At 57.1% G+C, this 279,645-nt stretch overlaps 8 protein-coding genes and 1 long non-coding RNA gene across 18 annotated transcripts; 3 read left to right on the top strand and 6 right to left on the bottom strand.

Annotated features, from left to right (window-relative positions):
- Nucleotides 1-25,127: 25,127 nt before the first annotated feature.
- On the bottom strand, nt 25,128-34,182 carry ASMT (acetylserotonin O-methyltransferase). Its single transcript, XM_058714277.1, has 9 exons — nt 34,045-34,182; nt 33,390-33,539; nt 30,761-31,157; nt 29,971-30,100; nt 28,363-28,431; nt 27,368-27,486; nt 26,618-26,758; nt 26,062-26,184; nt 25,128-25,628 (listed from the first exon to the last, which is right to left on the bottom strand). The coding sequence occupies exons 1-9, from the start codon at nt 34,180-34,182 to the stop codon at nt 25,396-25,398; spliced, it is 1,500 nt and encodes a 499-aa protein (XP_058570260.1). The 3' UTR covers nt 25,128-25,395.
- Nucleotides 34,183-67,064: 32,882 nt separating this feature from the next.
- AKAP17A (A-kinase anchoring protein 17A) lies at nt 67,065-80,774 on the bottom strand. The gene is made up of 5 exons (XM_058712785.1): nt 80,601-80,774; nt 73,895-74,672; nt 73,003-73,151; nt 69,779-70,019; nt 67,065-68,036 (listed from the first exon to the last, which is right to left on the bottom strand). The coding sequence occupies exons 2-5, from the start codon at nt 74,654-74,656 to the stop codon at nt 67,071-67,073; spliced, it is 2,118 nt and encodes a 705-aa protein (XP_058568768.1). The 5' UTR covers nt 74,657-74,672; nt 80,601-80,774; the 3' UTR covers nt 67,065-67,070.
- A 20,427-nt stretch (nt 80,775-101,201) lies between these two features.
- On the bottom strand, nt 101,202-104,984 carry LOC131502583 (uncharacterized). The gene is made up of 2 exons (XR_009257084.1): nt 104,280-104,984; nt 101,202-101,576 (listed from the first exon to the last, which is right to left on the bottom strand). It is a non-coding gene; the product is annotated as an uncharacterized LOC131502583 (long non-coding RNA).
- P2RY8 (P2Y receptor family member 8) lies at nt 103,720-140,617 on the top strand. 5 transcript variants are annotated; one of them, XM_058713411.1, is made up of 2 exons: nt 103,720-103,864; nt 138,715-140,617. In XM_058713411.1, exon 2 carries the CDS (start codon nt 138,735-138,737, stop codon nt 139,806-139,808), a length of 1,074 nt encoding a protein of 357 aa, XP_058569394.1. In that variant the 5' UTR covers nt 103,720-103,864; nt 138,715-138,734; the 3' UTR covers nt 139,809-140,617. The 5 variants fall into 5 exon arrangements, with proteins under 5 accessions (XP_058569394.1, XP_058569396.1, XP_058569395.1 ...); XM_058713413.1 differs by lacking the exon at nt 103,720-103,864 and adding an exon at nt 121,921-123,028; XM_058713412.1 differs by lacking the exon at nt 103,720-103,864 and adding an exon at nt 134,635-134,926.
- ASMTL (acetylserotonin O-methyltransferase like) lies at nt 103,767-172,891 on the top strand. 3 transcript variants are annotated; one of them, XM_058713402.1, is made up of 13 exons: nt 103,767-103,864; nt 151,623-151,754; nt 153,165-153,212; nt 153,353-153,417; nt 154,141-154,202; nt 154,991-155,099; nt 155,862-156,237; nt 158,483-158,645; nt 162,700-162,875; nt 165,161-165,278; nt 166,089-166,232; nt 167,942-168,064; nt 172,615-172,891. In XM_058713402.1, exons 2-13 carry the CDS (start codon nt 151,746-151,748, stop codon nt 172,836-172,838), a joined length of 1,617 nt encoding a protein of 538 aa, XP_058569385.1. In that variant the 5' UTR covers nt 103,767-103,864; nt 151,623-151,745; the 3' UTR covers nt 172,839-172,891. The 3 variants fall into 3 exon arrangements, with proteins under 3 accessions (XP_058569385.1, XP_058569384.1, XP_058569383.1); XM_058713401.1 differs by lacking the exons at nt 103,767-103,864; nt 172,615-172,891 and adding exons at nt 149,887-150,084; nt 169,056-169,264; XM_058713400.1 differs by lacking the exon at nt 103,767-103,864 and adding an exon at nt 149,888-150,084.
- Nucleotides 172,892-178,735: 5,844 nt separating this feature from the next.
- Nucleotides 178,736-182,427, top strand: SLC25A6 (solute carrier family 25 member 6). Its single transcript, XM_058713416.1, has 4 exons — nt 178,736-178,962; nt 179,453-179,939; nt 181,210-181,350; nt 181,853-182,427. Exons 1-4 carry the CDS (start codon nt 178,852-178,854, stop codon nt 182,008-182,010), a joined length of 897 nt encoding a protein of 298 aa, XP_058569399.1. The 5' UTR covers nt 178,736-178,851; the 3' UTR covers nt 182,011-182,427.
- A 1,196-nt stretch (nt 182,428-183,623) lies between these two features.
- On the bottom strand, nt 183,624-203,505 carry IL3RA (interleukin 3 receptor subunit alpha). Of its 2 annotated transcripts, XM_058713407.1 has the most exons (13): nt 203,363-203,505; nt 200,400-200,496; nt 197,630-197,748; nt 197,149-197,266; nt 195,108-195,240; nt 194,748-194,923; nt 191,145-191,260; nt 189,171-189,197; nt 188,386-188,497; nt 186,046-186,105; nt 185,367-185,472; nt 184,005-184,086; nt 183,624-183,749 (listed from the first exon to the last, which is right to left on the bottom strand). In XM_058713407.1, exons 2-13 carry the CDS (start codon nt 200,461-200,463, stop codon nt 183,675-183,677), a joined length of 1,188 nt encoding a protein of 395 aa, XP_058569390.1. In that variant the 5' UTR covers nt 200,464-200,496; nt 203,363-203,505; the 3' UTR covers nt 183,624-183,674. The 2 variants fall into 2 exon arrangements, with proteins under 2 accessions (XP_058569390.1, XP_058569391.1); XM_058713408.1 differs by lacking the exon at nt 186,046-186,105.
- Nucleotides 203,506-214,704: 11,199 nt separating this feature from the next.
- Nucleotides 214,705-241,677, bottom strand: LOC131502576 (granulocyte-macrophage colony-stimulating factor receptor subunit alpha-like). 3 transcript variants are annotated; one of them, XM_058713405.1, is made up of 13 exons: nt 240,351-241,677; nt 238,443-238,585; nt 230,012-230,105; nt 228,398-228,540; nt 223,167-223,293; nt 222,956-223,085; nt 222,274-222,458; nt 221,575-221,708; nt 220,113-220,136; nt 217,849-217,984; nt 217,250-217,343; nt 216,280-216,391; nt 214,705-214,965 (listed from the first exon to the last, which is right to left on the bottom strand). In XM_058713405.1, the coding sequence occupies exons 3-13, from the start codon at nt 230,082-230,084 to the stop codon at nt 214,888-214,890; spliced, it is 1,236 nt and encodes a 411-aa protein (XP_058569388.1). In that variant the 5' UTR covers nt 230,085-230,105; nt 238,443-238,585; nt 240,351-241,677; the 3' UTR covers nt 214,705-214,887. The 3 variants fall into 3 exon arrangements, with proteins under 3 accessions (XP_058569388.1, XP_058569387.1, XP_058569389.1); XM_058713404.1 differs by lacking the exon at nt 238,443-238,585 and having other exon boundaries at nt 240,351-241,676; XM_058713406.1 differs by lacking the exon at nt 238,443-238,585 and having other exon boundaries at nt 214,707-214,965; nt 216,310-216,391; nt 240,351-241,674.
- Nucleotides 241,678-246,088: 4,411 nt separating this feature from the next.
- On the bottom strand, nt 246,089-263,361 carry CSF2RA (colony stimulating factor 2 receptor subunit alpha). The gene is given in 13 exon segments (XM_058713403.1): nt 246,089-246,306; nt 246,593-246,674; nt 248,579-248,675; nt 249,829-249,964; nt 250,381-250,410; nt 251,562-251,695; nt 253,158-253,330; nt 253,425-253,554; nt 255,918-256,041; nt 257,049-257,191; nt 258,055-258,156; nt 262,266-262,308; nt 262,310-263,361. Coding segments are annotated over 13 exon segments (1,377 nt in total). The 5' UTR covers nt 262,397-263,361; the 3' UTR covers nt 246,089-246,210.
- Between the last annotated feature and the right edge of the window lie 16,284 nt (nt 263,362-279,645).

Below are 279,645 nucleotides of genomic sequence, written 5' to 3'. Positions count from 1 at the left end.
AGAGCAGCTCTGAAGGTCTGCGCTGCCTGCCCTGGAGCTGGTGGCTCAGGGCTCCCTCCCACACAACGTATTGCAAGGGCTGCAGAGACACAGCTAAGACGCTGAACCTTTAATGGGTGTTAAAGCCTTGGCCACACGCTGCCTTCATTGCCCCTGAAGACACCGGATCCAGATTCCCATGAAGCCCGGTTTAGGCTCTTCCTGCGGTCCCCGGGACGGCCCTGTGTTTCCTCTGGACGGACAGAGCCCCAGGTGGTGACAGCTCTCAGCCAGACAGACCAAAGGCAATTTGCAGCTGCGTTGTTAACTTCTTCAGGGGCGCACGGCGAGCGACGAGGCTCTCCAGGCCTGTTTGCGAGCTTGCGACTTTGGATCATAACGGCGTTACCGTTATGGGGAGGCTGTAAAATTAAACGAGGCGGTGCACCTAAATTAGACACTCGGAATGGCCCCTTGGGCACTGCAAGCGCTCGGTAAATGGCAACCACCGGGGTTACTGTTTTAGTTATTTATGAGGACCGGTGCTGCCTCCGGGTCCCCCTGCATCTGAGCTGAGCTCACCAGAAAGGCAATTGGCCCCTGACACTGATGCTTCACAGAACCGTGGGGGTGGACACCATCTGGGACTGTCCTTGCCTCACCCTGGTCTGTATGCCATGGCCTCCCTTTCCTCTGGTTCTAAAAACGTCAGTCCCTACCACCAGACCGGTCGCCATGGCGCCCGCCGACGTCTGCCCCCTGGTGGCCGTCGCTGGGAACTTCTCCCATTTGAGCATCCTATCCACTCAGCCTTGCGTCAGAAAGTCTCCCCTACAGGGGCACCTGGGTGGCTCAGTCGGTTACACCTCTGACTTGGGTTCAGCTCATGATCTCGTGGTCTGTGAGTTCGAGCCCTGTGTTGGACTCTTTGGTGAAGCTTGGAGCCTGGAGCCTGCTTTGGATTCTGTTTCCCTCTCTCTCTGCCCCTCCCCTGCTTGCTCTCTCTCTCTCTCAAATATAAATAAACATTAAAAATTTAAGAAACAGAAAGTCTTGCCTACAAACAGGAGGCACAGAAGCATCTTAGAACGAACTGCTTAATCCACTCCCTCTAGAGGAGATGCATTCCACTCCCTCCAGAGGAGATGCATTTTAGCTCGTGGGGCAGGACCCTGGCTCCCTTTATGGCATGTTTTCAAGCTGGAATCGCTTGGTGGGGGGGATCCTCAAGTCCTGGCGGTTTTTGGCTCTGGTTTCCCTCCCTCTTTGCTAGACTTAAATGCGGTCACCTCCCTGCCTCACACCCAGGAAACACATCTTTGAGAACCGTCTCACTGGGACGTGGGCTTCGTTGCGTCCTTTCTGCTTGTAGACGCCCTGAGCAGAATGCTTGAGAAGCAGAGGGATGGGGAACTGTTGCATCGTTTGGTGAATTCCTCGCACGAATACCCTTGAGGCAAAGCAGCAAATGACTCAGCAAATGGAAGCATCCAAGGACCAACTGTACAAAGAACAATGAACCCTAAGGGTCCATCTCCTGGGCTAGCATTTCTGCCCAAAGGGGACGTTTCCATCCTGTAAAGAGACCGCTCAGCAAGGCGTCACGGGGCAGTGGGAAAGTGCAACCTTCCCCCGTCAGGACAGAAATACTTGTAAACGATTAAAGAAGGAAAAAGCCAAAAAAGGGGAGGGATCCTTTTTGGCTACCCGCTGAATCCTGCCAGCAGAAATAAAAGGGGGGGGGGGTTCCTGGGGAGAATCCGGTAATACAAGAAAAATGCCACCCGAAAATAATGGGCTTTTGATCCACAACTTTCAAGGGCAGCTCTGCACCAGGGGAGGACTATGAAAATTCAATCTCTAGCTTTTATGGGGTTTGGGGGAATAAAAACATTCCAGTCTCCATATGACACAAAATCATAGTCCCGTGGTAAAAACAACAACAAAAACCCCAGTAAAAGCTGAACTGAACAGATGTCAACAGTATAACGAAACACCCTTCCTCAAAATGCCAGGCCATTAAAAATTTTAATGCCCCACATGCTCTGTCTCTCTCTGTCCCAAAAATAAATAAAAAACGTTGAAAAAAAATTTTTAAAAAAAATTTTAATGCCCCATATTTTATTGTTCTTATACCAAAAATGTCAAGGGGATGTGAATTTTTAATTACAGCAGCCTCATAAAAATGCCCAGCACTTTATATATATATATATATATATATATATATATCCCCAGTGGTGAAACGGATCCCAGAGCAGACACGTGCGGAAGAATGATGGCATTCGTTTAAAGGACAGCAGGTTCCCTGCAAATTAGCACAGCCCTTGTCTTCCTTGAAATAGAAATAGATAAGATTTGGGGTCCTGATTTCCACCTGCACCCCCAAAATCTCCAACTGAGAAGGAGCACAGGGCTGTCAAAAGCTGTATTACTTCAACACATTGGCCATAATAAGGCACCACAGATGGGGCGGTGTAAGCAGACGTTTATTCCCTGCTGACCCTGGAGGAAGGAAGTCTGAGATCCAGGCAGGGCTGAGGCCAGGAGGTTGAGATCCAGGCAGGGCTGAGGATGGGGGTCTGAGATCCAGAAGGGGCTGAGGCTGGGGGGTCTGAGATCCAGGCAGGGCCGAGGCTGGGAGTCTGAGATCCAGGCAGGTCTGAGCCTGGGGGTCTGAGATGCAGGCAGGGCCGAGGGTGGGAGTCTGAGATCCAGGCAGGGCTGAGGTTGGGGGTCTGAGATCCAAGAGGGGCTGAGGCTGGGGGGTCTGAGATCCAGGCAGGGTGAGGCTGGGGGTCTGAGATCCAAGAGGGGCTGAGGCTGGGGGGTCTGAGATCCAGGCAGGGCCGAGGCTGGGAGTCTGAGATTCAGGCAGGGCCGAGGCTGGGAGTCTGAGATCCACGCAGGGCTGAGGCTGAGAGTTGATATCCAGGCAAGGCAGAGGCTGGGACTCTGAGGTCCAGGCAAGGCCGAGTCTGGGAGGCTGAGGTCCAGGCAGGGCGGAGGCTGGGAGTCTGAGGTACAGGAGGGGCTGCAGCTGGGGGTCTGAGATCCAGGTAGGACTCTGGTTGCGAGTCTGAGGTCCAGGAAGAACCAAGGCTGGGAGTCTGAGATCCAGACAAGGCTGGAGGCTAAGAGTCTGAGATCCAGGCAGGGCCAAGGCTGGGGGTCTGAGGTCTAGGCAGGGCCGAGGCTGGGACTCTGAGATCCAGGCAGGGCAGGGACTGGGGTCTGAGATCCAGGGAGGGCTGAGGCTGGGGGTCTGAGATCCAGGCAGGGCTAAGGCTGGGGGTCTGAGGTCCAGGCAGGCCCGAGGTGGGGGTCTGAGGTCCAGGCAGGCCTGAGGCTGGGGGTCTGAGGTCCAGGCAGGCCCGAAGTTGGGGTCTGAGATCCAGACAGGGCCAAGGCCTGGAGGCTGGGATCCAGGCAGGGCTGAGGCTGGAGGTCTGAGATCCTGGAGGGGACAAGGCTGGGAATCTCTGATCCGGAGGTTTGAGATCCATGCAAGGCGGGAGCTGGGACTCTGAGATCCACGCAGGGATACGACTGGGGGTCTGAGGTCCAGGAGGGGCCCAAGGATGGGAGTCTGCAATCCTCGCAGGGCTGAGACTAGGAGGCTGAGGTCCAGGCAGGGCCGAGGCTGGGAGTATGAGATCCAGGCAGGGCTGGACACTGTGAGGCTCAGGTCCAGGCAGGGAGGATACTAGGGGTCTGAGATCCTGGAGGGGCCAAGGCTGGTAGTCTCAGATCCAGGCAGGGCCGAGGCTGGGAGTCTGAGATCCAGGCAGGGCTAAGATTGGGAGTCTGATATCCAGGCAGGGGTGAGGCAGGAGTCTGAGGTCCAGACAGGGCTGAGGCTGGGGGTCTGAGATCCAGGCAGGGCCTAGGCGGGGAGGCTGAGACTGAGGCAGGGCTGAGGCTGGAGGTCTGAGATCCAGGCGGGGCCAAGGCTGGGGGTCTGAGATCCAGGCAGGGCTGAGGCTGGGGATCTGAGTTCTAGGCAGGGCTGAGGCTGAGAGGCTGAGATCCAGGCAGGGCTGAGGCTTGGAGGCTGAGGTCTAGGCAGGGCCGAGGCTGAGAGGCTGAGATTCAGGCAGGGCTGAGGATGGGGGTCTGAGGTCCAGGCAGGGCTGAGGCTGGGAGTCTGAGATCCAGGAGGGGTGGAGGCTGGGGGTTTGAGAATCAGGCAGGGCTGAGGCTGGGGGTCTGAGATCCAGGCAGGGCTGAGGCTTGGAGGCTGAGGTCTAGGCAGGGCCGAGGCTGAGAGGCAGAGATTCAGGCAGGGCTGAGGCTGGGGGTCTGAAGTCCAGCTAGGCCTGAGGCTGGGGGTCTGAGGTCCAGCTAGGCCTGAGGCTGGGGGTTTGAGTTCCAGGCAGGGCTGAGGTTGAGCGGCTGAGATCCAGGCAGGGCTGAGGTTTGGTGGCTGAGGTCTAGGCAGGGCCAAGGCTGGGGGTCTGAGATCCAGGCAGGGCCGAGGCTGGGGATCTGAGATCCAGGCAGGGCTGAAGCTGAAGACTGAGATCCAGGTAGGGCTGGAAGCTGGAAGTTGAGATCCAGGCAGGGCCGAGGCTGGGGGTCTGAGATCCTGGAAGGCCCAAGGCTGGGAGTCTCAGATCGAGGCAGGTCTGAGGCTGGGGGTCTGAGACCCAGGCAAGGCCGAGGCTTGGAGGCTGACAATCAGCCAGGGCCAAGGCCAAGAGTCTGAGATCCATGCAGGGCTGAGGCTGGGGTTCTGAGATCCAGGCAGGGCCGAGGCTGGGGTTCTGAGATCCACGCAGGGCTGAGGCTGAGAGTTGATATCCAGGCAAGGCAGAGGCTGGGACTCTGAGGTCCAGGCAAGGCCGAGTCTGGGAGGCTGAGGTCCAGGCAGGGCGGAGGCTGGGAGTCTGAGGTACAGGAGGGGCTGCAGCTGGGGGTCTGAGATCCAGGTAAGACTCTGGTTGCGAGTCTGAGGTCCAGGAAGAACCAAGGCTGGGAGTCTGAGATCCAGACAGGGCCAAGCCTGGGGGTCTGAGGTCCAGGCAGGTCCGAGGCTGGGAGTCTGAGGTCCAGACAGGGCTGAGGCTGGGAGGCTGAGTTCCAGGCAGGGCCGTGTCTGGAGGTCTGAAGTCCAGGCAGGGCTGAGGCTGGGGGTCTGAGGTTCAGACAGGGCTGAGGCTGGGGGTCTGAGATCCAGAGAGGGCTGAGGCTGGGGTCTGAGGTCCATGCAGGGCCGAGGCTGGGTTCAGGTCCATGCAGGACTAAGGCTGGGGGTCTGAGGTCCAGGCAGGCCTGAGGTGGCGGTCTGAGGTCCAGGCAGTCCTGAAGTTGGGGTCTGAGATCCAGTCAGGGCCAAGGCCGGGAGGCTGGGATCCATACAGGGCTGAGGCTAGGGCTCTGAGATCCTGGAAGGGATAAGGCGGGGAGTCTCAGATCCAGGCAAGGCTGAGGCTGGGGGTTTGAGATCCATGCAGGGATACGACTGGGGGTGTGAGGTCCAGGAGGGGTCCAAGGATGGGAGTCTGCGATCCTCGCAGGGGTGAGACTAGGAGGCTGAGGTCCAGGCAGGGCTGAGTCTGGGGGTCTGAGATCTAGGCAGGGCCAAGGCTGGGAATCTGAGATCCAGGCAGGGTGTAGGCCAGGAGGCTGGGATCTAGGCACGGTGGAGGCTGTGTGTCTGAAGTCCAGGCAAGGCTGAGGCTGGGGGTCTGAGATTCAGGCAGGGCTGAAGTTGGGAGTCTGATATCCAGGAGGGGCTGAGGCTGGGGTTCTGAGATCCAGGCAGGGCCGAGGCTGGGAGTCTGAGATCCAGGCAGGGGTGAGGCTAGGAGTCTGAGGTCCAGACAGGGCCGAGGCTGAGAGGCTGAGATCCAGGAGGGGCTGAGGCTGGGGGTCTGAAATCCAGGAGGGGCTGAGGCTGGTAATCTGAGATCCAGGCAGGGCCGAGGCTGGGAGGCTGAGGTCCAGGCAGGGCATAGGCTGGGGGTCTGAATTCTAAGCAGGGCTGGGGCACGGAGTCTGAGGTCCAGGCAGGCCTGAGGCTCGGGGTCTGAGATCCAGGTGGGGCTGAAGCAGGGACTCTGAGACCCAGGCAGGTGTGAGGCTGGGGGTCTGAGGTCCAGGTGGGTCTGAGTCTGGGGGTCTGAGGCCAGGCAGACCTGAGGCTGGGAGTCAGATCCAGGCAGGGCCGAGGCTGGGAGGCTGAGATCCAGGAAGTGCTGAAGCTGGGAGTCTGAGATCCAGGCAGGGCTGAGGCTGGGGGTCTGAGATCCAGGCAAGGCTGAGGCTGAGAGGCTGAGATCCAGGCAGGACCGAGGCTGGGAGGCTGAGGTCCAGGCAGGGCTGAGGCCATGAGGCTTAGATATCACCCTGTGTGACTGTGTTATGTCTGTTCCTCGCGCGTTTCCAGCTCCGGCTGGCGGTGGTCAGTGCCCGTCCCCAGCCCGAGGCATTTGGAGAGGTCCCGGGGTCCCACTTCCGGCCGCCTCGCCCTGCCAGGTGACCTGTAGTTAAATAGGTTGCTGACATTCACAGGTGCCTTGCGTCTGATGCACAGACTCAGACCGTGGTTCTGGGAAACTGTCCCCATTCCCGAGGGGTAGAGTCACTTCGGAGGACAGGGCAGGGAGGTCAGCCGCCACGGGTGACCCCTGGGCTTCAGACGCCTTGATTCCTCCCGGTCCCCAGATCTCCAGATCCCGCAGCTGGGGCCCCTGTGCTGCCGCTCCCCTCTTTTCCAACCCCATCTTCACTTTATGCACCTCCTTGGTCTGAAATAGGCGTCCAAATCCCAAACCCCATGCGAGGCACTCGGCCTCCCTTCACGTTGGGTCATTTACCCAAATGGGCCCCCACACGTCTTAGGAAAGTCTGCCAGACCCCTGAGGCCTTTGGGGGGGGGGGGTTCGGGATCTCCTAAGAAGCAAAACAAACAGAAGGTTTGCAGGGAAAGAGAGGCATTGTGAGGAATCATCCCATGTGATTATGCAGACTGGAAAGCCCAATATTTGCAGGACAGGCTGGTGGAGGCCCGCGGAAAAGCACATGCTGCCATCTGAGTCTGGACCTTCTGCTGCCAGAATTCCCTCTTCATCCGGTGAGACCAGCCTTTTTCCCGTCTACGACCTTCAACTGATTGGGTGAGGCCCACCCCCATCGATACCTCCTGCATATGCAATACATTGTATATATATATTATTTACACATACATACACATATGTATTATATACACATATATGTGTATATATACTATGTATAATAATGCATAATGATATATAGTATATATAATATATAATATACATATAACTATCTATAATATATGTAAATATATACAATGTATACATACAATCACATACTGTATATATATAGTATGTATATTGTACATATATATATAACACATAATGATATATATATTGTGTGTATATATAATAATAGATAATGATATATAGTATATATAATATATACAAATATATACAGTATATATACAATTATTGTGTATATACTACATATATAGTATATATAATAACATATATATATTGTGTATATATATAATAATACATAATGATATATAGTATATATAATATATACTATATACTAAATATATATAGTATATATACTATATATAATAACACATAATGATATATATTGTGTATATATATATGATAGTAGATAGTGGTACATATAATATATAATATATATACAACTGCATACTGTATATATATGTATATATAATATATGTAATAACAATGATATATATTGTGTGTATATGTATAATACATAATGATATATAGTATATATAATAGATAAATATATACAATGTATATACAATTACACAGTGTATATATGTATGTATACTATATATAATATAATAACATAATGATATATATTGTGTGTGTATATAATACGTGATGATATATAGTATATATAATAGATAAATATATACAATATATACATAATATATATACAATAACAGTGTGTACATATATATTTATATTGCATATATACCGTATATAATAACACATCATGGTATATGTCGTGTGTATATATAATATGTGTATAACTATATCTTCACTGAACTCAGGGGGGCGACACAGTTCCCATACTGTGACGTAAAGATCCTTCCTTCACTGAGCTGGTTCTGAAACAGCCAGCTTTTAGCTGCCGGTTGACCTTGACAACCGTTAATTAGTGGTAACCTTCATCTACGCACAGCAAACCAAATACTGTGGCAGAAAATACTGTCCCAATGAGTCATTATCTCGAACAATAAAACTCCCGCCGCGTAAGCCGTGCCTGCAAAGAAACCGTCCATCACAGGGATGAAGGGACAGAACCTTCCATGCCCAGCACTTAGGATTCTAGAAACTGTATAGAGACCTGTTTGAAGGTGTTGTTTCTACACATGGTAAAGCATTCAGATTTGCTCTCTGTCGTGTCTCAGCCGCCTTGGGGACGTGTGTTGTCCTGCTCTGTGAAATGTGAGGGCCCCGAACAGTGGAAAACGGAGATGGCAGACCTGGGTTCGAGGCGCATCTGTCCCTCAATCAACCTTTATCACACAGACCACCCTGGTCACAGGGGGACGGCCCCTGTGGGCAGCACGGGTGCGTGGGGTGCGGACGAAATGACCTGTGAGGTCACCAGGTCATGCACGGACACACGCAGGCTTCCAGACATATAAATGCCCACGGATATGCCTGCACCTGCTGGGCCACAGAGATACACACAGACTCCCAGAAATATAAACACACGCAGAAGCATGGCACGCACACACACACACACACACACACAAAGATATAAACACATACGGCTCTGTCACAGGAACCCGTCTGTCTTGTTTCCTCGAACCCAGCACGCCGTTGAAGTCCTACCCTTGTACCTGTAAAATGGGCCTTATTTGGAAATAGGGTCTTTTTAGGATGTTGTTAAACCTAAGATGAGCCCATCCAGGAAAGACAGTTAGCTAACAGACATGTGACTCACTTACCAGCCCTACAAAGTAATTGCAGGGGAAAAACAAAAACAAAAACAAAAACATTTCTTCTACCCTCTTATGTTCTTCACCCGAGGTATGTGAATTAAAGTGAGAAAAAGATTACCCACAGAAAAGTTTCATTTCGAATGCATATGTGGCTTTACAGAAGAGAAGTGAAAGAGTCGAGGAAGGAGTTAAGCCCAGGCGCTCATATATCAGTTAATCAAGTGGTGATACATTCGTGGAGGAGCGATGAGACAAAGGAGAAGGGGTTTAGGGGCTTCTAGGAGCATTCAATTATGGAAAGATACGTATTTCACAGAGCAGGACAACACACGTCCACACGTATATATTACATGATACTATATATTGTATGCTATCTGTTATATATCAAATTGTATCATAATTATATTATATATGTGGTACAAAATATACCATATTATATATCATATTATGTTGTACAACACAGCGTATAATACAGCAATACTAGAATAGGATATAATGTGTATTTTGTATCTTTACTTTTATATAAATTACATGCACGTTATATATGATGCTATGCGTTTTATGTATTATGCACCTTATAATTAGCATATCACAAGCCATACAAAGCCAGGAGGGAAACCATAATATTATTTGAGGCCTCTGATGCATATTTTAACCACTCTTACGGAGTTTCAGCAAGCCGTGTGACAGGACCCAAAACCCGGGGGCGAGGGAACAGCTGCCAGGTCCCTACAGAGCTTTCTGGTGCCGTGTGTGACGCCTACAGGAAGACAGCCGTGTGTCTGAAGATTCCTGGGCGGGTCCAGGACAGCGGACGCCGGGTGTAACAGTCCAGGTGGCTGGATTCCGGGATCCGCGAGCAGACCCTGCAGGTTGGCGTTGGAAGCCGCACTCGCTTCTTCCTGTGCAGGGATCTGCTCCGGGACCCTCCCTTCCCCCTCCTCCTCCGTCCTGCCCAGGCCCTGACCGTGCCCTCCTTCCTTCCTCCTACCGAGCCCACACCCCCCAGGCCCGAGTTTCCCTTGTCTTCTCATCCAGGAACCAGCTCCACCGAGGACACTGAGGCTGATGCCCAGCCCTCCACACACACCCCTCTGTGTCCATCCCCCAGCCGTATTCTCCAGGTGTATCAGTAGGATTCCCAGAGAAACAGAACCAGTGGGATACGTGGATGGATAGAAGACAGATAGATAGATGACAAATGATAGACAGACACATAGAGACATAGATAGAGACATAGATACATAGATATGATAAATAGATGATGTATAGATACATAGATAGATGATAGATATGATAGATAGATAGATAGATAGATAGATATAGATAGATAGATTATGGACAATAGATATATAGATAGATGATAGATATTTAGATAGATAGATATGATGGATAGATAGACAGACATGATGGATGGATGGGTAGAAGGATGGATGAAGGGATAGATAGATAGATAGATAGATAATAGGTATATAGATGCACAGATATGATGGATGAATGATAGATAAATCGGTAGATAGATACAGGGATGGATAGATAGACATAGGTATATAGATACAGATCATATAGATACAGATATGTTCTCCATTCCTCCCCGGTTTTGTTCTATACAGATCTTCAACTGATTAGACAAGACCCACCCACATTGGCAAAGGCCATCTGCTTTACTCAGTGCACTGATTCAAATGCCGGCCTCATCCTACAAAACCCCCCCAAACACACCCAGAAACCGTACTCAACCAGGATATCCAGGCACCACCCCACCCCCACATACATAAAATTAAGTTTCCATGGAAAATTAACCATCGCAAGGAGTGAGCGACAGGAACAGCTACATGGCCGGGGAAGCACCGAGTGGACACTCCCGTTGTCTCCCCAGGTGCAGCCCCACAGGACAGCTTGTGGCCCTGGTGCCTTGGAGGTTGTCCCCCAGGAAGCACCCGCGTCCATGGAGATGTCCACACGTGCCCGCACGCTCCTGTCTCCGTGGGATGCTGTCTGAAAACAGCCGACGCAGATACGCCACCATGGGAGCCCGGACCCACAGACGTCGCTGCCCTCCCTGTCCCGGCCACCTGTTCCCAATCCTCGTGTGGAAGAAATCGGAAGGACGGACGCCATCGCCTCTGAGCCCCTTGGAGAAGACTGGACACGTCCATGTGCAAAATTCAAAAGGAAACATTCTCGTCTCAATTCCGGACACACAGCCTGTGAAAACCAACACCCGTGCGGTCAAACCTGTGACTTACCCGCTGCACAAAAATCCTGCGAAATCGCTATAAGGCAGCCACGCAGGGTCTCCTTTGGCGGGTGAGTTAGGAATATGTTGTTTTTTAACATTTATTTATTTTTGAGAGACAGAGAGAGAGAGAGAGCAAGGGAGGGACAGAGAGAGAGGGAGACACAGAGTCCAAAGCAGGCTCCAGGCTCCAAGCTGTGAGCGCAGAGCCTGATGCAGGGTGTAAGTCATGAACCGTGAGATCATGTCCTGAGCCAAAGTCGGACGCTTAACCAACTGAGCCCCTCAGGCGCCCCCACAGGTGTTTCTAACCTGCATCAAAGACTCAGGGACATCGTATCTCAGGTTTCCCGTCCTACGACCAAGAGACGTGTCTCCTGTTCTGTCTCTTACGAGGACCCCTGTCATTGGATTCAGGGCCACCCCGATCCAGGATGAGCTCACCCTAAGATCCTTCACTTACATCTGCAAAGACCTTTTTTCCAAATTAAGTCCTGTTCCAAGATTCTGCGGGTTAGGATGTGAACACGTCTTTTTTTGGTGGGGGGCCAGGGGGTGTGGGTGGGAGACACCCTTGTACCAAATAAACCCGTGCGTATGGCCATGTTTTAACCACAGAAGCAGCCGGTGAATCACAGGGTCCTCACACTGTGTGCACATGAGACGGGAACAGTTTCCCCCCGATGAGTCAGAACACAGACGGATCCCGGCGATGCAAACGCGTGGAAATATTCCTGGAATTCACACGCTCACGATTTCACCGCACCTGGGTCTGTGCGCATTTCGGAAACCACCACAGGTGCAGGAAGAGGCAGTGACCACAAAATTAGAAGCCGGGGACCCCCTCCTGCACCCCTCAGAGCCTCCCTGACCTGGGGCCCGTCGTTCCGACTATCTGTGGTCCCCACGCCCCCCTCTACGCAAAGTGGGAATCGGGTGGGGGGCTTGGATCCCGCATCCCGAGTCCCCAAACCACCCCCAAGTGTGAAATGCATGTTCCCACACGCCAGCCTTGGGCCAACCTGATCTCACTGTTCCCAAGTTCGAGCCCCACGCGGAGCTCCCTCTCTCTCTGCCCCTCCCCCACTCGTCCTCTGTTTCTCTCTCTGTCTTTCTCTGAGCTTTCTCTGTCTGTGCATTGGACGATTCATCGTTCGAAACTCTGCCAACCGGTTTCCTTTTTTAAAAACACCTTTTTTTAAGTTTATTTATTTATTTTGAGAGAGACCACGACCTGAGCCGAAGGCAGACGCCCAACCCACTGAGCCACCCAGGCGCCCCCCGCCAACCTGTTTTCTGAAACCGCTTACGTTAACTCTGTCCTGCATGTGTCTGGTCTTTGTGAGCATGAATTCTCCACCCCCACCCGTCCGCACGTTGATTTTCAGGCACAGAAGCAGGGCTCGGAGGCAAGACGGTGTCTGTGGGTTAAACACCTCCCTCCCTGAGGGGGCGGGCACTCATTCTGCCTCCTTCTGTTTGGGAATTCACAGGAAACTGCTTGCAAAATGACTGCAGGCAGCCGGCCCTTGTGCTGCGTCCCCTGGGAAGCCAGTGGCCACATCCAGGACTACACTAATTTCCTGGGTCTCCCATGACAAATGCATGGCACGGGGTGCCTTGGGCAACAGACATTCCTTCTCTTTGTCTTGGAGGCCGTGAGTCTGAGGTCCAGGCAGGGTGGAGGCTGGGGGTCTGAGAGGGGTGAGGCTGGGAGGCTGAGATCCAGGCAGGGCTGAGGCTGGGAGTCTGAGATCCAGGCATGGCCAAGGCTGGGGGTCTGAGGTCCAGGAGGGGTGAGGCTGGGGGTCTGAGGTCCAGGCAGGGTCGAGGCTGGGGTCTGAGGTCCAGGCAGGGCTGAGGCGGGGAGGCTGAAGAGGGAGCCTGAGATCCAGGCAGGGCTGAGGCTGGGGGTCTGAGGTCCAGGCAGGGTGGAGGCTGGGGGTGTGAGTTCCAGGCAAGGCTGAGGCTGAGAGGCTGAGAGGCTGAGATCCAGGCAAGGCTGAGGCTGGGGGTCTGAGGTCCAGGCAGGGTCGAGGCTGGGGGTGTGAGGTCCAGGCAGGGCTGAGGCGGGGAGGCTGAAGAGGGAGCCTGAGATCCAGGCAGGGCTGAGCCTGGGGGTCTGAGGTCCAAGGCAGGGTGGAGGCTGGGGGTGTGAGTTCCAGGCAGGGCTGAGGCTGAGAGGCTGAGAGGCTGAGATCCAGGCAGGGCTGAGGCTGGGGGTCTGAGGTCCAGGCAGGGTGGAGGCTGCGGGTGTGAGTTCCAGGCAGGGCTGAGGCTGAGAGGCTGAGAGGCTGAGATCCAGGCAGGGCTGAGGCTGGGGGTCTGAGGTCCAGGCAGGGTCGAGGCTGGGGGTCTGAGGTCCAGGCAGGGCTGAGGCAAGGAGGCTGAGGAGGGAGCCTGAGATCCAGGCAGGGCTGAGGCTGGGGGTCTGAGGTCCAGGCAGGGTGGAGGCTGGGGGTGTGAGTTCCAGGCAGGGCTGAGGCTGAGAGGCTGAGATCCAGGCAGGGCTGAGGCTGGGGGTCTGAGGTCCAGGCAGGGTAGAGGCTAGGGGTGTGAGTTCCAGGCAGGGCTGAGGCTGAGAGGCTGGGAGGCTGAGATCCAGGCAGGGTGGAGGCTAGGGTCTGAGGTCCAGGCAGGGTCGAGGCTGGGGGTCTGAGGTCCAGACAGGGCTGAGGCTGAGAGGCTGGGGGTCTGAGGTCCAGGCAGGGTGGAGGCTGGGGTCTGAGGTCCAGGCAGGGCTGAGGCGGGGAGGCTGAGGAGGGAGCCTGAGATCCAGGCAGGGCTGAGGCTGGGGGTCTGAGGTCCAGGCAGGGTCGAGGCTGGGGGTCTGAGGTCCAGGCAGGGCTGAGGCATGGAGGCTGAGGAGGGAGCCTGAGGTCCAGGCAGGGCTGAGGCTGAGAGGCTGAGAGGCTGAGATCCAGGCAGGGCTGAGGCTGGGGGTCTGAGGTCCAGGCAGGGTGGAGGCTGGGGTCTGAGGTCCAGGCAGGGCTGAGGCGGGGAGGCTGAGGAGGGAGCCTGAGATCCAGGCAGGGCTGAGGCTGGGGGTCTGAGGTCCAGGCAGGGTGGAAGCTGGGGGTGTGAGTTCCAGGCAGGGCTGAGGCTGAGAGGCTGGGAGGCTGAGATCCAGGCAGGGTGGAGGCTGGGGTCTGAGGTCCAGGCAGGGCTGAGGCGGGGAGACTGAGGAGGGAGCCTGAGATCCAAGCAGGGCCGAGGCTGGGGGTCTGAGGTCCAGGCGGGCTGAGGCAGGGAGGCTGAGGAGGGAGCCTGAGATCCAAGCAGGGCCGAGGCTGGGGGTCTGAGGTCCAGGCGGGCTGAGGCAGGGAGGCTGAGGAGGGAGCCTGAGATCCAAGCAGGGCCGAGGCTGGGGGTCTGAGGTCCAGGCAGGGCTGAGGCAGGGAGGCTGAGGAGGGAGCCTGAGGTCCAGGCAGGGCTGAGGCTGGGGGTCTGAGGTCCAGGCAGGGTGGAAGCTGGGGGTGTGAGTTCCAGGCAGGGCTGAGGCTGAGAGGCTGAGAGGCTGAGATCCAGGCAGGGCTGAGGCTGGGGGTCTGAGGTCCAGGCAGGGTGGAGGCTGGGGTCTGAGGTCCAGGCAGGGCTGAGGCGGGGAGGCTGAGGAGGGAGCCTGAGATCCAGGCAGGGCTGAGGCTGGGGGTCTGAGGTCCAGGCAGGGTGGAAGCTGGGGGTGTGAGTTCCAGGCAGGGCTGAGGCTGAGAGGCTGGGAGGCTGAGATCCAGGCAGGGTGGAGGCTGGGGTCTGAGGTCCAGGCAGGGCTGAGGCGGGGAGACTGAGGAGGGAGCCTGAGATCCAAGCAGGGCCGAGGCTGGGGGTCTGAGGTCCAGGCGGGCTGAGGCAGGGAGGCTGAGGAGGGAGCCTGAGATCCAAGCAGGGCCGAGGCTGGGGGTCTGAGGTCCAGGCAGGGCTGAGGCAGGGAGGCTGAGGAGGGAGCCTGAGGTCCAGGCAGGGCTGAGGCTGGGGGTCTGAGGTCCAGGCAGGGTGGAAGCTGGGGGTGTGAGTTCCAGGCAGGGCTGAGGCTGAGAGGCTGAGAGGCTGAGATCCAGGCAGGGCTGAGGCTGGGGGTCTGAGGTCCAGGCAGGGTGGAGGCTGGGGTCTGAGGTCCAGGCAGGGCTGAGGCGGGGAGGCTGAGGAGGGAGCCTGAGATCCAGGCAGGGCTGAGGCTGGGGGTCTGAGGTCCAGGCAGGGTGGAAGCTGGGGGTGTGAGTTCCAGGCAGGGCTGAGGCTGAGAGGCTGGGAGGCTGAGATCCAGGCAGGGTGGAGGCTGGGGTCTGAGGTCCAGGCAGGGCTGAGGCAGGGAGACTGAGGAGGGAGCCTGAGATCCAAGCAGGGCCGAGGCTGGGGGTCTGAGGTCCAGGCGGGCTGAGGCAGGGAGGCTGAGGAGGGAGCCTGAGATCCAAGCAGGGCCGAGGCTGGGGGTCTGAGGTCCAGGCGGGCTGAGGCTGGTTCCTCCTAAGGCGTCTCTTTGGGTGTAGACACCGTCTTCTCAGTTTGTCCTCACCTGGTAGTCCCTCTGTGTCTGTGTCCTGACCTCATCTTCTTATCGGGACCCCAGTCCCATGGGATCAGGGCCACCCTCGTGACCTCACGTTACCTTAAAAGACCCCTGCTCCAAATATCGCCCCGCGGTGACGTCATTTTCTTAGGACGTGTGCATATGATCTTTGGTGGGGACACATCTCAGCCCACGATCTAGTCCCCAACGTCCACAGCCCAGATTCCCGTCAAGGTTCCCGTCTCAGACCTTCCCAGTGCTGGGTCTTGGCCGGCCCAGCGACCACGCTCATGCCCCCGGGGGGCTGCCCGTGCACTGTCAGGAAGACCTTGCAAGGGACACGTGTGCACAGGTGGGGACGTGAGGCGGTGAGAGCCTGGGGACCTGACGGGAGCCAAGATGTGGAAGAACCGAGTGTCCACAGATGGATGGAAGGAGGAGCAGACTGGTCCATGCACACAGTGGACTATTAGGCAGCCTTGAAAATTAATAGATCAACATTAAAAAAAAAAAAGAAAAGACAACTCTGCTTCCGGTCAGAGTGTTGGGCAAGACGTCTCCAAAGCCCTCGACCTCGCACCGTGGGCCGCAAACGTTCAGAGCCAACAGCGGGCAGATGCACAGCTTGGAAGACGGCGTGGCCCAGGGACAGAGCCAGGACACGCGTGAGGCCCCCATGAAGCAAGCGCGTGTTCCCTGCAGGGTCTCTAACGCACGCGTCCCAGAGCCCGGAGCCAGCCGGGCACGGAGGAGCCCGGGTGTCCCCCAGATTGTTCCGTAGCTCCCGCCTTCCCGCCCTGGGGATGTTACCCCTGCAAACCCTTCCGGCCACCCAGCCGCTGTATCAGCCCAGTCAGCCCGATCCTGCGTCCCAACATCAGGCCCGAGGGCTCCGGGCACGTCTGTCCTGGGCTCAGATAGAGCGTAAAGGGAAGCATTTCCCAGCCGAGGACAGACGGGAAATTATTGGTTGTTTTTTTTCTTTTATAAAAAGAAATAAACACAGCGTGGAAGCATAAAATAGTGATTTAAATACATCAAACGGGCAAATCCAGAGGGGGCACCGCCCCCCGCCATCAATTGCACACCTCACCCCGGCACACTGAGGGCTGAAAAAAAGAAAGAAAGAACGCACCAAAACTTACGTTTCTGATTCAATTCAGGGAACGGCGTTCTCAACCCAAGCGCGAAGGCAGAAAATAAAAGTGTGATGTCGCGTTTGCTCTGCAGGGAGAAGGGGGCCAGTTGCAAAGCAGATCACGTGCTGTGCCCACCTCGGAACCGGGTTTCCCCGGGTCAAACACAGCCTCCCAGACCATAGAGCAAACGTGCAGAATGGCTGATGGTTTTTCTTATTCTTTACTCGTCTCCATCGATGCGGACGCTGTCCACTGGGAAGGCCGCTGGCTTCTTCCTTGCGGACCCACCTGTGTTGTGTGACCTCCAGAGTTCTTTGCTTTTTTTATTTTTTTAAGTGTATTTATCTATTTGAGACAGACGGAGACACAGCATGAGCAGGGGAGGGGCAGAGAGAGAAGGACACACAGAATCGGAAGCGGGCTCCAGGTTCCGAGCTGTCAGCACGAGCCCCACGCGGGGCTGGAACTCACGGACCTCGACATCGTGACCTGAGCCGAAGTCGGACGCTCAGCCGACTGAGCCACCCAGGCACCCCAAAACCTACATTGCTCTGATCCGCCTCGGCCCAGATTCTGTTCAGAATTCCTTACCACTGACGGCTCCTAAAACCCGTTTGTTTTTTGTCCTGTCCGTTCTCCACAAACATATTGTCTCTCTTTCTCCAAGATGTATAAAAATGTATGAAAATTGCCTCCGTCGATCATGTCTTTGGGTCTCAATTTCATTATTGGGCTTCTGTGCACACGTAATAAAACTTTGCTTTTTCGGTTGTGTTCATCTCACTCGTATTAATTCCTAAACCAGCCTGGAGATCCCACCGGGGAAGGGGCAGGGCAGGGCATGGGGGAAGAAAATGTCTCTCTCTCCCCCCAACAACGGTCCCCGTGGGAGGGGCCACGGAAAGCCCCAACCCAGATGTGGACATGAGCAAGTCACACACGGGTCACAGAAGAGTCGCAGGAACCAGGCGCGTAAACGCGTGAGAGGTGAGCGACCGTGCAAATTCTATTATCTGCAACAACACTTTCCAGTCTCCCAAATATATTCGAATGAAGACTTGCCGTCCCTTGTGGACAGAAAAGTGACGTCGGCTTTTCTTTCCAAAAGCATAAACCAACGTCGAGCAACAAAAGCCACAAGGCGTCGAACGCTGGGGGCCACGTGGGTCATTCGATGACACAGATTCACCGTGGGAAGCCAGAGCCAAGAGCGTGAGCTGGAGGGGCGCAGGTGGACATCAGCGGGTCGTTTACATCAGCAAAGCGTCAGAAACCAGGCGAAGCCCCTACAAACGCAGAAACGACATATCTCTCCGCAGACACGAAACGTCACACACGTAGGGCAATATTCACACAGCGACGACAGCCTCATGGGAAACAGCAGGTCAAGCAGGGGGGCACGGGCGAGCCCGTCTGCACCCGGAATCCCTGGAGAAGCCAGCGTGTCCCCAGGTCCTTCCACGACCGTCTTTGTCCCATGACCGTGACAAGCTGACATTTTATTGCACCTGCTGGGGTGCTGGGGACACCCAGGTGATGAATGTCCCTCCTCACGGCTGTAGGTCGAGGATTGCGGTTCCGTCCTGAGTATGGGTTGCTCTGTGGCCCAAACGGCCCTGTCCCCACACCAGCTCTGCCAGCGGGGTCCTGGGTTTCGTGAAGCCCCACCTGCACAGTGAGTCCCGCCTGGCGGTCACCCAGGCCTGGCCTCCTGCCCTGCATGCCTCCATCCAGTGGCATCATCTCTCAGACACCATGATGCTCTGAGGCGCCCCCTCATCGTCACTGCGGGAGCTGCTCGGATGTCCCCCCCCTCTGGGCCACCTCCTCCGTATGACAGTGATGTCTCCACCTCGAAGCCCCCGCCAGCACGTTGTGAACTCACCCCGTGTCCCCTGGTCACCCTGTGCCGACGGCCTGCACCTCACCCATCAACAGGCAATGTCGCCTTCTCAGGACCCCACGGGACATTGGGACCTAGACCTCCGGCAAACTCCCTAAAGTGAGCCAAGGACTCCCATTCCCGTCCTCCATGGGACCTCCCGTGTGGCGGCTCCGTGGGCCACGACTCCACTCTGCCGCACGGATTTCTCTGGAAACCGTCAGGCTTGGAAATGCAGCACAAAAAGGAAGGTCTGTGATAAGGAGACAAAAGGCAGGGAGAGAAATACAGGTGTCTTCTGGGCTAATTGGGGCTGTGAATTCTTAGCACAGACACCTTACAGGGCGGGGAGGGAGGGGGGGAGGCCGCCACGGAGACAGGTCTCATTAAAGCAACATCTGTTTACAGACAGATAATGTACCATTGACTCCCCGGGATGAATGTCTACAGAGCCATCTGGTTGACCACCAGATGGAAAACCAATGAGGCGAGGGCGCCCCCTGCTGTGCACGGTGACACCTGGTCTTTCGCACCTGGTCCCCTGCCATGGACTTGACTTCCTGGAAATGTCCCCCAGCCCCGCCATCCCGCCTGCTGGGGTCTGAGGGGGGTTGGGGACCGGGTATCTGGCAAACGACTTTACTATAAATGACACATTTTTAAAAAGCAATTGGAGGGACGCCTGGGTGGCTCAGTCGGTTAAGTATCCAACCTGATCTCGGCTCAGGTCATCATCTCACAGTTCGCGGGTTCGAGTCCTGTGCTGGGCTCTGTGCTGACAGCCTGGATCCCAGTTGGGATCCTCTCTCTCTCTGCCCCTCCCCTGCTTGCTCTCTCTCACTCTCTCAAAATAAAATTAAAATCAACTTAAAAAAAATAATAAAAAGCAATTCAAGTTTCTACTTTTCCAAACCTGGCTATTTTTGTAGGCATTTCAACCTAGTAACATCTCTTGTTACTAAAAAAACAAAACGAAACAAACACACAAAAAACGAAAAACCTACCGTATGACTTCACGTTTGTTAAGCAATCACACCAGGAAATAAAAAAGAAACCATTTGGGGCTGGCTCCGTCTGTGGAGTGTGCCTCTCTTGATCTCTGGGTTGTGAGTTTGAGTGCCACGGTGGGTGTACGGACTGCTTAAAACCTCTAAAATTACATTACATTACATTACACTAAATTAAGTTAAAAATAAAATAAAAACACATGACATTAAATTAAACGAAATTAAATTGAATTAAAAATAAAATAAAAACACATGGCATTAAATTAAACTAAATTAAATTTAATTAAAAATAAAAATAAAATGTCTAAAATAAAATGTCTAAAAATTAAAAAAAAAAAAAAAAAAAGAAGGAAAAGAAAAAGAAACTGCCAAGCTACGGTCCCGCTGCTGAAGCCAAGTTGTGCTAAGGAGAAAGTAATACCCGTTTGCACAGCTTTGCACTCAGACACCTATGGGATTCTGTTCCGCGTGGGTCAATGTCTCAGAAATCTCAGATGGGACAGTCCAGCAAGGTGGGTTCTGTGAAAGGGGATCCCCGAGGGAGGGTGATGCACCCTGAGGCCTCAAGCAGCAAAGGAGGGAGCAGGTCTAAGAGCGTCCCGTCGGGGACAAGAACCCAGACACCTGCGAATCCTGACGAGCCAGTAGCAGGGAGCGGACGAGGAAGAAATGCTCCGGCTCCTCTCTCTGGTCCCGCCCCCTTTCCTCCTGCCGCTGCCTCCCATTGGCTGAGTCCACCGGGAAGTCATTGTGATGCCGGCTGTCAATCATCCAGGGCACAGAGCCGTGCAGCGATGGCTCAGGCAGAATCTGGAAGAAACCTAAGGCATCTCCGCACACGCGCGACCAGTATGTGCGTGAGATCCAGCGCGGGAAGGCTCTGCAAACACAGCAGTGTGGCTGGCGCCCTCTACCGCTGCTTCCTTCAATAATGTACTTGTTTCTTCGTGGTGTTTCGTGCAGATTGACGGTTTTCCAGGAGGGGGGAGAGAAAAACAAGAAATGCAATTCATAGCAGAAATGAGCGTCAAGACACCATCAGTGTCCTGATGGGAGCTGGGGGCTGCACGCAACTGTCCCCTGCACGCGAAAGGGTTCTACTGTGTGTGGCACAGGGCCCCAAGGAGAGGCTCTCCAAGGAACGTAAACACTTCCTCTGGAAAGTGTTCAGTTCAGCTGACCTTGTCCCAGTGTGGGAGCTTCTACTGTCCCAGAATCACAGGGCACGGGGTTCCCGTTTTCTGGGGCAACCTTTTGAAACTCAGTGTTTTTCTTTTAACCCCAAAGCGGCCATGCCCGGCTGTGTTTTTGTGTGACCTTTCTTCTGAACAAGTCTGCTCCAAACAGTACAATCGATCCTTAAGAAATCTATCCTCCGTGAAGTAGCCTAAGGACTACAACCCATCGGGCATTTTTAACAATGTTTTAATCTTTTTTCTTTTAATGTTTTTTCAGGGGCACCTGCGTGGCTCAGTCGGTTGAGCGTCTGACTTTGGCTCAGGTCATGATCTCACAGTTTGTGGGTTCGAACCCCAGGTCGGACTCTGCTGACGGCTTGGAGCCTGGAGCCTGCTTCGGATTCTGTGTCTCCCTCTCTCTCTGCCCCTCCCCTGCTCTACTCTGTCTCTCTCTCTCTCAATTTCAAAAATAAATAACGAAAAAATTTTTTAATTAAAAAAATGTTTTTTCAGGTATTTGGCATTACTATCTTTATATATTTTATTTCCGTCATCCTCTCGTCTTAGGTTGGGTTTAAGACGTATGGCTTCCGTGGCTAGAATTTCTTTTTTTAAGTTTATTTATTTACTTTGTGTGAGAGAGAGAGAGGATCCCAAGCAGGCTCCAAGCTGTCAGCACAGAGCCTGACACGGGGCTCGAACCCACAAACCGGGAGATCGTGACCTCTGCCGAAATCAAGAGGCAGACACTTAACCAACTGAGCCACCGGGGAGCTCCCTTCTCTGACTAGAATGTAAATAAAAATGTGGAAGGAGGGAAAAAAACGACATGGCTTCGCTAAAATCATGATTTCCGGAAACTCCTGGTAAAACCCAAATTGCTTTGAAGCGAATCTGGCTCGCGTTAAACCTGGCGTCCATGCGAACGAAAAGCAAACGACCTCTCGCAACGTGAGGTCATGTTTGGAAGGAACGAAGAAGGGAAGGAAGGAAGGAAGGAAGGAAGGAAGGAAGGAAGGAAGGAAGGGTAAGACCTGGAAGAAATGATGGAAATGGGTTTATTATTCTTGTAGTTAAAGAAACTGACAAATTTTTTTTAATTTTTTTCACATGTATTTATTATTTCTGAGAGACAGAGCGTGAGCAGGGGAGGGGCAGAGAGAGAGGGAGACACAGAATCCGAAGCAGGCTCCAGGCTCCCAGCTGTCAGCGCAGAGCCTGACGCGGGGCTCAAACCCACAAACCGTGAAATCATGACCTGAGCCGAAGTCGGACGCTCAACCGACTGAGCCCCCCAGGTGCCCTGCATCATTTTTTATTTCCTTATGAAGTGTCTCCAAGCGTCCAATTGTCTTGCACAAACCGGGGCAGCTCTCAGTTTGCAAGCACAGCATGAAGGGGTTCTGTGTGGCTGACCAGCTCCCCCTGCCACCCGATGTCACGTTGGCTGTGCCTTGTTCTGTGTCTCCAGCTCCCACATCCCAGCATCAGGGACGCTGCTCGGGAACACGTATGTGCAAAAAGAAACATAGTGAGGGGCGCCCGGGTGGCTCAGTCGGTTGAGCGTCCGACTTTGGCTCAGGTCAGGATCTCACAGTCCGTGAGTTCAACCCCTGCATCAGGCTCTGTGCTGATGGCTCGGAGCCTGGAGCCTGCTTGGATTCTGTGTCTCCCTCTCTCTCTGCCCCTCCCCTGCTCACGCTCTGTCTCTTTATGGGTCAAAAATAAATAAACACTTAAAAACATTAAAAAAAAATAAAATAAAAGAAACACAGTGAGAAAGTCTCGTTCTGCCGTCCTTGCCCCGGTGGCTCTTTGAAACCCAGATGGGGTCCGAGGGGCGCATCCCAGCCTCTGGTCAAGTGTGCTGGGCATGAGGCAGGGAAGCTGGGCTCAGACACAGCACGCACAGGACGCAGAAAAGGAGATGCGACCCCTGAGCTGCGCGCGTCCCCGCGGGGACTGAGCCGGTCGGCAGCCTCTGGGGCTCAGGTCCCCTGACGAGGACCTGGGAGAAAAGTGTAAGGGAGTAAAGGGGTCACCGCCGCCTCATTTGGGACCTTTGCAGGATGCGCGAACCGGGCCCATCAGCTGCCCCGCAGCGCCACCTGCTGCCGGACGGGCAGGTGGGTCCCGAGAGGTCCGCGCGTCGCCGTGGCAACAGGAGAATGTCCCCCACACGCGCCCCCTCCCTCCCGCGCAGGCTGTCCTGACATGAAACAGGAAAAAGCCAGGGCAAGTGCTTCCTGGCGCCCTGGAGGGTCCCTCCGGCCAAGCCCACCCCCAACCTCCTGCTGGGAGGTCTGCCTGACCCTAAAAGCCAACCTTGTCGCCGTAGCCACGAGCACCGATGAAGCTCCCATGCGCCCTGTTAACGGAGCATCTCGCGGCCTCAGGGCTGTGGACGTGTGGGGCTGGGGCCCCGTGTGCTGGGGTGTCCCGGGCACGGAGCCGTGTCTGTGGTCTCCACCCACCGTCGACCCCGTCCTCACAGTGACAGCCCAAGATGCCATTGCCTTGTGTCCCCCCGGGAGGACACAATCACCCCCGTTGAGAACCACCGCTTTGGGAGGTGTAAGATACTCCGGGCATCACGGGTTGTGCAGTCTCTGTCTTCGGTGTGCAGGCTGGGGTCCATCAAGGCAGCTGTCCTGCCCGAGTGCTGAGTGGCCGCGGATGCTGGGATCGGGGGCCCCAGCGCCAGGCTGTCCCCCCACAGCTCACGTCCCCAGGTATGGCCTCCCCCAGGAACAATGTTGGCTTCAACCAGACCGGCTGGACCACCCCACCCCCCAGCATGGTGCACTTTAATGGGCCACCTTGAAGTCACGGGTCCCCAGGCTTAGTTCCCTAAGTCCCAGAGCACTTGCCAGTTTGTGGGCTGGGAATTACTTTGTCTGGGCCACTCAATGCGTAGATTCAGGGCAGAAAACCCTGCACCTGGTCCTGAAGAGGTTACGATTTTGGGGAAACACACACAGAGATACATGCCCATTATTAAAGTGGTGCAGTTTAATCTAGATCAGACAACTTCATAGATACAGAACGTAAGGTGGGGGGTGGGGGCTGGAGGGACCAGGGACTGGGGACGTGGACGGAGAGTTGGTGTTTCACGGCGACAGAGCTTCAACCTGATGATGAGAAAGTTCTGGACACAAACAGTGGGTCTGCCTGCACGACCAGGCGAATGTCCTCAATGCCAGCTCGCCGTGCACCACAGGAGGCTTAAAACGGCGAATTTCATGCTCTAGCTTGCCACACCGAGAGAAAAGTTAACATAAATTGCCATGAGGACGTTGAGGGAAGTAAGTCCGACAGAGGAAGGCAAACACCATATGGCCTCACTTGTCGGTGGAATCCAAAAGAAAACACAGCAACGACCAAGATCATGGATGCAGAGTACAGAGCTGTGGTGTGCAGGCGTGGGGGTGTGTGTGGGGGGGTGAAATGGTGGTCAACGGGCCACAAACTTCCAGGCGTGAGTGGACTGAGTCCTGGGGCTTCGTGTTCAGCGTGGCGATTATGGCGAACTGCACTGTGTCGTATAGTTGAAAGTGGCTAAGACATCAGATCTGAAATGTTCCCAACGACACCAACAAAAAGTAATCGGGGCGAGGCCGGGGTGTGTGTGTGTGTGTGTGTGTGTGTGTGAATTAGCTCAGTTCGGTTGTCACTGCACAATGTGTGTGTACATCAAATTAGCACGTTGTACAGCTTAAACGTGTATAATTTTGTCAATTATAGTGTCAGAAAGCTGGAAATGAAATAGAATAGAATAGAATAGAATAGAGTAGAATAGAATAGAAGAATAGAATTGGATATAACAGAAGACAGAATAAAATTGAATAGAATAGAGAACACAATAGAATGAGGTATAACAGAATAGAGAATAGAACAGAACAGAATAGAACAGAATACAGGATATGATAGGATCGAATAGAAAGAAGAGAAGAGAAGAGAAGAGAAGAGAAGAGAAGAGAAGAGAAGAGAATATAATTGTATATAACAGAATAGAGACTAGAATAGAACAGAACAGAACAGAATACAGGATAGGATAGGATAGGATAGGATAAAACAGAATAGAATCAGATATAACAGAATAGAGAATAAAACAGAATAGAACAGAATATAATAGAACAGAATATCGAATAGGATAGGATAGAAGAGAAGAGAATAGAATTGTATATAACAGAATAGAGACTAGAATAGAACAGAATAGAATAGAATAGAACAGAACAGAATACAGGATAGGATAGGATAGGATAAAACAGAATAGAATTGTATATAACAGAATAGAGACTAGACTAGACTAGACTAGAATAAAACAGAATCGAACAGAACACAGGATAGGATAGGACAGAATAGAACAAAACACAACAAAGGCAAAATCCACAGAGCGATGCACATCCCACAACCGTGAGCAGAGACCCCCAGTCCCTTGTCAAGCCCCCCAAACGAGGAAGCCCACGGAGGTCGCCCTTTTCGGGGGTGCTCGGGTCAGGCTGCTAGCTGCAGCCGGCAGAGAGCCCCGTCCTGCCTAGAATAGCATCGTACAGGCCCCCGGTCCTCCTGTACTGCACGTCCCGGAAGCCGGCAGGGCCCAGGAGCGCGAGGTACTGGGCAGGGGTCCTCTCCCGGCCCTCCGTCTGCACGAGCATGTTCAGCGAGTACAGCTGTGTGGTCAGAGGGCCCCGGCCGTCCGCGTCCAGGAGGCTTTCAATCACCAGGACAGCGCCCCCTGTCACGGGGACAGGCGGCCGTGAGCAAGGGACAGGGACGGGCCGGCCTGAGGACCGCCCCCCTCCTCCCCGGCTCCTGTCCAAGCCCCCAGCCCTTCTGAGTCCCCTGCCGCCCTGGGTGCCTTATGTCCTCATCGGGGCCCGCACCCGATGCCCCCCGACCGACCCCCCCGGGCACCAGCCAGGTCTCCACCAGGCAAGAGAAGAGCGTGTGCACAAAGTGACCCCCGCCCGGCCACACGGGGGTCCAACCAGGAGAGAGCTGTGCACCACGAGAGCCTTCGACTTCCCGCGGGTTGAGGTGCGATGCGTTACAGGACGGGTATGCACGCCGCGGGGGTTCAATGAGTGGCCTGACCCAAATGAGACCGCGGCAACACGGCCCCTGAACGGGGTCCCCACTCTGTGCGGACACGTGGCCCCACGAGCTACCTGGTTTGCAGGCCCGACGGATCCTCGCCAGCAAACGGGCACATCGCCCGTCGCTCCAGTCGTGCAGGACCCTCGCCAGGATGTAGAGCTCTGCCTCCGGAAGGGGGTCTTCGAAGAAATCTCCTGCGGCACGGGCAGGTGGCCTGGGGTCAGCGCACGACAGCCCCGCCGGACGAAAACAGCACCCAGCATGGCAAGGTCACCTGGGCCGTGGCACACGGTCCCCAGGGGTTCCCAGCTGCGACCCCAAAACCCAGCCCTGGTGCAGAAAAGTCGGCACGTATTTGGGGCCCCTCTCTGTCCCTCCGTCCTTCGGACGCGGGACACGGTTTTCATTTCCATCTTCTTTGCGAAGGTCACCAGCACACAGGTCCCTAAGCACGGATTTCAGGACGCCCCAGCCAACCGGTCGGAGACTCCCATCGCGGATGCCCTGGGCCGTAGAGGGTCGACCACACGGCGGGATCGCGTCCCAAGCCTAAGATTCACAGGTCCCGGGCGGCCTGGGGGCGCGTCTCCGGGTCCCCGTGCACACGCACAGCACAGGCGAACCCACCTTCCCAGAAGCGGATGCGGTCGTCCTCCAGGAATGGGAAGTGCTCCTTGGCCGCGCGCACGACATCGGGGGTGTCGAAGACGGTGACCCGACACCCAGGGTACAGGGCCGTGCACTCCTTGGCCAGAGCCCCGGAGCAGCCTGCAGGTGACCGGGGACAGACGACGGGCCCCTCGATGCATCCGGGACCACACCCCAGGCAGCTCGGCCCAAACCGGCGAGCCTCCAACCTGCCCCCAGAACCTGCGTCTCCCAGGGAGCTGGTGCGCAGTGACGCGGGCTCGGACGCGAACGCAGCGCGCCGCGGAGAGGGCAAGAGCGTTTGCTCAAAAGGCACAGAGGGTCGGCAGACCCTCGCTGCTAACGCCTGGACCTCACCTGAGCCCCACGTCCGCACCCTGTGTGGACAGGACAGCCCCCCGGCCAGGCCCCGGACCGTGTTCCGCGTGCACCTGCAGGCACCTCGGAAGCTCGCCCCCTCCACTTTCCGGCCCCGCTGAGCCAGGCAGCGTCTGCACCTGCATGGCCCGTGCACGCGCGGGATCGGCGTCCCTGGGAGCACAGATTGTGGGTCCCGCCCGCAGGCCCCGGGTCACAGCCACAGAGGGCAGGTTGTGCTCGGGGAGGAGCTGACGTCCCCACAGGTGCACGTGAACGGGACGCTTCCGCGCCGACCCTCAGTGGGACTCCCCACCGTATTGCCTCGCGGGCTCGCAGGGCCCCAGGCCCGCGCGTGGCGCCCCCGCTCACCGCCGACGTCGCAGATGAGCCGGAATGGAGACAGGTCGAAGGCCTCCAGCACCGCTCTCCCGCTGACGCTCCAGACGTCCTGCAGACCGCGCATGAACTGCACACGCTCGCCCTCCGACCTGCACGCAAAACCGGCTCGTCAAGGCCACGCCACAGCCCGTGCGCCCATCGCGGACAAGGCAGGGCTCCGAGCAACCAGCCGTGTGCCACAGGCGGGTCGGGAAGGCGCGCGTGCGGGCATCGACGTGTGCGCGTCCCGGACAGCGCGTGCTGTCGGGAGCCTCTGCTCGGCCGCCCAGCAAACCCACCTGAGGTCACCTGCTGTGGGGCTGAATGTCATGGTCCTTGGTCTCTGGAAGGCACTATGGGGACCCATTGCCACCAGAATCGGGGTTCTGCTGGTTTGAATTCAGGGAGCTCAGGAAGGTGTCCCACACCCCATGTGACAAGTCATTGGGTCCACGCACCCTCGGGCAGTGGCCCCAAACAGCGGGAGCCGGGGGACATGGGGACAAGGGTGGCCAAAGAAGCAGGAGTCTTGGAAGGACAGGAGGGGAGCGGAGGCACAGCCCAGAGGACTTCCCAGCCCCTGCCTGTCCTTCTTTCCCGGCCGTTAGCCCCCTGGGAACCCTGGAAACAGCCACTGGGGCATCAGCAGCTCAGAACTTCAACACCAGACCCCACGTCCACACCACACCCGTGTCCAGACTGGAGCGAACCCACTACCTGCGTAAGTCTGCCCCAAGTAAAAAGTGTGCCTCAGTTTTGCACATCACTGATGCTGGGCATCGAAGGGACGGACAGATTCCCACCTGCTCAGGAAAGTCACCAGCACAGACATCACAGCAGCAAAGTCGGCTGCTTTTTTTTTTGCTTTGTTTTGTTTTGTTTTAAGTATGAACTTGCTTCCATTTTGCTCTGTTGGAAGATGGATTCAGCCCCGTGAGGATGTGTGACGTAAACGTCATCCTGTAAGTGGCCACGTGGGGCATTACCTGTAGATGGCCGTGAAGAGTTCATTGGAGGGAACCCCAAACGCCTCCTGGTACCGGTTCTTGCCGTCCCTGCAAACAGGCAGGACGCGGTCACCCAGGGCCTGACACAGTCGGGGAAACCAGCAGGCACACACAAGGGGTCGAACTTCCCACCTCCCGTCACAGACAGAACACACAGGGGACAGAACTCAGTGACCAAACGTGGGCACGGACCCCCTTCTGGTGCGGAACACACGCATGTCCAGGGCCACAGGCCACACGTGTAGCCTGGCTTTGCCGTGTGAGCGAGGAAGGACAGAATCTAACGACCGCGTAAAGGGAGCAGGAAGTGATGTGCAATTGGGCGATGCTGAGGCCAGAGGACTTGTCGGCCGCCATCTGGGGACAGAAGGGCCCATGCTATGCTATTACCAATGCCTATCGGTATCTGTCACATACCTATACCTATTCATCAATATCTGTCTATTAATATCTATCAACATCTATCTATTATTGATCTATCTTCCTATCCATGCATTCATCCATCACATGTATGTATGTATGTATGTATGTATGTATGATCTATCCATCCATCCATCCACCCATACATCATATCTATCTATCTATCTATCTATCTATCTATCTATCCATCCATCCATCTACCCATCCATCGATCACATCTGTCTGTCTATCTATCTATCTACCCATCTATCCATCATGTCTGTCTATCTATCTATCTATCTATCTATCTATCTATCTATCCATCTATCCATCCATCTATCCATCCATCCATCCATCCATCTTTCCATCCATCCATCCATCCATCCATCCACCCACCCATACATCATATCTGTCCTATCTATCTATCTATCTATCTATCCATCCTTCTACCCATCCATCCATCATGTCTGTCTGTCTATCTATCTGTCTATCTATCTATCTATCTATCTATCTATCTATCATCTATCTATCCATCCATCCATCCATCCACCCATACATCATATCTATCTATCTATCTATCTATCTATCTATCCATCCCTATATCTATCCATGATCCATCATATCAATGTATCTAGCTATCCATCCATCCATGTATCTATTATCTACCCACCTACCCACCCATCTGTCTATGTCAGCAGTTTCCACTTGCAGGTGATTCTGTCCCCAAGAGGCACTTGAAATGTTGGGACATTTTTTTTATTATCATAATTGGAATGATTGTACCAACACATGGTGGGAGAAGACCAGGGACGCTGCTCAACTCCCTGCACAGCCCAGGACGCCCCACCTCAGACTCTGGTGCAGCCACAGACGCCCCCAGTGCCAACCCCAAGAATAGTTGTGGGAGCAGTATGTTATTGTACACCCCCTTCCCCACTTTGCTTCCTCAGCCCAAGGCCCTTTCCCTGGGCACCACTGAAGGTCAAGGACTTGTCATCAGGACAGATTAGCACTACATGAATTACGTCGGTTAGGACCAGGGGGTTTCTCACACCTGCTCTGGACCCCAGACCCAGCAGGGTTGCATTTGATTCTAAGGGAAACCTGGCAGTTCAACCTCACAGATGCCCTGAAACCAGCCTGCAGGGAACCCTGGGGCCCCGTCCACACCGCCAACCCCTCACCCACCTCACGGCCTGGGCCAGGTGGCCCCAGCACAGGTACGTTGTCCTGGCCAGGTACAGAAGCATGTTGCCCTGGTACTTGGGACTGGCCCTGACCAGGTAGGTGCTGGAGAGCTCTGTGTTTTGATATAAAGCTGCAGAGAAACACAAAGAATAGGTTGTATTCTAAGTCAGAGGCCACCGTGCAGCTTTGAGACAAGTCTCGGCTGCGAGCTACCCCCTCCCTGCTCGTCTGTAAAGTGCCAATCCCTGAGCGTGCGTCCTTGTCTCTAGTTCACGAATCTAGTATCCTAAAAATGGACAGAACGAGCAACATACAGCTAAAATCTTGAATTTTGCCAAGTAAGGACATTAAAAGCAAAACAGAACCCACCATCACCACATTTCATAAGAGAAAAGCCATCTCAACACCAAAATAAGGATATAATGTCGTATCGAATGGCAACTCTTTAACGGGATAGATATAGTTCGATTGAGAATAACTCCCTTGTGGGCGCTTTCCCCCCATTTTTCGCTTGCTCACTGGATAACTCGTGAGGGTAGCAATGCATGCACCAGCCCTTGGAGACCCCTAGAATGCGGTCAGCAAAGTACAGCCTGGGCAGTAAATGTGGCCCACTGCTTGTGTGTGTAAATAAAGTTTTATTGAAATCCAGACACGCCCGCTCATTTACATAAAGCCTCCTTGAGCCCAAAGCTGCTTAAACATGTCCTACACGGCTGGAAATACTTATTCTCTGGTTCCTCACGGGAAAACTGTGCCGCCTACGTATTGAAATGCCAAGCTGGCTTACCTTTTCCTCTGCTCGTCTCCACCTGAAGCAGCTTCAGGGACACACAGGTGTCCAGCAGGAGCTGTGTCCCATGGGAGCTGGTGCCCAGACGCACAGCCACTGCCGCTGAGCCCAGGGGCTCCGGGGCCTCGGAGAGGAGGTCAAACACACCCAGCTCACAGGCAGCAAACAGAACCTCGGAAACAAGGGGCCAGCGGTGAGCGAGCGTCCTGGGGACCACACTCACAGAAGCGCCGGGAGGCAGGGATGTGATTTCAGAGGACACAGTGCTGCCATGGAGAACGCTATGGCTGTTCCTTAAAAACTCAGACACAATGGTTGTGGAAACCAGGAGTTCTGCTTCTGCGTGTGGACTCCAAGGAATTCTAAGTGGACCTTGGAAAAGACACTTGTGGATCTGTGCTCACCGGAGCGTTATCCACGGGAGCCAAGATGTGGAAGAACCAAGTGTCCACGGATGGATGGAAGGATGAGCAGACTGTGGTCCATGCACACAGTGGACTGTTATGCAGGCTTGAAAAGGAAGGACGTTCTGCACCTGCTACAATGTGGGTGGACTTTGGGGACGTGAGGCTCAGTGACACAAGCCAGACACAGAAGGACAGGTCCTGTGTGATCCCACGTATATGGCGTCTCTAAACAAGACACATCCGCAGAGACAGAGAGTACATGGTGGAGACAGGGGCTGGGACGGGGACGGGGAGTCAGTGGTTCATGGGGACACAGCTTCAGTTTGGGAAGATGGAAAGTTCTGGAGATGATGGTGATGATAAGTGCAAAACAGTGAATGGGCTCAGAGCCACTGATCTGTGCATGCAAAACAATTAAAACAGTGAACTTTGTGGTATTTCTATTTTAAAACAATAACATTTTCAAAAAAATTAAAAATTAAAAAAAATTTTTAAATAAAAACAATAACATTGTCAAATTAAATTTTAAATCGAAACCTCCAGTTAATTTTTTAAATTGAAAACAAAAAAGTGTTTAAACAGAACTTAAACAAATGTTTGAATATGTTAAATTAATATTTTAAATACTAAGGTATTTAAATATTTGAGTAGAGTACATAAAACAAATAAAATAAATAAAATTTGAATAAATAAGTATTTTAAACAGAACAGAATCTAGTACGTGAAACAAATAAATAAAATAAAAAATTACACTCAGGCTTTGTCTCCCTCTGTCTCAAAAATAAATAAACATTAAAAATTTTTTTAGGGGCCCCTGGGTGGCTCGGTCGGTTAAGCGTCCGACTTCGGCTCAGGTCATGATCTCGCGGTCCGTGAGTTTGAGCCCCGCGTCGGGCTCTGTGCTGACAGCTCAGAGCCTGGAGCCTGTTTCAGATTCTGTGTCTCCCTCTATCTCTGACCCTCCCCCGTTCATGCTCTGTCTCTCTCTGTCTCAAAAATAAATAAACGTTAAAAAAAAATTTTTTTTTAATTTTTTTAATTAAAAAAAAGGGGCGCCCGGGTGGTTCAGTCGGTTAAGCGTCCAACTTTGGCTCAGGTCACGATCTCGCGGTTCGTGAGTTCAAGCCCCGCGTCGGGCTCTGTGCTGACAGCTCAGAGCTTGGAACCTGCTTCAGATTCTGCGTCTCCCTGTCTCTCTGCCCCTCCCTGACTCGGACTCTGTCTCAAAAATAAATAAACATTAAAAAAAATTAAAAATAAATAAATAAAACTCATTAAAATATAAAATAAAGTAAGATGAAATAAGGAAAAGAAAAAATTAAGTTAAATTTAAATACAAAATAAGGAACAGGAAAAATAAATTAGAATAAAATAAAATAAATAAATATAATAAAATAAAATAAAATAAAATGAACTAAAGTGTAATAAAATAAAATAAATAAAATAAAACATAAGAAAACAAAATAAAATAAAATGGAACGAAATAAAACAAAACAAAATAAAATAAAGTAAAATAGAATAGAATAAAATGAAGTAAAATAAAATGAAATGTAATGAAATAAAATAAAACAAAGCAAAACAAAACAAAATAAAATATAATGAAAGGAAATATAATAAAATAAATAAAATAAAATAAAACATAACAAAACAAAACAAAATAACATAAAATATAATGAAATGAAATATAATAAAATAATATAAATGAAATAAAATAAAACAAAACAAAATACAATGAAATGAAATAAAGTAAAAAGAAATGAAATGAAATGAACAAAACAAAATGAAACAAAATAACATAAACTAAAATGTAATGAAATGAAATAAAATAAAATAAAATAAATAAAACAAAATAAAACATAGCAAAACGAAACAAAATAAAATAAAACAAAATAAAATAAAACAAAACAAAATAAAATAAAACAAAAAATAAAATAAAACAAAAGAAAATAAAACAAAAAATAAAAGAAAAGAAAATAAAACAAAAAATAAAACAAAAGAAAATAAAACAAAACAAAAGGAAATAAAACAAAAAAATATAAAACAAAAGGAAATAAAACAATATAAAACTAAAGATAAAATAAAACAAAAAAATAAAATAAAATAAAATAAAATAAAATAAAATAAAATAAAAGTAAAATAAAATAGAATAAAACAAGATAAAACAAAAAACGAAACCAAACCAAATACGAATACGCTTCCACTGTGCACTCGGGGAGCACCTGTTCGTGCCGCTGGGGGGCGCTGTGGGGTCGACCAGCTGTCCAGGGTGTCGCCATCCAGCGGACAGGCTGGTCCTCAGGGCGGGTGAGGGCCAGGGCTGGGGGGAGGGCGGCCCGGAGCAAGCAGGGCGCGACGAGCCCCTCCAGCGGCTGGGCAGCCCGCAAGGGGGCGCCCGAGCGGCTCTGGGGTACCGCCTCCCGCCGTCCCCCCACCCCCACCCCACCCCGTCTGGCTCCACAAGATGCTCAATAAACCGCCCCCCGCCTGCCCCGCCGTCGGGCCCGGAACAGCATCGCCCCGCAAAGAAACAGCCTGGGACCCGTCCTGGCAAAGACACAGCGTCAGAAGGAAGCTTCACCCTTTGCGTCCCGACTCTCAGCAGCGACCTTCCCTGCAAGGGGGCCTCAGGGCCGCGACGCCTGTCGCTTGTGTTGTGCCCACGGCTCCGTCTGGGGACCTTCACAGCTCGTGCCTGCAAGTGATGCGCAAAGTCTTCCAGGCACCGGCAAATCATCACCGCGTTGTGCTTTCCCTCTTGCACAGTGTTTCGCATGGGTGCAGGGCCGGGGCGACCTCGCTGACAGTGGCCACTCACGTCCCACGTGGGCAGATGGCCCTTGGAGACAGGCGCGACCCACAGCATGGTCACCGCACACGGATGACGAGCGCCGCCTCCACACGTGCCAGGACGTGAATAGCGGTAGCGTCGAGGCTACAGTTTCCTCCCGCACTGAGCTCACTGCACAGCCCCAAAGAGGCCCGCGGCCGAGGGGACTGGGGGCCTGTCGTCATGCTGTGTTACCTCGTACCCTGTGATGAGGGTCCTACCAACTGTCGTGCGTGAAGCCAGGGCTTCCGGACCTCAGCACGGTGGACATCGGGGGCCGAAGACCCTCTGGGACCGGGCGTGCTGTGCACCGTAGGGCGATGAGCAACGTCTCTGGTCTCCACCTGCCACAGGCCAGGGGTGCCCCCATCCCGGCTGTGACAATCAAAAACGTGCCCAGACACTGCCAAGAGGCTCCTGAGGGTAAAGTTCTATCCATTTATCGACAAGCTCTATCTATAAAATCCCGTTAAAATCATACTAAATCCGCGCGAGTTTGTACGGTTAGTGCTCTGTTATAGTCACACCGCCTCTTATTTGACTAAGATTGTATCACCTGTTGTCACCCTTTCATTACTTGGTATTCTACTAAGGTTGTGTTAACTAGTCCTGTACGAAGGTTGTCTTAACTCCCCCTGTACTAAGGTTGTTGTGGTAACTCTCCCTGTAGGAAGGTTGTGCTAACACTCCATGTACTAAAGTTGTGTTAATTCTCCCTGTACTAAAATTGTGTACTAAAATTGTACAAAGGTTGTGGTAACTCTCCCTGTACAAAGGTTGTTGTATTAACTCTCCCCGTACTAAGGTTGTGTGAACTCTCTGTACTAAGTTTGTGTGAACTCTCTGTACTAAGGTTGTGTGAACTCTCCCTATACTAAGGTTATCTTAACTCTCCTTGTACTAAAATTGTGTTAACTCTCCCTATACTAAGGTTATGTTAACTCTCCTTGTACTAAGGTTGTTGTGTTAACTCTCCCTGTACGAAGGTTGTGTTAACACTCCATGTACTAAGGTTGTGTTAATTCTCCCTGTACTAAAATTGTGTACTAAAATTGTACAAAGGTTGTGGTAACTCTCCCTGTACAAAGGTTGTTGTGTTAACTCTCTGTACTAAGGTTGTGTTAACTCTCCCCCTACAAAGATTGTGTTAACTCTCCCTGCACTAACATTGTGTTAACTCTCCCTGTACTAAGATTATGTTAACTCTCCCTGTACGAAGGATGTATTAACACTCCCTGTACTAAAATTGTGTTAACTCTCCCTATACTAAGGTTATGTTAACTCTCCTTCTACTAAGGTTGTTGTGTTAACTCTCCCTGTATGAACCTTACTGTCTTAACTCTCCCTGTACGAAGGCTGTGTTAGCTCTTGCTGTACTAAGGTTGTTGTGTTAGCTCTCCATGTACAAAGGTTGTGTTGAATCACCCTGTATGAAGCTTGTTGTCTTACCTCTCCCTGTACGAAGGTTGTGTTAACTCTCCCTGTACGAAGGTTGCCGTGTTAAGTCTCCACATACAAAGCTTGTCTTAACTCTCTCTGAGCTAAGGTTGTGTTAATTCTCTTTGTGCTAAGGTTGTGTTAACTCTCCCTGAACTAATGTTGTCGTGTTAACTCTCCCTGTACTAAAGTGATGTTAACTCTTCCTGTTTGAAGGTTGTTGTGTTAAGTCTCCCTCTACGAAGGTTGCTGTGTTAACTCTCCCTGTAAAATGGTTGTGTTAACTCTCCCTGTAAAAAGGTTGTTGTGTTAACTCTCCCTGTACTAGATTGTGTTAACTATCCCTGTACAAATGTTGTGTTAACTCTCCCTGGAATAAGGTTTTTGTGTTAACTCTCCCTGTACTAAGGTTGTTGTGTTAACTCTCCCTGTAAGAAGGTTGTTGTGTCAACTCTCCCTGTACTAAGATTGTGTTAACTATCCCTGTACAAATGTTGTGTTAACTCTCCCTGGAATAAGGTTTTTGTGTTAACTCTCCCTGTACTAAGGTTGTTGTGTTAACTCTCCCTGTAAGAAGGTTGTTGTGTTAACTCTCCCTGTACTAAGATTGTGTTAACTCTCCTTGTATGAAGCTTGATGTCTTAACTCTCCCTGTACGAAGGTTGTTGTGTAAAGTATCCCTGCACAAAGGTTGTGTTAACTCTCCCTGTATTAGGTTGTGTTAACTATCCCTGTACTAAGGTTGTTGTGTTAAGTCTCCCTGTACTAACCATGTGTTAACTGTCCCTGTATTAAGGTTGTGTTAACTCTCCCAGTACTCAGGTTGTGTTAACTCTCCCTTTACTAAGGTTGTTGGGTTAGGTCTTTCTGTATGAAGGTTGTGTTAAGTCTCCCTGTACTAAGGTTGTGTTGAATCTCCCTGTATGAAGGTTGTTGTGTTAGGTCTCCTTGCACAAATGTTGTGCTAACTCTCTCTCTGCTAAGGTTGTGTTAACTCTCTGGTAACTTTGTGTTAACTCTCCCTGTGCTAAGGTTGTGTTAACTCTCCCTGTACTCAGGTTGTGTTAACTACCCCTATATTAAGGTTGTTGTGTTAACTCTCCAAGTACTAAGGTTGTATTAACTCTCCCTGTACTAAGGTTGTTGTGTTAACTCTCCCTGTGCTAAGGTTGTGATAACTCTGCCTGTACTAAGGTTGTGTTAAATCTCCGTGTATGAAGTTTGTTGTCTTATCTCTCCATGTACGAAGGTTTTGTTAACTCTCCCTGTACAAAGGTTGTTGTCTTAAGTCTCCCTATACCAAGGTTGTGTTAACCTCTCCCAGTAATAAGGTTGTGTTATCTCTCCCTGTACCAAGGTTCTGTAAACTCTCCCTGTACTAAGGTCGTGTTAACTCTCTCTGTATGAAGCTTATTGTCTTAATGCTCCCTGTACAAATGTTTTGTTAACTCTCCCTGTACGAAGGTTGTTGTGTTAAGCTTCCCTGTAAAAACTGTGTGCTAACTCTCTCATTGCTTACGTTGTGTTAACTCTCTCTGTGCTAAATTTGTGTTAACTCTCCCTGTGCTAAGGCTGTTTAAACTCTCCTTGTACTAAGGTTGTTATGTTAACTCTCCCTGTGCTAAGGTTATTGTGTTAACTCTCCCTGTGCTAAGGTTGTTGTGTTAACTCCCCCTGTACTAAGATTGTGTTAACCATCTCTTTACTAAGTTTGTGTTAACGCTCCCTGTCCTAAGGTGGTTGTGTTAACTCTCCCTGTACTAAGGTTGTGTTAACTCATTCCTGTATGAAGCTTGTTGTCTTAACTCTCCCTGTACGAAAGTTATGTTGCCTCTCCCTATGCAAAGCATGTTGTGTTAGATCTCCATGTACAAATGTTGTCTTCACTCCCTCATTGTTTAGTTTTGTTAACTCCCTCTGTGCTAAGTTTCTGTTAACTCTCCTTGTAACTCCCTCTGTGCTAAGTTTCTGTTAACTCTCCTTGTGCTAAGGTGTTTTAACTCTCCATGTACTAAGGTTGTTGTGTTAACTCTCCCTGGACTGAGGTTGTTGTCTTAACTCTTCCTGTACTAAGGTTGTGTTAATTCTCCCTGTACTAAGGTTGTGTTAACTCTCCCTGGACTGAGGTTGTTGTGTTAACTCTCCCTGTACTAAAGTTGTGTTAACTCACCCTGTATTTAGGTTGTTGTGTTAACTCCCTGTACTAAGGTTGTGTTGACTCTCCTTGAACTAAGATTCTGTTAACTCTCTGTCTGAAGTTGTTGCGTTAACTCTCCCTGTACGAAGGTTGTTGTGTTAAGTCTTCTTGCACAAATGTTGTGCTAACTCTCTTTGCTAACGTTGTGTTAAGTCTCTTTGTGCTAACTTTGTGTTAACCCTCACTGCGAAGGATGTGTTAACTCTCCCTGTGCTAGGTTGTTGTGTTAACTCTCCCTGTACTAAGGTTCTGTTAACTCTCCCTGTACCCAGGTTGTGTTAACTACCCCTGTACTAGGTTGTTGTGTTAACTCTCCCTGTACTAAGTTTGTATTAACTCTCCCTATACTAAGGTGGTGTTAACTCTTCCTGTACTAAGGTTATTGTGTCAACTCTCCCTGTGCTCAGACTGTGATAAATCTCCCTGTATTAATATTGTGTTAACTCTCCCTGTACTAATGTTGTGTTAACTCTTCCTGTACGAAGGTTGTGTTAACTCCCTCTGTGCTAAGGGTGTGTTAACTCTCCCTGTACTAAGGTTGTTGTGTTTACTTTCCTTGTACTAAGATAGTTCTGTTTGCTCCCCCTGTACTAAGGTTGTGTTAACTCTCCCTGTACTAAGTTTGTGTTACCCCTGCCTGTACTAAGACTGTGTTAAATCTCCCTGTACTAATGTTGTGTTAACTCTCCCTGTATGAAGGTTTTTGTGTTAACTCTCCCTGTACAAAGGTTGTTGTGTTAACTCTCTCTGTACGAAGGTTGTTGTGTTAACTCTCCCTGGACAAACGTTGTGTTAACTCTCTCTGCGCGAAGGTTGTGTTAACTCTCCCTGTTCTAAGGTTTGTTAACTCTCCTGTACTAAGGTTGTTGTGTTAAGTCTACTTGTACAAAGGTTGTGCTAACTCTCCCTGTACTAAAGTTGTGTTAACTCTCCCCGTACTAAGGTTGTGTTAACTCTCCTTGTACTAAGGTTGTGTTTACTCTCGCTTTACTAAGATTGTTGTGTTAGCTATCCCTGTACTAATGTTTTTGTGTTAAGTCTCCCTGTACATAGGTTGTGTTACATCTCTGTATACTAGGTTGTTGTGTTACTCTCCCTGTATGAACATTGTTGCATTAAGTCTCCTTGCACAAATTTTGTGCTAACTCTCTCTTTGCTAAGGTTGTGTTAACTCTCTGTGTGCTAACCCTGTGTTAACCGTCACTGGGCTAAGGATGTGTTAACTATCCCTGTCCTAAGATATTATGTTAACACGCCCTGTATTAAGGTTGTGTTAACTCTCCCTGTACTCAGGTTGTGTTAACTACCCCTGTATTAAGGTTGTTGTTTTAACTCTCCCAGTACTAAGGTTGTTGTGTTCACTCTGCATGTATTATAGTTGTGTTAACTCTCCCTGTACTAAGGTTGTTGTGTTAACTCTCCCTGTACTAAGACTGTATTAAATCTCGTGTACTGATATTGTGTTAACTCTCCCTGTACCAAGATGGTGTTAACTCTCCCTGTACTAAGGTGGTGTTAACTCTCCCAGTGCAAAAGGTGTGTTAACTCTCCTTGTACTAAGGTTGTTGTGCTAACTCTCCCTGTACTAAGGTTGTGTTAACTCTCCCCGTACTACGGTTGTTGTGTTAACTCTACCTATACGACAGATGTGTTAACTCTCCCTGTACTATGGCTGTGGTAATTCTCTCTCTACTATGACTGTGTTAAATCTCCCTGTACTAATGTTGTATTAACTCTCCCTGTGCTGAGGTAGGGTTAACTCTCCCTGTACTAAGGTTGTTGTGTTAGCTCTCCCTGTACTAAGGTTGTGTTAACTCTCTCTATATGAAGTTTTTTGTCTTAATGCTCCCTGTATGAATGTTGTGTTAACTCTCCCTGTACGAAGGTCGCTGTGTTCAGCTCACTGTAAAAATGCTGTGTTAACACTCATTGCTTAGGTGGTGTTAACTCTTTCTGTGTTAAATTTGTGTTAACTCTCCCTGTGTTAAGGTTATTTAACTCTCCCTGTACTAAAATTGTGTTAACTCTCCCTGTACTAAGGTTTTGTTAACTCTCCCTGTTGTAACGTTATTGTGTTAACTCTTCCTGTTGTAAGGTTGTGTTCACTCTCCCTGCATGAAGGTTGTTGTGTTAACTCTCCCTGTACTAAGGTTGTGTTTACTCACCCCATACTACAGTTGTTGTATGAACTCTCTCTATACTAAGGTTATGTTAACTCTCCCTGTACTAAGTTTGTGTTAACTCTACCTGTACTAAGACTGTGTTAAATCTCCCTGTACTAATGTTGTGTTAACTCTCCCAGTACTAAGGTTGTGTTACCTCTCTCTGTGCTAAGGTTGTGTTAACTCTCCTGGTACTAACATTGTGCTTACTCTCCCTGTAATAGGTTATGTTAACTATCCCTGTACTAAGGTGGTTGTGTTAAGTCTCCCTGTACTAAGAATGTGTTAACTCTCCCTGTATGAAGGTTGTATTAACTCTCCCAGTACTCAGGTTGTGTTAACTCTCCCTTTACTACAATAGTTGTGGTAGCTCTCCCTGCACTAAAGTTTTTGTATTAACTGTCCCTGTCCTAAAGTTGTGTTAACTCTCCCTGTACTAAGGTTGTGTTAACTCTCTCTGTATGAAGCTTTTTGTCTTAATGCTCCCTGTAGAAATGTGTTAACTCTCCCTGTACAAAGGTTGTTGTGTTAAACCTCCCTGTAAAAATGATGTGCTAACTCTCTCATTGCTTAGGTTGTGTTAACTCTCTGTGCTAAATTTGTGTTAACTCTCCCTGTGCTAAGACTGTTTAAATTCTCCTTGTACTAAGGTTGTTATATTAACTCTCCCTGTGCTAAGGTTGTTGTGTTAACTCTCCCTGTACTAATATTGTGTTAACTCTCCCTGTGCTAATGTTGTGTTAACACTCCCTGTACTAAGGTTGTGGTAACTCTCCCAGTACTCAGGTAGTGTTAACTCTCCCTTTACTAAAGTTGTTGTGTTAGCTATCCCTGTACTAAGGTTTTTGTGTTAAGTCTCCCTGTATGAAGGTTGTGGTGTTAAGTCTCCCTCTACATAGTTTGTGGTACGTCTCCCTGTACTAAGGTTGTTGTATTAACTCTCCCTGTACTAAGGTTGTCTTACCTCTCCCTGTACGAAGGTTGTGTTAAGTCTCCTTGCACAAATTTTGTGCTAACTCTCTCTTTGCTAACGTTGGGTTAACTCTCTGTGTGCTAACTTTGTGTTAAACCTCACTGTGCTAAGGATGTATTAAATCTCCCTGTACTAAGACTTTGTTAAATCTCCCTTTACTAATTATGTGTTAACTCTCCCTGTACTAAGGTTGTTGTGTTAACTCTCCATGTACTAAGGTTGTGTTAACTCTCCCTGTACTAAGTCTTTGTTAAATCTCCCTTTACTAATTATGTGTTAACTCTCACTGTACTAAGGTTGTTGTGTTAACTCTCCATGTACTAAGGTTGTGTTAACTCTCCCCATACAAATGTTGTTGTGTTAACTCTCTCTGTATTACGGTTGTGTTAACTCTTCCTGTACTAAATATGTGTTAACTCTACCTGTACTAAGAATGTGTTAAATCTCCCTGTACTAATGTTGTGTTATTGTCCCTATACTAAGGTTGTACTAACTCTCCCTGTAGAAAGGTTGTGTTAACTCTCCCTGTATGAAGGTTGTTGTGTTAAGTCTCCCTGTACAAAGGTTGTTGTGTTATGTCTCACTGTTCAAAGGTTGTGTTAAGCCTCCCTGTACTAAGGTTGTGTTACCTCTCCCTGTGGTAACGTTGTGTTAACTCTCCGTGTACTAAGGTTGTTGTGTTAACTCTCCCTGTAGTAAGGTTGTGTATACTCTCCCTGTACTAAGGTTGTGTTAACTCTCCCTGTATGAAGCTTTTTGTCTTAATGCTCCTTGTACAAAGGTTGCTGTGTTAAGTCTCCCTGTAAAAATGTTGTGTTAACTCTCTCATTGCTTAGGCTGTGTTAACTCTCTCTGTTCTAAATTTGTGTTAACTCTTCATGTGCTAAGGTTATTATTACTCTCTCTGTACTAAGGTGGTTGTGTTAACTCTCCCTGTACAAAGGTTGTGTTAACTCTCCCAGTACTAACGTTGTTGTGTTAAGTCTCCCTGTACTAAGGTTGTGTTAACCCTCCCTGTACTAAGAGTGTTGTGTTAACTCTCCTGGTACTAAGGTTGTCTTAACTCTCCTTGTACTAACATTGTTGTGTTAACTGTCCCCATACTAAGGTTGTGTTAACATTGTTGTGTTAACTGTCCCCGTACGAAGGTTGTGTTAACTCTCTCTTCGTTAAGGTTATATTAACTCTCCCTGTACTAAGGTTGTGTTTACTCTCCCTGTACTACAGATGTGTTAACTCTCTTTGCTAAGGTTGTCTTAACTCTCCCTGTAGTAAGAATGTTAACTCCCCCTGTTAAGGTTGTGTTAACTGTCCCGGTACTAAGGTTGTTTTACCTCTCCCTATACTAAGATTGTGTTAAGTCTCCCTGTACTAAGGTTGTGTTAACCCTCCCTGTACTAAGAGTGTTGTGTTAACTGTCCCTGTGCTAAGGTTGTGTTAACTCTCTCTTTGCTAAGGTTGTCTTAACTCTCCCTGTAGTAAGATTGTGTTAACTTTCCCTGTACTAAGGTTGTGTTAACTCTCCGTGTGTTACAGTTGTTTTACCTCTCCCTATACTAAGATTGTGTTAAGTATCCCTGTACTCGGGTTGTGTTAACTCTCCCTTTACGAAAGTTGTCTGCTAATTCTCCCTGTACTAAGGTTGTGTTATCTCTCCCTGTAATAAGGTTGTTTTGGTAACTCTCCCTGTACTAAGTTTGTGTTAACTCACCCTGTACTAAGGTTGTGTTAACTCTCCCTGTATGAAGGTTGTGTTAAATCTCCCTGTAGTAAGGTTGTGTTAACTCTTCCTATACTAAGGTTGTTGTGCTAAGTCTCCCTGTACTAAGGTTGTGCTAACTCTCCCTGTAGAAAGGTTGTGTTAACTCTCCCTGTATGAACGTTGTTGTGTTAACTCTCCCTGTACTAATGTTGTGTTGCTCTCCCTGTACTAAGGTTGTGTTAACTCTCCCTGTGCTAAGGTTGTTTTAATTTTCCTTGTACGAAGGTTGTTGTTTTAACTCTCCCTGTACCAAGACTGTGTTAACTCTCCCTGTACTGAGGTTGTGTTACGCCTCCCTGTTCCAAGATTGTGTTAAGTCTCCCTGTACTAATGTTGTGTTAACTCTCTCTGTACAAAGGTTGTTGTGTTAAGTCTCCTGGGACAAATGTTGTGTTAACTCTCTCTGTATATAGGTTGTGTTAACTCTCTCTTTGTACTAGGGTTGTGTTAACTCTCCCTGTACTATGGTTGTGTTAACTCTCCCTGTACTAAAGTTGTTGTATTAAGTCTCCCTGTACTAAGGTTGTTGTGTTAGCTCTCTCTGTACTAAGGTTGTGTTAACTTTCCCTGTACTAAGGTTTTGTTAACTCTCCATGTACTAAGTTTGTGTTAACTCTCACTATACTCAGGTTGTGTTAGCTCTGTCTTTACTAACATTGTTGTGTTGTTGTGTCAATTCTCCCTGTATGAAGATTGTTGTGTTATGTCTCCCTGTACAAATGTTGTGTTAGGTCTCCCTGTACTAAGGTGTGTTTACTTTCCCTCTACTAAGGTTGTATTCATTCTCCATGTACTACGATTGTGTTAAGTCTCCCTGTACTAAGGTTGTTGTGTTAACTCTCCCTGTGCTAAGCTTGTGTTAACCCTCTCTTTGCTAAAGCTGTGTTAACTCTCCCTGTAACAAGGTTGTGTTAACTCTCCTTGTACTAAGGTTGTGTTAACTCTCTTTGTACTAAGGTTGTGTTAACTCTCCCTGTACTAACGTTGTTGTGTTAACTGTCCCTGTGCTAAGGTTGTGTTAACTCTCTCTCTGCTAAGGTTGTGTTAACTCTCCCTGTACTAAGGTTGTGTTGACTCTCCCTGTGCTAAGGTTGTCTTAACTCTCCCTGTAGTAAGATTGTGTTAACTCTCCCTGCACTAAGGTTGTCTTACCTCTCCCTATACCAAGATTGTGTTAAGTCATCCTGTACTAAGTTCTGTTAACTCTCCGTGTGCTAAGGTTGTGTTAACCTTCCCTCTACTAAGGGTGTTATGTTAAGTCTCCCTGTACTAAGGTTGTGTTAACCCTCCCTGTACTAAGGGTGTTGTGTTAAGTCTCCCTGTACTAAGGTTGTGTTAACTCTCCCTGTACTAACATTGCTGTGTTAACTGTCCCTGTGCTAAGGTTGTGTTAACTCTCTCTTTGCTAAGGTTATGTTAACTCTCCCTGTACTGAGGTTGTGTTAACTCTCTCTTTGCTAAGGTTGTCTTAACTCTCCCTGTAGTAAGATTGTGTTAACTCTCCCTGTACTAAGGTTGTCTTAACTCTCTCTGTACTAATATTGTGTTAACCGTCCCTGTGCTAAGGTTGTGTTAAGTCTCCCTGTACGAAGGGTCTTGTGTTAACTCTACATGTACTATGGTTGTGTTAACTCTCTCTGTACTAAGGTTGTTGTGCTAACTCTTCCTGTACAAAGCCTGTGTTAACTCTCCCTGTACGAACATTGTTAAGTCTACCTGTGCTAACGTTGTGTTAACTCTCTCTTTGGTAAGGTTGTGTTGCTCTCCCTGTACTAAGGTTGTGTTAACTCTCCCTGTGTTGAGGTTGTGTTAACTCTCCTTGTACTAAGTGGTTGTGTTAACTGTCCCTGTACTAAGGTTGTGTAAACTCTCCCTGTACTAAGGTTGTTGTGTTAACTCTCTCTGTGCTAAATTTGTGTTAACTCTCCCTGTGCTAAGGTCTCCCTGTGTTTAAATTCTCCTTGTTCTGGGGCGCCTGGGTGGCTCAGTAGGTTAAGTGTCCAACTTCGGCTCAGGTCACGATCTCGCGGTCCGTGAGTTCGAGCCCCGCGTCAGGCTCTGGGCTGATGGCTCAGAGCCTGGAGCCTGTTTCAGATTCTGTGTCTCCTTCTCTCTCTGACCCTCCCCCATTCATGCTCTGTCTCTCTCTGTCTCAAAAATAAATAAATGTTAAAAAAAAATTAAAAATAAATTTAAAAAAAATAAAGTCTCCTTGTTCTAAAGTTGTTAACTCTCCATGTATGAAGGTTGTTGTTTTATCTCTCCTTGGACTAAGGTTGTGTTAACTCCTCTTGTATTAAGGTTGTGTTAAGTCTCCCTGTACTAAAGTTGTGTTAACTTGTGTGTACTAAGGTTGTGTTAACCCTCCCTGTACTAAGGGTGTTATGTTAACTCTCCCTGTACTAAGGTTGTCTTAACTCTCCCTGTACTCATATTGTATTAACTGTCCCTGTGCTAACGTTGTGTTAACTCTGTCTTTCCTAAGGTTGTGTTAATGTCCCTGTACTAAGGTTGTGTTAACTGTCCCTGTACTAAGGTTGTGTTAACCCTCCCTGTACTAAGGGTGTTGTGTTAACTCTCCCTGCACTAAGGTTGTTGTGTTTACTCTCCCTGTACTAAGGTTGTCTTAACTTTCCCTGTACTAATATTGTGTTAACTGTCCCTGTGCTAAGGTTGTGTTAACTCTCTCTTTGGTGAGGTTGTGTTAACTCTCCCTGTACTAAGGTTGTGTTATCTCTCCCTGTAATAAGGTTGTTTTGGTACCTCTCCCTGTACTAAGGTTGTGTTAACTCACCCTGTACTAAGGTTGTGGTAAGTCTCCCTGTACTACGGTTGCGGTAAGTCTCCCTATACTAAGGTTGTTGTGTTAACTCCCCCCGTACTAAGGTTGTGGTAACTCTCTGTGTACTAAGGTTGTTGTGTTAACTCTCCGTGTACTAAGGTTGTCCTAACTCTCCCCGTACAAATGTTGTTGTGTTAACTCTCTCTGTATTACGGTTGTGTTAACTCTTCCTGTACTAAATTTGTGTTAACTCTACCTGTACCCAGAATTTGTTAAATATCTCTGTACTAATGTTGTGTTAACTCTCCCTACACTAAGGTTGTGCTAACTCTCCCTGTAGAAAGGTTGTGTTAACTCTCCCTGTATGAAGGTTTGTTGTGTTAAGTCTCCCTGTACGAAGGTTGTTGTGCTATGTCTCACTGTTCAAAGGTTGCGTTAAGCCTCCCTGTACTAAGGTTGTGTTACCTCTCTCTGTGGTAACATTGTGTTAACTCTCCATGTACTAAGGTTGTTGTGTTAACTCTCCTGTAGTAAGGTTGTGTATACTCTCCCTGTACTAAGGTTGTGTTAACTGTCCCTGTACTAAGGTTGTGTTAACCCTCCCTGTACTAAGGGTGTTGTGTTAACTCTCCCTGCACTAAGGTTGTTGTGTTTACTCTCCCTGTACTAAGGTTGTCTTAACTTTCCCTGTACTAATATTGTGTTAACTGTCCCTGTGCTAAGGTTGTGTTAACTCTCTCTTTGGTGAGGTTGTGTTAACTCTCCCTGTACTAAGGTTGTGTTATCTCTCCCTGTAATAAGGTTGTTTTGGTACCTCTCCCTGTACTAAGGTTGTGTTAACTCACCCTGTACTAAGGTTGTGGTAAGTCTCCCTGTACTACGGTTGCGGTAAGTCTCCCTATACTAAGGTTGTTGTGTTAACTCCCCCCGTACTAAGGTTGTGGTAACTCTCTGTGTACTAAGGTTGTTGTGTTAACTCTCCGTGTACTAAGGTTGTCCTAACTCTCCCCGTACAAATGTTGTTGTGTTAACTCTCTCTGTATTACGGTTGTGTTAACTCTTCCTGTACTAAATTTGTGTTAACTCTACCTGTACCCAGAATTTGTTAAATATCTCTGTACTAATGTTGTGTTAACTCTCCCTACACTAAGGTTGTGCTAACTCTCCCTGTAGAAAGGTTGTGTTAACTCTCCCTGTATGAAGGTTTGTTGTGTTAAGTCTCCCTGTACGAAGGTTGTTGTGCTATGTCTCACTGTTCAAAGGTTGCGTTAAGCCTCCCTGTACTAAGGTTGTGTTACCTCTCTCTGTGGTAACATTGTGTTAACTCTCCATGTACTAAGGTTGTTGTGTTAACTCTCCTGTAGTAAGGTTGTGTATACTCTCCCTGTACTAAGGTTGTGTTAACTCTCCCTGTATGAAGCTCTTTGCCTTAACGCTCCCTGTACGAAGGTTGTTGTGTTAAGTATCCCTGTAAAAATGTTGTGTTAACTCTCTCATTGCTTAGGCTGTGTTAACTCTCTCTGTGCTAAATTTGTGTTAACTCTTCATGTGCTAAGGTTATTATCCCTCTCTCTGTACTATGGTTGTTGTGTTAACTCTCCCTGTACAAAGGTTGTGTTAACTCTCCTGGTACTAACGTTGTTGTGTTACCTCTCCCTGTACTAAGGTTGTGTTAACTCTCCCTGTACTAAGGGTGGTGTGTTATCTGTCCCTGTGGTAAGGTTATGTTAAGTTTCTCTGTACTAAGGTTGTGTTTACACTCCCTGTACTAAGGTTGTGTTAACTCTCTCTTTGCTAAGGTTGTCTTAACTCTCCCTGTAGTAAGATTGTCTTAACTCTCCCTGTACTAATATTGTGTTAACTCTCCCTGTACTAAGGTTGTCTTAACTCACCCTGTACTAAGCTTGTCTTAACTCTCCCTGTACTAATATTGTGTTAACTCTCCCTGTACTAAGGTTGTGTTAACTCTCCCTGTACTAATATTGTGTTAACTCTCCCTATACTAAGGTTATGTTAACTCTCCTTGTATGAAGCTTGTTGTCTTACCTCTCCCTGTACGAAGGTTGTGTTAACTCTCCCTGTACGAAGGTTGCCGTGTTAAGTCTCCACATACAAAGCTTGTCTTAACTCTCTCTGAGCTAAGGTTGTGTTAATTCTCTTTGTGCTAAGGTTGTGTTAACTCTCCCTGAACTAATGTTGTCGTGTTAACTCTCCCTGTACTAAAGTGATGTTAACTCTTCCTGTTTGAACGTTTTTTTTGTTTTTTTGTGTTTTTTTTTTGGGACAGAGAGAGACAGAGCACGAACGGGGGAGGGGCAGAGAGAGAGGGAGACACAGAATCGGAAACAGGCTCCAGGCTCCAAGCCATCAGCCCAGAGCCTGACGCGGGGCTCGAACTCACAGACCGCGAGATCGTGACCTGGCTGAAGTCGGACGCTTAACCGACTGCGCCACCCAGGCGCCCCTAACTCTTCCTGTTTGAAGGTTGTTGTGTTAAGTCTCCCTCTACGAAGGTTGCTGTGTTAACTCTCCCTGTAAAATGGTTGTGTTAACTCTCCCTGTAAAATGGTTGTGTTAACTCTCCCTGTAAAAAGGTTGTTGTATTAACTCTCCCTGTACTAGATTGTGTTAACTATCCCTGTACAAATGTTGTGTTAACTCTCCCTGGAATAAGGTTTTTGTGTTAACTCTCCCTGTACTAAGGTTGTTGTGTTAACTCTCCCTGTAAGAAGGTTGTTGTGTTAACTCTCCCTGTACTAAGATTGTGTTAACTCTCCCTGTATGAAGGTTGTTGTGTAAAGTATCCCTGCACAAAGGTTGTGTTAACTCTCCCTGTATTAGGTTGTGTTAACTATCCCTGTACTAAGGTTGTTGTGTTAAGTCTCCCTGTACTAACCATGTGTTAACTGTCCCTGTATTAAGGTTGTGTTAACTCTCCCAGTACTCAGGTTGTGTTAACTCTCCCTTTACTAAGGTCTTTCTGTATGAAGGTTGTGTTAAGTCTCCCTGTACTAAGGTTGTGTTGAATCTCCCTGTATGAAGGTTGTTGTGTTAGGTCTCCTTGCACAAATGTTGTGCTAACTCTCTCTCTGCTAAGGTTGTGTTAACTCTCTGGTAACTTTGTGTTAACTCTCCCTGTGCTAAGGTTGTGTTAACTCTCCCTGTACTCAGGTTGTGTTAACTACCCCTATATTAAGGTTGTTGTGTTAACTCTCCAAGTACTAAGGTTGTATTAACTCTCCCTGTACTAAGGTTGTTGTGTTAACTCTCCCTGTGCTAAGGTTGTGATAACTCTGCCTGTACTAAGGTTGTGTTAAATCTCCGTGTATGAAGTTTGTTGTCTTATCTCTCCATGTACGAAGGTTTTGTTAACTCTCCCTGTACAAAGGTTGTTGTCTTAAGTCTCCCTATACCAAGGTTGTGTTAACTCTCCCAGTAATAAGATTGTGTTATCTCTCCTTGTACTTAGGTTCTGTAAACTCTCCCTGTACTAAGGTCGTGTTAACTCTCTCTGTATGAAGCTTATTGTCTTAATGCTCCCTGTACAAATGTTGTGTTAACTCTCCCTGTACGAAGGTTGTTGTGTTAAGCCTCCCTGTAAAAACTGTGTGCTAACTCTCTCATTGCTTACGTTGTGTTAACTCTCTCTGTGCTAAATTTGTGTTAACTCTCCCTGTGCTAAGGCTGTTTAAACTCTCCTTGTACTAAGGTTGTTATGTTAACTCTCCCTGTGCTAAGGTTATTGTGTTAACTCTCCCTGTGCTAAGGTTGTTGTGTTAACTCCCCCTGTACTAAGATTGTGTTAACCATCTCTTTACTAAGTTTGTGTTAACGCTCCCTGTCCTAAGGTGGTTGTGTTAACTCTCCCTGTACTAAGGTTGTGTTAACTCATTCCTGTATGAAGCTTGTTGTCTTAACTCTCCCTGTACGAAAGTTATGTTGCCTCTCCCTATGCAAAGCATGTTGTGTTAGATCTCCATGTACAAATGTTGTCTTCACTCCCTCATTGTTTAGTTTTGTTAACTCCCTCTGTGCTAAGTTTCTATTAACTCTCCTTGTGCTAAGGTGTTTTAACTCTCCATGTACTAAGGTTGTTGTGTTAACTCTCCCTGTACTAAGGTTGTGTTAACTCTCCCTGGACTGAGGTTGTTGTGTTAATTCTCCCTGTACTAAGGTTGTGTTAACTCTCCCTGGACTGAGGTTGTTGTGTTAATTCTCCCTGTACTAAGGTTGTGTTAACTCTCCCTGGACTAAGGTTGTTGTCTTAACTCTCCCTGTACTAAAGTTGTGTTAACTCACCCTGTATTTAGGTTGTTGTGTTAACTCCCTGTACTAAGGTTGTGTTGACTCTCCTTGAACTAAGATTCTGTTAACTCTCCGTCTGAAGTTGTTGCGTTAACTCTCCCTGTACGAAGGTTGTTGTGTTAAGTCTTCTTGCACAAATGTTGTGCTAACTCTCTTTGCTAACGTTGTGTTAAGTCTCTTTGTGCTAACTTTGTGTTAACCCTCACTGCGAAGGATGTGTTAACTCTCCCTGTGCTAGGTTGTTGTGTTAACTCTCCCTGTACTAAGGTTCTGTTAACTCTCCCTGTACCCAGGTTGTGTTAACTACCCCTGTACTAGGTTGTTGTGTTAACTCTCCCTGTACTAAGTTTGTATTAACTCTCCCTATACTAAGGTGGTGTTAACTCTTCCTGTACTAAGGTTATTGTGTCAACTCTCCCTGTGATAAATCTCCCTGTATTAATATTGTGTTAACTCTCCCTGTACTAATGTTGTGTTAACTCTTCCTGTACGAAGGTTGTGTTAACTCCCTCTGTGCTAAGGGTGTGTTAACTCTCCCTGTACTAAGGTTGTTGTGTTTACTTTCCTTGTACTAAGATAGTTCTGTTTGCTCCCCCTGTACTAAGGTTGTGTTAACTCTCCCTGTACTAAGTTTGTGTTACCCCTGCCTGTACTAAGACTGTGTTAAATCTCCCTGTACTAATGTTGTGTTAACTCTCCCTGTATAAAGGTTTTTGTGTTAACTCTCCCTGGACAAACGTTGTGTTAACTCTCTCTGCAGGAAGGTTGTGTTAACTCTCCCTGTTCTAAGGTTTGTTAACTCTCCTGTAATAAGGTTGTTGTGTTAACTGTCCCTGTACTAAGATTGTGTTAACTCTCCTGTACTAAGGCTGTTGTGATACCTCTTCCTATACTCAGTTTGTGTTAACTCTCCCTGTACTAAGGTTGTTGACTTAGCTATCCCTGTACTAAGGTTGTGTTTACTCTCTCTGTATGAAGCTTGTTGTCTTAACTCTCCCTATACGAATGATCTGTTAACTCTCCTGTACGAAGGTTGTTAAGTCTACTTGTACAAAGGTTGTGCTAACTCTCTCTGTGCTAAAGTTGTGTTAACTCTCTCTGTGCTAAGGTTGTGTTAACTCTCCCTGTACTAAAGTTGTGTTAACTCTCCCCGTACTAAGGTTGTATTAACTCTCCTTGTACTAAGGTTGTGTTTACTTTCCCTTTACTAAGATTGTTGTATTAGCTATCCCTGTACTAATGTTTTTGTGTTAAGTCTCCCTGCACATAGGTTGTGTTACATCTCTGTATGAACGTTGTTGCGTTAAGTCTCCTTGCACAAATTTTGTGCTGACTCTCTCTTTGCTAAGGTTGTGTTAACTCTCTGTGTGCTAACCTTGTGTTAACCGTCACTGGGCTAAGGATGTGTTAACTATCCCTGTCCTAAGATGTTATGTTAACACGCCCTGTATTAAGGTTGTGTTAACTCTCCCTGTACTCAGGTTGTGTTAACTACCCCTGTATTAAGGTTGTTGTTTTAACTCTCCCAGTACTAAGGTTGTGTTAACTCTCCCAGTACTAAGGTTGTTGTGTTCACTCTGCATGTATTATAGTTGTGTTAACTCTCCCTGTGCTATGGTTGTGTTAACTCTCCCTGTACTAAGGTTGTTGTGTTAACTCTCCCTGTACTAAGACTGTGTTAAATCCCCGTGTACTGATATTGTGTTAACTCTCCCTGTACCAAGGTGGTGTTAGCTCTCCCTGTACTAAGGTGGTGTTAACTCTCCCAGTGCAAAAGGTGTGTTAACTCTCCTTGTACTAAGGTTGTTGTGCTAACTCTCCCTGTACTAAGGTTGTGTTAACTCTCCCCGTACTGTGGTTGTTGTGTTAACTCTACCTATACGACAGATGTGTTAACTCTCCCTGTACTATGGCTGTGGTAATTCTCTCTCTACTACGACTGTGTTAAATCTCCCTGTACTAATGTTGTATTAACTCTCCCTGTGCTGAGGTAGGGTTAACTCTCCCTGTACTAAGGTTGTTGTGTTAGCTCTCCCTGTACTAAGGTGGTGTTAACTCTCTCTATATGAAGCTTTTTGTCTTAATGCTCCCTGTACTAAACTTGTTGTGTTAACTCTCCCTGTACTAAGGTTTTGTTAACTCTCCCTGTTGTAACGTTGTTGTGTTAACTCTTCCTGTTGTAAGGTTGTGTTCACTCTCCCTGTTGTAAGGTTGTGTTCACTCTCCCTGTTGTAAAGTTGTGTTCACTCTCCCTGTTGTAAACTTGTGTTCACTCTCCCTGAACGAAGGTTGTTGTGTTAACTCTTCCTGTTGTAAGGTTGTGTTCACTCTCCCTGTATGAAGGTGTTGTGTTAACTCTCCCTGTACTAAGGTTGTGTTTACTCACCCCATACTACAGTTGTTGTATGAACTCTCCCTATACTAAGGTTGTGTTAACTCTACCTGTACTAAGACTGTGTTAAATCTCCCTGTACTAATGTTGTGTTAAGTCTCCCAGTACTAAGGTTGTGTTACCTCTCCTTGTGCTAAGGTTGTGTTAACTCTCCTTGTACTAACATTGTGCTTACTCTCCCTGTAATAGGTTATGTTAACTATCCCTGTACTAAGATGGTTGTGTTAAGTCTCCGTGTACTAAGAATGTGTTAACTCTCCCTGTATTAAGGTTGTGTTTACTCTCCCAGTACTCAGGTTGTGTTAACTCTCCCTTTACTACAGTAGTTGTGGTAGCTCTCCCTGCACTAAAGTTTTTGTATTAACTGTCCCTGTCCTAAGGTTGTGTTAACTCTCCCTGTACTAAGGTTGTGTTAACTCTCTCTGTATGAAGCTTTTTGTCTTAATGCTCCCTGTAGAAATGTTGTGTTAACTCTCCCTGTACAAAGGTTGTTGTGTTAAACCTCCCTGTAAAAATGATGTGCTAACTCTCTCATTGCTTAGGTTGTGTTAACTCTCTGTGCTAAATTTGTGTTAACTCTCCCTGTGCTAAGACTGTTTAAATTCTCCTTGTACTAAGGTTGTTATATTAACTCTCCCTGTGCTAAGGTTGTTGTGTTAACTCTCCCTGTACTAATATTGTGTTAACTCTCCCTGTGCTAATGTTGTGTTAACTCTCCCTGTACGCAGGTTGTGTTAACTCTCCCTGTACTAAGGTTGTGTTATATCTCCCTGTACTAAGGTTGTGTTAAGTCACCACGTACTAAGGTTGTGTTAACTCTCCCTGTACTAAGGTTGTGGTAACTCTCCCAGTACTCAGGTAGTGTTAACTTTCTTTACTAAAGTTGTTGTGTTAGCTATCCCTGTACTAAGGTTGTTGTGTTAACTCTCCCTGTACGAAGGTTGTGTTAAGTCTCCTTGCACAAATTTTGTGCTAACTCTGTCTTTGCTAGCATTGGGTTAACTCTCTGTGTGCTAACTTTGTGTTAAACCTCACTGTGCTAAGGATGTATTAACTCTCCCTGTCCTAAGGGTGTTGTGTTACCACTCCCTGTACTAAGGTTGTTGTGTTAACTCTCCACGTACTAAGGTTGTGTTAACTCTCCCTGTACTAAGACTTTGTTAAATCTCCCTTTACTAATTATGTGTTAACTCTCCCTGTACTAAGGTTGTTGTGTTAACTCTCCACGTACTAGGGTTGTGTTAACTCTCCCTGTACTAAGTCTTTGTTAAATCTCCCTTTACTAATTATGTGTTAACTCTCCCTGTACTAAGACTTTGTTAAATCTCCCTTTACTAATTATGTGTTAACTCTCCCTGTACTAAGGTTGTTGGGTTAACTCTCCATGTACTAAGGTTGTGTTAACTCTCCCCGTACAAATGTTGGTGTGTTAACTCTATCTGTATTACAGTTGTATTAACTCTTCCTGTACTAAATTTGTGTTAACTCTACCTGTACTAAGAATGTGTTAAATCTCCCTGTACTAATGTTGTGTTACTGTCCCTATACTAAGGTTGTGCTAACTCTCCCTGTAGAAAGGTTGTGTTAACTCTCCCTGTATGAAGGTTGTTGTGTTAAGTCTCCCTGTACGAAGGTTGTTGTGTTATGTCTCACTGTTCAATGGTTGCGTTAAGCCTCCCTGTACTAAGGTTGTGTTACCTCTCCCTGTGGTAACGTTGTGTTAACTCTCCATGTACTAAGGTTGTTGTGTTAACTCTCCCTATAATAAGGTTGTGTATATTCTCCCTGTACTAAGGTTGTGTTAACTCTCCCTGTATGAAGCTTTTTGTCTTAATGCTCCCTGTACAAAGGTTGCTGTGTTAAGTCTGCCTGTAAAAATGTTGTGTTAACTCTCTCATTGCTTAGGCTGTGTTAACTCTCTCTGTTCTAAATTTGTGTTAACTCTTCATGTGCTAAGGTTATTATTACTCTCTCTGTACTAAGGTGGTTGTGTTAACTCTCCCTGTACTAAGGTTGTGTTAACCCTCCCTGTACTAAGAGTGTTGTGTTAACTCTCCTGGTACTAAGGTTGTCTTAACTCTCCTTGTACTAACATTGTTGTGTTAACTGTCCCCATACTAAGGTTGTGTTAACTCTCTTTGCTAAGGTTATATTAACTCTCCCTGTACTAAGGTTGTGTTTACTCTCCCTGTACTACGGATGTGTTAACTCTCTTTGCTAAGGTTGTCTTAACTCTCCCTGTAGTAAGAATGTTAACTCCCCCTGTACTAAGGTTGTGTTAACTGTCCCGGTACTAAGGTTGTTTTACCTCTCCCTATACTAAGGTTGTGTTAACTCTCCCTGTACTAAGGTTGTGTTAACTCTCCCTGTACTAATATTGTGTTAACTCTCCCTATACTAAGGTTGTGTTAACTCTCTGTGTCCTAAGGTTGTCTTAACTCTCCCTGTACTAATATTGTGTTAACTCTCCCTATACTAAGGTTGTCTTAACTCTCCCTGTACTAAGGTTGTCTTAACTCTCCCTGTACTAATATTGTGTTAACTGTCCCTGTACTAAGGTTGTCTTAACTCTCCCTGTACTCATATTGTATTAACTGTCCCTGTGCTAACGTTGTGTTAACTCTCCCTGTGCTAAGGTGTTTGTGTTAAGTCTCCCTGTATGAAGTTTGTGGGAACTCATCCTATGTGGCTTGGATTAGTTCTTCTTCCATTAACCTTCCCTGTGGCTGCGTCCAGCTTTACTCCATCCACACGGTATTAGCTCCTCTTTGGTGAAAGGTGTATTGACCGGTATTCTGATCATGTGGCACTAACTCCTATTAGGACTCTGTTAGATCGTGTACTGAGCCTGTGTGACCTAGCCTATTTAGGTTTTACTAAGTCATTTGGTCGAGGTCGCGGTGAGTGCTAGTCTTTCAGGGTCATGGGAAGCATCGCTCCATCACGGTCTTTGGAGGTCGTGTTACGTATGATCGCATCACGGCCGCCTTCAGGGTCCGTCCACCGGGTCGTGTGGGGAACAGACGTCGGTCCCCAGACTTGGGACACGCCCGCCACCCCTGGGACCACGAGTCACACGTTCAAGCCCCAGGAAACCAGCCCCTCGTTGCGGCTGTTTTCCGGCAAGATGCGCCTTCTCACTACCCGCGAGGCTCTCCCCGAGGCGTCCTTAACCCTTGGGGGCCGAAGACCGACTCCGGGGGGCCCTCGAGCCCACTCGGGGTGCAGGGGACGGCGTTCCGCTTCAACTCGCGGTGCCCAGCAGGCGCGTCAGGCATCCAGCACGTGGAACGACGACCGCGTTACGATCCCCGCGAGTCTGTGACCCGGGAGGGCCACGAACACATCCCCGTGTCTCAGGGACCCCCCCCCCCCGCAAGGCCCTCCAAGTCACGCACAAGGTACCCCTGGCTTGGACCCCACTGGGTGCACACACACCTGCCCAGTCGTGCTCCCCCGACCCTGCATCCCTGGCCATCTGTCCGCAAAAGCCCTGGGACAAGCGCATCGTCTCCGGAGACGCGCCCACATGGGGGGAGGGCATTCCTACCTTCTGCACCCACACCCCCCGCCCCTGCACGCGCACGTGCTCAGCGCCCGGACCCCAAGAGGCTTCCAGCAAAGCCTGTGGGCGTCCTGCCAGAGACCCCTCCCCTCGGCCAAGGTCCTCCTCCGGGCACAGGCTTGAGACCGCTGGGGCTTGGAAATACAGCACCGAGGGGGCCCCTGGGGCGCTCAGTCGGTTGAGCGTCGGACTTGGGCTCAGCTCATGATCTCACGATTCGCGGGTTCGAACCTCGCGACCGGCTCTGTGCTGAGAGCTCGGAGCCTGGAGCTGCTTGGGATTCTGTGTCTCCCTCTCTCTCTGTCTCTATCTCTCTCTCAAGAATAAACATTAAAATAAATAAGTAAATAAATAAATAAATAAATAAAACACAAAAAAATAAACCAGGAAAACACAAAACCCGAGTGTAACCGGCCTCTACTCTCCTACGGAAGGAAAATGCACGCAGCACAAGGCTCAGGCCTCACCGTCTTAAATGAAACGACTCAGGGGCGACCGGTACGTTCGCGGTGCTGTCCCATCCCACGCCACCCACCTCTGTCCGGGTCCAGAACATTCTGCCCCACCCCAGGGAAGGACAGCCCGTCCCCCTGAGCGGTCGCTGCCCAGCCCCCGCCCCAGGGCCTGGCAAAGCGCAGCCTGCCTCCCGTTTCTACGCATGTGCTCCTTCTGGATGTTTCGCAGAAATGCCACCATTTCTGCGAAGGGGGGGGGGGGGGGTCTGTGTCTCCTGATCTCCCACGGGATCGTCCGAGCTCAGCCCCCAGCAGGGACGAGAGTGACGCGCGCTGCGCTGTGCACGGACCCCCGGACTCGCGTGTTCCAGCCGCGTCCCCCGCGTCCCGAGCGTGTTAACGGGGAGCCCTCTATGACCCCAATCACAGCCTGTCTCAACTATTTCCATCACCGCCCTTCAGGGAAGGCTCCCAGGCGCCCCGCCGGCCTCGCCTGTGTCCAGACACCCGCCGGTACCTCCGCGACCTCCCCGCCTCCCCCAGGAAGTCCTCCTTCCCAACCCATCAAGCTCTCAGTCCCCGCTGCCCACACGCAGCTCCCGCCCCCGGGAGGCCGAGCAGGCGAGCTGGAATGTTCTCCGCACCCCATTCCTACCTGGGACAGCATGAAACCATTCGTGTACTCGGTCAGGAGCCGGAAGCCCTGTTCCTGCGGGGAGCTCATTTTGGGCCTCCGTCCAAACCCGGGCCCCCGGCCGTCCCAGCTGTGCGGAGTGTGGGTCTGTCAGCACGCTGGGGGCGGCCAACGGCTCACTGCCGCTCCCAGGAGCTCCTTGCGGGAGGCCCCGGGTGAGCCCAGGCGGATCACCGCACAAAATCCCATTAGCCTTATTAAGGGGACGACCAGGCTTCAGGGTACTCGCGGCACTCGTGCTCAGTCCTTCTGTCCCTGCTGTGCACACAGCCCTAAGCAGCCTGCCCCTCTCACCTCCCTCCCCCACACCACCGGCTGTGGAAGTGACCCAAAACCAGTATGCTGCATAATCAGTAGCCTTGATGACGCATGTTACGCATTGACGAGGCTCCACTGTCCTTCACACGGGGAGGCAAGGTTTCTACTCAACCTTCTACGGCCGCCTGAACAAATGACCCCAAGCTCATCAGCCTAAAAGCAAAGAAGCTGTCCTTCCCCAGCTCTGCACACAAGAAGTCAGATCCAGGCAGGGCAGAACCGCTGAGATCCAGATGGGGCAGCACCCCTGGGATCCAGGAGGGGCACAACCCCTGAGATCCAGGCAGGGCAGGGCCACTGAGATCCAGGAGGGGCACGACCCCTGAGATCCAGGCAGGACAGGACCCCTGAGATCTAGGCAGGGCTGCTGAGATCCAGGAGGGGCAGGACCACTGAGATCCAGGCAGGGCAGGGCCACTGAGATCCAGGCAGGGCAGGGCACTGAGACCCAGGCAGGGCAGGGCCGCTGAGATCCAGGAGGGGCAGGACCACTGAGATCCAGGCAGGGCAGGACCCCTGAGATCCAGGATGGGCAGGACCCCTGAGATCCAGGCAAGACAGGACCCCTGAGATCCAGGCAGGGCAGGGCCACTGAGATCCAGGAGGGGCAGGACCACTGAGATCCAGGCAGGGCAGGGCCACTAAGATCCAGGAGGGGCAGGACCACTGAGATCCAGGAGGGGCAGGACCCCTGAGATCCAGGAGGGGCAGGACCCCTGAGATCCAGGCAGGGCAGGCCCCCTGAGATCCAGGCAGGGCAGGGCCACTGAGATCCAGGCAGGGAAGGGCCACTGAGATCCAGGAGGGGCAGGGCCCCTGAGATCCAGGCAGGGAAGGGCCGCTGAGATCCAGGCAGGGCAGGGCCACTGAGATCCAGGCAGGGCCGGGCCTCTGAGATCCAGATGGGACAGAGCTGTGCTCCCTCCCGAGGCTCCAGAGGAGGGTCCTTCCGCCGTCTTCCAGCTTCTGGGGCTCCAGGCGCCCCTGGGCTCGTGGCCGCGTCCCTCCCGTCTCTGCCTCGGCGTCACGGGGCTTCTCCTCTGCGTGTGTGTCCCTCTTCTGTCTCTTACAAGGACACCTGCCGTTTGATTCAGGGCCCCCCTCATCCAGGATGAGCCCACCTCAGATCCTTCACCTGGTCACATCTGCAAACACCCTGTTTCCAAACGAGCCCCCATCCTGCGATTCCAGGTGTTAGGGCATATCTTCTGGGGGGGGGGGGGGTGGGCACCATGTAATGCACCGAGGACAGGGGCTGGGCTCAGTTCCTTTAAGACAGGTGACACGGGGAGGGTGCTTCCAAGGCGGGGGGGGGGGGGGGGGCGCACGCTGGGGCCTGGCTGTGGGGATCCCTCTCGCTCTCTCCCCCTCCCCCCGCCCTTGGGAGCTGGGTCCTCCTGGGACAAGTTAACGCCGGGGCAGGACGGGCCCCGGTGCCCAGCACTGCGGTCGTCAGCACCTACCTGGCCGGCGGGCGGCAGGCGGGGTCCAGGCTGCGCGCAAGACGGTCGTGCGCAAAGTTCACGTGAGCAAGGACGGGGGCAGGGAATGTGCACTGGGCTGAGGGCCGAGGAACACAGAGGGCGCAGACACACAGCAGCCAGACCACACCGTGGTAGTGCTAGTTTGTTTTAATTATTGTATTTCATTTTATTTTGTTTTATTTTATTTTATTTTATTTTATTTTATTTTATTTTATTTTGCTTTATTTTATTTTATTTTGTCTTATTTTATTTTATTTTATTTTGCTTTATTTGATTTGATTTGATTTGATTTTGCTTTATTTTATTTTGTTTTGTTTTATTTTATTTTATTTTGCTTTATTTTATTTTATTTTATGTCTTATTTTATTTCATTTTATTTTATTTTATTTTATTTTGCTTTATTTTATTTTATTTTATGTCTTATTTTATTTTATTTTGCTTTATTTTATTTTATTTTATGTCTTATTTTATTTTATTTTGCTTTATTTTATTTTATTTTATTTTGCTTTATTTTATTTTATTTTGTTTTGTTTGTATCTTCCTTGACGTCCTCGCAGCGTATTTTATTCTGTTGCTTTCACTGAACGCAATCTCCGCGGGACGCGATGCCAGTGTTCCCAGCATCTGGACGCCGCCCCCCGTCCCCCGTGTGACCTGAGTGTCCACCGTGTGTCCCCACTTCCCCCGGGGGCCGAATTGCATCCGTGCGCTGGCGCCCGGCAGGTGCAGGGGCCCGTGAACATCATCCTGTCTCCTGCGTCCACACCGCATCCTGGGAGATGACGTGGTGTCGTCTCTACTGCTCTGCGCACAGCCGCCCTGCTGCGCCCCCGTCCGGTGGGGTCCCCGCTGCTGGGCTTCTCCTCCTCGCAGGCTGTGAGTCAGGCCTTCAAGGTCTCCGAAGAAACGCCCCGCTTTTCCGATGCAGACGACCCGGAGCAGACCGACCTGCCATCACACGTTCTGATTCATGGGTCGCTTCAGTGTCCGACTTGGGCTCAGGTCATGATCTCACGGTTTGTGGGTTCGAGCCCCGCGTCGGGCTCTGTGCTGACGGCTCAGAGCCTGGAGCCTGCTTGGGATTCTTTGTGTCTGTCTCTCTCTCTGCCCCTCCCCTGCTCATGCTCTGTCTCTCTCGGTCTCAAAAATAAACAAACGTTAAAAAAAATTAACATAAAAAAAGATCACATATCTAGGGGCGCCTGGGGGGCTCAGTCGCTTAAGCCTCAACTTCAGCTCAGGTCATGATCTCATGGTTCGTGAGTTCAAGCCCCGCATTGAGCTCTGTGCTGATGGCTCAGACTGTGGAGCCTGCTTCGGATTCTGTGTCTCCCCCTTTCTCTGCCCCTCCCCCGCCCTCGCTCTGTCTCTCTCTCTCTCAAAAACGAATACACATTAAAAAGAGAAGTTAAGGGGCGCCTGGGTGGCGCAGTCGGTTAAGCGTCCGACTTCAGCCAGGTCACGATCTCGCGGTCCGTGAGTTCGAGCCCCGCGTCGGGCTCTGGGCTGATGGCTCGGAGCCTGGAGCCTGTTTCCGATTCTGTGTCTCCCTCTCTCTGACCCTCCCCCGTTCGTGCTCTGTCTCTCTCTGTCCCAAAAATAAATAAAAAAAAAAAAAAAAGAGAAGTTAAAAAAGATCACGTATGTACATTCATTCTCATGAACTCATTTTTAGCTTGTGTCTGTCCCGCCTCTTTGTGCACAGAACCAGCAGGTGCGACAGTGAAGGGCCCTCTGCAGGGTGGGGGCCACTCAGGACGGACACAAGGAGCAGCCACGGCTCACATTTGCTTGATCGAAGTGCAGGCTCAGCCCCTCGGAGGGGACGCCCCATCCCCAGCAGGTACAATCCCCCCGGATCTCCCGTTAAGACGATTACTTTACTAATGAGATTGAGGGCTGAGAAGGCACCGGATCCTAAGGAGAAAAGCTCAAGGTCGGTGCTCAAAGTCGGCCCCTTCGGAAGCAGAGTCTCGGACACGACTAAGCAAAGGACTCGAACCACAGAGCTGCTGGAAACGCCGTTCGCACGTGGCCGGTCATCGGGACACGCCATACGGACGAGAGAATTCCCACCGCGCAAGCTGGACACAGAACGGCATGTGCGTGGACAGGAGTCCTTTAAAAACGGACCGAGGTTCGAGCCCCGCGTCGGGCTCTGTGCTGACGGCTCAGAACCTGGAGCCTGTTTCGGATTCTGTGTCTCCCCCTCTCTCTGACCCTCCCCTATTCGCGCTCTGTCTCTCTCTCAAAAATAAATGAACGGGGGCGCCTGGGTGGCGCAGTCGGTTAAGCGTCCGACTTCAGCCAGGTCACGATCTCGCGGTCCGTGAGTTCGAGCCCCGCGTCGGGCTCTGGGCTGATGGCTCGGAGCCTGGAGCCTGTTTCCGATTCTGTGTCTCCCTCTCTCTCTGCCCCTCCCCCGTTCATGCTCTGTCTCTCTCTGTCCCAAAAATAAATAAAAAAAAAAAAAAAACGTTGAAAAAAAAAAAAAGAAAAAATAAATAAATGAACGTTTTAAAAAAAAAAAAAACAGACCCAGGTAATGGGTTTCTTTTGGGGGAGGGACAAAAATGTTCTCAAGTTCACTGGGGGTGACACTCACACGCGACTATACCCCAAGATGCTGGATTGTACAATTCAAAGAAGCAGGTACGGGTGCCAAGGCCCTGGGGCAGAGCATGTGTGACCTGTTCAGAGAAGAGCTAAAGAACAGAGGTAGTTGCAAAGGCCCTGGGGTCGCAGCGTGTGTGACCTGTTCAGAGAAGAAGAACGGAGACAGGTACAAAGGTCCTGGGGCAGTGCATGTGTGACCTGTTCAGAGAAGAGCTAAACAACAGAGGTAGGTGCAAAGGTCCTGGGACAAGAACATGTGCAACTTGGTCAGAGAACAGCAAAGAGTCAGGGGCAGGTGCTAAGGCCCCGGAGCAGCAGCATGTGTGAGCTGTTCAGAGAAAAGCAAAAGAACAGAGGCAGTTGCAAAGCCACTGGGGGCAGCCGTATGTGTGACCTGTTCAGAGAGAGCAAAGAACACAGACAGGTGCAAAGGTCCTGGGGGCAGTGCATGTGTGACCGAGCCATTCAGAGAAGAGCCAAGGGACAGGGGCAGGTGCAAAGGCCCTGGGACAGAAGCATGTGTGACATGCTCAGAGAACAACAAAGGAGCATGAGCAGGTGCAAAGGCCCTGGGGCAGTGCCGTGTGTGACGTCCTCAGAGAAGAGCAAAAGAACATGGGTAGGTGCAAAGGCCCTGGGGCCGCAGCGAGTGTGTGAGCTGTTCGGGCAAGACCAAAACAGCGTGGACAGGCGCCAAAGCCCTGTGGCAGCAGCGTGTGTGGTCTGTTGAGAGCAGGGCAAAGAACCAGCAGGAGTGCAGGGGGGAGTGAGCAGAGTAGGGAGAGGGGGTGGCGGGTGGAGAGGCCCCAGGCCTGCGGGGCTGAGACGCCAGGTGTACTGTTGCCAGCGGAGACCTCCTTGCCACGCCCCCTCCCGGGATGGTGCTCTCGGCCCCCTCCTCACCCGCCGCGCCACCCCCCCTGCCCCCCGACGGGATGCGACCGCACAGGTGCTGAGCAGGTGCCAGCCGGCGTGGACCACGTGTGGAGCGCCGCGCGCGCACGTTCGCGCGCACACCCGGGTCCGGAAGGGTCCGCGTCCTCAAGGGTCCGCGTGGCGCACACGGAGCCTGGCTGCGGGCGTCACGGGCGGGGCTCCTGCGGGGAAAGACGGCGCCCGCGGCCCTGCCGTGTGCGGAGCGAGGGGCCGAGCGTGGGCCAAGGGGCGAGGCCAGGCGCGCGGGGCGCGGGGAGGTCACCCCAGGCGTGCGCCCGCCTCAACAACTCGGCGTCAGCCCGTGTCTCGGCTGCGGCGGCGGGAGGAGTAATGGCACAGGCGAGGCTGGGCGCTTGCGAACGACGGATGCGTGCTTGTCGTGGTCCTGGGGCCTGCGCGTCCCACATCCAGAGGCGCGCGGACCCCGGGGTCTGGTGAGGACCTGCTTCCTGATTCGCGAATGACCGCCCAACCCGCTCCCTGGCGCCGTGGAGGGGCCAGGGGGCTGTCTGGGGTCTCCCAGGGACGCCAATCCTGTTCATGGGGGCTGCGCCCTCGTGCGCTAACCCCCTACCCAAGGCCCCACCTCCTAACACCACCAGCTTCAGGGTCAGGATCCACATACGAATCTCGGGGGCGAGATAGACACACAGCCGGGCACCGGCGCCCTGGTGGGGGGAGCGGAGGGGTGATGCGAGCCTGGGGGGCCGTGCCAGCCCGTGCTGCAGGGAGGGGGTGTGCGCAGGAGCGAAGATGCTCCAGCTGGACAGGGAGGGGGCTGCGGGGAGGCGTCTACACTGCGCAGGATGCGGGTGGCCGCCTGTTTGCACCGCAAGCCGCAGGAAGGGGCTGCTGGCACGGGTCCTGGAGCAGGAAGTGTACGCATGCGCAGTGGGGGAGGGGGGGGCACCCTGGCATCCACCGTACTTCCCCAGCCCCGTGGGGAGCAAGGAGAGGTGAGCGAGGAGGCGGAGGGGTGGAGGGGCGGGCGGTGAAGCCGCACACCTGGGGCGGGAACACGGTGCACCCTGGGGCGCCGGCATCCGGGCCTCCAGGGACCCTCCTGACGTAGGGCCTCTCTGCGCCCCCAGACCCGCCGGCGGGAGCCGGCCCCGTGACCTCACCCCCACGCTGTCCCCGTGCACCTGCAGGGCTGAAACCAGGCCCCCGTCCTGGACACCGTTACACACGTTCCCCCACCGAAGTTCATTTATTTTGAGAGTGTGAGCAGGGGAGGAGGAGAAAGAGAACCCCAAGCAGGCCTCCGTGCGGTCAGCGCACGGCCTGACGTGGGTCTGGATTCTGGAGAGATCATGACCTGAGCCGACAGCAAGAGTCTGACGCCCAAGCCACTGAGACACGCAGGCGCCCCCACCTTCCCACACTTGTGTTCTCTAACGTGTTCCCCAAATTGCAGACGGTGCGTTTCTGGGCAGACCCTGGACATTTCTAGCAAACTTTGCCTGCGGTGTTCAGGATGGGCCCCAGACGCCCCTGTGACCCAGTGCCCTTGGGTCTAGAGAACATGCCTGCTCTGTTCCTCCATCAGGGTGCAGCCAAGGAGAAACAGGGCCCCCAACAGTCGCCTCAGAGTATAAATCGGGGGGGGGGGGGGTGGCGGGGGGGGGTAGAGTTGTTCCAACGGCTTTAGATCGGGTGACACAGGGCACGTGAGGTACAGGGGACTTTCTCGGCAAAAGGGTGGACACATGCCGAGGTCCCAATTGCAGACGTGGGGACATTGGCGGCCCAGTGCTCAGGGAGAACCTCAGCGTCAGAAACCTGGACGAACTAGTATCTCCCTTTGTCGCCCCCACCCCCCCCGGGTGGAGAGTCGGCCAATTCACTTGTGTCAAAGTTCAGCCAGGTAGAACCACAACAGATCAGGGGGCGGTTTTGAGTTCCCCACAATGAGATCATGATGCCGCTCACCTAGAAAAAGGCTTGGGGCAAAATGCTATAAAGGACAGACAGACACAGAGACAGAGGGACAAGCGGAGCCCCAACCTCGCCTCCCAAGTGTGTGGGAAAATGCTTGCGGGGTTGAAATATCCCGGTGATTCAGGACACATTGTCTATTCACAGCCCCCACTGTCTGCAAAACAGTCGCCTCGGCACGAAGGGAGAAACCCAGGTTCCGGCGCAAGGATAAAACCTCATCAGTGACAAGCATGTTTCAACCGATCTGCACTCCCGCGGATGACCCCTTGTCGGCTGCTAAAATACCCGCAGGAAACAGTTCTTATTATGTAACTGCAGTACGTGAGAAAATCCCACCCTCACTCCTGAAGAGAACACGAGCGCCAAGTCCAAAGTGAACCCAGACGGTGTCCTTCACATCATCCCCACTTATCACTGGCCACCCCACTCTCCCCGTGGAATACACGTTAGGGAAAGCGGTTCAAAGCCAGGCACTCTGGTTCCGGATCCACATTCATCATCGTGTTGCTCTGGGGTCTCCAGAAGAATCTGCTGCATGACAACAAAACTCCCCTGGCCTTCATCCCTGTCAAGTGCACAACGTGACCGAAAGGACGCACTCGTGTGTCGAGCCACAACCCTTTTCTAACACCCTTTGATATTGTGTGTGTGTGTGTGTGTGTGTGTGTGTGGCTAAGACCCCATCGTAAACCATAATGGACACCTCTTCCTGACAGATTTGTTTCTTCCCCGTTTCGCAGCAGATACTTCTGAACAAGAAAAATTACCAGAAGACTAAAGAAGGGTATTATGCCCCATGACCGAGAAGTCAGTCCTCCCCAGAAAGGCCCATCCTTAACTCATACGCAACCAATAACACAGAGTCAAAACACAAAAGGCAAAAACTAACAGGACACCAAGGAGAAACCGCTGCATATACTATTATGGCTGGAGATGTCAACACTGTCGCTTTCAGGAACAGATGGATCCAGCAGGCACAGGAACATTGAAGCTGGCCTGGACCGCACTGTGAGCGCTCCACCTTCCTCGTAGCTCGGGATAGCATCGGCGGGTGGGGTATTCAAAACTCAGATTCCTTAGTGGCTTCCCCAGCGATACGCCCTTTGCTGTAGGTCTGGTGCTGGCATTCTCCAGCTTCCTAGGGCCCTCCCCGGACCCCATCCACATGCATAGCCCACGCTCTGTGATGGCCACACACACCCGTTGCACCTATCCTGGCCTCTCCCCTGAACCCCTTGCCCACACGACGTTGACACCAGTTGCCACAAGTCCCCTCCTCACCCCTGCTCTCTGCACCACTGTGTCACCGTGCCCCCAAATTAAAGCCCGCCTCCCTCTCCTTTCCTGCCTCCATTTCCCGTTGCTGAACACACCGCCTCTGTTCCCATCACACAGACCTCTGCCCGGAGCACATCACTCAGGGAGACCCACCTCAGTGACCTCACGCAGAGACCTCCCCACACCCGGCCCCAGGACATTGCCAAGAGCACAGACCGGACACACGCTCGGTGCTGGGCTACAGGGACTCCGACAGGACTCTTGAGGGGCATTTCCAATCACGGGGCATCTGGGCACATCTCGCACCCCTCGCCCCAGCAGGTGAGGGACGAAAGGCCCTGCAGACGAGGAGATGTGCGGGTCGACTGTGTCCATCGGGGTCAGGGAGGGTGCAGCCAGCTGGGGCAGAAGAGGAACGCCCCCCGCCACACACGTGCGGACAAGCGCTGCCTGTGAATTAAAGAGGGACGGATGGACGGAGAAACGGGTGGAGGGCCTTTTGGGGTCTGGAGTCCCAGCAGGGCCACGGACCCCTTCCCACCTGTTACAACTGGAGATAAGAACCACCTTTACTTTGCGTCATTTGTAAAACGGGCTGGTAGCTGTGACCCGAGTGCTTGAGCGGATTTGCTAAGCTTGTACCCCGTGAAAAGATGGAATGCTGCCTAGGACTCCGGATTCTCCGTCCACACGGTTAGTTTACGAGAACAGCCGCCCGGCGAGATGCGTCGTTGACCTCGGCCAGAGTGATTTGTATCCTTTACGAATCTGCTCCACTGGGCTCCCCGTTCGTACCGCATACCGAAATTGGGCTCAAACGGAACAAAACAAGGATGCAAAATACGAGTTCATTGGAAAAAAATTTTATTTCACAAAAAATGCAAACTGGAATAAACACCATCTTCCCTCACGCAAACATTACAGCTGCTTTTAAGTATCTCTCGCGCTTCACCTGGGGAAGCAAATGATTATAAAATTTAACAAGTGTGTAGCCTTAAATCTGTTCGAAACGTTCCAAGTAAAAATAATTTAGCAAAACAGCTTCTTAAAAAAACCACACACGCTAATTCTTGAGGAGGAACCAAAGCTTTTGACCCATCTTCTTTTTTTTCCTTCCGGCTTCGTCAGCAGTTTGCGACGCGAAAGTGTGTGAGGCGAGGAAGAGCGCGGGACGGCACGTGGCGACTTGCCCGCCTTCAGGACCCGCCCGCCTGCACGCGGCCGCCAGGCACCGGCCGGACCCCTGGGTTCTGCCGGCGCACCCCCCAAGCGCGCCTCCCGAGCAGCTGAAGTTGCGAAGGAAAACCCGCGAAACCAGCACCGGGGCAAGGCGCTCTCAAGTTCTCGGGGCCCGGGGTGGGGGGGCCCGGCCGTGTATCCTCCGCAGTTTGTCCCCAGCGACGGGCCACGGGCCTCGCGTGCAGTCGCTGCCCGCGCGGGAGTCACCGAGCGGGACAGAAACGGCGCGGCGGCTGCGCACTGGTGGCCGCCGCCGGCCGGCGCGCTCTCCCTGATTGCGAGGGACGTGGTGAAGTTAAAGCTATCAGATGAACAGTTTCCGGGGAAAACTAACGCTGGCGAGCGAGGCCCAGGCCGCCGCCGCCGCCGCCACCGCCGCCGCCGCCGCCCACGGGACACCGGAAGCACGGGGTCCAGCCGCCCGGGAGGCCCCGGGGCCGTGCGCTCCGCGGCGGCTCCCCGGTCCCGGTCTTCGCGGGATGGGGGTGGGGTGGGGTGGGAGTGGGGCGAGGAGGGGGGGGGGCGGGACGGCCTGCATTACCTGTTCCAGGTGCTGCGGTGCCGGCCGGGCGACCCTGAGCGCGAGCGGTCGCGGTCCCCGCGGCGGTGGCGGCTGCGCTTGCGCCCCGAGCCGCCCCTGCGGTCCCGGCTGCGCTCCCGGCGGCTGGAGCGCTCTCTGCTGTGGGACCGGCGCGCGCGCGCGCGCTCGGGGCTGGCGCTGCGCCGCGGGGGACTGTCGTCCGGGCGCGCGTGCTTGCGGTGGCGCCGCCGCTCCTTCCGGGGGGTCCGCGCGTCGTCGCGGCTGCCCGCCCGCCGCGGCCGGCTGCGCTCCCGCTGGTGCCTGTCGTCGTCCCCGCGGCCCCCGCTGGCCCGGCCGCGGCCGCCGCTCGGCTCGCGGTTGCACTTGTCTTGCTCGGAGCGCGCGTCCTTCCTGGGCGCGCTCTGCTCACAGGCGGCGGCGGCGGCGGCGGGCACGGCCTTGGGCTGCTGGTTGTTGTCGGGGATGCAGGCGAGGACGCCGGGGCAGCGCTTGTCCGGGGAGCCGTCGTCCGCCGCGCCGCGCCGCGCGCCCAGGCCTTCGCGGCAGGGCGCGCCCTCGGCCAGGCTGCCGTTGACGCCGCGGGGCGCGCCGTCGGCGTCCGGGCGCGGCGGCGTCTGCTTCGGGGCGCCGGCGGCCGGCGGGGCCCCCAGGGGGTGCAGAGCGGCGGCGGCGGCGCCCGCGCAGCCGGCCGACACCGTGTGCAGGATGTCCAGCACGGGCTGCAGCAGGTCCGCGTGCGCCACGCCCAGCTCGTCGCGCGCCGGCGGCTCGTCGGGCTTCCTGCTCAGCAGGATGGTGAGCAGCCGCTCGCGCAGCTCCCTCTCCCGGCGCTGCAGCCCCAGCGCGCGCTCCTTCTCCTCCTCCACGCGCCGCAGCTCGGCCTCCTGCAGCCGCCGCCGCTCCTCCAGCCGCTGCAGCCGCAGCGCCTCCTCGCGGTGCTCCTGCTCCTGTAGCTTCACGGCCTGCGGCACAAAGGGGAAGGCGCGCGTGGGGGCTCCGCACCCGCCTGCTGGCGCCGAGGCCCGGGGTGGGGGAGGGGGGGGAGGGGTACCGGGCGCGCGGTCCGGCCGCGGTGCACCCCCCGCCCCCCACCCCGGGCGACAAGCACGCGGCCCGGGGCGGGGCGGGGCTGGCGGGCGGGGCGTGGCCCCGGCCCGCCGGGAGGTCGCCCGCGGCCACCCGCGACGGGGAGCGGAGATGACGGGGCGCACATCCGCCGCCGCGGCCGCTTGGGCGAGCGTCTTCAATATTCACCATGAACCGAGAGCGGAGCTGGCCCGTCTCAGCGCGCCCGCCAGGCTCCTTCCCGGGGACTTATCCCAACTGTAATTAGACAACAGGTTACGGGGTCGCCCCGCGCCCGACTCCGCGGGGACACGCAGCCTGGCCGAGCACCAGGAGGGCCCGGCGAGGTCCGCACGTGTCCCCCGCCCCCGCCTCTCGCGGGGGCTTCTGGCCCGGCCTCTGGGAGGAGCGGGAGGAACGAGGCGGCGCGAAGGCGCTCCTCTTGTGCTGCACTGGCTGTCAGATCCGCGGCTGCGAGGAGGGACGCGGCCCCGCCCGGCTCTGCGGTCCGCCCTGAGCTCCCCGGGGACGCCATGGCGCTGCTCTCCATCGCCAAGATCAGCCCGCACCGCCCCGTCCTGTCGCCCTGCCCACTGGCCTTTGGGGTCACAGCAGAGCGCCTCCTGTCCCAAGGGCCCTGGCCGCTGGCCCGTGGGGTCAAGGCAAGGCCCCTTGTCCCATCGCCCTGGCCGCTGGCCCGTGGGGTCACAGCAGAGCGCCCCCTGTCCGGTCTCCGTCACCACTGCCTGTGGGGTCACAGCAAGGCCCCTTGTCCCGGCGCCCTGGTCGCTGGCCTGTGGGGTCACAGCAAGGCCCCTTGTCCCGTCACCCTGGCCATTGCCTATGGGGTCACAGCAAGGCCCCTTGTCCCCCCGCCCCGGCCGCTGGCCTGTGGGTATCACAGCAGACCTCATCCTGTCACCCTGGCCACTGGCCTGTGGGGTCACAGCAGAGCCCCCTGTCCCGTCACCCTGGCCGCTGGCCTGTGGGGTCACAGCAGAGCCCCCTGTCCCCAAGGTCCCGGCTGCTGGCCCGTGGGGTCACAGCAGAGCCGCCTGTCCCATCGACCTGGCCGCTGGCCCGTGGGGTCACAGCAAGGACCCTTGACCCGTCGCCCCAGCTGCTGGCCCATGGGGTCACAGCAGAGCCGGCTGTTCCGTCGCCCGGGACGTTGCCTGTGGGGTCACAGCAGAGCCCCCTGTCCCGAGGGGCCCCGGGGAAGACTGCGTGCAGCAGGAGGGGAGCCCCGGGGGCTGGGAGACCCTCCTCGAGCTCGGTCGCGCCCTCCCTCTGGGGGACCCGGCGAGCCTGCGCCCCAGCGCCCGGGCGGTGTGCCCGCGGTTGCGCCCAAAGTGCTCCGCGCCCCGTGAGCCTGGGGCGCGCGTTCTGGCGCCCGCGACGAGGCCGGGAGGCCGGCAAGTAGCAGCCGGCGGCGCGGCCGGCGTATTGAGACGCGCGCGGTGGCGCGGGGCGGCGAGCAGCCGCGGGGAGGCGCCCTGGCGCGGGCCCCGCCCCCCCGCCGGCCCCGCCCCGCCCCCCGCCGGCCCCGCCCCCCGCCGCGCCCCCCCCCCCCCCACCGGGCTGCAGGACCAGGACGCGCGCGCGCCCGCCCCCGCGCGCCCCCGCGCGCCCCGCCTACCTTGGCCCTGCTCAGCAGCTCAGCCACCAGGCGGATGGACTGCAGGTTCCGCTGCGCCAGCAGCAGCTTCCGCTCCTCCAGCCGGATCTTCTCGTGCAGCTTCCGCTGCTCCTCCGCCTGCTGCTTCTCCAGCTTCTTCTGCTGGCGGCGCAGCTCGCGGTCCCGCTGCTTCTGCTCCCGGCGCCGCACCTTCTCCTCCCGCTTCCGCTCCCGCTCCAGCTCCTCCAGCTCCTTCTGCTTCCTGCACGACAAGCGCGCGGCACCGCTCAGCACGACGGACCTCAGCACGGCGGGGGCGCCGGCGGGGGGCGGGGGGCGGGGGGCGGGCGCGACACCCGCTGTTCCAACGCGCGTCCGCACGCGGGCCGCGGCGGGACCCGAGGATCCGCGCAGGAGGCCCCCGGAGCCTCCGGAGGGCAGGTCTCGCTGGGGAACCGGACGCCGTGAAGGACGCGACCGATGGGCGGGCCTCGCGACACGGAACCTGCTTCTCAACGACACACAGCATTTGGGGGAGAGGCCGGCGCGCCGAGGACCCCCCCCCCCCCCCCCGCCGCAGCGGCAGGCAGGGCCACCCCCGGGACCCCTGGCACGCGGCAGTGCTCCCACACAGAAACGGGCACGTACCGCAGGGAGAACGGCCACCCACGCCACGGACGAACAGAGGCCAGACGGGAGCCTCGTGTGCGCCCGCGTGCTGCCCGGAGGGCCCGCCGCGCGCGCACCCCCGTGCTGGTGAGTGGGACCCGCCGCGCGCGACACCCGCGACCTGGCCCAGAGGACACCGCGGCGCACAGACAACATGCTCGCTCACTGCACACAGCCTTCCACGCAGAAACAACTGCTCAGCGCACGACTGATACTCCGAGGTGCTGGCAGGGTGCACAAAGCCCCATCACTGGGGCTCCAGAGAGGCTGTGGGAGTCCCTACACTGAACGGAGGACCCGTGAGCAAAGGCACGCAGAAGGTTCTGGAAGCACCAAGCTACGGGAAAGACCACACACAACAGACGATGCACCTACGAACCCCTTTGCTCCAGAGTCTGGAAAAGGCAAAGTCACTATGACAAAAAACCCAGCACGGGGAATACCAGGCTGTGACCCCCAGGATCAGGGGGTCCCTGAGGGAGCGGACCTGCTGACGGAGTTTAAGGAACTCCTGTGACGTCACCAGAGAAAAAGCACCTGGAGACGACTGCTTCCCTTTCCACCAAGCCCACGGGCCGCCCAGCAGCCTAGGTCGTCTGTGCTCGGCCAGAGGCAGGGGGTCCGCACCAAGAGACCCCTAACGTAAGCAGGAGACCCAGGGCCAGGTCGGAAAGAGCCCCGGGTGAACCACCCTCATGTGCACCTTGATGGCAGCGTGAGTCCAACCCCAAGGAACACGGTAGGAAAAGTCCCAGCTGCCCTGGGCAGGACGAGACGCAGAGCGCGAGACCACCAGGAGCCCAGGTGGGACACGTCCAGGCCGCGGAAGGGCAAGGCCAGTCCTGGGCACTGCAGACATGCAGACGTGCAACACAGCGAACAGGGCCCGGGGATCAGGACGCACGTAGGTCCCCAACCCCCTCACGACCCACAAGGAAGCTGGGGCCTCACACTGGGAGGTGGGAACAGACCCAGGGCCACACCTCCCACAGAGGGAGGTGTACCAGGGCTCCCTAGCACCCGTGTCCAGGCCCCACAGGTCGGGGCCCAGCTCAGCATCCGTCCAGGCCCCACAGGTCAGAACCCACCACACCGCCTGTCTTAGCCCCCCCCCCCCCCCAAAGAGTGAACCAAACCACGTGTCTGGGCCCCACGAGGTCCGAGGCCCCGTGCTCCCCACCTCCCAAGACAGGACGCAGCATCCAAGCTCCAGTCCTGCGTGGAAGCCAACCAGCCACGTGCACGCGCACCCGGGACCGAGAACAGCGGCCGGGCTCCCCAGGGGGCAGCCTGCACACGCAGGCCGGGGAAGCACCCTCTGTGGGAAAGGCGCGGCCCCCTCCCCAGCTAGCACCTCGCGTCCAAGCGTCAGCGGCCACAGAGGAGGCACCGCCCACTGTCCGGGATCCCTCGGTCCTCCCCGTGTCTCTGGCCCAGCACACGGGGCAGCTCGTGCTGAGGGCCACGTGCCCACTTCCTCCCACGGACATGGTCCAAGACCCGGCCTCTTGAAACTTCCCAGTATTTCGTGGGACGCGACAGGCGTGCGTGTGCAAGGGCAGGTGTGCAAAGGAGGCACGCTGGCCAGGGTAGGCGTGTGTGCGAGGAGAGGCACAAGAGGGCAGGTGACGGCAGCGCGTGTGCGACAAGTGTGTACGTGAGGGCAGGCGGGGGCGCGAGGGGAGGCACACGAGGGGGCAGGTGAGGGCACGCTGGAGGGGACGCGTGGGCACAAAGGCAGGCGCGTGCGAGTGACGGCCCGGGGGCTCGGGGAGCGAGCGGTCGCAGGCTCGCGCGTACTGACGGGGCCCCAGCGGCCCCGCTGCTCCGCACGCCGCGGAGCGCCTCACGAAGCCTCCCGCCTCTGCCGACCCAGAGCCGCTGCCTGGGGAGCCTGTTTCTCTGGGAGCCCCCCCCCCCCCCCCGCCCGCATCCCGCAGGTGGGGCCCTGCAGCACCGCGAGGCGGCCGGCACGCACCCCACCACCCCCCCTCGGCCGCCCCAGACCCCAGCCCCGCCCGCCGCGTCTCCCGGTGCCCGTCAGGCCATCCCCGGGCCAGCAGGCCGACTGTCCTCGGGGCGGGCGCAGAGCTGGGCCAGGGCTCTTGCGGCCGGTCGGGGCTTGAGTCCGCTGCCGAAAGGAGGTCCGGACACGCCTTCCTCCGCGTCAGGAGGAAGGTCAGAACACAGCCCGCACGCGGCCGCAGGGGAGACGCCGAGCGCTCGCGACGCAGAGACGATCTCCGCTGGTAACGGGCGAACCCAGCAGGCCCGACACATCTAAGCTGCACACTCGCCGAAGGCGGAAAACGCGCCTGCGAAACCCACGAAGCTGGGGAGACAGGCCAAAGACCGGACTTGGCCAGCATCTCGCGCACAGGACAGCGAGCACAGCGGCCGTGTGTGGAGGACGTGTGCACACGTGCACGCACACACTTGCACACAGACTCCCGCACACGTGCACACACGCGGCCACACGCGCGTGAACGGCCAGGCACGCGCGCGCTCGAGCCCGCGCCCGGAAGCGCGGTGCCCGGGCGCGCGCGAGCAGGCAGGCCCCGCGGGCGCGCACGTACCTTTCTTCCGCCCTCTGCCTCTCCTCGGCCTCCTTCTCTCTGCGCTTCTGCTCCTCCCTCTGCTGCTCCAGCTCCTGCAGCTTTTGCCTCTCGAGCTGCCGTTTCTTAATGGAGGCGTCGCTCAGGTGCTTGGTGGAGTCGAAGGAAACCTGCGGGCGGAGGGCGGCACGGAGCAGGGTTCGCCACGAGCGGGAGCGGGCCTCACCCGACGGCGGCCGGCTGGGCCGCGCCGCACGCAGCGCGCTCGCTCCGCGGAGCCCTGCCGGGGAGCGAGCGCGGGTCTCGGCCGCCGCGTGGGGCCGGGCGCCCGCGGACGCCCCCGACGGCACACGCTCCCTTCGTGGCCGGGGACTGAGCTTCCCGGCGAAGCCGCAACGTGACCCGGCCTCAGCGATTACGTGAAAACACAAAGCCCCCCTGTGACGACGGGCGGTCTCGCAGCGTGCCGGCGGGATCCCACCGCGCGCTCTGGCCGAGGCCGCCACGGCGCGTCTGCCTCCGCCAACGAGGACGGCCAGCGCTCACAGGGGCACGCGGCCCCCCGGGTCGTCCAGGAGGCCGGCGAGGCCGACCCCAGTGCGAGGTGGTGGCGGTACAGGGGACCCTCGGCCCCGGGTGACGGGGACGCTGGGGAGGCCCGCGGCCCGGCTGGGGCACGGTTTCGGGGTGCTTCGGCGGCGAGGGTCTCCGCCTGTCTCCCCGTCCCCCACACGGAAATGCTCTCACATCGGCGTCCGGATGCGGCTGTGTCCAAGGCCGAGTGCGTGTGGCCGCTGGTTTCACCTGCACCTGCGCTGGCCGGGCCTGCGGCCGCCTTGCCGGAGAGCCACCTGCGTGCGTGCGTGCGTGCGCGCGGCCGCGAGACAGGCCCGGGGGGGGGGCGGGCGCTCACCTTGATGTTGCAGGCCACGGCCTTGCCGTCCTCGCCCTTGTACATGAGCTTCATGCCGCGCAGGGCGCTCATGGCCTGGATGAAGCCCACGTACTCGCGGTACTGCACGTACGCCTCGAAGTTGAGGTGGCCCCCGAAACTGAAGGTGTGGAAGTTGCGGCCGGTCATCTCCTCGCGGTAGGGGTCCAGCATGGGGATGTCCACGTTGCGGATCGCCCCGAACTTCTCGAACACCTTGACCAGCACCTCCTCGCTGGGCTTCTCGGAGCCCGAGTCCTTGAGCGCGAACCACTTGCAGGGCAGGCCCTCCAGGTGGATGGTGTCGGGCCGCTCGCCCGGCAGCGTCTCGTTCATGTCCTTGGCGTCGCGGAAGAACGAGTCCCAGTCGTGGCGCGTGGGGAAGTCGATCCTGAACTCGGCCGCGCGCACCTTGAGGATGTCGGAGAAGCCGCTGAGCTTGATGGTCTTGCCGTCCAGGCAGGCCAGGAAGGCCTTGACCAGGCTGCGGTTCTCCACCTCGCCCTCGAAGCGGATGAAGTCCATGGTGCTCTTGGAGATGCGCAGCGTGGAGAACTGGTGGTGCTGCACCATGGCCTTCAGCCTCTCCATCACCTCCCAGTTGGAGATGGACTTGCCCGGCTGCTTCAGCTGCGGCAGCGCCACGCTGATGGTCATCTTGGTGATGGGCTTCAGGTACAGGCCGTACGGGGGGCACAGCTCCACCGCCTCAGACGTGTCGTGCACTATGGTGGCCGCGGCCATAGCCGGGTGCTGGGGCCTGAAACACACACACACACACACACACACACACACGGCGGCGGTCAGGGCCGGGGCGAGGGTCCGCGCTGTCCGCGGGCCGCCAGGGGACACACGAGTCTGCGTTTGTCTCATCAAAAGCCGCGGCCGCCTGAGACGAGGTTCTGTCTCCTTGAACCGAAGGGAACAGAAAACGGGGGTGAGACACCATCGGAAGAGCCTAGCGGCCAAGCGGCGGTGGGCGCCCAGCCGCAGGCAGCCTGCAGGAGCGGGTCTCCCAGGGCCGCAGGGCGTCGAGTGGGCGGGGACAGCTGTCACCCCCACCGCCGCAGCGGGCACACGCACGCACGCACGCACGGCCCCGGAACCGTCCCGCGCGCGCCCCTGCGGCTGCAGGCAGGACGGGAGAGCGCGGGGCAGGGCGGGGCAGGGCTCCCGGCTCCCTCCCGCAGCGTGGATGGAGGATGGGGCCCCACAGGAACAGGAAGGAAGTTTCTGGCCGAGACAAGATCGGAAGCGTCAGCTTCAGTGACTCTGGCACTGGCGCTGTGTCCTGCTTGCCCGAGGCCGAGCGACAAGCGCAGGGCCCCTCCCGAGCCAGCAGCTCCCAGGGCGCACCTGTCCTCCCCCGCCTTCTCCGGGCAACACTTCCCCACTGGGCTGACCGGGGTTGGGGGGCGGGGGGGGGGGGGAGGGGTCTTCCCCCACCGGAAAGCCAGGCTCCGCCACAGGAACCCAAACAATACAGGTGCCTGCTCCCGCCCCCACCCACGCCCCCACCCACGGGCGGCGCCCTCCCAGGCTTGTGGCGAGGCCCTGAGGCACGGCCCCCGGGGAGCGGCCCCCACACGGCCGGGTGCTGGGACAAGGCACAGTCCGGGGCACGGGCGACAGGCTCTGGCCTTGGCTGCGACCCAACACCTGCCCCAGGACACCAAGGGCCACACAGCGCAGCACCCCCACCCCGGTCGCCTGCTACCCACCTCCCCTGGGGCCCGCGTCACCCCTCCACAACCCCACCCCCTGTGACGCCACTCCCCCACCCCCAGCTGCCCGACCCCAAGCTCTGGCGTCCACGGAACATTACCCTGGGGACCCCAGCCCCGCAACGCCCCAGGACAAGCCCATCCCCCCACCCCTGGGCCATGGCCTCCAGGCCACACCGGCTGCCCCAGGACGCTTGGCCTCTCCACCGCCCTCAGTCTCTCCAGCACCGCCCAGTCCTTCGCCTTCACAGGCCCCTGCCCCCAGTGCCCGCCTCATATCCCTGCTGCCCCCAGCCCTGCCCCCAGCCCCCACAGCCCTGAGACCCCCACCCACTGGAGCTCCCAGCCCCCATCCCTGGCACACTCTGCCCCCCTCCCCTGCCACCGGCCCCAGAGACCCGCGCACCAGGACCACGGCTGCCCCGGGCCTGCAGACCTGGGTCCCCAGCAGACCCCGGCTCCAGGAGCCCCTGAGACCCGGAGAACCCAGCTCCACAGACGCCAGCATCACCTCCCCCCTCCAGCCCCTTCCCCGAGACCCAGGGCTTCCCAGGCTTCAGCCCCCACCCCACCCGCGGCCTCTAGCCCCAGGGCATCCCTCGCCCTCTCTCAAACCCTGGACTCCACGGCCTTCATCCCCTTCCCCAGTGCCCGAGGACCCCCGCAGACCCCGAACCACCGGCCCTCGCAGACCTCAAACCACCCAGAGGCAGCGACCCTCAGAGACCCCGAACCCCTACAGTTCCAGAGCCCCTAAAGCCCCCAGTCCTCACAGACCCGGACCCCCAAAGACCCCATGACGCTGGCTCTCGCAGACCCCGGAGGCCCTGTCCCCCCAGAGCCCACGTCCCCTCAGAGCCCCCATCCCTCACAGACCCCTTCCCCCCGGGCCCCCGACCCTCGCAGACCCCGGACCCCAGAGCACCCGTCCCCCAGCCCTCGCAGACCCAGTCTCCCCGACCCTCGTGAACCCCGGACCCCAAAGACCCCGTGACCCTGGCCCTCGCAGACCCCGGAGCCCCCGTCCCCCCAGAGCCCACGTCCCCTCAGAGCCCCCATCCCTCACAGACCCCTTCCCCCCGGGCCCCGACCCTCGCAGACCCCGGACCCCAGAGCACCCGTCCCCCAGCCCTCGCAGACCCAGTCTCCCCGACCCTCGTGAACCCCGGACCCCAAAGACCCCGTGACCCTGGCCCTCGCAGACCCCGGAGCCCCCGTCCCCCCAGAGCCCACGTCCCCTCAGAGCCCCCATCCCTCACAGACCCCTTCCCCCCGGGCCCCCGACCCTCGCAGACCCCGGACCCCAGAGACCACGTCCCCCCAGAGCCCCTGGCCCTGGCAGACCCCAGAGCACCCGTCCCCCAGCCCTCGCAGACCCAGTCTCCCCGACCCTCGTGAACCCCAGACCCCAAAGACCCCGTGACCCTGGCCCTCGCAGACCCCGGAGCCCCCGTCCCCCCAGAGCCCACGTCCCCTCAGAGCCCCCATCCCTCACAGACCCCTTCCCCCCGGGCCCCGACCCTCGCAGACCCCGGACCCCAGAGCACCCGTCCCCCAGCCCTCGCAGACCCAGTCTCCCCGACCCTCGTGAACCCCGGACCCCAAAGACCCCGTGACCCTGGCCCTCGCAGACCCCGGAGCCCCCGTCCCCCCAGAGCCCACGTCCCCTCAGAGCCCCCATCCCTCACAGACCCCTTCCCCCCGGGCCCCCGACCCTCGCAGACCCCGGACCCCAGAGACCACGTCCCCCCAGAGCCCCTGGCCCTGGCAGACCCCAGAGCACCCGTCCCCCCAGCCCTCGCAGACCCGGTCCCCCCGACCCTCGTGAACCCTGGACCCCAAAGACCCCGTGACCCTGGCCCTCGAAGACCCCGGAGCCGCCGTCCCCCTAGAGCCCCCAGCCCTCACAGACCCTGGACCCCCAAAGCCCACGTCCCCCAAAGCACCCGGCCCTCACAGACCTCAATCCACCCAGAGGCTGAGACCCTCAGAGATCCCAGACCCCCAGAGTCCCCAAGCCCCTAAAGTCCCCAGCCCTCACAGACCAGGACCCCCAAAGACCCCGTCCCCCCAGAGCCCCTACCCTCGCAGACCCCAGAGACCTCTACCCTCGCAGACCCCAGACGCCCCATCCCCCCAGAGCCCCCAGCCCTCACAGACCCCGTCCCCCGGGGCCCCCGGCCCTCGCAGACCCCGGACCCCCAAGCCCCCATCCCACCAAAGCACCCGGCCCTCAAGACCCCGGAACCCTGGAGTCCCCGTGCCCCAGAGCCCCTACCCTCACAGACCCCAGAGACCTCGACCCTCACAGACCCAGACCCCCCATCCCCCCAGAGCCCCTGGCCCTCGCAAACCCTGGACCCCTGTCTCCCCAAAGCACCCGGCCCTCACAGACCTCAATCCACCCAGAGGCTGAGACCCTCAGAGATCCCAGACCCCCAGAGTCCCCGAGCCCCGAAAGTCCCCAGCCCTCACAGACCAGGACCCCCAAAGACCCTGTCCCCCCAAAGCACCCGGCCCTCACAGACCTCAATCCACTAAGAGGCTGAGAGCCCAGAGTCCCCGAGCCCCTAAAGTCCCCAGCCCTCACAGACCCGGACCCCCAAAGACCCCATCCCCCCAGAGCCACCAGCCCTCACAGACCCCGTCCACCGGGGCCCCGGCCCTTGCAGACCCTGGACCCCCCCAAGCCCCCGTCCCCCCAGAGCCCCCAGCCCTCACAGACCTCAATCCACCCAGAGGCTGAGACCCTCAGAGATCCCAGACCCCCAGAGTCCCCAAGCCCCTAAAGTCCCCAGCCCTCACAGACCAGGACCCCCAAAGACCCTGTCCCCCCAAAGCACCCGGCCCTCACAGACCTCAATCCACTAAGAGGCTGAGAGCCCAGAGTCCCCGAGCCCCTAAAGTCCCCAGCCCTCACAGACCCGGACCCCCAAAGACCCCATCCCCCCAGAGCCACCAGCCCTCACAGACCCCGTCCACCGGGGCCCCGGCCCTTGCAGACCCTGGACCCCCCCAAGCCCCCGTCCCCCCAGAGCCCCCAGCCCTCACAGACCTCAATCCACCCAGAGGCTGAGACCCTCAGAGATCCCAGACCCCCAGAGTCCCCAAGCCCCTAAAGTCCCCAGCCCTCACAGACCAGGACCCCCAAAGACCCCGTCCCCCCAGAGCCCCTACCCTCGCAGACCCCAGAGACCTCGACCCTTGCAGACCCCAGACGCCCCATCCCCCCAAAGCACCCGGCCCTCACAGACCTCAATCCACTAAGAGGCTGAGAGCCCAGAGTCCCCGAGCCCCTAAAGTCCCCAGCCCTCACAGACCCGGACACCCAAAGACCCTGTCCCCCCAAAGCACCCGGCCCTCACAGACCTCAATCCACTAAGAGGCTGAGAGCCCAGAGTCCCCGAGCCCCTAAAGTCCCCAGCCCTCACAGACCCGGACCCCCAAAGACCCTGTCCCCCCAAAGCACCCGGCCCTCACAGACCTCAATCCACTAAGAGGCTGAGAGCCCAGAGTCCCCGAGCCCCTAAAGTCCCCAGCCCTCACAGACCCGGACCCCCAAAGACCCCATCCCCCCAGAGCCACCAGCCCTCACAGACCCCGTCCACCGGGGCCCCGGCCCTTGCAGACCCTGGACCCCCCCAAGCCCCCGTCCCCCCAGAGCCCCCAGCCCTCACAGACCTCAATCCACCCAGAGGCTGAGACCCTCAGAGATCCCAGACCCCCAGAGTCCCCAAGCCCCTAAAGTCCCCAGCCCTCACAGACCAGGACCCCCAAAGACCCCGTCCCCCCAGAGCCCCTACCCTCGCAGACCTCAGACCCCCCATCCCCCCAGAGCCCCTGGCCCTCTCAGATCCTGGACCCCCCGTCACCCAAAGCACCCGGCCCTCACAGACCCCGGACCCCCAGAACCCCCAACCCTCACAGACCCCGTCCCCCCGGAGCCCCCGGCTCTCGCAAACCCTGGACCCCAGAAGCCCCCAGCCCTCACAGACCCCAGCCCTCCGGAGCCCCCGACCCTCGCAGACCCCGGAGCCCCGGAGCCCCCGTCCCCCCAAAGCACCCGGCCCTCAAGACCCCGGACCCCCGGAGTCCCCGTCCCCTCAGAGCCCCCGAACTTCTCAGACCCCAGACCCCCTAATCCCCCAACCCTCGCAGACCCCGGACCCCCTGTCCCCCAAAGCACCCGGCCCTCAAAGACCTCAATCCACTAAGAGGCAGAGACCCAGACCCCCAGAGTCCCCGAGCCCCTAAAGTCCCCAGACCTCACAGACCCGGACACCCAAAGACCCCGTCTCCCCAGAGCCCCTGGCCCTCGCAGACCCCAGAAACCTCGACCCTCGCAGACCCCAGACGCCCCATCCCTCCAGAGCCCCTGGCCCTCGCAGACCCGGACCCCCCGTCCCCCCAAAGCACCCGGCTCTCGCAGACCCTGGACCCCCGAAGCCCCCAGCCCTCCGGAGCCCCTGACCCTCGCAGACCCCGGAGCCCCGGAGCCCCCGTCCCCCCAAAGCACCCGGCCCTCAAGACCCCGGACCCCCGGAGTCCCCGTCCCCTCAGAGCCCCCGAACTTCTCAGACCCCAGACCCCCCAATCCCCCAACCCTCGCAGACCCCGTCGCCCCAGAGCCCCCGACCCTCACAGACCCCGGCCCTCCGGAGCCCCCGGCCCTCACAGACCCCGTCTCCCCAGAGCCCCCGGCCCTCGCAGACCCCGTCCCCCCGGAACCCCCGGCCCTCGCAGACCCCGTCCCCCCGGAGCCCCCGGCCCTCGCAGACCCCGTCTCCCCAGAGCCCCCGGCCCTCGCAGACCCCGTCCCCCCGGAGCCCCCGGCCCTCGCAGACCCCGTCCCCCCGGAGCCCCCGGCCCTCGCAGACCCCGGACCCCCGGACCCCGAAGACCACGGCCCGCCGGACCCCCCCGGCCCGGTTCGCGGAAGAGGGTGGTCGCAGGTCGTCGCTTACCGGCGCGGGGCTCCGCTTGCGCCCCCGGCCGCCGCCGCCCAGGCCCGAGCTCACCGCCGTCCCCCGACGACCCCGGCAGCCGCGGCCTCTCTGCCCGGCGCCGCCACCGTCCGCCGGAGGCGCCCCAGACGCCACCCGCCGTCGCCGCCGCCCGCCCGCCCCTGTGACGCATTTCCGCTTCCGGCGCTCGTGCCCGCGGAAGCGGCCGCGCGGCAGCTCCCCGTTATGCCGGCCGGCCCTGGCCCCGCCCCTTGGGGCGGGACTTCCGGGAGGCCCCGGGTGAGGGCGGGCCGGCCCTGGCTTGGCACTGCGCGTGCGCGGCTGAGCCAGTACGCTCCGCGGCCCCCCCTCCCCCCCCCAGCCGCCACCTGTCCCCGCGTCCAGCCGGAGGCCTCACCTGGGGCGGCGCAGCTCCGTCCTCTGCCTGGAGCCGAGCAGGGGACGGGCCCGTGCTTCTGTCTGAATTTCCAGTATAATCGTCCATCGTACGGAACACAGCAGTAAGATCGGCCTCTAAGTCTCCTATTTACTCTTTAGTTACTTTTACTCACCGTCTATGTCCCTCCTGAAATATAAGTAGACTATAGTATACAATTACATAGGAATATGTAACAAGTGCATAATATTTCCATACTTGAGCAATTTCATGTTTCTTACTTTGGTATAACTGGTTTTCAAATACATAAGATTTAAATACCAACATATGATGCCTTTTACACGTGATATATATATGTTTTTTAAACAATAATATGCCAACGTATAATGGCATAACATAATTATAAGCTAACAAATTAGAATTCAGTAAGCTCCCACATTATGCCAGGTGCTGCCGGAGGCACGTCCTTCTCATGCCTCAAATACAGTATCTCAAGACGCAATGCATTTCACATGTAATATACGGTTTTTCAATAACAATATACCTATGTGTAATGACGTAATGTCATTACAGATTAAAAGTTACAATCCATTAAACTCCCCCGCTGATGCTTCCACCATGTCACAAGTCTGCATAGTGAAAATCCAGGGTGGACACCAAGTACACAGACCCTCCATTGTTCAACACGGAGCGCCAACACTGAAGCATTTGCTTCCGAGGGGGAAGGGAGAGGGGTGAGGGGACCCTGAGGTCAAGTGGGCTCCTGGATGGGTGTGGGGGTGCTCTGTGTGAGTCATGTTGTCCTGCTAATGAGCTGACCATGCAAACTGATATGATCACGAGGTCCTCCTCATGAGGAGGAAACAGATGGTCTGGGGTCCCTCAGAAATGGGAACACTGTTTGAACCCAGGCAAGCTTCTCAGTGGGGCTGTGCCTCTGTCTTTGGTTTCTCCTTCCTCTTGGGAATAGAGAGATGTTTGGGGTTCTCGTTAAAACCTTCTCCCCGAGGCTGCCCACAACTCAACGATGGCGTGTTTCCCTCGGGAACTGTTAAATTTGGAAACTGATTTTCTCCTCTGCTCTCTGAAGCATTTGCAAAGCAAATTAAGAAATGAGATACTCCTTCTGAACGTGCACACTGAAGAAACGGTTATACTAATTTCAAAAACGTTCAAGGAAAATCCTTTTACATTTTGGGGCAAGACTTCCCTCCTATGGATGCACCTCACAAATGGAAAAACAAGGCCCCTAATATCTGTGGCCGTAATCTTGTGTCCTGTTATGGTGTGTGTATAGTGATATACGTCACTCTTACCAAGTGCGAATGGGGGTTGGGAACATGATGGGATTTGCTCCCAAGACTCTATGGCAAAGGTGGAGGAATTTTGCAGCTGTAATTAAAGTCCACAATCAGTTCATTCAAGCACATCGAAAGAAAAATTCCTGGGGGTGGGCCTGGCTTAATCAGGTGTAGAAGTTAGAATTAAGAAGGGCTCGAGATTTGAAGCAGCGAGACACAGCCTCATTACCTTGAAAAAGAAGCCATCTGCCTTATGGAGAAGAGCATTTGGCAGGATTTGGTGGCTGGCCTCTAGGGGATGAAGGCGTTAATGCTCCAACCACAAAGAACTGAATTCTTCTAACCACCAGTGAGCTTGTAACACAGCCCCGAGTCTCAAATGAGAACCCCACATCCTAGCTGACACCTTGATTACAGCTTTTTGAGTCCCTAAGCGGATATCCAGTCAGCTTGTGCCTGGACTACTGAGCTACAGAAACTGAGATGTTTTATAATGTGTCTATCCCAGGGCACTTGGGTGGCTCAGTCGGTTAAGCATCTGACTCTTGGTTTCGGCTCAGGTCATGATCTCACGGTTCGTGGGTTTGATCCCTGCATCAGGCTCTGCACTGACAGCACAGAACCTGCTTGGGATTCTCTCTCTCCCTCTCTCTGACCTTCCCCTGTTCGTGCTCACTCTTGCTCTCTCTCTCTCCCTAAAAAAAGAAAAGTTTACAAGTATGAATAAATAAATAAAATGTGTCTATCACACACTTATCACATGTGGGCGGGGGAGACTTGAACCCCAGAAGTGTATCCTCTCTAGTTCTCAAGAGCAGAATCTGAAATCACGATGGCAGGACTGTTCCTGCCATCGGAAGCTCTAAGGACAAGGCTGTTCCAAGCCTCTCTCCCGGCTCCTGGAGGTTGTCCACAATTCCTTGCTTGTGGCCCCATCCGTCACCACATGAACATCTTCCCTCTGTGTGTGTCTGTCTCTATGCCTCCTCTTGTCATGAGGACAGCAGGCACGTTGGGTCAGAGCTCACCGATCTCCACCGGGACCTCATTATCTAACTGACTAGGGCTGGCACAGAGGGACCCAGGTCCCTGCTAGATGTAGGCATTCAATGAGACCAGCAAACTGGACGCTTGGTTCTAAATGCAGAACCCACCCAATTCTGGCTGCCCTCTAGATTAGACACTTCCCTCCAGGTTAGACCCCTCCTCCACTCTGGATTGATATCTTTCACTTTGACCCAGATTCAGAGATGCCATTAATGTACCTCTACAAGAAAAATGCCTGACGATGTAAGTGTGTAGATGTCTGTAAGTGTAACCATACGTGAATACCTATGCATCTATCTATCCGTTATCTATCCATCCATCCAACCATCTATGCCTCCATCCATTTTTCCACCTGTTCATCCTCTGACCCACCCATCCGTCCATCTGTATGTGCATTCATGTCCTCCCTACCCACCCAATGCCTCCATGCACCCTCCACCTGCCCACCATCCACCAGTCAACCCATCTCTCCATCCATCTACCCATCTATCCACTCATCCACCATCCATCCACTCAGCCATCGAACATCCCGCCATCGAACGGACTCTACATCCAAGCCATCTCTGTCTCCATCCATCCACCTCATACATTCATGCCTCTGAAACCTTTATTCAAAGCAACTCCTTTCCACCGGGTGGCGCACCACGACCCGAATGAACACTAGATAGAGTAACACTAGAGTTCACTAGAATGATCCTCCGGTCTGGTCTGAAGCCAAAGGTCTCGAGGGTCACGTCGTTAATCCCTCATCCGTCCTCAGCAAAGACGTGCTGCGTGGTTTCCCATGAACGTTACCCTATTTACGAAATCCACCCTGTGCAACTCATTCTCTTATTAGAAAGTTTATTTATCCCAGAAATTTTAACTCAGCCGCTGCCTTCTAAGCAGCAAGATAAAAAGGGTATTCTGTTATGTTTAGAATAGCCACACTGTGAGTTAGAGACGGGGCGGGAACTTCACTCCTCTGCTGGCTTTGGGTGTGTTGATTAGGCTGACTTTTGAAACGCAATTCAACAAGGTCTATTAATTACCATTTCTCATGTGCCCACCTTCTCATCAATTCACCGATTCTCGTCCTGGAAGCTCACCCTATGGAATTATTCCCCACAGCCGGGGCGCCTGGGTCATTCGGTCGGTTAAACGTCCGACTTTGGCTCAGGTCGTGATCTCACAGTTCCTCAGTTTGAACCCATCGGGCTCCGTGCTGACAGCTCAGATTCTGTGTCTCCCTCTCTCTCTGCCCCTCCCCCTGCCCCGCTCACGCTTTCTCTCTCCCTGTCTCAAAAACATTTTTTTTTAATTTTAAATAATAAAACGTATGAAAAACAAATTATTCCCCACAGATACACAAAGGCGTATTTACAAGTTATATTGCATACAAGTATGCACACACATGTATGTGTATGTATGTGTGTGAAGCTCACACACATTTTACATGTATATACTACACACATATATTCCCTGCATGTATATAAGTTACATGTGCAATGAATGCTTCTGGCAGCATTAATTATGAGAATTGGAAGCAGCCCAGTGCACGTATTTAAGGTGCTGTGTAAGACAGATAGTACACCCCCTACGCTGAGTCAGGGGAGGTACTCACTCGACATGATGAAACATTACATGAGCACAGCATGCTGCACACAGGCTCCATGCTCTCACTGATGTGATGGCATGGCATTCAAATTTTATTAATGTTTATTTATTTTTTGAGAGAGAGACACACACACACAGTCTGAGCTGTCAGCACAGAGCCGGATGTGGGGCTTGAACTCGCAGACTGCGAGATCCTGACCTGAGCTGAAGTTGGATGCCTCACCGACTGAGCCGCCCAGGTGCACCCATGGCATGGTATTCAATGCTGGCTTCAGAGTGTGGGAGCAGCACTTGGGGGATGGGGAGTGGGAGGTGAGGCACTGGAAGAAATGGAGAAAGCGGGATGAGGAGGGACAAAGGACTTCTAACTAAATCAAGGGTGTCTGCCTGATTGCAGAGGCAGGGGATAACGGAGATAAGAGTGACCCTGAGGAGCCAGGCTCTGCCCACCGGGTGAGGTCCATGATACAAAATGCATGGGGAAAACCGACTAAGAGAGGCTCAGTTTGGGGCAGGAAGAAGGCAGGTGGGTCCAGTTGGGTTGACGCTGGTTTGGACAAGGCTGCAGCCTTCATGTGAGGTGTCCAGTAAGATCAGGGGCTCTGAACGAGTCCAAGAGCAGGAAAAACCATGACACGGGAGCTATAGCCCTGGGATGGAAGGAAAAGAAACTGAATAATACATCAATCCATGCATCCTTCCACCAACTCATCTATCCTTCCATCCGTCCATTCATCTATCCATCCATACATTCATCCATCTCTCCTTCCTTCCTTCCATCCGTCCACTTATCCTTCCATCCATCCATCCATTCATCTATCCATCCATACATTCATCCATCTCTCCTTCCTTCCTTCCATCCGTCCACTTATCCTTCCATCCATCCATCCATGCATCCATCCATCCCTCTGCCCATCCATCCGTCCCTCCACCCATCCATCCATCCCTCTGCCCATCCACCCACCCACCCATCCACCCATCCATCCACCCATCCACCCATCCACCCATCCACCCACCCATCCATCCATCCCTCCACCCATCCACCCACCCACCCATCCACCCATCCATCCATCCATTCAGCCATCCTTCTGCCCATCCACCCACCCACCCATCCACCCATCCATCCATCCATTCAGCCATCCGTCAGCCCATCCACCCATCCACCCATCCATCCATCCATTCAGCCATCCATTCAGCCTTCCTTCCACCCACCCACCCCTCCACCCACCCACTCACCCATCCACCCATCCATCCATCCATTCAGCCTTCCTTCCACCCATCCACCCATCCACCCATCCATTCAGCCATCCCTCCACCCATCCACCCATCCACCCACCCACCCACCCATCCATCCATCCATCCACCCATCCATCCACCCATCCACCCACCCATCCATCCATTCAGCCATCCTTCTGCCCATCCACCTACCCACCCACCCATCCACCCATCCACCCATCCATCCATCCATCCATTCAGCCATCCCTCCACCCATCCACCCATCCACCCACCCACCCATCCCTCCACCCATCCACCCATCCATCCATCCCTCCACCTATCCACCCACCCATCCACCCACCCATCCCTCCATGCCCGCATCACTGTGCAACAATATGCATGGAATATTGCCAACCAAGGAGGCTCACTGGAGCCTTGGCATGCAGTTGCTATTGGCCCTTGGTGACACACTCTCCTTGTGGCTAACCTTTAGTCTCCAGCTCCTTCTGGAGGCTCATGATAATATCTTTAGCCTTCACCCCAGCTTGGAGGTTGGAACTAATCAGGCATGTCCCAAAGCCCCTGTCATAAACCACATCACTAAGTGGTCAAATGACCAAAGCCCCCAGGCAAACAAAGACAGGACAGGACATGGTATGGCCTGAAAGTTACCTCCCAGGAGCCAGGAGCAAAGACCAGACCTCTTTTAAAAATCAGGTTAAGTGTTCACCACACAAAAACAAAGTGAAAAGGTGATACACTTTATGGGAAGTGGCTTGGAAGGAGATGTGAATGGGTCATAAAAACACAGCCAGGACAAGGACAGGGTTCTCTCGGGAGATCACCTTAGTAGCCCTAAGAGCTATGCCCAGGGCTGTTTGAAGGAAATTGAGGGGATACTGGCCTCTGGGTGCAGAGCGGTCTCCCCCACATCCCGCCACATTGTGGGGGTGGCGAGTGGTCAAATGTGGTTATAGGACTTTCCTTGGGAGAGATCACATGAAGCTCCTGTGGGGTCCCAAACAGAACGGAACTCTCGTGGGTCTAGGGGCAAAGCTGAGCCCCACACCCAGCTCTCGGCATCCAGCAGGAGGCCGTCCTTGCATCTCACTCCGTCGAGATCAGTTTAATCTCCTGCGTCCCCTCACCTGAGTGTCCTGTCTGGAATGTATGAAGAAAACACGGTGTTTCCTGGAGCTGGATGTTTTTTCACAGTGTCCCCCTGCATGGCTTGTCCCGCTTGGGAGACATTGCAGAAGTGTCTTCCGGCCTTGGTGACTTCTCTTTGCTTTCTCAACAAGAAGAGTAAGAAATCAGATGTTGTAGAGATCAGATCAAAGGGTGGCTTGAGAACCGGAAACAAAGATCCAGAAGCGAGATACAGAAGTGTCCCTCCCTTTGAAAGAAATTACGTCCCTGTACTTCTCACCAATGTGCCGGGCTTTCCGTTTCTCTTTAGGGTAGTTGTGGTGTCGTTCAGAACAGAGGGTAAGGTACCAGGCTACAAGGAGCTAAACCAGGAGGGAGCATGGCCTGCAGAGCAAACTGTGCAGGGATAGGCCATCTGGAAAGTTCCAGTGGCAAGAGACAGTTGGGGGAGGCTCAGGGTGCTGGCCTCATCATGAGGTCTCCAACAAGTAAGGCCTGGCAGAGAGACCCACAGGCAGGGCCCAGTCCTGAGACACCAGTGGGAATGCGAGTGACCAGTCACCTCAACCAGGATGCAGTGTCAGAGCACTGCCACTCCTTGTCCTCTCCATCCACCCATCCATCGTTCATTCCTTCCTCCCTCCCTTCCTCTCTTCCTTACTTCCTTTCTTCTTTCCATCTACCTATCAATCCTTCCATCCACCCTCTACCCATCCATCCATCCATCCATCTGTCCATGCATACATACATACATCCTACCATGTATCCTTCCTTCCATCCATCCATCCATCCATCCATCCATCCATCCATCCATCCCTCCATGTATCCTTCCTTCCTTCCTCCCTTCCTTCCATCATATCCTTCTATCTATCCTTCCTTCCTTCCTTGCTCCCTTCCTTCCATCCATCCACACATCCCTCCATGCATACATACATACATACATCCTACCATGTACCATTCCTTCCTTCCATCCATCCATCCATCCATCCCTCCATGTGCCCTTCCTTCCTTCCCTTCCTTCCATGCATCCAACCATCTATCCATCCATCCATCTATCCATCCCTCCATGCATCCATCTATCCTTCCTTCCTTCCTTCCTTCCTTCCTTCCTTCCTTCCTTCCTTCCTTCCTTCCATCAATCCATCCATCTATCCATCCCTCCATGCATCCATCCATCTATCCTTCCTTCCTTCCTTCCTTCCATGCATCCAACCATCTATCCATCCATCCATCCCTCCCTCCCTCCATGTATCCTTCCTTCCTTCCTTCCTTCCTTCCTTCCTTCCTTCCTTCCTTCCTTCCATCAATCCATCCATCCATCCCTCCCTCCCTCCCTCCCTCCATGTATCCTTCCTTCCTTCCTTCCTTCCTTCCTTCCTTCCTTCCATAAACCCATCCATCTATCCATCCCTCCATGCATCCATCCATCTATCCTTCCTTCCTTCCTTCCTTCCTTCCTTCCTTCCTTCCTTCCTTCCTTCCTTCCTTCCTTCCTTCCATCATATCCTTCTATCTATCCTTCCTTCCTTCCTTCCATCCATCCATGCATGCATGCATACATACACCCTTGCATGTACCCTTCCTTCCTTGCTTGCTTCCTTCCTTCCATCCATCCGTCTGTCTTTCCAGCCACTTACCTATTGTTTTTATGTTTGTACCCTCCCGACTTTAATAGAAGCATACTCATCACCAATATTCTCAAACATTTTTCTTCACTCATCTCGCATTTCGACCGACAGAATTGCCATGTCGGACAACTTCTCTTGACCGGATGACCATCACCCTCTCGTAAAGGTTAATTAACGTCACCTCGGTGGTCCCATCCCTATGGCACACAGCAGTGTTTTGTCCATCATGGGTGTTTTCATCCATGTTTATTGTTTTACAATATCGCGTGGCAGGATCCACATTCGATTGGTCACTGCGCGTGGGGCACGTTTGTATCGCCTCCCCCCGGAGAGGCAGTCAGGACACATTAGGGAACGTCTGCGGTGTTTGTCTGGCACAGCAGCTCCGTTGCCATCACACGTCAGTGACCCAGCCTTGTGGGACTCGAGACGCCCCACATTCAGGTGGGGCTTCCGCAGGGCGTGTGGCTCTCCAGCGTGGGGAGGGAAGGTGGGGGTGGTTCACTTCCTGCTTTTCTCCGGCTGCATATCAGCGTATCACTCAGGAGGCACAGCGTGGCCTCCGTGACAACACTAACTTGCAGGATTCCAGGGCCGGAAGGGGTGTTGGCCACCCTGTCCCCCTTCCCTCCTTCCACCCAGAGGGGCTCAGCAGCCGCTGCGGCCAGGACTCTATGCCCAGGTCTCTCCATGAACAGGCCAGTCTCAGAAGTCACTGCACGACCCTGCCGTCCTGGGCAAGGCGCTCGTGCCCCAAGGGACAAGGGCAGTAGGTGTGCTGGTGAGCGAAGGCACCCAGGAGCACCATCGTCTCCCTGGAACTCTTGTGCACGGCAGTGTGGGACCCTCCTCAAGCTGAAAAGGTCTACGTTTACCGGGGAAATGTGTCTGCACCCACAGCACTGTGCACAGTTCACCAGCCAAACAACAGCCTGCCTGCAGGATGGATCTTTCCCGTCTGACCCGACGTGGACCCCGCCCTGCTTCGTCCCCCAAGCCCACGGCTGGGTCCAGGAACAGACCCCCATGGGCGAACGCGGGCGAGACTCCAAGCCATAAACGCTGAGTACCTGCCCGCAGATGGCCAGCCAAATGACTGTCATCTCGGGGACTGTGTTCAGAGGGCGTCACTGAAATAGTACAACGAAAGTCATAGACAGTGACTCAGTGCACGAAACTCCACAGAAACTGTTCATGTGATGCATCGGGGTTTCGTAAATGTTCTCAGGCTGCATGGCTGTGGGATGGTCACTGATGCATTGGCCATTTTGGGGAACCCTTGACGTCCAAGATATATTAACAGTGCAAACAGGAGACCGCCTCACCTGACCCTGGTTCCCCCCCGAAAAAAGTCAGCTCGCTTATGTAAAAATGGGTATTTCGGGGGGCGCCTGAGTGGCTCAGTTGGTTAAGCCTCCGACTTCGGCTCAGGTCACGATCTCAAAGTTCGAGCCCCTCATCGGGCGCTGTGCTGACAGCTCAGAACCTGAATCCTGCTTTGAATTCTGTGTGTGTCTCTCTCTCTGCCCCACCCCCACTTAAGGTCAGTCTCCCTCTCTCTCTGTCTCTCAAAAATAAATAAACATTAAAAAAAAATTTAAATGGGTGTTTTTCTTCACTGAGGTGAAATCCACATAAAATTCACCACTTTAAACTGCACAATTCAATGGCATTTAGCACATGCACATTTATTTTTGATTTTTTTTGATGTTTTTATTTATTTTTGAGAGACAGACGCAGAGCACAAGTGGGGGAGGGACAGAGACAGAGGGAGACACAGAATCCGAAGCAGGCTCCAGGCTCAGAGCCGTGAGCACAGAGCCCAATGCGGGGGTCAAACCCATGAACCGTGAGATCATGACCTGAGCCAAAGTCGGACGCTCAACTGACTGAGCCCCCCAGGTGCCCAGCACGTGCACATTTGGACCACCACCTCTGTTCAGTTCCAGAACATTCTCAACTCCCCGAAGGAGACCCCATCCCCATTAGCAATGCCTCTGCACTCCCCGTCCCCAGCGCCTGACAGTCACTGACTCAATTTTATTCCATGCACTTGCCCTTGAGCAGGCAAGTGATACAAATGAAGTCACACCCTCCACAGCCCTGGGGGTCTGCCTCCTCCCTGAGCGTCGTGTTTTCAAGGTCCACCCACCTGTTAGCGGGTGTCTGACCGCAACTCCTTTTTCACAGCTGTGTCGTATTCCCCCGTCAGCTGCCCCAAGGAAAGATGACGGGCTATTTTCACTTAGCAAGAGAGCAAGGGGGCTTTCTCCTGATTTGTGAACTGGGTTTCTTTCCCGAAAACGTACTGGGAGCAGGTGTGAATGGACAGCTTCCCCCTGCGTACGTCTAACCAGCACGTGTCCGAGTGCCGGGGGGACAGAAGGCCCCATCTCTCAAGATGTAGAAACCTGTAGGACCCAGCTTGGGCTATGGTACCATCATCAGGATTCAGGGATGATTCACTGCGTGTAAGAAAGGAAACACTGCCACCTTAGCCATGGGCAGTGGAAGGTTTGCAGGGGTGGGGGTGGGGATCCACGTAGCGTATGTTCTTTCCCTCGGGTCCTGTTGTGGTCTGTTCCCTGCAGACAGACTTTCTCTGCTCTCCGTGAATCATACGAGCAAAGACGTGAGCCCTCGACCTGTCAGCTCATGAGGCCATCCGTCTGTGATGGTTAACTGTGTGTGTCCAGTTGGCCGCGGCCATGGTGCCCAGGTATGTGGCCAAATACCATTCTGGATGTTTCTGTGAAAGTATTTTGTGAGTGACATACACAGTACAATCAGTGGGTTTTGGAGTAGAGGATATTGTGAGGCTTAATGTTGGTGGGCCCCCTCCAATCAGGTGACGGACTTAAGAGAACAGAACTTGAACTCTCCCTCCCCACCCCCCACCCCCGAGCAAAAGGTCTTTCAGCCTGTGGAACAGGCTTAAGGCTCATCATATCCATCCATCCATCCATCCATCGTCCATCGATCCATTCATCATATCCATCCATCTATCCATCCATCATATCTTTTTATCTATCTATCTATCTATCTATCATCTATCCATCCACCCATCCATCATATATATTATTTATCTGTCTGTGTATGTGCCTACCTATCCATCATCTATCCACCCACCTATCCATCCATCCATCCATCCATCCATCCATCATCTATCCATCCATTCATCATATCCATCCATCCATCCATCCATCCATCCATCCATCCATCATCTATCCATCCATTCATCATATCCATCCATCCATCCATCCATCCATCATATCTTTTTATCTATCTATCTATCATCCATCCATCCATCCATCCATCCATCCATGCATCTGTGCATCCTTCCATCCACTTACCAATCTATCTATGCCAGTAGTTCACAACCAAGAACAGTTCTGCCCCCAGGGGACATCTTTCATTGTCTCCTGGGAGACATTTCTGGTGGTCACACTGAGGAGGAGATCCTACTAGCATCTGGTGGGTGGAGACTAGAGACGCTGCCCCACACCCTATATTGCAGAGGACGCCCCACATTAGAGAATGACCCACCCACATGTCACTAGGGCCGAGGCTGAGAAACTCTGCCCTAAAAGAAGGCGTCTGTCCACAATGTCCCTCCTGATTCCATCTCTGGCTGACCCACTCGACCGCACTCTTTGGGGGATGTTATGTGGTCCTCATGCATGTTGATGATAACATATGTGTGCATTGTATATTCACCGGACATTTCTACATTATCGTTTCTCTCTTTATCCCCTCTCTTTACCCCTATATGCCTCCAGACTCTGCCTTTCCCTGGTGGATTTAGTATTGGATGACATCTCATTTTTTCCTTACCACCTTCAGCATTGCTCAGGAAGGCAGTCGGAGGAACACAAATACCATGCTATTTCGCTTTTAATTTGTTTGTTTTTAAAGAATGCTTTGTGCCGTCCTTCCGACTCCTGATTTTTCCCTGATGACTTTTCTCTAAGAACCACCCCAAATGGGAGTCTGATCTCTGCCAGACCTGCTGATGGCATCAGGGCACATACTGTCTTCAGACATATGACTCAAGCTGTGCCAATGAGATGCAAGTCCAGAATCTGAGCCTGAAGTCTGAGCCTGAAGCTCAGGATGGATGGATGATGGATGGATGATGGATGGATGGATGGATGGATGTTTAATGGATGGATGGATGGATGGATGGATGGATGGATATGGTGAATGGATCCATGGATGATGGATGGATGGATGGATGGATGGATGGATGGATGGATACGGTGAATGGATAGATGGGTGATGGATGGATACATGGATGGATGTATGGATGGATGGATATGGTGAATGGATCCATGGATGAGGATGGATAGATGGATAGATGGATGGATGGATGGATGGATGGATAGATGGATGGATGGATATGGTGAATGGATCCATGGATGATGGATGGATGGATGGATGGATGGATGGATGGATACGTGGGTGGATAGATGGTGGATAGGTAGGTAGATACACAGACAGATAAATAAAAATATATGATGGATGATGGATGCGTGCATGCATGGATGGATGGATAGATGATGGATGGATGGATAGATAGATAGATAAAAAGATATGATGGATGGATGGATGGATGGATGGATGGATGGACGGTCAGATGGATGGAAGGACGGACAGATAGTGGATGGGTGGATGGATAGATGGATGGATAGATGGATGAATGGATGGACGGATATGGTGAATGGATAGATGGATGATGGATGATGGATGGATGGATGGACAGATGGATGGATGATGGATGGATCGATGGATGGATGGGCGGATGGATACGTGGGTGGATAGATGGTGGATAGGTAGGTAGATACACAGACAGATAAATAAAAATATATGATGGATAATGGATGCATGCATGCATGGATGGATGGATGCATGAATGGATGGATAGATGATGGATGGATGGATGGATGGATGGATGGATGGATGTTTAATGGATGGATGGATGGATGGATGGATGGATATGGTGAATGGATCCATGGATGATGGATGGATGGATGGATGGATACATGGATGGATAGATGGTGGATAGGTAGGTAGATACACAGACAGATAAATAAAAATATATGATGGATAATGGATGCGTGCATGCATGGATGGATGGATGCATGGATGGATGGATAGATGATGGATGGATGGATAGATAGATAGATAAAAAGATATGATGGATGGATGGATGGATGGATGGATGGATGGATGGATAGATGGACGGTCAGATGGATGGAAGGACGGACAGATAGATGGATGGGTGGATGGATAGATGGATGGATAGATGGATGAATGGATGGATGGATATGGTGAATGGATAGATGGATGATGGATGATGGATGGATGGATGGACAGATGGATGATAGGTGCACAGACAGATGAATAGACTGATTGCTACACACACAGATACATAAATAGATGATGAATACATAGATGACATTCATATAGAAAGAAAGAAAAAAGAAAGAAAGAAAAGAAAAGATGGACAAGTAGATGATTAATAGATAGACATAATGTGCTCACACACAAACATAGACAGGTGAGGCTCTGCGCAGTTTCCAAGCTCTGGAAAATAGGGGAGCATGAGAAGCAGGGTAGAAGGGCCCCTCACCCTGAGTAGGTCTGTCTTTACTGTGACAACAGGACATCAGACAAGGGGCGGCCTCACACCGACCCCAGAGGAAAACCCCAAACCACATGGGCGTTGTTTCTTTCTGTGGGTGGACCCACAACCGTCAGCTACCTCAGGATCAACCTGTTCACCACTGCAAAAGCTAGCAGAGATCGGGGCAGGGGGGAGGACTCTGGGGAGGCCCCACGGCCCCCTCCCCTGCAGGTGAGCCCCACTTTGGGAGCTGAGAGCTTCTGGAAGTCACAGGGAAGGAGCGGGGCGGGGGGACAGGCGTCCCCATCCCCAGTACCACAAACATGTTAGTGCTTCTGTGCATCGGGACGTTTTCTCAGACCCAGCTTGTTTCTGGTGACTTTTAGGCAGTTGTGAGGCGTGTTGGTCAGGGAGCTTGTGGGACGTGACTGGGTTCACAGTTTGTGCTAATCTCTAATCGCCAATCTCATGATTAGAGAGGAGTTGTGGGTTTGGGGGAGAAAGAGCACAGATGTGACAGTTTAGTCATGTCACATCCAGGGTGCCTGCGCTCAGCCTGACTCACCCCTGTGCACGCCGACCTTGGCCACCTGCCCTGTAAAGTTATAACAGCCCCCCCTTTGGATTCTCTGCTCTTGGAAGCAGCCCAGACTCGGGGAGGGGGGGCAGTTAGGTGAGCAGAAACGTTTATCTTAATATATCATCACCCCACCCAGGCCCACTGCACCCCAGTTCTGTCTGTATTGTGCCGTCCATCTGGCCCGCCAAGAAAGGCCTTTGCTTATCGGCTATAGCAATAGTTCAAGCATAAGGGCTGGGTCGGGACAGGTGTGGTGGGAGGGGAGAGCCCTCCATGCCCAGCTGTGTCCTCCTATGTCCCATATTGCCTGGAATTTCACATTAGAGATTCATTCCTTTGGCGTTGATGAGGCACTTCCTAAAGCCTTAATTAACGACCATATTAACAAGAGGTAATCTTATGAACACTATGTCCATCCAAGGTAAGAATAGACCCAAGATGAAAAGTCAAGGATTGACCCGACTACTTGGGTCATCCCCTCACTTCTTGGTGGGTTCACCAAGCTGATGATGCATCCAGGCATTTCTGGCCCAGCATGCCCTACCTGGTCTTGTCCCTCTTGCAGTCTTGGGGTGACTCTGGCCCTCCCCAGGCCCCTCTGTCTATCCTCCCGTCCAGAACGTGTGCATTCCCCACACCAGGTGGGTCCGCAGGAAAGGCGATGGGGCGGACCCTCGAGGCGTCCCGTCTGTGAAGCATGTTACACATGTTGACGTCTTCCCCCCAGCAATCTCGGCGAGGCTCCCTTCTGCCTTTCTCCCCACTGCTTTGTCTTTTACAGCACGACCAGGTCCCCGGCCTCCCTCTTTTGGACGGCCACCACTGTAGGACACGTGCGTCTGCTTGTCTCCAGCTCTGGGGAGCGAGCCAGGTCTGGGGAGCGAGCCAGGCGCGCCCGGAGCGGGTCACGACGGCCAGCCACCCAGCAGGTTATCATCGACTCGCACCTCCGAGCCCTGGTGTTTGCCTGGCGTATGTGTGCACGTTGTGTACCTGTGCACCTATGGGTGTGACCGTCTCGTGTTTGCCTTGGGGAACAGAGGCCCGTTTTGAGTTTGATATCCCGACAGGACAGCACAAATATATAAATAAAATGTCATGGCACAAGTCTCCTAGCAAATTAATATTCCTATCTCTATATGTAGTTAAAATATCAGATATACAACCTTATATGATGCACAGCATATGTATACATATGTAAGTGTTGTATATAGGTTGTATATCATCTAATGTCGTATACAACAATATATCGCATACATCACATATACTTATGTATATATTTATGTGTACAATATAAAATGTATAAGTAAATATATAATAGTTATATAATATGATTGTATCATAAACATTATATATTATATATAATTATATATAACATTGCAATGTAATGTAATATAATGTAAGGTAATAACGTAATTATTACATATAATAATTATATGTAATACAATATACAATATACGATAGGTATACAAGAGGTTATATACAATATAACGTTATATGTAATAATATTACAGATTATATATAATTTTATATAATTTTACACATCATAATTATATATAACATATGATTATATGATGATGTCATATAATAATTATACATAATGTTGGATATTATTATATTATTATATGCAACATCGTACATTGTGTAATGTTGTATATCTTCTGCTTTTAAATATATAAACAATTATAATTAATTTAATATATTATATATTATTTTGTATGTTTTAATATGTTATTTATACAAAAATCATATCATTTTTTTCTGTATTTAAAAAATGATTTTGGGGGTGCCTGGGTGGCTCAGTCAGTTGGGCGGCCGACTTCGGCTCAGGTCATGATCTCGCGGTCCGTGAGTTCGAGCCCCGAGTCGGGCTCTGTGCTGACCGCTCAGAGCCTGGAGCCTGTTTCGGATTCTGTGTCTCCCTCTCTCTCTGACCTTCCCCCGTTCATGCTCTGTCTCTCTCTGTATCTAAAATGAATAAACGTTAAAAAAATTTTTAAAAAATGATCTTGTCTATTTGTATTATCTGTACACATAATGGACCATCGCTCAGCCTGGAAGACCAGGGCCATCCCGCCGTGTGCAGGAACACAGCTGGACCTCGAGGGGGTGATGCCCTGTGCAACACGTCACATGGAGGAAGTCACGTTCTGCACACTCACACGTGGACGTGGATCTCAAGTGCTCAGATCATAGAAGCAGAGGGCAGGCGCGGCTTCCAGGGGCTGGAGGTCGGGAGACGCAGAGACGTTGGTCCAGGGGCACGAGTTTTCTGCTCTACGACGAGTCGGTTCTGGGGTGTCTTGTAGATCGGTGATGGCACCTGACAATATTGTGGTGATTTGTGACCACCACACGGCAACAGTCACACACCCAGGGATTTACAGTGGGGGAGCTTGGGGGGCTCCTGGGTGTGTCTGACTCTTGATCTCCGCTCAGACGTTGATCTCGCGGTTCGTGGGTTCGAGCCCCACGTCGGGCTCTGTGCCGACCGCTGGGAGCCTGGATCCTCCTTCGGTTTCTGTGTCTGCCTCTCTCTCTGCCCCTCCCCCACTCACACTCTATCTCTTTCTGTCTCTCAAAACTAAATAAATATTAAAATAAAAAAGAAATGCCTTTCCAGTGGGGGCGCCTCGGTAGCTCAGTCACTTAAGCATCCAACTTCAGTTCAGGTCATGAACTCACCACCGTGGGTTCCCCGGGCTCTGAGGTGACTCCCTCCCATCTTCCACGTGCTCCCTCTGCTCTCATCCCACGCTCCAGGGGAGAGACCTTCTGGAGACCAGACTCTCAGATCCGGGCAGGGCAGGGCCACTGATCCAGGAGGGGCAGGGCTGCTGAGATCCAGGAGGGGCAGGACCACTGAGATCCAGGCAGGGCAGGGCCACTGAGATCCAGGCAGGGCTGCTGAGATCCAGGAGGGGCAGGACCACTGAGATCCGGGGGGGACAAGACAGCTGAGATCCAGGAGGGGCAGGGCTTCTGAGACCCAGGAGGGGCAGGGCTGCTGAGATCCAGGAGGGGCAGGAGCACTGAGATCCAGGCAGGGCAGGGCCACTGAGATCCAGGCAGGGCTGCTGAGATCCAGGAGGGGCAGGAGCACTGAGATCCAGGAGGAGCAGGACCACTGAGATCCAGGCAGGGCTGCTGAGATCCAGGAGGGGCAGGACCACTGAGATCCGGCGGGGCAGGGCAGGGCCGCTGAGATCCAGGCAGGGCAGGGCCAGTGAGATCCAGGCAGGGCTGCTGAGATCCAGGAGGGGCAGGACCACTGAGATCCGGGGGGGACAAGACAGCTGAGATCCAGGAGGGGCAGGGCTTCTGAGACCCAGGAGGGGCAGGGCTGCTGAGATCCAGGAGGGGCAGGAGCACTGAGATCCAGGAGGAGCAGGACCACTGAGATCCAGGCAGGGCTGCTGAGATCCAGGAGGGGCAGGACCACTGAGATCCGGCGGGGCAGGGCAGGGCCGCTGAGATCCAGGCAGGGCAGGGCCAGTGAGATCCAGGCAGGGCTGCTGAGATCCAGGAGGGGCAGGACCACTGAGATCCGGGGGGGACAAGACAGCTGAGATCCAGGAGGGGCAGGGCTTCTGAGACCCAGGAGGGGCAGGGCTGCTGAGATCCAGGAGGGGCAGGAGCACTGAGATCCAGGAGGAGCAGGACCACTGAGATCCAGGCAGGGCTGCTGAGATCCAGGAGGGGCAGGACCACTGAGATCCGGCGGGGCAGGGCAGGGCCGCTGAGATCCAGGCAGGGCAGGGCCAGTGAGATCCAGGCAGGGCTGCTGAGATCCAGGAGGGGCAGGACCACTGAGATCCGGGGGGGACAAGACAGCTGAGATCCAGGAGGGGCAGGGCTTCTGAGACCCAGGAGGGGCAGGGCTGCTGAGATCCAGGAGGGGCAGGAGCACTGAGATCCAGGCAGGGCAGGGCCACTGAGATCCAGGCAGGGAAGGGCTTCTGAGATCCAGTTGGGTCGGGACCACTGAGATCCAGTTGGGTCAGGACCACTGAGATCTAGGGCGTGGGGGGGGGGGCGCGGACAGAGCCACTGAAATACAGGGCAAGATCGCTGACACCAGGAGGGGCTGGACCACTGAGACCCAAGAGGGGCAGGACCCCTCAGATCCAGGGCGGGTAGGGCCCCTTAAATCCAGGCAGGGTTGTGCCCCCTCCTGAGGCTCTAAGGGAGGCTCCTTCCTGCCTCTCCCAGCTTCTGGGGCTCCAGGCGCCCCTGGGCTTGTGGCCACATCCCTCCCGTCTCTGCCTCCCTGTTCACGTGGCTTCTCCTCTGTGTCTGTGTCTCCTGTCCTGTCTCTTCCAATGACACCTGCCATTGGATTCAGGGCCACCGTGATCCAGAGGGACCTCACCTCAGATACTTCAGTTTGTCACTTCTGCAAAGACCCTGGTTCCTAAACACAGGCTCCTGAGTTTAGGACTGGGACGTATCTTCCAGCGGCCCCCACTGAGACCTGCAGACCTGCCTTTGACAAATGACCTTCCCACCGATTAACCACAGATGACGATGTGTTGAGCAAGTGCCCAGAGAGCTGTGAGCACGGCAATCGCTGTTATTATGGAGATCGTTCCCCCTCCTCTTGCCCCGACACACCCCACCCTGAGGCTGCCTCTCAAGGTGACCCCGGGGGGAAAACAGCCTCATTGATTCATGTGCCTCCCGGTGAATCAAATGCACATACGAAGCCAAAGCATTCCGGAAGGCACACAATTCTAACGGGACACACAGCAATTCTGCCTAGTGTTTGTCCCCAGCACACCCTCTGGGTCCCCTTGTGTCCCAGCCTCAGCCCCTGTGTTGTGACAGAAGCCAGGTCTGACCTCAGCTGCCTGCACCCAGCCCCACTGTCCCGCCGTGGTCTGCCATCCATGGCCACTGGAGGTTGCCACAAAAGCCTGGACACAGACCTGATGCCTGGTGTGGTGGCAGCCACCTTGCACCATGAGGCAACAGAGGCGAGAATGCCGATTTACTAAGAGAGGTGCTGGGAAACCATTAAAAACCCAGGTGCCCTTGCTGACATCATGAAGCTGAAGCTGTCAACCCCGCCCTGGAGGGCTTGTCTCTCGATTTCTTCCTAAGTAAAGAAAAAAATAACCATAATAATCCCTGGATTTAGGCCATTCTTTTTCATGACTTGCTGTTAGAAGCCTTCGTCACGAGTCAGTTATGTGAAGAGACAGGCACGCTTCTCCAGCCTCTCACTGAGTCCTCCCTCTGGATGCAAAGACCCCCTCTCAATGGCCCAGGAGGTGGGGTCCCTCACCTCCAGTTAGCATCTGAGACACATTACGCATCTGGGACAATCTCGCCTTTCAGAAAGCACTTCGGGGTGTCTGCTTGTCCTGGAGACGCATCAGGACAACGCGTTCCTGCCTTTTTTTTTTCTGGGGTGCCACTGATCGAGCCACATGACCAACACGATCACCCCCTTAGGAGGTCCAAGTGCCCTGCTGGGGCTCGCGGTGCCCCCACAAGAAGGGAACGCCGCTGGGGTCCCTCAGGTGTCACCCTGGCCTCTCCGTCCTTCTCTGGGGGTCTTGGGAGCGTGGCCGTCCACATGCCAGGAAGCTGATGTCCATGCCAGCCCTTAAAGGGTGCAGGAGAAAGCACAGCCCAGTTTCCCAGGGCCAGAGTGGTTATTTCCAGCCTGTTCTCCCTGCGGGACCTCTAGATTCCTCCTCACTCACTCAGGATCGGCCCCCAGCTCCCCAAGGGCACAGGGACATCCGGTCCCTCTGGCCTCCTCACAGCCAGCCCCGAACAACCTAGTCGCAGGGACCCAGTTGGCCTGTGCCCAGCTTCTCCTCCCTGTTTGATGTTTCTGGGGTCTAGGACCAATTCCGGACCCCAGGAGGGATATGAGTGCAACTTCTCTGCAAGGTGCACACACACAGCATGGCCCCGGGAACGCGCAGCTCACGGCCAGCCCCAGCATATCCACCTGGGGGTGCAGCCCGTGGGCAGGGACCTCACTGTTCCACCCCGAAGTCCACCACATGCACAGGGACCACAGAGCAGGGGACAAAAACTCAGCCTTCAGGCCTGATCCGGCCCCCAGCTTGCTTTTGTCAATAAAGTTTTATTGGCACACCGCTGTACCCACTTGGTCACACGTCGCCTCCGGCCGCGTTCATGACAACCGCAGAGTCGAGGGATCTCAACAGACGCCGCGTGGACCTCGGAGCTTAACTGTTTACCATCTTCTTCCGTTCAGCCGAGATGTTTCCACCCCGAGCTCAGAGATGAATATTCACAAAAAGGTGTCAAATGCACTCCATGGCCTTGGATGCATTCATCCAATGAAGGCTGATCTGGAAGAGAGGTATGCACCAGATCGTCTAAAAGCCTTGACTCTTGCCAGGGGGTTGCTTTATCCTTGGCGGCTGGAACCTGCCCACGGGACAGGACAGTGGGCACAGGTGAGTCCCTCTGGTCTGTTTAAAGGAAATGAAGGCACAGGGAGTCAGTATGCTTCCTGGAGATCCTATGCACCCGATGGATAGATACCTAGATAGATAGATAATACATAGATAGATAGATAGATAGATAATAGATGGATAGATAGATGATAGATAGATAGATAGATAGATAGACAATAGATGGATAGATAGATACATAGATACATAGATATGATGGATGGATGGATGGATGGATGGATGGATGGATAGATAGATGGATAGATGACAATACACAGATAGAAAGATAGATAGATAGATAGATAGATAGATAGATAGATAATGGATAGATGATAGATACATAGATGATAGATAGATAGATAGATAGATAGATAGATAGATAGATGATAGATAGATGATAGATAGATAGATACATAGATACATAGATAATAGATAGATAGATGATAGATACATAGACGATAGATACATAGATAGACAGATAGATAGATACATAGATACATAGATATGATGGATGGAGGGATAGATGGATAGATGGATAGATACATAGATACACAGATATGATGGATGGAGGGATAGATGGATCGATGGATGGATAGATAGATAGATAGATAGATAGATAATGGATAGATGATAGATACATAGATGATAGATACATAGATACATAGATATGATGGATGGAGGGATAGATGGATCGATGGATGGATAGATGGATAGATAGATAGATAGATAGATAGATAGATAGATAGATATAATGCGTGGATGGATGGATGCATGGATGGATGGATGAATGGATAGATACATAGATACATAGATATGATGGATAGATGGACAGATGGATAGATAGATAGATGATAGATAGATAGATAGATAGATAGATATAATGGATGGATGGATGCATGGATGGATGGATGAATGGACACATAGATACATAGATATGATGGATGGATGGATGGATGGATAGATGGATAGATAGATGATAGACAGATACATAGATACATAGATAAACAGACATGATGGATGGATGGATAGGTAGATAGATAGATATGATAGAGGGATAGATGAGAAATTATTGATAAGTAAATAACAAGTACATGGATAGTAGTTGGATAGATATGATTAGATACATAGGTATATATTAAAAGACAAATAAATAGCTACATATTAGTAGATATAAGCTATAGATATTGATAGGTATGGACACACAGATGATAGAATTCACATATAGATTAAGACTACAGGTAGAAATAAACAGATATCTGATCAATAGGTGGGTAATGGATAAACAGACGGGTAGGAATACGATGGATGATAAGTAGATGTAGACAAGCGATACATAGACAAACACACAGATCACACCCGTGCGTTTCCCCCTGCAGGAGTGAGTGGTTCGGTACCTGCGAGTTCAGCGCTCAGGGAGACCTTCCAGAGTATCATCCCTCAGTCCCAACGCCTGGGTCTCCCACGGGACACAGGTGCCTGAGCTCAGAACTCGGCCCCCGCCCTCGGGGGGTCGGTGGTCGTGCAGCCAGCGAGCCCCGACCCCCCCCCCCCCAACCCTCCCCCGAGGCCATCCCTGCGCCGCCGAGGCCTGGGCCTTCTGGCTGCTCGCCAAAAGATGTCGCAATGCACACAGCTTTCCAACGCGAACGGAAATATGTTCCGCCAACAATTTTGTAAAGTTCTTTATTAATTTAAAAACAGAAAGAAAGTACATAATTTCAGCGGAAAACAGGAGTTCGCCCCGTCTGGGGATGCGCCTTTCCTTACCCGCGTGCGGGGATGTTGCGGGGGGGTCCCTGCTGCGGGCCGGGGTTGCGCGCGATTGCTCCGTGCGCACGCCCCCTCCCCCGGCGGGCCCTGCGGGGTCTCCCTGAGGCCCTCCGCCAGCACCCCTGAGGTCACAGGCTGCAGAGGTCACCCCCTCCTTCCCCTCCGCGGGGCCGGGCTGCGCGCGCGCCTCCTAGGAGGCGGGGGCTCCCGACGGGCTTGGCCGTCCACACAGCGCTCAGGCGGTTAGTAACACAGGAAATTTCAAAACGGGTTTCCTCTCTACCCACCCTGCCTGCCTCCAGGGGCTGCGTGCCCGGAGGTGGACCCCGAGGCATTTGCATTTGGACAACGGCAGGCAGACCGCGTCATGCGCCCCGTGCGCCCTGCGGCAGCCACACACCGGCCACCCGGGCCGGCGGATCAGTCCCAGGCCCGTCACCCGTCACCCGGCGGGGCTGCAGCAGGAGGCTGGCCGGCTTCCTGACCCCAGACGCTGAGCCACAGCTGAGGGCGGCCCTCTGAGACCTCGTCCCCAGGTGAGCGCTGCGCCCGTTCCTGCGCCCCTGCACGGTCTGGAATGGGAGAGGTCGGGACCGGCGGGGTCTCACGGGTGCAAGGGGCAGGTGCACGCGGACGCAGAGAAACCCCCAGAGAGGGTGCGCACGCCTCCCGAGCATCGAACCCCCTACCCCCTGCACACCCTCCCTCGGCCACAGGCAGCGGTGCAGAGGTGAGCCCCACGGTGCCCCAGCGGATGTCCCCGCACCCATAAAGGGCCCCCGCGGGGACCCTGAGGCCACCCCCCTCCCCCCGACATGAGCTCGTTGGTGCGGGTCACTCACACACAAAAAAAACTGGGTCTCTGAGCGTGAGCACAGCCGCCCCTGCAGCGTCTGGGGAGAAGCGACCCGGTGGCGCGGGCTGGACCGCGGTTTGGACACAAACACCCACCTGCAGGGCTCGGTTCACACTCGCTGGGGAGGAGGCGGAACTCCGGAGCGCGCGGTTCGGTGCCCAAAGCAAACAAGGTTTCCTGGCGTCCTTGTCGTGTTGTACGTTCAGAAGCAGGGCCCCGCGCAAGGGCGCTGAGGAAGCCGCACCCCCGTCGGCCCCCCAGGCACGGTCCCACGCACGGCCCTGCCGGGAATGTGCGTCGGGCGCGAGGGGCCGGCCCTTCGCTGCTGGAACAGGGGCATGCCATGCCCGCATTGCCATTGGTGCAGGGAGACGGGGGGTGTGTCCCCCGCGGACGTCGGCCCCCAAATCCCGGAGACCCAGAGCTCTGGAGGAGTCAGGAGGTCGCGCGTCGGCCTCCAGCCGGTGCACACGTGGTTGTGTCTGCCTCCCGCAATGTCCCCGCTCAGCCGCGCTGACCGAGGGAGGCAGGACAGACAGCTGGACCCCGTGCGAGGCGCACCTGGGACCCCCTCCCCAACGGCGCCAGAGGCGCGCCCGGGACAAGGGGGCGGGGAAGAAGGTCCGGCTGGTGATGAGGAGGCGCCTGGGAAACCAACAGGCCGCCTGGAGATGCCGCTTGGCCGGGCCGGTGAGCCCTCCTATCGACCCCCACCCTGGGGGGCCGCTCTCCTTTTTCTCCGTGTGACCACCCGCCCAGCGGCACCGCGGTTGGGGGCCTCCCTTTCACATCCCTTTCGGTGTCCCTGGAGGCAGCCGGGAGGGCGGGCAGGATATGAGGAAGCGAACACACACCTGCTACCTCGCTCTGTGTCCCCCAGTGAGGACATTTGCCAGGCCCCCCCCCGCCCCCCCGGAGGTGACCCACGCCTGCCAACTGAGCCTCTGCACCCTTCCCCGGGACCAGCAACGCCGTGGGGAATCGTGACCCTGTGACCAAGTTCGGGCAGCAGCTGCGGGGACGTCCCTGGGGACCGCGCCGGGCATCCCCACCTGTGTGCGTCCGGAGCCTCGAAGAGATCTGCCAGCCGCGTGCGCTTCTGAGATGTGCTGGGGTCTCGGGGGTCGGGGGCTGCGCCAACATCATCCTTGTGCTTCGTGTGGGGAAACTGAGGCTGGAAGGGGCGCGGGAGGTGGCCCAAGCACACTGCACCAGGTTTCTGGCCTCCAAGGCCTTTCTGCTTGGCCAGGTGCCTGGCCGCGGAACACCTCGTCACGTGCTGGGCTCAGTGCTGAGCTTTTCTGGGGGGAGGAGGACTCAAAACATTGAGATGCAGACCTGGGCTTCAGGCTGCGAGGATGTGAGGTGGGAAGAAATCCAGAATGGCTTCCAGGAAGAGGTGGGACTGGTGGCCAGGTCAAGGTGGCACCAGGGATGTCCTGAGAAGGATCAGGGGCAGGGATGCGGTGTGTGTGTGTGTGTGTGTGTGTGTGTGTGTGTTCTGGGCGGGGCTGGGGACGACCCCAGCAGGAGGGTGACATTTTAGCACCAAGCCCACAAAAGCTGTGGAAGCTTACAACACTGTTGGCAATTTTGGAGCTGAGCTTTGGAAAGAGAGCAGGTTGGGGCCGTGGTCCGGGGTCGGGATGTGAGTGGGGTGAGCGGTGCCTGAGTGGGGAACACCACACAGGTGGAGTCCCTGGGTTGCCAGCAGATGACAGGGGCTGGAATAGAGGGGAGGGGTGCCCTGTGACTCCCGATGGCTGGGAGGCAGGGAGGCATGGACCAAGGCAGGACAGTGATGTCTGTTGAACGTGGTGCCCTTGTCCACCAGCTGGTGCCGGCTGGACCCCCAGAGAGGCTTACAAACAGGTGTGGGGCTCTTATTAGGGACCCCGGGTGACCTTGGTGTTGTTTACGGGGGACCCCAGACAGGGGGAGGGGCCAGGGGAAGCTAGTGGCAAAGGGGGGGGGGTTGAGGACAGAATCAAGTGTCAGATACGCAGGGCCAGGGCATGGTCTCTCTGGTGTGGCACTGCTCACATCCGGGCTGGGTTATTCTGTCATGTTCTATGGGGCATTGGGTGGTATCACTCGTCTACACCCATCAGATGCCAGTACATTTCCTCCCCCAAGTTGGGGCAACCAGAAATGTCCAAAGTCCCCTGGAAGAGGGGCAAATTCACTGCTGGTCATGAACTACTGTGATAGAGAGATGATATACAGATGATAGATAGATAGATAGATAGATAGATAGATAGATAGATAGATAGATATTGATGGACAGATGGATAGATGGTTGGATGGTGGATGGATGGGTGCATGGATGGATGGATGAATACATAGATGGATGAATGGGTGGGTGGATGGATGGATGGATGGATGGAAGAAAGAATGTGTTGATGGCTGAATGGGTGGATAGATGGAAGGAAGGAAGGAAAGGAGGGTGAGTGGATGGATGCATGGATGGAGCAATAGTTGGATGGAATGATGTGTGCATGGGTGAATGGACAGTTAGATAGATACATGGATGGATGGAAAGATGGATGGATAGATGGGTAGATGGATGGGTGAATGGGTGCATGGATGGACAGATGGGTGGATGGGCAGATGGGCTGATGGATGGGTGAACAAATGGATGGATGGGCGGATGGAAGGATGGATGGATGGATGGATGGATGGATGGATGGATGGACGGACAGATGGATGGGTGGATGGACAGACAGATGGATGTGTGGATGGGTGGATGGACGGACAGATGGATGGATGGACAGATGGACTGATGGATGGGTGGATGGAAGGATGGATGGATGAATGGATGGATGAACAGATGGATGCGTGGATGGACGGACAGATGGATGTGTGGATGGGTGGATGGACAGAGAGATGGGTGGATGGACAGATGGACTGATAGATGGGTGTATAGGTGGATGGATGGATGGATGGATGGATGGACAGATGGATGGGTGGATGGATGGACAGATGGATGCGTGGATGGGTGGATGGACAGATGGACTGATGGATAGGTGAACAGATGGATGGATGGGTGCATGGAAGGATGGATGGATGGATGGACAGATGGACTGATAGCTGGGTGAACAGGTGGATAGATGGATGGATGGATGGATGGATGGATGTGTAGACAGGTGGATGGATGGGTGGATGGATGGATGGATGGATGGGTGTGTAGACAGGTGGATGGATGGGTGCATGGATGGGTGCATGGATGCAGGAATAGGTAGCTGGATCGGTGATGTATGTGTGGACCGATGAAGCAATCCCAGTACCTCTCTCAGCACCTGTCTCTTAGGGCAGCTGTAACACATGAGCAGAAACTGGTGTCAGGGATGTTGGCACCACCGAGGTGGTGGTTACGCAACACGGTGAATGCACTTGAAGCCACTGCAGTGTTGACTTTAACATGGTGCCTTGTGTGTCAGTATCAAAAAGACCGAGTGGAAGAAACTAGCCGTCGGATGCTGGTGCTCTTACTTCGTCATCCTGGGCTATAAACAGTGCCTACAGGACACACTGCCAGTGCCCTGGGTGGCACAGGTTCTGAGTCACGCTCACAGGAAGCCATGAAGGGGCGTTCCTGAAAACCCCAGCACAAGATGCCCATCCTAGGCCACAGCTGGCTGGTTTCCTTCCCCCCGAGCAAGGCTCCCTTCTAAATAAACACATTGGCCGCCATTTGTAAACAGGCGTGCACACAATGGAAACGCCGAGCGTCTGCACCTGGGGCGGTGTGCAGAACGTCCTCTGAGCTGTGGCCTTGATTCCCAGCTCATGCTGGCACCACGGTGACATTCGACACCGTGCATTCCACGCTGGCTACCCAGTGCTGATGTCAGGCTCCATGCACAGCGCGGTTGGTGAAAACGGATGCTGGGGCGAGGAGATGGGGGACCAGAGGGATTATCCAGGGACCAGAGAAATGTTTAGGGACAAGGACATTTTGGGAACAGAGGGCTTATTGGAGACACATGCCGAGGATCGTGGCCCCGTCATCCACATTCAGGGATCTCACTGGGGTCACAGGGACCCGCTGAACGCCCTTTCCCAAGAATGTCAACAGGCCACGTGTGCTCCGGCAGAATGACCCAACTCACAGCATCTGACCTGTGTCCCAGCCCAACACAAGAATTCTCCTCGGATCCTCTTTCCTCCTGACACTAGTTTCCATTTCGCTCAGCATATCACACAACTTCCTTAGAGCTTTCTACTCATCCTGAGGCTCCGGGAGGCGTAACAGCAAGCCCAGGTCACGTGCCCTGGGGCTTCCCATAGGGCACTTGGGGGCAGGGGCTGGGTGGCTCCTCAGCCCCCTGCCTGGTGCCGCCCTCCACGGGAGGAGTGATGTCGGCATGGCGTGGTCAGGGCTGTCCTTGTAGGTCCCGCCTCCCTGAAGGTCAGGCTTCAACACCCTCCAAGCACAACCCAGCCCCTGCCTAACACTGCAATTCTCACCTGTCCCCAAGGTGAGCACCCCACACCCCACCCCATCTTCTGTGCACTCGCCTAGCAGGAGGCCAGGGACCCCATGCCATCCCCCGGCTCTCTGACCACTTCTGCTGTGATACCTCATGCACCTGGGTGGGATGCCTGATGACAGGTCCTCATATGAACAGAGTAACTGCAGGACACAGCTCTTCTCTCCCAAGCGCGTAGCCCAGACCATTCGAAACATGCTCAGACAGATACTTCTTCATAGTGGCATTACTCACAACACCAAGAAGTGGGGAAAACCCAAATACCTATCAATGGAAACATGGATAAACAACATGGGAGGTTCATCCACATGATGGAATATGACTCCACCATGAAAAGGAAGGACATTCTGACACCTGCTACCCCATGGATGGACCTTGAAAAGATGATACTCAAGGAGAGAAGCCAGATGCACAAGGACACATCGTGTGGGATTCTATTTACAGGAACTAGAAGCTGAGGTCAGGGTGTGGCTGATTCTGTATCTGGTGGGAGTGTGCTTCCTAGTCCACAATGACCACCATGCTCCATGATGAGGAAAGGAGTAAAGACAATAAGTGTCCACAGAAAGCAGCTGCTGGTGGCCTGACGTGGCCAGACCTTACTGTCCAGGTGTTGGGTACACGGTGTACAGTGACCAGCCATCTTGATTTGCCTGGGAAGCAGGAGGTCTTGACAGGCAGGACCTGGAGGTCTAAAATGGGGACAATCCTGGCAAAATGGGTGTAGTCAGTTGAATGGTGGACCCCTTACCCCCAAATATATGTCCATGCAATAATCCCCCCAGAACCTGTGGACCGTATTTGGAAGTCCACGTCTTTGCACATGTGGTTAACTGAAGGATCTGAGATGAGGTCATCTTGGATGAGGTTGGGCCTTAAATCCAATGACAGGTGTCCTTGTAAGAGACAGAAGAGGAGACACAGAGGAGAACCCACGGGAAAATGGAGGCAAAGATGGGAGGTCTAGTGCAGGATAAGGTTGGATAGATAGCTAGATAATAGATAGATGTATATGGATGGATGGATAGATAGATAGATAGATAGATAGATACATACATACATACATACATACATACAAACATAGATGCATAGGATGGATGGATGGATGGATTAGGTGGGTAGATAGATGGATGGATGGATAGATAGATAGATGGATAGATAGATACAGTGGGTGGATGGATGGATGGATGGATTAGGTAGGTAGAGATAGATAGATAGATAGATAGATGATAGATAGATGATAGATATAGTGGATGGATGGATGGATGGATTAGGTAGGTAGGTAGGTAGGTAAATAGATAGATATAGATAGATGATAGATAGATAGATAGATAGATAGATAGATAGATAGATGATAGATATAGTGGATGGATGGATGGATGGATGGATGGATGGATTAGGTAGGTAGGTAGATAGATAGATAGATGATAGATATAGTGGATGGATGATAGATAGATAGACAGAGAGGATAGATCAGTTGTTTTTCATGCTAGGTCCTGGGCACTGCTGACATGTGCAGCTGGATGGCTTTATGAAGCTGGGCGTCCTGTGCACTGAGGGTGATGAGTGTGACCAGGAAAAAGAGCCCTATACATTGCAGAGTGTCACCTGGGGACCCAGTTACCTCCGGCAGAAGGCCCTTGGCCAACACCGAGCCTGGTTGAGCGGGAGCATTCATACCACATCTCATCGTCGCGGTCCACAGTGTTGAGACACGCTGGGGCTCTCCTTGGGGGTCTCAGGGAACACCCAACCATATTGACTACAAAAATCCACATACGCTGCAGTGAATCCCATGTATTAACACCGAGGCTAGCCCAGGGGGTTCTTTCGCCAAGCCCCAGGGAGTCTGTCTGGGGCTCCATGATGTGGATAGATCAGACACAGCCTCCGATCTCATGTGAGGCCCAGGACGTGATATTGTCCTTCCGAAGGGCCTTGACAGTGAGATCAGTTCTGTGCCTCCATCATAGGACACACGGTAAATTAGGAAGTGTGATGCGTTACGAGCTCCGCGACAGTTTTCTGGTGTCAATGCTGCGTGGGGACCCAATGTTTTCACACAACCACCTGGTCCATGAGCGGTGGGGGTTGATCTTCCGTGGCACTCAGGAGAGTCCGTCATGGGCTCCAACACATGCCCAGGGCCCCCTGCAGGACAACTGAGCCCATCTCCCCACCATGCTTCTTCTGCTCGGAGGCAGGCCGTGGGTTGCACCTGGAGAGGGGCCTCCGGGGGGGGACAAGACGTCCTGGGGCCACACGCCTTCTGATTGAAACACCGAAGAAACCTTTCCCAGGACCGAGTCGCCCCTCTCCTCAGCCTTGTCCGGCGCCTGGGACTCCGAGTCTCCAACGCTTCTGACAAGATAACATCTCAAGGTCGACCCACATCCAATTCAAGTGGAGCTGCCCCGATTCATGCCGTGTGCTTTGAAATAACCTGATTCCACCCTCCGCGGAGAGTCTTGTCATTAAATATCCCTGGGCCCGTCTGGAGGGGAACGTGCCAGTTCCAACACAAGATGGCATGTGTCTTTGGAAAGCAGAGGTCTCAGAGGTCAGAGAGAGAAATGCATTCACTCTCTGCGCTGGGAAAAATTAGCAATGGCACCCGGGGGCTTCCTCCTCTGGGGGTTTCTGTGTTGATCGAGGTTCTCAACAGAAGCAGACTGTGGTGGTTAATTTTATGTGTGAAGTTGGCTGGGCCTCAGGTGGCCTGGATGTTGGGGCCAACAGGACTCAGGGTGCGTCTGGGGGAGATAAGCATTGTATCGGTGGACTGACTAAAGCAGACGGCCTTCCCCAGGGTGGGTAGGACTCCTGCAGTCCTGCGATCCTTTCACAGCCAGAGGACAACACAAGGTGGCTAACAGGAGACCCAGCTCCCTCTGCCTCACCGTCTCCAAGCTGAGACATCTGTCTTCCACTGTCCCCAGACCGGAACATACAGAGTCCGCTTTCCTGGGCCTCCAGTCTGCAGACAGGAGACCACGTGAGCCTCCGCAATCATGTGAGCCAATTCCTTTAATAAACTTCTTTATATGTGTGTGTAGATATCATACTGGTTCTCCTTCTCCTTCTCTTATATGAATGACAAGGATCATTCATATAAGAAACACAAGGATGGATGGATATAGAGAAAGGAGGGAGGGAAGGAAGAAAGGAAGGAAGGAAGGGAGGGAGGAAGAGAGGGAGGGAGGGATAGAGAGAAAGACAGAGAGAGAGAAAAAGAAAGAAAGAAAGAAAGAAAGAAAGAAAGAAAGAAAGAAAGAAAGAAAGAAAGGAAGGGAGGGAGGTGATTGATACATACATGATAAATAGGTAATACAAAGATAGATGATGGATGGATGGATGGATAGATAGATAAATAGATAGAGGATAGTGGATGGATAGATAGATAAGAATGATGGATAGACGGATAGTAGATGGATGGATAGATAGATGGACAGATCTACATCTATCTATAGGAGAGACAAAGACAGATAAGGAGACAGAGATCTTTTTTACTTATTTATTTTGAGAGAGAGATTTATTTTAAGGAACTGACGGCTATAACCGTGGATACTGGCAAGTCTGAATTCTGCAGGGTCGACCAGCAGGCTGGGGCCCAGGGAAGCAATGATGCTGTATCTTGAGCGTGAACACCATCTGAAGGCAGAATTCCCACTTCCTCACAGGAGGAGATCAGTCTGTTTCCCTTAGAGCCTTCAACTGATGGGACGAGGCCCACCACCTCACGGAGGGCAACCCGCTTTACTCAAAGTCCACCAATTTAAACGTTAATCCCATCTAAAAGAAATGCCTGCACAGGAACATGTAGGCTCGTGCTTGACCGCAGATCTTCATACTGGGGCGCAGCCAAGTGGACACATAAAACTCCACATCACCTGGCAGCAATGAAGAAGGGCTCTCTCAAGGGTGCTCTGGGATTTGGGGCAGGTGGCACGGCCACATTCATCCCATGGCTCTCTACCCTGGGATGAGGCTCGTCTTAGAGGGCACGAGGGCACCTGGTTTGTTGTATGTTGGTTTTTGCAGAAGTCTTTGTGTGGACGTACATTCTCGTTTCTTTTCGCCCCCATTTTATTGAGATATACCTGATGTATAACTTTGTACGAGCCCCAGGGGGACAACATAATAATGCACCAGGTGAAATGTGCCAACGGGTTTTTATTCTTAAGTTTCGGAAGGGATAAGAAAGAACACTCGAGACCTTTGACCCTGGGAACCAAAGAATGAAAACCACTTTCCTGGTGAACTTCTCCTCTTGTGTTTTCTTAATCTAACTGGTCGTCCTCTGAGTTTCATCACCAGAAACCAAAGTGATATCTCTCGTCCACAGAGATACGTCACATGTATCAGGATGGGGTGGCTCGGTCTTTCATTCACCTCCTCTGGTGCACACCTTGTGAAATCCAGCAAGTGGATGGGATATGAGGACACAACACCCCAAAAATGAGACGCCTACTGTGGGGTCCTTGTGTTCACGGCAAGATACAGATCTGCTTCTCGTGATCTTAATCAGTTTTGCAACAGTGAGCCCAATGGCCTCCACACCACCCAGGAAACCCAGCTCTTTTCCTGCCTCCCAGGGGCCCTGCAGTTCACAGTGGGGGGCAGGGCGTAGGATTCTGTATCTGCAAAAGCACGCCCGCCCTCCCTCCCCGGCTACCAGCCTAGAACACAGATAAAGGGTGTGTGTGCATCGGGAAGTCGTATGTAACTCATAAGAAGGAAGCCAACAGAAAAATGAGGGGCCTACTTAGAGAGGTACCAGAGTGACGTGTGAATGCAGAAACATCACCCATTTAGGTATGGGACTGTGTCATTACGGGCTGAACTGCGTCGAAAATTCAGCTGTCAAAGTCCTCACCCCAAGACCTCAGAATGTGACCCCACTTGGAAATGGGGCTTTTGCAGATGTAATTCGGTAAGACAAAGTCACACTGGAGGAGGCTGGGTCCCCACTGCAATATGACCGGTATCCTCCTAAAAGGGAGAAATTTGGATACAGACACACACACCAAAGGAGGACCACAGGAGGACACAGGGAGTAGATGCTATCTACACACCCAGGAGAGAGGCCTCAAAAGGAGCCAGCCTCTACCCCACCTGGATCTCAGACACCCGGCCTCCAGGACCAGGAGGCGTAAAAATCTGTTTATTATTCTGTGACAAAATAAATTACAGACTCAGGTACTCTGTTACAACAACCATAGGAAACCCGTACGGTCGGGATGGCTTCCTACACAGCATTAGGACTCCAACCACTGTGGTTTTCTTTTCTGCTTCCTGCCCTGATCTGTTGTTTCTCAGAAATGGAAACCAGTTGCACCGAGAGCAACACCATGGCCTGTGGAGGATTCCTTGTCTCCCCCTGCAAGTCTTACTGGCCTCTGCACTTCAGTGTGATTTGCAGATGGCTTTCAGAGGGACTGATTGTGTCCACGGCCACTCCAGCTCAAGACCTGCCTGGAACAGATGGACGGACACGCACTGCTCTGCAGAGTTCTCTCTCCCATCGAGTATCGAAGGGGGCACTCCACGGGTCAGAGGCCACGAGGAAGAAAATATGGACAGGACTCCCTCAGGCCACCCCGGATTTCCTTATCTAAATTCCAGACCCCACCAGCGTAAGGATCAGCTCTACATAGTCACCAAACACAACATCTTGTGGGTCTGCAGCCAACCTCACATGTTTCCAAGGATGGAATGCATTCCCGATGCCACTCTCTGACCTCAAGGGACTTGAGCTGGAAACAAGTACCGAACAGCCGACCAGATTTTCTTCCACGGCTGCACCCTTCCACATAACCCACGGGCCAAAGAAGGAATTGTGATGAGAACAGAAAAGATTTTGAAGGAATGATGTCATCCGCAGACACGGCCCCACAGAGGCCCATGATGTCCTCATCCCCATGAGATAGGCAAATGCACAGAGCCCTATGTGGGGCTCGCAAGATCATGACCTGAGCTGAAGTCAGACGCTTAACAGGCTGAGCCAAGCAGGTGCCTTTGGCATTTAGCCGGAGAAACAGATTTTGGACTTCTGGCCGCTAGAACAGCGAGAAAGCAGATGTCTGCTGTCTAAAGCTTGTGGTGCTTTGTTACAGCAGCCTCGGGAGGCTCACACAAACAATAATGAAGACACAACGTATCAAAACACGTGAGATGGAACCAAAGCAGTAAACACAGGCAAATTCATAGCCTTGAATGCATTCCTGAGACATAAACACAGGCAAATTCATAGCCTTGAATGCATCCCTTAGACAAGAAGAAATGCTGTATGTCCAAGGCCCAAGATTCCTTCTTCAGTATTTAGAAAGAGCTAGCACAAACCAAAATAACGTGGAAAGAATACAATTATGAAAGCAAGAGATTGATAGAATGGGGGGAAAATGTACAGGAGAGGAAGAAAAAAATGTGGACAGGTTATCCTTGTGCAAAAAATGTGGACAGGTTATCCTTATGCTTGAGAGGTCCAGCGTTTAGATATGACTAGCGTCTACACCATGGAGTTGTTTCACAGGTTGAATGTGATTACACGTGTTTAAGGTTGGCTGACAGGAAATGCCTGATAAACACCCACTAATTACAATCAGGCATTCCAAAGCAAGTGACACCTTATTTCTGTTTTGTGTAACACCCTCTGTGTTACATTTCACATCACTGTGAAAGGATGGAGGCTGGGCACATCCCCTGTAAGATGCTTTCCCGTTTCCCCAGCAGATACTGTTTTTTCAGGATGGATGTGAATGTTGGTTTCTCCAGCTACGTGCAGAGACTTGGAACCTCTGAGCATTCCACTTCGTGTCACCCACATCCCCTTCTGAAAAATGCAGAAACACCACGCTCCCACACACAGCTAACATTTTGACATGTATTTCCAAACTCCCCAAAACAAAGCAGTGTCCCCGAGAACTGCTTTGCACACCGCCCCCTTTGCCTCAAATCCTACGTGATCCCCTCCCTCTCTGTGCATGAAGATTTAGGGCACCAGGGGTCTCTAAACTGAGATGCCCAGGGCACCAGGGACCACGTGGGGGTCCCTGTACACACTTAGTTTTTAAACAACCAAGTTGTGGGGCACCTGGGTGATTCAGATGGTTGAGCATCTGACTTCAGCTCAAGTCATGATCTCACGGTTCGTGAGTTCGAGTCCCGCATTGGGCTCTTTGCTGACAGCTCAGAGCCTGGAGCCTGCTTCACATTCTGTGTCTCCCTCTTTCTCTCTCTGCCTGCCCACAGCTTGCTCTCTCTCTCTTTCTCTCTCTCTCTCAAAAATAAATAGAAACATTAAAAAATTAAAAACAACAACAACAACCAACTCATGACAAAACACATAAAGTTGCTCCTTTTCTAATCAACATTCAGCTCCAATGCAAGTTCAAATACAAGCTCGAGAAAGTTCTAGAATTCTTGGCGTACAAGAGAAAAGTAGGTCCTCCTCCAGGATAAATCCTACCATGGTGCAAATAGACCCCAGCAGGTCCAAAGGAGATGCCCACCCTCTTAATATTCAGCCCCACGTATCCCAAACCTGGAGGGTCCCATGCTGCCTCCTGGAGGCACCAATGTTCATGGCTGGGAAAGTGACTCAGAAAGCAGGGGAAGCCCCACGTTCACCAGGGCAGATGCACTACTGACCTTTTCAGTTTATCCCCCTTCCCTCTTCCATCCCCAAAGAAGGAAGAGAAGTCAGAGGGACACATCGCTACTTTCCAACATGGCGGGATCCTTTCTCACTATGTGCAAGATACACAGTGGGGATTCCCATGGGTGACACTTGTGCACGGTTTCCTCCTGCTCTGGTCCGCGTTACTCCGTGAGTGAGCAACCCCTTATTGGAACCAATCGTGCTCCAGTGACCTTGACTCCTCCTGTGTGACCTTGTAAGATGCCTGGTCGAGTCAATGCCTGTCAAAAGCAAAAATAGCACGGTGGACGCGTCTGTCGCTTTACGGATATTCCCTTTTATTCAACGCGTGGGAAGGTCTCCACCAGAGTTCACCCCATTCGGGAAGTCGCGCCCGATACATTTCTTTACCGTCATGTTTAATAACTGTATCGAAGCCTCTGATATATTTATGTCACTTGCATCAATTTGACCGCACTGACCACAGACTCAGAAGAAGCTTTTTAGCACAGAGGGTCCGGCGGACAGGAAGTGAAACATGTTTCCATTTCAACCCGCGTACCTATCTTTGTCGTCCTGACTTGGATGGGGTCATAGAGCAAAGACTTTCAAACCCGCCTCTATAAGACTCTAGGCTTAGAGTCTGCAAAAGCACTGATAACAGAGTAGCAGTTTGAGGAGAGAGGGCAAAACAAAATAATGTAACATTGCACGATCTTGAACAAGAGTTCCTTCGCGGGTTGGTTAAATGCATGCCACGGTACATGAAGGGGACACCGTTCGTGTGCCTTCGAAGGGGTCACCTGGCATTTGCATTTCTAAACGGTAATGTCCACGGTGTGTCCGACATTGTTTGCGTCTTTCAAATGTAAGATATTAGCTACAGTAGTAAATTCTTTTAGAGTCCACTTTAGAGAGGGTCATGTGTGATAGCATTGGGGGAGGGGTCTGTAACAAATAAACGACACACAGGTGGCTTAAAACAACAGAAATTCATGCTCTGCTAGCTCTGGAGACCAGAACTTTGAGATCCAGGCAGGGCAGGGTCGCTGAGACCCAGGAGGGGAAGGGCCACTGACATCCAGGCAGGGCAGGGCCACTGAGATCCAGGTAGGTCAGGACCGCTGAGATCCAGGAGGGGCAGGGCCGCTGAGATCCAGGCAGGGCAGGGCCGCTGAGACCCAGGAGGGGAAGGGCCACTGAGATCCAGGCAGGGAAGGGCCGCTGAGATCCAGGCAGGGCAGGACCACTGAGATCCAGGCAGGGCAGGGCCGCTGAGATCCAGGAAGGGCTGCTGAGATCCATGCAGGGCATTACCCCTGAGATCCAGGCAGGGCAGGACCACTGAGATCAAGGAGGGAAAGGACCACTGAGATCCCGTGGGGGCAGGGCCGCTGAGATCCAGGCAGGGCAGGGCCAATGAGATCCAGGAGGGGCATGACCACTGAGACCCAGGCAGGGCAGGGCCAATGAGATCCAGGAGGGCAGGACCCCTGAGACCCAGGAGGGGCAGGGCTGCTGAGACCCAGGCAGGGGAGGGTCGTGCTCCCTGCAGAGACTCCAGGGGAGGCTCCTTCCTGCCTCTTCCAGCTTCTGGGGCTCCAGGCGCCCCTGGGCTCATGGCTGTGTCCCTCCCGTCTCTTCCTCCGCCTTCATGTGGGTTCTCTTCTGTGTCTCTGTCTCCTCTTGTGTCTCTGACAAGGACCCCTGTCATCGGATTCAGGGCCCCCCTCCTCCAGGATGAGCTCACCTCAGATCCTTCCCTAACCCACATCTGCAAAGACCCAATTCCCAAAGAAAGCATCCTTCTCAGGTGCCGGGGGTGACTATGTGCACCGATCCTTTTGGGGTCACGTTTCCACCCCCAACCCCGTTGGAGGCCACGAATCAGGGCTCGGTGGATGGGGTGTTGAGCGTGGCCCCATTCCCGTAGGGCCAGGTGGGGAGAGGGCACGTGTGGGGGAAACAGGCCGGGCCCCCGAAGGTGCGGAGATAGAGGAACCAGTCCCCGCGGGGGCCAGTCCCTGTCTGATTGTCACCCACAGCAGCACCACGTTAGGAGTGGGGGAGGGCAGGAGGCACAGCAGCCGAGAACAAGGGTGATAAGTCTGTTCTCAGCAGTCTACACTCGCTGACTTCCCTCCACCCACAGCAAGCCTGGAAATGGCTGTGGGTCAGTCCAAAGGTAGAAGTCCGAGCCCAACAGACACGGGGGCCTGCGAGGGTCCGCGGGGTCCGTCCCAGGGACCCTGCAAATGTGTCCCCGGTCTGACATTTCCTCCTGCAGTCCAGTCCCGGGAATCACCCCAGCCCCTGCGGCCGCTTAAAAGGCCAGGGTTGAAATTCCCCACGTCCCTCAGGACAGAAGTGAGATGTTGTCTCACCGCCACGCTGGGCAGGCTTCACTTCCCTCCTGCTGGGTGTCGTGTCCCCCACACCCCATCCCCGGCGGGCGACCGGCTGGGCTCAGCTCCGGGCCCCTCCCGGGTTGGCCCTGAGATTCCCTTCTCCCGGGAAGCCCCTGGGGGCCCACTCCCTGGGCAGGCTGCTGGCCGCCCAGACTGCCCCGACTCGGTGCGGGGGGGCGTGTGGAGCAAAGGGGCACCCAGGCCGAGGGTGCCCTGGGCGCCCGGGGGTTCCCTGACCCCTTGTGCCGATGGCACAGGGGCCCCCGTGCCCCCTCGGAGTCTGGCGGTCTCGGGGAGTCCAACTTGCTTCCGAACTTTAAAAAGCACCCGTAAATGGCCCTCAGGCCCTTTCCCTCTTGCCTGGGACCGGCATCACGTGGGGCCGCGGGCCTCCCCGGGATTCGCGTCCACCTGTAGGGCCAAGCTGGGCAGAGGAGACCCGCTCGGGCGTGCACAGCGTCCCGTCTTCAGCCTGTCCGCAGCCACCCCAAACGCGACCTCGCGATGCACACGCAGAGTCCCCTGTGCCCCCGCGGCCCGGGGCGGGGAGCGGCAGCTGTACTGTGCTATGTGGCTTTTATTTTTCGTGGGGAGGACGGTTCCCACGCGACCTGCCTTCTGAGCACATTCGGACGGGCACGATCACGTCCCGCCGTCTGTAAGCACAAGGCCGCACGGCCGATCTCGAGGACCGTTTCATCCCGAGAACCTGGAGCCCCGACCCCGTCAAGCACCCCCTTGCCTTTCCGTGTCTCCCTGCCCCTGGCGCCCTGCACCGCAGCACGTGAGGGCCGGGGGACTGCCTCTGCGTGGAACCGCCACGGGATTTCCCCTCCCGCGTCTGGCTCGCGTCGCTGAGCGCTGTTCCCGAGTCCATCGGTGTCACAGCAGGTGCACAGCGTCCCTCCTGCTCGAGGCGGACTGCCAGTGCCCGGTGGGCGTGGACCACGGGGTGTAGGTCACGTGCTCACACGACCGAAATCGCAGCTTCCCTCTGATGCAGCAATCCCAGTCGGGACCCCAGAGCACCAAGCCAAGACCTCGGACAGCGGCCACACCTGCGTGTTCCCGACTCCGTTAGTCCCGGCGGCCGAGACGTGAGAACATCCCACGTGTCTGCGGAGGATGGGCCGACGTGCAAATTCTCTGTGGTGGGAGTGAGGTCGGGGGAGCTAAGCTTGACCGCCCCACCCTGGCTGGTCCTGGGCTCTTTGCACAGGACCGGGAGCCCCATCTCGGGCCCTACAAACCGTAGGGGATGCAGACACGCTCAAGCCCGATCCCGAGGCCGTGGGGATGGGTCACGGGCTCCCCTGTCTGGCCCCAGGCTTTCCAGAGCTCTGTCCCCTTCCTGCTCCCCACTATGACCCCAGGACGCCCACCCCGTGCATCACCTCTGGTCCCTACTGCTGGTCCCCTGGGTCCTGCCCGGGTGTTTTTGCCTCAGTGCCTACACTTGGCCTCTCAGAAGCCTGAAGAGACCCAGGAGGGGTGGGCGGCCAGCCCCGGGTCGGGGGGAGTCTCTGACCCCAGCCGTGCACCCTGCCCCCGCTCTCCGTACACCCCTGTGTGCACACATTCCAGGAGGCATCGTACTTAGTGGGACTGCACAAATGCATGCTGCTCCGCCCCAGGCCGTGGAAGGGAGACTCCTGTGTGCCCCCAAATACGTCCACTGCCTGCTCACCACATCCTGTATGTAGCTTCTGTTGGTTTGCAAACAGGGCATTGGGTTTGCATTTGCTGTGAAGGTGGTTCACCGGCTGACCTGGACGGAGATAGAATGCAGGACAGGAGGGACGGTGCCCAGGATGCTTTGCACACAGAGGAAGGGCCCCAACCCAAGGGACACAGGCCTCCAGGAGCTGGAACAGGGCCAGGCCGTGGGCTCACACTGACCTGTCCCCTAGCTGGATCGCCCCCCGCGTTGTGCGATGGGAACGTCACACTTTTTCAACAGGAAACAACAAATCCCACGTGCCCTCTGTGAGACAGGAGTCTGCAGGGGCGTCATTCCTAACACGCTAATGTTACAAACCTTCAAGGGCTTGCCCTGCATTCTGTAAGATGCATCTTCTAGATTCGTCCATGAAGCAACAGGACTGAGGCTGGGAGCATGACATCCAGGCAGAGCTGAGGCTGGGAGTCTGTTGTCCAGGAAGGACTGAGGCTGGGAGTCTCCAGGCAGGGCTGAGGCTGGGGATCTGAGATCCAGGTAGGGCTGAGGCTGGGAGCATGAGATCCAGGCAGAGCTGAGGCTGGGAGTGTGAGGTCCAGGAGGGGCTGAGGCTGGGAGTCTGTTGTCCAGGCAGGGCCGAGGCTGGGAGGCTGAGATCCAGGCAGGGCTGAAGCTGGGAGTCTATTGTCCAGGCAGGACTGAGGCTGGGAGTCTCCAGGCAGGGCTGAGGCTGGGGATCTGAGATCCAGGAAGGTCTGAGGCTGGGAGTCTGAGGTCCAGGCAGGGCTGAAGCTGGGAGTCTATTGTCCAGGCAGGGCTGAGGCTGGGAGTCTCCAGGCAGGGCTGAGGCTGGGAGGCTGAGATCCAGGCAGGGCTGAGGTTGGAGTCTGAGATCCAGACAGGGCTGAGGTTGGGGGGTCTGAGATCCAGGCAGGGCTGAGGCTGGGAATCTGAGATCCAGGCAGGGGTGAGGCTGGGAGGCTGAGATCCAGGTGGGGCCAAGGCTGGGAGGCTGAGATCCAGTCGGGGCTGAGGCTGGGGGTCTGAGATCCAGGCAGGGCTGAGGCTAGGAGTATGAGATCCAGGAGGGGCTGAGGCTGGGTGTCTGAGTTCCAGGCAGGGCTCAGGCTGGGAGTCGGAGATCCAGGCAGGGCTGAGGCCTAGAATCTGAGATCCAGGCAGGGCCGAGGCTGGGGGCCTGAGATCCAGGCAGGGCTGAGGCCTAGAATCTGAGATCCAGGCAGGGCTGAGGCTGGGATGCTGAGATCCAGCAGGGGCTGAGGCTGGGGGTCTGAGGTCCAGGAGGGTCTGAGTTTGGGAATCTGATGTCTAGGAGGGGCTGAGTTTGGAGGTCTGAGGTTCAGGCAGGGCTGAGGCTGGGAGCCTGAGGTCCAGGCAGGGCTGAGGCTGGGAGTCTGAGATACGGGCAGGGCTGAGGCTGGGGGTCTGAGATCCAGGCAGGGCCGAGGCTGGGGGTCTCAGATCCAGGCAGGGTCGAGGGTGGGACTCTGACATCCAGGCAGGGCCGAAGCTGGGAGTCTGAGATCCAGGGAGGGCCAAGGCTGGGAGTCTGAGGTCCAGGAGGGCCTGAGTCTGGGACTCTGACGTCCAGGAGGGTCTGAGCTTGGGAGTCTGAGATCCAGGCAGGGCTGAGGCCTAGAACCTGAGATCCAGGCAGGGGTGAGGCTGGGACTCTGAGATCTAGGTGGGGCCAAGGCTGGGTGTCTGAGGTCCAGGCAGGGCCGAGGCGGGGAGGCTGAGATCCAGGCAGGGCTGAGTCTGCTTCTTGCCGAGGCCTCTGTCCTGGGCGTGTAGATGCCGTGTTCTCCCCATGTCCTCACGTCCTCATGTGGTGGCTCCTGTGTGTGTGTCTGTGGTCTGACCTCCTCTTCTTCTAAGGACATCAGAGCCCTGGGGATCCGGGCCACCCTGCTGATGTCATTTGATTTAATTACCTGTTTAAAGACCCTGTGTCCAAATCCTGCACATTCTGAGGTCCTGGGGAGAGGGCTCCAGGACGTGAATTTCAGGGGGTGGTTGGGGCGGGGGTGTGGGACACAATTCAGCCCATCGCAGGGGGGACCCTCAGAAAATAGGCCGTTGTACGTTCTCGAGCTGCTTCCTCGAGAACAGTGAGCAGTCATCCCATGTAAAATGATATTACAAGTTTTGAAAGAAAACCAAGCTTCAGTCTCCCACCTGTTCTCATCATGCACGAGCCCCCATCAAGTGCTGCCCTGAATATGTATTCAGGGGAACCTTTTTTTTTGATGACATGTTTTTTTTAAAAAAATGTGTTAAAAAATATGTAAAATCCCAGCAGCGACCAGGGAGCCGGCTGTGAAAAAGAGGAACCCCCATGCGCTGTGGCTGTGCCCTGGGGCTCCGCCTTTCGTAACCTCAGTGCGTTTAATTAAATCTGCACATGACAGGTTTTCGTTACAAGCGGCCAGCTGGGTCCCCGGGGGTTGGGGACCGGGTCGAGTGTGCTGGGGGACCGGCAGTGGGGTCCCGCGGCCTCTGTTCCTTCTCCACACGGACAGCCACATCTGCACCAGGGGGAGGGTCCCCACCGCTCAGCTCTGAAACTCCACGGGGCCGGCTCGCCCAGGACGGTCACCTGTAAGTCATGGGACCCAAGGAGACGCGTGCAAGCCTTGGGGGGCGGGGGGCGGACGCTGAGGCAGGGCAGACCCCAGGGACCCACCTGCACGGGCTGCTCTGTGTCCCCAAAGACGCAAGGTCGCCTTCTTCAAAGATTTTTATTCCAGAATTGTCTGAACACGTGCCGTTTGCTCCTTTTTTTTTTTTTTTTTTTTTTTTTTAGTTTTGGTTTAATGGGGGCAGAGGGATGTTGCTTCTGGCTTTTAGGAATAATAGTTAACACGGAGGGAGCACTGACATTACACCGGCCACATTTACGAGGGTTTTGTCCCGGGACTTTTCTGACACTTAATCCAGGCGGGTACTCTCATTCCGGTTTTCCTGACAGGGAAACCGAGGCCCTGAGTTAAGTAACGCTTTTGATGGCAAACAACAGAAACTTGACTCATGCGATCTTAGGTCAACGTGGAAATTGGCAAATGGGTACTTAGACGTCTATGTCAGCTTCAGGCATGGCTGGATCCAGGGGGCCTCGGCTGTCCAGGCCTGGACGTGGGGACCCTGCGGACACCCTCTGCCTCTTCTGTCCCGGTGTTGTGACTCGTCCCCACACCCCGATGCTCACACCCTGCAAAGGGCAGGTGCGAACTCACCTGGCAGGTCAGGGTGAACTGTCTCAAGTGGACACAGTTCCCTGCATTTGGGAAAACCAGGGCTGAATAAAGGGGGGCACAAGCGAGGGTCTCGGGGCGGTCCCTTCAGCCCTCAGGGAACGCTCGGCACCCAGTGTGGCCCCAAAAATACCCACCGAGCGCAGACAGCGAGACAGGCTGCTGAACGCGGTGCGGGAGGAGGGCTCAGACAGTGCTTGGCTCAAACCACTGCGTAGGACCCGGGTGCTTTCTACTCGTGGTCAGAAAACGTGGGCCTGGGCTCTGATGACACCTCTCACTGGCCGCTCAGCTTCCTTCGGCCCTCTGTGCCTCGGTTTCCCCACCTTGGGACGTGTGTCCGGGGCGCGTCTGGAGGGACTCTGTGCCTCAGTTTCCCCACCTTGGGACGTGTGTCCGGGGCGCGTCTGGAGGGATTCTGTGCCTCGGTTTCCCCACCTTGGGACGTGTGTCTGGGGCGCGTCTGGAGGGACTCTGTGCCTCAGTTTCCCCACCTTGGGATGTGTGTCCAGGGAGCGTCTGGAGGGACTCTGTGCCTCGGTTTCCCCACCTTGGGACGTGTGTCCGGGGCGCGTCTGGAGGGACTCTGTGCCTCGGTTTCCCCACCTGTGGACGTGTGTCCGGGGCGCGTCTAGAGGGCCTCTGTGCCTCGGTTTCCCCACCTGTCGACGTGTGTCCGGGGCGCGTCTGGAGGGACTCTGTGCCTCAGTTTCCCCACCTTGGGACGTGTGTCCGGGGCGCGTCTGGAGGGATTCTGTGCCTTGGTTTCCCCACCTTGGGACGTGTGTCTGGGGCGCGTCTAGAGGGACTCTGTGCCTCCGTTTCCCCACCTGTGGGACCTGTGTCCAGGGCGCATCTGGAGGGACTCTGTGCCTCGGTTTCCCCACCTGTGGACGTGCGTCCGGGGCGCGTCTGGAGGGACTCTGTGCCTCGGTTTCCCCACCTTGGGACGTGGTCTCTCTCAGAGAAAGCGTTTGCAAACGTGTAGTGTGACGCATGCTCAGGGTGGGCAGACGCCCTCTTCGGGCTCCCTGGCACTCGGCCCATGCCTTCCCCTTCACCCCCGGGACGCGGGCCAGGAAGAAATCTGTCTGCGGCCTCGGAAAAGAAGGAAATGAGAACAATTTCAGCCCCTGGGACCCTGAACCAGTGCATGCTGGCTTCCTGGGGGAAAGTGTTACTTAATCAGTGAAGGTGGCCACTCTCAACGCTTCCTCTCGACTCTGGCCCCGCCTGGGGTTCAACCGGCCACGGCAACCACACACCAGGAGACGTGGGCGGCCAGCTCCAGACACCCCAGCAGTGACCCGAGGGGTGAGGATGTCTCAGGAGGTGGGGCAAACGGGGGACAGCAGGGAGGACATAGGAGCAACAGCCGGCTGAGACACAGGGAACTAAAACAGAAATGTCTTCAGGCTCCCCCCACCGACCCCGTGACCCACGAGGCATGTGTTTATTGAGATGTCATTCACATCACACACGACTCACTCTTTAAAAGGAGACAGTTCGGGGGGCGCCTGGGTGGCTCAGTCGGTTAGGCGTCAGACTTCGGCTCAGCTCATGATCTCACAGTTCGTGGGTTCGAGCCCCGCATCGGGCTCTGTGCCGACAGCTCGGAGCCTGGAGCCTGCTTCGGATTATGTGTCTCCCTCTCTCTCTGTCCCTCCCTGGCCCACGCTCCGTCTCTGTCTCTCAAAAATAAACATTAGAAAATTTTAAGAAATTTGGGGCATTTAGCACATTTTCAATTTACCACCTCTATCTGCTTCCAGAACATTCTCATCCCATGGATGGATGGATAGAGATAGATAGATAGATAGATAGATAGATAGATATGATGGATGGATAGATGGATGGAATCATAGATAGATAGATAGATAGATAGATAGATAGATAGATATGATGGATGGATAGATGGATGGAATCATAGATAGATAGATAGATAGATAGATAGAATCATAGATAGATAGATAGATAGATAGATAGATAGCAGACAGATAGATAACAGACAGACATAAATGAACAGATGGATATATAGATGGATGGACAGATGGATGGACACATAGACAGATATACATACATACGTACATACATACCTAGATAACAAATGTAGATGGACAGATGCCTGGATAATCTAGAGAGATTCAGGACTTCACACATTCACGTGAACTATTTCCCCCTCAGTTGCCTCCTTTCAACGCCCAGTCCACCAGCTTACTTGAGAAAGACGTCCCTTGTTAACTGAACCCTCCTTCAGAAGGAACCAGCCCTCCTAACACCTTGGCTTCGGACTTCTGGCCCCCAGAGTTGTGAGAGAGAAAGTCTCTGTGGTTTGTAGTGCCCCCCACGTGTGGTCATGTGTTGCTGTAGCCACAGGAAAGCAATACTATCCCGTCTTCCAAGGTGGCAACTGGGCTCACAGAAGGAGGTCGCTGCCCAGAGGCCATGCACCTCCCACGGACAGAGCTGGGATTTGAACCCAGTCTTGCTAATGAAGCCCACCCCCGCCCTGAGTCTGGGCCACTCATCACCGGGCCATCCTGCCCTCATGGACTCAAGCAGGGCAGGCTATAGATTTCACATGGAAACAAATGTAAATGGGTCCATTTAGGGGATTTTCCCCTCCCCCACCCCCAGTCAGCCGTTTTCCTTCGACTCATTTCATGACACTGCTTCTCTGATGAAACAATAAAGTAAACATCTAATTTCATATAAATTTTAACTGTGGATGGGGGGCTTGCAGAAGATTAGTTTCAGTTAGTCTTTGTTAAGTAGGATGATGAATCATGCATTGAAATCAGGCGATCAAAGGTCAAATATGTGAGCTAAATATGTTCCAGCTTCCTACCCATTTACCTAGACTATCCATCCACCTATCCATCCATATCTATCTATCTTCTATCTATACATATCATCTATCTATCCATTTATTATCTATCTATCCATCCATCCATTCACCCATCCATTATATCCATCTATCTATCTATCTATCTATCTATCCATCTACCTATCCATCCCTCATATCTACCATCTATCTATCTATCTATCTATCTATCCATCCATCCATCCATTCACCCATCCATTATATCTATCTATCTATCTATCTATCTATCTATCTATCTATCTATCCATTCACCCATCCATTATATCTATCTATCTATCTATCTATCCATCCACCTATCCATCCCTCATATCTACCATCTATCTATCTATCTATCTATCTATCTATCTATCATCTATCTATCCATCCATCCATTCACCCATCCATTATATCTATCTATCTATCTATCTATCCATCCATCCATCCATCCATCCATGCATCCATCCATCCATGGGTGAATCCATCCATGCACCCATCCATTCTATCTATCTATCTATCTATCTATCTATCTATCCATCATCCATCCATCCATTCACCTATCCATTATATCTATCTATCTATCTATCTATCTATCTATCTATCCATTCACCCATCCATTATATCTATCTATCTATCTATCTATCTATCTATCTATCTATCCATCCATCCACCCATTCTATCTATCTATCTATCTATCTATCTATCTATCTATCTATCCATCCATTCACCCATCCATTATATCTATCTATCTATCTATCTATCTATCTATCTATCCATCCACCCATCCATTATATCTATCTATCTATCTATCTATCTATCTAACTATCTGTCAACCCTGTATCCACGTATCCATCTATCCATGTGTCATTCCATCTTTTATCTGTCTATTTATCTAGCCATCTCTCTACCTATCAATCATCGATCAATGCACCCATCCATCTAACAGTATCTGTCATCTATTTACCTATCTGCCTAACACTATTGCCCATTACTCATCTATCTGTCCCTATCGTGTATTTGTTGATCTGCATATATATGGATACATCTGCACGGTGCCCGAGAGGGTTTACTATGGTGCCTTTTTTTTAAAAGACCCTTCTCTAGAACCCGAACACTTCCTGACATCACCTGGAGGTGCACCTGTGTCTGCTTTCATCGTCATGTTGGGGAGGTCTTCACGTCCACAACAGAGAGGTTTAAACACTGTCTGGAAATCAGGGAAATGTGTATACCCAGGGCACGTCATACTGAAGGGCTCCGGTCCCCAGGGGTTTGAATACAGCGAACAAGGGAAGGGACTCATCCTCGGGGTCAGGCAAATGCGAGACCACGAGGATGCCTTGGCCTCTCCTCAAACGTTCCTTGCCCGGGCTTTCTCCTTGGTAGCTTTGCTGGGCACGTTGCTAGAAACCAGAGGGGGACAAATCACCCTACTTATGGTTAAACTATTCTTTGGCAAGTTAGCATGTCAACCTACAGAAGAGATTTGAATGAGCATCTCTGAATAGAGGACAGTGTTAGTGAGTTGACCACATACCCCTCCCCCACCTCCAAAACTCTATCAACTCTATCAAACTCTATCACCTTCAAACTCTATCGAAACTCTATCAACCGGCTCAACACCCTCTCTCCAACATATTCTCCGCGTTTGCCCTTCTGGCTCCGTCGGGGTCGAGCGCACCTGAAACTCCTGTTATGTGCTATTTCCAACCTACCACTTCCCGGCAGGTCCCCAGCGCCCAGGCCTGTCGGCTTTAGTTTCACAGAATAGCGCTTCACGTTAATTAATGCCTGCACGCAGTTGCTTCCTGCCCTACAGACGGAGGCTGGCGTGGCAGGTGCCACTCAGACAGCACAGCTGAGAAACTCCTGCGTAGGGGGTGAGCCTCGAAAATGGAAAAAAAAAAAAAAGCAAGAGAGACAGAAAACAGCGTAAGGCAGACAGAAAGCAAGGGGCGTCTTGCATTTCAGAGAATCCGGTCTCTGGCTGGTCAGCTAGCCCTTTGGCTGTGCCCCGAGTCTGGGTGGCGGGGGGAAGAAAAAGACACGGAAGCGAAAGGACCCTGCTGTCTTGCAGGAGACGGAGATTAAAATCTGCACGCTCCACACTCGTTTGGACAGACAACGGCATGCAAATCACCCGTAATTTACGGTGCACTCGGGTTGCGCAATGCAGAGCGAAACAGCAGAGAGGAGGCAACACCACCACACGTGTGCCTGTGCGCTGAGCACCGACGGCTCTTGCACTGTGATCTGAGCACTCGGCCAGGTCCTCTGCCCCTCAGCCCCCAGCTGTCCCCGTAAACTGCGTTCTGTCACCTCTTTGAAGTCTTAGAACACAGGGTTCACTCGGAGGCGATGCAGCGGTCATGTGCATCTCAGGTCTACAGAGATGGGGGCCTCTGCAGACATGGGCGGTATCCTGTCAGACTTCAAGAGGACGCCGTTACCGCCTCCAGGGTGGCCACGAGGCCACCGGTGATGCAAAGGCCCCCTCAGAATGCCCCTCGCTGACTGACGACCGTTGCACATCCTCAGCGGGGTTTGTCGTTGCCAGTGGTTTCAGACCCCAGTCATTCCGATACCTGTCTGGTGGCATCTCGTTGTGGGGCTGATGTCCCCATCCCTGGTGACACATCGTGGCCGGTGCTTCTGTGCTAGCCGAACGTCTCCTCTGGGGACGTGTCTGCTCAGGTCTGTTGCCCAAGTTTCAGATGGGGGTCTGTTTGTTCTCTTACTGTTGAGCTTTAAAAGCTCCTTGTATATTTCACACATGTGTTTTTGGTTTAGACACATCGTCTTCTCTTGCAGATATTTTCTCTCAGTCTGTGGCTTGTGTTCACAACACTCTCTTGACATTCTTTTGGAGGACTGTTTCATTTTGATGAAGCAGGTTTATCCGCTATTCGTTCCACGGATCGTCCCTTTGGCGTCCCGTCTAAAAAGTCATCACCGCGGCTTAAGATTATCCAGAATTTCTCCCGTGTTAGTTCGGAGGAGTATTAGCCTTTTGCACTCTACGTGAGGTCTGTGACCCATTTTGAGTTATGTTTTTTGTGAAGGGTGTCTACATCCTCGGGGTTTTGGCGGGGGGGGGGGTCAGGGAGGGGTTGATTTTTGGGTTTTGTGTATGGATGTCCCGTCGCTCCAGCCAGATCTGTGGAACAGACTATCTGTGCTCCAGTGTTTTGCCCTTGATTTTTGTCAAAGACCAGTTGGCTGTATTTATGGGGCTCTGTTTTGGGGGTCTCATTCTGCTCCATCAATCTATTTGTCTATTGTTTTGCCAACACCAGCCTGCCTTCATTTCTGTTACTAGGATCAGTTGGTCAATAACCACATCTTGTAGGGGCGCCTGGGTGGCGCAGTCGGTTAAGCGTCCGACTTCAGCCAGGTCACGATCTCGCGGTCCGTGAGTTCGAGCCCCGCGTCAGGCTCTGGGCTGATGGCTCGGAGCCTGGAGCCTGTTTCCGATTCTGTGTCTCCCTCTCTCTCTGCCCCTCCCCCGTTCATGCTCTGTCTCTCTCTGCCCCAAAAATAAATTAAAAAAAAAAACGTTGAAAAAAAAAAAATTTAAAAATAACCACATCTTGTAAAAAAAAAAAAAAAACACCACATCTTGTAAGGGGACATTGGGATTGCAAGTTATCTCTCCTCTACCCCACACAGGCCTTTGCACGTTAAGGCGAGGGCTTGCAACCCCAGCTGGGGGACAGTCAAGTACAGATGGCTGGATGAGTGAGCCCGGGGATCTCTCAGGTACCGTCATTTTCTGAGAGTTTGTGATTTTATGTCATGTTTTCTTAGACCCCCGTCTCATACGTTCTCTCAGCAGATACCAAATCTGGGTTAAGAGCACACATGATGACAATCCCTGTGTGTGACAGCATGTGAGGAACGATTATAATACAGCTTGCCAACAGACCCAAGATGACAACTGGAAAATAACAATAAAATTTCTTACAGCACTCAGAAAAGAGGGAGGAGATTTTATAGTCACAGGGTGCAAAAGATACCTTGCTTAGGTATAAAATACAGAAGATATCACAGGAAAATTTTGTGACATAAAGATATGAAACATTAACGTGACTTGAAACACTGCCAACAAAATTAGAAGGTGGGTGGGTGGGTGGATGAATAGGTAGATGGATAGAGATGATGGATGGATGGATGGATGGATGGATGGATGGGTGGATGGAAGGATGGATGGATAGATAGATCGTAGATATGACAGTTGGATAGATAGATATGATGGATGGATGGATAGATAGATGATAGATAGATAGATAGATAGATAGATAGATAGATATAGGGATGGATGGATGGGTGGGTGGATAGATATCATGGATGGATGGATGGATGGATGGATGGATGGATGGATGGATATGATGGATGGATGGATGGATGGATAGGTAGGTAAGTAGATAGATAGATAGATAGATAGATAGATAGATAGATATAGGGATGGATGGATGGATGGATGGATGGATGGATGGATAGGTACATATATAGATAGATGATAGATATGATGGATGGATGGATAGATAGATAGATAGATAGATAGATAGATAGATATAGGGATGGATGGATGGATGGATGCATGCATGCATGGATGGAAGGATGGATAGATGGATATGATGAATGGATGGATGGATGGATGGATGGATAGGTACATATATAGATAGATGATAGATATGATGGATGGATGGATGGATAGGTAGGTAGGTAAGTAGATAGATAGATAGATAGATAGATAGATAGATAGATAGATATAGGGATGGATGGATGGATGGATAGATATGATGAATGGATGGATGGATGGATGGATGGATGGATGGATGAATGGATGGATGGATAGGTACATATATAGATAGATGATAGATATGATGGATGGATGGATGGACAGATAGGTAGATATGATGGATGGATGCATGCATGGATAGATAGATACATATATAGATAAATGATAGACAGATGAGTCTGGGTGGAGCATTGTGTCCTCTACAGGCGTTGAGCAGCATCCCGGTGTCCCCTGATGAGTCTGGCAAAGTATCCCGGGTGAGAACCCCTGGGCTATGTGGACTGTCACCCCACCAGTACCTTTTATCCATCTAGGTGACGTGTCCTTTTCCTGAATCAATAATCAAAACGGTTTCTGTCCTCTCCCATGGCCGGCTCGTCATCTGTGTTACCTGGAAATCCTACTTTTCTCATGCTTGATCGTTTCTTGGAAGCCCTTCCCTTTCTTTAATGAAGGACGATCGTGGTTCGTATCATTTCTTTAGCTTGCTGGAGTCTGTTAATGAAACCCCTTCCCTCTTTTTTTTCGTGCCTTCGTTTCCCAGAAATGTGCTGTGACAAATTACCCCCACACGGGGGGCTGAAACAGCACAAATGTATTCTGTCTCATCTCTGGGGACCAGAAGTCTGAGGTCAAGGTGTCCACAGGACCGATTCCCCCTGGAGCGTCTAGTCTGTTCTGTTCCTCAGTCCATCTTCTCTGCTTCCAACCCCACGTGACCTCCTCTCCATGTGCCTGTCTGTGTCCAAATTTCCCCTTTCTATAAGGACCTCAGGCATATTGGAGTCAGGGTGGGACCTGACAATGGTCAGGTTTGACAATGGCCAAAGACCCTATTTCTAACCAAAGTCGCATCTGAGATGTGGGCAATTAGGGCTTCTACATATGAATCTGGTGTCAGTGTGTTTGAGCCCATGACAACCACAGGCTTTCTTGTGTCTTTACTGAGTTGCCCATGGTTGACCAGAAAACCCAATGCAGCTTCCTCCCCCGGGGTCACATCATAATATCGGCCACGTCCTGGGGCTGTGGGTGAAAGGCGGTCTCCCAGACAAGACTGCTGATAAAGGCACACCGCTTCCTGCCGTCCGTGTGCGAATGGCCAGACCTTGTGGGTGTCATGGTCAGACCCCAAAGCACGGTCTTCCTGCCTCCGCTGATGCACACTGGGCATCCCGGGGAATCTCTCCGAGAACGTCCCTCGGCAGCGGTGGGGAGATCACCGTAGCCGGAAGCACCACCCTGGGATTCACCGAGGATAAGCAGAAGCTGGGTGGAGGGAGGGCCTCCGGGGGGAGGCTCTCCTGCTGGTGAGGCCCCTGGAGAAGCCACTCGTCACGGATGCTTATGCTCAACGCGGTTCTGCCCATTGGTTGAAGGCGCGGGGCCCAGAAAATACTGCAAACAGCTCTTAGGAAAATTCTCCTCCTGGACACCGTGCAGTGGGTTGCATGGGGGTCCCCTAAAGACATGGCCCCCAGAACCTATGAATGTGATGTGTTTGGAAACAGAGTCTTTGCAGATGTCATGAGGGGTCTGAGATGAGCTCATCCTGCATCAGGGGGGCCCTGACTCCAATGGCAGGTGTCCTTGTAAGAGACGGAAAGGGACACACAGACACAGGGGAGAAGCCACGTGAAGGCGGAGACAGAGACGGGAGGGACACAGCCATGAGCCCAGGGACGCCTGGAGCCCCCAGAAGCTGGAAGACGCAGGAAGGACCGTCCCCTGGAGCCTCTGGAAGGAGCACGGCCCTGGCCGCCCTGGATCTCCGACTTCCGGTCTCCAGAACCAGGAGAACATGAATCCCTGTGGTTTTAAGTCCCCGGTTTGTGGTCACTTGTTAGGACCTGCTACAAAGTGTCTCGCCTTCATCGGGTCACTGCCGAGTGACTGAACACCCACTTGGGTTTTTCCAACCTCACCAGGCCTGCAAGGTGGTGGCACTTTGTGGGGCTGAGCCTCCCACGGCTGCCACAACAGAGCCCCACAAACCGGGCCAGCTGAAAACCCAAGACACGGAGGAGGAGAGACCAGCCCACAGTGCGGGGGGCGGGGGGCGGCGGCTGGCTCGTGGCTTCCCGGGGTGGGGACCCTCTGGTGCCTGCAGTGGGCTCAGCACCTGGGACAGTTCCCAGCACTCCGGAAACGCCCACGCACGGGGAGCCCAACGGAGACCTGCATCCCACGTGTCCATCCATCAGCGGTCGTGCCTGCAGGGGAGTGGGACTCAGCCATGAGAAGGAACCGAGCTGTGCCCACTGCCACCCCAACGATGGCACCTGGCGCCTGAAACTGTGACACTCAGTGAGGGGAGCCAGACATACGTGGGCCACCCCGCGAGTGATCCCTTTTCCGTAAAACGTGCAGAGAGGGTCCGGCGACAGAGACGGGAATTGGGTTCGTGGTTGCCTGGGTCGGGGAGGGGGGCCTCGGGGCGATGGCCTGGGGGGTCGGGGAGGGGGATCGCGGGGCGACGGCCTGGGGGGGTCGGGGAGGGGGGCCGGGGAGGGGGGCCGCGCGGCGAAAGCCTGGGGTGGGGGAGGGGGGTCGGGGAGGGGGGCCTCGGGGGGACGGCCTGGGGGGGTCGGGGAGGGGGGCCTCGGGGGGACGGCCTGGGGGGGTCGGGGAGGGGGGCCTCGGGGCGACGGCCTGGGAGGGTCAGGGAGGGGGGCCGCGGGGCGACGGCCTGGGGGGGTCGGGGAGGGGGGCCGCGGGGCGACGGCCTGGGGGGGCCGCGGGCGACAGCTCGGGTCTGCGGGGTTTCCTTCAGGGGCGACCAGGACGTTGCGGGGTTGCACTCTGCCTCGGACGCTTTCGACACGTGAACCACACCCATGACGCCGTTAAGACCAAAAGCAAAAGCGACGGGGAGGCCGTACCCCCACCCAGGACGGTACTCGGCCTTCAGGCGCTCAGGCCGCCCCGCACACCGTGACAGGCTGTCCCTCCCGCGGCCTCCGAGCGCCCGGCCCGCGATCTCTCTGCAAGGGTCCCCTGTGCGCTCAACCGTGGGGGCCTTTGCTCAGTTCCTGCAATTTCCATCCCGCCGTCCGCGGCTGCCGGGTCCAAACCACAAGTGTGCGCGTTACAGGCGCCGGGTCCGCCGGGGTTGATTTCTTTATTAATCACCCGTGGCACTCAGGGGGCGGCCACCCCGCAGGGACCCAGACGCCCCGAGGCCACAGCTGGTGCTCTGGAGCACGCAGGGGGCCGCGTGGCCTCCCGAGATGACAGAAGAAACACGGGGGGGGGGGGGGGTCCGGCGGGCAGGGTGGCTTCTTGGTGACGCTTTCAGTGCCGTTGCGCACCATGCAAATGTGTGCACCTAAGCGGCCGCCACCTGGGGGACGACAACAATAGATCCCCACGTCCCCCGCTCCGTGAGCAGAAACGGAGACGATGGCCCCCCAAAGGCCGCCCTCTGCTCGCAAGCCCAGGGCCCCGTCCGGCTCAGAAGGGTCGCCTTCCAGCCCGCGGTCCTGTGCCCGGGACCTGTGCTCAGACGCCTGCAGTAGACACGCGGACAGGCACGTCCGCTAGAGCTCACAGCCGCGTCCTCCTCCCTCACCGTCCGCGCCCTGCAAGGTATGGCTGTCTGTCCGCTCCCCACGCGTGTCCCTCCGCGGCTCCCGCGGGGACCCCGGGACCCCATGTCCCTTTGCGTCCTGGCGCCTAGGCCGGACCGAGGTGGCCCGGGAAACAGGCCCTCCCCCCGCCCCCGGGTGCTGGGGGATCCGCACCTGAGCGTGCCTCAGCGGAGCAGAAAGCGTCACAGTCAAAGTGAAACTCGGGGCCATTTTTAAACTCGTTTTGAGGAACCTCTTTCCGCGGATGCCGGTGGCAGATGGCAGGCCTTCTACGCAGGAAGAAACGCCATTTCAGGGCACGCGGGCTCGACAGGGCAGCTGAAGATCTAGACGCGCTCCGGAGGCCGTGCGCTGGCCTCCCCGGCACGTGAACCCTGCGCGTCCTGCTGGCGGGCGCCCCTGCCATGGCGGGCGGGCGCCCCTGTGACCAAGCGGCCCGCGCCCAGGCCAGCCGCCCTCGGGGAGACGCAGGTCGCTGGGAGCAGCGGGGACGCCGCTGGGCTTTCCGTCCCAGGGTCAGACTGGGAGCCAACAGAGACAGCCGCCTGCGGAACAGCAAGCGGGAACCCGCTGTCAGACCCCAAGCGCCCGAAGGGAGGAGGACAGACCTCAGCAGCCCCCGCCCCAGTCCCAGACCGTCCTCCCGCGGGCGGTTCGCCGGGCTCCCGGGGAAAGACCTGCTCACGTTGCCCTGACATGCTCTGCGCGAGCCGGGGCCCCCGGTCTCTGCGTGAAGGCAGCCAGAACCAACGGGGGTTGGAAAAACCGCACACAACTGGTCAAACGGGGCAAAGAACCAGAATACGGGCTCTGGGATCTGCGCTGCGGGGAATAGACACCTGTGCCCATGGCTGTGACGGCCTGAGGCCATCACCATAATGGTAGTGGGGCTCCCCGTCCATAAGAAGGCCAACACAGCAGGTGATGCCCTGAGGCCATCAGTGGAATGGTAGTGAGGCTCCTGGTCTGTAAGAAGGCCAAGATACCAGGCGATGGTGTGAGGGCATCAGTATAAGGGTAGCGAGGCTGACAGTTCAGAGGAACAACAAGACCTCAGGTGACGGCCTGAGGCCATCACCATAATGGTAATGGGGCTCCCAGTCCATAAGAAGGCCAACACAGCAGGTGATGCCCTGAGGCCATCAGTGTAATGGTAGTGAGGCTCCTGGTCAATAAGAAGGCCAAGATACCAGGCAACGGCATGAGGGCATCAGTATGATGTTAGTGAGGCTGACAGTTCACCAGCACAGCAAGACATCAGGTGACGGCCTGAAGCCATCAGTATAACGGTAGTGAGGCTCAAGTTCACTAGAACAGCAAGACATCAGATGACAGCCTGAGACCATCAGTGTAATGGTAGTGAGGCTCCTGGTCCGTAAGAAGGCCAAGATACCAGGCAATGGTGTGAGGGCATCAGGATAATGGTAGTGAGGCTGACAGTTCACCAGGACAGCAAGACATCAGGCGATGGCCTGTGGCCATCGGTATAACAGTAGTGAGGCTCAGGTTCACCGGAACAGCAAGACATCAGATGACAGCCTGCGGCCATCGGTATAATGGTAGTGAGGCTCAGGTTCACCAGAACAGCAAGACATCAGATGACAGCCTGAGGCCATCAGTATAATGAGGCTCGCAGTTCACAACAAGAATGCCAAGACTTCAGGAGACACTACAGCCCCACTGTTAACCGCCCTGGGCCCGTGCAAACCCCAGCTCTATGCTTGCCCCTCCTGGAACCTCTGAGTCCTGTCTGTAAGATGTGAACGTGACACCAGCCTCACCGCTTCCCGGCCTTGCAGCAGGGACCAGGGAACGGCCTAGGGACTCTGTGATGTGCGGTGTCTACAGTGAGGGCGGGTCACGGTGACTCCGAGATCACAGGACCTCACTGCAATCACAGTGGGAGTGGTGCCTGCCGCAACGGCCTGAGGCCATCAGTATAATTTCTGGCTTAGCTCGGGCTGCTAACACCGAATCCCAGAGACGGGGCGGCTTCGGCAACAGATATCCATTTCTCATGGTTCCGGAGGCTGGACGCCCGAGATCCAGGCACCAGCCTAGACGGGTTCTGGGGAGGCCTCTGCCCTCGGCTTGCACAGGGCCCCACACCTCCGAGGAAACTTGGGGGTTCCAGGACGCATCTTCAGGATGCTTTACGGGAAGATTCCGTGTGACGTTGAGCATCCATCCCTCTGTGGGGGCGGAAGAGGTCGGGATCGGAAGTCAGTGGAAGAAACACACGCTCACAACTGGAGTTCCGTGAGCGGGGGAAGGTTTGCTTCGACCCGCCTCATTAGCCGGCTTTCCACACTCGCGGCTGTCCCGGGGAGGGCAGCACGGTGCCCCGTCGTCACGCCGCTCTCCGTCAGGCGGTGAAACCTCACGGCCAAAGCAGCTGACGGAGGGGCCTGGGTTTCCAGGGTCCCAGCGCCGGTGCACGGGTGTCTGTGACCCAGATCCCCCGTTCCCCTCCGTGAGGAGCTCCAAGCCTGTCCGTCAGACCTCGGGGAGCACCGGGCGGGCGGCATGGGGGACCTTCCCAAGTCCCGGTGAGCCCGGCAGCAGGGCCTCGACCTGAACCCTGTCTCTGAACCCCTGGGCTGTGCAGCATTGTCTGTGGCAGGCCCCAACGTGCCGGCTGCCCGTTGCAAACATGCTGTGATGAAAACTAGTATGTGGGGACGGGCCGTGCAGACGCCCAGAGCAGCAGGGCTAAAAGGGGACTCGGTAACCACTTTATCAGAGAAAATGTCTGTGTGAGAGCAAACAGGAAGCCGTTGGGGGAAGGCGGGAGCTGTGGGACCTTGATGTGAGTGGAGGAAGGAGGTCCCGAGGCAGGGGGCAGGCGCCCTGATTGCAGAGGCCCCGGGGGGCGGGGGGGGGGGGGATGCGCACAGCACGTGGGGTCCTGGGGCCAAATGCGGCATCAGAGGAGACCCTGTCCTCATCCCACAGGAATAGCACCTCTCTCCTGACGAGGACCAGCCTGCTGGCCCGGCCTCTGCACACATGTGGGGACAGAGGTCGGAGGCTGGACGTGGGGCCTCACCAACCACGCTGCCCTGGGGAGGGGGGGGGGGGCGGCCTATGAGGACCACACGTGCCCGTCCCATAGTCTCTTCACATGAGAGTCAGCTAGGAACTGTCCCCCAGCCCCCGTGAGACACCTGGGCAGGAGGCCATCATCCCTGGGTAAGTCAGGGCCTCTCCGGACAAACACACACAAGGGGCCAGACATGGACAGACAGATGGATAGGTAGATAGATCCGTAGACGACAGATAGATACGTAGACGTATGGATAGATTAGACCGTAGGTAGGTCAGCAGATACATAGTTGGATAGATACGTGACAGACAGACCAGACTGAGGACAGCTGGGGTGCCCAGGGACAAGGCACTGTGGGCAGAAGACGTCAGGGGAGCAGGCACAGGGCGACGGTAACGCGCCTGCTGGGACACATCGATGCTGGCGGCACAGCGACCTCGTGTGGCCGGGCAGGGCAGCCAGGGACACACAGGACCTCTCCAGGAGTGGGGGAAGGGAGAGCGCCCCTTCCAGGCCCCGCCCCCCACCCCGGAGAGACTCTTTTGCAGCTGGAAACCAGGTTAGGCACCTGGTCCCTTTGTAAGGGCGGGGTGTGCGGGGACCTGGCGAACGCGGCGGGGGCGGGCGGCAGGAAGGGTGCGGGGCAGGAAGGGGAGGCGGAGACAGGCAGGGCTGGGCCCCGTGGTGCGCCCCTCACCCCGCTCCCCCCTCCCCCCCCCCCCCTGCGTCTTGCCTTCCAGCCCCGCCCGCGCCCGCCAGAATGGACATGAACGTGACCGGCCCGGACAACGCCACGATCCTCATGCTGCGGGACCCGACCATCGCCGTGGTCCTGCCCGTCGTCTACTCGCTGGTGGCGCTGGTCAGCATCCCCGGAAACCTGTTCTCGCTCTGGGTGCTGTGCTGCCACATCGGGCCCACGTCCCCGTCCGTCATCTTCATGATCAACCTGAGCGTCACGGACCTGATGCTGGCCAGCGTGCTGCCCTTCCAGATCTATTACCACTGCAACGGCAACCACTGGGTGTTCGGCGAGCTGCTGTGCAACGCCGTCACCGTGGCCTTCTACGCCAACATGTACTCGTCCATCCTGACCATGACGTGCATCAGCGTGGAGCGCTTCCTGGGCGTGGTGTACCCGCTGGCGTCCGCGCGCTGGCGCCGGCGCCGCTACGCCGTGGCCGCGTGCGCCGGGCTGTGGCTGCTGCTGCTGGCCGCCCTGTCCCCGCTGGCGCGCACCGACCTCACCTACACCGTCGAGGCGCTGGGCATCGTCACCTGCTTCGACGTGCTCAAGTCCACCATGCTGCCCAGCGTGGCCATGTGGGCCATGTTCCTCTTCACGCTGTTCATCGTGCTGTTCCTCATCCCCTTCCTGGTCACCGTGGCCTGCTACACGGCCACCATCCTGACGCTGCTGCGCACCAGCGACCCGCACAGCCGGGGGCAGCGGCGCCGCGCCGTGGCGCTGGCTGCCGTGGTGCTGCTGGCCTTCGTCACCTGCTTCGCGCCCAACAACTTCGTGCTGTTGGTGCACGTGGTCAACCGCCTGTTCCTGGGCAGGACCTACTACCACGTGTACAAGCTGACCCTGTGCCTCAGCTGCCTCAACAACTGCCTGGACCCCTTCGTGTACTACTTCGCGTCCCGCGAGTTCCAGCTGCGCCTGCGGCTCTACTTGGGCTACGGGCGCCTCGCCGCCGGCTGCCGCCACGCGCGCTCGGACAGCGTGTTCTCCGCCCGGACGCTGTCGGCGCGCTCCATGTCCAGCGGCCACGAGGGGCTGGAGGAGGCAGGGAGGCCCTCGCTCAGGAGGCAGGAGAGTGTGTTCTGAGCCGGGCACCCCGCCCCCGCACCCGGGGACGGCTGGTGGGACGGCTCGCACGGGCCTTCACGCGTGCGAACCGCTGCGCGTCCACCGCCGTGGCGCGTGGAGAGGGTCCCCAGGAGCGCACGTCCTAAATCGGGCCACCGGGACAGAACGGCTGGGGGACGGCGCGCACCGGCTTTCCCCCCTGCGAACCGCTGCGCGTCCACCGCCGTGGCGCGTGGAGAGGGTCCCCAGGGGCGCACGTCCTAAATCGGGGCACCGGGACAGAACGGCTGGGGGACGGCGCGCACCGGCTTTCCCCCCTGCGAACCGCTGCGCGTCCACCGCCGTGGCGCGTGGAGAGGGTCCCCAGGAGCGCACGTCCTAACACGGGGCACCGGGACAGAACAGCTGGGGGACGGTGCGCACCGGCCTTCCCCGTGCGAACTGCTGTGCCTCCGCCGCCGTGGCGCATGGAGAGGGTTCCCAGGAGCGCACGTCCTAAAACGGGGCACCGGCATGGAACACCCCACGGCGTAATGACACAGGACGCAGCGTGCAGGACGCACTGGGCTCCGCTCCTCAGGACGGGGACCCAAGCTGACCGTGAGCTCAGCCAGCCCACCTGAGTCCCTCTGGAGCCCCAGCATCCACCTGCCGTGTTCTCTGTGCCTTGTGCTGGGGTCGCCCATGGCACCTGCTATTCCCCAGCCTGGCACAGCCTGGTGCTTTTTGTTCAGCCCACTCTTGGTCATCGTGCGTTCTGGGATTCACCCAGACCACCAGGCACAGGCCCCTTTGGGTCGGTGCCCCGGGAGCCCACAGGACCCCCCCCCCCCCCGGCATTTGTTTTTTTTTTTTTTTTTTAATTTTTGTTAATGTTTATTTATTTTGAGGGAGAGAGAGACAGAGTGTGAGCAGGGGAGGGGCAGAGACAGAGAGGGAGACACAGAACCTGAAGCAGGCTCCAGGCTCTGAGCTGTCAGCACAGAGCCCGATGCGGGACTTGAACTCACAAACTGAGAGATCATGACCTGAGCCAAAGTCAGACACTCAACTGACTGAGCCACCCAGGTGCCCCCCCCCGCATTTGATCTGCTGCCCCCAGGAGCCACCATGACAGCTTACAAATGGTTTGGTCACTCTGTTTCCTCGAGGCTCACATCCTACAAGTCACAATGTCCAGACGGGAAGGACATCCGTCCAGGAGGTGTGGCTCAGCCCCCCACTTCCCCCACACACACACACACAAGGCTTGAGGGTCTCCAGCTCCATGAGAAGCTGCGGAAGCTGAGTTTTGGGAAGGATGACGTGGGGCCGCAGCTACTGTGGGGCTCCCTGACGGGCTCCAGGGTGCGGCCTCCCCCCAGGTGCCCTCCTGCCGGTCCTCTGCCACCTGGTCCCAGCCTAGAGCCCCTGAGCCACGTGCAAGCCCTCCCAGGCTGTGAAGTGGCCTCGTGCACCTGACCTGAGTCCTGGCACCCCGTGGCGCCCGGGCCCCGGACAAGACCACCAAGCACACAAGCCTGCAAAAGGATCACACCCAAGCCCCCTCTGTGCCCGTCCGTTCCTGAGCCCAGGACGCGGCAGTACCAGCCCCAAAATATGTGCCACTCCGGGAAGACGAGGACCCCTGTCCCTGGGGAGTCTGGGATGCCAAAATACTGGGTTTCCTGGAGCCGGGGATCCGTCTGGAACAGCACTGCCTGATATTTTGTTCATCACACTGGGATGCACAGCGTTGGGTTCAGGGACCCTCAGGCTGGGATGGCTGGGGGGCAGGCAGCATCCCCACTGTAGGTTTGGCACAGATGGAGACTGGCAGCTGCCATCTGAGGGCTCTGGGAGCACCTGCTCCTCCCGTCACTGCTTTGGGAGAAAAGCAGACACACCTGTCCTGGAGGGAATAATGTCCCCCCAAACCCACATCCACGCAAGTGCACAATGTGACCTCTCAGATCGGGATGGCCATCAATCCAATGGCACGTGTCCTTGTAAGAGACAAAAGAGAGACAGAGACACAGAGGAGAAGCCCCGTGAAGACACAGGCGGAGACGGGAGGGACGCAGACACAAGCCCAGGGACGTCTGGAGCCACGGAGGCTGGAAGAGGCAGGAAGGACCCTCCCCTGGAGCCTCTGGAGGGAACACGGCCCCTCCTGGATCTCAGTAGTCCTGCCCCCCCTGGATCTCAGAGGTCATGCCCTGCCTGGATCTCAGTGGCCCTTCCCTGCCTGAATCTCAGGGGCCCTGTCCTGCCTGGATCTCAGCAGCCGTGCCCCTCCTGGGTCTCAGCGGCGCTGCCCTGCCTGGATCTCAGCGGTCCTGACCCTCCTGGATCTCAGCAGCCTTGCCCTGCCTGGATCTCAGCGGTCCTGCCCCTCCTGGGTCTCAGTGGCCCTGCCCTGCCTGGATCTCAGTGGCCCTGCCCTGCCTGGATCTCAGTGGCCCTTCCCTGCCTGGATCTCAGGGGTCCTGCCCCTCCTGGGTCTCAGTGGTCCTGCCCTCCTGGGTCTCAGGGGTCCTGCCCCTCCTGGGTCTCAGTGGCCCTGCCCTGCCTGGATCTCAGTGGCCCTTCCCTGCCTGGATCTCAGTGGCCCTGCCCCTCCTGGATCTCAGGGGTCCTGCCCCTCCTGGGTCTCAGTGGCCCTGCCCTGTCTGGTTCTCAGTGGTCCTGCCCTGCCTGGATCTCAGGGGTCCTGCCCCTCCTGGGTCTCAGTGGCCCTGCCCTGCCTGGATCTCAGTGGCCCTTCCCTGCCTGGATCTCAGGGGTCCTGCCCCTCCTGGATCTCAGCGGTCCTGCCCTGCCTGGATCTCAGCAGCCGTGCCCCTCCTGGGTCTCAGCGGCGCTGCCCTGCCTGGATCTCAGCGGTCCTGACCCTCCTGGATCTCAGCAGCCTTGCCCTGCCTGGATCTCAGCGGTCCTGACCCTCCTGGATCTCAGCAGCCGTGTCCTGCCTGGATCTCAGTGGCCCTGGCCTGCCTGGATCTCAGGGGTCCTGCCCCTCCTGGATCTCAGCGGTCCTGCCCTGCCTGGATCTCAGCGGCCCTGCCCCTCCTGGATCTCAGCGGTCCTGCCCCCCCTGGATCTCAGAGGTCATGCCCTGCCTGGATCTCAGTGGCCCTTCCCTGCCTGAATCTCAGGGGCCCTGTCCTGCCTGGATCTCAGCAGCCGTGCCCCTCCTGGGTCTCAGCGGCACTGCTCTGCCTGGATCTCAGCGGTCCTGACCCTCCTGGATCTCAGCAGCCTTGCCCTGCCTGGATCTCAGCGGTCCTGACCCTCCTGGATCTCAGCAGCCGTGTCCTGCCTGGATCTCAGTGGCCCTGGCCTGCCTGGATCTCAGGGGTCCTGACCCTCCTGGATCTCAGCGGCCCTGGCCTGCCTGGATCTCAGGGGTCCTGCCCCTCCTGGATCTCAGCGGTCCTGCCCTGCCTGGATCTCAGCAGCCGTGCCCCTCCTGGGTCTCAGCGGCGCTGCCCTGCCTGGATCTCAGCGGTCCTGACCCTCCTGGATCTCAGCAGCCTTGCCCTGCCTGGATCTCAGCGGTCCTGACCCTCCTGGATCTCAGCAGCCGTGTCCTGCCTGGATCTCAGTGGCCCTGGCCTGCCTGGATCTCAGGGGTCCTGCCCCTCCTGGATCTCAGCGGTCCTGCCCTGCCTGGATCTCAGCGGCCCTGCCCCTCCTGGATCTCAGCGGTCCTGCCCCACCTGGACCTCAGACTCGGGTGTCCAGAGCTAGGAGGGATCCATCCCTGTGGTTTTAAGTCCCCAGGGGACAACTGCCCCATGACACACACCATTGGTGTCACTCTGAAATTGGAGGCCCATCTAAACCTCGTCCTCTGGGTGGGTAATGGCAGGGAACCTGCTCTCTGGGTCCCAGTCCCGTGGCACGCAGGGCTCTGGGCTCCCCCAGAGTCGGCCCTGGCGATTCCCAGTGCGAATGCTGCGCACAGAGCCGCCCGGACAGTCCCCAATGCCACAGCAGCAGAGATTTCCCGCCACCAATGCCTTTCTGCACACTGTGCCCCCGATTTTAATTCTGGAATAGGCCTCCCACGCGGACAAGGTGAGAGCACTGTGATCCCGGAGGCCTGGCCCAGAATCCTGGCTCCCTGTGAGGGGCTGTGGCCCCCGGAGCTTAGCTGGTAAACTGTGGGCGCTGATTCCGGCCTCCAAAGCCTCTAGGCCCCGCCCCCTGTGCGTGGTCCTCGACTCAAACCCACGTTCCCAACTTGGGGCGGTGCTGGGGGGCACAGGCACCTGCAGGTGGAGACCCAGGTGAGCCCGTAACCCTCGTCCTTGGGACCCGAGAGGCATCCTTGGGGTCCCGTCGACATCCTCCAGCCCAGGCCAGCATCGGGCACAGTCCTCGTCCACCGTCTTGCAGCTGGGACGTCCCTGCCGGGGGCAGTGTCTGGGCCAATCGGGCCTCACTGCCCAGCTGTGTGCAGGGGGCTCAGAGCCCCCACAGGGAGCCTTCAGAGCGACCCCCGGAGACTTATCTGGCTAAAGGTTCACTTGGGGGTGGGGGTGGGGGGCAGGGGGCTAAGGTGGCTCCAAGAAGGCGGGCGTTAGAGACCCGGATTCTCCAGAGAAGGAGCCACGACCCCCGCCCTTCCCGACTGTCCCAAACCCGAAGGCTAGAAAGCAACGTCGAGGCAGCAGCATCCAGGGTCGGAAATCCTGAGCCAGCGAGACGCCCCACCCACGTGCTGGGCGTGGGCCTCGGTGAGTCTCATGCGGAAAAGCTGTGAAAACCTCAAACCACCAGGGCCTGTGACAGCTGCACACCTTGAACGCGGAGGACGCCCGTCTACATAATATCCTCGTCCACAGGATGTCGGGCCCTGTAGCCCTCCGGTGACTCCTGGGGTTCAAGCAACAAACGCACCTCGGACCACGTGTGCTGTGTCCGTGTGCGCCCCAGACGCGCACCCTGTTCCCGTTAAGTATCGAATAAAAATATCACACACATGTGCACACGCGCGGATGAGAAATGTCTGTAAAGCTGTGACCCCATCATTGAGGTCATGGCAGCACGGGGCGGGGGGGCACCGGTGCGCTGAGACGTAAGACCCTGGACACTGACCCAAATCCTCCCCCCCACCCCCCCCCCCACCCCCCCGTGCAGAAGGTGAGTACATTTCTCTCTCTGGCCCCTGAGACCCCTGCTTTCCAGACGTGCGCCTTCTCTCTGAACCGCACGTTCCCCTCCGGCTGGACCCCGGGATCTTCCTCCTATGGCGGAGTCAGGTTATTTGGGAGCCCGAGGCTGAATCCGGGCAGCGCGACACGGAGGGCGCATGGCGTGAAGTCAGGGTTTTTGGCGCCAAAGATGGGGATTTTAAAAGAAATATTTTTGTGTAAGAGGTGTGTGTGCAAATATCCATGCGTGTGATGATACAATGTTTGCTGTTGGACGTAAAATACCAGAGGAGGTACATGTACATGCACGCACTCATGCACAAGTACCCACATGCACACACACACACACACGTAGCCACATGCACACACGCACACATACATGCACGCACGCATGCACACGTACCCACATGCACACAAGCACACGTACATGTACACACGCACACATACACGCACGCACACACAGGTACCCATATGCGCACACGCACGTACCCACATGCACACACGCACACATACACACGCACATGTAGATGCACGCACGTGTACCCACATGCACACATGTACATGCACGCACAGGTATCCACATGCACACACGCACACATACATGCACGCACCCATGCACACGTACCCACATGCACACGCACACGCACACACACGTAGCCACATGCACACACGCACACATACATACACGCACATATGCACACGTACCCACACGTACATGTACACACGCACACATACACGCACGCGTACCCACAGGCACGCACGCACAGGTACCCATATGCACACATGCACATGTACATGCTCGCACGCATGCACATGTACCCACATGCACACACGCACATGTACATACGCACACGTAGATGCACGCAGGCATACCCACACATGTACCCACACGTGTACATGCACGCACAGGTATCCACATGCACACACGCACACGTACATGCACGCACTCATGCACACATACCCACATGCACACACGCACACGTGCATGCACACACATATGCAGTTACCCACGTGCACACACGCACGCACACTTACCCACATGTGCACACGTACACACATACATGTATACATACACATGCACACACACGTGCAGACACCCACCCATGCACATGCACCCACACACACACATACATGCACACACATGTGCAGGCATACACATGCACGCACATGTACACACACGTGCAGACACCCACCCATATATGCTCACGTAATGCACTCACATGGACACACACACACATGCACACACGTGTAAGGCACCCACCCATGTACGCACACATACATGCACACACATGTACGCACGGACACACGCATGCACGAACATGTACACACGTGTGCAGGCACCCACCCATGCACACACATACATATATAATGCACACGTGTGCATCATACAAATTTGGGGGCCTCGAAGAAAAACAGGAAAAAGCTGGTCGCTCACAATGGTTGAAGCTGGGTGAACAGAACATGGGGCCCCATTCTAGAATTCTCTTTCCTTTGAGCACATTTAAAAATACCTGTACAAAAAATGAGGTGTATTGGCAAATGTCACACAAAGACCTTGATTTCTGCCCAGTGTATCACTGAACCCTGGAAACCATGTCCACTGGAATTGCATGCTATGGAAGAGACCAACGTTCCGACCCCGGCTCTCTTTTTGTTTTTCTTTTCCTTCCCATTTCTTAAATTGCGATAAAATGAAACAGGCAACATAACATGTACCACCTGCACTGTGTTTAAGCATGTATCAAGGCATCATTGAGGCCACGGAATTAGCCCGGTGTTTAGTACACATGCGCTAAAGGTGTCCCCAAACACGGCAGCTTAGCCACAGGACGTTTGCACGGCCCCAGATGCCCGATGCCCTTTGTTCCCCGTCCATCCCTACGGCCAGCTGGATACGCTTTCTGGCTCCGTGGACTTGTTTTTCTGCTATTGCCACATCAGTGGGGTCACGGGGCACGTGGGGGGCTGCATTGCTTTCTCACCACGGTGTTCTTGGGGGGCTCACGCACAGGGGACTATCACTACTCTTCCCTCCTCGTTCCATGGACAGGGCGACCACCCCGTGCCCATCACGTGAGTCGTGGAAGATTTTGACCTCAATCCCCAAGAAAGGTTCAGACTGGCTGTTCGCTGGAAAGCTTGAACGTTTGACCTCGGCTTTTATTTTATTATTATTGTTTTTTTTCTTTTCATGTCTGAGCTGTCTTTGGAAATCCGTGTGATTCCACAAAGCCAGTGAGATTCATTTTTTCGTTTTTTTTTTAAGTTTATTTATTTTTGAGAGAGACAGAGAGTGAGCGGGGGAGAGGGAGAGGGAGAGGGAGAGGGATAGGAAGAGGGAGAGAGAGAGAGAGAGAGAGAGAGAGAGAGAGAGAGAGAGAGAGAATCCAAAGCAGGTTCCATGCTGTCAGCCCAGAGCCCGACACAGGGCTCGAACCCACAGCCGCGAGCTCATGACCTGAGCTGAGATCAAGGGTCAGATGCTTAACCGACTGAGCCACCCAGGCGTCCTCACTAAAGGTGAGGCTGTTTAGTGCCCTGACCATACCGCCAGTGTGGGCGTAAACACCAGTGAAGACACAGGGAGAGGGGCCCCTGATGACGGTAGGCCGTGTAATGAGCACCCTAGTTTCTGGGGCTCACAGATAAGGCCCAAACAGCCAGGAACGGTCATAGGATAAACCCCACACGAGGGCATCCCCCGTCTGTCCCCTGCATGAGTCCCTCATCTGACTACAACAAGGTGGGTGCCGCGCCCATTTTGCAGAGGATGACACTGAGGCCCAGAGACGTGGAGGGACTGGCCCCGGGTCCCAGCGCTGGTGAGTGGGAGACCCTGAGTCTGCAAGTGAACCTGCCCCCGGAGCCCGATCCCGCACTCGCTGGAGCCCAGCCGGGCCTGCCCACTGCTGCCTACGGCCCACGGCCCACCCCCTGACGTCACGTGTGGCCGGGCCCACCCAGCGGCGCACACTTCCGTCCACCAATGTGCCTTTGCTGGCACTTGTGCGTAGAAATGACGGCGTGTTGAGCGGAACAGAAAGGTGAACCTATCAGGAGCTGACTTCCAAAGAACGTGACCGGGTGCCTGGGCGGTTCAGCCGGTTAAGCATCCAACTCCTGGCTTTAGCTCAAGTTATGATCTCACGGCTCGTGGGTTCAAGCCCCACGTCGGGCTCTGTGCTCACCTGCTTGGGATTCTGTCTCCCTCTCTCTCTCTCTGCCCCTCCCCTGTGCGCGCGCTCTCTCTCTCTCTCCTAAAAATAAATAAATCAACATTTAAAAAATTTTAAAAAGTGCTTGGGATGTTTGGGGTCAGCTGTCCCGGGCGAGGCTAGCAGGCAATCCGAATGGCCATCGAGGGGCTGGCTGGTGGGGGCCAGCCCTCTGGTGACCGTAACCAAGAGAAGCTCCGTGGGAGGGTCCGGGGTGGGCCTGGGATGGACAGGCACAGGGGGTCAGGGAGGACGGGACAGGGGGTATTGGCTTGGATGCACCTGGGTATATTCGTCTGGGGACACTTCTGAAGGTCACGACAGTGAGGGGGCGGCGCTCCTGGCGTGTGCGGGGTGGAGACCAGACACGCTGCTCCACACCCTACCGCGCACAGAACGCCCCACCCCACAGGGTCATCCAGCCCCACGTGTCAGTAGTGCTGAGGCTGAGAACCCCGGACCTCACAAGAGGGACTCTATCTGCCTATCGATCGGTCATCTATCGATCTTCGCCGTGGTCAGGATTCTCAACCAAGGGGCTATTCGGTGCCCGGGGAAACCCCGGCCACGTTCAGGGGAGAATTTGGGTTGTCACAACTCGGGAGGAAGGTCCCGCCATCTAGTGGCGGAAACTGGGGATGCTTCTGAGGATCGTGCAACGAATCACCCAACCCCAGAAGTCAGTACTGCCGCGATTGGGAAGCCTCACCGCAGGAGAGACCTTGTCTGTCTGTCTGTCTGCCTGCCTACCTACCTGCTTACCTGTGTATCTGTATGCGGCAGTGGTTCTCAACCGAGGGCTATTCTGCCCCCTCCAGGAGAACCCCTATCCCTGCCCCTCCACCGCCTCCCGGGACCCCGACTCCGCGCCCCTCTGCCACTTCCCAGGAAGCCCCCGTTTCCGCGCCCCAGGGGCGTTCGAGGGAGACCCCCCCCCCATCTCCGCGCCCCTCCATCACCTCCCGGGGACTCCCATCTCCTCCTCCCCGGCCCCCAAATCCCCGGCTCCACAGGGGCCCCACGACTTCGCGCTCCCGGAGCCCGCCCGCAACCACATCCCCGCGGGCGCACCTGCTTGCGTGGGTTGGCGCGCAGGGCACACGCCGCCGGGAGACTGGACTTGGGAGGGAGGGGCGGGGCTCCGGCATGCCTGGGCGGAAGGGGAGGGAGCTGGGGGTGGGGCGGGGCTCCGGCTGGTCTGGGAGGATGGGGCGGGATCTGGGGGGCGGGGCGGGGCTCCGGCGGGTCTGGGCGGATGGGGCGGGATCTGGGTGGAAAGACGGGCTCCGGCGGGCCTGGGCGGACGGGGCGGGATCTGGGTGGAGGGGCGTGGCTCCGGCGGGCCTGGGCGAATGGGGCGGGATCTGGGGGGGGCGGCTCCGGCGGGCCTAGGCGGATGGGGCGGGATCTGGGGGGCGGGGCGGGGCTCCGGCGGGTCTGGGCGGATGGGGCGGGATCTGGGTGGAAAGACGGGCTCCGGCGGGCCTGGGCGGACGGGGCGGGATCTGGGTGGAGGGGCGTGGCTCCGGCGGGGCTGGGCGAATGGGGCGGGATCTGGGGGGGCGGCTCCGGCGGGCCTAGGCGGATGGGGCGGGATCTGGGGGGCGGGGCGGGGCTCCGGAGGGCCTGGGCGGATAGGGCGGGATCTGGGGGGCGGGGCGGGGCTCCGGAGGGCCTGGGCGGATAGGGCGGGATCTGGGTGAAGGGGCGGGGATCCGGCGGGACTGGGCGGGGCCTTGGGGGGCGGGGTTCCATTAGTCCCGGAGCGTGCGGCTCGGGCATCCGGATCCGGATCTGTGCTCGCGGTCTGGGGCCGTGCGCGGGGGTGGCAGGGGTCGCGGTGCCATGGTTCTGAGCCCGGTGATCGGGAAGCTGCTGCACAAGCGCGTGGTGTTGGCCAGCGCCTCCCCGCGCCGCCGGGAGATCCTCAGCCAAGCGGTGAGCGGCCGCGCCGGGCCTGTGGCTGGGGTCTGCGCCGGGCAGGTGACCGGGTCTCCTGGGGCGGGGGGGCCTGGAGCGGGGGCCTGGGGCCGGGGACCTAGTGACCTAGGGCATGCGGTCGGGGGACCTGGGGCAGGTGGGCCTGCGGCTGGAGGTCTAGAGACCTGGAGGCCTGGTGCCTGGGGTCCTGGTAACGGGGCCTGGCAATGGGGGCTGGGTATTGGGGGGGCCTGGTAGGGGCCTGGGGCCGGGGTTCTGGTGACCTGGGGTGCCGGGGCCGGGGAGGGGGTCTGGTGACCGGGGCTTCTGGTTCTGGTCCTGGGGGCCTGTGTGACCAGGGACCTAGTGACCTCAGGGTCTGGGATGGGGGCGGTCATGGTAGGGAGGGGCCTGGCGCTGGGAACCTGGTTTTCCCAGGAGTCTGGTGACCGAGGGCCTGGTGCCAGGTGGTCTGGTGACCAGGGACCTGGTGACCTGAGGGTGTGGTTTGGTGACCCCGGGGGTGTCTGGTGACCAGGGCCTGGTGACCAAGGGCCAGGTAGTGAGGGGCCTGGTGACCCTGGAGCCCTAGTGACAGAGGCCCTGGTGCCCGGGGTGCAGTGACCAGTGACTCTGGGCAGGGAGCTGGGGTCTGCAGACTGGAGGTCTTTGGGCCACGGCGTAATGACTCAGGGTCCTAGTGACTCAGGATAGTGGGGGTCTGTGTGATCTGGGACCAGAGTCTTCAGGCCAGGTCTAGTGGCCTAGCGGCGTGCTGGCCAAGGGGGTACGGAGATAGGGGCAGGTACACAGCCCAGAGGCAGGCAGAGGCCTGGGTCGGGGAAGGTACAGAGTGAGGGGTGCTCACTGTACCTCCCGAGGAGGGTTGTGGGGGGTACAGACCAAAGGAAGGCTCACAGGGCAGTCCAGGGGACATGGGGGTGTAGGAGGTCAGCTGCAGGGGGGCCTTTAGAGAGTTAGGGTCAGGATGAGGAGAGCCACTCTGGAGCTGTGCAGGAAGGTGCCTGTGGGGTTGGAAACACCCTCTGTGTTCCAGGCCCACATTCCTGTCCCCACACGACTCTGGGGGGGGTCACTCTCTACGCAAGTGGCTCCCCACTGGGGCCTGCCTTGCCCATGCACACGGGTTTGGGGACAACGGTAAAGCAGCCATCTTCCCTCACGGGTCCGCCCTTTGTGGCCCTGTGCGCGGGCGGTATGTTTTCAGCTGTTAGTGCACCCGTGGGCGTGATGTTCCTGGCCTCAGTGACACTCTGGGAGCCCTTTGACCCCTCAGAGCCGGAGACCCCACCCAACTCTCCTGCTGGGCTCTGTGTGGCCGCCGCGGGTACCTGTGCCTTCAGGCGGGTCCGCCGGGGCCCCCGCCAGCCTCCGCTCCGGGCCTTGGCTGAGCTCATCAGCGGTCAGTGACGAGGTGTGAGGGAGACACAGGGCACGTGGGGGGAGGCCGTGTTTCCTGGGAAACCAGCTCATTCTGCTCAGAGGCCTTCCCTCTTCCCGCAAACCCTCCAGACCCCCTCTTCCTCCTGTTCCAGGGTCTCAGGTTTGAGGTGGTTCCGTCCAGGTTCAAAGAGAAGCTCGATAAAGCCGCCTTCGCCACCCCTTATGCTTACGCCATCGAAACAGCGAAGCAGAAGGCCTTGGAGGTGGCCTCCAGGATGCACCAGGCAAGGGGGCCCTGCTACTGCTTTCTTCCCTGTTCTCTTGGGAGGACGGGACTTTCCGGCTTTAAACGTACATGTCACGGATCGGTGCCGTCTACCGTATGCAACCCCAACAGCCTACCCATGGCTCAGGGTTACTGTGTCGCATGCTGTTACAATCACTGTGGCCGTGTCCTTGATACGAGCCTCCATAATTGTCGTTAACAGAGGAGCGTCATTGACGGTAAAGAATCAATACAGGTTGCTTATTACCATATGCTAGCATGTAGCCCAGAATTTCAATTAGTGTGGTGATATCATTTCCAACAAAGAATGAACACACTTTGTCTGTTTCTGTGTATTACTGTGTAACATGCTATTGTAATGAACGTAACAGCATCACTTATGACACACTATTTAACAGAGCCTGTCTATGGAGCGTAGATTCTACGTTATATGCAGATACTGTTGTAATTAAAACAATAGCATCATTAACTCCTATTTTGCAACAGTATCACTTATGATACAGAACTAATGTAGATTATCCATTGCTTGGTATTAAAATAATATACTATTGCAACTAATGTCCTATAGGGAGTGCTTTGTGCCCAGTGCCGTATAACAACCATTGGTATAAATAAAGGAGTATTGACCGATTGATTTTCAGCAGTGGAAAGGTTAATATGTTAACTTTAACCTAAGTTCAACGTTCTATACAGACTTCAGATGTGTGCGTTCAGCCCCAAGCCTGAATTTTCCACCTGGATTTATTTTATTGTCCGGAGAACTTTTTTCTCAAATCACATTGAGCAGTTCGAAAAACCAGTTTTGTCCTTTTTTTTTTTTTTTTTAATTTTTTTAATGTTTATTTATTTTTGAGAAAGAGCACAAGCGGTAAGGGACAAAGAGAGAGGGAGACAGAGGATCCGAACGAGGCTCCAGGCTCTGAGCTGTCAGCACAGAGCCTGATGTGAGGCTCGAACTCACGTACTGTGAGATCATGACCTCAGCTGAAGTCGGATGCTTAACTGACTGAGCCACCGAGGTGCCCCCAAACCACCTTTGTCTTTAATTCAGCATAGCTTGGGGAGGACTTGGGGCCCTCACCCAACTCTCCTGGAACGGTCCCCTGCCCTGAGGGACGCGGAGCCCATGGGACTGGACACTGAGGTTTGCAGTGCTGTCCCTCAGGTGTCAGGGAGGGAGCCGGCAGGTGCTGTCCCCATCATGTGACCACAGAGCACCTCCAGGCTACAGCCCCCCACACATCCTGAGCCCTGCAGGGCAGGCCTCCTGGGGTCACCCTCGTGTCCTTGCTGGGGACACCGAGGACACCCACATCTTCCTTTCCGAAGTACCACCCGTCTCACCGCCAGCGCATTTGCATAAGACACACGGGTGTGATTTCCTCAGCTGAGTTTGCATTTCTTCCAGAAAGACCTCCGGGCCCCCGACGTCGTCATCGGAGCGGACACCATCGTGGTGAGTCTCCCTGGGGGCCCTTTTCTGGCCTCCAGTTTGGTTTGTGTGCCCTCGGTGACTGAAATCAAGGTGTGGACATCGCGGCTTCCACAGATCCGGCTTGGGGACAGTGAGCGCCCCCCGCCCTGGTTCTCTTGCAGACGATCGGGGGGCTGATTCTGGAGAAGCCAGCGGACAAGCAAGACGCGTACAGGATGCTCTCCAGGTGGGTCCCGGACTGTCCTCCTCGGAAGCAGCCTTGCCTCAGATACAGCCTGGGGCGGGGTCAGGACCTTGGGCGGGGTCAAGGTCTGAGGTGGGGTCAGCTCCTCTGTTGTGGGGCCCAGGGCAGGGTTAGGGCCCAGGGTGGGGTCTGCCGTCTCCGCCTGGGGCAGGGTTACGTCCCAGCCAGGTACCTGGGTCGCGCCCTGGGTGGGGTCCGTGCTGGGCCTTCCCGGCCACTCTTTTGGGTGAGATCAGAGGACGCAGCCTCGCACTTAATGCGGTGCTCACGCCCCCTAGGGGGACAGGGTCTCGGGGCAGACGGGTAGGTGGACAGGCGCGCAGGGGGACAGGCGGGCAGGTTGATAGTCCGCGCAGGTGCGCAGGTGGGCAGGGGCACAGGCAGGGAGGCGCACAGACTGGAAGGCGGGCAGGCGGGCTGGTTGATAGTCGAGGCAGGTGGACAGGCGTGCGGGCGGGCAGGTGCGCAGGCGCACAGGCGGGGCGGCGCGCAGGCGCACAGCGGGCCGGCAGGCAGCGTCCCTCCGTGCCGAGCACCGCCCACCACGCATGTGAGCGTGTCTCCGCGCCTGGGCCCTGCCTTGTCCGTGGGCTGGCATCCCCGTGCCACAGGGACGCGCACAGACCCTCCGAAGAGCGGGTGGCAGGGAACATGCTGTCCCACACGCTCCCCGTGGACACACTGCATGTGGGTCGTCCGTTGCAGGTTGAACGGGAAGGAGCACAGCGTGTTCACGGGCGTCGCCATCATCCACTGCTGCAGCGAAGGTACCTGCTGCCTCCCCAGGCCCGGGGCCACCGCGGGAGGAGCCGGGCGTCCTGCCGCCCCCGGGCCCTCTATGTCCCGCCGTGAGGGCCCTCCCCTCCCTCCTGCCTGCCAAAGTCGGGGCTGCTTCAGGCCTCGGTTCGCTTCCCGCTGAGCACCTGTGGGAGGCGGGGTGCCCCGACCAGCACGAGCCACACAGGTGCCACCTTTAGTCCAGAAGGGGGAGGGCCTTGGCTGTGCAACCTGAAATCCTAGGAACACGGGGGCGCCTGGGGGGCTCAGTCGGTTCAGCGTCCGACTCCGGCTCAGGTCATGATCTCGCGGTCCGTGAGTTCGAGCCCCGCGTCGGGCTCTGTGCCGACAGCTCAGGGCCTGGATCCCGCTTCGGATTCTATGTCTCCCTCTCTCTGCCCCTCCCCCTGCTCGTGCTCTGTCTCTCTCCCGCGAATAAATAAACATCAGAACAAATGTGTTTTAAGCACCAAAATGCTGAGGACCCGCTTGGCAGAAGGTGCCCGCTGGGCTGTGCCTGGCGCGTTTCTCACCTCCTACCGAGGCACGGAGGCCACCCCGAAGTTCAGTTCCCTACAGGGACACCTGAGCCCCTCACCGGCCTGGGTCTCCTTCCCTGATCTTGAAGCTTTCTTTTCCCCGATGTTCACCGTTCCCGCCTCTCCACTAGCTGTTCCTGCCGGAGTTGTCTATCCCCAGGCCCGGGGCGGATTTCCCGCAGGTGCCCGGCCGTGTGCCCGCCCCGTGCCCTGACCTGCCCTGCCCTTCTGTGTTGCAGACGGCCAGCTGGACACGGACGTGTGCGAGTTCCACGAGGAGACCACGGTGAAGTTCTCGGAGCTGTCCGAGGACCTTCTGTGGGAGTACATCGACAGCGGGGAGCCCATGTGAGTGCACACGGGGTCTCACGGGACGCTGATCCCGGCACGGCGGCTGCAGCCTCGCAACCGGACCCCCTCCCAGAGGCCCCAGCTCGTCACAGCGTCCCCTTGGGGGTTAGAGCTCACCCTACGAATTCTGGGGGGGCGCAGACATCCAGTCCACGGTGGTGTGCTTGCCGTCCTGATTTACCGTGGGGGCTGGGCCCAGGAGTGCGAGCAGGGCTGGCTGAGGAGGCGACCTGCCCGGTTCCAGGGCAGTGGATGAGGAAACAACTCACAGTGGGAGAAACAGTCAGGCCCTTCGCCCTGTGCTGCTGCCACGGGACTGGGAGGCCACACAGGTTAACACGCCTGCTCCCCCTTCTGCTCCCCCGTCACCCCGGAACGGGGCCGGGCCAGGGACAGGTGCATGCATGCAGGTGGGGGGGGGGGGCGGTCTCATCACTGGGGGCCCCCAGAACTAAAACCTTGTGTCCTTTTGGGAGCCTGGGGTCCGGGAGGCAGAGGAGGGAGGGTCAGATGGAAACCACGACGTGCCAAGTCGGGGTCCAGGAAAGGGTCTTTGAAGGCCCGTCCTCTGTCCCTAAGGAGGGGTCCACAGAGGCTCCTGGGCCAGCGGTGCAGATGTGGACAAGAGCACGGCCGGGGTCGGGGTACTCCCTGCGCTCCCCCCCCCCCCCCCCCCCCCGGGACTACCGCGCAGCCCTCGCATTCCGACTTCTCCGTGTCTCCCTCCCGCCCCGGTCTGCCTCCTTCCGCCCCACGCAGGGACAAGGCCGGCGGCTACGGGATCCAGGCCCTGGGCGGCATGCTGGTGGAGTACGTCCGTGGGGACTTCCTCAATGTCGTGGGCTTCCCGCTGAACCACTTCTGCAAGAAGCTGGTGCAGCTGTACTGCCCGCCCCACCGCGAGGACGTGCAGCGGGTCAAGCACGATTCCATCCCCGCCGTGGACACCTTCGAGATCGCGAGCGAGGCTGCTCAGGGTGACGAGGGCTGCGGCCCCAGCAGGGCAGGGGTGCACGGTCACACCGGACAGGCTCCTGCTGGCCCCCAGGGCCCAGACACGAATGGGCTGGTGGAGAACCCGCCCCCCTTCCCGTCCGACCTTCTAGACCTCATAGACGGCTTTAAAGCATCCAAGGTACTGGTCTGAGTGTCCGGGGCAGGCAGTGCTGAAGGACGCCACCCTGACTGCTTAAAACCCAGGGTGTGTCCTCTCCCAGCTCTGGAGACGACAGTCTGAGATCCAGGAGGGGCAGTGCCACTGAGATCCAGGTGGGGCAGGGCCCCTGAGATCCAGGCAGGGGAGGGCCACTGAGATCCAGGCAGGGGAGGGCCACTGAGATCCAGGCAGGGGAGGGCCACTGAGATCCAGGCAGGGTAGGGCCCCTGAGATCCAGGTGGGGCAGGGCCACTGAGATCCAGGAGGGGCAGGGCCGTTGAGATCCAGGCAGGGAGGGCCCCTGAGATCCAGGCGGGGCAGGACCACTGAGATCCAGGCAGGGTAGGACCGCTGAGATCCAGGTGAGACAGGACACTGAAATCCAGGAGGGACAAGACAGCTGAGATCCACGTGGGGCAGGGCCACTGAGGTCCAGGAGGGGCAGGGCCACTGAGATCCAGGAAGGGCAGGGCCGCTGAGATCCAGGAGGGGCAGGACCCCGGAGATCCAGGCAGGGCAGGGCCACTGAGATCCAGGCAGGGGAGGGCCACTGAGATCCAGGAGGGGCAGGACCCCTGAGATCCAGGAGGGGCAGGACCCCTGAGATCCAGGCAGGGCAGGACCCCTGAGATCCAGGAGGGGCAGGGCCACTGAGATCCAGGAGGGGCAGGGCTGTTGAGATCCAGGCAGGGCAGGGCCACTGAGATCCAGGCAGGGCAGGGCCGCTAAGACCCAGCAGGGGCAGGGCCCCTGAGATCCAGGCAGGGAAGGGCCACTGAGACCCAGGAGGGGCAGGACCCCTGAGATTCAGGCAGGGCAGGGCCACTGAGATCCAGGAGGGGCAGGGCCGCTGAGATCCAGGCAGGGCAGGACGGGGCTGGCCACGGCCGTCCCTGCACTCCCGTGGGTCCCCCGCGCACACCCGCCCGGCTGTGCCCTTCGTCTCTGCACCCCCTCGCTGCCCCACGTGGCCGGCCCTTCCAGCGTCTTCGGAGGACAGCCCTGCATGGGCTGGGCGGGGCTCCACGTCGGCGGCTGGAGGAGAGGTGGGGATGTGGGTGTGGGACTGGGGACCGCCCCTCCCCCCGCTCCAGCCCCGGCCACGCCCCTGTGACGGCCTCGCCAGGAGAGAAGTTCTGGGGTCAGGAGGGAGAGGTGGTTCTGCTGTGCTGTGCCCAAAATACCTAAGTCCCCCGGGAATAACCATGCGCACGGCGTCCCCACGTGGTGCAGCTGTGCCGCCGTCCCGGCACCTACCTGTGTCCCTCGGGGGTCTGTCCACCCAGCCACCTACCTCGGCACGTAGCCTCGCAGCGTCCCTCACCGATTACCTGTCCACCTGTGTAGCTGTCTTCCAACTGTCTGCCAATTATGTATGTGTCTGCCTACCTCTCACGTATCTGCCTGATCTAACATCTACCCCTTTGTCCGTCTACCCACCTACCCGTGTTTCCTTCTGCGAACCTGTTCCATTGCTCTCGCAGAAAGGTCTCCCGGCGGTCAGCTGACCCAGCCACGGGGCCGTAGGGACTCAGGGAGCACATGTCACGTTGCCAGGGCATCGTGAGGGTTCTAGAAACAAGCCAGCATCGTCGGGCCCTTCATGCAATGGCGTCACTTGTCGAAGAAGGTTTCTGCACGGCCGGGTGGGGGTACAGGTGACGGGGGGTGAGACCCTTGTCTGTCAACAGAAGGCCCCACACGCCTGATGGAGACGAAGAACGGCAGTGTTCTGAGTTCTGAGGCAGTGCCTTGGCTTTCACACTTAAATGTTCTGACTTCTGAGGCCTTTGGAAGAGCAGACACGCCCCACACGCGAAGAAGGTTTTTGCATTACCCACGTGAGCATGGGTCCTGAGCTGCATAGACCCTCTGCTCCTGAGGACAGGCATGTTTGTCTCCAAATCCAGCCACGTGCTGAGGTTCTGGGACGTAGGGCTTCAACAGTTGGATCTTGGGGGGAACACAGTTCAGCCCCACATAGGAACACGTTGGATTTTCTCCCATGGGACAGTTTTTCTCCTTGATATTCACTGATGTGCTTTTGTCTTGTGCGAGCCCTGTACCAGCTGGAAACTGCATGCACTGTTCTCTGCAGAAGAAGTTTCCATGCACAAGTTAAACAGTTTTGATAGCTGTGGCCTCCAGCTTTTGGGTCTGTGGGAGCGAAGGGCACTGCACAAGTCACGTCGTAAGTCTCACTGTTGTTGTTTTTAACGGACAGGCTCTGTTCACGGCTTGCAAACTGAAGGTGTTTGATGTACTGAAAGAGGAAGGCCCCCTGAAGGCGGTGGATGTTGCACGCAAACTTAACGCCTCTGTGTGTGGAACTGGACGGCTCCTGGATGTCTGCGTGGCCCTGGGATTACTGGAGAAGACAGACACAGGTAAGGGGACATGCGAAGTGTCCTGATGAGAATCTTTGCAGCTGGAAGGAAGTCATCCAGGGAAGGTGGCTTCTGGACCAGGGCAGGGAAGGCCCGACCATCTATCCTTCTGCCCTCAGAACATGGCTTTTCAGCGACGGTAAGAAGTACAGGATGAGGGAAAGGAAACACACAACTGTGTGTGTGGGTATGTGTCTTTCAGAAGAGTGGTTTTTAAAAAAATCTGTATTTATCTGACAGAGAGACAGAGAGAGAGAGCACAAGCAGGGGAGGGACAGAGTCCGAGGGAGCGAGAGAATCCCAAACAGGTTCCGCACTGTATGCACAGAGCCAACACAGGGTTCATTCAATGTCATGAACCGTGGGATCATGACCTAAGCTGAAATCAAGAGTCGGGCTCTTGTTTGTGTTTTTTAATGTTTATTTATTTTTGAGACACAGAGAGACAGAGTGAGAGCAAGGCAGGGGCAGAGAGAGGGAGACACAGAATCCAAAGCAGGCTCCAGGCTCTGACCTGTCAGCACAGAGCCTGACACGGGGCTTGAATTCACGAACCCTGAGATCATGACCTGAGCCAAAGTCGGATGCTTAACTGAGTGAGCCACCCAGGCGTCCTCTTTTTTTTTTTTTTTTTTTTTTTTTTGTTAATTTTTTTTTTATAATGTTTATTTTGAGGAAGAGAGAGAGTGAGAGCAGGAGAGGGACAGAGACAGAGGGGGACACACAATCGGAAGCAGGCTCCAGACTCTGAGCTGTCCGCACAGAGTCTGATGCGGGGCTCGAACCCACGGACCAAGAGATCATGAGATCGTGACTGAGCTGAAGTCAGACGCTTAAGCGACTGACCCACCCAGGTGCCCATAGGAGAGTGACATTTTCTTGGGCTCTGGTCTCAAAGAAGCTGTATCAGTCAGGGTTCACCAGAGAAACAGAGCCAGTGGATTATATATGTGTACAGCATGGGTACATGTTTGTTTTTACTTGTTTAGACAAATACGTGGGTACATAGATACAGATTGGTAGTACATGTGATAACTAGCTAAGTAGACAGATGATAGGAGATTTGGATCGACAGACAGATGGATGCATGGATGGATGGAAGGAAAAAAGGAAAAATGGATGGATACGTAAGTGAGTAGATGGATGAAAGACGACATGGAAGGATGGAAGGAAGGGATGGATGGATGCACAGATGGATGGTGGGTGTTGGGTGGATGGATGGGTATGTAGGTGGGTAGATGGGAAGATTGATGGATGGAAGCATAGATGAATGAAAAGGTGGATGGATGGATGGATGGATGGTATGTAGGTAGATGGATGGAAGGATGGATGGAAAGATTGATGGGTGGAAGGTTGGATGAATGAAAAGGTGGGTAGGTGGGTGGGTGGGTGGGTGGATGGATGGATGGATGGATGGATGGATGGATGGGTAGGTGGGTGGATGGATGGATGGATCGATGGATGGATGGATGGGTAGATGGATGGGTAGGTGGGTGGATGGATGCATAGATGGATGGTAGGTAGGTAGATGGATGGAAGGATGGATGGAAAGATTGATGGGTGAAGGATGGATGAATGAAAAGGTGGGTGGGTGGGTGGATGGATGGATGGATGGATGGGTAGGTGGATGGATGGATGGATCAATGGATGGATGGATGGTTAGGTGGGTGGATGGATGGATGGATGGGTGGGTGGGTGGATGCATGGATGGATGGGTAGGTAGGTAGGTAGATGGATGGAAGGATGGATGGAAAGATTGATGGGTGAAGATTGGATGAATGAAAAGGTGGGTAGGTGGGTGGATGGATGGATCGATGGATGGATGGATGGACAGATGGGTGGATGGATGGATGGATGGATGGATGGATAGGTAGGGATGGATGGATGGATAGGTAGGTAGGTAGGTAGGTGGATGGATGGGTGGGTGGATGGATGGATGGATGGATGGATGGATGGGTAGGTGGATGGATGGATGAATCAATGGATGGATGGATGGTTAGGTGGGTGGATGGATGGATGGATGGGTGGGTGGGTGGATGCATGGATGGATGGGTAGGTAGGTAGGTAGATGGATGGAAGGATGGATGGAAAGATTGATGGGTGAAGGTTGGATGAATGAAAAGGTGGGTAGGTGGGTGGATGGATGGATCGATGGATGGATGGATGGACAGATGGGTGGATGGATGGATGGATGGATGGATGGATGGATGGATGGATGGATAGGTAGGGATGGATGGATGGATAGGTAGGTAGGTAGGTGGATGGATGGATGGGTGGATGGATAGGTAGGTGGGTGGGTGGGTCGGTGGTTGGATGGATGGATGGATGGATGGATGGATGGATGGATAGATAGATAGGTGGGTGGATGGATGGGTGGATGGGTGGATGGATGGATGGATTGATGGGTAGATAGGTGGATGGATGGATGGATGGATGGATGGATGGATGGATGGATGGTAGGTGGGTGGGTGGGTGGATGGATGGATGGATGAATATAGGGGAATGATGGATGGAGGGATAGGTCATGGATGGATGGATGGATGGATGGATAGATAGATAGGTGGGTGGATGGATGGGTGGATGGGTGGATGGATGGATGGATTGATGGGTAGATAGGTGGATGGATGGATGGATGGATGGATGGATGGATGGTAGGTGGGTGGGTGGGTGGATGGTTAGATGGATGGATGGATGGATGAATATAGGGGAATGATGGATGGAGGGATAGATGATGGATGGATGGGTGGATGGATAGGGAGGTAGATGGATGGATGGATGGGTAGATAGGTGGATGGATGGATGGATGGATGGATGGATGGTTGGTGGGTGGATGGTTGGATGGATGGATGGATGGATGGATAGGTAGGTGGATGGATGGATGGATGGATGGGTAAGTAGATAGATGGACGGATGATAGATGGATGGATGACAGTGTGTTTCCTGAAACAGCGTTGTGGCACTTGGTCTCAGAGCAGAGGGTCCTATGGATGGTCCCTGAGCAGCTTGGGAGTGGCAGGGGGTGAAGGACCCCAGGGCAGGAGAGGCCGCTTTGCTTCTGTGACCAGGAGGAAAGTGGGGTGCTGGCCCAGGCCCCAGAAGCTGCCCTCTGTACAAAAGGTGTAGAAATCTGTGGTTAAGATTTGGAGCCCGGGAAGCAGAAGTCTCCCCCAGCCAGACCACTGTAATGATCTTCTCGTCTATGGTGACCGAGCATCCAGAAAGCTCCAGCGTCCAGGCTTTTAATCACTTAGGAGCTTCTCCCACGTTTTGGCCCACGCCTCGCACGGTTCTGCAGGAGAACCCCGGGAACAGTTCTCCCGTGTGCGCATGGGACGTGTGTCCTCTTCCAAAGGCGAAGAACTAAGAACGTTTAAGTGTTAAAGGGTGGGATGTGCCATTATCTCGGAGGATCCCCGGGGCCTTCCGCTCACAGATAGGGGTCTCACCCACCATCACCTGCCTGCACCCCCAGCCTGTGTTCTCTAGATGCAGGATGGGGGGCCACGTCCTGCAGACAGATGGCTCGGGCGAGACAGGAGGGGCCCCACACCAGTGCCGGCTCTCCAGAGAACTAGAACCCACGGGATCTACAGCTGGCGGTGTATCGCAGGGCAGTGGGTCATTCGGTGGCAGGGCTGTGGCACCTGAAATGTGTAGGGCAGGACGGCCGGCCGCCTGGGAAATCAGTACATGCTGGTCCTCAAGTCTTGAGGCAGAATTGCTTCTTCGTCAGCGAAATCTCATCACTGCTTTTAACGCCGTCCACTGATTAGATGGGGCCCACCCACATTGCTGAAGGTCACCTCCCTTACTTCAAGTCCGCTGCGTCTAGACATCAAACCACACCTTCGAAACCCCATCTCTTTGCGTTACCCGTGAGTCGGTATCGGCACCGGTCTGGGCTGTGTCCCCGCGGGGCCGCCCCCTGAGCGTGCGTCGTGCCCGGCTCAGGTGAGGTTGGCACCAGCCCCCAGGACGCCAGGCCGTGGCTGCCCACGTGGGAGGTGCGCCGGGGCGTCCCGCTGGAGCCCGCATGACGCCCCTCTCGTGTCAGGTTACGGTAACACGCAGCTGGCAAGCCGGCACCTGGCGTCGGAGGGCGCGTGTTCTCTCCACGGCTTCGTCGCGTACAACGATGAGCACGCCTGGACCGCGTTCACAGACCTGGAGTCTGCGGTGCGACAGGGACCCCGCGCGGCTGCGGGGAGGCCGGCGGAGGACCCGTCTCAGGTAGCGAACATCAGGACGCGTGTGTGCACACCGCGCGTGCCCCACAGAAGCACCCACGGGCACGGATCCGCGCTCTGGCCGCCCCGGGCTGACCGGGCCGTCTTGCAAACCCGCTGACCGTTGGCCGTGGCGACAGCAGGATCACGTGGGGGTGGGGGGGGTGGGGGTACGGGCAGCCGGCGTGGGTGGGAGGCCTGGCGGGGGCGTGGCGCGGGGGCCGGCCAGGTGCCGTGGGCCTGCGGGGTGCGGACGGGAATCTCGCAGGAAGGGCCCAGCAGGTGGCACGGAATGAAGGCACCGCGTTTCCCGCGTGGGGTTCCATCGCACGGACCCTGTCGCTCGAGCTCGGTCTGCAGAGTCTTCCTGCTGTCCCCCCCTCCTTCCCCTTTCCCTTTGGGGAACCTTTGGGAGTTGCGTTAAAGCTGCGTGTGTCTGCAGGGCAGGGCCCGGTGGGTGCTTTGGGGTGGGCGCGGCCATCCGCCGCCTGCGTCCCTGGCAGCCTTTGCTGAGGGCAGAGCGCAGGCAGGGCTCCGGGTCGGGCTCCCCGCGCGATGCAGGAACGGGTCCGCCAGAGCACGGGGCCTGCATCAGGGCCGGGCGACAGGGACCCAGACGGGCTGTCCCCGTCGCTTGGGCTCATAAGGCTGGAGGCTTACAAACAGCGCGCAGTTACTCCCCACGGTTCCGGAGGTGAAATCCATCCGAGTCAAGGCACCTGCAGATTCGGGGTCCGGACACCCCTGCTTCCCGCCTCCCATCCGGCTGTCGTCTCGGGGTGGGAGGGGCCGGGGGTCTCTGCAGCCTAGTCCATAAGGACACGAATCCCCCACGGGGGTCCACCGTCATGACCCGGTGACCCGCCCCACCCAGAGCGCCCCCCCCCCACTCCTGAGACCATCCCCTTGGGGGTTGGGGTTTCACATAGGAAATTGGGGGCCAGTGGGGGGAGGACACAAACGTTGTGTCTCTGACGAAGACTGAGACACGCAAAACCGGAGACCCAGAGAGACCCGCACTCCTGGAGACAGAGAGAGACTGGGCGGGAGGGACAGAGAAGCCACACGGGGCCCCCGGGGTGGGGGGTGGGGGGGCTGGGGGAGGGGCCAGTGTCTCTGTAAACAATCAGCCTGTCACCAGCGAGTGCGGCGACGGCTGCAGGGGCCAGCGGGGGACCCGACCCCTTCCCTTCTCCTGCTTCGTGTCCATCCAGACCTTGCGCGGGGCTGGTGGCGGCCTCCGGGGTGACTGTCCCCATTCACTGGCTTCAGACGGGGAGATGCAGGCGTCTGTTAGGTCCCGCACATCCCAGGGGAGCTGACAGCCTGAAGGACCAGCCCCTTCTCTGGGCTGTACTCAGCCCTGCCGCCCGGGACCGCCCTACTCAGCTCGGCCCCGCCCCTCCCCTGCACCCCCTGCTCAGCTCTGCCCCCCGGGCTCCGCCCCACACTGGTTCTTTCTGCCCCACAAGATCCCCCCCCCCGCGGCCCGGCCCGGCCCGGCCCCACCAAACCCCGCCCCGCCCTGCACCCCCCCACCAGACACCCTCCACGCCAGGCCCTGCCCATCCCCCCAGGCCCCTTCCTGGGTCAGCTCTGCCCCATGAGATCCACTCCCCATCACTCCCCTCTGGCTTCGCCCCAACCCCCTACCTTCCAGGCCCTGCACCCCCCCCATCAAACCCCCTCCGGGCCGGACTCTGTCCCCCAAACTCCCTCCCAGCTGGGCCCTCCATCCCGAATGCCCTCCCCGCCCAGCTCTGCACCCCGAACCCCTGCCAGCCAGGCTCAGACCCCCTGTCCCCCGAAGGCCCTGCCCCCCAAGCCCCTCCCACACAGGCCTTGTGCCCAACCCCCCCCCCAACAGCCGGGCCCTACACCCCGAATCCCCTCCCCACCCGGCTCTGACCCCCCAGACCCACCTCCTCCGCAGGCTCTGACCCCCGAATCCCCTCCATCGCAGGCTCTGACCCCTAAACCCCCTCTCCCGCAGGCCCTGCCGCCTGAACCCCCTCCCTGGCAGGCTCTGATCCCCCCTCTCCCCCACAGGCCCTGTACCCCCAACCCCCTGCCCGACAGGCTCTGACCCTCTCCCCCCTCCCCCCCCCCCCCGCAGGCTCTGACCCCCGGCCCCCTCCCCTGCAGCCCTGCAGGCCCTATCCCCCCCCCACCCCCCACGCCCTTCCCTGTGGAGCTCCCTACCCTCAGAACCCCCGGGTGGGACCACAGCCAGTGTGCAGGCTCCCCTGGGCCCCCGTGTGGGTCTCCTCAAACCCCGTTCTGTTTCAGAGCAGGGACCGGAGGCTGCGTTTCATGCGAGCCATGCACGGCCTCACCCAGCTGACAGCTCGCCAGGTGGCCACGGCCTTCGACCTGTCCCGATTCACCTCTGCCTGTGACCTGGGAGGTGAGTACCACGCCCCGCCCCCGGCCAGGCATCGGGTGCGCACGGCTCAGTGCATTTCTTGCGTTAGGTCGTGGCCACCTCATCTGCTGAGAAGACGTCCAAAGCGGGTTTACGGCTTTACAAGCATAAGGCCAGGAATTTGGCTGTGGCGGGTGCCGGGACTTGGATGGACATCCCCAAGTCCAAGGAGGCCCTAGGGGTGGGTCCTAGAGGTTATGGGGCCCTTTCTGCTGGCTACCGATTTGGGGGAGAGGATCACAGAGCCATCTGACCCCGTCTTGTTGGGTCTAATTATGCCCATATACCTGCCACCCTATTCCAACTCGCTCCTTACCCCAGGGCAGCAGACGTGAGCTGATGCCTGCCCAAGGGGTACAGTGGGATTAGGGGTCCCAGGGGGAGCCCAGAGCTGCTGGCTTTCATTTCCCTGCCACCTGCACACCGTTCCTCCTGGTGGCCCAGAGTGGCTGCTGTGGCGCCAGCCATGTCGTCCACATTCCAGCAGCGGAAAGGAGATGATAAGAGTGTGGCTTCCTCCCTTCCCAGCTGGGCTCTGATGCTCCCTCTGTGCGTCTGTGCCCCCCCCCACCCCGCCCCCACTGATGTGCGCTGGGCCAGCAAGGTCCCAAGGGCTGCGTGAGACCTCAGAGATCTCTGCCCGCCGCTGGCTTCCGTTCCCAGACCGGGCCTCCAGCCGTGTTCTCAGACCTCATTCTGGTTTTGCCAAGGGGCCATCTTGGAGACCCGCCAGGGGTGTGGTGCGCTGGGCGGGTCAGGTGACCCTGTGTGTGTGTGTTTGCATCCCCGCAGGCTGCACAGGTGCCCTGGCCCGAGAGCTGGCCCGGGAGTACCCGCGTCTGAAGGTGACCGTGTTTGACCTCCCGGAGGTCATCGAGCACGTGTCGAGTTTTCACCCCGAGGGCCGGCAGCCAGAGCGCCTCCGCTTTGTGCCAGGTAAACGCAGCTTTCTCTGCGCTCTGGGTCGGCGTTGGGCCAACCGCGTTCGCTTCTGCACAGCGTGGGTGTGTGTGCGTGCGGGGCCTGCGCCTGTCTGTGCGCGTGTACCTGCGTTTGCACGTGTGTCTGAGTGTGTCGGGTCTGTGCGCGTGTATCTGTGTTTGCACGTGTATCTGCGTGTGATATCTGTGTGTGCGTGTAGACAGGTCTCTGTGTGCACACGTGTGTGTCTGCACTCGTGAATGGGAGTGCGAGCAGCGGGGCTGTGGCGCTGGAAGCAGGGTGCAGGCGGGGGGGGGGGCACAAGGGCGCAAGTGGGGGGGGCGTGCAAGCGGGCAGGCAGGGGCATGCGAGAGGGCAGGCGCGGGGGGCGCGAGGGCACGGGCGGGGGCGTGCGAGGGGGCACGATCGGGGTGGGGCGTGCAAGGGGGCAGGCGGGGGGGCTACAAGTGGGGGGGCGTGCGAGGGTGCAGGAGGGGGGGCGCAGGAGTGTAGGCTGGGGGGCACGAGGGCACAGGTGGGGGCGTGCGAGGGGGCAGGCGGGGGGGGCGTGAGGGCACAAGTGGGGGCGTGCCGGGGGCACGGTCGGAGGGGCGTGCGAGGGCGTAGGCAGGGGCAGGCGGGGGGTGGGGGGGCCGCGAGGGCGCAGGCGGGAGCGTGCGAGGGGGCACGGTCAGGGGGGCATGCAAAGGGGCAGGCGGGGGGGCACAAGTAGGGGGGTGTGCGAGGGGGCGGGGGGGCTGCGAGGGGGCACGGTCGGGGGGGCGTGCAAGGGGGCAGGCAGGGGGGCGCAAGTGGGGTGGCGTGCAAGGGGGCAGGAGGGGGCGGTGCAAGGGGTCAGGCACGGGGGGCGCGAGGGCACAGGCGGGGGGGGGCGAGGGCGCAAGGGGGCAGGCGGGGAGTGCAAGGGGGGCGTGAGGGCACGGGCGGGGGCATGCGAGGGGGCACGGTCGGGGGGGGCGTGCAAGGGGGCAGGCGGGGGGGCGCAGGTGCGGGGGCGTGCAACGGTGCAGGAGGGGGGCGCGAGGGCCAGGCAGGGGGCGTGCGAGGGTGCAGGTGGGGGGGCGCAGGAGTGTAGGCTGGGGCGTGCGAGGGCGCAGGCGGGGGGGCGGCGCGAGGGCGCAAGTGGGGGCGTGCCAGGGGGCACAGTCGGAGGGGCGTGCGAGGGCGTAGGCGGGGACAGGCGGGGGGGGGGGGCGCGAGGGCGCAAGTGGGGGGGGTGCGAGGGGGCAGGGAGTGCGAGGGGGTATCGAGGGCGCAGGCAGGGGGGCGTGAGGGCACGGGCGGGGGCATGCGAGGGGGCACGATGGGGGGGGCGGGCGGGGGGGCGCGAGGGCGCAAGTGGGGGGGCGTGCAAGGGGGCAGGAGGGGGGGTGCGAGGGCGCAGGTGGGCGTCCACAGGTTCCACGACCAACCAAGGGTACGAAGGGAAGTCACCCAAGAGCTGGCGCCGGAAAGCCTGGAGTCAGACGTGGTGGAGAACTTCCAGGGGCAGCTGTGAAGGCGGGAGCCTACCCGGCACTCGCTACCGCCGTGGCCCGGCCCGGGGGCCGACGCGCCATGGGACCCGGGGTTAGGACTGGACCGTGTTGGGGTTGGGGACACGGCATTTCTCGGAGCGGGGCGGGAGCGGCGCGGCCCTGTGTCCGCGCCATGGAGCGCCAGCCCTGGTGTCCCCGACTCCCGACGTCTCCCGTTCCAACCAGGTGACTTTTTCAAGGACGACCTCCCGGACGCACAGCTGTACATCCTTTCCAGAATTCTCCACGACTGGGCGGACGACAGAGTGCACGAGCTACTGAGCCGGGTGTCCCGCAGCTGCAAGCCAGGTGAGACCCCTCCTGCTGCGCGTCCTCCCTCCGCTTGCAGAGAGGGAAAGGGAGGGTTTTACTGACAGCCAGGCGCCCCTGCGCGCACTCTGCCGGCCCCCTGCGGACGTGCAGGAGGCGGCAGGAGGGCGGCCGCAGCTTTGGGACCTCCTCACCCGAGTTTCCCTGTCCTGGCCCCAGGAAGTGCCGGCATCTGTGTTCTCAGGCTCGGAGGTTTGCCGGACGCCGCAGCCTGTGTCCCAGGGGGCCTGGAGCAGGGCATATCCAACCCACACCCGGGGCCCCTTCCCAGGTCTCCGAGGTCCCAGTGGCGCAAAGCGCAGCTCGTATTCCCATGCCCCGAGCGCCTGGTGACGTGCGAGACACTTCTGTTACCTCCCCGTTCAGTTAGGGAACAGAAACAGCAGTTCACTTTTCAGTTTGCCAGAAACAACCGTCATTTTCGGTCTCATATTTTGCACAAAGAGCGAAGCAAGGGTCAAGTGTAATTGTGTAGGTTGGGACTCCCCAAATCTGCAGGCAGCCAGAGACCTGGGACTAGTCCCAACACTGGCTGGAGGCAGAATTCCCTCCTCCGCGGGGACGGCGGTGTGTTTTCTCTTGAGGCCTTCAACTGATTAGACGAGGCCCACCCACGCCACGGAGGGCCAGCTGTTTTGCCCCAGGTCGCACATTTAGATGATAATCTCATCCAAAAGGCAGCTTCACAGGACCACGCGGAATGATGCCCAACGATGATCTGGGCCCTGCAGCCCCGCCTCAATGACTTGTAACATGAGCCATGGCCCCACTGCCCCCATACCCAGCCCCTCCCCTGGAGGGCGCTGATGCCCTGCAGACCCGGGAAGCCCGTCTCTGCTTATGCTGGGGACCCAGGGACGAGCGTGTGTGGAAATGCAGTCACACACCAGTGACTGGCTCCAGAAGCACCCAGAATCCCTCAAGAGCAGCGTGGCCGTGTGATAAATTCGCGGGAAACCTATTTGCACAGATGCCCACGTTCCTGGGTCCCGTCTGTGGACGCGGAAAAGTCCCACAGACGTTTGTGGACTCCATGCGCCTGACGCCCACCCCTGCCATTCCGAGGAGGCTCCTGGAGGCGATCTGGGGGGAAGGAGAGACAGACGGCCTGGAATTGGTTACCAGAGCTGCTCGGGCGCGGGACAAGGTGGGGGCCCCAGGTGACGGCCCGGGCGGGGACGGGGGAGGGGTGGGGACAGGCCCCGGGGGGCCGCACACTGAGAGACGGGGGCCCAGATGAGTTATGTCACGTGTCCCAGGGTTTGGAAACAGTATCGCAACGTGTTGGCGAATCTACCCGAGCGTTTGGGAACATATTAGGAGAGCTGCAGAGAAAATGAAGCAACTTCTTATGAAATGAGGAAATGTCTGTGCCGAAGAAGACAACAGAGCTAAGGCATCCTTGTCGGTCCCTGTAGCAGCAGGATCGGAGTCCCTTCCCACCCCCCGAATTCACATCCACTGGGAACGCGCGAACAGGAAGTCATTCGGAAACCGGGTGTCTGCGGATGGGAGTAAGGGAAGGATCTGAGAAGAGCCCATCCTGGATGAGGGGGGCCCTGAATCCAATGGCAGGTGTCCTTGTAAGAGACGGAAGGGGACACACGGACACAGAGGAGAAGCCACGTGAAGGCAGAGGCAGAGACGGGAGGGACGCGGCCACAGGCCCAAGGACGCCTGGAGCCCCAGAAGCTGGAAGAGGCAGGAAGGACCCTCCCCTGGAGCCTCTGGAGGGGGCACAGCCCTGCCTGGATCTAAGGGGCCCTGCCCTGCCTGGATCTCAGCGGGCTTGCCCCTCCTGGATCTCAGTGGCCCTCCCCTGCCTGGATCTCAGCGGCCCTGCCCTGCCTGGATCTCAGCTGTCTTGTCCTTCCTGGATCTCCGTGGTCCTGCCACCCCTGGGTCTCAGTGGCCCTGCCCTGCCTGGATCTAAGTGGTCCTGTCCCTCCTGGATCTCAGTGGTCCTGTCCCACCTGGGTTTCAGTGGTCCTACCTGGACCTCCGCGGTCCTGCCTAGATCTCAGTGGCCCTGCCCCCCCTGGATATCAGTGGCCCTTCCCTGCATGGATTTCAGCGGTCCTGACCTGCCTGGATTTCAGTGGTCCTGCCCCTCCTGGATCTCAGTGGTGTCTGCCCGTCCTGGATGTCAGTGGCCCTGCCCTGCCTGGATCTCAGCCGCCCTGCCCTGCCTGGATCTCAGTGGTCCTGCCCTGCCTGGATTTCAGTGGTCCTGCCCCTCCTGGATCTCAGTGGTCCTGCCCGCCTGGATCTCAGTGGTCCTGCCCGTCCTGGATGTCAGTGGCCCTGCCCTGCCTGGATCTCAGTGGTCCTGCCCTGCCTGGATTTCAGTGGTCCTGCCCCTCCTGGATCTCAGTGGTCCTGCCTGCCTGGATCTCAGTGGTCCTGCCCGTCCTGGATCTCGGTGGCCCTGCCCTGCCTGGATCTCAGTGGTCCTGCCCCTCCTGGATCTCAGTGGTCCTGCCCGCCTGGATCTCAGTGGTCCTGCCCGTCCTGGATGTCAGTGGCCCTGCCCTGCCTGGATCTCAGTGGTCCTGCCCTGCCTGGATTTCAGTGGTCCTGCCCCTCCTGGATCTCAGTGGTCCTGCCTGCCTGGATCTCAGTGGTCCTGCCCGTCCTGGATCTCGGTGGCCCTGCCCTGCCTGGATCTCAGTGGTCCTGCCCCTCCTGGATCTCAGTGGTCCTGCCCCTCCCGGATGTCAGTGGCCCTGCCCTGCCTGGATCTCAGTGGTCCTGCCCCTCCTGGGTCTCAGAGTTGTGACTTGCATGGCTGAGGAGAGAGTAAATGGTCTGTGGTCATTTGTTACCGCAGCCTCAGGACAGGCTCACTGGCATGGAGAGGCAGAAATTTACAGGTCACACGGACAGTCAGGCTGCTGAGCAGGAGGATGTGTCCCTGGAGGGCGCGTCTGTGCCTGTTTAGTCCCCGCTGCATTCCCAGGGCCTGGAACAGAGCCCGCCGGGAATAAGCGCTCACAAAGCAGCAACACTGTATCATCCGCTGGAGAGGAGGCGGGGTTGTGGAAGGAGCCCTGAGTCCTTACTTCCCTCAGGAGACAGCGTGGAGGCAGTTAAGCTGCTCCTCCGTTTATTCTGTGCAGGGTTGGCGGGAGGGGGGAGGTGGGGAGGGTGCAGGGGTCCAACGACCCTCTCCCCTGCTGGCTGGAGCCGCTCCGTAAATATTCAGGTCCTTGCAACATAGGAGCTGCAGGAAAGAGCTCAAAGTGCCTGGTTTTGTGTGTGTGTGTGCGCTTAATGTTTATTTACTTTTGAGACAGAGTCAGAATGCGAGTGGGTTGGGGCAGCGAGAGAGGGAGACGCAGAATCCAAAGCAGGCTCCGGGCTCCCAGCCTCAGCGCAGAGCCCCACGCGGGGCTCAAACTCACGAGCCCGCGAGATCGTGACCTGAGCCGAAGTCGGACGCTACACGGAGCCACCCAGGCGCCCCTCCCAGCGCCCAGTGCTAACATTCAGTCTTTCGGAGCCGGGCCATTGAACCGCATGCATATGTTACTTTGAAAAACCCAGATTGTTACCATACCGAGGGAGCAAACGCCCGGATCCCACGTCCGCCAAGTGCGTACAACCAACAACAGAAGACGCAGCGGAAGCCAGCCACGTGTGTCACTGCTGTGTCCCTGTCTCCTCTGTCCCTTTTCTGCGGACCCCCCTTTGACAAAATCGGCAGGGGCCTCTGGTGGCTCAGGCAGCTTAGCGTCCCACTCCTGGTTTCGGCTCAGGTTCGCGAGATGGAGCCCCGGGTGGGGCCCTGTGCTGACTCTGAGGGGCCTGCTTGGGATTCCTCGTCTCCCTCCGCCTCTGCCCCTCCCCCCTAAAATAAATAAACTTTTTAAAATTAAAAAAAAAAAAAAACACACAGAAAAGGAGCAAACATATACAAGTTTCCTCCCGGCCTCTTTTGATCGAGGGTGCTGTTTGCTTGGCCTGGTTTCTCCGTCATGAACGCTTTTGAAAACAAGTAGACGCCCAGACAGACGCGTGCACACGCACCCACTTTGTGCTTGAAGCCCCGCTCTCGTGCGGCCATCACCCAGAGTTCCCGGAGCCAGGCAGCCAGCCCGCTTGGGGCATTCCCAGAGTGAATGCGCGCTGCCTGATGGGATCCTGCGTGCTGCACCCCCAGCCCCGGACTGGTTTCCCCCACGCGCTGAATCTGTGTCCCTGTGCACCGGGCACCCTCCCCCCCACACCCCCAGGCTGGGCCCTGAGACTGCCGGCTGCCCCCCTGTCCGTCTGCCTGTGTTCCCCTCTCTCCCTCCGTGTCTCTGTCTCTCTCTGCCCACCTCTGCTTCCACGGGTGCGCGCCGGCCTCGGCCTCCCCACGGGCCTGGCGCGCGCGCGGTCGCCTCGCCCTCCCCGCGGCTTGGCGCGCGCCGTCCTTGGCCTCCGCTGCCCTCGGCCTCCCCGAAAGTAGTTCCGAGCCCCCATCGTCGCTGACTGGCCGTGCGCTGAATCTTGCCCACGACTCCCTCTGGCTCTGTTGTCCGCAGGCGGTGGCCTCCTGGTGGTTGAAACGGCCCTGGACGAGCGGCGAGCGGCCCGGGCCAGCCTGCCGGCGGCCTTGAACGCGCTGGTGCGGGCCCAGGGCAGGGAGCGCAGCCTGGCCGAGTACCGCAGCCTGCTGGGGCAGCATGGGTTCCGGGACGTGCAGGTGGCGCAGGCGGGGGACAGGCTGGACGTGGTTCTGGGCACCAGAGCGTCGTCGGCGCCCTGAGGCTGCCAGCGCGTGACGCTCTCCTGGGAGGCTGATGGGGGGGGGGGGGGGGGGGGAGGCTGGAATTTGGGCGTCAGGTGCAACATTTACTCGGATCAGCTTGTCTAACCAGACGGATTAAACCAGCAAAACGCACTTGCTCTGAGCTCCTTTGTGGGTTCCGACCTGGGGCAGGCCTCGTGGACAGGAGGGCCGTGCCCTCAGGCGCTCATCTGAGGCCCCGGCCACTTGGCTGGAGACTCCCTCCGCCCCGCCCCCCCGCCCCCCCACTTCCTGGCCTCTGGAAAGGCCTGCAGTCCCCCAGGGGCGCGGTGGAAGGGCCCCTCCGGCTCCCGCTCCGGGACTGCGCGTGTTCCTCGTTCACGCCTGTTCTCCATGTGTTTCTGCGCGTGACTTACAGCAGGTCGACCCTGGGGCGCCCCGTGTCCCGCGCTCTCTGCCTGGATGTTGGGGGGGGGGGAAATCCTGGGGCGTCCTCTCTCCTACCCTCTCTGCCCGGATGCTGGGGGGAATCCTGGGGCGCCCCGTGTCCCGCGCTCTCTGCTGGGATGCTGGGGTGGGGGGGATCCTGGGGAGCCCCGTGTCCCACGCTCTCTGTCGGGATGCTGGGGGGGGGGGAATCCTGGGGCGTCCTCTCTCCTACCCTCTCTGCCCGGATGCTGGGGGGAATCCTGGGGCGCCCCGTGTCCCGCGCTCTGCCGGGATGCTGGGGGGGGGGGCGGATCCTGGGGAGCCCCATGTCCCACGCTCTCTGCCCGGATGCTGGGGGAGATCCTGGGGCGCCCCGTGTCCCGCGCTCTCTGTCGGGATGCTGGGGGGGGGGGGGAATCCTGGGGCGTCCTCTCTCCTACCCTCTCTGCCCGGATGCTGGGGAGGATCCTGGGGCACCCCGTGTCCCGCGCTCTCTGCCCAGATGCTGGGGGAGGGGATCCTGGGGCGCCTCGTGTCCCACGCTCTCTGCCCGGATGCTGGGGGGGATCCTGGGGAGCCCCGTGTCCCTCGCTCTCTGCCGGGATGCTGGGGGGAGGATCCTGGGGCGTCCTCTCTCCTACCCTCTCTGCCCAGATGCTGAGCCACAGGGCCGCTTCTGTCCACAAAAAGCATCAGAAGTCGTGTCTAGGGAGCTGGTGGTTCACGCGGCGGTTTAACAGGTCGAGAGGCCTGCTGGCCACCTGTGTCCCCAAGCGACCTATTTCCCGCTCGAGTCTGCTGGGTATTTCGCTAATTTCTCTCGTCGTCAGGCCATCGTATGATGATTATAAAAACATACACGGACACCTTCATTGATTTATTTACTTATCTTGAATGTTTATTTTTGGGGGAGAGAGAGAGAGAGAGCGAGAGAGAGCGAGCCAGCAGGGGAGGGGCAGAGATAGAGAGAGAGCATCCCAAGCAGGCCCTGCAGTGAGCCCCACGCGGGACTCGAACTCACCAGCCTGAGACCATGACCTGAACCCAAGTCCGAGGCTCAAAGGACTGAGCCCCCCAGGCGCTGATGGGAGTCATTTCGCTCACACTTTCCGCCTACAAGCCACTGTACGTAACTCATAAAAATACACAAGTACACGCAAATTAGTTTCCCCTGTGTTTTATAGAATTCTGTAGCTACGCATACTTATAATGTATATACTACATGTTGTGGATTATAATTCTAGATTTCCACACAGACATTAATTCTTTTTTCTCTAATTTTCTTAAATTTTGTATTTATTTTTGAGAGAGACACACACACACAGAGTGTGATCAAGGGAGGAGGAGACACAGAATCGCGGAAGTGGGCTCCAGACTCTGAGCTGTCAGCGCGGAGCCTGATGCAAGGGTTGAACTCAGGAACCATGAGATCTTGACTTGAGCCAAAGTCGGATGCTGAACTGAGCCCCCCCCAGACTATCCCAATGTTTTTTTGTTTTTTTTTAATCAGAAGTCGTGTGTCTGTGGGAGGCTGGGATGGAAAAAGGAATGAAAAGCTGATCCGAGGGGAGGGGCGGTGCCGTCAGGTGGGTCCCCCGTCTCCTGCCTCCTTCCCACCCCCCTCCATGTAAGAACACAGGTGAAGGGCTCCAGCCTCCTTCATCCCCCAGTGCCGCTGTCTGTGGGACGACCTGACCCGCAGTAAAACAGCAGTGCTCCTGCCCTGGGTCCCTTCCCCCACCCCTGGCTGGTGCTCAGCAGCCTGGAGGGACACACCCGCCTCGTGCCAGCCCCAGCTGGGCAGAGCCGCGTGACGCTGACCCGGTCACCTTGGTCCGCCCGGTCTGCCTCCCCGCCCCCCCCCCCCCCCATCCTGGAGGGGCCAGGCCCTGCGGGGCGCGTTTTATGTGTCAGCCTGGCCGCACAGCCCTGGCAAGGACACCGTGTTTGTTCCCAGCGACCTTGACCAGCCACGTGCCTGGGCCGCCGCGCGCAGAGCTCAGCCCGCCCGGAGTTTGCACACCCACAAGTGTGCCCGTAAACCAAGGACCCGGGCGGAAAGCAACAGGCCCATAACATCAGAGAGGGCGCAGAAAGGTCCATGGGTTCCACGCACCGCTCACCCTCCCGCGTCTGTGTCTGCGGGAACTTCTTGTGGCAAAACATCCCCAAAATAGGAAGAGAACGTGTGACCTCCGTACTATATGTCCTGAGCTTTCTTTTAGTAGGAATATTGTGAAAAAACGGGCTGCCTGGGTGGTCCGGCAGTCACGCGTGTGACTCTTGACTTTGGCTCAGGTCATAATCTCACGGTTCGTGGGTTGGAGCCCCACACGGGGCTCTGAGCTGACATCATGGGGCCTGCTTGGGATGCTCTCTCTCTGTGTCTCTGCCCCTCCCCTGCTTGCACTCTGTCTCTCTCAAAACAAAATACATAACTTTAAAATGAGGAATTTTGGGCAAAAAGTATGTTTAGAGGAGTCAGACAAAGAACGGATAGTGTGTGGGCACACAGTGCATAGGAGTTTCAAAGATCTTTGGTCTTGACGCATGGAGGAGGTTGGAGTTCTGTGGCTGACCTGAGCCCGACCCTCCAGGTGACATTCATTCACTCATTTTTTTTATTTTTTATTTTTTTAATTTTTTTTTTTCAACGTTTTTTATTATTTTTTTTTTGGGACAGAGAGAGACAGAGCATGAACGGGGGAGGGGCAGAGAGACAGGGAGACACAGAATCGGAAACAGGCTCCAGGCTCCGAGACATCAGCCCAGAGCCCGACGCGGGGCTCGAACTCACAGACCGCGAGATCGTGACCTGGCTGAAGTCGGACGCTTAACCGACTGCGCCACCCAGGCGCCCCACATTCACTCATTTTTGAGAGAGAGACAGAGCACGAGCAGGGGAGGGGCAGACAGAGAGAGAGAGAGACAGAGAATCGGAAGCAGCCTCCAGGCTCCTAGCTGTCCGCACAGAGCCGGACGTGGGGCTCGAACCCACGAACCGTGAGATCGTGACCTCAGCCAAAGTCAGACACATACTCCGTTGAGCCACCCAGGCACCCCACGCATGGTCTCTTAAAATGCATTTTCATTAAAATCTTTCTTTTAATCAATAGGCCCATTTCTCAGATGCTCTGGGGAAGCAGATTTAAGCATCGACTGCCCAGCAAAGGCTGGCCTCCGGCTCCTTCCAACCGCTGGCTTAATTCTTAGCAATGGGGACCTTTCTGAGCCTGCCCACAGGAGGCGGGAAACGTGAGCCTCTGCAGGACCCCGCCCACCCTGCGTCCCCCCACCAGCCCCTTTCGGGCATCCTCTCCCCCTTGCCCGTCTCAGGGGGGGGCAGTCTCCCCAGACCGGCTGTCCCCAGGTACACGGGGTTCTGGGCTTCTGGTGTTGGAGACGCCGCTGCCCTCTTGGGTGGCACCCACGCACACACCCCCCGCCCCCCAACCACAGAGACACAAAGAGCACAGAGTGGAGTGCCTGAGTCGACCCGCCGCGGAAAATCGTGTTCTGGACAGCGATTAGCGATGAGGGAAAGAGACTGTGTGTCTTCCTTCGTCCCAGAAGCATTCTCCAGGGACCATGGGTCTCAGTGCTGCCCGCTGGGGTGGTCACTGGGAATCCAGGCGGAGCGCAGGAGCCGGGGGAAGGGGAGCGGACCGGAGGGTAACCGCCCCCACCTGCTTAGGACGCTGGCTGCACAGAAGCACTTCATGCCAGGTCCTGGGCCTGGAGTCCCAGTGTCATCCGGGGTGAGCAGCTGAGAGGCCCTGGAGGTCCCTCCCCCTACCCTCCCCTGCCGGGCGGTGATCATCACTGCCAGGGTCCCTTCCAGCCCAGACGGGCTGATGCTGTTCTCACCTGGGAGCGCCCAGCTCCAGCCCCCTGAGCTAACTGCCTGGTCCCCGGCGAGCATCCCCACCACCTCCCGCTGCAGAGCCCCTTGGCTGCTCCTGGTGGCCGTGGGGCTGTCCGGGGACATTCTCCACTTCCTGTCCCTGCGAAGCCTCGAGAATGTGCCAGAACCTCCAAGCGCCCCCCCCCCCCCACAGCCGTGCTCAGGGGCCCAGACCCTGTCACCGTTTAAGCTACTTCCGAGTGCCCCCCCCGCCCCCCACCGCAACAGGGTCAGCGTCTGCATTGCCGGCCAGCCTCAGGCGCCCTGAGCAGGACCGGCCTGTCCTGGAGGTCAGCACAGAGCAGAGGCGGGCGTTGGCAAGGACACGGCGCACTGGTGCCCGGGGCTTTCCCGGGCGCTTTGCGGGCACTGATCCATCCGGTGCCAGAGTTTTTCACCTGCTACTGGGGACACGGGAAACCACAGTGTGGCAAGCACAGAGAAAAGGGGAAGGAAGCAGAGGGCAGAAAGGAAAACAAACAGGAAGACAGTCCTCGGGTGAGGATTGCTCCCAGGATGTTCTCGAGCTTCCAGTTTACAGCACGTAAAACTGAGCAAATGATGCGTTTCCTACTCGGGACGTTCGCTTGCGAGTCAGTAAAAAGCTCACCACGTCTTAAGCCGTCTGGGCTGGTGAGCCTCCCCGCAGGGATGTGCTGCTGGGGGCGCAGGGGGGTGGCGGCTCATGCAGGCACGCGTGTGCGCAAAGGCGGGCGCGTGTGTGCCACGTGTGCGGCTGGGGGAGCAAGGGCCCCCTGCGGGGAGGGCCACCAAGGGCACGGACGGGTCCTCCAGGGGGACGGGGCGCCCGCACAGGCTGGACGGTCTGGGGTCTCGGGCAGGGGGGCGCGCCAGCCTGGGGGGTGTTCCGGTAAAGGACGGGCGGGGGCAGCCACCGGTGCAGCCCGAAGAGCCTCAGGGTGAGCGTGGGGGTGGTGACCGGACCTCGGGCGTCGGCAGCGAGGGGTCGCGGCTCAGACAGGGCTTTGGGGGGCAGCCTAAGGGCCGCGGCGGAGCACCGGTCAGCGAGAAGAGGCAGGAGGTCGGGGTCAGGGCCCGAGGTCTTCGGGGCGAGCGCTGGGGTCGAGACCTGACCTCGGAAGGTCAGCAGGGAGAGCCCAGGGTCGCGGCTGGCGCTCGGGCGTCTTCGGCACGAGCGTGCAGGTCACAGCCGGGCATCGGAGGTCGCCGGGACGAGCGCCTCGCAGCGTCTGGGAGGAACCCGAGCGCGGGAACCCAGCGCCCCCCCCAGCCGTCTCCCTCCGCCGCGCGCTGCTGCCCCCGCGTGACCTTGACAAGGTCACGGGGCCGGACGAGCCAACCCCCCGCCTCCACCCGGCCCGTACGGCGCATGGGCGGGGCCCGGCTCCCGCCAGGCCCCGGGGCGAGGCGCGCGGCCGGCAGCAGCGGCGCGACCAATGGGCGCGGCGCTCGGGGCCGCGGGGCGGGGCGCAGAGCGGCTCCCGGCAGGCCGCGGGGGCGCGGCGCGCGAGGAGGGGCGGGGCGCCGGCGCGCGGCGCAGCCAATGGTGGCGGCGGGCGGGGGCGCGGGGCGGGGCGTCGTCCCCTTAGCGGCTGCGCGCTGGCCGCCCCGTCTTTTCGGTCCCGGCGGCGGCAGGGCTGAGCCAACGGCGCCCACCCTCCGGCTCTCCGCGCCCGCAGCCCGCACTCCTCCCGCCGTGCCGCCCGCCCCGCCACCATGACGGAACAGGCCATCTCTTTCGCCAAGGACTTCCTGGCCGGAGGCATCGCCGCCGCCATCTCCAAGACGGCGGTGGCCCCGATCGAGCGGGTTAAGCTGCTGCTGCAGGTGTGTGTGTGTGTGTGTGTGTGTGTGTGTGTGCGCGCGCGCGCGCGTGCGGGGACGGAGGCGGGCGGGCGGGGGTCGGCGTGCGCCCGGTGGGGGGCCCGGGGTCCGGGAGCGGGGAGGGGGCATCAGGCCCGGCGGGCCGCGTGCAGCGGAGCCTGCAGTCGGGCGGGCGCCGGAAGTGCGAGGCCGCGCCGCTTTGTCCGCGCGCCGCCGGGTTCCGGGGCCGGGCCGGGCGCGCGGGGTCACGTGGGCGCTGCTGCAGGCGTGGGGGCGGGCCCGCGGGCGCGCAGGCGCGGTCCGCGCCGGGAGGGCAGTGGCGCGCGTGCGCCCGGGGGCTGGGGGTTGGGGGCGGGTGACGGAAGAGTCGTTCCCGTGGAGCGGCTTCTGCCGCCGGGAGCGGGAGTGGCGGCGGCCCGGCGCCGCTCGGGGGCGCGCCTGTCCTGGGGCCCTGTTGCCAGCGCGCCCGCCCGCCCGCCCGCCCGCCCTGCAGGTGCAGCACGCCAGCAAGCAGATCGCCGCCGACAAGCAGTACAAGGGCATCGTGGACTGCATCGTGCGCATCCCCAAGGAGCAGGGCGTCCTGTCCTTCTGGAGGGGCAACCTGGCCAACGTCATCCGCTACTTCCCCACGCAAGCGCTCAACTTCGCCTTCAAGGATAAGTACAAGCAGATCTTCCTGGGGGGCGTGGACAAGCACACGCAGTTCTGGAGGTACTTCGCCGGCAACCTGGCGTCGGGCGGGGCGGCCGGAGCCACGTCGCTGTGCTTCGTGTACCCGCTGGATTTCGCCAGGACCCGTCTGGCCGCCGACGTGGGCAAGTCGGGCACCGAGCGGGAGTTCAGGGGCCTGGGAGACTGCCTGGTCAAGATCACCAAGTCTGACGGCATCCGCGGCCTGTACCAGGGCTTCAACGTGTCGGTGCAGGGCATCATCATCTACCGGGCGGCCTACTTCGGCGTGTACGACACGGCCAAGGGTAAGCGCGTGGGCCCGGCCGGCGAGGGATCGGGGTGGTTCAGACGCAGAGGTCCGCTGAGTGCCCGGTGTGCTTCAGATGCGGGGGGGGGGGGCGAGGGACCAGGGGGGTTTCACAGTTGTTGATGTTCCGCTGGCTTCTTGGGTGTGTAGAGGGTGGTTCTGTCCGTGTGGTCTTATGTCACCTTTCTGTGCGTTGAGATTCCACGTTTTTAAAAAATTTTTAAAGTTTACTTACTTATTTGGGGAGGGACAGACAGGATGTCAAGCAGGTTCCGCGCTGTGAGCACAGAGCCCAGCACCCTGGGTTCGAACCCCCAGACCCTGAGATCATGATCTGAGCCGAATTCAAGACACGTAATTGACTGAGCCAGCAAGGTCGTCCCTCACTTTTTTCTTACAAGGATGTCCGTCCTGCTGCTTAGGGCCCAGCCCGCTTTGATGACCTTACTTTCGCTTTTTAACTTTTGTTTTGTGTTTTTTTTTTTAAGACGCTCTGCCTCAGTACAGCTCGATTTCTACCTGCTAGGCATTGGGGCTCTGCTGTGAGTTTCAGGGGCTCACAGTTCACACCCTGAAAGCAAGCTGAGAGCAGCTGTCATCAAGGTTTGGGGGGGTCTTTGCAACAGAGCAGCCTCGCGTTGGGGCGCCTGGAGGGCTCAGTCGGTTGAGCGTCTGACTTCAGCTCAGGTCGTGATGTCACGGTTCGTGGGTTCAGGGTCTGCGTCCCCACTCGGGCTGTCTCAAAAATAAAGGTCCAAAGGGGCGCCTGGGTGGCGCAGTCGGTTAAGCGTCCGACTTCAGCCAGGTCACGATCTCGCGGTCCGTGAGTTCGAGCCCCGCGTCGGGCTCTGGGCTGATGGCTCGGAGCCTGGAGCCTGTTTCCGATTCTGTGTCTCCCTCTCTCTCTGCCCCTCCCCCGTTCATGCTCTGTCTCTCTCTGTCCCAAAAATAAATAAATAAATAAATAAAAAAAAGTTGAAAAAAAAAATAAAGGTCCAAAAAAAGGACAGCCTCGCGCTGTCTGGCGTGACCACTTCCAAGGTTCGCCCGGCCCCTGCTGTAGAGGGAAGTCAGTCGCAGGCACTAAGCATGGGTCTCTGGGACTGTACCGTGGCCTGCACGTGGCTTCAGCACGCCCACCCTCCTCCCCATCGAGGCTCTGTGGCCGAGCCCGTCCTGATACCTGGTCTCCGTGACCCGTTGCTGGGAACCCCTCGAGGGGGCAGGGTGGGCAGCACTAGGCCTAACGTCGGCTGCTGACCCCGCAGGCATGCTCCCTGACCCCAAGAACACCCACATCGTGGTGAGCTGGATGATCGCGCAGACGGTGACGGCCGTGGCGGGCGTGGTCTCCTACCCCTTCGACACCGTGCGGAGGCGCATGATGATGCAGTCGGGGCGCAAAGGAGGTATCGTGTGTCCGTTCTGGTGGCCGGATGACAAAGTCCGAGAAACCCTTCCTGGCGGGAAGGGCGTCCTGGTCGCAGCCTTTAAGGGGCTCGGGTTCCTCACGTGAGCCGCTTCCCACACCGCTTGGGGCAGCGTCTGGTTCCAAAGTGCGCCGGCTTCGCGGGCACGGGAGGCCGTGCTGAAGGGCGCTACTCTTGTGCCCTCAGCCCTTGACCCCTGGGTACCGGCTCGGTCCCTGGTCTCCCGAGTGGCCAAGGGCCTCGCATGGTTCCCGAGGTGGGGGTGGGGCCCGAGTTCCGCATTCCTCCTCGACCATGACAGTGGGCCGGCAGGGCTGTGAGCTGGGGCCATGCGTGTGCGCCGCCTCCCTTTTCTCCCTGACGAGGAACCACGTCCCCCGGGTCGCGGCAGCTGGTTTCACTGCCTGCCACGTGCCTTTCGTGGTTCCCGTAACGTCGTCTTCACAGTAACCTCCCAGTAAGTGTCGTCTCTCTCTTACAGCCGACATCATGTACAAGGGGACCCTCGACTGCTGGCGGAAGATCTTCAAAGACGAAGGGGGCAAAGCCTTCTTCAAGGGTGCGTGGTCCAACGTCCTGCGGGGCATGGGGGGCGCCTTTGTGCTCGTGCTGTACGACGAGCTGAAGAAAGTCCTCTAGGCTCCCCTCCCCCGGACGCAGGCACCGAGGGAATTCTGTAGAATACTTGTAACTGTTACGGACCAGTGATCTTCGAGAAATTCCAGGGTCCCGGCCCCGGCCAGATCGCCTCTAGAGGCCTGGGGCAGGTTCTAAAGGGGCTCATTGTGATCGACCATTGGCACCAGATTCCATGTATTGATTGGGGGGGAGGGGAAGGAGGACGTCTGTCTTCACGAGTCCGCAGGCAGGCAGGCAGGCAGGCAGCTCGGCCACAGACCTTAGAGTCCAGGTGCTTGTGGGACCTTAGTTGTGTTTAAGTATTTATTTAAAAAAGAATCATGTCTCCATTTGTACTATTCTCTTTTGCACAGCCGAATATTTGCAATTATGTTTCATGTCGGGCATTCTGCAAAACCATAAAAAACGGGACAGAGAGAGAGAGACTCTGGTGGTTTGTTTTCAGCCGAGCGTGCCGGGAGGGGGGGGGGCGGTTCCTCCGGCAGCCCAGGCAGCGGGACGGGTTGAAAACAGTATCCGCCCTCCTCGCTCCCCCTCAAGTGCTGTGCTGTAGCACCTTGTGCTAAGAAAACCCCAGCCCAGAAAGGGCCTCCAGGACCCGCGTCCCATGGCCCACGTTCCCCCTGGCTCCTGCGGGGACCCACGTGTCTGGGCACCGGTCAGTGTGGGAGACGCCCTGCAGGCTGAATGTTCGGTCCTGGCGTTGCGTCCGCCTGTCACGACGGCCACCCGGGGTACGCAGGCCGACCCGATGCGAAGCACCGCTCCTGGGCTGCGGGGTCCTGGCCGTGGGAGGCGGGGCTCCTCAATTTGAAGACGTTGGTAAATGCAACCGTCCTTTCTGCCGCAATTACGGGTCCCGTTAGACACGAGGGAATTTGGGTCGCGAGGCAAGTTAAAGAGAGGCCGGGATCTGTGCGGCCTCCTTGGGGACCTCGCGCTCCTGACCTACTTGACCGGTGCTGCTCTGGCCGGGGGGGACCTGGGTCTTGGGTGCGGGCTCCCGTCTGGATCCGTGTTCGGGATTCGGAACTGCCTGTTCGCTCTTTGGCTGAGACCAACCCTCCCTCTTGGCCCCGAGACCTTTTTACCTTTTTACGTGTAAGTGACACGTCGCCAAATAGCCACCTGTGCCGGTGGCCTCGGGGCATTCAGGAAACTGTGCTTTGGCTACGGGGTGGGGGGGTGGGGGTGTTGCCCTCCCGAGGGGCCCCCTGATGCCGCCCTGCCCTGCGCCCTGCCCTGCGCGTCTCTGGGTGCGTGGCCACGCCCTCCATCCCTGCGTCTCCCCCACGCACTGGCCACACGGTAGTGACCCCTTTCTGCCCTAGTGACCCCTTTCTGCCCGGATGCCCTGTGCCTTCACTGCGGTGGTCGTGGAGCCTGTCGGTCCTTCCTGGTTACCTGGGGTGTGGAGGGCTTACAGAGAAGCCGGCCATGATCCCACTCCGGAGTCCAGGGGGTGGCCGGAAAAGGGCTTTATTTAGGCAACGACCCCCCACACCGCCTTTCTTCCCTCCTGGTGGCAGCTCCGTGAAGTTGCGCCGGCTGGTCGTGCCCTGGTCCCCTGGTCCCCCGGTCCCCTGGTCCAACACCAAGCAGGCCGTCCAGGCCCCCCCCCCCCCCCCCCCCCCCGTGTCAAGGACGAGGTCTGCGCCCCAGCGTCACATTTCTCCCAGAACCTGCACCTCCGCCACCTGGCAGTCCTCCCGGCTTGCTCTGCTGGCCTCCCAGGCCACCTGCGCGGGTAATGGGGGCGGGGGGGGGGGGTGTCGTCAGGGTAAAACAGAGCTGCGGACTCTGGGGGTGTGGGTCCCTGCGGCTTCGGGGCCCGCACCTGGGGCAGCGCCCAGCTCCTCCCCTGAGCGTCACCCGGCAGCCTTCGGCAGTCTACAGCCCGGGCCCACGGACCAGCATCGCGTGCCCATGCGCCGGGCTATGAGCACCTGTGCGCAGCACCCCCCCGCCCCACCCGCGCAGGGAGCGGGACATACCAACTTGCTGCTGTGCAGGGTGTCATTGATGGGGTCCTTCAGGTGCGGGATCGGGGGAAAGAGTTTCTGCAGCACCGAGTACCTTGGAGGAGACAGACAGACAGACAGAATCACGTCCTCAGAATCCGGAACGGAGGGGGCAGTGTGGGCCACAGGACGCCAGCCCGAGGGTGAGGGCCTAGGGCCAGTGATGGGGGGCGGGGGCAGGGCTGTGATCTCTACGGGAGCGGGGGGGGGGGGGGGGGGGGGCGGCGGGGACCTGGGGTGCGTGGTCTCTACTTTCGGGCTGAGGAGGGGAGGCACTGGGCTGGGGTGGGGGAGGGGGTCTCTACCTGGGGTGAGGGGTATGGTCTGCGGGGGTGGGGGGGCAGACGGTGCTCTTTCCCGCGGGGCGGTGACTAGGGGGTGTGGTGTCTACCGAGGGGTGGGAGGGAGGAGAAGGGAGGGGGAGGAGGGAGAAGAGAAGGAGGAGGGAGAGGAAGAGGGGAAGGAGGAGGACTAGGAAGGGGAAGGGGAGGAGAAAAAGGAGGGAGGATGGAGAGGAGGGGAAGGGAGAGGGAAAAGGGAGGGGGAAAAGGGAGATGAGAAGGAGGGAGAGGAGGAGGAGGATGGAGAGGGGGAGGGGAAGGAGGGAGATGAGAAGGAGGAGGGAGAGGACAAGGGGTCAGGGAGGAGGAGGAGGGGGAAGGGGGGAGGAGGGAGGGAGGGGGAAGAGGGAGATGAGAAGGAGGACAGAGAGGAGGAAAAGGGGAGGGGGAGGAGGAGAAGGAGGAGGGGTAAGAGGAGTGGGGGAGGAGGAGGAAGGGGAGGGGAAGGAGGAGGGGGGAGGACAGAGGCAGAGTGGAGGGGAAGGAGGAGGGAGGGCGAGGAGTGAGATGAGAAGGAGGAGGGAGAGGAGAAGGAGAGGAAGAGGAGGGGAGGAGGAGGAGGGGGATGGGGAGGGCGAGGGGGCGGAGGGAGATGAGAAGGAGGGGAAGTGGAGGGGGAGGCGGGGGGGGGGGGGGGGAGGCAGAGTGGAGGGGGGGAGAAGGAGGAGGCTTTCCGGACCCTCCCTCCCCCCCCCACCCCGTCGTGCAATGACATTGGGGGACCGGGAATGTGGACAGCGATGAGAGTCCCCCCAGCGGGGACACGTGGGGACACGCAGGCCAGCCTGGCTGCGCCCGCGGACTCGTAGTGACGGTCCGGGGACACGGGGGTTCTGAGGGCACGGCACCGGGACCGGCGTCGGCAGGGACCGGATGGCACCACGGGGTCCAGGCTCACACAGGGCCGGACCCGGCGGCGGGGTCGCGCCGCCCAGCAGCCGGGACCCGCCTGCGGCGGGGGTGGGGCGGGGGGCTCAGGGGGCAGCGCGCTCACCTTTGGCACAGCGCGACCCCCAGCCCCAGGGCCAGCAGCGCGCCCAGCGGGATCAGAGCGGAGGTCAGCCAGTCTCGGAAGTGCGTGTCCTTCCCGAGGTCGCACTCTAGGGGAGGGGGAGGGGCGCGTCGGCGTGTCCCCGGGGTCGTGGTTCCTCCAGGAGCCAATGCTTCCCGCCCGCCGCCCCCCTCCCCCATGCGGCAGGCTCTCGGTGCGCCCAGGAGGGGACAACGTCCACCTGCCCCTGCGGGGGTCCCTCCCACCGGGCCGGCTGCACCAGCCCCAGCGCGAGCCCCAGCCCCCAACCCCAGGCCCCAGGTGCCAGCCGGACAGGCTCACACCCCAGCCCCCAGCCCTCTGCCCTCTGCCCCCTGCCCCCCAGGGCCCAGCTGCAGCCCAGCCCAGTCCTTAGACGGCGGCGAGCTTTCCCTGCAGCCTGTCCAGCACAGGGCCCACCGGGTACACTGTCTTCTAAGCCCTCGGGCTCCCCGTGACAGCGGGGGGGTCCCTGTGGGGAGTGCCACCGCCTAGTCCCACAGGCTGGGTGGCCTAGCAGCAGATTTGTGTGCCTTGCAGAGCCCTGGAGGCCGGGGCTTTGAGTGCCAGGCGGGGCGAGGCTGGTTCGTCCCGACGCCCTTCTCCTTGGCTGGTAGAGGCCGTGCTGTCCCTGTGTCCGCACCTGGCCGTCCCTCTGTGCGTGTCTGTGTCCTCAACTTCTCTTCTTGAAAGGACCCCAGTCCTGTGGGGTCAGGGCCCACCCCACTGACCTCGTTTTACCTTAATCCTCCCCTCAAAGACCCCACCTCCAGATACAACCACATTCTCAGGTCCTGGGGGGGGGGGGGGGTGGTGGTGGTGGTGAGGACTTCAACATATAATTCGCGGGGACACATTTGAGTCCACAACAGAGAGTCTGCAGAAATGATCACGTCCAGATGAGGCCCCAGTGGAATACGATGGACCCTGATCCCATGACTACTGTCCTTATAGAGACAGGAAATTGAGACAGAGAGACACAGGAGAAGCCACATGGAGACAGAGGCTGAGACACGAAGCACGTGGCCACAGGTCCAGGGACACCTGGAGCCCTAGAAGCTGGAAGAGGCAGGAGGGACCCTGCCCTGGAGCCTCTGGAGGGAGCACAGCTCTGTCCCGTCTGGACCTCAGTGGCCCGGCCCTGCCTGGATCTCAGTGGTCCTATCCCCCTCTCCCCCCTCCCCCGGGATCTCAGTAATCCTGCCCTACCTGGATCTCAGCAGCCCTGCCCTGCCTGGATCTCAGGGGTCCTGCCCTGCCTGGATCTCAGAGACCCTGCCCTGCCTAGATCTCAGGGGTCCTGCTCCTCGTGGATCTCAGCAGGCCTACCCCGCCTGGATCTCAGGGGTCCCGCCCTGCCTGGATCTCAGAGACCCTGCCCTGCCTGGATCTCAGGGGTCCTGCCCTGCCTTGGATCTCAGTGGTCCTATCCCCCTCCCCACCCACCCCCACCCCCACCCCCGGGATCTCAGTAATCCTGCCCTGCCTGGATCTCAGCAGCCCTGCCCTGCCTGGATCTCAGGGGTCCTGCCCTGCCTGGATCTCAGAGACCCTGCCCTGCCTGGATCTGAGGGGTCCTGCCCCTCCTGGATCTCCGTGGCCCTGCCCTGCCTGGATCTCACTGGTCCTGCCCCTCCTGGATCTCAGTGGTCCTGCCCTGCCTGGATCTCAGCAGCCCTGCCCTGCCTTGGATCTCAGTGGTCCTATCCCCCTCCCCACCCACCCCCACCCCCACCCCCGGGATCTCAGTAATCCTGCCCTGCCTGGATCTCAGCAGCCCTGCCCTGCCTGGAGCTCAGGGGTCCTGCTCCTCCTGGATCTCAGCGGCCCTGCCCTCCCTGGATCTGAGGGGTCCTGCCTGCTTGGATCTCAGAGACCCTGCCCTGCCTGGAGCTCAGGGGTCCTGCCCCTCCTGGATCTCAGCGGCCCTGCCCTCCCTGGATCTGAGGGGTCCTGCCCTGCCTGGATCTCAGAGACCCTGCCCTGCCTGGATCTCAGGGGTCCTGCCCTGCCTGGATCTCAGCGGCCTTGCTCTGCCTGGATCTCAGCAGCCCTGCCCTGCCTGGATCTCAGCAGCCCTGCCCTGTCTGAAACTCAGTGGTCCTGACCCTCCTGGGTCTCAGCGGTCCGGCCCTGCCTGGATGTCAGTGGCCCTGCCTGGATCTCAGCGGCCCTTCCCTGCCTGGAGCTCAGTGGTCGTGCCCCTCCTGGATCTCAGTGGCCCTGCCCTGCGTGGATCTCAGGGGTCCTGCCCTGACTGGATCTCAGTGGTCCTATCCCCCTCCCCACCACCCCCCCACCCCCACCCCCGGGGTTCTCAGTAATCCTGCCCTGCCTGGATCTCAGCAGCCCTGCCCTGCCTGGATCTCAGTGGTCCTGCCCCTCCTGGATCTCAGCAGCCCTGCCCTGCCTGGATGTCAGTGGCCCTTCCCCGCCTGGATCTCCGTGGTCCCTGCCTGGATCTCAGGGGCCCTGACCCTCCTGGATCTCAGTAGCCCTGCCTGCCTGGATCTCAGACTTCCTCCGGTCTCCAGAGGTGGGAAAGCACAGATTTCTGTTGTTTCCAGCCCCTCCCCGGCCACGTGCGGTCATTTATAGCAGGAAGCCCAGGACCCTAGTGACCGCGGTTCCCTACGTGTTACCACTGAAATGGGATGTTTTGGGGGCAGCCGGCGGGGAGGGTCTGTTTTCAAACGTGCTCAGGGAGAAGTGGCCGCTCTTACTTTGATGACAGCCTTCTGCTCAGGCCCTGAGCCCTGCCCTGACGTGTGGGATAAAAGGGAAGGACCCCCCTGCCCTGGACGCTCCGCTCTCACCAGCCCCGGGGTGGGGGTGGGGGTCCGCCCGCCCTCCGCTTCCTCCCACCCTCCGCCTTGCCAGGCCGCCTCTTCAGGGGCCTGTTGGGTCGGTGCTTCCCTGACCCGGGGCGGCGCCCCCCGCGTCGAGCGCCCGCCAGGGAGTCGTGAGAGGGCGCCCCACTCACCAAAGCGCCGGACGGCGCTCCACTCGCTCCAGGTTTTGCGGAAGCGCGCGTGCGCCCTCAGCCTCACCGCGTAGTTTCCGGGGTTGGGGAGCGCGAAGTAGCTGTCGGGCGCCTGCGGTTTCCGGGAAGGGAAGGCCGTGCCCGGTGGGCGGGGCGCTCCCCACGTTCGCGCGCCAGGACTCTCGCCCGAGCCGGCCGTCGTGGGGGCAGGCGCGCGCAGGCGCGGCGGGGGGCGGGGGCCACGTGGATACCGGGGGGCTGCGGCCGCGCGCCAAGGAGCCCCCGGGAGCTGGGACAGAGGCCTGGGACGCGGTCCCTGCGGCCTCCGGAGGGAACGCAGCCCCGCCCCGCACGCCTCTCAGGCGACAGGTGTCCAGGACCCCGGGACCACAGCCCCCAGCTGTGGTACCTGTTGTAGCCCCCGCCCCCCAGAGAGAGAGAGGGTCCGGCCGCAAGGTACGGCCCCCCAGAACCTGTGGACGGGACCTGAGTCGGAAACAAGGTGTGTGCAGGTGTGAGTGAGGGGTGGGAGGGGGGCTCAAGCTGCATGAGGGGGGCCCTGAAGCCAATGACAGGTGTCCTTGTGAGAGACAGAAGGGGGGACACAGGCACAGAGGAGAAGCCCCGGGAAGGCGGAGTCCCAGCTCCGTGCGCCCCCCAGCACTGCGTAGGGGTGAGTGGGGCCCACACGCACAGCCCCGCGCAGGGGAGCGGAGGGAGCGCACTAACACACGGCCTGCCCTTCGTGATGCCGAGTTGGGGGGTGGGGGGCTGGGGACACTCACCTTCTCGGTGTAGGCGGGATCTGAGCCCTGCAAAACAAAACCAGAAGGCGGTGGGTGCCCGCTGCTGTCCCCTGAGAGGGACCCTTGTTCTGTGAGCCCTGTGGTTGGGTGGGAATCGCCAATATAATGTGCGAATCAATATGACCGTAAAGGAGAGATTGACTGAAAACTATGTGGCCTTGGAGTCCCGGGAGTGGGGGGGGGGGGGCGGGGGGGGGAGGTCAGTTGCTTAAGCGTCCGGCTTTGGATTTCGGCTCAGGCCATGATCTCACAGTTCGTGGGTTTGGGTCCTGTTTCAGACCCTTTTTTGGTTTTTGGTTTTTTGAGAGAGAGAGAAAACGCACGGGAGCGGCAGAGAGGGAGGGAGAGAGCGAGAATCCCAAGCAGTTCCCCACCGTCAGCACAGAGCCCCCTCGGGCCTCGAACCCACAAACGGTGACACCATGACCTGAGCCAAAATCCAGAGTCGGATGCTTGGCCGACTGAGCCACCCAGGCGCCCCTGTACCTGGTCTTATAAAACAAAAACAAAAAAACAAAAAAAACGTAGAATTAATAACGTTTGTGTTTTTGACCACTTGTACGTTTGCAGAAACATGACGTATCATCACTAGTGAACTATAAACAATACATAGAATATACAAAGAAGTAAAGAAAAGTGATACCTTTAAGTCAATAATTGAGTATGAAATACTAAGTAGCTCCAAACGTTTGCTCATTGTCCTTCAATTTGCAGACTTAAAATTTTTTAAATTTATTGATTGATCATGTCTGCACCCAACGTGGGGCGCGAACTCACGATCCCTCAGATCAAGAGTCACATGCTCCACGGACGGAACCAGCCAGGTGCGTCACTCACTAGACATCACTCTGCATTTTCTATGCCTCTGTGTATCCACGGGATGCCCCAGGGTGGCCCTTGTGTCCGGCTGACACTCGTGGGGGGTCGGATTCCACAGCGTGGATATATTTTGTTCATCCCTTCTCTTGGGTCATTCCCAAACACAGCTGCTGTGACCAGTCAGGGCCCCACTCTGCTGGGATTATGTTTACACTTCTCTGGGAGCCACACCTCGCAGGGGATCTGCTGCCTTGGTAAGCTGGAACCGAAGGCTCTTCCAAAGCGACTGCGCCATTTTTTAAGTAAAGGATATGGTTTTATCCTGGCTCTTGCAATGCGGAGAATGTTCATCCATGAGGAACATCTCATAGAAGAAGGAGCCACCTGCGGGTTTCCTGAAACGGGCCATACCGTTCAAAATGGCCACGAGTTAGTGGCACAAAAGTGTTCCAGTCAAGTGGGTGACAACCTGGCTGACACTGGGTTGGGCCAGACTTTGTCATTATCGCAGATCTAATGGGTGTGGACCAGCCTCTCCCTGCGGTTTCCATTTTCTCTGCTATCTTTTCATGTATTTATGGGTCATGAATACATCTTCTTTGGGGAAGTGGCTGTTTCAACTTTTTGCCCTTTGGGTTTTTTTATACAGTTGTTTATCTTCTTGGTATTGACTTGAAAGAATTCCTTATCTACCCTAGACGTGCGTCCTTTGACAGACAAATGCGGAACTGGTTTCTTCCACGTGTGACCTGCATTTTCAATTTTACCTCTGTCTTTTCAATAGCCAACACTGTTACTTTTGCTAAAGCTAAAAAAAAATTTTTATGCTTCATATATTTTTTTTGATGATTTTTAGACACACACACACACACAAAAACTTAAATGATCTTTACTTTTTTCCATTTTTTGTTAGCTTTTTTCATTTTATGTAGAGTTTAGCTTCTATTTATTTTTAAATTTATTTTTGCTTATTTTTTATTTAATGTTTAGTTTTAAAAGATTAAAAACAATTTTTTTTGGTTCATATTTGTGTGTGTGTGTGTGTGTGTGTGTGTGTGTGTCTTTATCTGCTTCCAAACCCTCAGGGTATAGATTCTGGAGAATCTAGAATTTCCAGTGGGGGCAAGCATTTACCTTTTGTATTTCAAGTTCGTATGTAAATCTGTGATTAAAGTGGCTTGACATTTTCCACTCCATGACTGAATAGGATGTATTACACATTCCAGTGATGTTGGGCAGACTTAATCTCTCTAGGGAAGAAAAAAAAAATTTTATGAGTAAAACAAATCAATATTTTTCATCCCCTAGAAGATACTTAAATTTTTTAAAAAATATTTAGTTATTTTTGAGAGAGAGAAAGGGAGAGAGAGACAGGGCATGAGCAGGGGAGGGGCAGAGAGAGAGGGAGACACAGAATCCGAAGAGGGCTCCAGGCTCTGAGCCGTCAGCACAGAGCCGGACATGGGGCTCGATCCCACAAACCGTGAGGTCATGACCTGAGCCAAAGTCGGACCTTTAACCAACTGAGCCCCCCAGGTGCCCCTAGAAGATGCCTTTAAAACAGGCTTCTTACAAATGCAGGGGAGGCAGAGAGAAGGTCATTTCAAGGTTGAAGACGGGGCAAAACACCAAGACAGATGCCTGACAGGATATCTGGTTGAATGAGGGCCAGCTGCTCAGACACCAGCCTGCGAGAGACCCCCGCCCATCCCGAGATCCTTCTGGAATGCGCTCCTAGGTCCGGACTACACCTCACGTTTTCCCCTTGGCCACACGTCCACTGCTCTCCTGTCCGCCCTTGGGGCTGCTGGGACCCTCCCGTCCGTCTGTCCCCCCTTCGGGGTGCCGTTCCGGGGCTCTGCCCCCAGCTCTCCCTCCAGAGGGTCGGCCTCTCTGTCCCCAAGGCGTCAGTAGCTTCCTGTGTGACCGCGTCTGAGACGACACCACGGGTCCGACCTCCACGAGGAGCCCAGCCCTGCGTCCTTGCCCGACTGTCCTGCGGTCCGCCTGGACCCCTGGCAGAGAGCTCCCCGCAGGGTGGTCTCCAGCTCGGGGTCTCCTCGTCTTTTTCTCGCTCCTGCTCCCCCTCCTCGCCTTCGCCCTCCTCCTCTCCCTCCCCCCTCCTCCCCTCCTCTTGCTCTCCCCCTCCTCTCCCTTCTCTCCTCCTGCTCTCCATCCTCCTGCTTTCCCTCTCCCTCCTCCTCCTCCTCTCCCCCCACCTATGATGTCACCCTGCACCCAGCCTCCTTCGGTCCCTTTCTACCCCAGCAGCATCCACAGAACCCACTGCAATTCCGTCCTGGGAAACAGTCTCAAAAGCGGCTCCCCTCGCCCCTCCCTGCAGCCATCCAGGCCGTGCCCGTCTCCTGCTGCCTTGCACTGGGACCTTCGGGAATGGCCTTCCCCCCTCAGGACCAGGACGCCCGCGGCCAGCAGCCTGCTTGGGAGGACGCGCCCATGGCAGGGCCGGGAAGGGAGGCCCGGGCGGCAGGGACTTCCCAAAGAGCGGCCGCTCAGTCCCGCTGGGGAACCACCCTGCGGACGAAGGAACGTACCTGGTAGGAGCCCCCCAGCCCAGGGCGAGGGAGCTGGGTTACTCACCAGCCCCTACAGCTTCCGGCCAAGCACCTGCTCAGGGGCTGAAAGGCTCGGTCAACACATAGCACCCACGTGCAGGGTCACGTGCAGGCCCGGGGCCCCGCGGGGCAGGAAGGGCCAGGGCGAAATGCCACTTAACTTCTAAGGAGCTCTGCAGGGGCTCCTGGGTGGCTCAGGGGGTTAAACATCCGACTTTGGCTCAGGTCATCATCTCCCGGTTCGGGGGTTTGAGCCCCGTGTCGGGCCCTGTGCTGACAGCTTGGAGCCTGGAGCCTGGTTCGGATTCTGTGTCTCCCTCTCTCTCTGTCCCTCCCCCGTTTGCTCTCTCTCTCTCTCTCTCTCTCTCTCTCTCTCTCTCTCAAATAAATAGTGTCTTTGCAGATACAGTAAGTGAAGGCTCTGGGACGACCTCCTTCTGCATCAAGGTGGCCCTAAATCCGATGACGACTGTCCCTATAAAAGTCAGAACAGGAGACACAGACACAGAGGGGAAGCCCCAGGAAGACGGACGCAGACACGGGAGGGACGCGGCCACGAGCCCAGGGACGCCTGGAGCCCCAGAGGCTGGAAGAGGCAGGAAGGACCCTCCCCTGGAGCCTCAGGAGGGGGCACAGCCCTGTCCTGCCTGGATCTCAGACTCCGATGCTCCAAGCCTCGTGCTTTGGGATCGTTTGTTAAGGCAGCAGCTGGGAACCAACAGTCCCCCCGGACCCGATTCTCCGTGTCAGTGGGCGATGTCTCTGATACTCTGAGACAGCCGCACCTGCGGCCCGGACCTGGCCAGTCCACGCCCAGAGACGTCGCTGTCCGTGGCCCCAGGCTTGGGTTCTTGGTCTCCTGGTGCCATCTGGAAATCGCTCATAATGGTATGGCACGAATTCCCCACGGCTGCCACAGCAAAGTCCCACAAACTGGTGGCTTGGGCCATAGAAATGTGTCCTCTCCCAGGTCTGGAGGCCAGAAATCTGAAGTCCACGTGTCCCCAGGGCTGGTTCCTGGTGGAGGCTCACAGGGAGACTCTGTTCGAGGCCCCTTTCCCACTGCGGGCGGCTGCTGGGGAGGCTGGGCGTCCCTGGGCTGGACACACGTCACCTGTCGCTGTGCCTTCCTCCTCTCCTGGCCTTCTCCTCCGTCCCGGCCTCGGCCTCCGCGTCTCCTCCCCTTTGTACGGGCAGCACCGTATTGGATTGGGTGGGGGCTGCCTTACTGCACGTGCAAAGACCCTGTTTCCACATGAGGCGCCTTCGCAGGCGCCCGGGGGGTGGCCAGATGTTTGCGCAGCACAACCGGCATCTTCGAAGTCGTGCAAGTGAGGTCCTGGTGCGTCCGAGGAGGCTGAGGCCAGGCGCGTTCCCAGCTGCGCGCGTCCCCGCCGGGCGCTCACACACGCCCGGAGCAGCCCAGCGCGCTCCCTGCCCGCCCGTGCAGGGAGCCGCGGGGTGGACACGGGGGCGGGGGCGGGGGCAGCGTGCGCGGCGTCGCACGAGGCCTTGGACGCGGTGCCCAGGCACCCGCGAGGGAGCAGCGGACGCAACACAGCGTCTCGGCCCCAGGGGAGGGAGTCCTCGGGCGCAGGAAAAGGCCCCCCGGCTTTTCCAGTAGGAGGCCTGCTTTGTCCCCTCTGAACCCCCGTCTCAGCTCAAGCGGCGGCTCACTGCCCCCGGCCCCCACGTGACCCCGCGCTGCGCGGTGCGGGCCCCGGCTTCTCGGGGCTGGCAGGGGCCACAGTGCGGAGAGGGGTCCGCTTTAAGGGAACGAGCCAGAGAGGGCTCTGCTAAGGTGGGGTCCGCGCGCCCCGAACCCGAAGGAGGGTGAACACAGGGCCTCGGCGGGCGCCGCGAGCACGATACTGAGCCCCCCAGACTCATGGCGGGAACACGTGCCATCGCCTGCCCTGACCCCCCCCCCCAAGAAGGTGACCCCCTGGGGAGGCGATTAGGCTTAGGTGACGTCATGAAAGTGGGCCCCCCCCCCCCCCGGATGCTTTCCTGGCTTCCCACGAAGACCACACGGCTCCCTTTGTCTGTGCCCCGTGCGAGGTCCCGGCGAGGAGGGGTCCCCAAGCCAGGAGGACGGTGCCCCCCGGGACCCACATGCGCCCCCAGAACCGTGAGAACCCCCCCCCCCCCCAGGACTCACCGATTCTTGCTAGTTCCACAGTGAGGTCCGAGCACGGGATCCTCGCGCCCTTGCTGGTGCCCTTCACCAGGAACTGGACGTGTTCCCTGAGCCGGGACACGTCGTCGAAATGACACCGGATGTGTGTCCCCCGATCGTCCACCCCGTACCGGGGACACTCCTCCTCCTCGTAGGTCCTGCGGCCACCGGCGGGCACTCAGCAATGACCCAGCACCGCCCCCCCCCCGCCCAGCACAGCAGGGGCCGCCAGCCGTGACCCAGCGCCCCCTCCCAAGCCTGGCGCGGCTGGGGACACAGCTGTCCCCCCAGGGGCCCCGGCGCCCGGTCGACCCAGCCTGCCGCGCCTGCGGCCGCGCCTACTTGAGGTCCTGCCAGTACAGGCGATACTGGACGTCCCCGGGGGCCGCGCGGCCCGCCTCCCAGCTGCACGTCAGGAAGTCCACGTCGTGCACCCAGCAGCCCAGACGCTGCGCCGCCGCCTCAGGGTGGCCCTCTGTGCTTGCAACGGGCGGGAGACAAAAGCACGTCCCCGTGAGCACGGGCGCCAGCGTGTCCAGGCCCCGGGCGAATTCACACACACTTGCAGCAACAAACGCGGACGCGTCCTGCGCCGGCTGGCCTCAGTTTCCCCCCGCGGCTTGACTCAGTTTACCCCCTGTGGCTTGACTCAGTTTCCCCCGTGGCTTGACTCAGTTTACCCCCTGTGGCTTGACTCAGTTTACCCCCTGTGGCTTGACTCAGTTTCCCCCGTGGCTTGACTCAGTTTCCCCCGTGGCTTGCCTCAGTTTACCCCCCTGTGGCTTGCCTCAGTTTACCCCCTGTGGCTTGACTCAGTTTACCCCCTGTGGCTTGACTCAGTTTACCCCCTGTGAGTTGACTCAGTTTCCCCCGTGGCTTGCCTCAGTTTCTCCCCGTGGCTTGCCTCAGTTTACCCCCCGTGGCTTGACTCAGTTTCCCTTGTGGCTTGACTCAGTTTCCGCCGGGGCTTGCCTCAGTTTCCCCCGGGGCTTGACTCGGTTTCCCCCCCGTGGCTTGACTCGGTTTCCCCCCCGTGGCTTGACTCGGTTTCCCCCCGTAGCTTGACTCGGTTTCCCCCCGTGGCTTGACTCAGTTTCCCCCCGTGGCTTGACTCAGTTTACCCCCTGTGGCTTGACTCAGTTTCCCCTGTGGCTTGACTCAGTTCCCCCCGTGGCTTGACTCAGTTCCCCCCGTGGCTTGACTCAGTTTACCCCCTGTGGCTTGACTCAGTTTCCCCCGTGGCTTGACTCAGTTCCCCCCGTGGCTTGACTCAGTTCCCCCCGTGGCTTGACTCAGTTTACCCCCTGTGGCTTGACTCAGTTTCCCCCGTGGCTTGACTCAGTTTACCCCCGTGGCTTGACTCAGTTTACCCCCTGTGGGTTGACTCAGTTTCCCCTGTGGCTTGCCTCAGTTTCTCCCCGTGGCTTGCCTCAGTTTACCCCCCATGGCTTGCCTCAGTTTACCCCCCGTGGCTTGACTCAGTTTACCCCTTGTGGCTTGACTCAGTTTCCCCCCCGTGGCTTGACTCAGTTTCCCCCGTGGCTTGACTCAGTTTACCCCCATGGCTTGCCTCAGTTTACCCCCCATGGCTTGCCTCAGTTTACCCCCCGTGGCTTGACTCAGTTTACCCCCCGTGGCTTGACTCAGTTTACCCCTTGTGGCTTGACTCACTTTCCCCTCGTGGCTTGACTCAGTTTACCCCCCGGGGCTTGACTCAGTTTCCCTCGTGGCTTCACTCGGTTTCCCTCCGTGGCTTGACTCACTTTCCCCTCGTGGCCTGACTCAGTTTCTCCCCTCGTGGCTTGACTCAGTTTCCCTCACTGGCTTGCCTCAGTTTCCCCCGTGGCTTGCCTCAGTTTCCTCCACTGGCTTGCCTCAGTTTCCCCCCGTGGCTTGTCTGAGTTTCCCGCCATGGCTTGCCTCAGTTTCCCCCTGCGGCTTGCCTCAGTTTCCCCCTGGCTTGCCTCAGTTTCCCCCCATGGCTGGACTCCGTTTCCCCCCATCAAGCGCCTCTTGAAAACAGCCGAGCTCTCTCTGAAACGCAGGTCACCATGCACGCGCTCGGGACACGGGACCCTCGTCCCCGAGGCCCGGGGCCCACCTGGTCCCCCGATCGCCTCGCGCCCCTCCCCTCCCGGCCTCAGCCCTGCCCACCATCCCCGTGTCCTCATTTGCCCAGTTCGCTTCCAGAAGCCCCCGCGGACGACCTCCTTCCGCGTGCGTGGACCGCCCCCCCCACCCCCCACCCCCGCCCCGCGGTCGCGTCCTTTTGTCGCCACTCCCCGCGGAGACCCCGCGGCAGAAGTGGTGACGCCTGCGTCTGTGGCGCCAGCTGGCGAGGGGCGGCCCACGCCCTTCCGTGCCGAATCCCCGCTGCCCTCACCTGGCCTGGGGTACAGGATTCCCGTGGAGAACGGCGGGTCTCCGGTGGAGGCGACCGTGAAATTCGTCACCTGACACGAGGAAAGTACGCGGAACTCGCAGTAACGCTTGTCGGTGGCCTACGGGGAGCGCGTCACGTCGGGCCCTGTCGCCCAGGGCGTCAGAACCCCGGACGCTTCCCGCCCTGAGCCATGCGCCCTCGGGCTCCCGCGACCTTCTCGGAAATCCCGGCCACGTGCACGGGCTTCTGCACGAGGCGGGACGGGACGGGCGGTGCCTGTCGTGGGGTCTCAGCACGGCCGAGTCGCAGACCCCCAGACGCGGGCCCCCGGGGCCACGGTACCTGGTGGGGACCCCCCCACCCCATCTCCCAGCCCAGCCCGCAGGAGAACCCCCACGACTGCGACACCAGGGCCGGGCGGTGGCTCTCGGGTCCCCGGAGGACCCCCGGTGCCGAGGTCGAGGTCGGGGGACGAGCCTACCTTAGTGATGAACCTCGAGTTGATGAAACAGCCGATCTCAGACACGTTTCCGCTCAGGTCCCAGGTCAACCTTCTCGTCTCCGGCTGCATTCGCAGGTTCTTAATCGGCGACTCGGGATCTGAAACGAGGACACAGGGTCGCCTGAGGTCACAAGACGTCCCGCCGCTGAGGACTCATGGTCCGTGGCTTCGAGCCCCGTGTGGGGCCCTGGGCTGACAGCTCGGAGCCTGGAGCCTGCTTCCGAGTCTGTGTCCCCGTCTCTCTCTCTGCCGCTGAGACCCAGACGCCCATCATTTACTTGGTGAGGTTTTCTCCGGGGTCCCTTTGAAGGTCCCACAGGTCCCACAGGACATGACTTTCATAAACGTCCACCTCCTTTACGGCCTGTGAGTATGATGATTGCTCATCAAGATCAACGACCTTCGTTTCATCAGCAAAACCAACCCACGCAAACACCTAGGTTTCCGCCTTGGGGTTCTCGCGACACATAAGGATAATTTACTCCTTAACAATTAAAAACAAAAAACATAAAACCCCGAAGGGCGCCCGGGTGGCTCAGTCACTTCAGCGTCTGACTCTTGAACTCGGCTCAGGTCATGATCGCACCGTTCCTGACTTCGAGCCCCGTACCAGGTCTGTGCTTACGACGCGGAACCTGCTTGGGAATTTTCTCTCCTTCTCTCTGTCTCTCTCTCGTCTCAGAAATAAATAAACAGTAAAAAAAAAAATAATAAGAAAATGCACCAAGGGAAATTTTTTCTAAGTTGAAAATGTAATTTTTAGAAACTTTTTTAGGTTTATTTGTCTTCGGGACAGACACACGGGAAGAGCAGGGGAGGGGCAGACAGGGAGGGAGACACAGAATCCGAAGCAGGCTCCAGGCTCTGAGCTGTCGGCACAGAGCCCGACGCGGGGCTCGAACCCACGGACCGCGAGATCATGAGCTGAGCCGAAGTCCGACGCTGAACCGACCGAGCCACCCACGTGCCCGGAAAACGTTAATTTTTAACAGATTCTTATGCCTCCAAATTTACGCTGAGTTCTGCCAGCTCAACATCGAACGTCATTAAAACGGGTATGAAAAATGAAGTAATGAATCTTAATTTTAGCAGATCTTTATCATATTTTACGTGGTGTTTATGAAGAACATCAATAGCTATAAAGGATCCGATATTTAAGGAAGAAATAGTATCCTGTGCACAGACTTTCAAAAAAGAAAGGAAAGGATGGGAAGTATTTTGCGACTTCGTTTTCGGAAGTCATCGTCACCCCAACATCAAAATCGGAGATATGAAGAGGAAACGCGAGGGGCGCCTGGGTGGCTCAGTCCGTGATGCGTCCTGTTTTCGGCTCGGGTCGTGATCTCAGGGTTCCTAAGTTCGAGCGCTGCGTCTGGCTCTGTGCCGAGCGTCGGAAGGCTGCTTGGGATTCTCTTTCTTCCCCTCCCCTGCTCGTTCTATCCCTCTCTCTCTAAATAAAGAAATAAACTGAAAAATTAAGAAATATAAGAAAATAATAAAAGCAAACTCAAGGCCAGTACCCTTTATAAATATAGAAATCCCTTAGTCAATAAAATCCAAAAATACATAAAGCCGGTAATACCACGCGACCCAAGAGACTTACTCCGGGAATACAAGGTTCTTTTAACCATGAATAGAATTCACCCCATTCACAGAAAACTAATAATCTCCATAAAAGCAGGAAACAAAAAAACGACTGAATTTAAAACCCATTTGGGATTAAGGTATCTAAGCAAACCAGGAATGGAAGAAAATTTCCTTACCCTGATAAATCTATGAAAATGTTTCAGCTAATTCAGACTCATTGGTGAAAGACTAACCACTTCTACTTAAGGCTAGAACCGGGCAAGGCATGTGATTTCGACACTTCCTCAGTGGTGCTGCCTGGATCTTGGGGGTCCTGCCCCTCGTGGGTCTCAGGGGTCCTGCCCCTCCTGGGTCTCAGGGGTGGTGACCTGCCTGGATTCCAGTGATCCTGCCCTGCCTGGATCTCAGCGGCCCTGCCCCTCCTGGATCTGAGCCTCTGGTCCCCGGAACTCTTCAGAAATAACTGCCCGTATTTAACGTCCCCAGGCCCTGGAATTTTGTCCTGGCCTCCGTCGCAGACCCTGACAGCCGCCTTCAGGGGACAAAGACCTTCGTCTCCGTCCCCACAAAGCATGTGAATCTCACTCGCGCTAGAGGAAGGAGTGAACGTCTAACGGGTTGTGAAATCTTGTGGCTGTCCCCCCCACCCCCTGCTGCTCACAGCGCCCCGCCTGATAAAACGGCCGAGGTGAGGCGGGGACACTGAGGTGCTCCTGCAGAAGTAAGACGCTTGGCGGCCCGGAGCCCCGCCCACCTCTGCGGGCGCTGGGAAAGAGGCGCCTGGGCCCTCTCTCGCGCCCCCTGCGTCCTGGGAACCTTCCAGATGGCGCCCGGTCTGCAGGCAGACGGCCCTGCGTTCCCTTGGGTCACTATTGAGTCTGCCTGTCCTTTCCTGAACCCTGGACCCCCCTCCTCCAACCCCCTCTCCCCTCCTGCCCCCTCTCCTCACCCCAGTCCCTCTCCTCCTCCTCCCCCTCCGACCCCCTCTCCCCGCCTCCTTCCCCCAGTCCCTCCTGCCCCCAGTCCCTCTCCCCCTCCTTCCCCTCCCACCCCCTCTCCCCCCGTCTTGCCCCCTCCCCCCATCTCCCCCCCCTCCCCGCAAAGCCACGGAGCCGCAAACACCTGGACAGACGCGCACAGCGCTCGTGGGTTTCCGCCTCACCTTCGTCCTTGTGCAGCAGACAGCACGCGGGCGTGAGACACAAGGCCAGCCACAGGAAGGCCATGGCGCTCGGCTCCCGCGTCCCCGACGGCGCGCACTGGAAGAGAAGGGACCCTCAGCGCGCGCCGTGCGGGGCGGCGAGCCCGGGGCACCGCGGGCGCAGGGCGCACGGAGGGAGGGAAGGCTCCGGCGGGTCTGCGTGGGCGCACCCCTGCGCGCGTCTCCTGCGTGTGCACGCGTGGGGCCAGCCCTGGGGGGGTAGGTGTGTGTGTGTGCGCGTCCGCCGGCCGGCAGAGACCCCCCCCCCCCCCCCCCCCCCCCCCCCCCCCCCGAGCCCGGAGCCCGCTCCTGGCTCCCGCCTGGCCCCACCGGGCCGGGAAACGCCGCGGGGCAGAGCGGGGGAAGGAAGTGCAATTAAGATACGAAGTCAACACACACCCGGGTTCCTGGGCCGACAGGGTTACGGGGAACTGGAGGCTGCCCGCCCCCGACGCCCCAGCCGGGACTGCTGGCCACGGTCGCCAGGGTCGCGACAAAGCCCGCGCGCCCACCTGGCCCTCCTGGGCCCGCACCTGCGTGGCCGGGGCCTCCCGCTCTCCCTACCGACCCCGCGCGCGCGCCCCATCTCGTCACGCGCGCCCCACCTCGTCACGCGCGCCCTGGCAGCCGGCGCTCTGTGCCCCGCAGAGAGTCGCCCGCGAAACGTGCCACCCGGTCAACCCCATCCGGAAAATCTCTGCCGGGATGGAAGAGCTGGGGCCACCGACCCCGACACCTGTGCTGGGCATTCACAGCCCCCGTCACAGGACCCAACATGGACCCCACCCAGGGGTTTCAGCTCGTCTCCCGAGCCTCTCTCTCGCAGTTCTCCCGTCTCAACGCCCGAGAGACCCCCTCCCAGGAGAGGGGGATGGTAGGAGCCACGATTGCCTCTGGGTTAGTAATAGAGGGATTGTAGTGGGTTTGTAATACAGGGATTGTAGCAGGTTAGTGATACGGGATTGTAGTGGGTCTTTAATACGGGGGATTACAGTTGGTTTGTAATAGACGGATTGTAGCGGGTGTGTAATAGAGGGATTGTAGCGGGTGTGTAATAGAGGGATTGTAGCGGGTGTGTAATAGAGGGATTGTAGCAGGTCTGTAATACAGGGATTGTAACGGGTTTGTAATACAGGGATTGTAGTGGATCTGTAATACAGGGATTATAGTTGGTCTGTAATACAGGGATTGTAGCGGGTGTGTAATAGAGGGATTGTAGTGGGTCTGTAATAGAGGGATTGTAGTGGGTCTGTAATACAGGGATTGTAGCGGGTGTGTAATAGAGGGATTGTAGTGGGTTAGTAATAGAGGGATTGTAGTGGGTTTGTAATACAGGGATTGTAGCAGGTTAGTGATACAGGGATTGTAGTGGGTGTGTAATAGAGGGATTGTAGTGGGTCTGTAATACAGGGATTGTAGCGGGTGTGTAATACAGGGATTGTAGCGGGTCTGTAATAGAGGGATTGTAGTGGGTCTGTAATACAGGGATTGTAGTGGGTCTGTAATACAGGGATTGTAACGGGTTTGTAATACAGGGATTGTAGTGGATCTGTAATACAGGGATTATAGTTGGTCTGTAATACAGGGATTGTAGCGGGTGTGTAATAGAGGGATTGTAGTGGGTTTCTAATACAGGGATTGTAGTGGGTCTGTAATACAGGGATTGTAGTGGGTCTGTAATACAGGGATTGTAGCAGGTTTGTAATACAGGGATCGCAGTGGCTCTGTAATACAGGGATGTAGCCCGTTAGTGACACAGGGATTAGGGGGAAGAGAGGAAGGCATCAGGCTCCCTGTGTAGCAGGGGACCCCCAACCCCATTCACCGTGAGCCAGACTTCAACGCGACGTTCACAAAACGTCGGTGCGGAAACGCAGAGGACGAACGATGGCGCTTTCGAACCCGTGGGCGCAAGGGCGGCCTGGGGCTGAGGTTCCCGCGGACGTGGGGCGCTCCGGGCTGCGCCCAGCGGGACAGGCGGTGCCCCCGGGGACGTGACTGCGCGGGGGTGGCGGATGGCGCGCACGGGCCCCCTCCCCCCCACAGGAGGGGCCAGCGCTGAGCGCCCCAGGGCGGGACCGGGGCCTCCCCAGACACAGCCCGGCGTCCCCATGTCGTGGCTCCGTGGCCCGCAGGACCTCAGTCACCACACGGGACCCGCGGGCGTCCGTGGTCTTTCAAGCGGATCCACTCATGAACAGTTTCCTGCAGGCGAATCCCCATCAAAATGCAAGCAGGGGGCCAAATGGCACAGTCACCACGTCTCTGTGGCTCCGGAATGTTCCAGGCCCCCCCAAAGGAGACCCCGCCCCACGAGCTCTCACTCGGCTGCCCGTCCCCAGAACTGAGAGAGAGAGAGAGAGACAGAGTGAGCAGGGGAGGCGCAGAGAGAGAGGGAGACACAGAATGGGAAGCAGGCTCCAGGCTCTGAGCGGTCAGCACAGAGCCCGACGCGGGGCTTGAACCCACAAACCGCGAGATCATGACCTGAGCCCAAGTCGGACGCTCAACCGGCTGAGCCCCCGGGGCGCCCCTGTTGTGCACAATTTTTATAAACGGGATTGCACACCGTAGGGTCTCGTGGGCCTGCTTCCGTCCCTGAGGATGGAGTGCTCAGGTCTATGCAGCGGTCACAGCTTTGCTGCTTTTCGTGGACCAGTGGTGTTCCCCTGTGTGGACGGATCACACTCTGCACGCGTTGCCCCTCCGGGAGGGATTCGTGTGTAACAATCCCTCCAGGGCGCGTGGAGTCCCCCTCCCCGGGGGGCGGGGGGACGCCCAGGAACCTGGGATCCGAGCCCCCAGGCCCTCCCGGCTGGGCTGGGCTGCACGCGGGGACCAAGCCACCCCCAGGGGCGCAAGTGAATTCTAGCACGTTCCCCAGTGGACCTGACAGCCGCTCGCGCGGTCTCCAGCACCCTTACCTGCGCTCGCAGACCCGCCGCCTGCCTGGGGTCCCTCGTGCAGCCTGCGCTCGGGATGTTCCCCGGGACGCGGAGAAGGTCCGCGTGCGTCCCAGCCTGCGCGCCGGTTGTTCCCCTGTCCCCGGGACGCGGAGAAAGTGCGCGAGCGGGAGGCGGCAGCCGGCCTGGGGGGCCCCCCCGGGACCGCGGACTCCTCACTCGTCACTCCTTCCTCGCCTCCTCGCCTCGGAGGAAATGTCCCCAAATAGAAACCAAAGCCCAAAGCTGGCTGTCGCTTGCCTCTCGGGGACTTTATAGTCCCCGCCAGGGGCCCCACCCCAGAGGCCTGACCCGGGCACGGTGGGCGTGGTCGGGGCCTGCCCGAGGACCCCCTCCCTCCGATGGCGCCTCCCTCTCCGTGCCTGTGTCTCTGCCTCAAAACCGGGGGACAGCCGCTGTCTCAGGAATGTGTCAGCCGCTTTCCCAGGAATGACCCTCTTTCTTACAAAACTGCTGTTTTCCTGTTCTCCTTCCTCTTTGTGACAATCCTAATTGCTCCTAAGCGCCCAGGCCGGCGGGGGCAGCTTCCTGTCCGGCCTCTGGATGGCCGGGCGAGTGGCTTCTGGCCGGCTTCCCTGCAGGTCCCGCTGGAAACTCCCTCGTGCCCTCTGACACCGTCCCTGTTCGGGCTCCGGGTCCCCTGGTCAGGTCGCTGCCTGGGGCTTATGGGGTCAACTGCGCCCTCCAGACGGAAAACGGACCCCAGCTGCCTGGGCAGCTGAGATCGTGATGGCCCCGGGCCCAGCGGCGCCGGGACTGAGCCCGTCCAGCCCCTTCCCTTCACCCCGCTCACCGCCATGACTACATGTGGCCTTCCCCAGGCTCAGGACCCTGTGACACGGGAGGGGTCACCAGAAGTCAGTCTGACCCACCTGCAGGGACCGAGCATTGAAAAGGGGTCTTTTCGAAGCAAGTGAAGGATCTGGGAGGAGCCCATCTTGGATGAGGGTGAATCCAACGACAGGTATCTTTACAAGAGACAAAAGAGGGGACACAGAGACACAGAGGAGAAGCCCCGTGAAGACAGAGGCAGAGACGGGAGGGAAGCAGCCACAGGCCCAGGGACACCTGGAGCCCCGGAGGCTGGAAGAGGCAGGAAGGGCCCTACCCTGGAGCCTCTGGAGGGAGCACGACCCTCCCCTGCCTGGACCTCAGCGGCTCTGCCCCTGCCTGGATCTCAGTGGCCCTGCCCCTCCTGGATCTCAGTGGCCCTGCCCTGCCTGGATCTCAGTGACCCTGCCCTGCCTGGATCTCAGTGGCCCTGCCCCTCCTGGATCTCAGTGGCCCTCCCCTGCCTGGATCTCAGTGGCCCTGCCCTGCCTGGATCTCAGTGGCCCTCCCCTGCCTGGATCTCAGTGACCCTGCCCTGCCTGGATCTCAGTGGCCCTGCCCCTCCTGGATCTCAGTGGCCCTCCCCTGCCTGGATCTCAGTGGCCCTGCCCTGCCTGGATCTCAGTGGCCCTCCCCTGCCTGGATCTCAGTGGCCCTGCCCCTCCTGGATCTCAGTGGCCCTGCCCTGCCTGGATCTCAGTGACCCTGCCCTGCCTGGATCTCAGTGGCCCTGCCCCTCCTGGATCTCAGTGGCCCTCCCCTGCCTGGATCTCAGTGGCCCTGCCCTGCCTGGATCTCAGTGGCCCTCCCCTGCCTGGATCTCAGTGGCCCTGCCCCTCCTGGATCTCAGTGGCCCTCCCCTGCCTGGATCTCAGTGGCCCTGCCCCTCCTGGATCTCAGTGGCCCTGCCCTGCCTGGATCTCAGTGACCCTGCCCTGCCTGGATATCAGTGGCCCTCCCCTGCCTGGATCTCAGTGGTCCTGCCCCGCCTGGATCTCAGTGGCCCTGCCCCTCCTGGATCTCAGCGGCCCTGTCCTGCCTGGATCTCAGTGGCCCTGCCTGGATCTCAGTGGCCCTGCCCTGCCTGGATCTCAGTGGCCCTCCCCTGCCTGGATCTCAGTGGCCCTGCCCTGCCTGGATCTCAGTGGCCCTGCCCTGCCTGGATCTCAGTGGCCTTCCCCTGCCTGGATCTCAGTGGCCCTGCCCTGCCTGGATCGCATCAGCCCGGCCCTGCCTGGATCTCAGTGGCCCTGCCCTTACTGACTCTCAGTGGCCCTGCCCTCCCTGGATCTCAGTGGTACTGCCCCTCCTGGATCTCAGCGGCCCTGTCCTGCCTGGATCTCAGTGGTCCTGCCCTGCCTGGATCTCAGCAGCCCTGCCTGGATCTCAGTGGCCTTGCCCTGCCTGGATCTCAGGGGTCCTGCCCTGCCTGGATCTCAGTGGCCCTGCCCTGCCTGGATCTCAGTGGCCCTGCCCTGCCTGGGTCTTAGTGCCCTGCCCCTCCTGGATCTCAGCAGCCCTGCCCTGCCTGGATCTCAGTGGTCCTGCCCCTCCTGGATCTCAGCAGCCCTGCCTGGATCTCAGTGGCCTTGCCCTGCCTGGATCTCAGGGGTCCTGCCCTGCCTGGATCTCAGTGGCCCTTCCCTGCCTGGATCTCAGTGGTCCTGCCCTGCCTGGATCTCAGTGGCCCTGCCCTGCCTGGATCTCAGTGGCCCTGCCCTGCCTGGGTCTTAGTGCCCTGCCCCTCCTGGGTCTCAGTGGCCCTTCCCTGCCTGGGTCTCAGTGCCCTGCCCTGCCTGGATCTCAGGGGTCCTGTCCCTCCTGGATCTCAGTGGCCCTTCCCTGCCTGGATCTTAGTGGTCCTGCCCTGCCTGGATCTCAGTGGCCCTTCCCTGCCTGGATCTCAGTGGTCCTGCCCTGCCTGGATCTCAGTGGCCCTGCCCTGCCTGGATCTCAGTGGCCCTGCCCTGCCTGGGTCTTAGTGCCCTGCCCCTCCTGGGTCTCAGTGGCCCTTCCCTGCCTGGGTCTCAGTGCCCTGCCCTGCCTGGATCTCAGGGGTCCTGTCCCTCCTGGATCTCAGTGGCCCTTCCCTGCCTGGATCTCAGTGGCCCTGCCCTGCCTGGATCTCAGTGGCCCTGCCCTGCCTGGATCTCAGGGGTCCTGTCCCTCCTGGATCTCAGTGGCCCTTCCCTGCCTGGATGTTAGTGGTCCTGCCCTGCCTGGATCTCAGTGGCCCTTCCCTGCCTGGATCTCAGCAGCCCTGCCCTGTCTGGATCTCAGTGGTCCTGACCCTCCTGGGTCTCAGTGGTCCTGCCCGTCCTGGATCTCAGTGGCCCTGCCCCTCCTGGGTCTCAGTGGCCCTTCCCTGCCTGGGTCTCAGTGCCCTGCCCCTCCTGGGTCTCAGGGGCCCTGCCCCTCCTGGATCTCAGTGGCCCTGCCCCCCCCAGATATCAGGGGTCCTACCCCTCCTAGATCTCAGGGGTCCTTCCCTGCCTGGATCTCGGTGGCCCTGCCCCTCCTGGATCTCAGTGGCCCTGCCCCTCCTGGATCTCAGGGGCCCTGCCCTGCCTGGATCTCCGGGGTCCCTGCCTGGGTCTTAGTGGTCCTGCCCTGCCTGGATCTCAGTGGTCCTGCCCCTCCTGGGTCTCAGGGGCCCTGCCCTGCCTGGATCTCAGTAGACCTGCCCTGCCTGGATCTCAGAGGCCTTGCCCTGCCCAGATCTCAGCGGCCCTGCCCCTCCTGGATCTCAGTGGCCTTGCCCTGCCTGGATCTCAGGGGTCCTGTCCCACCCAGGATCTCAGTGGCCCTGCCCCGCCTGGATCTCTGTGGTCCTGTCCCTCCTGGATCTCAGCATCTCGGACCTGCCTGGATCTCAGCAGCCCTCTCCCCACTCCTGCATCTCAGTGGTCCCGCCTGGATCTTAAACTTCAGTCTCCAGAGCTGGGGGTGAATAGATCCCTGTGGTTTAACCCCCAGTTTGGGGTCTTTGGTTACAGCCGCCCCAGGAGACTCATAGACCATCCACCTGCCATGGACCAGCGTCCAGGGAGCGGAGCAGCCCCACTTGGAGATGAAGCCTGTTCTCCCAGGAAGGCAAGGACCCGAATTCCCTCCCTCATCCATCCTCTGGGACGGGGCGTGGGGTGGGGGTGGGGCACCTGTTGGGAATGCAGGTGGGTCCCACATGTATACAGCAGGAGTGTGATGCACTCAGCGAACAGGGCTCTGGGACCCACGGCAGACGGTGGGGGTGGGGCCCCGACCGGTCAGGGTTCGCAGTGAGTCCGGAACAGGCATCCCCCACAGAACGGGCCCTGTCGTCCCGCTGAGCCCCGGGCTGGACCCCTTCCGGGGTCATCGTGCCCCCGGATGCTGTGGGCACAGAGGGCACAGAGCGTGGGTAGGGGACGGCCCAGGGCCAGGGGGCAGAGAGTGGCCGGGGAAGGCCAGGGTGGGGACAGGGGAGCAGAGCGGTCCGAAGAAAGAGGGAGTACCTGGGAGGAGGCAGGCTCCGTGGACAGGAGTGGACGTGTCGAGGGCTCCAGGGGCAGGGCGGGTTGGGCAGGTCGTCCCCCTGCGACAATGCACAGCTCCTTGGGGCTCTGTGATGAAGAGGGTGTGGCCAGAACCAGGAAAGTGACTCACAACCACCTGCGGGGTGGCTCCCCTCCTGGAGATGAGTTTTCCGCCCACTTCTCTCTTTCCTCCGGCACCCTCCCCCCTGCGCACGTGTCCCCTGTCACCCGGGAGAAAACCAGAGGGTCCGAGGACCGGGCACCGAGGCTGGGAGCGGCGGCCCCTCCAGAACACGGCCAGGAAGGCATCTTTCCGTGCAAATGCCAGACCCTTTCGTGGCCGGTTCCAGAACGCCTGGACCTTCCCGCTGGAGCCCCGGCCACTGACCCCGGCTGCTGGCTCACCTGTCCTGTCCCCCGGGCTGGCATGTGCCCAGACAACCAGATTTCAGAAAGTGGAATGTCAAGGCAAGGCAAGCCCCCGGGGGGGGGGGGGGAGGGTCTCCAGTGGGAGGGCTTTTGTCCTGAGGGTGACGGGGGGCAGCCCACCAGGACAGGGTGTGCACGTCTCGATGGTGGAGGAAAAGAGGACAGAAACGGGGAAGAGAAAGTGGGGAGACGGTGGGTGAGGCAGCTGGCAGTCGGGAGACCCAGAGAGACCTTCTCCGCCCAGCCGGGTCCCCTGTGCACACGGCCCCTGAACACCTTGGCCCCAGAATAGACCTTCTCCATGAGCCCAGCCGGGTCCCCTGTGCGCGCGTCCCCTGAACACCTTGGCCCCAGAATAGACCTTCTCCGTGAGCCCAGCCTGGTCCCCTGTGCACACGGCCCCTGAACACCTTGGCCCCAGAATAGACCTTCTCCGCCCAGCCGGGTCCCCTTGTGCACACGGCCCCTGAAACTCCAGCCCCAGAATAGACCTTCTCCATGAGCCCAGCCTGGTCCCCTGTGCACACGGCCCCTGAACACCTTGGCCCCAGAATAGACCTTCTCCGTGAGCCCAGCCTGGTCCCTCTGTGCACACGGCCTGTGCACACCTTGACCCCAGAATAGACCTTCTCCGTGAGCCCAGCCTGGTCCCCTGTGCACACGGCTCCTGAAACTCCAGCCCCAGAATAGACCTTCTCCGTGAGCCCAGCCTGGTCCCCTGTGCACACGGCCCCTGAACACCTTGGCCCCAGAATAGACCTTCTCCGTGAGCCCAGCCTGGTCCCCTGTGCACACGGCCCCTGAAACTCCAGCCCCAGAATAGACCTTCTCCGTGAGCCCAGTCTGGTCCCCTGTGCACACGGCCCCTGAACACCTTGGCCCCAGAATAGACCTTCTCCGTGAGCCCAGCCTGGTCCCCTGTGCACACGGCCCGTGCACACCTTGGCCTCAGAATAGACCTTCTCCGTGAGCCCAGCCTGGTCCCCTGTGCACACGGCCCCTGAAACTCCAGCCCCAGAATAGACCTTCTCCATGAGCCCAGCCTGGTCCCCTGTGCACACGGCCCCTGAACACCTTGGCCCCAGAATAGACCTTCTCCGTGAGCCCAGCCTGGTCCCCTGTGCACACGGCCCATGCACACCTTGGCCCCAGAATAGACCTTCTCCATGACCCCAGCCGGGTCCCCTGTGCTGTTTACTTAAGACTAACGTATCCGACGTATATCGATAACTTTCGCTGTGCTTAGGTGACCAGCCTTTGTCTTTCCGTCTGGTGGTGCCATAACCGGGAATGTGTTAGTCCTTCGGATTCAGGTGTGCTGAGCGGTGAACCGGGGGCCTGCGTCCGGACCATCCTGCGAGCGCCTGTTCCGTGCAGGGGGCGGAGGGGAGGTCCCCCCGGGGCGGCCCCAGGCCCTGTTGGCACGGACCCAGCCTCAGAAGTGACAGTGGCCCCTGGTACGGAGGAGCATTTTTGGAGCCTGCTTCTTGGGGGCCCCGGAGAATTCTCTCCATTCTTCACTGCCGATTCCTTGCCCACAGTGTCCCTGCGACCCCAGCCTCCAAAGTGAGAAGGCCCAATTCTGCGGGGGCGGAGCTCTGGTCTGAGCAGGACCATCGGGAAGGCGGGTCCAGGTTCGAGGGGGCACCGTGAGGGTCTCTTAGGGACGGAGGGCTCGCCCCGCCCCCCGTAGGACTCGTGACTGCCCCAGCCTTGCCCGGGATGCGGGATGATGGGTGCAGCTCATGGAGAAGCGGGGGGGGGGGGGGGGGGGGGGCGGGGGCTGCGGGGGCTGGTCCCTGAGCTCCTGCCCGGGGCCCCAAGCCTCAGCAGAGGTGGGGCCCAGCGTGCAGCCGTCCTTCCTGTGCTTGGCACAGGGTGTGGGGAACAACCCGCTCCTCCCAGAGCCCAGGGCAAGAGCACAGTTGACGTGTGTCCCAAGTACCTGAGCTCAGTGCTGAGGTCACCGCTGCGCCCCTGGGGGCCTTCGGGGTCTGGTGAGAGGCTGGCCTCACGCTCCCATCACATGGGCCCGATGGCACGACCCCAACCCCTGTCGGTCGGATTCCCCCGAGGTGAGGGGATTCCCTGCTGAACTTTCCCAGCTGAAAATACAGCCGCCCAATGCTCGCCCCCTGACCCCGAAGGGGAGGGAGCTCCCTGCTCGAACACGCCCAGCCAGCTGCCTGGGGACGACCGTGCCCCCGTCCCTGGGGCTGGCGCCCGTTCTGTGCAGAAACTGGACCGTGGACACATTCTCCCGGAGACGCCTCGGGATGCTGCTTCCGGGGAAGCGGGCGTTCCCTCTGGGCCAGCACGCGGGGCCACGGACGCCCACAGCCTTTCCGACATGGGTCCCTCCCGGCGGTTGAATGCTGCTGCCCGAAATTTATGTCCCTTGGAGCATGTGAAGGGGACCTTACTGGGAAACGGTCTTTGTAGATGTGAATCAGTGAAGGATCTGAGATGAGCCCATCCTGGGTCGGGGGGCCCGGATTGCAATGACTAGTGTCCTTTTAAGAGACAGGAGGGGACACACAGGCACAGAGGAGAAGCCCCGTGAAGACAGAGGCAGAGACGGAAAGGACCCAGACACAAGCCCAGGGGCGCCTGGAGCCCCGGAGGCTGGAAGAGGCAGGAGGGACCGTCCTCTGGAGCCTCTGGAGGGAGCACAGCTCTGCCCACTTGGATCTCAGTGGGCCTGCCTGGATCTCAGTGGCCCTTCCCTGCCTGGATCTCAGTGGCCCTGTCCTGCCTGGATCTCAGTGGTCCTGCCCCTCCTGGGTCTCAGGGGTCTTGCCCCTCCTGGATCTCGGTGGTCCTGCCCCTCCTGGATGTCAGTGGCCCTGCCCCTCCTGTATCTCAGTGGCCCTCCCCTGCCTGGATCTCAGGGGTCCTGCCCCTCCTGGGTCTCAGTGGCTCTGCCCTGCCTGGATCTCAGCAGCCCTGCCCCTCCTGGATCTCAGCGTCCCTGCCCTGCCTGGGTCTCAGTGGTCCTGCCCTGCCTGGATCTCAGTGGCCCTGTCCTGCCTGAATCTCAGCGGCCCTACCCTGCCTGGGTCTCAGCAGCCCTGCCCTGCCTGGATCTCAGGGGCCCTGCCCCTCTTGGAACTCAGTTGCCCTGCCCTGCCTGGATCTCAGTGGTCCTGCCCCTCCTGGATCTCAGGGGCCCTGCCCCTCTTGGATCTCAGTGGCCCTGCCCTGCCTGGATCTCAGTGGTCCTGCCCCTCCTGGATCTCAGTAGCCCTGCCCTGCTTGGATCTCAGCAGCCCTGCCCTGCCTGGATCTCAGGGGTCCTGCCCCTCTTGGAACTCAGTTGCCCTCCCTGCCTGGGTCTCAGTGGCCCTGCCCTTCCTAGATCTCAGGGATCTTGCCCTGCCTGGATCTCAATGGTCCTACCCCTCCTGGATCTCAGTGGCCCTGCCCCTCCTGGGTCTCAGGGGTCTTGCCCCTCCTGGATCTCGGTGGTCCTGCCCCTCCTGGATGTCAGTGGCCCTGCCCCTCCTGTATCTCAGTGGCCCTCCCCTGCCTGGATCTCAGGGGCCCTGCCCTGCCTGGATCTCAGCGGCCCTGCCCTGCCTGGATCTCAGGGGCCCTGCCCCGCCTGGATCTCAGCGGCCCTGCCCTGCCTGGATCTCAGCGGCCCTGCCCTGCCTGGATCTCAGCGGCCTTGCCCCTCCTGGATCTCAGTGGCCCTGCCCCGCCTGGATCTCAGCAGCCATGCCCTGCCTGGATCTCAGCGGCCCTGCCGTGCCTGTATCTCAGTGGCCCTGCCCTGCCTGGATCTCAGCGGCCTTGCCCCTCCTGGATCTCAGCGGCCCTGCCCCGCCTGGATCTCAGCAGCCATGCCCTGCCTGGATCTCAGCGGCCCTGTCCTGTCTGGATCTCAGAGGCCCTTCCCTACCTGGATCTCAGTGGCCCTGCCCTGCCTGGATCTCAGCGGCCCTGCCCTGCCTGGATCTCAGGGGCCCTGCCCCTCCTGGATCTCAGCGGCCCTGCCCTGCCTGGATCTCAGGGGCCCTGCCCTGCCTGGATCTCAGCGGCCCTGCCCCACCTGGATCTCAGCGGTCCTGTCCCTCCTGAATGTCAGTGGTCCTGCCCTGCCTGGATCTCGGCGGCCCTGCCCTGCCTGGATCTCGACGGCCCTGCCCTGCCTGGATCTCAGGGGCCCTGCCCTGCCTGGATCTCAGCGGCCCTGCCCTGCCTGGATCTCAGCGGCCCTGCCCCGCCTGGATCTAAGCGGCCCTGCCCTGCCTGGATCTCAGCGGTCCTGTCCCTCCTGAATGTCAGCGGCCCTGCCCCACCTGGATCTCAGGGGCCCTGCCCCGCCTGGATCTCAGGGGCCCTGCCCCGCCTGGATCTCAGGGGCCCTGCCCTGCCTGGATCTCAGGGGCCCTGCCCTGCCTGGATCTCAGCGGCCCTGCCCTGCCTGGATCTCAGCGGCCCTGCCCCGCCTGGATCTAAGCGGCCCTGCCCTGCCTGGATCTCAGCGGTCCTGTCCCGCCTGGATCTCAGCGGCCCTGCCCTGCCTGGATCTCAGCGGCCCTGCCCCGCCTGGATCTCAGGGGCCCTGCCCCGCCTGGATCTCAGGGGCCCTGCCCCGCCTGGATCTCAGGGGCCCTGCCCCGCCTGGATCTCAGGGGCCCTGCCCCGCCTGGATCTCAGGGGCCCTGCCCCGCCTGGATCTCAGGGGCCCTGCCCCGCCTGGATCTCAGCGGCCCTGCCCTGCCTGGATCTCAGCGGCCCTGCCCCGCCTGGATCTAAGCGGCCCTGCCCTGCCTGGATCTCAGCGGTCCTGTCCCGCCTGGATCTCAGCGGCCCTGCCCTGCCTGGATCTCAGCGGCCCTGCCCCACCTGGATCTCAGGGGCCCTGCCCCACCTGGATCTCAGGGGCCCTGCCCCGCCTGGATCTCAGGGGCCCTGCCCCGCCTGGATCTCAGCGGCCCTGCCCCAGCTGGATCTCAGCGGCCCTGCCCCACCTGGATCTCAGCGGTCCTGTCCCTCCTGAATGTCAGTGGTCCTGCCCTGCCTGGATCTCGGCGGCCCTGCCCTGCCTGGATCTCGACGGCCCTGCCCTGCCTGGATCTCAGGGGCCCTGCCCTGCCTGGATCTCAGTGGCCCTGCCCTGCCTGGATCTCAGCGGCCCTGCCCCGCCTGGATCTAAGCGGCCCTGCCCTGCCTGGATCTCAGGGGCCCTGCCCCGCCTGGATCTCAGGGGCCCTGCCCTGCCTGGATCTCAGCGGCCCTGCCCTGCCTGGATCTCAGCGGCCCTGCCCTGCCTGGATCTCAGGGGTCCTGCCCTGCCTGGATCTCAGTGGCCCTAGCCTGTCTGGATCTCAGTGGTCCTGCCCCTCCTGTATCTCCGTGGCCCTGCCCTGCCTCGACCTCTGTGACCCTGTTCCCCATGGGTCTCAAATGTCTGGTGTGTACAGCTGGGGGGAAGATGAACCTGTGGTTTGAGGCCCCCAGTGTGGTCGTTTGTCCCGGCCACCCCAGGATGCCCCTAAAATAACAACACTCTTCCTTATGGTCCCTCCGACGGTTGTCAGTCACCCCTCCCTCACTCTGACCGGCGATCCCCGCCCCCAGTCGCAGCAAGCAGGGCCTGGCCATCCAGTGGGGCCCCAACCCACGGAGGCACGCGGGTGACCGTGCCTTCTGCAAGCTGCTGGCCAGGGGCCCAAGCTGGGGCTGGATTCCCAGGCTCCCGTTCTTCGGCCCAAGCCGCGTCCACGGAGCGGAGTCTCCCCCGCAAGAGAGCCTGCTTCTAGACTCCGCAGAGCGAGAACACGCGTTCCCAGCAGGGAGCTCTGTCTTGGGCTGCGAGGTCCTCCCCGCGGTCCTTGCAGGGTCCGTTCTGCAACCTCGCGGCCGTGGGTGCTTATCGGCCACGGCCCCTTGACCGGGCGGCTCCTGGGCGATGCCGGACGGGGTCTGGGGGCCGCGGTGCCAGCTGCCCGCGGAGATAATGGGCGCGCACTTCCTGTGCGGGGAGCCCAAGTTCTCTCTCTCTGGGGCGTTTGGAAACCTTTCGAAAGAGGCTCACGCTTGCTTCCGTGCATCTTACCCGGGCCCGATCAAACCAGGGACGTTTTTCAAGAAAACCCTTGCTTATCAGGCCCGCGGCTCTTGTGAAACGCGGACTGACGCTGACGCGTCTGTGGCCTCGGTCTGCGTGGGTGTGGCCGGGACCCTGCTCACCTCGCCCCGAGCCCGGAGCCCTGGGCTGACGCGTGTGGGCGCACGTCCGCGTCCGGAGACCCGGGGGCCTGGCGTGGGCGACCCCGGGCCCGGCTGCTGGCGCGCATCCACGGCCCCCGATGACGCCCCCGCAGCTTCGCCGCGCACCGCGTGTGGACGGCGGGCCGGGCGCGTCTCGAAGGACGCGTGAGCAACCCCGGTTCGCCAGCACGAGGACCCGCGTTCAGGCCGGCACTTTGCAAAACCCGAGAAGCCGGGAGGCTCGTTTGCCATTGGACGCTCGGCGTTTCCCCACCTGCTATTCTCTTATTCTTACATTTTGTCTTGTCATTTCATTTCTTTTTTTGCCCTGTATGATTTTATTTCACCCTATTACGTTTTCTCTTGTTATTTTCCTTCTCTTATGTTATGTTCTCTCGTTAGTTTATTTATCTGCTAGTTTGCGAACACCACACGGTGCCAGAAGTGGTCGCAGGCGGAACGCACCACCTCCCCTCGTCCCCGTGCCCGTCAGCACGTTGCCTCCAGCGTGACCACGTCCTCGGGGTCCTGGGGGCCCGGCGGGGGGTGGCCCTCGTCCCAGGCGACCTGAGAGAGAGAGAGAAGGCAAGGGTCGAGACCCCCGAACCCTCCCACGCCCCGAGGCCGGCAGGTGCAAACAGGCCGGGGGTGGGGGGGTGGGGTGGGGGGACTATTGCTCGGCTGCGAAAAGGACACGATGCTCAGGGACAGAAGCGGGACACACAGGACCTCGGGGCGAGACCCCAAGGGTACAAAACACCCGAAACAGGGAAATGTGGCCACACGAGGTGGACGTGAGCGCCCACAGGGTCGGGGGGACCTGGAATCCGATGGAGGTGATGCTTAATGCGGACAAGCTCTCCTTTGGGGGTCATGAGAATGCTTTGGAACCAGACGCAGCTGGTGGGGGGCACAACGCCCCTGCCTTGGGCCTTTGGAATAGGTGACAGGGGCGGGGGGGGGGGAGCGTGTGACTTAGGTTTCCACAAACCTGTCATAAATGGAAATATTGCGTCACTGTGACGCTCACCCCAGCGGACACCCAGGAAGCCCTCCCTTTTGCCCGGCGACACCACGGGAGGCCCCCTAAAGTCCCCCGTTGCCTGCCCCGGGCGCCCCTCGGGGACCCCGCAGGCTGCCGTGGCCCCGGCTGCCACCAGGTGACACAGTCCCCCTGTGAGATCAGGCTCCGTCCAGCCTGGACGCTGGGGGCCGCCGGGGGCCTCAGGGAGCCCCCCCCCCCAATTTAAGGGACAGGGAGTGACCCTGCCCTGGAGCCTCTGGAGGGAGCACGCTGGAAACCTGAGCTGGAAACTGGAGCGCACCGCAAGCCCCGTAGCTTCCTCCCAAGTTTCTCCGTGGACCCTAAGCACCCCGCGAGGGCAGCCTGGGTCGTGGAAGCCGCGGGGTGGCGCCCCGACGGGGCGTTTTGGGGGTGTCCGACCGCCTCCTCAGGGGGAGCGCTTGGGCTGACGCATGAGGACGCGAAGGCGGCTGGATCTGGAAGTAGGATCTTTGCTCCTGTGACAGGAGGTGTGGTAATGGGGGGGGGGGGGCGGTCGCCGGCGCCCACAAGCTCCCCCCAAGGAGGGAACCACCAGCACCGAAGGACCAGCCCCGGATCTGCGGCAGGGAAACGAGCCACACGCCTGCTCCCGGGGACTGGGGTGGCAGACGGCCGTGCGTCTCCAATGCCCAGCATTTCGGCTTTCCTGGTGAGCGCCCACGCGCACAGCCTCGGGTGCTGGAGGGTCGTGGCCCCTCCGCTGACCCCCCGCCCACCGATAGCGCACCCCCGGACTGCCCCCACCGCCAGAGACACCCCTGCCCCCACTCCCGGGACCTCACACGGCGCTGGCAGCCGGGAGGGGACGCGCCCACCTCCTGGGTGCAGACGGAGGGGTCACTCACCCCCGGTGTGGGCATGAGGGCCTTGGCGATTTCCTTCTTCACCTGCGGGATGGGAGGGAACATCTTGCGCCTCACGGAGAACCTGGTGGGGAGACGTACACCGTGAAGGGCCCCACGGCCTCTGCGCGTCCCTTCCTGGAGAAACGCAGCGCCCACGGACACCCGCCAGGCCTGGTGTGCACCTGCCGGACCAGCGAAGACGCGCGCAGGACTCCTCAGATCCTCTCCAAGTGCCCCACCCCAGGTCTTCTAAAGCACCACAAAGTGTATAAGGACACCTGGACTCTCCAGGTCCCCAAGAGGCCCCAGGGCTTTGATTTTGGTCCTTGAGTATCAGAGGGTCCTGGGGAGCACGCGGGGAGGCAGAACGACCCGCCCCCATCGACCCGCCCATAGCCCCGGCGTCTCCTGGAGACTCCCCTGCTCCTGGACTTGTCCAGAGCTGCGCACGCGTCGTTACCCGCCTGCTGCACCCCGCCCCGCCCCCCCCCCCGGAGGCTCACTGCCCCTCCCCGCCTCGAGAGGACCATCCTAATTGAGGCCCCAGGAAGGGTTCCCTAACCGGGGACCCTGTGAGCAAGTCCCAGCCGTGGACACGGGGACGGGACGTCCCGAATGGTGCTTTGTCCCCTTGGCGACCGCGGAGCGCAGCGTCTGGACCCGGAGGACTCTGGCTGGGACCCCCCTGGAAGCGCGCAGTCTAGCGGTACGTGGGACGGGAGGGTCTTTCCGACATCCCAGTGTGGCTGTGGGGCCGCTGACAGCGGCGGAGACAGCAGGAGACCCCCGCCCCTCCCCAGCCTTAAGCAACTTCGACTCCACCCCAGTGTCTGGATTCGCGGTCTCTGGATTCGCGAGAGACCCTGGCCATTCCCCAGGCTCCCGGGCCAGGGCCGCGTGGCCTTCTGCAAAGTCCGGGGTGGGGGGGGGGGGCGCTTACCGTTTGCAGAGGAACATGAGGACGAGCGCAGACAAAGCCGCCGTCCCCACCACGGGCCCCACCAGGGCGCCGCTGAAATCCTGCTCCGGGAGGCCTGGCGGGGAAGAGAAGCAGGTGGTCAGCTTTGCATACAGCAGGCGCTTCCGGGGGGGGCGGGGGGGCTGCCAGCCTGCAGAGCGCATGGGCATCCAGCTGGTGCATACTTTGGGCTCACGCCCCCAGAACAGTCCTGTGGGACCCCTGGAGGGGGCCATTTAGGCAGACCCTGGCCTCGTGGGGTTCCCCATGTCCCTCTGGGCAGGTTGGTTTGCCCAGGTGGCTGAGTCTAGGGGGACGGCCTCCTAGGGGGCCCCTAGGGACCCGGGAGAGGGTGCTGCGGGGTGTCCGGACCCCCCAAAGAGGCCCACGTGGTGCCCCGGAGACCTGTGAACGGGACCTGATGGGAAGAGGGTCACAGGTGAGAGGGCAGTGACGGCTCGAGATGCGCTCAGGGGGGCCTGGGTCCCACGGCAGCGGTGCCGAGACGAGACGGCAGAGGACGCCAAGCCGGGGCCCCAACGAAGGGTCCCTGCGCGGCGCGGGGGGCCTCGGCCACTCACCGAACCGCCACGTGGGGCTCCATTCGCTGCACAGGTGGTTATACATGTAACGCACCCTCACCCGGAAGGCGCTCTTGGCTCTGGTGGTGGAACTAGGCATCAGGTGCACGTTCGGGTCCTGTCCCCTCTGGAAAACCTTGGAGACGGGAGGGGACTGTGCGTGAGGGACGTTGCTGAAGGGTCGTCGGGGAGCAGGCCGGGGCCGGGGGGGTCCCCTGGGCTCTGAGGTCTGGGGTCCGTGCAGGGACCAGGCCGCACACCCCGCGCGGGGACACCCGTGCGTCCGGGCGCAACTCCGCACGTCCGTCTCGTCAGTCTCGCCCCGCCAAAGCCTGGGAGGTAAGGCCCCGCCTCCCCCGCCGGGGAGGTTGACCCCGCTTCACGCCTGGTGCCCACAGCTCTCTGAGCTGCACCCACACCTCGGGCAGAGACCTCGCGCCCTCGGGACGCGGCCTGCGGTGATTCCCCACCGACCCCGTGGAGCCCCGTCGGCCCGTTCGCTTTCTGGAGGCACAGCCGGGCTCTGAATCGGAGCCGCTGGCCGGGAGGCGTCCGCTGTCCCCACCTGCCTTTCCCTGGCGCCACAGGGACCCGAGAGTGCACAACCCTGAGCCCCAGGGCACCATCTGGACGGTCCTCTGCGCGGGGAACGCACTTGATCTCCCGGGCACGCGGCTGAAACACCCCGCTGTTCTTTCTGGGCTCTGCAGGCGCCCTGCTCCCGGCCGCCCACCCGCAGGGCCCTGGGGCAGGAACGGGGGGCAGGGCAGACGAGGACCCAGGGAGCTGCCGGGCCAGCTCCTGCAGACGGACGCTGAGGGGGGCAGCAGGGATCCCCCCGCCCCCAAGGAGAGCCCCCCAGGCAGCGGGAGCCACACACACCGCCTGGCCAATGCCTGTGGTGCCCTGGATCTCAGCTGGCGTCTGAGCGGCGAGGGGTCCCAGACTGGACACCTGGCGCTCCGAGGCTGGCCCCCAGGGGCGCCTTGAGACTGCACAGGACCCTCAGCCTGGTCCCGGGCACTGCAGGTGTGGTCCGTGGGGCAGCATCTGGCTAGCAGGGTGGGTGTCACCCGGGAGCACGTGAGGCCCATGGGAAGCCAGGTGACGGATGGGAGACCATCTGCGGGATGGGGGTCGCTGCTGCCCTTGAGAGGATGTGGGGGGGGGGGGGGCTCACGTCAGTTCCAGCATCTGACGGCAACACTGACCAATGACCACACACCCCGTGGCTTAAGACCACAGACGGCATCCTTCCCCAGCTCTGGACACCAGAAGTCTGACATCCCGGAGGGGCAGAGCCGCTGATTTCCAGGCCGGGCAGGGCTGCTGAGATCCACGCAGGGAAGGGTCGCTGAGATCCAGGCAGGGGAGGGCCACTGAGATCCAGGAGGGGAAAGGCCACTGAGATCCAGGCAGGGCAGGGCCCCTGAGATCCAGGCAGGGAAGGGTCGCTGAGATCCAGGCAGGGCATGACCGCTGAGATCCAGGAGGGGAAGGGCCGCTGAGATCCAGGCGGGGCAGGGCCACTGAGATCCAGGAAGGGCAGGGCCACTGAGATCCAGGCAGAGCAGGGCCACTGAGATCCAGGAGGGGCAGGGCCCCTGAGATCCAGGCAGGGCAGGGCCACTGAGATCCAGGAGGGGCAGGACCCCTGAGATCCAGACAGGGCAGGACCCCTGAGATGCAGGCAGGGCTGTGCCCCCTCCAGAGGCTCCAGGGGAGGCTCCTTCCTGCCTCTTCCAGCTTCTGGGGCTCCAGGCGCCCCTGGGCTCGTGGCCGTGTCCCTCCTGTCTCTGCCTCCTCCTTCATGTGGCTTCTCCTCTGTGTATATGTCTCCTCTTTGTGTCGTAAGGACAGTGTCATTGCATTTCGGGCCCCCCTGACCCAGGATGGGCTCATCTCCCATCCATCCTTTACTGACATCTGCAAAGACCCTGTTTCCAAATATGACCCCAGTGCAGGGTTCTGGGGGGACACAAGCTTTTCCGGCCGCTGTTACACTCACTACAACGTGTGAACTGCATCGGCCCAAAGGAGATCGTCTGGAAGGACGTTTCCCCGTCCGCGGGTGACCTGAGCTGAGTCAGGGGCAGCGGAGAAATACAGCGTCCCAACGCGAGAGTGAAACCCTGAGGGCCGCTAAGGGGCTGGTTGGGACCCACGGCCCAGGTGGTCAGTGAACATGGAACCGGGTCTCCCCCTGCTCCCCCCGCTTTCCGGGCCCGTGCACGTAAGTCACAGAGAAAGGACGAGATACTTACACGGTTTGTTTCTGGGGAGCTCGCCTGTAAGAAAGGAAAAATGGTCAGTGTCTGCGTTTTCTGCACCGTGTGCAACTGTGGGAACCTGCCTGGACCTCCTGGACCGGGATGAGGCAGCCTTGTCAGAGCTTCCTTACCTGCTAAAGAGAAAAGACCGGGAATGAGGGTCCGTACGACCCCTCTGTGGGGACACCTCAGTTCCAGGAAGGACAGCGAACATATCAGAAATTCCTTCTCCAGGGAAGCGAGGTGGGACGCTCAACCAACTGAGCCACCCGGACGCCCCTGCCTTTTGTTTAATTTGCAGCCCTCAGGGACAGCACTTAAGAGGGTAGAGAAACTTCAACACCGAGTTCCGTCACTGTGACTCTACCACTGGCTGGTAATTTGTCCTGGGGACGGTGTGAGGGACGAGAAGGCGGCTCCGACGGTCACATCTTGTCCGAACGCTCAGATGTCCAGCGTGGACTAACCACGTCAGAGGCCCGCGGCCCACTCTGGGTGAGGTCCCCTGTCTACAGCCACCTGTGTTATCACCTGCCTGAGGTTACCCGTGAGGAACCAGTGCGAGGTCACCCGTGTGAGGTCACGCACAGGAGCCCTGGGGACCAGGATGCCGGCCACGTCCAGGGTACGAACCCGAATCCAAGACCCAAACCTGGCCTCTTGGGAGGGTTTTCAGGACAGAAGGGACACCGCCTAACTTCCGTTTGGAAAGGTGCCGACAGGTGAGGGGTCCACACCCGGCTGGGCCTGGGGACCCCTCCACGCCTTTGAGGAGAGCGCCGGACTGTGCCGTAAAGGGCGCTGCGGGCTGTGGGACGGGGCCAGCGGCTGGCGCCAGCCTTGGGAACGTGGACACGTGGACACCTGGGGACAGATCGTGGACAGCAGATCACGCCTTGTGGCGGGTCCCGTGGGCAGGAGAGGCGCTCTTGTGGTGTGTGGGGGCCGTGCACGGATATTCACAACATTCATTCATTCATTCATTCAGTGTGGAGACAGAGAAGGATCTCACACTTGGGGACAGAGGCAGAGCCTGTGGGCACAGGCAGCAGTCTGTGCAAAGGTCCTGGGGTCTGGGGTGCCCAGGACCAGATCCTATGTTGTGCATGGAGATTACTTGAAAAAAAATTTTTTATAAACCATTTTCTTAAGTATGTCTGTTTTGAGAGAGAGACAGAGAGAGAGACAGCAGAGGAAGGGCAGAGACTGACGGAGAGAGAGCCCCCAGCAGGCTCCATGCTGTCAGCGCAGAGCCTGATGCAGGGCTCGGACTCACAAACTATGAGATCCTGACCTGAGCCGAACGCAAGAGCCGAGGCTTAACCCGCTGAGCCACCCAGGTGCCTCCATAGAGGTTCCTTTTTAAGACCAAAAATGAATCTGCGCGCTTCACGCCCCAGGGGCAAACGGGACAGCACGCGCTGTGTGGGTCGTTCACGGACGCGTGGGTTCTTACCGGCGTTTGGATGTCCAGCTCGTAATACAGCATGTGACTCGAAAGGTCGAATCGGATCTCGGGATGTTCCCACCGGATGATGTGGTGCGACCGGTTGTAGGTGATGGTGATGTTCCTGGGTGGATCGTACTTCTCTACGGCAGCGAAACACGACAAAGTGTTTCGTGTTTAGCCCATTTGTTGTCTTTTAAGTTTATTTATTTGGAGACAGAGGCAGACAGCAAGTGTGGGGGCTGGGGGTGCAGAGACAGATGGAGACAGAAGCCCAAGCAGGCTCTGCAGCGTCAGCACAGAGCCTGACCCGGGGTTCGAACCCACGAACCGTGAGATCACGATCTGAGCCAAAACCAAGAGTCGGACACTTAACTCACTGAGCCACCCAGGCGCCCTCGACCATTTCTCGACCTTTTCTATGAAGGCTCCCCTCCAGGCATGTAAGAATTAAAATTAAATTAGTATGCTTTTCTCCCGCTAATAGAGTGCTTGTCAGTTTAATTTGCAATCCTCGCTACAGAACGTAAGAGTGTAGAGGAGAAGTTTTTTTTCTTGTTTTGTATTCCCACGCACAAGAAGGCTGTGATGCGCCTCTTGGAAGAAATACACGTATTAGAGAAGCATTCCCCCCACCCCCGGGGGCAGCCAGACACCGGTCACCTTGGACGGCGAGCCAAACGCAGGGCGAGGGAGGCCGCGACTTACCGATTTGAACGGCCTTAAATGGAGTGAAATCCAAAAACGGGATCGCCGTTTCCCTGCTGGTGCCGTTCACCAAGAAGAAGTAATTATCCGTTCTCTGGGGTTCGCCCAGTTGGTCGAAATGGCAGCCCACGCGGGTCCCCGTGGGGCCGAGGACGTAATGGACACATTCCGCCTCGGCCTCATGCCTGTCACGTGCAAGGGGGGCGAGGGCAGGCCCGCCTGTGGGTCCTCGTGGGCAGCCATTGCCAGCCACACCCCCCCCCCCCGCAACCCAGAGAACCCACTGATGACAGGGGACAGTCCCGTCCCCCCAATGAGCGTAAAACCAGAACGCGATGTGCGTCCCAGGCGACCGGCCGGCACGCGGCAGGTACGGGCAGGGGCCCGCCCTTTGCAGAGCGAGGGGGTTACAACCCCTTCCGTGAAGCATTCAGTGTCCAAATGGGGGATGTCCTCGTCCCTAGGACGGGAAGGGGGGCTGCATGCTGGGGCCAGGAGGCAGCAAAGTTGCCCGGTTCTCCCCCCCTCCCTCCAGGGGCCTGGCCGATGGGTGCTTTGCTGGGTGACTTTGGGACCTTTCGGGGAGACGCCCCCCTCCACCCTGGGGCCCTGAACCAAAGGCTGAGCACTTGACGTGAGGACCGCCGCGTGGGTCCCGGGCGCAGCGAGGGCTCCCGGTCACCTGGACGCCCAGGAGAACAGTCGATACTGGACGTCGGCCGGGGCGGCCGGGCCGGGCACCCAGCTACAGTTCATGAAGCGCACGTTGTAAATGAGGCAGGAGAAGTTCACGGCTCCGGAACCTTCCCTGCCTGGGGAGACACGGCCCGAAATCCGTCGGTGCCCCGCAGGCGGGCCGGGAACCACGCGTCCGCAGCTGACGGGGACCTCACCTGGGTTAGCGAAAGTCAGGACTTGGAGGAACACGTCCCCGTCGCAAGTGACGTTCACGGTCAGGTTGGCCCCCCTGTGCAGCACGGAGTTGGGGAAGGTGCAGACGTAGGTGTGGTCCTCCGTCACCTGCAAAGGCCGCATTGCCTTGTCTGCAGGCGCCCCTGCCCCGGGGCTCCCGGTGGGAAGGGCCCAGGGCACCTGAACGCCGAGAGCACTCCAGACGCCCCACCAGCGCCCGGATGACATCGAACCTACAGCACAGATGTCACGGGAACGACACCCAGCCTGCATTTCTTTCCCCAAAGAATTACCGTCAGCAGGGACAGAGCACATCCTGACCCACGACCTCCGGGAAACCCCGCCCTCGCCTATAAGAACCAGCTCAGAGGTCCCGCGAAATCAGACGCATGGGGACACCGCCCTCTCTGCCATAATCCAAAGAGCTCACATCTGGCCCATAATGGCCAGGACCTGATTAATGCCAACGACGTCCCTACTTCCGTGCATACTTTCCTTCAAACACGTATCTTCCCCCAGTGTGCTGCCCTCGGCCGCCTCAAACCTCTTTTCCCGTCTCTTGTCACATCTGCACGATTTACTACTGTGTGTGAAGAAAATAGTATACAAACTCCCAAGTCTAACTGCTGCATTGGGTCCATTTTCTTCTTTCTATGAAGCCCCCCCCCCCCACCTCATGGCACTGAGAATTTTAACACCATGTAAAACCTGCCTCGCTTAATCTGTCTTTTGTCAGTCTAATTTGCACAGCCCCGTGGACATCACTTGAGAGTGTAGAGGAAAAGTGTTTCTGCACATCGGCACCAATAGAAACTGTTCCCACTTCTCAGCCTGACTTTGAGGCTCTGCAAAGGTAAGAGAGGGTGGCCGACACCCTGGCTAGAGCCTAGATGGCTGTGGCACGGGGGCCGTGGCGGGGGGCGGGGAGGGGGACAAGGTGTGCGAATACGCCTGAGGATCCAGCCAGGGCCTGCGCTCCGAAATCTGGCCTCCAGCATACGTTCTGGAAGGGGATTCTGCAAGCATCCGGGTGATGGTCACTGATCCCTACACTCTGTCCCTGGCACTTCCCAGGCCTGGCGGGGGGGGGGGGGGAACTCCCCTCATTTAAGGAAAAGCAAACAGGCCCAAAATCAGGCGTCTGGGAAATGCTAAGTCTACAGACACCCTTTCCTGGCAAAACATTCTGTTCCAGAAACCTGACAAAAACGAGTGGCCGACCCCGTCCCCTTCCCCCAGCCCCTGGGCCACTTTCCTGGTACAAGATTTGTCTCCTGGGAACACTGGGTGCAACTGGGATGAGGCACAATGTAGCCTTTTGTGTCCGGCGGCTTCCGTCACCCGGCAACATTTTTGCCAAGTTCCTGCACATTGTTGCAGGTACCCCGCTGTGTTCTGCTTCATGGGTGAATGGCACTGTTCATTTCTCATCATCGTCTTTCCCCCCGGGACCGTGGCGTCTGTCCCGACGGCTCCTACGTGGACCGGGATGGAACGCGGAACTGGAAAAAGGGGCCAGGGCGGCGCGGGCCCGCGGGGAGGCCGACAGCAGCCAGCCCAAGGCGGCCTCAAGTGCCAAACACGGAGCGCACTGAGGACACGAGATTAAAAAAAGCTCGAGAGGAAAACCAGACCACGTGCGACGAGAAAAGTCAGCACGGGCCGCATCCTGTTTGTCAAACCCCGGATTCCAGGGGTGCAGGGCGGCCCAGCGGGTGGACTCTGCCCACGTGGCTGTGATCCGGTGGAGTGTGGCCAGGAGGGAAATCATTACACGCACGCACGTTTCCTCCTCAAGTTCAAAACCTAGGAAACACGGACCACCGTTAGCTCCCGCGTGTGCCGAACCGGGTGCAGGAAGTTCTCCTCTCCCGGGGGGAGCGGCTGGAGATCCCCAGGCTGCAGAGAACCCCAATCCGCCCTCCCGTCCGGCTTGCAGGAGGGGGGCTGCCAAGGAAGGAATAAAACACACCCAAGTTCAGGAATGCCCTCCGATCGCTGCCTGCTGGGCCTCACGGAAAACCCCCAATCCCAGGGAGAAATTGTGCAATTCTGCGGCCGCGTTTTCTGAGTCTGCAGAAAAGCCCCCAGCTCCCAACTAAAAACAAAACATGACTATTAAAAAAAACCCCAAAAAACGGAATGAGCTGTTTCCTACTAAAGCCTTGGGAGAGGACAGAACTGACACATGAGGCGGTTTAAGATAAAGGTGGCCCCAGGAGGCGGCTCAGCGAGGGTCTCCTTCTGGAACATTCCCTTTCAAACCAGCGGGAAGGAGGAAGCTGCCAGCTACTTGAAAGCATTGCAACCTCTTTCTGCAAAAGAACGAGGTGTTTTGTTTTGTTTTTTTTTTTTTTCCTGCAGGAGAAAACCCTCAGATTTGTGCAGACCACACGGAAGGGAATGAACCACAAAATACACACTCGCACAAACGGGGGCTTTTAAGAAAACACAGCCAGACTCGACTTTCCGTTGCTGGCACAGCTCGGATCCAAGACCACCCACAGGATATTCCTAAAGGAACCAATTTCATCAAAAAAATTTTAAAAATGTGGGACGTCTGGCGGGCCCAGTCGGAAGAGGGTGCGACTCTTGATCTCAGGGTTGTGAGTTCAAGCCCCGCGTTGGGTGTAGAGATTTACTTAAAAATGAAACGTTAAAAACTATAAAAAGGATAAAACTCCAAACGCCAGGCTCATATACTGAATTCAACGTGGTGTCTTTTTTTTTTTTTTTTTTTACATTTATTTATTTTTGAGAGACAGAGAGAGCGTGAGCAGGGGAGGGGCAGAGAGAGAGGGAGACACAGAATCCGAAGCAGGCTCCAGGCTCCGAGCTGTCAGCACAGAACCCGATGTGGGGCTCGAACCCATGAACCGTGAGATGGTGACCTGAGCCGAAGTCGGACGCTTAACCGACTGAGCCGCCCAGGCGCCACGGGATTCAACTTTAAAAAAAAAAAAAATTGTACTAAGTTCGGAGGCGCCTGGGTGGCGAAGTTGGTTTTCTCCCTCTCTCTGACCCTCCCCTGCTTGTTCTCTCTCTCTCAAAATAAATAAATAAACTTAAAAAAATTTAAAAATTGTACTAAGCTTGTGCACGGTGTGTATTAGTGAGGCCGACCAGGGGGATGGGGAGGGGAAAACCTGATCATCTCAGCTGAGGTCCCAAAACAAGTTTTCAGGAAGGTGCAAATTCTGTGGGTAAAAAAAGCTTACATCAGCAAGAATTTAAGGGAATCTCTTTGACCTGACAAGAGACCTTTGTCTCTTTTCTTGTTTCTTTTCTTTTTTCTTTTTTCTTTTCTCTTCTCTTTTCTTTTTTCTCTTCATTTCTTTTCTTCTTTTCTTTTCTCTTCTCTTTTCTTTTCATTTCTTTTCTTTTCTCTTTTCTTTCTTTTCATTTCTTTTCCTTTCCTTTCTTTTCTTCTTTTCTCTTTTCTTTCTTCTCATTTCTTTTCTTCTTTTCTCTTTTCTTTTCATTTCTTTTCTTTTCTCTTTTCTTTCTTTTCATTTCTTTTCATTTCATTTCTTTTCTTTTCTTCTTTTCTTTTTTCTTTTCTTTTCTTTCCTTTTCTTTTTTGCCCTTTTCTTTTCTTTTTTACATCAACGGCCACTACTGTAAGTACAGAAACACTGAATTTTTGAACTGTTTTCTTGAATTCACAATGAAAATTGAAACGGAAACAGAAAGTCCACACGGTTCTAGAGGAAAGAGCCACATTAGCATTCTTTCTAAACAGGACAAAATTCGGAGAACCGGATGCTTTCCCGAACACACTGAATTTATAAAAGAGGGTAAGGACCTGTGGACACAGAGCCCATAACCTCAGTGGCTTTTCTGCACCACAGCAAACAGTTAAAATTAAAAAAAATTTTTTTTCAAGCCATCAGAAGAATACTATGAAATGCACAGAAATGACCAACACAGTTTTTTATTTATCTCTATTTTTCATAATCATGAATTTTTATATTTATTTAATAACCTTGACATTTATTTTATTACTTTTTTTTTCAAGTTCATAACTTTTTAAAAAATGTTTGTTTTTGAGAGAGAGAGAGAGAGCGCGCGCGTGCGCGCGCGGGCGAGTGGGGGAGGGGCAGAGAGAGAGATCATGACCTGAGCTGAAGTCTGATGCTTGACCGACTGAGCCCCACAGGCGCCCTTCTCTTCCCTTTTCCCTACCAGTTAGGTATACAAGGCCCTAACGTTACCTATTCATTGGGCTACTCTTTTTGTAAACTCCATATGCACAGAAATACATTTCCTCTCGCCTCTTCACCTCTTCATCGTAATCCTTCATCAGGTTAATTCACAGCCCTCAGAGACAGAACGTAAGAGTGTAATGGCTAATTTTCCTTGCCCAACCTCCTTAGAATGAAACTGAGGAAGCATGTGAAGTATACGATGAGTGAACGAACAGAGACCAAAGACAGGGACGGAATCCAGACGGGACTGTTCTAACGTGAAGGGGGTGGGAGGCACGTAAGGGACAAATCCCTGTCTTTTCCCCTCCCCCTCACGGAAGGGAAAAATCAAAGCAAAGGCAGGTGCAGAAAAGACCGCTGTTATATTCTCCCTCATACGCGGGATTTAGTGTGTAAGTTTTATCCCCACTATACGAAGGCAGAGTGCAAATGTCCCCAAAGGTGTCAAAGGTGGCATGACCTGCCCCCACCTTCTCCTGGGCCAAGATGAGGGCAGTGACCCTTCCTGCCTGATGTGGAGAGCCAGCACGGAGAAGACACTGTATACACAGACCTCACTAAAATAACCCATATCTGCCATTAGGCTTGTGGCTTATTGCCCACTCCCGTCCCCACAACTTATTGGCCCCAGAAGCCAAAGTGCCCATTCCTCTGACAACCCACCTCTCACTCAGAATTCCTCACCCTCCTAAAAAACTGGTACCAAACCTCCCTGCTCCTTGGGGTTTCCCATCTTTCCTCTGAACCTTCATGGATGTAAAAAGTTACCATAGGAACAAATCTGTACCTCTTTTCTCCCAAAAAATCTGGCGTGTGTCATTTTAATTTGCACATCCCTATGCAAGAGCCTAAGAGGATACAGGAAATGTTTTTTTTTTTTTTTCCCCCGGACAAAAGCAACAGGGGTGGAAATCGAGGCAGGCCAGGGGCGCGAGAGTCGCCTCACAGGAAAATTCCGGATTCACAGGGCGCAAAGCCATAAGGCGTGAGCCCCGGACACTCACCTGTGGGCCCACCATAGCGGAATAGGCAGTCGGCGTATCTATTGTGCATTCCTGGTCACTCACGTTTCTTGTGTAAGTCCAGGTTAACGTTTTTTTCCTTGAATCCAGCTGCATGTTTATAATAGGGGATATTTTGTCTTGCGCTGTGATTAAAAAAGCAAAAATGAAAACACAAACCCTTAGGAGGAGCCGGAACCCCCACCTGCCCCTCCCCCCGCCCCCGGTCATGTTCTAGGAACAGGGGAGACGGTTTGCAAACGTGGGGCGTGGCAAATTCACACAACGTAACATTGACCATTTCAAAGTGAAAAACTCAGGGACCTGTCCAAGCCCACAAAAAGACGCTCAGAATCCGTAGTCGTTGGGGCGGGGGGAGGGGGGAGGTTGCAAATCAAACCCACAAGGTCAGAGCGCGTGGGGGGCTCAGCGGGTTGAGCGTCTGGCTCTCGACTTCCGCAGTTTGTGAGTTCGACCCCTGCATCAGGCTCTGCGCTGACAGCATGGAGCCTGCTCGGGATTCTCTGTCTCCCTCTCTCTCCGCCCCTCCCCCACTTGCGCTCTGTCTCTCTCTCAGAAATAAACGCATAAACTTTTTCTTAAAGGAACGAGCTGAAAAAAAAAAACTAAGAAAACGAACAAACCACAAGGACGTCACTTCTTGCCCGTGAACTTAGCTATACTAATAAAAATTCGGGAAATACAGAAAATAATCAGAAAAACAGACAAATTGGGCAGAGCAATAATTTGAAGACTACGGAAAATAATTTGAAAGACACAAGTTGGCTACAGTCATAATTTGAAAAATACGGAAAAACACAGAGGCACCCGGCTGGCTCCGTGGGTGGAGGGTACGACTATTGATCTCCGGGTTGTGAGTTCGAGCCCCGTGCAGGGGGTAGAGATTACTGAAAAATAAAATCCTTTAAAAAAATAAAAAGAAAAGAAAAACATAGAAAATAGTTTGAAAACTACAGCAGATCATTGGAAACATACAGACAAGTTAGCGATCGTGACGATAATTTGAAAATTTCAGAAAAATACAGAAAATAATTTATAATTAGCCACAGTGACAATAATTTGAAAAATGCATAAAATCATGTGAAAACTACAGAGAAGGGGCGCCCGGGGGGCTCAGTCGGTTGGGCGTCCGACTTTGACTCAGGTCCTGATCTCGCAGTTCGTGAGTTCGAGCCCCATGGCGGGCTCTGTGCGAACATCAACTCCAACCCAATCCCAGGATCTGCAGCATCTGTGAAATGGGATCGGGGGGGACCCGAGCCGAATTCCAGAGTCACACGCTTGATCGGGTGAGCCCCCCAGACGCCCCTGAGCACCCCGTTTTCCTGGACCACCTGCGGGAACATGTCTACATGCTCTCTGGCACCTTCTGGTGGACGTGTTGCGGGATCGAATCTTCACCCTTGGGTCCCTGATTCTGCCCGCGAATGAATACCTGTAGTTCGATTTGCAAAAGGACCCCTCCCCCTAGCAGGGCGGTCTCGGGGCCGGGGGACGCTTTAGGTCTTGGGGGAGGGACTTCTGTCCCCTTTGGCATCACGGGGGTGGGGGGGAGTGACAATCTCACCCCGTCCCGGGGCGCCTGCCTCTACCTACCCGGCCGTGGTTGTGCACAGCACGCCGACTTCAGGACGACCAGGAAGGTCAGAAGATCCAGCACGGCCGCCATATCCCAGTCCCAAAGCTGCACCTTCACAGGAGACACCAGGTCAGAGGTCAGATCCCCAGCTGCCTCCCCCCCAGGGGTGTCACCGCTAATGAGCTCCTGGCCGCATCCCTGGCCCTTGCTGGTCACGTCCACATTCCTGCTGCTGAGACGAAAAAAAATCTTTTCCCGGGAACCTCTTAGGTTCTGGACCCGACACCCGCAAATTAAACAGATGAAAGTTTAACAGACACACCAGTTTTAACTACACATATACACACGGGGTCTCAGAAAGAAACATGCGGCTCAGGGAGACGGACGGATGACCAGGGCTTAGAAGCCGTGTCAGATTCAGCCTGGGAAAAGGGGTTCCGGACTTTCCGATGGGGACGTACAGCTCTGGGGAAACGCAAAACAGGAAACGCAGGAAATTCATGGCCATTAAGGTCTGTCTTGTTAATAAGAGTCTCTCACATGATGAGACGTCTCTGGGTGTAGTTCTCCCCGTACGGAAACATCTCCACCATTAGAACATCCATTTATGGGGCGCCTGGGTGGCTCAGTGGGTTAGGCGTCCGACTTCCTGCTTCTGCTGGCTCTCAGTGGCCTGTCCCTCCAAATCACCCCTGTGCCCAAGAGGGAAACTTTGGGGTGACGCGTTCTGGTGCCCTTCAAGGCGCACCTGTCCTGGGTCAGCCCGAGGGGGGAGGGGGGCCTGTCTGCCTCATCCTGGACCTCGCTTGCCTCTCGGTTCACGTCGTCCCACCTTCCCTTTGGGGGGTGGCCCTCCCATGCCACCGACGCCACTCGGGGCCTCCGGGGTTCTTTTAGGGTTCTGGGGGGTCAGGACCCAGAGGGCGTGCTGTCATCGTGGAAACGTTTACCAGCACGGAAGGAAGCGCAGTCACACGTCCAGGCCACGAGGCGAAGTGAGCCCTCGGGGCGGGGCCTGTGCGGAGTCGGGCTCCCCATCAACACAGAACCCCAGGGGCGGCCCTTCGAGAAACCCAGAGCCGACAGAGACGGGAAGCCGGGCCCAGCGATAAAGTCCCAAAGCGCCGTTTGAGGCCCAAGGACGAGAAAAGGCTTTGAAGGGGAAGAGGTCATTTTTGGCCTCAGGAGCTGAGGTCCCGGCCTAAGGGGGTCTGACAACACTGGGGGTGGACGTGTCCCTTCTCCAAGAAAGGGGGTTCGGGGCTGGATAGCGTCCCCTAAAATTCACGAGTTCAAACCCTCAGCCCCAGGACCTCAGTGGGGCTGTATTGGGCGTTGGGCCTTAAAGAGGAGACAAAGGGAACATGAGGTCACTGGGTGGCCCTGGTCCCTCAGGACTGGGGTCCTTAGAGAAGAAGAGGTCAGCACACAGACAGACAGAGGGACGGCCACGTGAGGACTCAGGCACTTGGTGTCTACGTGGTGAGGAGAGATGCCTCAGGAGGAACCAGCCTCAGCCCCACGTGGATCTCAGACCCCCAGCCTCAGCCCTGCCTGGATCTCACACCTCCAGGCTTGGCCCTGTGTTGACCTCAGACACCCAGCCTCAGCCCTGCCTGGATCTCAGCCTCCCAGCCTTGGCCCTGCCTGGACCTCAGACCCCCAGCCTCGGCCCTGCCTGGATCTCAGACCCCCAGCCTCAGCCCTGCCTGGATCTCAGACCTCCAGCCTTGGCCCTGTGTTGACCTCAGACACCCAGCCTCAGACCTGCCTGGATCTCAGCCTCCCAGCCTTGGCCCTGCCTGGACCTCAGACCCCCAGCTTCAGTCCTGCCTGGATCTCAGACCCCCAGCCTCAGCCCTGGCTGGATCTCAGACCCCCAGCCTCAGCCCTGCCTGGATCTCAGACCCCCAGCCTCAGCCCTGCCTGGATCTCAGACCCCCAGCCTCAGCCCTGCCTGGATCTCAGACCTCCAGCCTCGGCCCTGTGTTGATCTCAGACACCCAGCCTCAGCCCTGCCTGGATCTCAGCCTCCCAGCCTTGGCCCTGCCTGGACCTCAGACCCCCAGCCTCGGCCCTGCCTGGATCTCAGACCCCCAGCCTCAGCCCTGCCTGGATCTCAGACCCCCAGCCTCAGCCCTGCCTAGATCTCAGACCTCCAGCCTTGGCCCTGTGTTGACCTCAGACACCCAGCCTCAGCCCTGCCTGGATCTCAGCCTCCCAGCCTTGGCCCTGCCTGGACCTCAGACCCCCAGCCTCGGCCCTGCCTGGATCTCAGACCCCCAGCCTCAGCCCTGGCTGGATCTCAGACCCCCAGCTTCAGCCCTGCCTGGATCTCAGACTCCCAGCCCCAGCCCCTCCTGGATCTCAGACCCCCAGCCTCAGCCCTGCCTGGATCTCAGACCCCCAGCCTCAGCCCTGCCTGGATCTCAGACCTCCAGCCTTGGCCTTGTGTTGATCTCAGACACCCAGCCTCAGCCCTGCCTGGATCTCAGACTCCCAGCCCCAGCCCCTCCTGAATCTCAGACCCCCAGCCTCAGCCCTGCCTGGATCTCAGACCCCCAGCTTCAGCCCTGGCTGGATCTCAGACCCCCAGCTTCAGCCCTGCCTGGATCTCAGACCCCCAGCCTCAGCCCTGCCTGGATCTCAGACCTCCAGCCTTGGCCCTGTGTTGACCTCAGACACCCAGCCTCAGCCCTGCCTGGATCTCAGACTCCCTGCCTCGGCCCTGCCTGGATCTCAGACACCCAGCCACGGCCCTGCCTGGACCTCAGACTCCCAGCCTCGGCGCTGCCTGGATCTCATACTCACAGCCTCAGCCCTGCCCGGATCTCAGACCCCCAGCCTCAGCCCTGGCTGGATCTCAGACCCCCAGCTTCAGCCCTGCCTGGATCTCAGACTCCCAGCCCCAGCCCCTCCTGGATCTCAGACCCCCAGCCTCAGCCCTGCCTGGATCTCAGACCCCCAGCCTCAGCCCTGCCTGGATCTCAGACCTCCAGCCTTGGCCCTGTGTTGATCTCAGACACCCAGCCTCAGCCCTGCCTGGATCTCAGACTCCCAGCCCCAGCCCCTCCTGAATCTCAGACCCCCAGCCTCAGCCCTGCCTGGATCTCAGACCCCCAGCTTCAGCCCTGGCTGGATCTCAGACCCCCAGCTTCAGCCCTGCCTGGATCTCAGACCCCCAGCCTCAGCCCTGCCTGGATCTCAGACCCCCAGCCTCAGCCCTGCCTGGATCTCAGACTTCCAGCCTTGGCCCTGTGTTGACCTCAGACACCCAGCCTCAGGCCTGCCTGGATCTCAGACCCCCAACCTTGGCCCAGCTTGGATCTCAGACTCCCAGCCTCGGCGCTGCCTGGATCTCATACTCACAGCCTCAGCCCTGCCCGGATCTCAGACCTCCAGCCTTGGCCCTGTGTTGAACTCAGACACCCAGCCTCAGCCCTGCCTGGATCTCAGCCTCCCAGCCACAGCCCAGCCTGGACTTCAGACCCCCAGCCACAGCCCTGCCTGGAACTCAGACCCCCAGCCTCAGCCCTGCCTGGATCTCAGACCTCCAGCCTTGGCCCTGTGTTGACCTCAGACACCTAGCCTCAGCCCTGCCTGGATCTCAGCCTCCCAGCCTTGGCCCTGCCTGGATCTCAGACCCCCAGCCTCAGCCCTGCCTGGATCTCAGACCCCCAGCCTCGGCCCTGCCTGGATCTCAGACCTCCAGCCTTGGCCCTGTGTTGACCTCAGACACCCAGCCTCAGCCCTGCCTGGATCTCAGCCTCCCAGCCTTGGCCCTGCCTGGATCTCAGACCCCCAGCCTCAGCCCTGCCTGGATCTCAGCCTCCCAGCCTTGGCCCTGCCTGGATCTCAGACCTCCAGCCTTGGCCCTGTGTTGACCTCAGACACCCAGCCTCAGCCCTGCCTGGATCTCAGCCTCCCAGCCTTGGCCCTGCCTGGATCTCAGAACCCCAGCCTCAGCCCTGCCTGGATCTCAGACCCCCAGCCTCGGCCCTGCCTGGATCTCAGAACCCCAGCCCCAGCCCCTCCTGGATCTCAGACTCCCAACCTCAGCCCTGCCTGGATTTAAGCCTCCCAGTTTCAGCATTGCCTGGGCCTCAGAATCCCAGTCTTGGCCCTGCCTGGAAGTCGGACCCTCAGTCTCAGCCCTGCCTGGATCTCAGACCCCCAGCCTTGGCCCTGTGTTGACCTCAGACACCCAGCCTCAGCCCTGCCTGGATCTCAGCCTCCCAGCCTTGGCCCTGTGTTGACCTCAGACACCCAGCCTCAGCCCTGCCTGGATCTCAGCCTCCCAGCCTCAGCCCTGCCTGGATCTCAGACCCCCAACCTTGGCCCAGCTTGGATCTCAGACTCCCAGCCTCGGCCCTGCCTGGATCTCATACTCACAGCCTCAGCCCTGCCTGGATCTCAGACCTCCAGCCTTGGCCCTGTATTGACCTCAGACCCCCAGCCTCAGCCCTGCCTGGACCTCAGCCTCCCAGCCTCGGCCTTGCCTGGACCTCAGACCCCCAGCCTCGGCCTTGCCTGGATCTCAGACCCCCAACCTTGGCCCAGCCTGGATCTCAGACTCCCAGCCTCGGCCCTGCCTGGATCTCATACTCACAGCCTCAGCCCAGCCTGGATCTCAGAACTCTAGCCTTGGCCCTGTGTTGACCTCAGACACCCAGCCTCAGCCCTGCCTGGATCTCAGACTCCCTGCCTCAGCCCTGCCTGGACCTCAGACTCCCAGCCTCAGCCCTGCCTGGATCTCAGCTTCCCAGCCTTAGCCTTGCCTGGATCAGTCTCCCAGCCTCAGCCCTGCCTGGATCTCAGCCGCCCAGCCTCAGCCCCGCCTGGATCTCAGACTCCCAGCCCCAGCCCCTCCTGGACCTCAGACTCCCAGCCCCAGCTCTGCCTGGATCTCAGACCCCCAGCCTCAGCCCTGCCTGGATCTCAGACCCCCAGCCTCAGCCCTGCCTGGACCTCAGACCCCCAGCCTCAGCCCTGCCTGGATCTCAGACCCCCAGCCTCAGCCCTGCCTGGATCTCAGACCTCCAGCCTTGGCCCTGTGTTGACCTCAGACACCCAGCCTCAGCCCTGCCTGGATCTCAGACTCCCTGCCTCGGCCCTGCCTGGATCTCAGACACCCAGCCTCGGCCTTGCCTGGACCTCAGACTCCCAGCCTCAGCCCTGCCTGGACCTCAGACTCCCAGCCTCAGCCCTGCCTGGATCTCAGCTTCCCAGCCTTAGCCTTGCCTGGATCGTTCTCCCAGCCTCAGCCCTGCCTGGATCTCAGCCGCCCAGCCTCAGCCCCGCCTGGATCTCAGACTCCCAGCCCCAGCCCCTCCTGGACCTCAGACTCCCAGCCCCAGCTCTGCCTGGATCTCAGACCCCCAGCCTCAGCCCTGCCTGGATCTCAGACCCCCAGCCTCGGCCCTGCCTGGATCTCAGAACCCCAGCCCCAGCCCCTCCTGGATCTCAGACTCCCAACCTCAGCCCTGCCTGGATTTAAGCCTCCCAGTTTCAGCATTGCCTGGGCCTCAGAATCCCAGTCTTGGCCCTGCCTGGAAGTCGGACCCTCAGTCTCAGCCCTGCCTGGATCTCAGACCCCCAGCCTTGGCCCTGTGTTGACCTCAGACACCCAGCCTCAGCCCTGCCTGGATCTCAGCCTCCCAGCCTTGGCCCTGTGTTGACCTCAGACACCCAGCCTCAGCCCTGCCTGGATCTCAGCCTCCCAGCCTCAGCCCTGCCTGGATCTCAGACCCCCAACCTTGGCCCAGCTTGGATCTCAGACTCCCAGCCTCGGCCCTGCCTGGATCTCATACTCACAGCCTCAGCCCTGCCTGGATCTCAGACCTCCAGCCTTGGCCCTGTATTGACCTAAGACCCCCAGCCTCAGCCCTGCCTGGACCTCAGCCTCCCAGCCTCGGCCTTGCCTGGACCTCAGACCCCCAGCCTCGGCCTTGCCTGGATCTCAGACCCCCAACCTTGGCCCAGCCTGGATCTCAGACTCCCAGCCTCGGCCCTGCCTGGATCTCATACTCACAGCCTCAGCCCAGCCTGGATCTCAGAACTCTAGCCTTGGCCCTGTGTTGACCTCAGACACCCAGCCTCAGCCCTGCCTGGATCTCAGCCTCCCAGCCTTGGCCCTGCCTGGACCTCAGACCCCCAGCCTCGGCCCTGCCTGGATCTCAGACCCCCAGCCTCAGCCCTGCCTGGATCTCAGACCCCCAGCCTCAGCCCTGCCTAGATCTCAGACCTCCAGCCTTGGCCCTGTGTTGACCTCAGACACCCAGCCTCAGCCCTGCCTGGATCTCATACTCACAGCCTCAGCCCAGCCTGGATCTCAGAACTCTAGCCTTGGCCCTGTGTTGACCTCAGACACCCAGCCTCAGCCCTGCCTGGATCTCAGACTCCCTGCCTCAGCCCTGCCTGGACCTCAGCTTCCCAGCCTTAGCCTTGCCTGGATCAGTCTCCCAGCCTCAGCCCTGCCTGGATCTCAGCCGCCCAGCCTCAGCCCCGCCTGGATCTCAGACTCCCAGCCCCAGCCCCTCCTGGACCTCAGACTCCCAGCCCCAGCTCTGCCTGGATCTCAGACCCCTAGCCTCAGCCCTGCCTGGACCTCAGACCCCCAGCCTCGGCCCTGCCTGGATCTCAGACCCCCAGCCTCAGCCCTGCCTGGATCTCAGACCCCCAGCCTCAGCCCTGCCTGGATCTCAGACCTCCAGCCTTGGCCCTGTGTTGACCTCAGACACCCAGCCTCAGCCCTGCCTGGATCTCAGACTCCCTGCCTCGGCCCTGCCTGGATCTCAGACACCCAGCCACGGCCCTGCCTGGACCTCAGACCCCCAGCCTCAGCCCTGCCTGGATCTCAGCTTCCCAGCCTTAGCCTTGCCTGGATCAGTCTCCCAGCCTCAGCCCTGCCTGGATCTCAGCCGCCCAGCCTCAGCCCCGCCTGGATCTCAGACTCCCAGCCCCAGCCCCTCCTGGACCTCAGACTCCCAGCCTCAGCCCTACCTGGATCTCAGACCCCCAGCCTCAGCCCTGCCTGGATCTCAGACCCCCAGCCTCAGCCCTGCCTTGACCTCAGATGCCCAGCCTCAGCCCTGCCTGGAGCTCAGCCTCCCAGCCTCAGCCCTGCCTGGATCTCAGACCCCCAGCCTCAGCCCTGCCTGGAGCTCAGCCTCCCAGCCTCAGCCCTGCCTGGATCTCAGACCCCCAGCCTCAGCCCTGCCTGGATCTCAGACCCCCAGCCTCAGCCCTGCCTGGAGCTCAGCCTCCCAGCCTCAGCCCTGCCTGGATCTCAGCCACCCAGCCTCAGCCCTGCCTGGAGCTCAGCCTCCCAGCCTCAGCCCTGCCTGGATCTCAGACCCCCAGCCTCAGCCCTGCCTGGATCTCAGACCCCCAGCCTCAGCCCTGCCTGGAGCTCAGCCTCCCAGCCTCAGCCCTGCCTGGATCTCAGAACTCTAGCCTTGGCCCTGTGTTGACCTCAGACACCCAGCCTCAGCCCTGCCTGGATCTCAGACTCCCTGCCTCGGCCCTGCCTGGATCTCAGACACCCAGCCTCGGCCCTGCCTGGACCTCAGACTCCCAGCCTCAGCCCTGCCTGGACCTCAGACACCCAGCCTCAGCCCTGCCTGGATCTCAGCCTCCCAGCCTTGGCCCTGCCTGGACCTCAGACCCCCAGCCTCGGCCCTGCCTGGATCTCAGACCCCCAGCCTCAGCCCTGGCTGGATCTCAGACCCCCAGCTTCAGCCCTGCCTGGATCTCAGACTCCCAGCCCCAGCCCTGCCTGGATCTCAGACCCCCAGCCTCAGCCCTGCCTGGACCTCAGACTCCCAGCCTCAGCCCAGCCTGGATCTCAGAACTCTAGCCTTGGCCCTGTGTTGACCTCAGACACCCAGCCTCAGCCCTGCCTGGATCTCAGACTCCCTGCCTCGGCCCTGCCTGGATCTCAGACACCCAGCCTCGGCCCTGCCTGGATCTCAGACACCCAGCCTCGGCCCTGCCTGGACCTCAGACTCCCAGCCTCAGCCCTGCCTGGACCTCAGACTCCCAGCCTCAGCCCTGCCTGGATCTCAGCTTCCCAGCCTTAGCCTTGCCTGGATCAGTCTCCCAGCCTCAGCCCTGCCTGGATCTCAGACTCCCAGCCCCAGCCCCTCCTGGACCTCAGACTCCCAGCCTCAGCCCTGCCTGGATCTCAGACCCCCAGCCTCAGCCCTGCCTGGATCTCAGACCCCCAGCCTCAGCCCTGCCTGGAGCTCAGCCTCCCAGCCTCAGCCCTGCCTGGATCTCAGCCACCCAGCCTCCAGGACCAGGAAGGAATAAATGTCTATTCTGGATCCTGCTCCGTGTGGGCTATTTGTTCCGGCCGCCCGATCTGAGTCGTACAGCAGAGTCACCAGGAATGCAAAGGGGGCCGATGGGGGCCATGTGCGTGTTCACGGGCCTCCCCAGCATCACCTGGATCTGCACTGTTAGTCCGAGGGTGGGGGCTCCTGTCTGGACCCTGGAGGGGGAGCCTGGTGGGCTTCCTGGTGCGTCCGGAGGTGGGTTCAGCAGGCAGAGGTGTGGCTCCGTGGGCCCCCACCTCGAGACGGACCAGCCTGCCGACGGACCCCGGGGATGGTCGGATGCACCCTGTGACCCCAGGGCATCCCACAGAGCGGACAGAATCTGAACTGGGCACCCGGGGGCCTCCTGGGAACACGGCCGAGCCGCGTGCCAACTCCTGATTTGTCCTTAAATCGCCGCGTTCTCGTGCAGGCCGTGTCCCTGAGTCACGGAAGGTGGATGTGTTGCTGCCCCCTTTGCGTGTCTTTGCCCCAAGGTCGTGCCCATCAACACTCCTGGACACCCCGTTTCTTACACACGTCTCAGTGCAACAAACAGGATCCCCTTTCTTTCCGTTTGCACGCCCGTGCCTCGCGTCTGCAAGAAACCTCCCCCGCCCTCCCCACCCGAATCTGATGCAGCTCCTGGGTATTTGCAGCCATGTTTCTCTTGTCCACCGTCGGGGGCTGTCTGGGGAGGTGAGACCGTGTCTTGCCCCCGACAAGTTAAAGGACACCCCCAATCGGCTCCCTGCGCATCCCTGCGCCCCTGTCCTCCCTCCCGTGTGATTTTGAGACAAAACCTCAGCTCGACTTTCCATGAAAAATCTCCGTGTGTGTATGTGAACTAACTTGGATGTAAACTTAAAAATAACAAGATAAAAAGGACGCCTGGTGAGCCCCGTTGGTTGAGCGTCCGACTTCGGCTCAGGTCGTGATCTCACGGTTCGTGAGTTCAACCCTTGCATCAGGCTCTGCACTAACAGCTCGGAGCCTGGAGCTGCTTTGGAGTCTGTGTCTCCCTCTCTCTCTGCCCCTCCCCCACCTGCCCTCTGTCTCTCTGTCTCTCCAAAATACACATTAAAAGATACAAAAACAGGGGCGCCTGGGTGGCGCAGTCGGTTAAGCGTCCGACTTCAGCCAGGTCACGATCTCGCGGTCCGTGAGTTCGAGCCCCGCGTCAGGCTCTGGGCTGATGGCTCGGAGCCTGGAGCCTGTTTCCGATTCTGTGTCTCCCTCTCTCTCTGCCCCTCCCCCGTTCATGCTCTGTCTCTCTCTGTCCCAAAAATAAATAAAAAACGTTGAAAAAAAAAATTTAAAAAAAAAAAAAAAGATACAAAAACATATAACAATAAAAAATAAGAGAGGAAGAAAACAAGAGAAACGACTGTGCATTTTTCAGCAACAAGGTGCTTCACCACGTGACCCCAGGACCCCAGGGTCGTTCTCACTCTGAGAGTATTAACCCGTCAGGAAGCGGGGTTCCCTCTATCGACGCCTACATTTGCTACTGGCTTCCTGTCTTTCCTGTGGGCTCCAAGGACCCGTCCCCAGGCTTCGGCAAGGTAAGCCCACTCTCTGGCCACCGGCCACTGATGACACCTGGCCCCTTCCCAGGCGATCGGCCCGTCTTCTGCGATGGGAACCAAGGTTGGCCTCAGGCCTCAGCCACCCCGTCTGCCCCTTGGTCCAGAGCCTCCAGCCCCGAGGCAGGACGATCGCAGAGGTCAGCGTGCACCTCGGGGACGACCCGCGGGCTCGCCCACGGCCGGCGGCTGTGAGTCACGGCCTGGGTGCACCTGCTCCGGACGTGGCCTCGGTGGTCTGCTTCCCCAGTCACACCCTTCCCGGGTGTCACCTCGCCAACCCCCGCAGCCTGGGTCCCCACCTGCACCACGGTCTCAGACCCGTCTGTATCAGAGACCAGCCCTCGGTCAGGGATGCGCCCAGCCGTCTCCGCCCTTCCCTCCCGTCCTGAGCACCCCCTGCCCTGGGACAGCAGCCCCCCGCCCCCACCGACGGGACGACGTCCACTTACTGGCCCCTCAGCTCTCGGCGCCTGTCTTGGGCCGTCTCAGCACTTTCGGGGGACGCTGTACTGCCCGGGGGACAGGCAGTGACGATGACAGCAGACGAGCAGGGTCCCCGAGGGCAGACTCTGGGCACGGACAAGGAGACACGGCCTGGTCAGGAGCCTGTGCTGCCCGGAGACCCTCGCATGATTCATCTGGACGCACGTCAGCCGTGTCCTGCCCGTCAAGGAGCAGCAGCCTTGTTATCTCGGGACAGGAAGCGTCCCGGACGTGTCCAGTGTGAAGCCGGCCCTGTGCCGTTTATCAGCCACTCAGGGTTCCTGTTTCTACAGCCCCGGGTTTCTGGACACTTGCCCAACGGGGTCCGTCTGGGGAGCGCAGGGGAACCAGGGTCCCCGTGCTGGGCTTCCTGTTCTGGAACCTTCTGTGCCCCACCCCCCCCATGTCAACTCCTCTCATTCAGGGGGAGGCGAGCCCATTGTCAGGATTCACGATCTCGTAGACGTTGGGGCATGTGGGGTTTGTCTCGTCTACACCACAGGACAAAGTGGTGTTTGACACGAGCAAAGAAGGCCATCACTGGGTGTCATGGGAAGGGTTGTCCCCAGGCGGACGTGGTTGTAAATACGGGTCTTGGCACATGCATGCCATTGAGTGGTTTACGTCATCCCCAGCCATCTGCACTGCTTAGGCTCCTGCTGTCTACTTCAGGAGCGGGGCTGGGGGGCGGTGATCTCTCCCTCCCAACCCCACAGCTAAGTGGGACGTTTCCAGAGGACCGTGAGTCCCGAGACGGTCGGCGGTCTCTGTCTGATTTGGAATCTGCTGAATCGGCAGGCGGGACCTACGTCGGGGTCAGGGCTCCTCAGCCGGCCCTCGGATCGACAAACGCCACGGATATCGCCGTGTCTGGGGTGGTCCGAGGCACGGCACGTGGACGACACAAGGGACCGGAATGCGAAAGGCCTTGTGACCATGGGGTTGACCCTCTAGGCCAACGGTGGGAACGAGGAGGTCCTACGGAGCAGTAGAGGCAGCTGTGCAATATTCGGGGACGCAGGAGGTACCTGGCGTAGGAGCCTTGGGGCAGGGATGCCCTCGGCGGGCAGTGCGGGTCTAGAAGGTTCTAGAACACAGAAACGGTCCACAGTGCCGAGCATTTTCTCCGCCAAGAGCCGACGCGGGGGATTTGGTGGTCGAGTCTCGGTGTGTTTGAAAGGGTGTTGGCGAAGGGATCCATTCCTGTGTCAGAAGGGGAATCCCGTCATGAGGGAGAGAATCCTGGCTTCCTGTCCGCGTCTCCTTTACGTTCTAGAGGCACTTGGATGGTCAGTTGGTGAAGCGTCCGACTTCGGCTCAGGCCAACATCTCACGGTTCGTGACTTCAACCCCTGCATCAGGCTCTGTGCTGACGGCTCGGAGCCTGGAACCTGCTTCGGATTCCGTGTCTCCCTCTCTCTCTGCCCCTCCCCTGTCACACTCTGTCTCTCTCTCTCAAAAATAAACATAAAAAAATTTTTTTTATAAAAAAAAATCTGCCTCCGCCCCTAGACACGTATCACAGAATTCGAAAAGATCACCGTTGTGGCTTGAACGTGCATTGGGGTTTCCACAGCTCACACCCTGGCCGGAGCTCGCGAGGGGCCTCGGGAGATGCACCTCCGCTGCTGGCACTTTGGTGACGGCTCTGGGACGCCCCGGGGCTCGCCAAGACGGTGACCGTCCCTTTCGGTTAGCGGCCTCCGCGTTGAAGAGTGCTGGGGGCCGTGCAGGGAGGGGGCCTGGGAGAGCGTGGCTCATTCTGGGTTATAACACGCGTTTTGTGAACGGCGGGTCCCCGGGGCTGCGGGTGGGGACGGCCCGGCCGTCTTGGGCGTGACGGTGGGTCCTGTCCCAGAGAAGCATCGCGGGGGACCCTGGGGTCCTACAGGTCCCGCAGCACGTGGGGGCTCCGGCCAGCAGCCAGCCGTGTGCGGGAGCCTAGAACCTTCCACGCCTGCTGCTGACTCCATGGAGACGGAGACGAGTTACAAGGGTCAGAGATCGACGAGGCTACAATGTTTCTAACTGAAGGCTGCAGACCGGCCAGAACGTTCCAAGCTGGGATGCAGTGCGGACGAATGCAGGAAACCATGCACCCCCTCCCCCGCACAGCCCCTGATGGCCTCACAGACAAACGTTTCCCTGTCCACACCCGCTGGCGCTTAAACCAGCGGGTCCGAGCTTGGAAAATATTTCGTCTCAAGTCCCAGCGGATGAATCGGAAGGGACAAGACTCGTCCCCACCCCCCCCACACCCCCGCCTGCTTCTCTGGCCTCTGATCTCCCCACCTTGGCGTCTATGAAAACGCTGAAGACGATGTGAAAATGACAGTTTTACCAAAACCAGGTGGGCTTTATACGAAGACATGTATGCCAAGGGGGTCCACGGGTGGCTGGAGACGGGCTGGGGCTTTGGGGACTCACCCACGGGGGAGGGAGTCCTCACGAGAAGGCTGGGGTTTGTGTCCCCAGAATATATGTCCCTGTTCTAGCTCCTGGTACCTGGGACGGGGACCTGATTTGGAAACAGGGTCTTTCCAGATGTGATGAGGGATGTAAACAGAGCCCATCCTGGATCAGGGTGGCCTTAAATCCAGTGACAGGGGACCTTACAAGAGAAGAGACACAGACACAGACAGAAGCCACATTAAAACCAAGGCAGACACGGAAGGGACGAGGCCACAAGCCCAGGGATGCCGGGAGCCCCAGAAGCTGCAAGAGGCAGGAAGGACCCTTCCCTGGAGCCTCTGGAGGGAGCACGGTCCTGCCCCTCCTGGATCTCAGCAGCCCTGCCCACTTTGGATCTCAGTGGCCCTCCCCCGCCTGGGTCTCAGTGGTCCTGCCCTACCTCAGTCTCAGCCGCTCTGCCCCTCCTGGATCTCAGCGGCCCTGCCCTGCCTGGATCTCAGCAGCCCTGCCCTGCTTGGATCTCAGGGGCCCTGCGCCCCCTGGATCTCAGTGGCCCTGTCCCTCCTGGATCTCAAGACGGCCTCCCATGAGTGCCACTGTGTCCCCAGGTCTCATTTCCTGGGGGTGAACTCCCTATGGGCTCAGATCCCTCCCCCGCCAGCCGCTCAGCCCCCCCGGGTGCCTTCGCCTGACGCTCTTGACCATGGGAGACCCTGGGGGCCGAGGTGGGCCCCAGACCATTATCTCAGGAGCACAGGCACGAGGGAGCCTTCCTCCCCACAAGTGGTGTGGCCCCTCCTGTAAGAACAACGGGGCTGTGAGAACCACGCCTCCAAGGAAAACCCCAAGGTCTGGGCCTGGCCCCTGCCACCACTCTGGTCCTTCTGACCCCCAGCCTGCGGCTGGCCGGTCCCCACAGCCTACAGCCTTTGCAAGGTGTGAAGCATGAAAGTATTCCTCTGGGACTCATCTTAGGGTTTTCTTCTCCAGGAAACCTCAGGATGTGCCCTTGAGGTCGTCACCTGATTAGACGAGGCCCCCCCCATGTGACGTCACCTCTCTTTACTTAAAGTGAGCTGCTTGCGGATTTTTGGTCCCACCTACAAAACACCCCTCAGTGTTTGATTGAATAACGGAGTGGGGTAGAGGGCTGTCGCCCAGAACTCTTAGCTGGTTGGGGAATGGAAGAATCATGGCCAGCGACTCCTCCTGAGTTTAGATTCCCCACAACACCGTCCACGCTTCCAGATGAGAACGAAATGCAGGGAGTCTGGGCCCGTGCTTCCAAATTCATACTAGCAGGATAATGACTGATAGCACATCCGCTCGCGAATCCAGGAAGTGACTCTAAAACATGCTCAGGGTCATAGGAGAGGGAGGCTTGGGAGGCAGAATGGAGAAGCACCTGTGGGAACCCGTGAGGTGGGGTGAGTCGGAGACTCGGCCGTGAACTCCTCCAAGAGTGTTGGGAGCTGCTGTGGAACAAAGAGCCGGGACTAGGAGGTCTGCACCAGCCCCTCCCCCCGGGGCTGGCCTGCCTGAGCCCAGAGGAGCCTGTGGGAAGGCACAGGTTGGGGGTGGGGACTACCGTCGGGAGCCTGTGCCCACTGCCCTGGCGGGGGTCACCTAGGACTGGTACAGGGGACCCACTGGACAGCACATCATGATGAGTTCACCCTTTAAATAGTTCCGTGACGGTCATTTCATGTGGATGGGCATCACATGGATGGGCAACAGCGCCCCCCTCCGTCCCCATTATTCAGTCAAACACTCACTCAGGCTGTTTTGTAGGTGGGACAAAAAATCCACAAGCAGCTGATTTGAAGAGATGCTAGTTCACATGGGGGGTGGGCCTCGTCTAATCAGGCGAAGACCTCAAGGGCACACCCTGAGGTTTCCCAGAGAAGGAATTCTGCCTCAAGTCTGGAATGTCCCCTGCTACATGCCCACCTGCCCGGCAGGTTTCACCCTCAGCAGCCCCGCCATCGACATCGCATGAGCCAATTCCTGGATAACCATCTGTGTATCGTCTTCGTGTGTATCTTTTTGTATATATGTGCGGATGTGTTTCTGCAAACATGTATCTCTTCGTGCATACGTATCCACACGAATTTCTGCAGACATGTATCTCTTCGTGCATACATATCCACACGTATTTCTGCAAACATGTATCTCTTTGTGCATACGTATCCACACGTATTTCTGCAAATATATATCTTCGTGCATACATATACACACATATTTCTGCAAACATGTATCTCTTCGTGCATATGTATCCACACATATTTCTGCAAATATGTATCTCTTTGTGCATACATATCCACATGTATTTCTGCAAACATCTATCTCTTCATGCATACGTATCCACAGGTATTCCTGCAAATATGTATCTCTTTGTGCATACGTATCCACACATATTTCTGCAAATAGATATCTCTTTGTGCATGTGTATCCACACGTATTTCTGCAAATATATATCTTTGTGCACACATATCAACACGTATTTCTGAAAATATGTATCTCTTTGTGCATACGTATCCACGTATATATTTTCCTGTCTCTTCTGGGTATATATTCCGATATGGATCTACCTGTATCTATCTCTGTATCTCTCTGTATATACATTTTCCACATATATCTTGCTCTCCCGTTAGCTTTGTCCTCATGAACAAATCCAGCCCGGAGGTAAGCCGTGGTTTCCACGGGACACTCCTGCTGGCTTTGGAGACCTTCTGCAGGCACCCCGGGTACGTGCAGCTGACATCCTTCCCGGCCACGTTCACTTCCAGTCCTGGATGTGCCCTGTTGTCTCACGAAGGCCCGCATTAGACGCTCTCCTGGCGCATACCCTCACGTGCGCAGGGCGGCCTGCAGGTCGTAGGATTTGCCCTCTCAGAAGTCACGATGCAGAGGTGCGGCCAGGATCTTTGAGGGAAGTCCCCTCCCCTCCCTCCCAAGCCCGCACACGAAGGTGTCCAAGTCCTGACCCCCATGTTGTGGACTAACGTCCCCAAGGACGTCCACGACCCGACTCCCAAAGCCTGTGAACATGTGACCTTCTGTGACCAAGAGGCCCTTACAGGTGATTACGCTCGGGACCCTGAAATGGTAACTGTACAGGGAGGCCACTGTTCGCACGGGACAAGTGTGTCAGAGGCCATGCCCCAGCCCCACCGGCTGCTGGCAGGTGGACGCCTGAGCCACGGGAGGGAAAGGCTCATTGCTCCCCAGGGGTCAAGGAAGGTGCGTCATGGGGTCAGGACCCAACGGCATTCAACTCCGACTACAGGCATCCTTGCAAAAGACCACGTTGTTTTAAAGTAAAAAAATAGAGCACCGTATAAATAAGTGTTCAAACAATGAAAAGACAAAACGGCTTCCAGAACATTCCGGGGCTGGAAGCAACTTTGTGGTTCACACGCTCTCCGGGGCGACGGTGACTTCCTCCACGGTTAGGATCTCTTCATGGTCGATCTTTCCTGTATCCGGGGTGGATTTCTCCCAGATGATCTGGGGGGCACAGGGAGGACGGGGGTGTCGGGTTTTCGGGAACCCAGCGAGCAGGGCTCGGGTGGCCGAGGGCTGTGGATGGGAACCGGGGGCCCGGTGGGCGGGGCCGCCCTGTGACTGAGGCATGAAAGGACCGCCTGATGGGACGGCTTGGGACAGGGGCCTCCAGGCATATGGTCCGGCACGTGCAAAGGTCCTGGGGCAGGACCGAGCCTGGGGACCAAGGGAGGGGAAGGAGGCTCACTGCCCACCCCCCGTGCTGGTTCGCTGCCCCCCCCCAACCTACCTGGTGGTCAGTGTGAACGTTCTCACTCCATTTATCCTTGATGTGCGGAATCCGTGGGAATAAGGTCTCTGATGCAAACAACCTGGGGACACAAGGAGCGTGTGAAGGACAGACCGGCATGTAACCTCACCCATCTGTGACATGGGACATGTCCTCCTGCCGTGTGAGAAGCCACAGCCACGTTCCGGGGAACGATTTCACTGAAGGCTCGAATCTCAGAGAAATGAGCAAACACGAGACTGAGTCCCTGGGGTACGGGGATGGACTGGAGGATGTGGCTCATCGCGGGCATCCTGGGGTAGCCCGGGGTCCCCGGACATGTCCCCCTGTCCCTCCAACCTTGGAGAGCACGCTTTCCGAGCCGGCAGGTTCCTGTCCACGAGCTGGGTTTATGGTCAGCACTATTTCCAGCGGCCTGACTTCATTTGTGCATCTGAGCCTGAACAGCTGAGTGCTGTCCCCCCAAAATATATACTCAGGTCCTGAGTCCAGGCACCTGGAAACAGGACCTTGTTGGGAATTTTATCTTTGCAGATGTAATCAAGTTAATGTGAGCTCATCCTGCATGAGGGAACCTAAATCCAATGACGGGTGTCCCTGCCCTGCCTGGATCTGAGTGGTCCTGTCCCCCCTAGATCTCAGAGGCCCTGCCCTGCTTGGATCTCAGTGTTCCTGCCTTTCCTGGATCTCAGTGGTCCTGTGCCTCCTGGATCTCAGTGGCCCTGCCCCTCTTGGATTCAATGGTCTTGCCCTTCCTGGATCGCAGCAGCCCTGCCCTGCCTGGATCTCAGTGGTCCTGCCCCCCCTGGATCTCAGCAGCCCTCCCCTGCCTGGATCTCAGTGGTCCTGCCCCCCCCGGATCTCAGCAGCCCTGCCCTGCCTGGATCTCAGTGGTCCTGCCCCCCCTGGATCTCAGCAGCCCTGCCCCTCCTGGATCTCAGTGGCCCTGCCCTGCCTGGATCTCAGCAGCCCTGCCCCTCCTGGATCTCAGTGGCCCTGCCCTGCCTGGATCTCAGCGGCCCTGCCCTTCCTGGGTTTCATCGGACCTGCCCTGCCTGGATCTCAGGGGTCTTGCCCTGCCTCGATCTCAGCGGCCCTGCCCCTCCTGGATCTCAGTGGTCCTTCCCTGTCTGGGTCTCAGACTCTTGTCTCCAATGCTGGGAGATGATTCATTTCTGTTGTTTCAAGACATCTGGTTTATGGTCATTTTTTCCTGTTTCCACAGGAAACACAAGCAGCTTTTCACAAAGATAAGTGCCTTGGGTAAAGCACGCGCTCTGTGACCGTTCCGGTGGCTGTGGCCCCTGTTCCCATCTGCTCCCAGGTGCAGGGTCCCTAGGCAACGGGGGTGCCATGCGGCCCCCGTATTCAGCCGGCCGGGACAGCCCCCCCTTGTCCTGTGCCGTTGGCCACGCGCCTCAATCCTGAGGGGAACGGCCACCGGATGCCCAGCCAGGACGCGGGGGGCCATCGAGGGCTGGGCACAGGAGGCCACCCAGAGGGTCCCCCCATCGTGCAGGAGGGCCACCCTCTGCGAAGATGCCCCAGGTTCGCAAACCGTGCCCTGCACCGGCCTGTAGGTGAGAATTAACTTTTCTGCGTGTGCCTTTCATCCTGAGGCGCGTGTGAGGGGCCCTGAGACCCTGTTGGAGCCGAGGGCACACGTCTGCTGCCCACACAGGAGCCCCCGTTCCCCACGTGCAAAGGCGGGTGGACTGGATGCTGCCGGCTGGGCCCCGAGGCCTCGGTGAGACTCGCACGGGGACAGGAAGCTTTGGCAGAAAGAGAAGCTGAGGTCGGGGGCCCCCAGCGCCCATCCGGCTGAAGGGTGGGGGCGCACGGGTGGGCTCGGTAGGGCCCCTGGGGGGCTCTGGGGCTGCCCCTCGGGGGTCCCGACGAGGCCCCCGTTGGCCATGTCTACACCGCCCCCTGCTGAGGGCACACCACCGGCTCTGTGAGCTCCATCCAACCCACCACTGGAATTACCTTTTCACAAAGCAGCTGAGAATCAGGGCACAGACGAAGGTCCCCAGGACCACGAGCACATAGACATGCACAAAGCTGGCTGTGGCTTGTGTGGAGCCTGGGGAGACAGGGGGACGCACCTCGTACCCCTCAGGGCAGACTGGGGACACACGGCAGTCATTCCCTCGCCGGCTGGCCGCGGAGGAGAAAGGCTCAGAGCGGCGGAAGACCCGCCAACTGTCCACCCCGAAGCCTTCCCGCAAAGCTGTCCATGAGCCAAAGGGGCCTCTGCACCGTCCACACTAGAATGTGTTCTGACGGTGCGATAAACCGATTTCAAAGGGGACCAAAAAGGCACGCCTGGGAGGCTCTGTCGGTTAAGCGTCTGACTTCAGCTCTGGTCATGATCTCACGGTTCATGACTTCAACCCTGCATCAGGCTCTGCACTGACAGCTCACAGCCTGCAGCCCGCTTTGGATTCTGTGTGTGTGTCTCTCTCTCTCTGCCTCTCCCCTGCTCCTGCTCTGTCTCTCAAAAATAAACAAACATTTAGGGGCTCCTGGGTGGCTCAGTCGGCTAAGCGTCCGACTTCGGCTCTGGTCATGATCTCAGGGTTCATGACTTCAACCCCTGCATCAGGCTCTGCGCTCACAGCTCGCAGCCTGGAGCCCGCTTCCGATTCTGTGTCTCCCTCTCTCTCTGCCCCTCCCCTGCTCATGCTCTGTCTCTCTCTGTCTCAAAAATAAATAAAAACATTAAAAAAACTTTTTTAAATAAAAAAATAAACACTTAAAAAAAAAGACCAAAAAAATTAATTAATTTCTAAAAAACAAACCAAATGAGTAAGTAAATACATTTCAAATCCCCAAATAAAATAGAAATGGACCAAATAAATAAATTTTAACCTCCCAAATAAAATAAAAATGGACCAAATAAACTTTAACTTCCAAATAAAATAGAAATGGACCAAATAGATAAGTAAATTTAAAAAATAAGAAAATAAATACAAATGGACCCCCCCCAACCATACGCATTTCCAGGCATATGGGTTTTTTTTTTCTCTGCGGGCATACGGCTTCAACAAAGCCTCCCTACAAGTGTCAGACCAGGAGACCCCTTCCGGCTGGGGTGGCCGGTTCAGGAGGCTGCGGGGCCTTTGTCCTTCCTCTGAAGGAGCAGAGACAAGCGCACGGGAACCCCTGGGTCGTGAGCCTCCAGGGAGACGGGACGGGCTAACAGATGGATTCGGAGGCGCTCCTGGGTCACGTACCGAATTCCACGGGCTGGCTCCAGGCACTCCACTGCTGTCCCCGTGCGTCTGAGGCCCGTATCGTCACAGTGTGCTTGGGTCTGGGCTCTGGACTCGGGAAGTTGTATTTATTTTCCGATTTGCCGGTCACGTCGATCTTTGGACAGAAGAGAAAAGTTTCAAGGCAGGGTCTCCTGTGTTCAGCAAAGAAGGGCTGGGGCAGGAGGTGGGGGGAGCGGGCAGGGGGGAATGCCTTTCCAACGGCCCCACCGAGGCAGCTGACAGGTTCAGAAGCACGCTCCCTCACGGGGCCGAGCATCAGAAGTGTCTAGAAACACGTGGTCTCGGGGGCTCCCCCAAGTAGAAATCACTCAACAGGTACAAGGGCCAGGAGCAGAGACGGGGACCGAGCTAAGCCCCATTGGACAGAAGACGATACGGAAGGTCAGAGTGTCCCTAGGACTTAGGAAACGTCCCCATAAAGGACGTTGACGTCCACCCACTACAGGTGTCTGGCAGGAAGAAATCTGGGTCACGCTCACAGGAATCTTCTGGGTCAGGGTTTTAACTCACCAGTTGATTTCCGGCGTGTTCCTTGTTGTCCTAGAAAAAAACAAACAGAACTAGATGTACTTTTCTGCATTGGGCACATTTTTACAGTTTTCACACGTTGTCCCCTGGGAGTGTGGTCAAGGGTCACACCCCGGGGCCCAGGGGACGGCTGAGTCCCTGTGAGCTGCCTTCACCCCGAGTCACGTGGGGACTGAGGGTGGGACTTGTCCACGGAGGGAAACGGGGCCTGATCACACCTGGGGTTCAAGCCAGTGGCAGATGGGGCCAAGCAAGGGCTGGAGGTCGAGTTTGTCTACACTGGGCACAGGCGGATGTGGAGAGAGGGCTCCCCCTTGTCTACACTGGTCGCAGCTGGAAGTGGAGAGAGGGCTCCCCCTGTCTACACTGGGCGCAGGTCCATATGGAGCCTAGCGTCCCCCCTGTCTACACTGCGCGCAGGTCCATATGGAGCCTAGCGTCCCCCTGTCTACACTGCGCGCACGTCCATATGGAGCCTAGCGTCCCCCTGTTTACACTGGGCGCACGTCCATATGGGGCCTAGCGTCCCCCCTGTCTACACTGCGCGCACGTCCATATGGAGCCTAGCGTCCCCCTGTCTACACTGCGCGCACGTCTATATGGAGCCTAGCGTCCCCCTGTCTACACTGCGCGCAGGTCCATATGGAGCCTAGCGTCCCCCGTCTACACTGGGCGCACGTCCATACGGAGCCTAGCGTCCCCCGTCTACACTGCGCGCACGTCCATATGGAGCCTAGCATCCCCCCTGTCTATACCGAGTCTCCGTTGATGAGGAAGAGAGAGTCCGCCTTGCCCGCCCTGGCCTCCCGTGGTCGTGGCGGAGCGAACCTGCCTTGTCTACACTGGGCCCGGCGGTCCTGGAGGAAAGAACCCCCTTCTCCAGGCGGGTGCCGGCGGCGTGGACGGCCAGGGCCTGTGCGTCCCGCCTCGGCCTGCTCACCTCCAAGCCCCGACGGCGCTCGGGGAGCAGCCGGGGTGTCCCCTCGCCCTGGGACCGGCCGCGAGGTGACCGTCCCGCGGGGGGCACCGTGTCCTCCTGTGCCCCGCCGCCCCGCCTCACCCATCGCTGCCGGGCCGCGCGCACCGGGCCCTCGCGGCGGGGGGCGGGGCGCTGGTCTGCCCTCCGGGTCGACGCCGTCCGGTCCGGGGCCGAGCGCACTGACCTGTTTCTGGATGCGCAGCTGGTACTTGAAGTCCCAGGCGGACGAGGGGTGTCGGGTCCTGGGCGGGTCCCAGAGGATCTGGCAGTGGGACGGGTTGCAGTCGACGCTGACGTTGTTGGGCGGGCTGTATATTTCTGCGAGGGGGGCCGAGGTCACGGCCCTGAGCCCCGGGGGCTCCGGCCCAGGTCCGCCCGCCGGGCGTCAAGGGGCAGCCGGTAGGGGTCCCCCGGAGCACCAAAGGGGACCGCGGGCGGGCGCGTGGGCAGGGCTGGCGGTGCGCACGCGCGACTGCGTGGCCGGCTGCGGGGAGGGACCCGGGAACCCCGGGGGAGGGAAGGAGGGACGCAGGGGGGGGCTGAGCGGACACGGGGCCACTATGGGGACAGCCGGGCGGAGAGGACGCACGTCCTGACCCGGCGAGCAGCGAAGGGATACCCCGCGGGGTGGGTCGCGCCAAGGCTGGGGACGTGCGGTCTGTGTCTCCTCCCGGGGGCCACATTGGGTCCTCAACCCCGGAGGTGGGAGGGGGCGCGTTCCGTCACGGAAAACCCGCACAGACTGCTAAGACTGTCCCAGTCCTTTCGGGAAGGCACGCAGCCTTCCTTACGCAGACACGACTCCTTAAACCGTTACCCCTTGGGGCCCCCAGCCCCTCTCCCATCCCCCCGCCGCCCCTGGCCGAAGTCAGAGGAGGGAACTGAAAATTCAAAGCCACCGATCCTGCGGTTGGTAACCCTGGCAACCGGCCCCCACCCCGAGCGAGCGCCTTTCCGCGGTCACCTGGTTAACATAACAAAAGACACATTCACGGCTCTGGACCCCGGGAAATTCAAAGGGTCTGGTCAGCCCTGGGCCACAGAGCCGGGAGGGAGACCCAGCGCGGCTGATCGGAAGTCACAGTATCACAGGGCTGAAGTTTGCAATAATCTTGGGGCCTCCTGGGTCACATAAAAGTCTTAGAAACATGGGGAAGAAGAGAGAAAAGTCGGGATTCCCTCGGAAGGAAGGTGGCCACGTCTGGGCCAGGGGACGTTTGTCCTGCTGTGACAGTCCCAGGGGCCCCAGCGGCCACCTAGAGCTCCCCCAACAGGTGGCTCTGCAAGAGGGGGTTGGGGGAGACGTGAGCTGGCATCCATTTGTCAACGGGGTCCCCCCAAAAGGCAAGAGAAGGCTGTGCCCGCTACCACATGGGGAGGCCCACAAGCGAGCCGGAATTCCCCTCCCGCCACCTCCCGGTCCGAATGTCCCCCTGCTGGGGACGTCACTGTGGGGGCCTGGGGGGGGGGGCTCTGGCTTCCTCCGGTGGGCGGTGGGGGGCAGAGGCACCACACCTTTTCACCACGCCGAGTTCAGAGTAGAAGGGGTGCTGGCCCCCTTACTCGGCCACCTTCCAGAAGGAAGGAACCGTATGGACACCTCGACTCGGGGTCTCTGGCCTCCAGAGCTGCGAGAGAATACATTTCCGTTCTTCCAACCCCCCCAGTTTGTGGCCAGGTGCTAACAGCAGCCCCAAGAAACGCGGGCTGGTGTCCCGGCAAATCCTGTCCCAAGCTCGCCTGCCAAGCATGGGTTCACCCCAGAGGACGCGGTTCTCACCTATGTTTTTCAAGGACAAAATCGTATCAAAAAACTGGACCGCCGTCTCTCGGCTGGTGCCGTTCACCAGGAAGTAATTGCGGAACGTTAATCCCGACAGATCGTGCAGGTGACATCCGACGTGGGTTCCTGAGTCCGTCACGTAATGAGGACACTCTCTTTCCCTTTTTTCCCTACAAGATTCCAAGCTGTTCGGAGACCGGTCAGGGCGTCCCCCCCCTCCCGCCCTGTGCTTTTCAAGGCCGCCTACGTAAGGTCGACACTTACTTAAAGTCTTGTATGTACAAGAAATATTGGACGTCATCAGGCGCAGCCCAACCTTTCGCCCAAGTGCAGTTCATGAAGTTCACGTTGTAGATAAAACAGGAGAAGTTTTGGGCAGCGGTGCCCTCGCCGCCTGAGAAGACACAAGAAGGAAACAATCTGGGCAAGGGGACCACAGGCTTTATGCTTGGAGCCTCTACCGAGCATTCAAAGAATAGTTCGTTCCAGTCCTTCTTAAACACGTCCAAAAAATAGAAGAAGAGGAAACACTTCCAAATTCATTTTGTTTTATTTACTTTTTATTTCGAGAGAGAGAGGGAGAGGTGGGAAGGGGCAGAGAGAGAGAGGAAGAGAGAGAATCCCAAGCAGGCTCAGTGCTGTCAGAAGGAAGCCTGATGCAGGGCTCAAACTCATGACCTGAGCCGAAATCAAGAGTCGCACGCTTAACAGACTGAGCCACCCAGGTGTCCCCCAAATTCATTTCATGAGGACAGGATCACCCTGTAGCCAAAGTCTCATACACACACGGAAGGAAAGAAAATCACATCCCGATATCCAAAAATTCAGTATCCATTCATGATTGGAAAAAAAAAAAACCTTTCAATAAAATACATAAAGAAAGAATTTGCCTCAACACAATAAAGGACAGATGTAAAAAGCCCATAGCTAACAGCAATGGAAAAAAACAGAAAGCTTACCTTGTAAGGTAAGAAATGAGTCTACTGTAGGCACTCTCACCAGCTCGATTTAAATTTTTTTTAATGTTTATTTATTTTTCAGAGAGAGATAGAGCGTGAGCAGAGGAGGGGCAGACAGAGAGAGGGAGACACAGAATCGGAAGCAGGCTCCAGGCTCTGAGCTTTCAGCACAGAGCCCGACGTGGGGCTCGAACTCACGAACCGCGAGATCATGACCTGAGCCAAAGTCTGCCGCTCAACCAACCGAGCCACCCAGGTGCCCCCAAAAACACTTTTATTATAGCTAATAAATAAATGTAATAAAGTTGCAGGATACAAAATCAGCATGCAAAAATCAGTATTTGTACACTCTAATGGCAACCCGTTTAGGAAGAGAATTAAGAAAATAATTCCAGGGTGCCTGACTGGCTCAGCTGGTACAGCATGTGACTCTTGATGTTGGGACTGTGGGTTTGAGCCCCACATTGGGTGTAGAGATTACTTAAAAATAAGAAAAATTTAAAAAGAAATAATCCCTTTGTTCTGATAGCCACAAAAGGAATACAATACTTAGGAATAAACTGAACCAAGAAGATGAAAGATGTATATACTGAAAATTATCCGACATTGATGAAGAAAATTTAAGAACACACAGATAAGGGGCGCCTGGGTGGCTCAGTCGGTTGGGCGTCCGACTTCCGCTCAGGTCACGATCTCGCGGTCCGTGAGTTCGAGCCCCGCGCCGGGCTCTGTGCTGACAGCTCAGAGCCTGGAGCCTGTTTCAGATTCTGTGTCTCCCTCTCTCTGCCCCTCCCCCGTTCATGCTCTGTCTCTCTCTGTCTCAAAAATAAATAAAACGTTAAAAAAATTTAAAAAAAAATAAGAAAAATTTAAAAAAGGAAATAATCCCTTTGTTCTGATAGCAACAAAAGGAATACAATACTTAGGAATAAACTGAACCAAGAAGGTGAAAGATGTGTATACTGAATATTATCCGACATTGATGAAGAAAATTTAAGAACACACAGATAAGGGGCGCCTGGGTGGCTCAGTCCATTAAACATTTGACTCTGGGTTTGGGAGGAGAAGGAGAAGAAGGAGGAGGAGGAGGAGAAGTGGGAGGAGGAGGAGAAGGAGAAAACAACAAAAGAAAACAAACAAACACAAGACCCCCCCAAACTGAAACAACCTGAATAGGGCAAAGGACCTGAATAGACATTTTTCAGAAGAAGATACACAGATGGCCAACGGCTACGTTGGAAGATACTCCACATGACTCATCATCAAAGAAATGCGAATCAAAGCCACAAGGAGCTGTCGTCTCACACCCGCTAAATGGCTATTATGAAAAAGAGGAGAGATAAATACTGGGGAGGGTGTGGGCAACAGGGAACCCTGTGCACTGCTGGTGGGAATGTGAGTGACTGCAGCCACTGTGGAAAAATTAGGAAGTTTCTCTATTCACCGCAGAATTCTCATATGGCCCAGCAATCCCTACTTTTGGGTCTATACCGAAAGGAAACGAAATCTGGATCCCCAAAAGGTATACACACCCCCATGTTCATTATGGCACACATTCACAATAATGTGAATCATCATTCATTATGATTCACAATAGCCAACGTGTGGACACAGCCTAAACGGTGTTGCTGAATGGATGGATATAGAAGATGTGGTGTATACACACGATGGAGTAGTATTCCGTTACAAAAAGAAGGTGTTATGTATGCTAAGTGAGCAAAGTCAGACAAGAAAGACAAAATTGGGCATGCCTTGAGGGTAATGATGTCCAGAAGGATCACTGTGATGTTTTCCCTACCTGGGTTAGCGTAGACCAGTTTTTCTGGAATCGGTCCTTGGGTGCTATTTACTTTAACCACGAACGTGATTCCCCCATGAAGAGAATCATGGGAAAAGTTGCAGTGACAGTCTTTGTTCTTGGGCTAAAAAGACGCAACCAGTCAGCGCATTAGGAAATTTTTTCTTCTCATCTGGATGTCGTTTGTTCATCCACTGACCCCGTGAAGTCACCACCACCCATGCACACTCTCTGGGTGGGTGTTGGCGTGCCAACATGTAGGTGGGACCTCAACCCTGCAGTGTATAGTGTTGTTTAGAAGGCGGGAACAGAGGCCTTCTTTCACTGGGACCCTCAGTCACCAGACATCCGGTTAAAATGCAGATTCTGGCTCAGTGGGGTCCAGGCGGGGGAGTTTTCTTGTCCTGTCTCAAACCCCTCATACAGTCACAGGCTTCATGTTACCATTGTATCTGGTGAGCCTTGCGACCTTGTTTTCATCGAACACTCGGGACTAATGCTATGTCTTTCTTGGGATTAAGTCCGCCGTGTGGATGAGTTTGGATAGATCCACCGGGCAAAAGGCTGCAGTTTCTGCTGGGAGGACAGTGGTTCCCCTAAGCAACACCCTCTGATGGGACACCAAAGCCTGAAAATCACAGAATAAGCCACATGTCTTCCCCCTGATCACTGTTGTTGGACATTCCGTCTCCCGGAAAGTGCCCCCTGGAAATTCTGGGCACCTTCGGGTTCCCGATCAGAATCTTCCCTTGTGGCCCTGGGTCCCGCATCCCACCAGATTGTCTCATTTCGCCCTCTTTGGGTGGGTGATCATCCCCAAGGGTCCCACCCTACAGCCTGTGACAGGTCTAACCTCATAGGAGCTTTGAGCTGGGCATCCTTTCTGGGGAGCCCCGCCCTCCCTTTCCTTTTGGGGTAAGACATTTTCCAAGGAGTTGCTAAGTCCCCCAGGGAATCGGGCCCCCAGGCACCTTTTGGACACGGGCCAGCCCTTATCTCCCTGGTACATTTAGAACCATGATGTGTCCCAACGTCATACCCATGCTGTCCATTCCCACCTGCTGTAGCCTTATTGCTAACGTGAAGAGAGCCTCGTGAAGGATACCAGATGACTTTATCAAATCATCTTACCTTTTTTCTGATCTCTCCTTTCTCCTTGTGGATCATCACACATTCGAGGTAGGTAGTGTTTTCTTTGCAGTCCCAACTCAGTTCCATTGTCCTTGGGTCAAACTTCATATTTAGACTGGGGACCCATTCCGTGGTTGGAACATCTGAAAGACGTAGCCACCGGATTCAGAAGTTGCCCTTTTCCCATCGTCACTCCCCACCCGCTGACCCATCCCGTATCTTGTAAGCAAAGATCAAGGCTGGGACATGCTGTGCCCTTCCCCTGTCCCACCCCAGGTGGTCCCAGGGCATTGGCACATCCTGAGAATCTGCCCCGCTCCCATCTCCCCTTCCTGCCTGGATCTCCGTGCCTTTTCTCCATGTGAGGACGCCTACCGTGTACTTGAGCCAAGACCAACCAAGTGAGAACCAGCAGAGACTATTTTTACTGAGAGCTCAGCACAGTGAGGGAGTCGGCCACCATCGGCGGCACTTGTCAGAGACTCAAGGGCGGACAGAGGGGAGGGCAGGTTTCACAGTGGACAAGCGGGGCCATTCGGTTGTGCGCTGAGCAGAGGCTGTGGGTGTGGGGGAGATCACGTGACTCCCTAGAAGCGGGGTGCCCCTGTGATACGTTAGGACAGCGCATCGGGCTTCCTCCGGTTGGTCCTAAGGCAGAACTTGTGTCAGAAAGCAGGGAATGTGTCAGTTAGTGATCAAATCCCTGACATAACGCAGCCGAGAAAGTCTTTGACGGTCAACAGAACTCTGACAACACGGATGCATTTTGACAACACGTCCAGCCAGCTTGTGCACAGCCCTGGACCCAGGGCACTCCGGAGTGAGCAGACCTCACCAGCATCACGTGCAACACACACGGCAGGGGCCAGGCTGGACAGCACACACTTTGTGCAGGCGTGTAAGGTGCGTAAGGACCCAGAGACCTCATGTGTCAGGACGTGTCCCCAGGGACACAGGACGCAGAATGAGGCGGGCAGAAAAGGGTCAGACAGCTTCGCGTCCTTACCCTGGTGCTCCTGAGTCAGGGGTAACGCTGGGTCCAGCAGCATGCAGAACAGGATGGTCATGGCCAAGGGTCCCAGGGGGCGGCTGGGAGGACGAGGAAGCCCTGGAAGGAGGGACAGTCACACTGTGAGGAAATCAGCTCTCACGAGGGGTCTCGGCAGGAGGACCCAGACAGGATTCCCCAGGGGGATGCTCCGGGGGAAAACCACAGGACCATCCCCAGGCTGATGGCCAGCCCACTGGTCTGCCTGGGGTCACTGCAGGTTACAACCGGTCTCAGGGGGCCCCCAGAACCGAGGGCCTGGCCTGCAGCCTGGACACGGGCTCCAGCCCACCCTGTGTCCTCTGTGTCCCTGCGGTGAGTTGACCACATGCTCTGGCATCATTCCCGTCTGTAATCTAGTGGAGGAGATAGACGTCCGCGGGGCCCTTATGACGACGTCCACCATGCTGACATCAAGATGGACACGTCTCTGGGCATGTTATTGTGTCCACCACAGGAACCAAGACCCACTCACTCCCTAGGGCTCAGGGCTGAGTCCAGGATGGGCACCAACTTGATGGCCATGTTGCGCACAAAACAACAGTGGAGACAGAGAGTCAGGGTGGTTCCCAGACTGCTGGACTGTGAGTGAGGTCCTGGCTCCACATACTCTGCCTCCCGGACACGTCTGGACCGTCTCTGACCGGGGTCCGGGTGGAACGCAGGCTCCCCAAGCCCTTCCCCAGGCTACGCCTTCATTTGTCAAAGAAATGGATTTCAGTTCCACGTGCAGAGAATGGCCTGGGCTGTCCACCTACTCGAGATCCCGCATGACCAAGAAACCAGGAACCCACTCACTGACTTCTCTCTTCTCCAGAATGAGCTTCCTGTGAGAGGCAGGTTACAAAATGATCTCCCCGCAGAGCGTGGATGGAGATTTACCAGTGCCCCGCGAATCTACCCTGCAAATTCACACGTCCGCCATGTTGATGAGGCTTGACTCATGGTCCAGATGAGTCTTGAAGCCACACCCGATATGTCACAGTTCTTGGGAGAAAAATCACACACACTTTTATTACTCTCTCATTGCGCTGACTCTTGTTTGGTTCATATCATTTTAATTTTCTAATTTGTATTAAAACATTTTTAACTAAAAAAATTTTTTTTGCTGTTTATTTTTGAGAGGCAGAGACAGACACAGACACAGAGCACGAGCAGGGGAGGGACAGAGAGAGAGGGAGACACAGAATCCAAAGCAGGCTCTAGGCTCTGAGCTGTCAACACAGAGCCCGACGTGGGACTCGAACTCACAGACTGTGAGATCATGACCTGAGCTAAAGTCAGACGCTTAACCGACTGATCCACCAGGCGCCTCCAAAATGTTTTTAATAGGAGTATAGTTGACACACACTCTGATTCTGTCTTAATAATCAGAATGGATTTGGGGCGAGTAGAAAAAGAAATGATAGGTCAGGTTTCCATTGTGGTAATAAAAATATTTTGAGGTTTCTCTTTTTTTTTTTAACTTCTTTTTTTAAAAACTTGAGTTTTGCAACTATCGAAAGGGGTGTGTAAACATAAAAGAGGAAAATAAAAAGGGGTAAGTGCACAGAGAGATATGGAGGAGCCTAAATGATTTACTAAGTGAAAGAAGGCAGCTTGAAAATGATACGTCCTGGGCGCCTGGGTGGCGCAGTCGGTTAAGCGTCCGACTTCAGCCAGGTCACGATCTCGCGGTCCGTGAGTTCGAGCCCCGCGTCAGGCTCTGGGCTGTTGGCTCGGAGCCTGGAGCCTGTTTCCGATTCTGTGTCTCCCTCTCTCTCTGCCCCTCCCCCGTTCATGCTCTGTCTCTCTCTCTGTCCCAAAAATAAATAAAAAACGTTGAAAAAAAAATAAATTTAAAAGAAAATGATACGTCCTGTATGATTCCAACTCTATGACATTCTGGAAAAGGAAAAAGTATAGAGACAGAAAAAAGTGAGCAGTCTTCAGGGTTGGGGGAGGGACAGATGGGCAGGTGGGGCACACAGGATTTTTAGGGCAGTGAAACTACTCTGTTATCATCCTATAACGGTGGATCCATGTTGTTACACATCTGTCCAAACTCAAAGAATGTCCAACACCAAGAGTTACTCTAATGTAAACCGTGGACTTTAATCAATAATCATGTATCAATATTGGTCCATCAATTATAACAGCTGTGCCACACTGATGCCAAATATTAATAATGGGGGAGACGAGGTCCAAGGGGAAGGACATATATAGGAATCCCTTAATTTTGACTTAAATGTTTCTGTAAACCTAAAACTGCTCTTAAAAAAAAACAAAGTCTATTAAAAACTTTTTCAACACGTAAGGACAAAAGCAAAGGGATCTGGTCACATAAAGCTGCACTCAACAGAGAACACCTGATGCTACGCTTGGGTTTGGGGTGGGGTCTTGTGGTCTGCCCACCATCTCCCTGGTGGTATTTTTGCTGGGGTTGGTTCCTTGGTGATTGTTGTTGTCACTTGTGAGTTGTAACGAGGGTCTTAGGTCTCTAAGTATTTCTCTCCCTCTCAGCCACTAACTGCCTCTGCTGTTTCTTCCTGCCTTTGTGTTCCCTATGACCTCATCCTTTTAACTCCTTATCTTTCCTTGGAGGTTCCTCTCTCTCTCTTACCACACATGATGGTGTTTTCTGTAATTTCCTTGTGTTAATCGTTTATGTTTTCTATCTTTTCTAAACACTCTCTCTTTATTCTTGGTGTATTAGCTCCCTGGGTGCTGACAGAACAGATAGCCACAAATTTCCTTTCTTCCTTCCCATTTCTCTTCCCTCCCTCCTTGCATCCTTTCCACTTTCTTTCCTTCCTTCCTTCTTTCCCTCCTTCCTTCCTTCCTTCCTTCCTTCCTTCCTTCCTTCCTTCCTTCCCTCCCTTCTTTCCTTCCTTCCTTCCCTTCCTCCCTCCCTTCTTCCCTCCCTCCCTTCCTACCTTCCTTCCTTCTTTCCTTCCTTCCTTCCCTCCCTCCCTTCTTTCCTTCCTTCCTTCCCTTCCCCCCTCCCTCCTTCCCTCCCTCCCTTCCTACCTTCCTTCCTTCATTCCTTCCTTCTTCTTTCCTTCCTTCCTCCCTTCCTCCCTCCTTGCCTTCCTCCCTCCCTCCCTCCCTCCTCTTCCCTTCATTCCTTCCTTCCTTCATTTTGTCCCTTCTTTCTTCCCTCCTTTTTCCCCCCTCCCTCCCTCTCTCTCACCAAGTCCTTTCCCCATTTAGTCCAGTGTCTGCTTTCTGGCTGCCTCCATCCAGCTGGTCCCTCTCTTCATGGGCTCTCTTCCTCTCCCCCTGGGCCCCCTTTAAGCTCCCTCTCCTGTCTCCCTCCCACGCATGGCCAGTTCAGCACATCTGGGCTCCTCTCTCCCCCACGTCCAGCCCCACCCAGGGGCTCCTCCCTCTGTAGGAGCTACAGGCCCCCGCCTCACTGCTCCCTGCCCCACAGACCTCTGAGCTGTGGGGGATCATTCCTCACCGCCTGCCTCCTTCCCCACTCACTCTGTGCAGTGACAGGCGGCCTGCCTACTGAGGACTCTTCTAGGTGCCCCAGCCCCTTCTCCCCTGCTGTGCACCACTTTCTCTGGCTGGAGCCCAACGGTGCAGAATCCAGCCAGCTCCCCACACGTCAGGGGTGCACACCTGAGCCACCGTGCACCTGGGGAGCCGCCCCCGGCCTCAAATTCCTGCCTCCCAACCTCCCAGAGCCCACCCTGCCCGCAGGGCACCACACTTGCTATAAAAGAGGAAATGAAAGCGGGGACCAGACCTGTCCCAACTTCCCGGCCTCCCCCGCACCTAGCAGTCCAGAGCTATGGCGACCTTCCGGCTTCCTCCGTCTGCAAGCTGAACCCTGCTCCACCCAGGCCTTCCCAGGCTTGTTTTCCCTTCACCCCCATAAACGTCTCGAGTCCGCGTTGCTCCTCCTTTTTCCAGCCTCCCATACCACCTGCTTGGGGGCTGCACACCCAGCAGGTGCCTGTGGATGGACGCCCGCCCCACCGCCCCGGTTCACCCGCCGCCCTGAATTACTGCACCGAAATTTGCCCACGCCTGGACCTGTTCCCCATTCTGCTTCCTCTGCACTGACCCCTGCCTGCTTCTTCTTGCTCATGGTGATGGAGCAAAACCATCAACTTCTGTAAACTGGATGAAGGAAAAAAAAGAAAAACCCAAAAGCAAACAACTGGGTTCTTTCATACCCAAGGGTGGCGGGCAGGGGACCCACGGGAGGGTTGCTCTTTTTGACTAGATGGTTAGTCACGTTGTGCGGCTCTTGGCCGACGATGCCGACAGTCCCCGTGGAGGACATTGCGGTGAAGCGTGAAGTCATTGGTGCCGTGATGTCTCAGGTGCCTGGTGTGGTGAGCGTAGGCACCTCCCACAGGGTTCCTGGTTTCCCCGCTCACGCCCGTCCTGGGGGGCAGCTCCTGCCGGCCTCACTCCACCGGATGGGAAAACGCCATCCGGCGGGGCAGGGGGGTAGGATCCCGTGCTTCCTTGAGTTTATCTTTGCCTTGATTTTTAAAAACAGGCAAAACACAGACGGTATAAAATCCACCCTTTCAACGCCTACGGTTCCACAGCATTTCGCGCATCGGCAACGTTCAGGCATCCTCCCCACCTGAGCCGGGGCGTCCTCGACCCCCCAAAAGGGGGACCCCGTGCCCACTGCTCGACACTACTCACATCCCTCCTGCCAACCTGGATCCGCCCGGGCTGCGTGTCTCCAATGAATGGTGACCACATAGCACTGCCCTCCTTTGCGTCCACTGCCTACCCAACTTTCCCGTCTTCTCTCGGTTGTCACCAGACGCGGACGCGCTCCGTCACCACGTCGTCGTCCCCAGAGACACCTGCTACCCAGGCCGGCCGGCAGATCTGCACTTGCTTGCCGGGGGCTTTGACGTGAGCGACCGTCAGGAACGTGTATCCCCAGGATCCGGGAAGCACCGTTGCCCGTATGGAAGACCGTCTGTACATGGCACTTCTGAGCGCATCCAAGCCTCCAGAGTAAGTCCAGAGTGGTTTCCGGGATCCCCACGCACAGCCTTGCACGGGGGGCTCAGCCTGGTCCCGGTGCAAGCGGGCTCATCCATCCCTGAGGCTAATTCAGACCCTCCGACACCGCGCCCACGTGCTGTTGGAATTTCCCCCCCTCTGCGCGGGGGCCCCCCATCCGGATTTTCCCATTCCTCCCCCTCAGGTGCTCCCTGATGGCCAGTGTCAGCGGCCAGCGGCAGGAACAGGTACCACGGTGACAAGGCGCGTCGGAGACTCAGACAGGGAAGCAACCCGCCTTACCCCAGGGCTCCAGCCTCCGCGCTGGCCACCTGCTTTCTCTCTCTGTTTCCCGGCGGTCTGCCATCTGGCCGCTGTCTCAGGCGGCTCTGGGCCGTGTCAGAAAGTGAGGACCGTGATTGCACTGCAGGGGCATGTCAGCCGACACTTCCCTTTTCTGCTCAGCGCCCGCCCCCTTCCTGTGATGCGGGCTCATTCCATACAGTCGGGACCCCTGGCCGCGGTCAGTGGAAGCCTCGGCTTGTCCGCGCTCTTGGAGAGCTGACCTGGGGTGTGACCCCCTCCCGTCCAGCAGCCGTGTGCACAAGCACGTGTCCCCGAGTGCAGGCTGACGGCTCGGGGTGCGTTTTGTGATCCTTCGCGCGCGTGGCCGCATGAGGCTGCTGGGACACCTGCCCACCCTCCGCACGTCCATGGAGACAGGACAGCTGTAAGCCCACGCGTCCCCTGTCTCGGGCTCTGCCAAGCCCCTCTACGTGGGGCCGATTTTCCCCTCTGGCTTCTGTTGTATGAAGTCAGGGCCACGGGCGCAACAGCTTTGCGGACTTCTGCGAGTCCTGCTGAATCTCCGAACCCAAGGGCGGCAACGGGGCTTTCTCTAAGAATAACCACATGCACTCCGTGTTCCCTTTTCTTCTTTCCCTCTTTGGGCCTCGGGGTTTTACCTGACACAATAGGTTTTCAGCTTTGCTGAAGGTGACGTGTAACCTTGGCTCTAAGGTCACCTTCTGAGAATCGAATGTGGTGCCAATCGGAGGCCACGATCTTGCAGAAACTCACGGCGAAGAAACGGTCAACTCGTCCCGACAGCTCCAGCCCTTGTCCCCACTGTCGCTCCAGCCACATGGATGTGCTGGGCTGGGCGTCCCTCGGGGCCCGGGGGCATCGCGGGAAAGCTGGTGCCTGTCGCTCACTCTGGGGAGCTCATCACCAGGCCCTGCCTGGATCTCAGTGGCCCTTTCCTGCCTGGAACTCACACTGGCCTGCATTGCTGGGGAAGGATGAATTCCTACTGTTTCAAGCCTCCCGGATGGAATCCTTTGGGGGGGAACTGACACGTGCCCTTTCTTGTTTCTCCTTGTTTCTGTCAGATGAGGGGCTCAGGCAGGTTCCCATGACCCGGTCCTGACAGGCAGCGGAGGTTTCTGGTTACGTCCTCTGGAAGCAGGTCGCAGGTCCCCACACCGGGGGGCCTTGCCTCTCATCCTTTCTTCCCCTCACTCCTCACTTCCCAGCGCACCCAGATGTGGAGTATTTACTCGGTTATTCTTCTCTCTGCCTTTCCGGAAACAAGGTCGCGTGTTCCTGAGCCTCCAGAACAGGCCCAGAACGGCAGACGGAGTGACTTGCTCCAAGAACTAAGCTCTACGATGAACCCCCAAACCTGTGCTCTGCTCCCAATCCCGGAGGTGTGCGCCCTGGCCTGTGGACGTGGGGAGAGTGACACGTTTTCTTGGGCTCCCACGGGGTCAGGGAGTCAGCAACGGTGTGAAGGGTACGAGCCCTCCCTGCCTCGTCTCCCGACGCTGGCCGGGACGCCCAGCCTCCTCCTTCATAGTGAGGGACGTCCGTGTGCAAGGGGCTTTCCGTCGTCCTGACCTATAGTTCCCTCTGACCTGACGGCAGCTGTGGTCCCCGAGTCCCTTCTGTTCCTTTTCTTAGAGGCAGAAACAGCCGTCAGCAGTTGGGCAGGAAGGGACCCAAAGCTCGGTGACAGAAGTGAGAAAGACAGGCCCGCACCCATAGCCCATCTTGAGGAGAAGCCATGGGATGCCCTACGTGACACCGGGAGGCACAAGACCACCGAGGGAGAGGCTCCGAGAGGGGGAATCGGGACAATCGCTTCGAACACAGGAGGTCTCGCACGGCACACGGAGCCCCCGATGCTGTGCCTTTGGATCCACTGCGAACAAGAAACACGGCTGGAAAACACAGCGGACCTGGGACCCAGGCTTGAGCAGACAGGACACTCCGGCAACTTAAGCTATTCCTACAACTTGCAGATGGTCTGAGGGGAGAGTGTTTTACCAACACCGTCGGTATGAATTACCTTGGGGTGCACTTGTTCCAGAAGCTGTAGGATGGACGAGGCTTTAGGAAATATTAATAAAAAAGGGGTGCCCAGGTGGCTCAGTCGGTTGAGTGCCCGACTTCGGCTCAGGTCATGATCTCAGAGTTCGTGCGTTCAACCCCTGCATCAGGCTCTGCGCTGACAGCTCGAAGCCTGGAGCCTGCTTCGGATTTTGTGTCTCCTTCTCTCTGACTCTCCCCTGTTCATGCTCTGTGTTTCTCTGTCTCAAAAGTAAATAAAAATGTAAAAAAAAAAATTAAAAAAATAAAGTCTGAATACTCAAGATTTTTTTAGAGTTTAGAGTTTGTGAGATCGAGGTCCATGTCAGGCTCTGTGCTGAGTGACCAACCTTGAGATTCTCTCTCTGTGTCTCTCTCTCTCTCTGTCTGTCTCTCTGTCTCTGCCCCTCTCCTACTTGTGTTCTCTGTCTTCAAAACAAAATTAATTTATTAAATACAATTTTTAAAAAGCTGAAATAAATAACAGGTATGCTATAGAGAAAGCAGGATTTTGAATAAAAACCAATAGCCATAGAAATCATGACGTGGACGAGAGGGCTGGCAAGCTATCACTCAGACGTGCTATTCAGCATTGTGTCTGAGGTCTTGGCCAGCAGAGAAAATAAGATAATTAACAAAGAAAAGGATGGAAAGCCCTTTGATCCACCGGCGGTATGATTCGTGGCTTGTGTAGAAAAATCCCAGAGAGGGGACGCCCTCTGGCTCAGTCGGTAGAGCATGAGAGGGGGGAGCATGAGTGGGGGGGCACAGAGAGAGAGGGACACACAGAATCGGAAGCAGGCTCCAGGCTCCGAGCTGTGGGCACAGAGCCCCACGCAGGGCTCGAACCCACGAACCGTGAGATCATGACCTGAGCTGAGGTCGGACGCTCAACCGACTGAGCCACCCAGGCGCCCTGAGCATCTTTTACTTTTAATTAAATTTTAATTTAAATTCCGGTATACTTAGCAAACAGTGTAATATTCGTTTCAGCTGTACAACATAGTGATGCAACCCTTCCCTACGTCACCCTGTGCTCATCACGACAGGGGCATCGTCAATCCCCGTCATGTAGTTAACCCGTCGCCACCGACCTCCACTGACTTTTCGCTTCTGTTTCCCCGGAGAGAGACAGTGTGTGTGCCTCTGTGCGTGTCCCATATGGGCGGGCCGGGCGTCCCAACATACGCCAGATGGAAGGACGTTGAAGAAACCAGCAGGAACGTTTAGGAAACACCGGGACCCGTAGGGGAAACGTGAACACGCTTCAGCGCGCCTTGAATGCTTTTGCAAAAGCATCTACCTGTCCTTACGCGGGTCCTGGGCAGCCACCGTGAAAGGCGGGGCATTCGTGCAAATAGGCGAGAGGCGGGTCTGGCGGGGAGGCACCGAGCTATCTGGAGAGGCATGACGCACGGTGCGTTCTCGTGAGCAGACTCCGCTGCGCGGGGGTTCGCGTGCGAATGTGCACACACACCCTTTCCGCCCATCGCAATGGGGGTGCAGCTGCCTGTGTTCGTCTCCACCTTGGACCCGCCTTCCCGCGGGATTCATGTCTGCTTTGTGCGGTTTCACACCAGGCCCTCACAGAGCCTCCCTGTGGCCCCCAGTCCCCATGGAACGCTCTTAGACACTGTTTGTCAACAGGCCCGAGTTCAGCCGGTCTCTACTGGGGGAGATTTCGCTCTTATTGTCTCCATCCCCCCCCCCCCCCCGCCCCGTCCAGGGGACACCTGACAGTGTCTGGGGACAGTTGGTGTCATGCTAGCGTGGGGAGTGCTACTGGGATCCACAGGGTAGCGACCAGAGACAGCAGTCTACACTGCACAGGATGTACCGTGTCATGGTCTTCAGCCCCGGACGTCAGTGGTGGTGAGGCCATGAGAGTCTGTCTGTCCACTTACGTGTCCATCATCTATCCATCCATCCCCCATCCCCCATCCATCCATCCATCCATCCATCCATCCATGCCTCATATCTTGTTATCTATCTATCTATCTATCTATCTTGTCCATCCATCCATCCATCATATCTATCTATCACCCAACATATATTCTATCTATCCATCCATCCATCCATCCATGCCTCATATCTTATCTATCTATCTATCTATCTAGTCCATCCATCCATCATATCTATCTATCTATCTATCTATCACCCAACATATATTCTATCTATCCATCCATCTATCCATCCATCCATACATCTTTCCATCCATCCATCCATCCATCCATCTTTCCATCCATCCCCTATCTATCCATTCTTTTATCTATCTATCTATCTATCTATCTATCCATCATCCATCCATCCATTCATCCATCCATCCATCCATCCCCTATCTATCCATTCTTTTATTATCTATCTATCTATCTATCTATCTATCTATCATCTATCCATTCACCAATCCATCCATCCATCATCTATCAGTGTATCAAGCCATCTTTCTCTCTGTGTGTCTATGGCAATGCTTTAAAAGTAGGGTGATTTTGCCCCTTAGGGGACGTTGGACAATGTCTGGGACATTTCAGTGGGAAGAGGATGCGACTCGCATCTGGGTGTGGAGACCAAGGATGCCTCTGAAAGCCCAGGACACCCGCATCAGAGAACTGTCCAGCCCCAGATGCCCCTGGTGTGGAGTTGGACACCTGCACGGGGGTCTTGGGGATACTCGTTTGCCCTTCCTGTCCCTGCAGGCTCCCTTCCCCTCTCTCACGGCCCCGGGGACCCTCCCGCCCAGTGTGTCCTTCCAGAGAAGAAGGAAGGGGGCTGTCCTCGTCACTCTTCCAGAGTAGGGCAGGGGTGAGGTGGGCGACTACTCAGAAGCAGGACCTCAGCAAGCTTTCTGGGGTGGGTGTAGTTCTGGCCACTTGTCACATCTCTTCCCAGAAATAGAAGCAGATACAGTGAGACGCATTTCCGAACAGCCTCAGGCAGGATTTCTCAACTTCCTGCCTGCCAGTGAGCAAGACCGAGCACTTCCTGGGGAGATGTGCTGTGGCCCCATCTCCTCGGGGTCGGGAGGCCCTGGTTCACAGTTATCTTCAGGGGCACAGGGTTGGTGGCTGGGTTGCTGACCGCTGCTCCTGTGCCCGGTGGGTGCCTCATCCCTCACGTCAACATGGTGCTCCCCACCCGGGGGACCCGGACCTGGGGACAGACTTTCAGTCCCTGAGAAAGCGTACAGGGCAGAGCCTGAACCCCGCTGGCCGGCTCGGTATTTCCAGGGTGGACCATGGGCGTTGCAGACTGAATGTGTCCCCCAGAGTCACCTGACCCCCAAGGGGGTCAGTAGGGGGGAGATTAGGTTTAGATGAAGTCAGGGTGGGTTTGTGTCCTGGTGAGTAGGGGTGTCAGTTAATATCAGAACCACACTGTGTAGTGACCTCATTACACACACACACACACACACACACACACACACACTGCTAGATACACTTGTATGTCTTATAGACTGGCCTAGGATAAGTGATGAATCTCACATATCCATGCACTATATATAACATAGGCTGTATTGCAGTGCATATTACATATTTTATGGTTCATTATATACCAAATATTTTGTCATACATAACATATACTTTTAGGTAATGCATATATTACATTTCACATACACTGGGTACATTTATATTAGATAATGTATACTTTAATGCAATAGATGTGTTCACTTTATATATTACATACATCTCTATATGTCTATATAATTTAGTGTATATTTTATGTAATAGATGTGTTCACATTACGTATAACATACTTGTATATATTTATATTATATAGTGTATACTTTTATGTAATACATGTGTTCACTTCATATATTACATAACCTGTATATATTTATATTATGTAGTGTATATTTTATGTAATAGATGCGTTTACTTTATGTATTATATATACTTCTATATATTATGTAGTGTATGCTTCATGTAATAGATGTGTTCACTTTATATATTACATATACTTGTATATATTTATATTACATAGCGTATGCTTTTATGTAATAGATGTGTTCACTTTAAATTTTTTTTAAAGTTCATTCATTTTTTTTTAATAGACAGAGACAAAGCGTGAACGGGGGAGGGTCAGAGAGAGAGGGAGACACAGAATCTGAAACAGGCTCCAGGCTCTGAGCCATCAGCACAGAGCCCGACTCAGGGCTCGAACTCACAGACCGTGAGATCATGACCTGAGCCGAAGTCAGACGCTTAACCGACTGAGCCACCCAGGCGCCCCAGACGTGTTCACTTTATATATTACATACACCTATATATATTTATATTATGTAGTGTATATTTTATGTAATAGATGTGTTCACGTTACACATAACATATACTTGTATATATTTATATTACATAGTGTATACTTTTATGTAATAGATGTATTCACTTTATATATTACATATATTTATATTACATAACGTATACTTTTATTTAATAGACAATTATACTTTATATATTGCATGTATTTATATATTATGTAATACCTGTATTATATTTTATGTATACTACATGTATTTATATATCTATATTACATAATATATACTTAAAAATGTTTATTTATTTATTTTGAGAGAGAGAGAGAGAGAGTGCACTCGCAAGCAGGAGAGGGGCAGAGAGAGAGGGAGAGGAGAATCCCAAGCAGGCTCCATGTGGTCAGCACAGTGCCCGATGTGGAGCCCGATCCCACAAACCTGAAATCAAGAGTCGGATGCTTAGCTGACTGAGCTTCCAAGGTGCCCCTACATAATGTATACTTTTATGAGGCAGATATATCACACGTTATGTACTACATATATTTATATGTACAATATATACTTTTGTGTAATATATATTACATTTTATACATTACATACACATATATGTTTAGATATAATGTGCATATTAGAAAATGTAGATTTTTATGTTATATCTGTTATATAATATGTATTATATTTTATATGTAACATATATTATGTATTATTATTATTTTTTAAGTGTTTTATGTATTTTTGAGAGAGCGCAGGTGGGGAGGGGGTGGAGACAGGATCTAAAGTAGGCTCTGTGCTGACAACAGTGAGCCCAATGTGGGGCTTGAATTCATGAACTGTGAGATCATGACCTGAGCCGAAGTCGGACGCTTAGCCAACTGAGCCACCCAGGCACCCCTATATATTTATTTTAAATGTCATATATACTTTTGTATATGTCTTATTTATTACATATATGTATGTATTTACATTATATATGTAATATATAATACATTTTATATGTCATATGCATATATTCATATGTATGTTTATATAATGGAAACTAGATATTTAGTAATATTCATTATGAATAATATATATCTTACATGTCACATATACTATGCATTATATATTATGTAAATATTATAGAAATATATGCTTTTATGCAACATATAAACAATTATGTACTTATATATTTATTTAATTGATTGTATATACTTTTATTTACTATATTTTATATCAATTACCTACATTATATGTATATACTTTATGCAATATATATTATCTGTATATTATATTGTTTCTTTATTTATTTATTTATTTATTATTTTTATTATTATTTTAATGTTTATTTTTGAGAGAGAGAGAGAGACAGAGCACAAGCGGGGGAGGGGCAGAGAGAGAGGGAGACACAGAATCCGAAGCAGCTCCAGGCTCCGAGCTGCAAGCACACAGCCCGAACCGGGGCTCGAACCCATGAACCGTGGGATCATGACCTGAGCCGAAGTCGGACGCTCAACTGACTCAGCCACCCATGTGTCCCCATTATATTGTATGTTTAACAACCCCAACTGGAGTTTAATTAGACTCAGGTCTTACTGACTTTGGTCACTCTGCTCCTGTAAGGAATCCCTCACACAGAAAACCTCTGTTCTAGACCCTCCCAGGTACACGGAGGTCACTCCCATGACCACGGAGTCCACTGAATCTACGTGGCTGAAATGCTTCCACATGGCCATTGCTGTTTCTTGGGGTTATTTTTGTCACTCATCCACTCATCTAGAGGAGTGCTAACTCCAAGCAGGGCAAGGTTCAAGTGTTTCCCAAGAGTTTATCTCGGACGGCGGCCCCTCAGTTCCTCTGTGGATGCAATTCTGACCCGCCTGTGACTCAGAAGAAGATGCTCCTGCTTGGACGTGGCTGTCACTGGCTCACGGGGCTTCTTGTGAAGCCGGAGGAGGATGTCGCCTTCCGGGGAAGATGGCCCTCTGACGTCTCAGTGCGTGTCCTTCGGCTGAGTCGGGTCTGGGACACAGACGGGTCTCCCAGGAAGTTCTTGCGGGAAGAGTCCCAAGGCAGTGAGGAACCATCTGGAACCCTTCCTCGTCCTGTACTTTCTAGCCAGCCGTGGACAGTGTGCAAGACGTTCGTCCTCCACCCTGGGGACCCACACGCTCAGGCTGTCCTAAGACCCCTGCCTGTCCCTTCGTCCTGCATCTCCCAGGCTGGACACGCGGATCCCGGACCTCATGCACCTGCTGTGATGCTCCAGGCCGTTTTATGTCCTGTGCCTGTGCCCTCAGACCCTCTCCACACACTGCCCCCTCCCTCCCCACCTGACCCGGACAGACAGACTTGGTCCCTGGTGCATTTACCACCCAGAGAACCTCACATCTTCCTTTGGAGTCCCTTCCTGCACTAGCCTGGGGGCTCCTGGGTCTCCATTGCCTCCCCCTGCACACAGCCCAGCAAATGGACCATGGTGATGTTTCTAGAGTGGGGGGGGTGGGGAGCGTGGGAGCAGACAGAACACCATAAAGGGTGCAGGGTGGGGGGCCACACTATCAGTCCCTGTGAGTGAGTCGTTAGTAACAACCCACCTGGCCGTGTGAGAGTCCAGAACGTGCCGAACCCCCGCAGGAGAAAGAGCCCATGATCCGGGGTACTTCGAAACCGACAATGGAGGGACATGCCTTCTCTCTGTCGGGAAACCACCAGGTAACAAGGTTACCACTGAGTAACCACTGAGCTGGGTACCAGCTGCTGAGCCAGTGGAAGGTTTTCGCTGGGGTGTCCTGGAGAAAGACACTGGACGTTGAACACCGTCCCCTCCCAGTTCATGCCCACCTGGGACCTCAGAAGGTGGAGTTACGTGGAAATAGGACATTTGCTGATGGAATTAAGTGAAGGATCTGAGAAGAGGTCATCCTGGATCAGGGGGCCCTAAATCCTTACAAGGCAGGAGACAGAAACAGAAGACAAGCCATGTGAAGACAGAGGCAGAGACTGGGGAACGGGGCCACAAGTCCAGGGGCGCCCGGAGCCCCAGAAGCTGGGAGAGGCAGGAAGGACCCTGCCCTGGAGCCTCTGGAGGGAGCACAGCCCTGCCTGGATCTCAGCGGCCCTGCCCTGCCTGGATCTCAGCGGCCCTGCCCTGCCTGGATCTCAGCAGCCCTGCCCTGCCTGGATCTCAGTGGTCCTGACCCTCCTGGATCTCAGTGGCCCTGCCCCTCCTGGATCTCAGGGGTCCTGCCCCTCGTGGATCTCGATGGTCCTGCCCCTCCTCAATCTCAGCAGCCCTGCCCTACCTGGATCTCAGCAGACCTGCCCTGATTGGATCTCAGTGGCCCTGCCCTGCGTGGGTCTCAGTGGTCCTGCCCTGTCTGGATCTCAGCGACCCTGCGCTGCCTGGATCTCAGTGGCCCTGCCCTGTCTGGATCTCAGCAGCCTTGCCCTGCCTGGATCTCAGGGGTCCTGCCCTGCCTGGATCTCAGTGGCCCTTCCCTGCCTGGGTCTCAGTAGTCCTGTCCCTCCTGCATCTCAGTGGCCCTGCCCTGCCTGGATCTCAGTGGCCCTGCCCTGCCTGGATCTCAGTGGCCCTTCCCTGCCTGGGTCTCAGGGGTCCTGCCCCTCCTGGGTGTCAGTGGTCTTGCCTGGGTCTCCGTGGCCCTTCCCTGCCTGGATCTCAGTGGCCCTTCCCTGCCTGGATCTCAGTAGTCCTGCCCTGCCTGGATCTCAGCAACCCTGCCCTGCCTGGATCTCAGTGGTCCTGCTCCTCCTGGATCTCAGCAGCTCTGCCCCTCCTGGATCAGTGGCCTTGCCCTGCCTGGATCTCAGTGGCCCTTCCCTGCCTGGATCTCAGTAGTCCTGCCCCTCCTGCATCTGAGGGGCCCTGCCCTGCCTGGATCTCAGTGGCCCTGCCCCGCCTGGATCAGACTCCCTTCTGCAGGGCTGGGAGGGGAGGGGTTGTGGGAGGAACCCGCCTGGGCCATCAGCGCATCTGGGGAGAGACAGACGCAGGGTCCTGGGCGGGAGTGGGAGGTGGTCTGAATCCTCGTCACGTCTGTATCCAGAGTCCGCAGAGCCAAGGGGACTGTGGACACCGTGCTCTCCGTGCAACGTGCACATGGTGCCCCTGAATTTCCGCTCCTGAAAAGTGTCTCCTTCCCGGTGGGCGTGAAGTTGTGCGGGAGATGTCACAGTTGACAGGCACCGAAAACGTCCCGGTTAGCGACGCGCAGACAGCAGGGAGGTCGGGGGCACGTTCTGTGTGTATGTCCTGGGGAATTTAAGATTTTGTTGTTTTGTTTTGTTTTGTTTTTAATATTTTTTAATGTTTTTTAATTTATTTTTGAGACAGAGAGAGAGACAGAGAGAGCATGAACGGGGGAGGGGCAGAGAGAGAGGGAGACACAGAATCGAAAGCAGCCTCCAGGCTCTGAGCCATCAGCACAGAGCCTGACGCCGGTCTCGAACTCACGCGAGATCACGCGAGATCACGCGAGATCGTGACCTGAGCCGAAGTCAGACGCTCAACGACTGAGCCACCCAGGCGCCCCTAAGATTTTGCTTTAATGTGTATTTGTTTTTGAGGGAAACAGAGACCGAGCACGAGCAGGGGAGGGGCAGAGAGAGAGGGAGAGCGAGACACAGAATCCGAAACAGGCTCCAGGCTCCCAGCCGTCAGCCCAGAGCCCCACGCGGGGCTGGAACTCTCGCGAGATCACGGGAGATCACGCGAGATCGGGACCGGAGCCGCAGTCAGACTGAGCCGCCCGAGCCCCCAGGCGCCCCAGACGTGCGTGGAAGGTCTGATCGTTCCGCCATAATGATAGTACCGAAAAAGCGTTACAAAAACGTTCCGATCAGCGGATCTTTCTGCGGAAATCACTCCCTTGTGTCGCGGGTTCGGCCCCGTTTGAGAGAAGGACTGAGCCCTCAGCACCAAGGAGGACAGCAAGGAAGGGAATCCGGAAACACGGGAACCGCGGGAAGACGACGCTGGACGGGGATGGGGAAGAAGGGTGGGGGCCACGGCAGACCCTCCCAGCAGCAGGTCAAGTGTCCGAGTCCTGGAACAAGGAAAAGCTATCTCAGCCTGTCCGTCCCCCGGACCCTCGTGTGGCCCTCCAGGGGGACGGTCCCGGGGACCCAGCTCAGCCCGTCTGTCCCCCGGACCCTCGTGTGGCCCTCCAGGGTGGACCATCCCGGTGACCCAGCTCAGCCTGTCCCCTGTCCCCTAGACCCTCCGTGTGGCCGTCCAGGGGGGACGGTCCCGGGACCCAGCTCAGCCTGTCTGTCCCCTGGACCCTCCGTGTGGCCCTCCAGGGGGACGGTCCCGGGGACCCAGCTCAGCCCGTCTGTCCCCCGGACCCTCGTGTGGCCCTCCAGGGTGGACCATCCCGGTGACCCAGCTCAGCCTGTCCCCTGTCCCCTAGACCCTCCGTGTGGCCGTCCAGGGGGGACGGTCCCGGGACCCAGCTCAGCCTGTCTGTCCCCTGGACCCTCCGTGTGGCCATCCAGGGGGGACGGTCCCGGGACCCAGCTCAGCCTGTCTGTCCCCTGGACCCTCCGTGTGGCCGTCCAGGGGGGACGGTCCCGGGACCCAGCTCAGCCTGTCCGTCCCCTAGACCCTCCGTGTGGCCGTCCAGGGGGGATGGTCCCAGGGACCCAGCTCAGCCTGTCTGTCCCCTGGACCCTCTGTGTGGCCATCCAGGGGGGACGGTCCCGGGACCCAGCTCAGCCTGTCTGTCCCCTGGACCCTCCGTGTGGCCATCCAGGGGGGATGGTCCCAGGGACCCAGCTCAGCCTGTCTGTCCCCTGGACCCTCCGTGTGGCCGTCCAGGGGGGACGGTCCCGGGACCCAGCTCAGCCTGTCCGTCCCCTAGACCCTCCGTGTGGCCGTCCAGGGGGGATGGTCCCAGGGACCCAGCTCAGCCTGTCTGTCCCCTGGACCCTCTGTGTGGCCATCCAGGGGGTATGGTCCCGGGATCCAGCTCAGCCTGTCTGTCCCCTGGACCCTCTGTGTGGCCATCCAGGGGGGACGGTCCCGGGACCCAGCTCAGCCTGTCTGTCCCCTAGACCCTCCGTGTGGCCGTCCAGGGGGTATGGTCCCGGGACCCAGCTCAGCCTGTCCGTCCCCTGGACCCTCTCCCACCTCAGCCTGTCTGTCCCCTGGACCCTACGTGTGGCCGTCCAGGGGGGATGGTCCCAGGGACCCAGCTCAGCCTGTCTGTCCCCTGGACCCTCTGTGTGGCCATCCAGGGGGGACGGTCCCGGGACCCAGCTCAGCCTGTCCGTCCCCTAGACCCTACGTGTGGCCGTCCAGGGGGGATGGTCCCAGGGACCCAGCTCAGCCTGTCTGTCCCCTGGACCCTCTGTGTGGCCATCCAGGGGGGACGGTCCCGGGACCCAGCTCAGCCTGTCTGTCCCCTAGACCCTCCGTGTGGCCGTCCAGGGGGTATGGTCCCGGGACCCAGCTCAGCCTGTCTGTCCCCTGGACCCTCTGTGTGGCCATCCAGGGGGGACGGTCCCGGGACCCAGCTCAGCCTGTCTGTCCCCTAGACCCTCCGTGTGGCCGTCCAGGGGGTATGGTCCCGGGACCCAGCTCAGCCTGTCTGTCCCCTGGACCCTCCGTGTGGCCATCCAGGGGGGATGGTCCCAGGGACCCAGCTCAGCCTGTCTGTCCCCTGGACCCTCGTGTGGCCCTCCAGGGGGGACGGTCCCGGGACCCAGCTCAGCCCAGTCTGTCCCCTGGACCCTCTGTGTGGCCATCCAGGGGGGACGGTCCCGGGACCCAGCTCAGCCTGTCCGTCCCCTAGACCCTCCGTGTGGCCGTCCAGGGGGTATGGTCCCGGGACCCAGCTCAGCCTGTCCGTCCCCTGGACCCTCTCCCACCTCAGCCTGTCTGTCCCCTGGACCCTCGTGTGGCCCTCCAGGGGGACGGTCCCAGGGACTCAGCTCAGCCCGTCTGTCCCCTGGACCCTCGTGTGGCCCTCCAGGGGGGACGGTCCCGGGACCCAGCTCAGCCCAGTCTGTCCCCTGGACCCTCTGTGTGGCCATCCAGGGGGGACGGTCCCGGGACCCAGCTCAGCCTGTCCGTCCCCTAGACCCTCCGTGTGGCCGTCCAGGGGGTATGGTCCCGGGACCCAGCTCAGCCCGTGCGTCCCCTGGACCCTCTCCCACCTCAGCCTGTCCCCTGGACCCTCGTGTGGCCCTCCAGGGGGACGGTCCCGGGGACTCAGCTCAGCCCATCTGTCCCCTGGACCCTCGTGTGGCCGTCCAGGGGGTATGGTCCCGGGACCCAGCTCAGCCTGTCTGTCCCCTGGACCCTCTACCACCTCAGCCTGTCTGTCCCCTGGACCCTCGTGTGGCCCTCCAGGGGGGACGGTCCCGGGGACCCAGCTCAGCCCGTCCCCTGTCCCCTAGACCCTCCGTGTGGCCCTCCAGGGGGGACGGTCCCGGGACCCAGCTCAGCCCGTCTGTCCCCTGGACCCTCCGTGTGGCCCTCCAGGGGGGACGGTCACAGGGACCCAGCTCAGCCAGTCCCCTGTCCCCTGTCCCCTGGACCCTCCCTGTGACCTTCCTGGGGACAGCTGAGACAATGCGTCCCCCTCTGGCCTGTCAGCATAGGCTCCCCTGTCCCCTCCCCTGCCTTCTGTGGGGTCCCTGGGATCAAGGGACCGGCTTCCACACTCACTCTTCCCCCCCCCCCCCCCCCCCCCCCCCCGTGTCCGAGTTAGGTTTTCAGGGTTTGGAGCCTGGCTGACCTGCCCCAGGTTTCCAGAGGGTGCTACTGACCCCTAGTGACCAAAACTTCTCCTCGGAGGCAAACACAGGATGGCCGGCCCTGCAGGTTGGCATTTCCGGAGCTCAGGGCACAGGAGGGCTGGGGGCTCGGGAGGCACAGGCAGCAGGTGGGGGGCGCTCCAGGACCCTTGGGGGACAGGCACAGGGTCACAGCTGCTCCGGCCCGTCCTCTGTTATGGGTTTAATGGTAACCCACCCCCACCCCACCCCCACATATCCATATTGGAATCCTAAGTGCCTGGGACCATGAGGCTCTGTGGAAACAGGGTTTTTGCAGATGTAATTACTGGCCCCTGCAAGAACACAGACGTGCGGGCACAGTCCTCATCCGTCAGGCCGTGTGTTCAGAGTTCCACGGGGATCCCACACACCTCCTGACCCACCACATAAGCCCGGGGTCCCCTCTGTACCCCTCAACTCAAAAAGGCAGACAGCTCAGACCCCTGGGCCACCTCCCTGGTCTTGCCCTTCGAAGCTCTCTTTCCGCGGCCCCCCACAATCGCAAAGCTTTCCCCTCGGGTGGGGGAACGGCGGTTTCCACCTTCGGGACATTTCTGTCTCAGCGTTCAGAGCCTTAGTCCCTATTCTGGGTTTCCCACCCCCACCCCCCTGCCCCGAGAGGCAGGAAACCCTGGAAAGCAAAACACAATTGGGAAAATTGCCATGTGGGGACCGCGGGTCCCTCAGTTTGTGGGGAGAAAGCAGAGACACCCCCACCTCTCCCCAAAACTTCTCCGGGTCCCGGTTGTGGGGGATGAGAACCCTAAGATTTTAGTTAGAAAATCTTCCCGAGACTCTTAGTTTGAGGTGCAGGCAGGTGCGGGATAAGCTGGCCTGTGTCCCTTTCCTTATTTCCCCAAACAGCAGGATCTTAAGGGACCCTGTCCTCGGCTTTCCTGGGGACAATACTGCCACCTGATGGCCTTATTTTGCGTTCGCGGCCGAGGGGCTGCGGGAAGCTGACAGGTTGACTTGTCAGTTTGGGGGTTTCAGTGCTTTTCAGGTAATAACAAACGGCCACATTCGGGGGCTTAAAGAAGGAGGAGTTTGTCCATCATTCATCTGAGGTCCAAGGGTGGCAGGACCACTGAGATCCAGGGGGGACAGGGTCACTGAGACCCAGGCCGGGCAGGACCACTGAGACCCAGGAGGAGCAGGACCACGGAGATCCAAGCAGGGCTGTGCCCCCTCCAGAGGCTCCAGGGGAGGCTCCTTCCTGCCTCTTCCAGCTTCTGGGGCTCCAGGCACCCCTGGGCTCGTGGCCACGTCCCTCCCGTCTCTGCCTCCCCCTTCACGCGGCGTCTCCTCTGTGTCTGTGTCTCCTCTTCTGTCTCTACAAGGACCCTGCCATTGGATTCAGGGCCACTCCAATGACCTCACACTTGATTACATCTGCACATGAGAGCCTATTCCCGGGAATCAACCCATAACTTTGGAGGACACAATTCCACCCACTGGGGGACACTGCCTAGAACAGCCATAGGCATCAGCTTGGGCCACGAAACCATCCAGGTCCTTTTTCCTCCGGGTGCCTGGGCGGGTCCTGAGTTCAGAGCCTTGGCCCTCAAGTCCTGTGTCCCCTGGTCTTCTGGGCCGTGGCTTGACTTGGAACTTTCGGTCACTAGGGGTCAGCAGCTCTCTCTCTCTCTGTCTCCGAACACCCGGTCGGCCCAGGCGGGTGGAGAGGGCGTCCTGTCCGTAAAGGTAGGGCCATCATGGGACTCGGGGACCCGTCCTTGGCTGAGGGCAGCACACGAGTCCCTTCTCGGAGGCCAGGACGGGCACCCCCACTCTGGGCTTGGGGAAGCTGGGATGCCTCCCGTCACCGTGCCAGAGCCGACCCTGGGACACGGGGCTGCTCCCGGAAGGTTTCTCTGCACACTCAGCCTGGTGCCTCCGACGGACAAAGCCTCCCCCCCGCCCACCCGCTCGTGGGGCGTCCAGTGGGGCCCGCGGGAGGGAAAGGGTGTGGTCCTGCTGCCCTCGGGGTCCAAACTTCAGCCCGAGCCCTTCCGGAAGAGACTGGTGCCCGAGCCCGGGGCCGAAAGGCACAGAAAGTCGTTCTGTAACTTTTTTTTACCTTTTAAACTGGAGATTAGCTTCCCCCCTCCGGGTTTCGGGTTTTCTCAGCCACGGTTTCCCCAGGGGCCACCTTGCGGGGATGGTCGCTGCACTTTGATGGG

This window comes from Neofelis nebulosa, chromosome X (assembly GCF_028018385.1).
Source record: "Neofelis nebulosa isolate mNeoNeb1 chromosome X, mNeoNeb1.pri, whole genome shotgun sequence".
Lineage (NCBI taxonomy): Eukaryota > Metazoa > Chordata > Mammalia > Carnivora > Felidae > Neofelis > Neofelis nebulosa.
This window is presented reverse-complemented; position numbering and strand designations above follow the sequence as displayed.

Excerpts from the sequence above, each read along its gene's own strand:
- SLC25A6 (XM_058713416.1), top strand. The coding sequence starts at position 178,852 with ATGACGGAACAGGCCATCTCTTTCGCCAAGGACTTCCTGGCCGGAGGC. Across the intron at positions 178,963-179,452 it reads GGGTTAAGCTGCTGCTGCAG|GTGCAGCACGCCAGCAAGCA; the intron begins GTGTGTGTGTGT and ends CCCGCCCTGCAG. Across the intron at positions 181,351-181,852 it reads GCAGTCGGGGCGCAAAGGAG|CCGACATCATGTACAAGGGG; the intron begins GTATCGTGTGTC and ends TCTCTCTTACAG.
- LOC131502576 (XM_058713405.1), bottom strand. The coding sequence starts at position 230,084 with ATGGCGGCCGTGCTGGATCTTCTGACCTTCCTGGTCGTCCTGAAGTCG. Across the intron at positions 222,459-222,955 it reads CTGTTCTCCTGGGCGTCCAG|GCATGAGGCCGAGGCGGAAT; the intron begins GTGACCGGGAGC and ends TGCACGTGACAG. Across the intron at positions 214,966-216,279 it reads CCTCCGTCTGCACCCAGGAG|GTCGCCTGGGACGAGGGCCA; the intron begins GTGGGCGCGTCC and ends TCTCTCTCTCAG.
- P2RY8 (XM_058713411.1), top strand. The coding sequence starts at position 138,735 with ATGGACATGAACGTGACCGGCCCGGACAACGCCACGATCCTCATGCTG.
- ASMT (XM_058714277.1), bottom strand. The coding sequence starts at position 34,182 with ATGACGACAGGCCCCCAGTCCCCTCGGCCGCGGGCCTCTTTGGGGCTG. Across the intron at positions 31,158-33,389 it reads CCCCCCAGCGGCACGAACAG|ATCCACAAGTGTCTTTTCCA; the intron begins GTGCTCCCCGAG and ends CGGTGAGCACAG. Across the intron at positions 28,432-29,970 it reads CACCTGGCCCAGGCCGTGAG|GGACGGCAAGAACCGGTACC; the intron begins GTGGGTGAGGGG and ends GCCTGTTTGCAG.
- ASMTL (XM_058713400.1), top strand. The coding sequence starts at position 149,992 with ATGGTTCTGAGCCCGGTGATCGGGAAGCTGCTGCACAAGCGCGTGGTG. Across the intron at positions 150,085-151,622 it reads GGGAGATCCTCAGCCAAGCG|GGTCTCAGGTTTGAGGTGGT; the intron begins GTGAGCGGCCGC and ends CTCCTGTTCCAG. Across the intron at positions 156,238-158,482 it reads ACGGCTTTAAAGCATCCAAG|GCTCTGTTCACGGCTTGCAA; the intron begins GTACTGGTCTGA and ends TTTAACGGACAG.
- AKAP17A (XM_058712785.1), bottom strand. The coding sequence starts at position 74,656 with ATGGCCGCGGCCACCATAGTGCACGACACGTCTGAGGCGGTGGAGCTG. Across the intron at positions 73,152-73,894 it reads CCGTGGCCTGCAACATCAAG|GTTTCCTTCGACTCCACCAA; the intron begins GTGAGCGCCCGC and ends CTCCGCCCGCAG. Across the intron at positions 68,037-69,778 it reads AGCTGCTGAGCAGGGCCAAG|GCCGTGAAGCTACAGGAGCA; the intron begins GTAGGCGGGGCG and ends TTTGTGCCGCAG.
- IL3RA (XM_058713407.1), bottom strand. The coding sequence starts at position 200,463 with ATGGCCTTCCTGTGGCTGGCCTTGTGTCTCACGCCCGCGTGCTGTCTG. Across the intron at positions 197,749-200,399 it reads TCTGCTGCACAAGGACGAAG|ATCCCGAGTCGCCGATTAAG; the intron begins GTGAGGCGGAAA and ends TCCTCGTTTCAG. Across the intron at positions 183,750-184,004 it reads CCCTGCACAGCAGCAAGTTG|GTGGCCTGGGAGGCCAGCAG; the intron begins GTATGTCCCGCT and ends TTACCCGCGCAG.